Source organism: Marmota monax, unplaced genomic scaffold, assembly GCF_021218885.2.
Source record: "Marmota monax isolate L192 unplaced genomic scaffold, Marmota_monax_Labrador192_F-V1.1 WCK01_AAM20220418_F8-fsc00210, whole genome shotgun sequence".
NCBI lineage: Eukaryota > Metazoa > Chordata > Mammalia > Rodentia > Sciuridae > Marmota > Marmota monax.
The window spans coordinates 1,069,435-1,357,792 of record NW_026695248.1 but is presented as its reverse complement, the minus strand read 5'-3'; the positions used below and the strand labels follow the sequence as shown (position 1 = coordinate 1,357,792).

Here is a 288,358-nt window from a genome sequence, read left to right as displayed (position 1 = left end):
TAGAACAATTCATCCTGTCCCAGGGAGCTTAGGAGGAAGGAGGTCTGGTTTCATTTGGTTTGGTTTTATGGTTGTTTTTTTTCCTTGTCTCACCAAAAGAAAAACTATTTATGCAAGAAGTTCAATGATTTCCACAATAAAACATAGCAAGTCAGTGGTGTCCAAAGCCAACAGTAAGGGCTCATTTGTAGCCCTCTTCTTCTGATCTCTTTCTTCTGCCTGCAGCCTGGCATCCATGGCCAGAACTGCCCAGTACCTAGTAAAGCTGTCAAAAATGACTGAAAATTATTGACTTCTTAGTCCTCCCTTTATCTGGGACGAGGACGCTACTGACAGCATTCATTTCTGGGTAGCCAATGTCCTTGTCAGCAGGATAGGTTTAATTGCCACCTCCAAGAACTCCATAAGGACTTTGTTGAACTTTATTGAACTTTGTTGAACTTGGAGACTATTAGAGGTAAAGTTTTGCAAATATAAATTTATATGGTCTTTTCTCCCTCTCCCTATCCTTTATTGGGTCCAAAAGACAACTCAACACTTAACCAGATGTTTATCGCTGACTTAAAATGAGTTGGTAGAGTGGATCAGGGTTGGAAGGGGGAGAGGGGAGGTCTGAAGAAGCTAAAAATACCATCGAGTCATTTACAAACATCATTTCATTTAATTCTCACAACATGAGAATAAGAGCATCTCCCTATTTTAAAAGCCAAGGAAACAGGCTCAAAGACATAAAACTTGCTCAAGGTCACCCAGATCTCTCAGATTTCAAAGTCAGTATTCATAGTCATGCTGCCCCTTATCCAGGAAAAGCCAGACCCTTCTGGCACTCAGGGCCACATGCCCTCTCATTTTGTTTCTGTTTCTAATTTCCTAAGTGTCTTTCAAACTCTGCTGTGGAGTTTCTACTTCAGTGTTCAGAGATGCTCTAGTAACACCTTTTATAAAAGTAATCAAAATGTGTGCCTTCCCATGTCTGTCCAGTCCACCTTATCTCTTTCCTCTTTCAGCCAGACATCCTGAGAGAGTGTCTCAAGATGTTGTTTCCACCACCTCCCCCCATCCACTATTTACTCTTTCCCACCTGACTCCTGATCCTCAGCAGTGTTCATTGATTGCTTCTTTGGTATCTATTCCTCTTACCTCTGCAACTAACCTGCTTTTCTTTGGCTTATCTCTATCCATTCAGTGGTTTAGGGATCTGACTACATCTTGGACTCCATTCTTGTCTTGCCTGTAAACCAGGACTTAGCGGATCATAACATCACATTCCCTACCTCTAGTTATATTCGTTCTTTATAACCAATAAGGGATGGACACATGATTCATTTGCAGCCAATAAGACATGAAGAAAGATTTGTTGGTTGTGGGCGGGGGAACATTCTCACTTTTCTGGAAGTTGCTAAGAAATGCCCTCTGTCTCTCTCAGATTTGAATGAGGGAGTGTGAACCCTGGGAGTCATTGGCAGCCATCCTGGATGGAGAGTTGGGGTAGGGAGGGCCCTGAGCTATCACTCAAGAAAGCAGAATGGGGAGACAAAAGGGTTCCAGGTGCCTGATGACATCAATGAGCCACTGAACCAAGCCATCCTAACCTCTGAACTGTTCTATGAGTTAAGAAATGTTCTTTAAGTCCGTTTGAGTCAAGTTATTAGTTTCTTGTAACAAAACAAATCCTGTTCTCCCCCCACCTTCCCCCAGTACTAAGGATTGAACCCATGGGTATTCTACCACTGAGCTACACTCTCAGTTCTTTTCACTTATTTATTTTTTATCTGGAGACAGGGCCTCACTAAATTTCCATGCTTGCCTTGAACCTGAGATCCTCCTGTCTCAGCCTCCCAAGTAGCTGGAATTACAAGCCTGTACCACCATGCCCAACTAGAAAAACAAATTCTTATGCATCTAAATGAAAATGGTTCTTAACTAATGACCTCATGCAGATAAATACAATGAGCTCTTCTCAAGCTCATCTATTCTTCTCAACACCATTTGACAAACGTACAATTAACTCCTTCAAAAATCTCCTAACATGACTTCCATGATTTTCTATGCTACTGGATTTTTTTCCTCCTCTATGCTCTTTCATTCAGTCTCCTTTACAAAATCTTTTTTCTTTCTTTACCCAACCTTTAAATCCCTGGAGTTTCTCAGGGATTGGTCACAAACACACTTTTGGTCTCACTTGACATTTTCTCCCTAGACAATACCTTCAGTCTGTTATCTTTAAATCCCTCTATAGAGCAATGACTCCCAAATTTATAGTAGTCTTCAATCCAGACCTCATTTTGGAGCTGCAGCTGCCATTGTGCCTCCTGTCCCGGGATATAGCGTAGCACCTGAAACCTAGCTTATTGTATTGGAATATAAGCTTCACCCAGGCAAGGACCATGCTTATCCCATTCAGCACTATATCAGCCATCCCCAGCATCATGCCTGACACAGAATGAACAGTCCATAAAATGTCTGAATAAATGAATGAGGGATAAACAAATAAGTGGGTAAAATAAATGATAGTGTCTTTTGGTTGCAAATAGTATTATCCCAACTCAAACCAGTTTAAACAAAAAGAGGTATTTAGTGTAAAACAACGAGAGCGTCTCAATTGAACTTGAGGATAGGAACACGGTTGGAACTTTGTCTTCACGTGAGTCAGCACTCTCCTCAATTCCTTGCTCCTAATTCTTCATGAGCAGCTATCGTATCTTTCTCTTTAGCTGCTTTGTTGTTGTTTTTGTTCCTCAGGACAAATGGAGATTGCAGATCCAGGATTGGTAAGCTTTTTCTCAAAGTCATAAGCAATATATAAATGATTGGCCCTGGCTGTGTTTCAATAAAAGTTTATTTGCAAAACAGGCAGGGGCCTTTGGGCCAGAGATTGCTGATAACTCAACTTCCAACAAATAAAAGATTCATGTATCAGTTCAAAAATTTGGTTCTGTGCTGGTTCTGGGACCATCTAAGGTCATTATCCCATCCTTGGCACAGAGACTGTGGCTAAAGAGACAGGGTCATGTTAAACAGGGGTTACCCTCATGTCACTCACCTATATTGTAAGAGGCTTGAAAATGGGGGCAATTCCTGAGAAAAAGCATGCTGCAGAAGTCCAATGTCTAAAATTTCTTTTTTAGAAGGAGCGGGGGTACCAGGGATTGAACTCAGGGCACTCGACCACTGAGCCATGTCATCCTCAGCTCTATTTTTTATTTTATTTAGAGACAGGGTCTCACTGAGTTGCTTAGCACCTTGCCATTGCTGAGGCTGGCTTTGAACTCGTGATCCTCCTGCCTCAGCCTCCCGAGGCATGTGCCACGAGCCCAGCTAAAATTTAATTCTTAATCTTGCATTAATCTACCGCATCTCCAGCATTTCAGACCCAGGACCGTTCTCTCAGTGCTTGTTCACTCCCTCATCCTTGGCCTCCAGTCTTACACTAAGGCCTGTCAATTCTTTTACTTTGTAGTGTTGGGATGGAACCCAAGACCATACACAGCTAGGCAAGTGCTCTGCCACTGAGTTATACCCCCAGGGCCCAACTGCATTTCTAACATAGATTGCCAACAGGTCTACTCTCTCTGGAGTATCCTAGTACAACCATCATATCCTTTCTGGTCTTCTATAAAATCTCCCTTCTTTCTTGCTCACTTCCAATCTGATCAGCAGCCAAAGACATTTTACAAAACCACAATTTTTTTCCTAAAAAGTATCCAGGAGGCTATATGAAGAATGCCCCTTTAGGCCACTGGGATTGTTAGGGTTGGGGGACCCAGGAGTGGTTGGAAGTCATCAGAGAGAGGCAGTGTCCACATGAAGCCATTTTTCAGGGACTTGGATGGCAACCAAACATGGCAGCTCCCCTTGGGACTGAAGATGTTGGAAGGTCAAACAGAGTAGAGTGTGAGACTGAGGAACAAGAATCCAGGAAGGACCTGCCTAGAAGGGATTGTCTGAGCGTGTGGCACAGTGGTACACCCCTGTAACCCAGCTGCTAAGAACTCTGAGTTGCCAGCCCAAGCAACTCAGCGAGATGCTGTCTCATAATTTAAAAATAAATAAATAAGAAAGGGCTGGGGATGTAGCTCAGAGGTAGAGCACCCACACTGAAGAGCCAAATGTTGCTGGGGCAACGTCCATGGGAGCCTAACCCTCGGTTCCCAAGGAGGCTGCCTCCCTGTCTGTCAACTCAGGTGATGAAGTAAGGAGTGAGGGGCAGGGAGCCATTTGCTAAAGATTGTAACGCCTCAATAAATGCTTTCCACCTGAATGCAGCAGAATTGTGCGATATTTATTCCATTATTGGAGTAACAGCAAATGCCAAGAGGGACCAAGAGATGGGGGAATGTTGGCTGTTTAAGAGACATTTTAGAAGAGAAATCCCTGACGCTTTGGAGAGAGAGATGGGCAAAGTGAATTGTTAGGTTTTTGACATGTAGAATAATTGCCTTTTGGGAGCCCAATTGTCTATTAATTGTCTATTAAACTCCATATTTTAAGTTTTGGGGCCTTTCTTTCAGTGACTAAATTTGTGTTCCCTTGGGCAGATGTCATGAAGAACCTGGCCTTAAGGTGAGAGTAAGAAGACCCAGAGTTCCTCTGAGAAACCAAGTCAAACTGAGTCTCACACAGGCCTGGGGATGGTGGAGGGGGTGGCATTCACTGCTCAGCCAGTCCTGGAGCATGGGAAGTCTTGAGCTATTTCAATGTGGTCTCACTTAAATCCAGGTGCAGCCTAGAATGGACTCGAACTCCCAGGCTCAAGCAATCTGCCTGCCTCAGCTTCCTCAGGCACCTGCCTCTGGGCCCAACTGAACTTTCTTTCCAATCCTTTCCCTGCCTCCCCCACTGGTGTCTAGGGTCCTCCTCCCTTTGTCTGGGACAGGATTTATAAGTATATACGAGGTCTTTGAAAGGAAAGTTGCCCATAAGGGACTGACTGAGAACGGAGAGAACCTGAAGACATAGGTGGGCATCACTTCTGCAGAACTGTTGCCAGGCAATGTGCTGGCTGTTGACCAGGGAGACATTTCCAGGATGCTAACATCGCCCTCAGTGCTGATGACACATTGCCTTTGTAGCTGGGGCCAGGGCATCTCCCAATTTTCTCACATTGTAATAAATTTTAATTGTTGGAATGTGTGAAATAAACCGAAAGGGTTCCATTTTGGGGGGGGGTAGGGATTTTTAATGTGGTACCTTATTTCTCTATTTTTTTAACCCCAACTCTGCAAACACTAAAGGGGAGCCCAGAATTCTTACACTCCCCTCCCCCTGGGTATCCAAGTCTGGATCCTTGCTCATGGTACTCTGTGTTTTGGTGGCCTTACCATCTTGCTTGTGGGTGGTAACTACAAAATCCTAATATCTGACATCTGAGCTGGGATGTTGAATCGGTGACCCTGATCTAGAAGCAGACCAAGAGTGAGAGTTCACTCTAACTTCAATTCCTTCCTTCCTCCCCCTCCCCCTTCTCTTTCTCCACTACTAATTTTCTTGCTTTTTTTTTTTTTTTTGTACATAGTCCCGTTCCCAGAAACTGGTGAGAATGAAGTTGAATGTTGGACCTGAAAGTATCAACGTGAACCCACAATTAGGATCTGGCTTCTGAGGTGTCGTAAGGAATTAATTGGTTAATGTTTGCAAAATGCCAAGACACTCTTAAATAAAAGGCTTAAGCAAATAAGTTCAAAGTATTTGTAATTATTATGATTATTACTAAAATTTATGAGACTTAGCCATAAATATTATAATAGGATGAGGTCAACACTTTTAAAAAGAGGAAGCAGGACAGGGACTGTATATAAAGCACAGTAGACTCACTGCTTCTAAGCACAAGAGCTAACTGAAGACAGGTGAGTATAAACAGGTGTGGAACTTGTGCCGGGCTAAGTTAGGGTAAAAAAAAGAATCTAGTATAGGGAGGTTGATTGATAATGATTGTGATTCTGCTGCTGAGAGGATTAGAAAGATTGGATCAAATGACACTTTTGGAACTTGCAAGAAAAAACAAGTTTTGAAACCTATATTTATGATAGGAAATTCTTTTTCCTATTCATTACAATACTTGCAAAAATTTAGATCTTTTTTTTCCCCCAGTACTGGTAACTAAATCCAGGGCCTCATGCATGCTAGGCAAGTGCTTCATCCCCAGACCTTTTTAATTTTAAAACAGGGTCTTGGGGCTGGGATGTGGCTCAAGCGGTAGCGCGCTCGCCTGGCATGCGTGCGGCCCGGGTTCGATCCTCAGCACCACATACAAACAAAGATGTTGTGTCCGCCAAATACTAAAAAATAAATATTAAAAAATTCTCTCTCTCTCTACCTCTATCTCTCTCACTCTCTCTTTAAAAAAAAAAAAAAAAAAAAAAAAGATTTTAAAACAGGGTCTTGCTAAGTTGCCCAGGCTGGCCTTGAACTTTTGATCATCCTGCCTCAGTCTCCCGAGTAGCTGGAATTACAGGTGTATGCCACCTCATCTGACTTAGATTTCTATTAATATATAGTTTCTTTTGGATTTGTGTGCATGTGCAAAACAAAGAATGGAAGAACAAAATCTTGTGTGCATTTAATAGTAGTAGTGTTAGATCCAATGGATGTCTTCTTTGTTAATGCAAAACCAGAGGATGAAGGTGTTTGTGTTTTGCAGGATGGTAAATCTCTTCCTTGCTCTTGTGCTTCAGTCTTGCCAATGTTAGGCTATCCCACATGCTGTAAGTGTCGGGTCTACAACAGAGTCTGCTTTTCTCTGAAAGCTGTGAAAAAACTAAGTCAACTTATCTAACAGCTTATGTCTTAGCTATTAGAGTAAAAAAGAGAGATAAGCTTCCAGAGTGTGTGCATGGAACACAGGTCAGGTCTCTTGATTTGATCTTTGTTCAGAAGGGGATATTCCTAGGCAAGCCCAACTCAAGGAGAAGAGTCTTCCTGGAGTTCTCAGCTCCAGGAACCCCAAATTCAGAGGGAAAAGTAGGCAGAGAGGTGCACAGTTTCCTCAGCAGGAAAAGGATTTGCTCACAGGGAAGCAAGTGAATGAACCAAACTTTCTTGAGTTTTTCTGGGATTATAACTCAAATTCAGCAAATACACATTTTTAGATCATGGAAAAGGCAATTAAAAAAAACAAGACAGTTTAAAATGAGCTGTCATGTCATGGCCTTAAATTTCATTCTAAAAGGTTAGTTTTTTTTTTTTCTTAAGAAAAACAATCACAGTGGCAGAAGCATTTTATATTCGTGACTGTCATTGGTACCATCATTTTAATTTGAGGACCGTTGGTGCAAAGCACTGTGCAAGACTGGGGTGTTGCTGTGGTGTGAGGAAGCGGGAGACGCAGGACAGCCAGAGAAGTGTGACTCAGACGGGAGGCCCCTGGAAAGGTCCATGGGCCCACATGGAGCATCAGTGGAGAGATGCTCCAGAAACTCACCAAGGGCCACAACGTAACTTGGTGGAGGAGGATGCCTAATGTGGATGCCTGGGGTGGTTCTCAGCTCTTCCAGGATCAGATGGGGCCATGCTGGGCAGGGCCACCTTCACCTCTCAGCATGTCAGGGTGCTAACAGAGCACATTTCCAAGCTGGTTGGAAGGCCCAAACCACCTGGGATGCTCTTATTCAAAGTTTAGGTAAAGATGGAGGACATTCATAGAAAAGGAATGGGGGTTCTGAGGTGAGAGAACTACAAGGACCAAAAGGCCATGTTTCCACCTTTTCTAGGGAAACAATTGAACTGCGGAAGAAATTATCCTTATCCCTTATAAATCTGAACAAGGCTTTGGGAATTACAAAGTGCCCAGTGGCATGGTGCACGCCTGTAGTCCCAGTGACTCTGCAAGCTGAGGCAGGAGGATCACAAGTTTGAGAACCAGCCTGGGTAACTTAGGGAGACCCTGTCTCAAAAAATAAATAAATAAAAGGACTGGAGATGTAGCTCAATGGTAGAGTGCCCTGGGTTCCATCCCCGGCAAGTGCCCCCCACCCCACACACACACAAAGTGCTCAGGGGAAAGAATACAGAAAAAGATATCTTGGCGAGGCAGCAGGAACTTGAACTAGACTCAGAGATTCTCCGGTTACCAGTTTACAGGGTGGCCTGTGGCTTCAGCTTGTCACACCACTTTGCTATTTGTAACCACTTTGCCATTATAGATATTGTTCTGGGCATTGAGATTCAGTATGTCTTAGCCTAACCTTTTTATGATGGCTTTGAGTGCAGTGAGCCATAGGGATATTAACATATTAGTCCCAGTGACCAATGGACACTCCTTGAGCACACCCTAGGGATGCCTCCACCATCCCTTCTAAACATAGAGTACTTTCTGGCCTATAAAGTTGAGCCACAGAGTTTGAGTTGCTTCAACCTGCTGTTTATGGATAGAACACTTTGTCCATCCATATGAGAAGCTCATTGTCACTTTTTGCTCTTCCCTGATATAATGGGGGAAAATTACTTTGAAGATCTGGTTTCAAAGGCAACCACAAAGTAACTCTATGTTACTAAGTACATGGCACAGGTATTTACTTAGATTCAACCAAGTGCTTGCTCAACATAGATATTTAATTCCATGCTTGGAAAATGGAGAAGCACTTATAAAAGCTAAGTCTTTCCACTTGGGTTTCCAAGAGCAAGTATATTTCTTTCTTGGAAAACAGAAAAAGAGTGAAATACTCCAGGTTTGGCATTTGAATGGGAGCAGTGCTTTTTTCTAGGTCCTTTCCATAAAGCTGGGAGTTGCCTCTGTCAAGACAGATTTTCATGAGACCCTGAGCGTTTTCTGGTCTCATGCTGTTCTTTCTCCATTCCTTTTTCCTGGAATTGATTGTCCTCTCTCATTCAGGGCTGGGGGCTCAGGGGTGCTAAAATAAATGATTCTCGTTGAGTTGTTAAATCCGAGAGTTCCTGCAGACCCAGTTAATATCTCAAGTTCCTGTACCTTTTTTGGGCAATTGTGCATGACGTTTTCTGTTTAACTAAGCAAAACCAGACAGACCATCACAAAGTCATAGGGAAGAAAAACAAAGTGTGGCCTCATCAGAGGGCCACTTGCTCCGTTAGTTTAAGAAGATGGAACTCAGATGAATTCCTTAATGCCTCTCCATCTGGAGATGGCACCTCTTAGGTATTTGGAAGAAACTGCCTGTAAGAATAACTTTAGAACAAAAGAGGGCTGGGGCTGTACTCAGTGAGAGAGAGAGAGAAAGTGCTATGTGCCAGGTTTATACTCAGGCTCCTACACATAATGATGGTAATAATTCAAAATGGCAAGTCACCAGGCTCTGCTGATGATGGAGATGGGGGAAGTGGAAGTTTTGGGGGCAGGGAGCTGGTTCCTCCAGCATTCCCTGGGGTCAACTGTTCTTGGTGGCTTTTATGCATTAGTTTGGTAGCTAGTAGGGGCAGGGGCTGTGGTAGTAACGGGCGGAATGGCTGGAATAAGAGAGAAAGCATGGGAACATGATCTCCATGGCAGCCAGTTGTCAGATGGCCTGTTGAGCAAGCCCCTCATGAGTGGATCCTAGGACCCCTGCCCATGACCCACTTTCCTGGGAACTTGTCTCTCCATTCTCTGCGGCTTCAGCCCAGGAGTTTTACAGAGGGATATTGGGGAACATGGTTCAAAGTGATCAAAGGCATCTGGATTCCCAGACTCGGGCTGAGGAGTTGGAATGCCCTCAGGCTCCTTCCTTCATCCTAAGACTCAGTAGCCATTCCAAGGCCCTGAAGAAGTGTGACCTTTCCTCCAACTGAGAGAAAAGAATCCAGATTCAGAGAAATGACCAATATGAACTTCTCCTTTTCACATTATAGTTTGATAATGAAGAGGCTCTTGGGATAAGACAGGTGCATCAAATATTTGCTTTTCTGAGTCTTGAACCCAGTTACCATGTTCTCGGTATTGAGAACCGAAGCATCTTGGCGTCTTAAAATAATTAGTATCCAGTGTCTGGATGCTATATTGAGTTCCTGTAGACCAAGCAGAAGTCTTCCCATTTTTTAAGCTAATTAAAGGATAGGTGGAGCATTTGTCCCACTCTTGATTTTTAACTGTGACCCAAATCATTAACTTTCCTTCTTTGGAGATGAGTGAACTTGTTCCATTCATCTTCCTCCCATAGAAGCATTACATGTTGTTGACAGCGATTGCTGTTTTCTCATCTCCAAGCTAATTTTGATTTCAGGAGCTGTAGAGCCAGACCCTTGACATGTCTGCATTGTGGCTGTTGCTGGGCCTCTTGGCCTTGACTGGTGAGTGTGTTTCATTTTTCCCAAATGACCTTGGAGGTGGGATGGAGAAACATAAGAAAATGATGCTACTTTCATACTTGAAATTGAGGTGGAAATTATTTTCTCCTAAGATGTCCAATAAATCCTGAAGTTAGGCACAGTCATTGACCAGCAGTCTCTCCCCTGAATGTTCCAGAATTTGGGATGGGCTATAAAGCAGATAGTTTACAACAGGATTAAAGTCTTGTAATTATACACCAAGTGTAAATATACACCTGCTCATTGTCTACTATAAAAACTGCTTCATCAATAGTATTTATTGAACTTGTTTATAGACCATATAGTTCCATAAAAAGATTGAGGTAGTTGCAATAGTAAGTCCGATATAATTCAAATAGAAAACTAGTACTAAAGGAATCAAGATGTGACCAAACTAGCAGCCACCGAGGCTGACAGTCACTTCAATTGAATTTTAGCTTTGACCTAAAGTTTCTTGCAGCTGGGATTTTTTTTTTTTAACAAGTGAAAGTATTTGTTTTTTAACAAGTTAAAGGAGTAAATGGTTCCTTAGGAAAAGCAAAACTTTTCCTGGTTCTAAATTGAAAAAATGTCTCTGATGGGGCCTTACATTAATTCAACAAATATTTTAAGAATTCCTACAAGGTGCCAAGCATTGGGAATGTAATGTGTTTAGGGAGAAATCTTCATGGCAGGCAGCATTGAGTGACAGACTAGAGCAATATTAAGGGTATTTGTCAATTTGTCACCTATCATAAAGATAAATGTGCACTGATTAAAAAGCTAAAAAGAACATATCGGCTTATTTAATTTTTAGTATACTCACAAAAGACAAGGTCTTTTCATTTCCACATTTCTTTCAGATAACTCATCCCCGGTCTCTAAGGTAGAAGTATTTACCCAAAATACTAGTATTTTCAGATGTCAATCTCATGAAGCTGTCAGTAAAGACAAAGAAATTAAAAATGCATTTATGTTAATATACAGAACACATAAGAGGTGCACAATAGACACACTGCACATACCTGAAAATCATTAAGATTTGGTGATATAATCTACTTTCATCAAAGAATAAAATACATTTTAAGAAATATGCTAGTGAGAGGTTCACATAGGATGCAAGGATGAGAATTTTCTCAAGGAGCAGTTTCCTATCCGCTGAAGGTATCTGGTTACTGGCTCCTGCACCCACCTCCTGCAGGGAATTGTAAATTTATAGTTGTTCCTCAGTATCTGCAGGGGAAGAAGGATGGATCCCAGGACACCAAAAATCCTCGGATGCCAATTCCATTATGTAGAGTGGCATAGTGTTTGCATAGAAACCACGTGCACCCTCTTGTCTACTTTAAATCGTCTCTAGATGATGGTACCTAATACAATGGAAATGCTATGTAAATAGCTGTTGTGATGTATTGTTTAGGGAGTAGTGAAAGGAACAGAAGGTTTGTACATTTTGGTACATTTTTTCCGTAAATATTTTTGATCTGCCATTGGTTGAATCCATGGATGCAGAGACCACAGATAAAGAGGGCTGATTACATATTAGAAATTCTCATCCACTAGCTACTCTCACAAATGGAGATGATAATGTGAGGCAATTAGAATCCTTGTACACTGTTGGTAGAAATGCTAAAGTGCATAAGGGCTAGAAAAAAGAATGGTGCTTCCCCAAAACTTTAAAAATGAAGTCACCATACAATCCATAAATTCCACTTCTGGGTATATACCAAAAAGAATTCAAAGCAAAGTACTAAAAAGATATTCGTACCCTACGTTCATAGCAGTCTTTTTAACAGTAGCTCAAATGGAAGCAACCCATGTGTCTAACAGATGCATGGGTAAGCAAATGTGGTATGTCCATACAATGGATTATTATTTAGCCTTAAAAAAGGAAGAAAATTTTGACATATGGTATAAAATGAATGAACTTTGAGGATATTGTGCTAAGTGAAATAAGCCAGACAGAAAAAGACAAATACTTGATGATTCCAGTTACATAACATAGGCAAATCATAGAGAGAGACAGTGGAATAGTGGTTGTGAGGAGCAGGTGGAAGCAGGGAATAGGGACTCAACTGTTTAATGGTAAGAGTTTCCATTTTACAAAATGAAAAAATTCAAGGAGATGGTTGGTGGCGATGGTTGTACATCATAACTATATTTAATATCACTGAATTATATACTTTAAAATGGTTAAGTGATAAATTCATGTCATATATATTTTACCATAATAAAAAATGATAAATTCAAAAGAACAAAACAAAAAAATACTCATTCACTCTTTCCCTGATGTGAAGAGAAGAAATGTCCTTCTCTTCAATGGTCCTTGAGAAATCTCAATAGTGTCCAAAACAACACCTTGCTTTCAGTGATGGCTACGATGGCAGTGGGAGGTAGAGAAAGAGAAGGAGCAGGAAGAGGAAACCCCACGCACAGCCCTGGTCCTCAGCCTCACCTGCGTGTGCCGCCTTTGCAACCTTAGGCCCCACCTAGAATGGACTGCAAGAAAGTGAAGCAGACCCCAGTCCCAGGCTGTGGACGTGCCCTGCCTTGGGTCTTGGTGGCAATTCCTGGGAGATGAGGCTTTATTCACGTTTCTCAAGACCAAGCATAAATATGCCACCAGGCTGACGAGTTAGGAGTGTTTGAGGGAGAAGTGCTGAGTTCAAAGAGGTGGTAAGAGAGGACCAGGGTACAGATAGTCTCTGATCTGCTTTTCCCAGGAATTCCTCATGTCTGCAGGAGAAGAGGTGAGAATTCAGCAGCAAAGCCGTGTCTGTGATAATTCCTTAGTATACTGTGAATTAAATTCCAAAAGATTTTCAACTGCAGAGTGAAGCTCTTGTTCTTATTGGTTTTATTATGACCTTTAAAAAAACTGGTTGCCATCCCATTCATAGGAGGATGATAAGAACTATTCTAGGTCAATGTCTTAGGTTCAACTTCTCTCCATCCATAGACTTATCTGAAAGCAGCAATTGGGGATGTTACGGAAACATCCGAACCCTGGACACTCCAGGAGCATCTTGTGGGGTTGGAAGACGTCATGGCCTGAACTACTGTGGTACGCATAACCTCTGGGTCCACTCTCATCCTTGCGATACCCTCGTGGCTCATTTCCCACAGCCCCATGCTAGGGAGTGGTGGAAAAAGCCCTGGGTCGGGAGGCCAAGGACTGTTAAAGTTCTGGCTCTGCTTTTTAAAATTTTTTTTCTCCCCCAGTATTGGCAATGGAACCCAGGGTGCTCTACAACTGAGCTACATTCCTAGCCCTTTTTACTTTTTATTTTGAGACAGGATCTTGTTAAGTTACCCCAGCTGGCTTCAAATTTGCAATCCCCCTGCCTCAGCCTCCTAAGTCTCTAGTATTACAGGTGAGAACCACCAAAAAATTTGTATTTGTTCTTACTAGTTATACATGATAGATGAATTTATTTTGACATATTTTACATACATTAGAATTACATTGGTCATGTAATCATACATGTACATAGGATAATAATGTCTGAATCATTCTACTGTCTTTCTTATTCCCTTTTCCCATCTCTTCCCTTCATTCCCCTTTGTCTAATCCAAGGTACTTCCATTTTTCCCTATCTCCACCCCTTATTATGACAGGCTCTGTGTCTTAAAGAAGTCACTTAACTTCTCTGAGCCTCTGTTGAGGGTCAAGATCACAGTCTTTGCTTTACAGGGTTGTAAACTCTGGTCCATATAATGGGATGAGAGTGCTTTTAAAATAAAAAAATTGCTAACAAGGTAAGGCTAGCTAGGTAAATTAGGATCAGTTTTCATTTTCTCCAGCATTTTGTTAAAGGTTTAAGCTTCAATGATTTGAAGCTAGGAATGGCCATGCACACCTGTAAACCCAGCTACTCAGGAAGCTGAGGTGGGAGGATCACAAGTTTGAGGCCAGCCTCAGCAACTTAGCAATTCTATCTCAAAGTAAGAAATAAAAAGGGGATGTAGCTCAGTGGTAGATTGCTTTTCTAGAATGCATGAGGCCCTTGGTTCAATCCCTAGAACCACACACACACACACACACACAAAAAAAAAAAACAAATTTACATAATTTCTTGGCGTCACTCAGGAGTGAAAAGATGAGCCATTGTGAGCAAACCTGTTGAAGACAACTCCCAGAACTCATTGAAGAGTTTAGGGGAATTTTTCCTTCACATCATAGGCCTGTTGGAAATGATGGACGGGCAGCACATTTTACTGTGTAACCCTGTCTGGCATGTTTAGGACAGGACCAATGGTTCTCATGTCCCCAGAATTGTCCTGGAGCATCAGATCAGCCCCTGAGTGCCTTGCTGGGGGTCACTGGTGGCCACAGAGGATGCCTGTCTTACAAAATGCATGAGACAGTGACTTAAGCTCACAAGAAGAGAGTCCTAATCTCAGGTCAGAGAGTGATCACTAGGGATGTAAGACCAACACTTGGGCTTCTCAGCCTCAAGCGCCACCCGATCCATGCAGCCTGCTTTCTCTCTCCCTGTTTCTTGAGACCCCATTTCAGTGTCAGACACACCAAGCTGCCCCCTTCCTTTGTGTGTGCTTTAGGAGTTCGTGCTTCTGAAAGGCTGGCCGAAATAGACATGCCCTATCTTGTGAGATATCAACCCATGATGCGAACCGTTGGCCAGAGGTACTGTGTGGATCCTGCAGTGATCGCTGGTGTCTTGTCCAGGCAGTCCCAAGGGGGCAACTTTCTGGTCAACGTGGGCAACACAGGCAACATGGGCAACATGGAAGATGGAGTCAGGGTGGTGCAGGTAACTCTCCATCAGTTAATGTCACCGGTGGCCATTCCACTTAGAGGCACAATTCCAAGGGCACCCCTCTATAGAATCCAGAAAGAACGGTGCTGCGTGTCTGTGAGGGCCACAGCTCTGCCCTGGGAGGCAGGAGCAGCACCTTCAGGCAGATTCTCTGCCATCTACAATTTCTTTTCAAAGTAAATAATTTGAGGCACCCTATTCTGGATTTCTAATAATGCATTAGTCCAGGAGAAAAATCACAGGTGGCATCTTTGCTACATTATTTTCTAGCTATATGAACTTGAATAAGCCTAAGCCTCAGTTTCCCCATCTATAAAATTCCATTTTGGGGGTGTTAGTTCTGGGGATCAAGCCCATGATGCTAAGCGAGCACTCCACCACAAAGCCTCATGCCTGGCCCTAAAATGCCATTCTTGTAGAATTACTATGAAGATTCAATGAAGTCATGTGTAAAAGTATCTGATATTGAGTAGATTCTTAACAAATATTAAATTCCTTTTCCCTGTCCTCTTTCTACATAATTCCTAGTTCTGAAGATGGAGTTTTATTTTTTCACTTATTCTGCCAGTGTCAGAGAGAGACTTCCAGGGAACATGTCCTATCTGCGCCCCACCCCCTGGATTAACCATCTTAGGAAATCGGTGGAGGCCAGGATGAGAGTGAGGCCTGCTTTTTCTTGTTGTATCTCAGACCATCGTTATTTTGAGAAACCCAAGAGTTGATGCAGTCATTTAAAAAATATTTTAGGAAAATTTACTGCTCAATGTTTAAATTGGTTTCCATGAGTCCTTGGAATGAAATTACAAACTTCATCTCAAGGTGAAGTATTTGAAAGTACTTTTGAAGAACTGAATGGGGACCCATCCTGTAATCCTTAACACAGACCATATAGATGATCCTTGAGGACATTGTACTAAGTGAAATAAGCCAGTCACAGAAAGACAAATTCCACATAATCCCACTTCCATGAGAAGTGGTGCATGCGATCCATCCTTAACAAGTGAGGAAATGGACTCTCTCGGGGGAGTTTGTACTGCAAAATCACACTGGAAAACGCCCCAGTGGGACCAAGGATGTCTCAAGATGTTGGGGATGGCCTCGTTTCCACTGCCCTTCTTGACTCTTTTGTAAAATATGGTTCTTGGGAAAAGGGCAAATTTATATCCTTTGAAGAGAAAGTAAGAATCCCCCAAATTGGGACATTTCTCCTAAATATGGTGAATCCTATGTGGAGGAGGGAACCAAAGGTGTACAGGAAAGGTTAGAAGTACCTTTAGATGTTCTGGTCGTCTGCAAGGAGAACTGCAACACAGCAGAAAGCCCTTCCTGGCTTGTTTGGAGGTTTGCATGTCAACTGCAGGAGTACACCACACTGCTTCTTCCACAACCAGCCATCTCTGGCTTCCCACTGGCCCTGTCACCATGGCACTGAAGCGATGGTGAAGTGACTGCCTGTCCCTCCCTTAGTCCAAACCCTGCAGCTTGATTGATTGATTGATTGATTGGTATGAATATTTATCATGAGATCTATCTACTTAATAGCTCTTACTTAAAATACCCAACAATTCAATTATAATATTGATGATTATATGCACAGTGCTATATGTCAGATTTCTAGAAAAAATTTTACTGCACAAGTAAAATTTCATAGACATTAACTAGCAACTCAATTCCCCACCTCCCTTTGCCCTACCACCTGGTCACCACTGTTCTGTTCTTTGTGTCTGTGAATTTGACTACTTTAGATACTTCATGGAAGTGGAATTATGTGGAATTTGTCTTTCTGTGACTGGCTTATTTCACTTAGTATAAGGTCCTCAAGGATCATCTATATAGTCTGTGTTAAGGATTGTTTTGCTTTTCAAGGTTGAACCACATTACATATAACACATATACAACATTTTCTCTATCTATTCATCCGTCAAGGACATTTCGGTTGGTTCTACCTCTTGGCTATTGTGGGGAACTCTGCTATGAACATGGGAGTACTGATATCTCTTTGAGATTCTGTTTTCAATTCTTTTTGAAAAATACCCACAAGTGGAATTGCTAGATCATATTGCACTTCTAGTTTTATTTACTTATTTATTTGTTGAAGAATCTCCATACTGTTTTCCATGGTTGGTCGCACCATTTTGCATTCCCATCAGAAGTGCACAAAGATTCCAGTTTCTCCACATCCTCAGCAACAGTTGTCTTTTGAGTTTCTGACAGTAGCCATCCTAGTAAGTCTGAGTTGCTCTGCTATCTAATCCCCCAGGGAGCTGGAAGGTGGTTTTGGTTCCCCGCAGGTGTTTCAATCGGCTTTTGCGTTACTGTGACCAATATAACTGACAAGAACAACTGAGAGGAGGAAAAGGTTGTTTGGTTCATGGTTTCAGAGATGCGATCCATGGCCCGCCAATTCCATAGCTCTTGGCCCAAGGTGAGACAGAACATGATGGTGGAAGGGTGTGCAGAGAAAGCAGCTCAGGACAAAACAGCCAGAAGGGGGAGAGAGAGAGAGAGAGAGAGAGAGAGAGAGAGAGAGAGAGAGAGAGAGAGAGAGAGAGAGAGAGAGAGAGATAGTTAGTTCTGCTCTCTAGCAGCAAAATATAAGCCCCAAAGCCAACTAGTGACCTACCTCTTCCAGCCTGTCATCACCACCCAGTGAAGTAGTCCTTTCAAATTATTAATCCACCATGATTAGGTTACAGGGGCTGTAACCTCAGTCACAGAAAGACACATTTAAACCATAACAACAGATGGAACAAGAAAGATAGAAGGGAGAAGAAAGAGCAGCACTGAGCATGTGTCACTGTCACCCTCCCACCTGGCTTACTTTGTCTTTCCTCTGCCCCCCTCCCTCTAGGACCCAAATCTTTATGCTCCCTCATCCTGGATCACTGAATCCCAGGTTTCCCAGATAACTGGGGTTCTGACTTCTAGAATCAAAGAAATCCAGAGGCGATTTCCTACCTGGACCCCCGACCAGTACCTGAGAGGTATGTATATTCCACCATCGGTCAGTCACTTCACAGCATGGAATCTATAGGGACAGATGTGACATCACACCAGATTCCCCTAAACCACAGTTGCTACTGAGAGGCAGTGAGGAAAGATAATGAAAGTTTTCTATTGGGTATCCAGAAATAATGAGGGACTGTTGGGGCAGGATTAACTTATCACATGAATTTCAGGTGGACTCTGTGCCTACAGTGGGGGCCCTGGCTTTGTCAGAAGCAGCCAGGACCTGGGCTGTGACTTCTGCAATGATGTCCTTGCACGAGCCAAGTACCTCAAGAGACATGGCTTTTAGAACTTCAGGTGAAACCCAAGTTTATTATCATCCATGAGATCTCCACTATTATGCAAATAATGTCATCCAATGGGGTTTGCAACTGCAATTCTGAGCTTGACCAAAAGATCATCAAAATTGCATGAACCACATTAAATGAAGAGTTGTTACCTGCATTTTGTCATCTGGTGAATGTGTGGGTGTGTGGTAAATAATGGGCCCTGTCTCTTTAGCACTATTTCCACAGATGTTAGCGCTCCTGTGGATCTCTGTGAAATGAATCTTATACCTCATATGATATCACTGCCAAGTTAAGCAAATACAAGCATGGAAAACTCAGTTTAAGTGTGAATTCCATATTATTGTTTATAATGTTTTTGGATGCTGGGTGTTGAACCCAGGGCCTCATCTTTGCTAAGCAAACCTCTACCACTGAGTTACACCCTCAGACCCAACAATAAATGTTTTAGCGTAAGTTCCATGTAATATGTGGAACATATTGACACTAAAAATTATTTATTATTTATCTGAAATTCAAACTTAACTGGACTTCCTGTATTTTATCTGGCAGACCAACTGACTTTTTGGATAAAAATCAGATTCAAATTTAACTGAAAACTTTTAATGAGCAGAAAGGCATATGAAAGGTGAAATAGTTTTGAGAAAGTCACTTGCAAACTTTGCATTGTCATCCTAACCCTGGGATGTCTCACATCTAAGGTCACCTTCTCCTCTCCTTTGCTGGACAACAAAACCTCCTACACCCCAGCTCCCCAGCTTCCCACCCAGAGTATCCATATCTTAGCTAAAGTCTTCCCTTTGGGGGGTCACTTCAATCACCAATAGAGCCAGGCCACTGGAGGTAGTATCACTGTGCACTTGGTAAATTACTGAATCTGAGGGTTGTATGCTATACAAGGAATTGATGTCCCATTCTGTCAACTGACCAATATCAGCCCTTTACAGAGTGGCATTCTAGAGCAGCTCTCATCACTTCATCTTCGATCTGTCCCTAAATAATTTTTTTGAAGCAACTCCTATGTGTCCAGTACCCCATGAAGATACAAGAGTCTCTGTCCATAGAACTATCAAATCAGAGAATGCTTGGAGACAGCAGTCCACTCAGAAGAGGAGAGACAACCACTCTGTGCTCAAGGGATGGGGCAGGGCATGCACCTGATAGTGTCAGTACCCACATTCTGTGTCAGCCACTCCCACCCCATGACCATGGATGCCCTTGACCTCCCCTGGGGCCACTTCCTTCTTGGACTCCCCACCCTCTGCCTTCCAAGTCCTACTCTCAAGGCTGAATGCAGTTAATGGATTCCCACCAAGAAAAGGATGGAGAAGATTTCACAAAAGCATCTCCTTTGCAGATGTACAGATCACAGGCAAAAGGAAAATAGAATGTGAGGCCCTAGTGCAAGCCCACAGGGAAACAGTGAGGTGAATAAAGTCCTGAGATCACAGCACTAAGGTGACCTCCTGCTGCTCTCACCATGGACACAGGTACCCAGTAAGTGGGAGTCACTCCTGTTCCTGCAGGTGGTGTTTCTCATCCCAAGAAAGGAAGGCCACCCAGGAGCACCATGATGTCACAACAGGAGCTCTGGGGAGGTGCTGCACAGCTAGGGGTTAGTAAGAGAACAAGGGTATTAATTAGTCAGCAATTAGCTACTATTGAACTTCTACTTGCCGGGAACTGTAAACTCAAGATGAAAAGGTACAGTCCTTGTTCCCAAACGCTCCTTTTCTAGCTGGTATATGGATAATTAGCTCAGGACACAATTAGCTCATTTCTCTAAAAATGAAATAAATAAAAATCTGCAGGCAAGAGGCAAGACCATTTATGAGGTACTGAACTCACATTAATGTTGACCAGATGGGCATTTTTATTCGATTGAACAGATAAGAGAAGTGCTGATCAGACCAGAGCTGTTGATCGACAGGAACTTGATAGGACCGTAATCCAAACCCAGATCTGTTCCATTTTAAAGCCTATCCTTTTAGGTTTCATTTTCCCCTGAGTGGCACATATACATATTTAGATGACTGGAACACGTAAGTACGTGTATGTGTTTGGTGAGGTATCAGGGTGACCATCGTCCTGGTATGCCTGTGTCAAAATTACACTCTAGCTCAAAGCTCTCAATGGATTTTATTTCCCATTCTAGAAGCAGATTAATAGTTGTGAAACTGAAACACTCAAGACAGGGATCTGTGAAATAGAAGGGTTTATTGAGCCATTACAGATGTTAACCAGAAAGGACCAGGTTCTGGGTCCACACCTGCCAGCAGCAGAACCAGATACATTTGGAAAAATATCAGCAGGCCCAAAGCCAAGTGCATTTTTATACAAAAAACTGGGGGAAGGAGCCCAGTGTGGTGGCCCATGCCTGTAATGCCAGTGGCTCAGGAGGCTGAGGCAGGAAGATCGAAAGTTCAAGGCCAGCCTCAGCAACTTAGGGAGACCCTAAGCATCTTAGCAAGACCCTGTCTCAAAATAAATAAATAAATAAATAAATAAATATATATAAAAGGGCTGGGGATGTGGCTCAGTGATAAAGCAACCCTGGGTTCCATCCCTGGTACCAAAAAAGAAAAAAAAAAAAAAGATTGGGGGAAGGGAAAGCATAAATCGTTTACACTGAACCTGAGACAGGTGGGAACCACCAGGGTTGAACAAAAGGCAAGGACAATGAAAGACACCCCTGGGCTCCATAAGCCACGATCCTTTGTAGTAGGGCGTGCTGCTTCTTTACCCTTGTGCTATTTGCAGCAAGACCCATCTTGGGACCTGAGAAAGCCAGAAGCAGAATGTTTGCATAAAATGAAATTGTTACGGGGGAGGGGAAGCTAAGTCAAATAAACCCTCTAGCTTCACTCATGTGTAGTCAACTTAAAAATCACTCATTTGGGAGGTCTCACGGCTGCGCAATACTTGTGCGTTTCCCTAAGTAGTTTTGCTGCAAATAACACCTCTGATGCGTGGGTTATGATGACATGGTTGCTCAGGTTACTTTTCAGGGACTTGAAGGCCATTGCTACCAAACACACCGCTGTGCATTGGGGCCTGCAGATATCTGATGGGGACTAGAATATGATCTCTGTCTTCATCTTATGTCTGTTCCCTTTGCTACCTTAACTCTTGGGTCAGATTCTACTCGGCCCAGCATGCAGGCATGTTGATTGCCCCTTGGAGTTAGCATGTGCTTTCTTCTACCCCGCCCTGTGTTTTTTCAGCAGCTAAAGCAGCCCAAGCACCAAAGTCCTTCAGCCCTATTGTATGTAGGTTCCAGTTTAAGCCACAAGGCCAGGATTTTTTTTTTTCTTTCTGGTACTGGGAATTGAACCAGGGATGCTTAACCACTAAGCCACACCCCAGGCCCTTCTATTTTTTATTTTGAGACAGGATCTCATGAAGTTGCTGAGGCTGACTTTGAACTCCAAAGAAAAACAGCCATGAACCACTGAAATGTGGAAGGTGCCCATGGACCATGGGAATGCAAAACAAGCAAAGTGAGGGATCCTTGTCTGCAAAACACAAAGAGATGGGGGGCAATGCCAAGGGCAGGGAGGACAGGCCAAGATTAGGTGAGTCCACCTGACTCTAGCTACTGGCTCTCTGTAAACATTTACAGCCAGACCACGGGGTTGCTACTTCTCCCACATTCTCCCTTGAATGTGTCTCTGCTTTCCTCAATAAATCTGTCTGTGCTCTAATTGACATGCCCTTAAATTCACTTATGTGATGCTCATCAAGAACCCCACTAGTCCTGATTTGAGTTCCCCTCTCCAGGATCTCTAGGGACCTCCTCCAGGGACAGTCTTGAGTAACCTTCTACCAATATTCTTCAACTTAATATTCTTAAATTACACCACAATGTAATGTAACGTAAGAACTTAGAGGAGAAAAATGTTATTTGGAGCTCATGGTTTCAGAGATCTCAGACCATGGACAGGCTGGGTCCATTGCTCTGGGCCCACAGTGAGGCAGAACACCATGGTGGAAGGGCAACATGGAGGAGCACTGCTTCACTCATGGCAGGCAGGAAGCAGAGAGAGAAAGGGGAAGGGACCGCAGGAAAGACGCACCCATCCAGGGCTCACAACCAGTGACCATGGCTCCAGCCATGCCCCACCTGCCCAGTTAGTCCATTCAAATTAGGATGGACTGATTAGGTTACAATCCAATCACTTCACCTCCAAACATTCCTGTATTAACTCAGGAGCTTCTGGGGAACACTTCATATCCAAACCATAACAGGGGTCTAACCAGAAAAGAGATGTCCTATCGATTGGGTAGGAGGGCATGTTCACCTTTCTCTTATTGGTCCTGAATTGGAAGCAGCTGGGAACATTAGGGCAGCTATCAGTTACTAATCTATTCCCAGCTGTTTAGGACCAGTTGTGAGAGGGGTTATTATTTTCTTCCCAGACCTGTTACTAGAGATATCACTGGTCTGAACCTGTTTTACTGACAGCCTGTTATCCTGTCAGCTCTGTTTGCTTACAGGTGGTGATTGCTTGGGACAGTTGAGGAGGAATGCTGATAATTACATGCTTCCAACTGTCAGCACTGAGTTATCACCTGCCTAGAGGAACCCCAGACTGGCTTGATCTGGTTTGGGGGCTATGTTGACATTACAGATGATCTTGGACTCTTTATAATGCTACAAACACATCTACCAAAACTGTGGTATTGACTTGATTATGCCCAAATTAGCGAAGAAAAGAGGTGGCACCCTGACTCCTGGGAATCTCCTTTCTCCATGAAGTACCCTGATGATAGCATGCATGCCACAAGCCCTCATAACCCAGTCCTCATCGAAATCCCAAACCCAGTCCTGTTCAGGAAGACGCCTTCAGAACACAAGTTCCCCTTCTCCACGGGATAAGTTCCCTGCCTGCTCTCAGAACTGTTTGGTCATGGAGAGCAGTATCAAGCAGGAAAAGAACCTACTGGGTAATAGAGAGGGATGGTCTGACTTCTTATGAGTCTAGCTTATACAGAGCAGGCTGGCTCTGTTGCTTAAATGATGGGCTGTGTCCTAGGCTGGTTGCTTCAAATTGTGGGTCTAGTCTCACATGTGGTTTTGCCATTGTCCTTTTATACATTCAGTCTCTCATTATATGTTCAGTAAGGTGTGTAACTATTTCCACTATCTAAAACCAAAGCATGCATCAGCCCAGAAGAAACCCTCTGCCCATTACCAGTCATTCTTCATTCTCCCTCAATCTTACAGACTTAGCAACCACTAATCTGATTTCCATCCCTATATATTTGCTCACTCTGGACATTCCTTTATTATTTATTTATAGTTCTGGGGTTGAACCAAGAGCATGATAGGCAAGTGCTCTATTTTGGAGCTACGTCCCCAGTCCTGGATATCCTACTTCGACTCATACAACAGGAGGTCTTTTGTGACTGGCCTCTTGCACTTATTATAGTACTCATAAGTCTCATCCACATGCTAGCACATGTCAGTACTTCACTACTTTCTTTTTTTTTGCTGCCCTTCCACCATGGTGTTCTGCCTCACTGTGGGCCGAGAGCAATGGACCCAGCCTGTCCATGGTCTGAGATCTCTGAAACCATGAAAAATGTATAATAAATTTATTGATGCTATTTTTAGTTATACATATCACTTATTAATTTGCTATCAAATTTCCCAAAGTAGCTTCTTTTTTTTTTCAGTGTCTGACAAAGCCCAATCTCAAAAAACCAAAATCTGAATGTTTTCTCTGATATGCAGATGCTAATGCACAATGGTGGGGGAGCTAGAATAGAGTTACTTTAGATTAGGTAGATGGGAGGGGAGGGGGTATGGGGGTAAGAAGGGTAGGAGAATGAATCAGACATTATTACCCTATGTATATATATATATATATATATATATATATATATATATATATATATATATAACTATATGACTGGTGTGATTCTAAGTCATACACAACCAGAAGAATGAGAAATTAAACTCCATTATATATGACGTATCAAAGTACATTCTACTGTCATGTATAACTAATTAGTACTACACTACTTTTGATTGAGGAATAGTATTTTATTATATATCTAAGGTTTTCATCATTTTGAAAGATAATGATAAATTATTCTTAATATATTTCATTCTTACCAGCAATATGTGTTTATTTTCCCATAGCCTAAATGTAGAATGAATTTTTAATTTTTTTTTACCAATATGATGTTGGTAAAAAGTGTTATCATACTTTAGTTTTGTTTGCTGTTTGTTTTTGTCATTCTGGGGATCCAACCTAGGGTCTTGCACATGTTAGGCAAGCACTCTACCTCTGAGCTGCAGCTCCAGCCCCTAGTTTAGTTTTAATTTCATTTTTCATGTTATGAATGAGGATGAACATCTTTTACTATATTTATGAGTCTTTGGCATTTCTTCTCTGGAATCTGTTCATATTCTTTGCCCATTTTTTTCTATTTACTTAATATTTGCTGGAATTTTTTATATGTTCAATAGCATAGCCTTCTCTAATAGGAGTTTTGGATATTTTATCTTGATTTTACTTGGTTTTTAAAATGTTAAAATCATTTTCTACATACTGAAAAACTATGGGGGTTCATTTCTTATACTAAAATTTTTCATCTAGCTAGAATTTGTCCTAGTTATAGTGTGAGGTACTAATCTCTGTAAATCTGTGCACCTAAAACAGAATAACTCAGGCCAGGTAATTTATGTTTTGGGTTTTCTGCTGGGAATTGAACCCAGGACTTCACATATACTAAACACCCTCACACTTGCTAAGCATGTGCTCTACCACTGAGATACGCCTCCCGCCTAGACCGTAATTTATAAAGAACACAGACTTATTCCTCATAGTCCCAGGGGTTAGGAAGTCTAAGACTCAGGCACAGGCAGGTTCAGTCATCTGGTAAGGGTTGCTCTCTGTTTTCAAGATGGCACCTTAGTGGTGGACCTTGCATGAAGCCCCTTTTCTGCTGGCTTTAATCCCATTCACGAGGGAGGATCCCTGATGACCTACTTATCTCTTAATGGCTTAATGTTACTATCATATTGCTAACACCTGAATTTTGGAGGTGCACATTTAAACCACAGCATGATCCAACTTCACTTTTCCCGAATGGCTACCTTGTTGTCCCAACATCACTTATAATATAGTCCGTGTTCCTCCTACTGATTGGAAACATCACATTATCTCACACTAAATCCCCATATTTCCAGTCTATTTGTGGAGTGTTCATGCTTACCCATTAACTATCTATCCACACATGTGCCAGTACCACCTTATTTTAACTCTTTAGACTCAATTTTCTTTAGTCTGATCCTTCTTTAATATTTATTTTTTAGTTATAGGTGGACATAATATCTTTATTTTATTTTCATGTGGTGCTGAGGATTGAACCCAGTGCCTCTCGTGTGCTAGGCAAGTGCTTTACTTCTGAGCCATAACCTCAGGCACCCAGCTAGATCCTTTTTCAAGTGTTTCCTGCTATTGGTCACTGGAAAGGACTTAATCTGTTCTCAGTGATTGAAACCAAAGTGGACAGTTTCAAATCCATTTTAAATGCAGACAGTGTTCTCCGTCAAAATGCCAAGAATTAAAAACAACAATAACAATCAGCCAGGCACCACATGACTGTAATGCCAGCAACTCAGGAGGCTGAGGCAGGAGGATCACAAGTTTGAGACCAGCCTCAGCAATTTAGCAAGGCCTTAAGCAACTTAGCAAGACCGTATCTCAAAGTATAAATAAATAGATAAGTAAATAAAGTAAGTAAGTAAGGGCTAGGAGTGTAACTCAATGGGAAAGCACACCTGGATTCAATCCCCAGTACCATAAAAACAGAAAAAGACACCCCCAGGACTCAGGTCTTTTAGGGCTGGGATTGAGGGCGGGTGGGAAAGCAGGAGGTCTAGATTCTATGAAGAATGGGGGGACTAGTCTGCAGGAGCCCTGGAGACTCCTCTATCAAAAGACAGTTAGCTGAGCCGGGCACAGTGGTGCTTGTCCGTAATCCAAGCTACTCAGGAGGCTGAGGCAGGAGGATTACAAATTCAAGGTGACCCTGGACACCTTATGGAGACCCTACTTCAAAATAAAACTTTTAAAAGGGCTGGGCATGTGGTAGAGTGATAGAGTGCTTGTTAGCATGCCCAAATCCCCGGGCTCAATCCCCACTACTGCAAAAACAAGCTATATTAGTCAGATTTACATCACTGTGACCAAAATACCTGACAAGAACCTTTTAGAGACGGAAATGTTTACCTTGGCTCATGGTTTCAGAGGTTTCAGTCCCTGGTCAGCTGGTGCCAAGGCAGTAGCACCATGGTGCAAGGGCATGGCAGAGAAAAACTCTTCAGTTCATGGCAGCTGGCTAGAAGAGAGGGAAGGAGAGGGAAAGGGAGGGAAAAGGGGAGAGGAAGAGAGAGAGGGAAAAAAGAGGAGAGGGAGAAGATAAGCCCTTCCAGGACACGCCCCCAGTAGGGTCCTTCCTCCACTAGGTCCTGCCTCCTAGTAGTCCATTCAGCTATCAGTGGATTAATCCACCGATAATGTCCGAGCCTTCATGATCCAATCATTGCCTAAAAGCCCCACCTCTGAACCGTGCTGCACTGGGGACCATGCTTTCAACAGACAAGCTTTTGGAGAGGACATTCCAGATCTGAACACAACACAAGCAAACAAAACCAGAATGGATGCTGTTCCCTTTTCATGTTAAAAATATCCTTGAGTTCCCTTGCACCAGAGGCTGCACATTGGACCACCTGGAGAGCTTTAAAACTGCTGGAAGCCCACCCCCAGAGAGTCTAGAGTCTGAGGTCTGGCCTAGGCACAGGGGCTTTTTTCAATCCCAGGGATCATTCCCGGGGAATTCTAATGTGTAGCCAAGTTGGAGAATTATTGTCATACAAATTCTCCAGGATCACCTGAGACAAAGAGAATGTAGATGTGGTGGTTTTATACAGCTACCTGGAGAGCTGCTCCACAGCCTCCTTCTGCTTTTCAGGATTATTCAAAATCCTGATTCCTCACCCTTTGGGCTTAACTGGCTAGATGGGGTCAAGGGACCCCTCTACTCTCTGAGTCAGCCCATCCAGCCTCCATCCCATTTCCTCCTCTTGTCTGCCTCCCCTGCAGCCCTTTCTCTTTTTTTCTTTTTCTTTTATTTTTTATTGATTTTTTAAAAAATAAAGGCAGCAGAACGCATTACACATATACAGCACAATTTTTCATATCTGTTTGTATATAAAGTATGTTCACACCAATTCCTGTCTTCATACATGTACTTTGGATAATGATGTCTACCACATTCCACCATCCTTGCTAACCCCCTGCCCCCTCCCTTCCCCTCCCACCCCTCTGCCCTATCTAGAGTTCTTCTATTCCTCCCATGCTCCCCCTCCCTACCCTACTATGAGTCAGCCTCCTTATATCAGAGAAAACATTTGGTATTTGTTTTGGGGGGATTGGCTAACTTCACTTAGCATTATCTTCTCCAACGCCATCCATTTACCACCTGCAGCCCTTTCTAATCCCTTCCCCAGGCTGTCTGACATCAGCCTCATGTAACTGAAAACAGGGCCAGATCAAAGTAACCCGAATTCCAGAGGTATACCTCAGTTTATGGCCTGAGTCTAGGGTTTCTAGCACAGACCTAATAGAAAATTCCTATGTCCCAATAATATATTTATATTTCTTGTGCTAGGGAAATGAAAGAGGGATTTTTTTTTCAGTATTGGGGATTGAACCCAGAATCTCCTGCATACTAAGCAAGTGCTCGACAAGTCAGGGTGCTCTTAACATCCTGGGTAAAGCCAAGCACTGACTCCAGGTTCCTACCTAACTTCACATGGCCCTTGTGTTTCACAATAATCAGGTAAAATGTTTTCTTTCATTACCATGAGTTTGTTGACCAGCAAGAGGGCCTTGGGGCAGCTACCCCTTTAACCTGTCCAGTGTGTATCGTGTCAGGAGCTGCGCTTGGACAAGCTAATCACTGACAATAATAGACTGAGGAAATGATGATCTCTGTTCTTGAGATTTCAGAACTGGAAACGAGTAGTAACTAGGAGATTCAGATCCAATGTGTGTCACTTGGTCACAAACCTCTACCGAGAGAAAGCAACTACCCTGCAATCACCCATCTCTACATAAACCACTCCTCAGTCAGCTTCCCAGTACAGATGACTTTTTAGGATGAGGATACTCTGATTAGCTGGCTGACTACAATAAAGTTCATTCTCTATGACCACTTCACCTTGGAACCAATTGACTTCCATCATGTGATGAGCAGAGAGAGACTTTTGTGTGGCTACATGAGTAAAAGCTCTTTAAGAATCTGGGCCCTCCAGAGTGTGAGATCCTCAACAAGGAAAACTGAGCATCACAGTTCCTCAGACTGTGAGGCTCCCTAGCCCTGTGCTGGACACACTGGGCCCAAATGTGCCCATCTGATGAGCCCAGCAAAGAACCATGCTTGTTCCTCCCTGAATTGCCATTGTCCCAGAAAACAGCAGAGACACTGTCATCACGGATGCCTTCACCTCTGCATCTGAGAACATAATCATGCACCATCTTGTGTTGTTTCTCCCCAAAGCCTAAAAGCTCTGGTTAACTCAAAAGAAGGATTTGTTCTTCCTGTTGAAAAGAACCCAGAATATATTTACAGGCACACAAATAATGGGATGTCTTTTATGTTGGAAACAAAGCAAACCTCTGAGAACAAAAGATGGGTGCTGGGAGTGTAGTCAGTGGCAGAACACTTGCTTCGCATGCGCGAGGTCCTGGATTTCATCCCCAGCACTGAAAAATAATAACAATCCCATGGGAATGAGTTTGACTGTCTCTGATCTGAAAAGCAGAAGATGGCATCTTGTTCTCCCCTCACATGCCAATGGGAGCCAAGAACTAATAAGAGCAAAGTCCTTGATCAATGCTGACCATCTGGTGAGGGGTAAGTCAGGCAGGGCTTATCAGGGAGACATCAAGGGTGCCAGGGCTCGTTGTCCTATGTCTCTGCTTCTCCATCAGCATATATTTCCCCCTTGATACCACCTTCTTCTTCCTGCCCAGCTGCTGCTCATGACCTACATGCTTTCTAGCACAACTACGTGACACTTTATAGACATGCTTTCTTATTTGGTAGGGATCACAGTACAAATGATTGTGCCCGTGTGGATAGAAGTGGAATACCAGAGGGGTTTAAAATGAAGGTGTCTTACAAAGCAACAGCAAGGCATAGATCTGACTGTCAACACGTAATCCACTGCACACCTGAGCACCAGTATCACCCAACCAAATACAGGATCTTGGACCCCAGCCTAGCCCTCCTGGATCACAGCTGCATTTTGACACCATCCTCAGGCAATTCATGTGCCCATTAAAGATTGCTCTAGAATCTTCAGTGTTTGAAAAAGAGATATGCAAATAAATCATTTATTCTCAGAGAGGATCATAGTTCAAAATCACAAATCCAGTTAAGGGCTTCACACTATTTGACTTCACATCTTATTTTGAAGTATTACATCAGAAGGCTACTTAACCACCTGCTGTCTCAAGAAGCATCGCCACAGTTTTTTTAGAATAAGTCCACATAAGAAATGAATTTTTAAAAAGTCAAATGTTCCTTATTTTAATTTTAGCAAGATCTTCTTTTTCATTGCTAAGAAACACTTCAACAGTTTTAAAGCAAAACTGTTAGAGTCCAGATAGTTAAAGCTATACTCCTTAGTTCAAGCTTACAGACAAGTCTTTAGAAAGTAGCTCTCCATAAAATATCCTCCCTTCCCACTCTCTGCCCCAAATCTTGTACTGTTTCTTATGAAACTTTGGTCAAGAGTTGAAATAAATCCAGGCAGATTACATGCCATACAGTAGCAAGAACAATAGATCCCAACTAATTACGTTGGGTTTCAAAAATAGAAGGCAATTAAAATGTACTCAATGTGACATTAAGAAAAGCTTTCATGGGGTAATAATGAAACAGTCAGGAAGGTTAAGAAAATATTGATATCAAATTACAAATGACCACAATGTTAAAATAGAAAAAAGATTACTATACAAGAGCTTTTTTCCCCCCAAGCTTTATAAAAGCACTTTCATTTTGCTCAAAATGGGCAGTTAATAGATAGAGAGAAGCTAAACTGAACAGCCTCAAAATTAACATCAGCAGCAAGTCCTCTTGCTGGAGATTGGCTAGAGTACATGTGTACCAAAGTTCTTCCACTATTAAAAAGGGGCACATACCCACGCACTGTCCCACCTTGAACACATGTGAGGATGGCCTTAGGCCTGAGCCTAAGCAACTTCATTTTAAAAACTCAAAGTTTGAAACTTTTAATCTCACCAGGCATGCCTAGAGGAGCCCTCCAGTATGGCCCTCAGGCACAAACAAGTCACTTCTCTCCACCCTGATAAACTTTTGGTGGTCCTGGCCTGATAAGAGTGAAAGGCAAAAAGATCAGGGTGGGGACCACCAGACCAGATGTTTTAACCCCAGGCTAAATGATGTCACTGAGAGATCCACTGGCAGCTGATGAGGATTGAAAGGGGGGTTAAAACCCCCAAATTTGGTATAAATAATAGAGCAAATGAACAGACATTCAGCCACCTGACAATGATGCCCTCACGCTGAGAGCCTGATGAGGACCTGGACTGACATCCCAAACACTTTTCATCATTGCCTGATCCTCAGCATTTTCCTCACCGCTCTCAAACTCTGCAGCCACATCTTGACCCTGGTCACAACTTCTCCCTACAACCTTGTCCTCAACTGGTCATCAACTCCACCCCAGGAGAAACTTGCCTTGGTTCCTGACCTGATCACTGTGGTCTAAGTGAATGTGCATCTGTTGGACTTAAAGCCTAAGGCTTGAGATCTGACCTTTGAACTTAGCATACAGAGGGAATGTCTGTCATTAGCCTGTCATGATTAAGTGTGTTTGCAGTGCTTAGAATGAATCTAGAATTGTTTTCTCTGAATTAATTATGTCTATTGCAGTGCCTAGCATGAAGGATTGTTGTTTTCTTAATTAAGAACCTATAGAGTGAAATTGTATTGAGTGATTTGAGTGAATAAAGTGAAGCACGTGGACATTCTTTGTTTCTCTCCCTGGACTGCATGAATCACACCTTTTGCCCCTCTCGAAAACACACTGGTAAGGAAGTCAGTTATGGATTTCAATAGCCTTTTCAAGGTAAGTATAGTGACTCCTCTTTGGGGCTTTGTTGAAGGGGGTGAGCCCTAGCCAAGGCCAAAGGTGAGACATGTTACCAGGCTGCGTACAAAAGCCTTTTTAAAAAAATTAAAAGTACTCAACCTATGAGTCAGAATGATGTTCCTGTTCTACTCATGAATTTTAGTCTTTGCATTTACAGGGTGGGTTGTGTTAACATCCAGTAGAGTTTCTTATGACATCTTATGAAGTCTCACTCCTACTTCATAGGGTGGATCTTCCCCAAGGAACCTCTTGATCCTGGTTACATATTGGTCATTGTACAATTTCAAAGTAGTGAACTATCACCATGATGTGCTGGGCATGAACACCTATCTGGTGTACAGTGCCATCCTCACAATGGAGACCAGCATAGAAAGATTTCGAGGTCCCAGTCCTTTGGTTCCATTGCTTTGGACTGAAGTGAGGCAGAACATCATGGCGAAAGCATGTGGTAGGGCAAAGCTGCTCAGCTCATGGCAGCTGGGAAGAAGAGGGGGGGGGTGGCGCTAAATCACTTATTCATTTTGTTATTGAGTCAGACATTAAGGCCTGGTGATGGAAATGCAAATGTAACTAAGTTACAATCCCTGCCATGAACATATGGTTAAAAATGGACATATATTAATTGTCTAGAGCAATAAAACAAATTCACCATACTACTACTTTCTCACTCTGTCTGTAGCACAGAGATGTCTTGTCTCTGTTTTGGGATGTCTACGGCCTCAGCTGGATGACTTGAGGCTGGATGCAGAGGTCACTCATAAATCTGGTAGTTGATGCTGGCTGTTGGCTCCAGCCTGAGGACTCAGCTAGGGCTGTTTACTGAAATGCCGACATGCGGCCTGAGATTCCTCACAACATGGTGGCTGAGTTCCAAAGGAAGTATCTCAAGAGATAAGTGCAGAAGAAGCTGCATTACCTTTCATGATCCAGCCTTGGAAGATATTCAGTGTCATTTCTGCTGCTTTCTATTGGTTGAAGAAGTTACAGATGTGCAGCCAAGTTTGAGGAGAGAAAACACTGACCTGACCTTTTGATACAAGACTGTTGATGTCACCAAATAAGACGTGCACTGGCGATGGATATACAACGGTGTGGCTATCTATATTACTTACTACAGGAGGTGGGCTTGAAAAGTAATTACATCAGAATAATTATGGATAATAATGATGTCATAGAGATCCTACTGTTACTACTAACAAAAATAATAACAGCAGGCTATGGGGCTCCAATTTGTACTGTTGCACCTGTTGTTATTTTCTTCTTTTTTTTTTCACCGCTTTATTGAGCCATCTTTTAAAAACCATACAATTTGCCCACTTAAAGTGTATGATTTGGTGGGTTTTTAATATATTCACAGAGTTGTGCAACCACTACCCACATCTAATTTTGGAACATTTTCAACACCCCCCAAAAGAAATCCAGTACACATTACCATTTCTTCAATATTACTCCCCAGTCTCTAGCAAGTACTGATCTACTTTCTGTCTCCATGGATTTGCCTATTCCAGAATTTTAGTAAAAACCACACAATAAGAAATCTTTTGTGACTAACTTCTGTCTCTAAGCAATAATGTTTTTAAGGTTCATCCATGTTGCTATGGGTTATTTCTTAGTCCTCAGAACAATTTGAGTTGATGAGTGTTCTTCATTTCCAATAGAAGCATTCAGAAGAGAATTTCTAAAACCTCTTAGCTGCCACAATTTCCTTATTTATTTTACTTATTTTTTATGATGGAAGAAGAGTGATCTGCATATAATAAGGATATAATGAGTATTTGTGAAGAAATGAGGCTATAGTGGTGGTTCCCAAAGTGCAGCCCCTGGAAGTCTTAATTAATTAACTAATTAATTATTTGCTGTTGTATGGATCCCACCCAGGGCCTTGTACATGCTAGGCAAGTGCTCAACCACTGAGCTACACCCCTAGCCGACTTTATATATTGATTGCCTGGGCCCTCAACTCTGGGCCAGGGATGGGGTCCAAACAATGATATCACAGAAATTGACTCATTAGGAAATATATTCATGAGTATTGTTCGAATATTCCTGTTCTCTAGATACTTGGCTCCTCTCCTCAGAGGCAATCAATTTTATCAATTCTTTTGAATACAATTTTTTTACAGAGATATTTTCTACATATGAATACATATGCATTTAATATTCCTTTGCTTTACCAATTTTTCCACAAGAGGCCTGATAAACACATTTTAATGTGCACTGTTCATATTTAAATATAAATTCTTAAAGAATAATAAAACCAACACCTCTCTGCCCATCTCTCAGGTTAGGAAACAGACCTTAACTGCCATCAGAGAAATTCCCTGAGTTCTTCCTCTCCACCACCACCAGGGGGCCCTAGACTGGACTGTAGTAGTTAACCAATCTTTGGGCTTCTTACTTTCCCAGTCATGTATATATACCTAGATTGGAAATCATTTGGTTGAGCCTATTTTTGAACTCTACATAAATGAAATCATTTTCCATATGTTTATTTCATAAGTTGTTTCTTCCTTCTAATATTGTTTTTGAGAAACAGCTGTACTGTGTTTGTTTTCACCGCTGTCTGGAATTCCATTTTATATGTGACACGGTTTATTAATTCTCCTGATGATGGACATTTGGACTGTTGTAAATTTTGCTTCTATGGATAATGCTATTTTGGACATTGTTGCACAAGCCTCCTGATACACACTGAGTGTTTGGAGCTATGCTGTCCTGTGCAGTGGGCACCAGCCTTATCTGCCCAACAATATCCTTAAACATGGTAATTCTGAGAGATGCTGCTAGGTCTAAAATGTCCAATAGACTTTGAAGACGGTATGAAAGAAAAGGAAGGTGAAAAATTTCAATAACAATGTTTTAATATTTATTGTATACTGAAATGATAAGATGTTGGCTCTAATGGGCTAAATAACATGGTCCTGTAGTTAGACCCACAAGTGTTGCATCTGTACTGAACGTGTACAGACCTTTTTTAAATTCCCTAAATGATAACAGCATAACAACTTTTTTGGGGGTAGGGGGTTGCTGGGTATTGAACCCAGGGGGCTCTACAACAGAGATATATCCCCAACCCCTTTTAAAATTTATTTTTAGACAGTGTCTCACTAAGTTGCTGAAACTGACCTCAAACTTGCCACCCTCCTGCCTCAGCAGAGTCACGGGAATGACAGACACACCTTGAGCTGCATCCCAACTACTCACATAGGGTGACATGTGTCAGATATTACAAGGAATTTAAAGATGATTTCAAGTGGGGGGGGGCTGGGGTTGTGGCTCAGCAGTAGAGCACTCGCCTAGCACATGCGAGGCCCTGGGTTCAATCCTCAGCACCACATAAAGATAAGTAAAATAAAGCTTGATTAACCTGAATTGAATCCTGTCCTAAGAGCATAATTTCTTGGCAAGAAAACAAAAAGGGGCTGTGATTCCATTCTTTTCTGCTGTAAGAGTTTAGAGGGAAAAAGAAAATGAGAAATCAACTTACGAAAATGACAATCATTTTTGATAGCACTCATTTAATTCTGCTTCCACATTCTGGGAAGAAATCAGGTCTCTAAGTTTGTATGTGTTGAAGAGAAACCCCTGGGCAGGCTGCTCCCACCCTTCGAAGCCTGTTTTTCAAGATTTCTCTCAGCTTGTTTCCACCATCCTTACTTAGTGGGTTGGTTGTCCTGTGGAGAGGGGGACCTTCCGTCAGTCTCGCAGGGAAGCCTTGCCATCCTCCTCAGATGAAAGACTACCTCTGTCACGTGTTTCCCACTTGGCTCATGGACATGTGACTTATCTCTTGATAATTGATGTGCCTCAAACCACAGACATGCAGGACTCTGGAATCACGCAATTCAATTCATCTGGGAAGAACTCAGAGCTTATGCGGTCTCAGAGCATCTGCTGCCTCCTTATGTGGTGAAGCTGCCTGGGACATCTGATTTGAAATATCACAGAAGGGAAAACAGTTTTAAGTGTCTTAGAGCCTGATGAGCAACACTGGTTACAGAGTGTCAGGTAAACAGAACCCTAAGAGTTGCTTCTGTCACCCTCCTTTCTAGGATGAGCAGGGAGACAATACAAGGTTGAAAAGAGCAGAGCATTTGTAAAAGGCTGTTGTTACTCTGACTTCATCCTTGACCTCTGTGGCAGGTGGTTTGCAGTCCATGATGTTTCATTCATCCCTAAGTGCAGCTGAGCAGTCTTGCTCCAATGCCTGGGAGACACTTGCCCTGAGGCCTCCACCCACACACTAGCAGTCCTCTGATAATTTCTCACATCAACATGTACCTTGCTCCATCAAAATGTATCCCTCCTGTTGCCATGTTCTCTGTCCTGTCTACGCTTTTAGCTAACCTAAGGGAGAGGGTAAAACAATGAGAGAGAAAGAGAGAGAAACACAAGTTTAAACCCACTAATGTAGCTAGGCACGGTGGTGCATGCGTGTAATCCCAGAGGCTTAGGAGGCTGAGGCAGGAGGATCACAAGTTTGAGGCCAACCTCAGTAACTTAGTGAAGCCTTAAGTAACTTATCGAGACCCTATCTCAAATTTTTTAAAGGCAGGGGGGCTAAGTGGTTAAGTACCCCTGGGCTCAATCCCCCATATCAAAACCAAACAATAATATGCGCTAATATGACTTGCCGTTTTCTTGTCTATAAAGTAAAAATAAAACTGCCTAGAAGTAGTCTAATTAAATTTAAATACATTTAGGCCTGCAGTTGGGGAAATGCCCAGGCTACCTCAGGTTTGGTGATTTCTTGTAAAGAGTCCTAAAGGAAATGAGAAAGCACAGGAAGCCGCCTCCACAGATGCTGGGCGGTGGCAGGAAGAACTGGAATGTTCCTTGGAGACCTTCTGTCTTCCCTGGGACTCAGGAGGCCTCCTTCTCTGTATTGAAACCTTCCATTTCTAACAGCCGCTCCTCTCCTGTCCATTCCCCCTCTCATGGCTCCTCTAGCCTCATGGCTTCTGCCTACTGCTGTCTCTCTCTCTCTCTCTGTGGTTCTTTCTGCCTCTGTCTTTCCCTCTGTGTCTAACATTCAGACCCCAATCAGAGTTTCATGGGCTACTCTCCAGCATAATCACCCACGGAATTCTCCTAACTTTCCCATTGCCGCTGGCCCATAGAAATTGCTTTCTGTGAGAAGCATCAGGGATGGAATGACATCCTTCTATGTCTATCACAGTTGGTGCTATGGTTTGAACGTTTATCTCCTCCAAATTCATGCTGGAATTTAATTGCCAGGGGAGCATTATTAGGAGGTAGAAGGCTGAGGGTGTAGCTCAGGGGCAAAGCTTGTGCTCATATGTGCAGGGCCCTTAAAAAAAAAAGTTGGACCCTTAAGAGATGATTAGGTCTTGAGGGCCACAATCTCATGGGTGGTACTGGTACCCCAACAAGGGCTCAGCTTGGTCCCCTCTTGCCCTTTCTCATCTTCTTGGCTTCTGTCATGACTCAACAAAAAGGCCTTTGCCAGATGCTGAATCTTGGTTGCGCTTTTTTGTCTCCACAACTGTTAGCCAATAAATTTCTAATGAGTTTAAATTACCCAGTCCAGAGATCAAAGATGGCAGAATAGAGGAGGTCCTGTTTCTGGCTGCTGTGTGGCATGGAACCAGGAAAGCAGACAGGCAGCTTCTCCACAAGACCTCACCTAGACGGAATACAACATCTCAGAGAGTATGAGAGGACCCCTATATGGCCAATTTTCGCAGAAATCACCAGCGCTGCAACCACCTGCACAGAAATCAGAGTCTCTGCGCTCAAGTAAGTCTCGGGACTCTGGACCCAAAGCCCGCAGTTCTACCTCACCCACAGCTCTCAAGCAGCTTAGCAAAATCACCTATCAGTACCTCTGCACAACTCCAGGCTGCGCTCTGCTCCCACGCAGATCACTTGGCTGTTACCTACCCACAGCACAAGGCTGTCGCCCTGCTCCCCCCACCTCACCAGACACCCTGGCACTGGAAGCAGACCATCTTGGAAAGCCATCTTGGAAAACTTTTCTTGCCATTTTTGGTGGGCGTGGCTCTCAGATATGATCTCCATCTGAGCAGGTACTTGGTTTCCAACTCCCCCACCAGCAGCAGCGATAACTCGGCACAGTGACCACCCGCACAAAAGCAGCTCTCAGTTGGACAGGACTGCATTGTGACCACCCACCTGGTGTGAGCCTGGGGGTAATAGGTCGAAGTTGGGATCTGATAAGTAAGAAAGGGGAGGGGACTAAAGTCTAGAGCATAACAGAGAGACCAGGATCTGGGAAATCTCCAGGCAAGAGAGGGAGATGATACCAGGGGCTCAAGTCAGATGAGTGGTCACAAAAAGAGACCCTTGAGGTGCAACTTCCCTCTGAGACTGGTGGGCAGCACTCCTCACTACCAGATGCTCTACACCGGGCCCAGTCTTCTCACCCTGGTTACCTACACCATCCTGAGGGCAGAAACACCAGCATAAAACAGACAACCCCACCTACTGGATGAGAAGAGAAGCAGGAAAGAAATGGATCTCTAAGAGTATTTTCTTCTTCTTTTTCTTTCTCTTCTACCCTTCTATCCTCTGGCCTTCACATCCACAACATATGTGAAACCAAGAACTTTGCATGAGGACTGAGTCACCTGAATAATATAATATAGAGAAGCTGCATAAGCCCTTTTTTCTTTTTTCTTTTTCTTCTCTTTCTTTCCCTTTTTTTCCTCTTTCTTCTTTCACTCTCCAAATTTTACTATTTTTACATCCTGTATTTTTCTACATACATATGTGTGTTTGTTTTATGTACTCTACTGTCTTTCCATGTACTTGTCTACCCTAAATTACTTCCTGTCTATTCCCCTGCTACTAACCCTCTTCATTAGATTTTTCCTTCACATTTCCTAAGATATATTAACTCTATACCCTCACATCTGTCCCTCTCAGCATATCATCATACACCCGACCCCCAGTTCATTGTCCACCGCCAGAAAATGTAAATCTTTTTACGAAACTACTGGTTATATTTTAAATAATGATTGAATTCAAAATTTCTGGACATTGAGACTAAACTGTAAATGTCTTAATAACAACAATTTGTTCATAAGTGATATATTATTGATATTGTTAACATTGTCCTTCCCCACGAAGGAGGGATCTTAGAACCCTACAAGAGCACTATAAATCTGTAGGGTAAAAAACTATAACACACCAGATCCACAGAGCTGGAAAGGAAGACACATGAGCAATATGAAAAGACAAGGGAAGAAAGTGCCCCAAACAAATCAAGAAAACATATCATTAGAAGAATTGGCAGCTACAGCAGAAAAAATGACAGAGAAAGATTTTAGAATATACATGGTTAAAATGTTCTGTGATCTCAAAGAAGACATAAAAGAACAAATGCAGGTAGTGAAAGATCACTTCCACAATGAGCTATATAAACAAATCTAAGAAGCAAAAGATCACCTCAATAGGGAGATAGAGATTCTAAAAAAAAAAAAAGCAGAAATTCTAGAAATAAAAGAAATAATAAACCAAATTAAAAACTCAAATGAAAGCATTACCAACAGAGTAGACTACTTAGAAGATAGGACATCAGGCAATGAAGATAAAATATATCATCTTGAAAAGAACATAGATCACACAGCAAAAATGATAAGAAACCACAAGCAGAACATTTAAGAAATATGGATAGCGTAAAAAGACCAAATTTAAGACTTATGGGGATAGAGGAAGGCATAGAGGTCCAAACCAAAGGAATGAATAATCTATCAATAAAATAATATCAGAAAACTTTCCAAACATGAAGACTGAATTGGAAATCCAAATTCAAGAAGCCTACAGGACACTGAATGTACAAAGTCACAACAGATCCACACCAAGGCACATTATAATGAAAATGCCCAACATACCAAATAAGGAGAGAATTTTAAAAGCTATAAGAGAAAGGAATCAGATTACATATAGAGGAAAACCAATTAGGACAATGGCAGATTTTTCAACACAGACCCTGAAAGCTAGAAGATCCTGGAACAACATATATCAAGCTCTGAAAGATAATGGGTGCCAACCAAGAATTTTGTATCCAGAAAAATTAAGCTTAAGATTTGAAGATGAAATTAAAACCTTCCACAATAAACAAAAGTTAAAAGAATTTATAGCTAGAAAACCATCACTACAAAACATCCTTGGCAAAATATTTTATGAAGAGGAAATGAAAAACAACAATGAAAATCAGCGGAGAGAGGTAGTACACTAAAGGAAAAACTAATCAAAGAGGAAAACCAAGTCAAGTTAAACACCAAGAATAAACAAAAATGGCTGGAAATACAAACCATGTCTCAATAGTAACCCCAAATGTTAATGGCTTAAACTCACCAATCAAAAGACATAGGCTAGCAGATTGGATTTAAAAAAAAAGAAGACCCAACAATATGCTGCCTCCAGGAGACTCATCTGATAAGAAAAGACATACACAGATTGAAAGTGAAAGGTTAGGAAAAATCATACCACTCATATGGACTGCGGAAGCAAGCAGGGGTTTCCATACTCATATCAAATAGACTTCAAGCCAAAGTTAATCAAAAGGGATAAAGATGAACATTAAATTACCCAGTCCATGGTATTCTGTTATAGTAGCACAACATGGACCAAGATACTAGGTTTGGTTTTCCCCATGGGCTTTCTCCCATCTTTCCCAGTCCACAAACATTTAAGAGCACCTGAGATGTGCCAAGTCCTCTGCCAAGTCCTGGAGCTCCAAAGATATCTAAGACAGAAAACAGATGAACTGTCTGGTCATCCATCCAAAAAAGAGAGCTGAGATACAGCAGTGTATTAGTTTCCTAAGGCTACCAAACAAATGACCTCAAACTGAGTGGTTTAAAACAATAGAAAGGTGTCCTCTCACAGTTTTAGAGGCAGGACCTCTAATCATGTGGTCAGCAGGACCATCATCCTAAAGGCTCTGGGGAAGAAACCTTCTTTGCCTCTTCCTAGATTCATTGGCTTGTAGCCACATCTACCCTAACATGGCCTTCTCTGTATGTCCCCCGTGTATTTATGTGGCCTTCCTTTAAGGATGCCAATCATTACAACTATGACTCACCCTAATCCAATATGACCTCAGTTTTATGCCACCTGCAGAGACTCTATTTCCAAATAAGGCCACATTTATTCATGAGTTTTGGTCATTTTCAACCCTGTAGTCAGGGGGCTGCTGGTACACAGGAGTACGGAAGGCACTTCCTCTTCTCCTCTCCAAGTGATGGCTCTCTGTGGCCTGACCCTTTCACAGAGAGTCCAGCATAACTGAACAGCTTAGCAGAAGCAATAATGGTAATGCAGAGTTACCATATGAATGATATAGTGACAGGCACATGAGAGGTGCTCCGTATGGAACATTGAATTTTGCTCTCACAAAACACCAAAAATAGATAACAGCATTCTCTTTTTTGTAGATAATGAAATAAAGGCCCAGAGAGGTTGTTAGGTGCTTAAAGTCAAATAGCTGTTGAAGAGCAGAGTAGAGTTTGAATTGAGGTCTAAGGCTTTAAGCACTCACAAACATTTCCAGAGAGCCTGGAGCTGGATGACCTGTACAATTTCAAATCCCCTATGTACGTATGAAAAAAAAAAACAAACCCTATGCCTTAGGGTATCAGAGACTCATGTGAATAGTCATCATCTAGAACTGTCCTAATATGGTAGCACTAGCTGTTGAACACTTGAAATGTGGCTAATTTAGACTGAGATGTGCTGTAAGTCTAAGATACACAAACTTAGTATGGAAAAGAAGATTGTAAAATATCTTAACTTCTATATTCATTACATACTGAAATAATATTTTGGAACCATTGGCCAAATAAAGTATCATATTAAAATGCATCTCACCTTTTCAACATGGCTCATAGAAAATTTCAAATTAAATATGTGCCTCACATTGTGTTTCTTTTGCCCAGGTATACTTTCCACTGGGACAGGAGGTGAGTATTTTGGAGGAATTGACAGGTACTAGGCAATGACAAAATTAAGTTAGGGCTAGGGGAGAAATGGGGGAAGTGTAGGGGAGTGATATTGGCCAAATTATAATTATATTGTGTGCATGTTTGGATATGTAATAACAAATACCACCATTATGTACAACTAAAATGTACCAATAAAAATGTGAGAAAAAAGATATAAGCAAGAAAATATTGAAGAAATAAAAGATGAATTTAAAGGAAAAAAAAGTAAGTTAGGCCCCTATGACATTGACTTTGTGCAGCCATGCAGGTGAGAGATTTAGTGCCTGGCTGTTGGAAATGATAAATCAGCGAGTCCTGGAATTTCCGCGTTAAAAATTGTCCTAGCAATTATCTGATCAAATACAGGACAGAGTCTGACTGTTCACGTTCTAGTATCAGCTCCATCACTTATTAGATGGGAGGTCTTGGGAAAATACCTTAATCCCTTTTCTTGTAAGTCTGGTAGGTAGGAATTCAGGGATACCAAGATGGTGGAAACAGGGTATTAAAAAGAAGCTGCTGGAGGGCTGGGGCTGTAACTCAGTGGCAGAGCACTTGCCTAGCATGCGTGAGGCACTGGTTTTGATCCTCAGCACCATATAAAAATAAACAAATAAAGGCATTCTGTCCATCTGCAACTAAAAAATAAAAATAAGCTGCTGGAGGACAAGACAAGGACAGGAGTCCTGTCCCCATTTACAAAATAAATCCCATCACCAAGACAACTCCCACCACTAAGGATATCACCATGACAACTCTCACCACAGGTTCAAACTTTAAAATGGCCAATGGGAAGTAAAGTGGGCAATATTCTTTTTGTTTTTTTTTTAATTAGTTGTTGATGAATATTTTGTTTATTTATATGCAGTGCTGAGAATCAAAACCAGTGCCACACACATGGTAGGTGAGCGCTCTACCACTGAGCCACAACCCCAACCCAAGTGGGCAGTATTCTATTTAGGTTTTATTTTTTATTTATTTTTTAATTTTTTATTCTAATTTGTTATATATGACAGCAGAATGCATTACAATTCATAGTACATATACAGAGCACAATTTTTCATATCTCCGGTTGTTTACAAAGTATATTCACACCAATTCATGTATTCATACATGTACTTAGGGTAATGATGTCCATCTCATTCCACTGTCTTTTCTACCTCCATGCCCCCTCCCTTTCCTCCCACACCTCTGCCCCACCTAGAGTTCATCTAATCCTCCCGTGCTCCCCCTCCCAAACCCATTATGAATCAGCCTCCTTGTATCAGAGAAAATATTTAGCATTTGTTTTTTGGGGGATTGGCTAACTTCACATAGCATTATATTCTCCAACTCCATCCATTTACCTGCAAATACCATGATTTTATTCTCTTTTATTGATGTATAATTTTCCATTGTGTATATATATATACCACATTTTCTTTGTCCATTCATCTATTGAAGGGCATCTAGGTGGTTCCACAGTTTAGCTATTGTGAATTGAGCTGCTATAAACATTGATGTGGCCGTGTCCCTGTAGTAAGCTATTTTTAAGTCCTTTGGTTATAGACCAAGGAGAGGAATAGCTGGGTCAAATGGTGGTTCCATTCTCAGTTTTCTAAAAAAAATCTCCATACTGCTTTCCATGTTGGCTGCACCATTTTGCAGTTCTACCAGCAATGTATGAATGTGCCTTTTTCTTCACATCCTCGTCGACATTTATTGTTGTTTATATTCTTGATAGCTGCCATTCTGACTGGAGTGAGATGAAATCTTAGAGTAGTTTTGATTTGCATTTCTGTAATTGCTAGAGATGTTGAACATTTTTTTTATATATTTATCGATTGATTGTATATCACCATCTGATAAGTGTCTGTTCAGTTCCTTGGCCCATTTATTGATTTATTTGTTTTTTGGTGCTTAGCTTTTTGAGTTCTTTATATACCCTACAGATTAGTGCTCTATCTAATGTGTAAGTGGTAAAAATTTGCTCCCAAGTTGTAGGCTCTCTATTCACTTCACTGATTGTTTCTTGTGCTGAGAAGAAGCTTTTTAATTTGAATCCATCCTACTTATTAATTCTTGATTTTAATTCTTGTGCTATAGGACTCTCATTAAGGAAGTAGGGGCCTAATCCATTATGGTGGAGATTTGGGCCTACTTTTTCTTCTGTTAGGCATAAGGTACCTCTGGTTTTATTCCTAAGTCTTTGATCCACTTTGATTTGAATTTTGTGCATAGTTAGAGATAGGGGTCTAATTTCATTTTGTTGCATATGGATTTCCAGTTTTCCCAGCACCATTTGTTGAAGAAGTTATCTTTTCTCCAATGTATGTTTTTGGCACCTTTGTCTAATATAAGATAGCTTTAATTATGTGGGTTAGTCTCTGTGTCCTCTATTCTTTTTTTAATATTTATTTTTTAGTTGTAGTTGAACACAATACCTTTATTTTATTCTTATATTTTTATGTGGTGTTGCGGACCGAACCCAGGGTCTCGCAGGTGCAAGGCGAGTGCTCTACCACTGAGCTACAACCCCAGCCTTCTGTGTCCTCTATTCTGTACCATTGGTCTACCAATCTGTTTTGGTGCCAATACCATGCTGTTTTTGTTACTATTGCTCTGTAGTGTAGTTTAAGTTCTGGTATAGAGATGCCACCTGCTTCACTCTTCTTGCTAAGGATTGCTTTAGCTATTCTGTGTCTCTTATTTTTCCAAATGAATTTCATTACTGTTTTTTCTACTTCTGTGAGGAATGTCATTGGGATATTGTTTGGAATTTCATTAAATCTGTGTAATGCTTTTGGTTGTATGGTCATTTTGACAATATTAATTCTGCCTATCCAAGAACAAGGGAGATCTTTCCATCTTTTAAGGTCTTCTTTAATTTCTTTCTTTAACATTTTGTAGTTTTCATTGTAGAGGTCTTTCACCTCTTTCGTTAGGTTGATTCCCAAGTACTTTTTTTTTTTTGAGGTTATTGCAAATGGGGTATTTTTCCTCATTTCCATTTCAGAGGATTTGTCACTGATATACAGATATGCCTTTGATTTACGGGTTTTGACTTTGTATCCTGCTACTTTTCTGAATTCATTTACTAGTTCTAGAAGTTTTCTGGTGAAATCCTTTGGGTCTTCTAGGTATAGAATCATATCATTGGCAAATAGTGTTAATTTGAGTCCTTCTTTTCCTATTAGTGTCCCTTTAATTTCTTTCATCTGTCTAATTGCTCTGGCCAGTGTTTCAAGAACTATGTTAAGTAGAAATGGTGAAAGAGGCCATCCCTGTCTTGTTGCAGTTTTTAGAGGGAATGCCTTCAATTTTTCTACATTTAGAATGATGTTGGCCTTGGGCTTAGAATGGATAGCTTTTACAATGTTAAGATATGTTCCTGTTATCCCTAGTTTCTCTAGTTTTTTGAACATGAAAGGGTGCTGTATTTTGTCAAATGCTTTTTCTGCATCTATTGAGATGATCATATGGTTCTTATCTTTAAGTCTATTGATGTGATAAATTACATTTATTGATTTTCTTATGTTGAATCAAGCTTGCATCCCTGGAATAAACCCCACTTGATATGGTGTACTGTCTTTTTTGATATGTTTTTATGTTCAATTTGCCAGAATTTTATTGAGAATTTTTGCATCTATGTTCATTAGGGATATTGGTCTGAAATTTTCTTTTTTTGATGTGTCTTTGCCTGGTTTTGGAATCAGGGTGATATTGGCCTCATAGAATGAGTTTGGAAGTGCTTCCTCTTTTTCTATTTCCTGAAATAAATTGAAGAGTATTGTTGTTAGTTCTTTAATGATCTTGTAGAACTTGGCTGTGAATTCATCTGGTCCTGGGCTTTTCTTGGTTGATAGGCTTCTGATGGCATCTTCTATTTCATTGCTTGAAATTGATCTGTTTAAATTATGTATATCATCCTGATTAAATTTGGGCAAATAATATGACTCCAGAATTTTGTCAATGACTTTGATATTTTTTATTTTATTGGAGTACAAGTTTTCAAAATAATTTCTAATTATCTTTTGTATTTCTGTAGTGTCTGTTGTGATATTTCCTTTTTCATCATGTATGTTAGTAATTTGAGTTTTCTCTCTCCTTATCTTCCTTAGCATGGCTAAGGGTTTGTCAATTTTATTAATTTTTTTCAAAGAACCAACTTTTTGTTTTGTCAATTGTTTCTTTTGTTTTGATTTCATTGATTTCAGCTCTAATTTTAATTATTTCCTGTCTTTACTGCTTTTGCTGTTGATTTGTTCTTTTTCTAGGGCTTTGAGGTGTAATGTTAAGTCATTTATTTGTTAACTTTTTCTTTTTTTAGGGAACAAACTCCATGCAATGAACTTTCCTCTTAGTACTGCCTTTATAGTGTCCCAGAGATTTTGATACATTGTATCTGTGTTCTCATTCACCTCTAAGAATTTTTTAATCTCCTCCTTGATGTCTTTTGCAATCCATTGTTCATTCTGCAGCATATTATTTAGTCTACAGGTGTTGGAGTAGATTTTATTTTTTATTTTATCATTGATTTCTAATTTCAGACATTATGATCTGATAGAATGCAGAAGAATCTCTATTTTTTTATATTTGCTAAGAGTTGCTTTGTGGCAACTATTTTAGAGAAGGATCCATGTGCTGCTGGGAAAAAAGTGTATTCATTCATTGAAGGATAAAATATTTTATATATGTCAGTTAAGTCTAAGTTATTGATTGTATTATTGAGTTCTGTAGTTTCTTTGTTCAGCTTTTGTTTGGAAGATCTATCCAGTGGTGAAAGAAGTGTGTTAAAGTCACTCAGAATTATTGTGTTGTGGTCTATTTGACTCTTGAACTTGAGAAGAGTTTGTTTAATAAACGTAGATACTCCCTTGTTTGGGGCATATAAATTTATTATTGTTATGTCTTGTTGATGAATGTTTCCCTTAAGCAGTATGAAATGTCCTTCTTTATCCCTTTTGATTAAGTTTGGCTTGAAGTATATTTTATTTGATATGAGGATGGAAAACCCTGCTTGATTCTGCACTCCATGTGATGGTATGATTTTCCCCAACCTTTCACCTTCAGTCTGTGGATGTCTTTTCCTGTGAGGTGAGTCTCTTGGAGGCATCATCTTTTTTTTTTTTTTTTTAATCCAACCTGTTAGTCTATGTCTTTTGATTAGTGATTTTAGGTCATTAACATTCACATTCAGGGTTATTATTGAGACATGATTTGTATTCCCAGACATTTTTGTTTATTTTTGGTATTTAACTTGACTGGGCACAATCAGGAGCCACTTGTCAAAAGAAACTAACTTTATTTTTAGAACCACACACGCCAAACAAAACAGCCTCTCAGGAAAAACCCTCAGAGCCTCAACTGCCACCACCGGCTTTCCACAAGCCTCTCTCTCCCACACAAGCTTCTCTCCACCTCCCACAATCCTCCTGCTCTTGAGGCCGATTGGCTGGGTCACGTGGGCGGAGCCAAAAAAGTCCCCCAATGAGCAGATCCGTGGTCTGAAAGGGCAGGGAAACAGCCCAATGAGCATCACCGCAGAGGAGCCAATCAGCTAGATGTTGCTGGGGCCGCTGTGAGCCAATCATCAGCCGGCAGCTGGAAGTTTGCTGGGGCCCCTTCGGCTGTGGCTCTCAACATCTCCCCCTCTCTGTTTAAACAACAAGCATGTGGCTTAGGGACCATGCCTGCCTTAGGTTGTCCAATAGTACATACGGTCCTTAGGTTGGTACCATTGCAATTGGATCTTACCCGTCACTGACTACCGGTCCAGTATACAGCCACACCTGTGGAGAGGTCTTTGTACCAGTGGGGGGGTGAGGTTCTTTGCCTCACCTCTGTTGGCCCCCAAATTTTAGCTGGATGATCATGACAAGCAGAAGGGAGGAAGATACACCAAGCCAATTGACGGCTCCTTTTGGAAAAATTGTACCACCAATGACATCATCAGCAAAAATACCCCAACACTACCACAAGTCGCTGCACCAACAGATAGTTCACAATGCATACAGGTGAGCTCACAATGTGTCCAGGCAAGTTCTGCAAGCAGTTCAGTGATGGCTATTGTAGAAGCTGTAGATTGGTTTTATCTTTGACTTCACCAGCACTGGGATGAAGATAGGAATTCTGGCAATAATGGCTAAAGAAAAAATTATGTAACATTACAGAAGGCACTAAAAGAAAACAATTTTCTTAACAATTTACATTATCTTTAAGAGAATTATTAAATATAATGAAAAGGAAAGGTGAAAGTAAACAAACAGATCTGTTAACCTTCTTTTTTGTTTACATATTAAAACAATCCTCAACAGTTGTTTACCCAATTTAAATTAAACCATATAAATCACGTGAAAAAAAAATTTGGATCCATTTTATCATGAGCGCTCATCATATATGATATATGGACATATGTACATTCAAACATATAACACAAAACACAAGTGTGCACACATAATATAATACATACAACACATAACATTATAGTAAAGGCCTTATAACTTTTTACAGGTGAAATCTCCATTGCAATGTTTAAAAACTCTATAGTCAAAAAATAGAACTGATCAGCAAAACATTAACCTAGGTCTGTATGAGCTCAAAAAACAAAATAGAACTTCATGATATGGCAAAGGGCAATAATAAAATAGATATTGAAAAAAGTATCCTGGTTCTGTTGCAGATGTAAGAATAGCCAAACTGGAGTTTTGGATATCAGTTGTTATGGATTTGAGCCAAATCATCTTCTTTTTGGTCTGTAGAAATCGCTTTAGTTAATCTTTCTGGAATCCAAATCGGCTGCTGTTCTCCCTGTGGAAACACATAAACAGACCCCTGACTCCAGACAATCACTGGGTCAGGACCTTGGTTAATCTCTCTGGAATCCAAATTGGCTTCTGTTCTCCCTGTGGAAACACACAAACAGACCCCCGACTCCAGACAATTACTGGGTCAGGACCTTTCCATTGTCCTGTTAGAATATCCTTCCAAAGTACCTTGGGCTTATGCACATTTTTTGGACACATATGCCTTTCCGCAGCACTAAGTCCTGATGAATCCAAATTTAAAAAGTTTAGAGTAAAAAGGGTTATTTTAAGTTTATCTTTGGGGAATATTACCCCTTCCCAATTCCTTCTTTTTGCTTTAATAAGTACATTTTAATAGTTTGATGAGCTCTTTCAACTATGCCTTGTCCCTGTGGATTGTATGGGATTCCTGTTATATGAATAATGCCAAATGTTGAGCAAAATTGTTTAAAAGAGGTAGAAGTATAACCAGGGGCATTATCTGTTTTTAACTGTTTGGGAACACCCACAGTGGCAAAATTTTGTAAGCAATGAGCTATAACATCTTTAGTTTTTTTCTCCAGCATGAAGGGAGCCCATCAAAAATCCAGAAGAAGTATCAACTGTAACATGCAAATATTTTAATTTTCCAAATTCTGGCAAGTGTGTGACATCCATCTGCCAAATATGGTTAGGTATCAATCCTCTAGGATTGACTCCAAGATTAACTTGTGGTAAAAAGGTCACACAATTTTGACATTGTTTTATTATTTGTCTAGCTTGTTCCTTAGTTATTTTAAAATGCTTTTGTAAAGTATTAGCATTGACATGGAACTTTTTATGAAAATTTATAGCTTCTTCTAGTGTAGAGAAAATATGTATGTCATGTGTAGTTTTATCTGCTAAATCATTGCCCAAACTAAGGGCTCCAGGCAATCCTGTATGTGCCCTGATATGTCCTATAAAGAATGGATCTTTTCTGTCCCAGATTAGACTTTGTATAGTGGAAAGCAAAGAGAAAACAGTAGAAGAAGGGGAAATCCTACCAGCATCTTCAAGAGATACTATAGCATTAACTACATACTGACTATCAGAAAATAAATTAAATACAGAATCTTTAAACATCACAAAAGCTTGTAAAACTGCATTAAGCTCTACCTTTTGAGCTGATTGTTTGGGTACTAAAAATGTAAAAGTTTGATCAGGGGTAACTACTGCTGCTGTACCATTATTTGACCCATCAGTGAATATATTTGGAGCATTCATGATAGGTGTATTTCTTGTCATTTTTGGAAAAATTACAGGATGCAATGACCAAAAAGACAATAAAGGATTAGATGGTAAGTGGTTATCAAATGAAACATTAGATTTGCACATGATTATTGCCCAAGTATTTAACTCATTAGCTAACTCATCAATTTGATTCATAGTATATGGAGTAATAATTTTATTGGGAGAAATTCCAAACACTCCCTTTGCTGCTTTTATTCCTTTGAATATTAATTGTCCTACAGCCTCAGGATACCTAGTAAGAATAGAGTTAGGAGAATAAGATAAATGTATCCATAATAATGGACCTTCTTGCCAAAATACTCCTGTAGGAATATTTTTTGTTAGTAGTACAATAAATAATAAAGGCAAACTTATATCAATTCTATCCAAATGCATATTTTCCATATATGTTTCAATGATTTTTAATGCCTTTCTTGCTTCAGGCGTTAACATTCGGGGTGAATTTGGATCTGATGGACCTTTTAGGATATCAAATAAGGGTCCCAACCCTCCTGTTGGTATACCTAAATAAGGCCTTATCCAATTTATGTCTCCTAATAACTTTTGAAAGTCATTAAGTGATTTGAGTTGATCTACTCGTATTTGAATTTTTGGTGGACGGACCATGGTTGAGGATAATAGAACTCCTAAATAATTAATTGGAAAATTTAATTGTACTTTATCTATTGCTATCTCTAGATTATAATTTTTTAATAAGTTTGTAAGTGTGGCATAACATTCTAGCAATGTGTTTTTATCTTTGTGTGCTAATAATACATCATCCATATAGTGAAATATTTGTAGTTCAGGATTTTGATTTCTAAGTGGCTGGATTGCTTTGTTAACATAAATTTGACACATAGTTGGGCTGTTAGCCATCCCTTGAGGGAGTACTTTCCATTCATATCTCTGATCAGGACCTTCATGATTCAGTGCAGGGATAGTAAATGCAAAACGTGGACTATCCTCAGGATGAATTGGAATTGAAAAAAAACAATCTTTAATATCTATAACTAAAACATAACAGGTTTTTGGCAAAGCAGACAACTGAGGAATCCCTGATTGAGCAGGTCCCATAATAACCATCTCATTATTAATGGCTCTTAAATCTTGCAATAATCTCCATTTACCAGATTTCTTTTTGATGACAAAAATGGGAGTATTATGGGGAGATACAGAAGGTTGTATATGTCCTTCCGCTAATTGTTGTTTGACCAGGTCATGGACTGCTTGTATCTTTTCTTTAGTCAGGGGCCACTGAGGAACCCATACTGGTCTTTCTGATTTCCAAGTAATTTTTATTGTCTCAGTGGCCCTTTCTGAAAATCCAACCCATGTCTTTCTGTTCCTTGATCTATTTGTATTGGTGCTGCTATACCTTGTTCTTGTTTTTCTAATCTTTTTCCTTTCCTAAAACCTTGTCTAGTCATAATAGTGGGTGCATTTTGGTTGATGTTATTTGTTAATGTCAAACCTAATTGATCTAGGACATCTCGTCCCCATAAATTTACGGGAAGATGATCCAATACATATGGCTGTATAGTTCCTTCACATCCTTCAGGATCCTTCCAATCTAATACCATTGCACTTCTATGGGGATTAGTCGCCACTCCTAGGCCTCGAAGCGTTTGAGTGGCTTGTTGTAATGGCCAATGTTTTGGCCATTCTTGACGAGAGATGATGCTAAGGTCTGCACCTGTATCCATTAGCCCATTAAATTCATGTCCTTGAATATTTAGTTTTAGCATGGGGCGAGAATCTAAATTTAAAGAAAGCATAGCCCAATCTACACCTGTGGAGCCTAATCCCTTGGAACCTCTTTCTACAGTACGACTGGAAAATTTATCATGTAGGCTGGGTATTATTAGTAACTGTGCTATTCTATCTCCTGGTGAAATTACTGATATACCCTTTGGAGAACTGGCTATAATTTTTATTTCACCTTCATAATCGGGATCAATTACCCCAGGACTTATCATAAGTCCTTTTAGAGTAGAAGAGCTGCGTCCCAATAATAAGCCTACTGTTCCTTTGGGAAGAGGTCCTTTCACCCCTGTGGGAATGATTTGAACTCCCATCTCTGGAGTTAGTACTGCTCTGGCGGAGGCGCAGATGTCCAACCCTGCGCTCCCTCTGGTTTGTCTGATGAGGGATCTGATGGACAATGTGTCCTGGGCACTACCCTGATGGGGTTGCTGGGTTCCTCCAGTGCTCCGTATATTTGTGGTTTTGGGCCCCGGAGCATTGGGCCCCCCTGTCCATTTTTTGGCAATGGAGCCCGATGCCTTTCTCCACGATATCGTGGATAAACACCTGGTCCTTGTTCGTTTTTTGATAATGGAGTACCCTCTATGGTGGTTTGAGAACGGCATTCATTAGCCCAATGTCTCCCTCTACAGCATCGTGGGCAAATACCTGGTATTCTACTCCTTTGATACCTAGTTTTGTTAAACCCTCCTCCAATGGGGCAATTTCTTTTAAAATGTCCTGTTTGTTCACAATTGTAGCATGTTCTTGGCCTGGCATCTAAAGCCTGTTTTACTGCAGCTGCCACAATTTGCCCTTGTTCATTAATGTCTCTGGCATCTAAAGCCTGTTTTACTGCAGCTGCCACGACTTGCTCTTGTTCATTAATGTCTCTACATAATTTAATAAATCTTCATGTTTCCATGGTCTAATGATATCTCTGCACCAACGATTCGCTTGCTCATAAGCCAGGTGTTTTAGTAATGGCATTGCTTGTTCTGTATTCCCAAAAACTCTGGTAGCTGTTTGAATAAGCCTATCTACAAATTCAGCATAAGGTTCATTAGCTCCTTGTATTACCTTAGATAATTGACCTTGTAAACCTCCATGTCCTTGTAAAGTCTTCCATGCCTTAATTGCATCTGCAGCAATTTGTGCGTATATGCCAGGATCATATGCAATTTGTTGCTGCTGATCCTCATAAGGTCCCTTTCCTAACAACATATCTAGATTTCTCTGAGGATAACCAGCTGCTGCATTTCGCCTAGCCATCTCCTTGCAAAATTCCTCATTGGCAACCTTCCATAACAGGTATTTTCCTCCATTTAGCACAGCCTTACACATATTAGCCCAATCTGCTGGCGTCATGTTCAAGTTGTTAATGGATTCGACCATGCTTACAGTGAAGGGTGCTTGAGGACCATAGGTTGTTACAGCCTCTTTTAGCTGCTTCACTGTTTTGAAATTTAAAACTTGGTAAAACCGCTGCCCTCCTGCCTCAAATACAGGGCATGTTAATATTTGAGATCTTGTCTCAGGATCCCAACTATCAACTGCGGGGGTTGGGGACCTCCCAGCATATGGAGGTGGCCTTGTTAGTTGGACACTTACGTCCTCTGGTGATAGAAAGGTGTTAGTAGCAGTCTCCTGTAGAGGTGGTGCTGTTGGTTGGACACTTACACCCTCTGGTGATAGAAAGGTGTTAGTAGCAGTCTCCTGTTGTAACTTTCCCCCTGATGGCTTTTTCTGTTTTACACTTTCTTTCTCTGTCTGACTAGCTTGAGAGGCCTTCTCTTTTACTTGAATCTTTTCCTCTGTCTGACTAACTTGAGAGACCTTCTCTTTTACTTGAATCATTATGTCTTCTTCTTCCTCTACCATTGTCTGAACTGAAGGCTTTGGACTAAGCAAATAAGATATGAACGTCCACAATGGCAATGTGCCAACTGGCAGAGTCCCTGGGTTTTTCTTTTCTATTCTTTTTAAATCTTCACCATGATGGTTCCATTGTGATATATTTAACAACTCCTCCTTAAAAAGCCATGGGCTACATTTTTGTATTGTATCAACGTATGCCCTGATTGTTCTGGATTTTACTGAGATGCCTCCTTCCTCTAACAATTTACTTAACACTCTTTCAGTTTGTTTTTTACTAATTTCTGATCCCGTATTTCTACTATAATACAACCCAACAAGATAATGCCTAACAAAACTGAAACTGAGTGAAACAAAATTGGAACAACACAAAATCATTATAATAGCCTCCTGAAATGTCCATCCGTCCTTTCTCCCTATCTGTTCCTCAGATGTGAGCGGTTTTTCTTCCATCTTACACATCTCCAGGGACAGGCAACTTAAAACAAAAGTGAAACAAAATAACAAAAGAAGAATCTTAAAATGGCTACCCATCCTCTCGCCCTGCCCTCAGGGGCGAGCAGTTCACTTACCCTCAGTCGCTCCCCGTGCGAGCCACCAAATGCTGCAGTCTGGCTGGGCACAATCAGGAGCCACTTGTCAAAAGAAACTAACTTTATTTTTAGAACCACACACGCCAAACAAAACAGCCTCTCAGGAAAAACCCTCAGAGCCTCAACTGCCACCACCGGCTTTCCACAAGCCTCTCTCTCCCACACAAGCTTCTCTCCACCTCCCACAATCCTCCTGCTCTTGAGGCCGATTGGCTGGGTCACGTGGGCGGAGCCAAAAAAGTCCCCCAATGAGCAGCTCCGTGGTCTGAAAGGGTAGGGAAACAGCCCAATGAGCATCACTGCAGAGGAGCCAATCAGCTAGATGTTGCTGGGGCCGCTGTGAGCCAATCATCAGCCGGCAGCTGGAAGTTTGCTGGCAGCTGGAAGTTTGCTGGGGCCCCTTCAGCTGTGGCTCTCAACAGGTTTCTCCTCTGATTAGTTTTTCCTTTAGTGTAATACCTCCCTTTGCTAGTTTTCATCGTTGTTTTTCATTTCCTCTTCCTGGAACATTTTCCGAGGATATTCTGTAGTGCAGGCTTTCGATTTATCAATTCTTTTAACTTTTGTTTATCATGGAAGGTTTTTATTTTATCATCAAATCTAAAGCTTAATTTTGCTGGATATAAGATTCTTCGTTGGCTTCCATTTTCTCTCAGAGCTTAATATATGTTGTTCCAGAATCTTCTAGCTTTCAGGGTCTGGGTTTCAAAACTCTGCACATAATCTAATTGTTTTCCCCTATATGTAATCTGGTTCATTTCTCTCATGGCTTTTAATATTCTCTGTATGTTGGCCATTTTTATTATAATGTGCCTTGGTGTGAATCTGTTGTGATTTTGTATATTTGGCGTCCTGTAAGCCTCTTGAATTTGGTTTTCCAATTCTTTCTTCATGCTTGGAATATTTTCTTATATTATTTCATTGAATAGATTTCTCATTTCTTTGGTTTGGAACTCTATGCCTTTCTCTATCCCAATAATTCTTAAATTTGGTCCTTTTATGCTAACTCATATTTCTTTTTCTTTCTTTTTTTTTTTTAGAGAGAGAGAGAGAGAGAGAGAGAGAGAGAATTTTTTAATATTTATTTTTTTTTTAGTTTTCGGCGGACACAACATCTTTGTTTGTATGTGGTGCTGAGGATTGAACCCGGGCCACACGCATGCCAGGTGAGTGCACTATCGCTTGAGCCACATCCCCAGCCCAACTCATATTTCTTGAATGTTCTGCTTATGGTTTCTTACCATTTTCACTGTGTGGTCTACATTATTTTCAAGATTATATATTTTGTCTTCATTATCTGAGGCCTTGTCTTCCAAGTGGTCTAATCTGTTGGTGATGCTTTCAATTGAACTTTTAATTTGGTTTATTGTTTCTTTCATTTCAAAGATGTCTGTGTTTTTTTTTTTAAGAACCTTTATTCTCGCTATTGAAGTAATCATTTGCTTCCTATATTTGTTTATGTAGCAATTTGTCAAAATGATTTTTTTGCTGACTGTATTTGCTCTCTTATATCATCCTTTAATTCAAAGAACATTTTAATTATGTACATCCTAAACTCTTTCTCTGTAATTTCTTCTGCTGTGCTGGCCATGGATTCTAATAATGTGGTATCTCGATTTGTTTGGGGCACTTTCTTTCTTTGTCTTTTCATATTGCTTATGTGTCTTCCCTTCTAGCACTGTGGATCCAAGGCATTACCATTTTTACCCTACAGTCTTATAGTGCCCCTGTAGAGTTCCAATACCTCTCCTTTGAGATGAAGGACAATGTTAACAGATCCCAATATAAACAATATAAACCCTAAAAACAAATATTTGCTATTAAGACATTTACAGTTTGGTCACAATGTACAGAAATGGTGAATTTGATTATTATCTACAATATACTCAGTAGGTTTGTAAAAAGGTTTACAGTTTCTGATGGTGGACAAAGAACAGGGGTGAGGAGTAGAATGATATGCTGAGAAGGTAGGAAGTGAGGATAAAGAGTTATTGTATCTTAAGAAGTCCAAAATAGAAATCTAAAGAGGAAGATTAGCAGTAGAAGAGAGAGGAAGTAATTTGGGGTAGAAAAGTAAGTGGGAAGATAGTAGAGTACATAAAACAAACATATATATTAAGAAAAATAAAAAATGTCAAAATAGTAAAAATTGATGGGGAAAAAAAAAGAATATACAACACAACTGTAATATACTATTCAGACGTCCCAGTCCTCAAAATCCTAATTCATGCAAAGTACTTGGTTTCACATATGTTGGGGATGTGATGGTGAGAGAATAGAGAGTGAGAAGAAAAAAAATCTTGAAGGAAGAAACAGGGATTGTTTTGGTTGGAGATCAGTATCTTTCCTGCTTCCCTTCTCATCCAATAGGTGGGGTCATCTGTTGTTAACTAGTATCTCTGCCCTCAGGATGGTGAAGGTAACCAGGGTGGAAGAGTTGGTCCTGGTTGGAGGGCACCTGGAAGTGGGGTGTGGGACCCACCAATCCTAGAAGGGAGACTCAGGGATCTCTTTTTGGGCCCACTCGTGTGATGTGAGCACCTGGTCTTATCTCCTTATCTCACCTGAAGATCTCCCAATTCCTGGTCTCTGTTAGTCTCTAAACTGTATCACACTCACCCTCTCCCTTTCTACTTCCTAACCCTTTCTCCAGGGTTCTTGAGCATGGTGCTTTGGTGGGCTGCGCACATGCCCCACTGAGAGCTGTTTTTGTGTTGGGCAGTCACTGTGCCAGTTAGTGGCTGTGGGGGAGGGTGGGGAGTTAGAAACTGGGTACCTGGCCAGCCGGAGTTCTAAACTGAGTGTTGCCCCCACTGAAGATGGTGATGAAGGTGACCCAAGATGGAGGTGGTTGCTTTCAGTGATGGGGTATTGGGTGGGTGTGAGGAGCCAGGTGATGGCGTTGGATGATGAGTTCAGAGACAAGCTCTGTGGTGTGCAGTATGTGGCTGTTGGCTGACTTCAGAGCCTGTATGAAGTTCCCAAGTGCAGGCAGGCTACTGTGCCCTAGGGAACTATTTTTGCTGCTGCAGAATCCCAAGATGGCAGTGACTGGAGGAGCCCCATGTTGGTAGATGGGGGTCCACACAGGCGTGGTGGCCAGAGTTCCTGCCCATGGGAAGCTGCCAGGTGTCCTGTGAGGGAGCAGCTCGGGTGGGTGGCCAAAAGTTCTGCTCAGATGCTGATGATCCCACTCAGGTACCTTGTAGTACTGCATGGGCACGTAGTTGGGAGACCTACTCTGACACTGAGGCCTGGACCCCTGGGCGGGCACAGTGGCCGTGATTCCTGCTTGGGAGCAGGAATATCACTCGCAGAGAAGCAGTATTCTCACTGCTTGAGTCCCAGGACACAGACTGCTGCCTCCCTCTGGCCAGCTATCTTGGATACCCCCTCTGTTTAGGTTTTCTAAAGTAACCAATGGGGGAAATTGGAAAATCCTCTAATCAGGTATCATGAGATAACCAATGGGAAAAAATGGGGTAAGGCCTTCAATCAGGTCCACTTAGGGAAGAGAACGCCCCACATTTCAGGATATAAGACTCTAATTTCCAGACATGGGGGCTTTGAGTTTCTCTCTCTCTCTCTCTGTTCACTTCATTCTGCCTAATGGAACGCTACGTTCACCTTCAATAAATCTGTACTCTATTTGTTACTTCTTCATGTCTCACTTAATACTTTGTTAGGGACACCAGAGACCTGGACTTCAACTGGACATCCCAATGGTAACATAACAGGGGAGATCCAACCTGCTCGACCTTTCTCAGAGGGTTATTTTAATTATTATTAAATTATTTTAATAATACAATAATTACAATTATTTTAACTTATTCAAAAGCCCACTTAAAATTCCAAAGCATGGAACAAATAAAAATGTTAAATAAAAATTGCTTACTGTACAGTCCTGGCTCAGTCCAGTTCTATAGGGAGTTGTTTATAATTTTCAAAGTGGGTAATTAACTTATAGATAATTTGGCATTGAACATATTATATTCAAGCTTATGTAACAGAGAATTCTGCAAGAGATTAAGAAAGCTTGAAGCTCTCATTTTCCTCTCCTATTTTTATTATATTTTTATAGCCAAATTACAACCCTGTAGTATATTTTGGATGAATGTTCTGGAATCTGGAAAATTTAATTAATTCAGGGAGCTGTCAGGGAATGCTTTGATAAGCTACTCACTGGCCTATGCCAGCATCTTGGTGGGCTGACACCTTTCAGAGGTGAAGGGGAGCACAGTGCTGCCCTCTGTTGTTTTCAGGGTGTAATTGCCACAGGGCCATTTCCTTCTGTCTTGAACAATTTGCTTTCTAGACCCAGAGTCCTTAAGGACTGGCAGAGGCTGGAAACATGTCTGAGACATTCTTACCCCTAGCCAGCTTCAGGAACACCTGTTGAGTGTGGGTCACATCTGGAGGGTGAGTGTTACCAGCTGTGAATCATGAGATGTCTTCTCTCCATTGTTGTCTCTGGACTGGGCCGTCAAGGAGGTCAACATTTTCCAGAGCTTTCTGTTGCTATGCCCACCGAAACTGAAACTCAGAGTCTATCCCTTCAACCCTCAATTTCACCTTGAGAAGTATGAACAATTGTGATTGACTTCTGAACATCTACTACCCAGTCTCCGAGCAGTGGAACTCTGGAAAATGGCCTTGCAGTTCTCATAGCACCCTGGAGGCCTGGGAAGCCCCTCACAGCAATCACCCGTGGGGTCCGACTTGGCAGAACTTTAGAGAAAATGCAGGATTCTTTAAGATCTTAGAGAATTTTAAAACAGTAGTTCTTTCTGACCATGAGTAAGTCAATTAAAGTTCCTTGGAGGACACTTGAAAATTACTGAAAAGTGCTGATTAGATCCTCATATTTGCTTAGCATTTTGATTTTGGGTTGCAAAATTCCTTTTTTTAATCTTTATTTTCCTTTCCTTTTCTTCCTTCATCCCTCCCTCCCGTCCTTTTCTTTTTTAGCAGGTGATAAACAAAACACTAGGATCCAGACTTCAATATATTAGAACTCTTATGTTTAAAGGTGAGAAAAAGGCAATCAGCTCAGAGAAAAGTGATTGCAAGACATAAACAGACAGTTCAGAGAAGGCGTAACTGGAATGGCCAGTAAGCATATATGAAAAGAAGCCCAACTTCAATGAGGAACATCAAATTTCACTTCTAAAATTAACAGCAAATCTTGGTGGAGATGTGGAGCACGAGGATAACCCTGCTCTGTTCTTGAGCATCAATGTGGTATAGCCACTGTGAAAAACAATTGTATAAATCAGTGAAAAGATGCAATTCCCACTACTTCCCATGCCTGTACATCTACATACTTAAAAATTGGAAATATTCATTAATATCACTTAATAACCTGCTTAAGTAAAGAGCTTAACAATGCATCATAAACAGTTTCCTGTTGAAAACAGGAAAACTTATTATTAAACAGCCTCCAGCTCAGTCCCTACCCTGGCCTCCTCTCTGTGCCCTGTCAGGTCCTCTGGCCTGATGAAAGATCACCAGAGCCCTCGCACACACAGCCCAGAATGGCCAGGGCCTGCACACTGTTCCACTGACACTCCCAAACAGTACATCTTCCTGTGATTTAGCTCATGTTACCAAGGAGAACAAATGGGAGAGATCATTGGAAGATCAAGTTCTTCTAGAAATAAGGGCTGCAAAAGATAGGAACAGGGAGAGAGCTGAGGTATGGCAAATTGCTGTCACAAGCAGGTAGAAGCTTTCAGGTTACTATTGTAGTGGTGGGTAGAGATGGAGATGAGGTTTCACAACATAAGCTGAGGCCAAAGTATGTCAGATCCACTCCACCTCCAAAGCCTTAAACTTGAGACTTAAACCCACTAGTTTCTGACTAGCTCCTAGTTTCTTCCTTTACTCCCTACCAGTTTCAACTCCACGTTCCATTCCCTCCACCATTTTCTTTCCAACACTCTGGTTCACTTGCCAGACTTCCTGTGTCTCCACAGTACCTGCAGAGCTGCACCTGAGCCCTGGATCCTTCCAGCCCTCTACTTTCTCCCTGTGCATTCTCAGGTGGCTGAATCAAAACCAAGCACTTGGATGCCTCTAAACACTTATGGACCCCCATCTCCATCCATTGCTGGACCCAGTGGTCTCTCTGAAAGTTTTCCCTCCAGTTCTCCAGAGCAGCATTTCCACATTGTCTCCATGTTCTAATTCCACATGGTTTTTACTCTCAGTGCATGATTTGATGTCCTATTTCAGAGAGGATCTAGGAACTATTAGAGAATTCTGCTTTCTCCCATTAATTCCATACATTGAACTTCATCCCAATGAGAGTTTTTCTTCTCTTCTTGTTATAATGGGAGAGGTATTCCTATTCTTTTCTGAGTCCAATCTCTACTCTTGATATGAGTACCAGAAAATATTATAGGACTAATGACTGTAGATTATATTAATCAGTGTGTGTGTGTTAGATAAAGGCTATAAGCATTATGTTCATGATATAACGTAAACTGAAAAACTTAGATGAGCTGTAGATCTTAGATAGACTTAAGATACTGATGTAAGAGTCTACACATGGGTGTAGACCCCAGAGCTCACCCAGTTATCAGCAGCAAGCACAACTGAACTAGGACTTAAAAGCCCAGCCTTCTGGGGCCCAGCGAGACTAACAGGCCCTGGATAGAAAGACAGAATCCTCCATTGCTTTTGTCCCGGCTGCGCCAGACTCCTACAGCCTGGATCAAGTTCCAGCGACCCGGACATAAGACACATCACAGGTGAGTGTCTAGGACCCTTGGGTGTAGATTCAGGACATAGAATTAGGATGTGTGTCTGAAGTATGATGAGCATCAATAAAATAGATTTGGTTGAATCTAACTGTGCCTCAGACTGAGTCTGTAGAGACCGCTCGTGACAACTCCCAAGCTTTCGAACTCCTGCATTTGATCCCTGACAACATTTGAATATGTTCAAGACATACCCACAGTCAGCCATGACAAAGTGGCCTGGAGGCCAGTTCTTCAGAAGTTGCCCCAACTGCAACTTTTTAAAAAAATATTTATTTTTAGTTGTAGTTGAACACAATAACTTTATTTCACTTATGTATTTTTATGTGGTGCTGAGGATCGAACCCAGTGCCTCCTGCATGCCAGGCAAGCGCTCTACCACTTGAGCCACATACCCAGCCCCATTTATTTTATTTTATTTTATTTAAGTCCACACTTCTTCCTTCTCCTTTCCAAACCACTAGGAATCCCCTTTTCAAACAAATCTCTTCCTAGACACGGTGAATGGTCCAGAGGTGAACACTTGACCCAGTCTAGGTCAAGTGAAGTTCTTTCCTAATTTGTTTATTTTAAAATCTGTGTATTCTTCTGTTATATAGCTATGCTGCTAAATTCTTCCACTTATACGGTTTTTGGAGAGTTTCCAGTTTGGGGGCTCTTATGAATAAAGCTGCTGTGAACTTTGTGTTTGTTTTCAGTGCTGGGGATGAAGCCTGAGCCCCTGTTCTGGATATTCTAGTACTAGTCTCTTGGGAACCATTTGTTTTCCATCTCTCTTGGGCAAATGCCCAGAAATGTGATTCCTGAGCCATAGAGTATATGTATGTTTAACCTTATAAGAAACTGCTCAACAGTTTAACTTTATAAGAAACTGCTCAATAGCACTCATTCCACTTTACATTCCAACCCAGGAAGGTATGAGAGTTCTTGCCACACCTTCTCACCAACATAGAGCTACTATTTGATCTTCTTTTTTTTTTTTTTAGAAATATTATGTTTTTGTAATTTTAATTTGCATTTGTCTGATATCTAATGATGTTTAAAATTATTTTTTCTTGGGTTTGTTGACTCTTTGTTTAATCTTCTTCTCTGAAATGCTGATCAAATATTTGACATTGGGAGCTGGGCACAAGAGTGAAACCTGCAAAACAAGCTATTCAAGAAGCTGAAGCAAGAAGATGGCTTGAGCCCAGGAGAATAAGGTTAGGGTGGGCAACATTAGGGAGCTCCTGTCTCAGAAAGAAAAACAAACAAACAAAAACACATTAATATAGGAAGCCCAGTAACAGGTAGTGTTTTCTGCAGGGGGTATGGCATCTTACCTTTATTTTAATACATTAAAATTAAGACAAGGGGCTGGGAGTATAGCTTAGTTGGTAGAGTGCTTGCCTCTTTTGCACAAGGCCCTGGGTTCAATCCCCAGCAACACACACAGACACACACACACACACTAATAATAATAATAATAATAATAATAATAATAATAATAATAATAAATTAAGACAAGAAACATGCTCAGAAGTATAAACTTGGTGTTGAAATTTTCTGGGACTGAATGGAATTTTCTAGTGTAGTCTGGTAGAAGGAGTCCCCTTCCACCCTCCCTCTGGCCATTGGCACTGAAGTGCACTTGCCGTGCATTCTCTGGCAGCCCCTTCATTCCACAGGTTCCTAAGCTGCTCCCCAGCAACAATTTGTGGGCTATGGTCACTTGGGTGATTTTCCTGGTACTGTCCCTCTCCAGTCCCACCAGGCAGGCTGCAGAGTCCTAGCAATAGCCCTTGCTTGTCTTGCTCTATTTCCCTCAAGACTGAAGTGAGACTTTGCCTCCTACTTCCTGTCCTATAAATCAACACTTAATTATATTTCCTGGGCCCTTGGATAAGTAAACTAACAAATGCATAAATCAACAAGAAGCTAAACCATCCAGACCTGAGTGTAACCCAGCATGATAATAGCCAGCATGTTTATGAAGCACTGTAGTTTATAATATGTTTTCACACATATAATTTATTTTTGTCTTTGATACAAAGTCATGGGGTATTATTATTATCTCCATTTTACAGGTGAGGAAAATTAAAGCTCAGAAAGGTTACATGAGTTGACCATGGTCGTCATCCACAGTTTTTTTCCTGAGAAAGGAGGGCCATGGCTGGGATGCACAAATGGCAACATGGCAGCTGCCACCCAGTCTCTACCACCATACGTCAGTGCCTGGGGATGGAGAGGGAGGAAGACCAAGAGAGCTGGAGGTGCTGGACTCCTTAACCATCAAAGGTGCTGACCTAGTCAGATTCAGGCCACAGGGTAGCTCTTTCTGTGATGTGATTTGAGGAGATCCTCATGGAATCCCCACCAAAATCCACTTCCTTGCACACACATGGTCCCTTAGTTTCCACCATCACTCATCTCCAAATGAGGGCAGAGCCTCTCAGACTTCTCCACTGCAGCTTTCCAGTGGCAGAGGCACAGAAGGGCCACTCTGGGAAGTTGGGAGCACTGTCCCCAAGAGAGAGCTGGAAGACAGCTTTTATTTGCATGTGATGCTGTATCTCAAATATCCATGCAGACTTCACATTCTTCTTCATGATAAGGGTATGAATTTTTAAAGTGCCTGTGTTTTATCATAAAAATAATGCCCTTTTGTAGAGATGTGTGCCATTTTTCTCTGACTTCTGTGTCCTCTGGCAGATTGACTCATTTCTCACTTGGAGAAAAATGAGACTTCAGGCAATGTAGCCCCTGGTTAACATTGTAGATTGTACCTGAAAATGACATTAATTTAACTCTGTGTCATCCATCAATACAACTATGTCATCGGATTAACCTCAGAGAGGGCAGGAGGTTAAGAGACTGAGAGGAAGCAAAAGGAAAAAGAGAAAATTCTGTGGAATTGACAGAGGCTGTTGACTAGAGGCTTGGACCTGAACATCACAGTAACAGACATGAGGCCCAGTGATGGTTACCCCAGCTGTGACCCCAAATTAGGAGCAACACCAACCAGAACCTGACCTGAGAGTCTCCTGGCAGTTATGACCAAAAAACCCTAATTATCCGGACTGGGGCAATAGCTCAGCGGTAGAGTGCTTGCCTAGCACATGTGAGGCCCTGGGTTCGATCCTCAGCACCACATACAAATGAATAAATAGAATAAAGGTATTTAAAAAATTCCTTCCTTTAAAAAAAACTCTAATTGTCCATTCAATGTACTTCTCAGTCACTTCCATTGGTTTGGAAATTTGAGGCTACTCTTGACTGTGCATAATGAAGAACTTTCTTTGGCAATGTTCTTATCTACCTAGGTAGCATGACAGGGAAATCCACTGAGACCAACAATCAGGCAGCACTTCCTCCTATTCTGTCCTTGTCAAGATGAACATGGTTGAGGACAGAGGTCTTCAATTCAAATTCTGGGCCTACCTATGATAAAGGACATCTACTGTTTGCCAGCTACAAGATAGAGAAGACAATTTACTTGGAAAGACACCCTAAGATGCAAGATGACTTATTTGGCACTTATGACTTTGGTGAGAACTGAAATGCAGTCCAAGGTCCTATAAAAAATGGCAAATACCATAACATAGACTGAACCTGTATTTAAGCCTCTCTATTCAGCCTCCCATTTGGACTTCTCTCTTCTGGATGCAAGATAATCTACTGATCTCCCTTCAATTTTCATGACCTGCCCCCTCACACTTCTTCTCTAGCTTCAACATACGAGAGAAAACACATGCCCCTTGACCTTCTGATTTTGGCTTATTTCCCTTAACATAATGTTCTCAAGTTCTATCCATTTTCCTGCAAACGATATAATTTCATTTTTCTTTATGGCTGAGTTAAACTCCATTATGTATATATTACATTTTCTTTATCCATTCATCCATTGATGAACACCTATGCTGATTCCATAGCTGATTTCCATAGACCTCTAAGGTCAGGAACCACAAATGTATCAGGAATCATAAGAAGCTACCAGAGAATTGCTGTGCTGAAGAGTCTTGGAAGGGGCAGAAGACCAGGGTTATTTTTGTATAGCTAGTTGGAATTTTGTTTCTATAGTAAGGATATTTTTTGCATGCAATTGTGTTTTCATTTTGGGAAGCCTGGGGATCTATGGAGATTATGGCAGGTACCATAAGCCCCTTCTGGAAAAATGTCAATATGACTCACATACACAGTCATGCTCAGAATCCCTGGAAAGAGATGGGGACTCAGTGAATTTCTTTTAAATGTCAAGAATGTTCTAAGATCCTCATATATATATAATAGAACTCACACTTCACCATCCACTGGGTTGTAGACTTTCAATTAGAGAAAAGACAACCTCTTTAACAAACAGTGCTGAGAAAACTGGATATCCATTTGTAGAAAAATGAGACTAGATCCATCTCTCTCATCCTGCACAAAAATCAACTCTAAAGCCAGGCATGGTGGTACATACCTGTAATCCCAGTGGCTCAGGAGGCTTGCAGGTTCAAAGCCACCCTCAGCAACTTAGAAGTCTGTAAGCAACCTAGTGAGGCCCTGTCTCAAAATAAAAAATAAAGGGCTGGGGATGTGGCTCAGTGGTTAAGTGCCCTTGGGTTAAATCCTGGTACCAAAAATAAATAAATAAATAAACTGAAGTGGATCAAAGACATAGGAATAAGACAAGAAGCTATGCAAGACCTGGAAGGAAACATAGGGTTGACACTCCAGCATATAGGCACAAACAATAACCTTCTCAATAGGACCCCTATTGAGAAATGCTGGAGAGGATGTGGGGGAAAAGGAACACTTTTAGTGGGATTGTAAATTAGTATAACTACCATGAAAATCAGTATGGAGTTTCCTTAAATGACTAGGTATAGAAACACCAAATGACCCAGTTATACCACTCCTTGGTATTTATACTAAAAAATCCAAGTGATCATGCTACAGTGATCCATTGCATAACTATGTTTATGGCAGCACAATTCAAAGAAGCCAAACTATGGAATCAGCTTAGGTGTCCATCAATGGATGAATGGATAAAGAAAATGTGGTAAATATACACAATGGAATTTAACTCAGCCATAAAAAAAATGAAATCATGTCATTTACAGGAAAATGGACAGAACTTGAGAACATTATGTTAAGGGAAATAAGCCAAAGTCAGAAGGTCAAGGGTCATGTGTTTTCTCTCACACGTTGAAGCTAGAGAGGAAAAAGAAAAGAAAGGTGTGTGTGCTGGGGGCAGGTCATGAAAATTGAAGGGACATCAGTAGAGTGGAGGAAAAGACCAGCGGGTAGAAGGAGGGAGGGGGAAGTGCTTGGAAGTAATATTGACCAAATTATATTGTTATATTGTATGCATGGAGGAATATGTAACAACAAATCCCACCATTATGTGCAACTATAATGCACCAATAAGAAAGAAAAAAGAAAATGCTATAGAATCAAAGCATACTAATAAAAGAATTACAAATTTTAAAATGAAAAAAAGGGACTTTCAGAGTGCAACAAACCTAACCATGCCCCTTACTAGTATTGCCCAGTGTACACGTTCAATGAGTATTAACCACATTATTATTATTGGTGGAGAAAATATGAGTCAAGAAAAAGGCACAGTGGATTTAGTTAACTGATATTTGTATTTTAGAAGTTGCAACAGAACCTTCAAATACTTCAAAGACAGTGGTGTAATTATTTGTAGCAGGTGTTATTTATTCAGACCACAGGTGGTGTTTCATGAGCAGGTTGATGTGGCCTGTTGCAATAATTGCTTTGCAAGGTTATTGGTCTGTAGTGCTGGTTCCTCATGATGGAATATTATAGATGTGGCTTCAAATTCTGGCTCTACCATATACTAACTGTGCCATCTTTGAAAAGATGCTTAACTTACTGAGTCTCAACTCTAAAACAACAATATCTACCTCACAGGGATATTGGACGATTGAATAATGTAATGTGCACATTTGAGGGGTTTCAAATAAATATTCATTTGTTTTCTTATAGTTTGGAAAACAGTTGATTAAGTTGCAGAGGATCTGGCTATTAAGACCCTCATTTCTAGAAGTACCTAGTCTAAAAGCATGAAAAAAAGAAAAAGTAAGCTTAACATTCAATAGTACTTTAAATTTGTTTTTGTTTTGAGATGGGATCTTGCTATGTTGCCCAGGCTGGTATGGAACTCCTGATTCTCCTGCCTCAACTTCCTGAGTGCTGGGACTAGTTGTGAGCTATCATGTCCGGCTTTAAATGTTTTATTAACCCTTATTCTCCGGGAGCACCTGGGGACAACTTCAGCCTCCACCTATTTTTACCTAACTTTCAATTCTGTGTCTATTCCTTCTTCCTCCTTTCTTGAAATATCCCATTGCACTTAGCCTAGAAGCCTCAGATAAGGGTCCAGCTCACCCTGCACTGGAGCAGACTACGATATCAATGTGACATGTAATGTGCCACTGTCACCAGTAATAATCTATGTGTTTCTAAGGGCTGCCTCCAGGAAACCAGATGCATGCAAAACCCCTTACCAAAGAGCAAGCCCTGAATCCAGGGTTGACAGTGGCAGTAGAGCAGGCCCCTTCACGTCATTTTCCTGAGAGGATCGATCATTGGCTCAGAACACCTTTGCCCCCTTCCCTGAATGCTAAGCTCAAGGCTGCTTGAAGGAGCTGTTCCCTAAGCAGGAAGGCGTGCAGAAGTAAATATCGTGAGATAATGCCAAAGTCAGTCTCAAAATGGTGTCGTCTACCAGGAGCTGATTCATGGCCAGGGAGGTGGAAAATCGTTTTGACTCAGGGCTGTTGTCTTCCCATCTTCTGGTGGGTGGACGGAAGGATTATGTGCAGCTAGAAACTTTTCACTCTTGCAGAAGGATCCAGTCCAGACTACTTCCTCCCCTCTGGGAAATGAGCTTTGCCTCGTTAAGAATGCCCCTTCCATTTCCTGTTCCTGGGGCTGCCTGATGAGCTTCATCTCTTCTTTGGGGCATAAGCATGAAGAAAGACATCCTATTCTTGGACTAGGGGTACAGCTCAGTGGTAGAATGTTTGCCTAGCATGTGTGAGGCCTGGGTTTCATCCCCAGTACTGAAAACAAAAAGAAAGATATTCTATTCTTGAAAATATTTTCATCTTTGGCCAAATCTTTTTGTCCCACTTCCTTAGAAAGTTTAGGCAACTGCAATCACCACACTGCTATTCAGTGGCTTGGTATTGCTTGCTCTTCCAGAGCAGGTGACATTCTCATACCTGTTGGACAGAGGTGGACTTGGTGCCAGGACCTAAGTTCACCTATCACAATCATGTAACATGGTGGGATGATATCATGTGACATTGGAATGGGGAATTCAACCAACCACCAACCCAGCAATGAGAGTGGCTGGTATTTCCTGTTTATTTATCTTTTTTTTAGGCTAAGTATTTGCTTCTTAGTCTCAAATTCAAAAGCTGTTTACCTAGCACAATTTTAGATATCCAGAAACAATCCACCAAATAGATGCCTCCACTACAGTCTAGGGCTTCATTAGATTAATTAATTAATAATGGTTAATAAGTATTTTGAAGTTCTTTTATTAAAGGGGGCCACTAAACCTAAAGTACTATTATGATCAGGCCTAATTAGGCCAATGGTTTAAAGAGAGGGTCTTAAACCACATATAAAGCTTCTCTACCAACTCTTGGTACAGAGAAGGTAAGAAGAGGCAGGTGAGTCTTCATGCTGTGTTTAAAAGCTTCCTTCCCAGTGGAGCCACACTGAGGTCTGCTCAGCTGAAGCCAGAGGCACAGTGAACTACTGACTAATGGATTCTCCAATTGTTAAACCCGTGTTATAGGACAAAGAGCATTGCTCCGAAAAATCTTGACCTACAGGTTGCTGCTACCAAAGACCTTCTCAAAGAGAGGGAGGTTTTCTCTTGGAGGTTGCAAACCAGGTAAAGCTGGCTTTCTCTTATCTTGTAAAACTTGCCTTTGGAATGAAATCAAGAAAAGGGACTATTTGTGAAAAATCAGCACAACAACTTTCTTTTAAGTGTGTGAGGGGTGACGTAGAAGATGTGTATAGGCTTGTATCCATATGAAACTGGATTCAAATGAACTAGGAAAGAGTATAAACCAATGAACCATCTATTGAGGCTGTCAGAATGCTATCTTGGAAATGGAAAATGGATACTGAATTAGAAATGACTCCAGGCTCTTTTTTTTTTTTTTTTTTTTTTTTTTAAATCAGAGCAACTTCTTTTAAGACATCTTTACATTTTAAAACTAATCAGTTTCTATTTCAAATCAGAACAGGTCCTGGAGGATAAGGATAAGGATATGCTACCCTCTGTTGTGTTTTTGGGACTTACAGTCCTCATTGGTAAGTCATGGATTGACATTTATCTGGGTTTGCATGGTGTCCATGAAAACCTCAAATATAGTCATAAACCAGAAAGAGCAATGCTTACATGTAATAGTAGAGTGAGCTCACCTGGCCTCCTTGGCCATCAATCAGATGCTTGTTTCCATAATTAGGAGTGTATTTTTCTTGCCAAGCAGGTGAAGAAGGTATCAGTAGGAATTTAAAATTTAAATATTGATCAATCTACTTACTTCCTGCCTGATGGTACACCTACTAGGCTTGAAATCTTATTAGCTGTATACAACAGTGCCTTTGAAGGCAAGATATATGAAGGGAAAATTATCAATGCCAGGCAATGGAGAGGGGGGGGGAGAGAGGGAGGGGGGGGAGAGAGAGAGAGAGAGAGAAATCCACCATCTGAGAGGAAATTGGGAGGAAGGTCCCTCAGCTAGGAAGTTCAGACCTGAAAGGCAAGTTCCAGAGAGGGCATGGCCGTTGAAGCAGGCTTGGTGGTTTAATGTTAAAGGAAGAGCCTGCTGGATGGGAGTTCAGTAAAGGGCAGAGGAAGAAATGCATAAAAACTGTTGGGCATACAGTAAGCAGGTCAGTGTGATCAAAACAGGGGATGTTTCTTGGGGGAAAGCTAGAAGGTAGGCTGATGAGATGGTAAGCGTCCTTGAATGAGAAAAGATCAAAACTTTAGCCTCAGAAAAATAAAGATCCATTGTAAGCAATGAACAAATTAACTTTATTTAAAGACTAATGATTAAGAAGAAAGCATTTCTAAAATGTTTAATTATAAATTCGGAAAGGCAGGACTACCCCCAACACAATAATTTCCAGTTACTGTTGATCAAAAATGGGCAGCATAGTTTTACATTTTTATTCATTTCTAATTGCCAAGTGGGAGCAAAGTTAAAAAGCCAGTGGATTAATTATGAACTACCATATTATCTGGATACAACTGAAAAGTGATTCTAATTTTAAAAGGGCCTTTTAAAAATGTCAGCACAAATAGTATAGCATCCATGGGGGGCCACCTAAACCCAAAGTACTATTATAATCAGGCTTAATTAGGCCAATGGTTTAAAGAGAGGGTCTTAAACCACATATAAATTGGTCATATTCGAATTCTCTTAATGCAGTGGTTCTCAAGCTTTATGCATAAAAGGCAAATGGGAATCTGGTTAAATTATAGATTCTTTGGCCTCAAACTTAACGATTCTGGCTCAGTTAATCTGATACAAGGAGCCCATTTTGTTATAGTGTCAGAAAGCTGACTAATACATTCCCAATATCCTCACAGTCTCATAGAAAGAACTTGGCAAAATTTTGGTTTCTTGACAATCAAAGAGCTTAAAATGCCACCTTAGTTATGTTTTAATATGGCTCTCTCTTTGTTTGAGTGTGATTGAGGAACTTTTTTTAAAAATACTTTTTGTCAATGGACTTTATGTATTCATATGTGGGGCTGAGATTCAAACCCAGTGTCTCACACATGCTAGGCAAGTGCTCTACCACTGAGCTACAACCCCAGCCTGATTAAGCATCTTTTTATGTTTAAGGACTGTTTTCAATTTTTGTCTATGAAATTTCTATATCTGCTGCTGATAATGTGATATTTAAACAGCTAAAGATAGTCAGGCAGCAAATCATGTTGATACCTGGAGGAACAGCATTCTAGGCCAAAGGAAACTCCAGGGCAAGGGCTCCAGGCAGAAACCTGCCTCGTGTGTTGAAGGATAAGCACAGAGAAGAATGTGAGTGAGGGAAGGGAAGGAGAAGTTGGAAAAGGAATAGAGGGTCAGATCAGGTGGAGCGTGGAGGACACAATGAAGACTTGGCCATTCCTCTGAGGGACAACTGAGAGATCCCATACATGTCCCCAGGATCACCTGGCTCCTGGGTGGAGAACTGTTAGCCAGAGTAGAGCAGGGAGGTAGGTCAGGATGCTGTTGGAAAAATCCTGATGGGCAATGATGCTGGTTTGGACCATGGTGGTAGCAGAGGGGGAAAGAGGAGTCAACTTCTGGATAGATGTTTTCCATCTACAGTCTCACTTCCCACCTGCACACCTCAATTTTACATATGGTCTCTGTTTTGGGAATATGTCATTCATTAGCTCAAATATGTGGTTGTCCCTCTGTATCTGGGGGAGCTGGTTCTGGGACTCCTATGGAGTACCAAAATCTGAGGATGCTCAAGACCCTAATATAAAACAGTATAGTATTTGCATAGAACCTATGAACATTCTCCCTTGAACTTTAAACCATTTCTAAATGACTTATATCTAATGAAATGCAAATACTATGAAGTAGTTATATGGTATCAGAGGGTTTTTACATTTTTTATTTTATTTATTTATTTGTTTGGGCAGTACTGGGGATTGAACTCAAGGCCTAAGTGCTCTACCACTGAGTTACTTTTCCAGTCCTATTTCTGTGTTATTTGGGAAATAATGACGATAAAATTTTAAATGTACAGTACAGGTGCAATTTTTTCCCACAGCTGGATGAATCCCCAGATGCAGGGCCTGGGGATGAAGCAGCAGCTGTGTCTCCAGTGTGCACTGTGAGCACCAGGCATTGCACTGGAGGCCTTGGAGGGGCCGATCTGACAGCCTCTCCTCTGTGGATCACATGGAAATCCACACTTCTTAGAGAGTGTAGTGGCTTTGCTGTTCCTACCACTTTTATTATCTGGATAGACTTCCTCAGTATCCTAAGATTATTTGAGAGTTTTGTCATCTAACTTTCTGGTCTATTCCCACTTCCTTGTTTGCCTGATGATGGATGGCAGTGAGCTGTACCTGGATTTTTATTTGTTTTGGTTGAGTTTTGCTTTTGCATGCTTTTAAAAAGTTCATCTTTATAGTTACTCTGTTTCCCTTATAAAATAAATATTATAACAGTTCTATTCATCGTATGCTTAATTCTAAGAAAGTATACAATTTCTTTATACTGTTATGTTAATCAGAATTGTACCTGGTCAAATCCATCTCTCTATTAAAAAACACTGTTGATAATCCTAACAACTTGGGAGGCTGAGGCAGGAGGATTGAAAGTTAAAGGCCAGCATGGGCAATTTAGTGAGACCCTGTCTCAAAATAAAAATTAAAAAATTATTGAGGATGTAGCTCAGTGATAAAGTGCCCCTGGGTTCAATCCCCAGTACTTTAAGCAAAACAACCCAACAACAACAAAAATTGTTTGTATAATTAAGTGATACAACATATATTTTTTTCCCTGAAGTGCTGGAGATAAAATCCAGGACCTCACACATGCTAGGCAAGTGCTTTACCACTGAGCTACACTCCTAGCCCCAATATAGTGTCTTATATCAAATATTTTAATGACGTAGATTCTTATAGCAGAGAATTATAATCTTAAATTACAAAGCAACAATTTTTGGAATTATGAGAACGAACTTTTCAATATTACAGAAAATATCTCTTTTAATAAATAGACCTGAATGAAACCATTCATGCCATAATAACAGAGTAAAAAAAAAAGAATTAGTTTATTTGGTAAGTTAAATTTTTATTTCTAATTCTTTTAAATAGATTCAGAACCTCATCTTCATACCAGTAAGACACAAAATATGTTTAACTTGTTATAGTATCTTTCTTTCTTATTTTTGTAAACAAAGACAAATTGTTCATTGAAATGTTTACATCCTCATAAATACTGTCAAAAGTGTTTAAAAATATTCCCCAAAGTTCCTGCTTGAAACTCTCATAGTTGCCTGGGGGTGTAGCTCAGTGGTAAAGAGCATGCTTAGTATATGGGAAGCCTGGATTTGATCTCCAGCACAGGAAAATAAAATTGATGGCTGTTTTAATCTGGTCAAGCTGCAACAAATATATTTGAGACCCATACAATTTAATTTTCATAATACTTTGTGTGGTGTTTTAGAACTAAAGTACTGTAGTTAAAAACAGAGTCAAAAGGTTGGAGCAGAGTGGGAAGAGGGCACTTCTGTTTTGTCTGATGTGTTGAAAATGATAAACAGGACTTGAAGACTAAGTCTATGGCCTTTGCCTTTGGTTTAGCAGGGATTTGTGTTTTAATAGCAGCTCAAGCAACACCTTCTCACAGGTTTTTCATGCATTATCATTTTGCTTCCCAGGCACTTCCAGGGCTTCCTACCCGTTCACTCATTCCATGGACAGTCACCTGCATCCTCGTCTGTACCACGGCTGCTATGGGGACATTATGACCATGGAGGCTTCCGGGGCCCCCTGTGACATAGACAATTTGATTAACTGCGGTAAGTGAATGACAAAGCAAGCGTTTGGCCTTCTCCCTTTCATCATTTCCAGATTCCTTCTGGAAGTTAACTTAATTTCTAAAAGGTATCATTGTCATTATAACAATCATATCAAAAAATTTAAAGTTAAATAAGAATAGACTCCTGCCCAACCTAACAAACCTTTTCTACCTCACCACCCGACCTTTTCCAATCTTGTCCAGATGTGTGTATTTCTACATGTTGAGACTACTCCTTGAATTACACATTAGTTTTTCTGGCCTCATTTTCTTGTTAGGCTTACTGCACTTAAGCACATGAAGAATAAAGGTTTTTTGGTTTTGTTTGTTTGTTTTGGGGGGGTTGCTTTTTTTAAAGAGACAAGGTCTTGCTATATTCCCCAGGCTGGTCTTGAACTCCTGGGCTCAGGAGATTCTCCTGCCTGAACCTTGCAAGTAGCTGGGACTAGGGCCCATGACCGCACCCAGCTTATAATGAGCATTTTGAAGCAAGGCTCTTGCTCTTTGTACTTCCTTCCCTTTGTAATCCTGTTTCAAAATCTCCCTTGTGATGTTATCCCAGTATTAGAGGTTTAGATATGGAAGGAACTACAAGATGGCTTGGAATCCCTCATCTTTAATTTACAGATCCCAGTGCTGAGGTCAGTAAGGAGGAGGGACTTCCCCTAGCACACACTAGGTGGTGGGGTAGCTGAACAAGATTCAGTCTAGACTGGCCAACTGCTAGACCAGGCATCTTCTCAAGGCACCCACATGGCTGAAAGGAGAAAGAGAAACAGCAGAAGTGGCCCCTGTCAGGGGCTGTGGATATGTCAGGGTTTTTGCCGTCCAGTGTCAAAAGGACATCATAGAAATGGTTGTTCCCAGCTGTGGGCAGCACAGGGGCTGTGGCTAAATTAGTATGCATTGGGAACAGTCTGCTTCTGGAGCAAACACTTTCTTTTCTATTGGTTTAGGGATCCGTGGCTCTGAAATGTTTGCTGAGATGGACTTGAAGGCCATAAAGCCTTATCAGACGCTGATCAAGGAAGTGGGGCAGAGGTACTGCATTGACCCTGCTATCATCGCAGCCATCATCTCCCGAGAAAGCCACGGTGGCACTGTTCTGCAAAAAGGCTGGGACCACCGGGGACTTAAATTTGGCCTGATGCAGGTATTTAGCTGGAGACTTTCCACCAGCCTCTTGGTCCTTCCTTGCAGAAGCTCAACCCAACTGAAATCCCTTTGCATGCTTCTGGGCCCCCAGGCTCTGCAGTGTTTCTCCACAAGTGCTTCAGCGTGGCTTGCTCTGACTTTCTGTAACACATCTTTGGTATTTCATCCAAGGGTTATTATCAGTTATTCAATATTTTTTTGAATAAGAAAATTAATTCAGTAGTATTTTATATGTATCATAACTACAGTTCCGCAGTAAATAATATACAATCTACTTCAATCGTGAAAGGGCACTCATTATTACAGGTGTCTTCTTGGAATTCTTAAATTTTTAAATTTCATCCATGAAAATAAAAACACTATATAATTACTTGAACCAACATTTTCTTCCAGGTAAATTGGAGGAAGGGGATTCAAATTATCAGCCTATCTGAGTTGAAGCTGTATTTTATTTATTTTTCCCTCATGATATTGGGGTTTGAAACCAGGGTCTCATGCATGCTAGGCAAGCTCTCTACAACTGAGCTATATCCTCAGTCCTTTGGCTCTTAATGAATGATTGAATTAACTACTGAATTAATTTTGCAGCCCTGGGAATTAATTTGTAGCCCCAGGGCTGCAAAATTAATTTAGTAGTTAATTAACCTCAAGGTGCTCTACCACTAAGCTACATTTCCAGCCCTTTTTATGTTTTTTATTTTGAGTCAGGATCTTGCTACATTGCTTAGGACCTCACTAAGTTGCTGAGCCTGGCCTCAAACTTGCAATTCTCCTGCCTCAGCCTCCCAAGTCACTGGAATCACAGGTGTATATCACTGGGCCTGGCCTTTCAGGCTCTGTTTTAAATTGTTTGTAGAAACACAGATTTCTAGACTTCCCAGTTAGAAACAAATTTTTATTCGAATTAGATGGATTTTTTTTAACTACAAATGTCTAGACTTTGGTGCCAACCTTTTTTTTGTTGTTGTTGTTTTAACATTTTTTTGTCCCCCTTCTCCTCTCTTTGTTTATCAGAGTGCCTAGCTAACACTGTGCATGTCTGCTTCTCCCAAATCTTTATTTTTCTGACTCTTTTCCTTATGAAAGACAATATAGTAGAATTGACTTTGGGGGGAAAGATGTCAATGCCAGCATCTATGAATTTTAACACACGGAAGAGAAATTAGGATCAGCAGAATATTGTATTTCCTTGACCAAATGCTGATATTCTTATCTGAATTTCCTAGCTCGATAAACAAATCCACCACCCTGTTGGTTCCTGGGACAGCAAAGAGCACCTTTTGCAAGGTGCTGGTATTCTAACAGACAGAATTAAAGCCATCCAGAGAAAATTCCCCAAGTGGAGTGCTGCTCAACACCTGCAAGGTAGGCAATATTTTTCGTGCTTTGTTGAAATGAGCAGTGGATGAGACTATGAGATGTCAGATGGGCCCTGAACCTCCCTAAGAGCACTCCCACTGGGTCAGCAGGGGGCTGGGAGGAGCTGTGGAAGAGATGCAGTACATTCTCTGAACCACGAGTGGTCCACCTTCACCAATTTCCTTTATCCTTCTTCAGGATATCCGGGTTCTTACTGCATCTCTTGTTTTATATTGAGCCACTGAGTGATGCCTTGAGAGTTAATGCAAAAGTTAACACAAAAGAATGCCTTTACCTTCTTTTCCTTGGCTTTCTCCTGATGCAAGAAGTTATTAGTCATTTTCCATATTGCTTGAATAAACTGACTCTGAGCATTCTGAGGCTTTAGGTACCCTGATAAGTCCACACAGTCATCTCAGGCATGGCTCAACAGAGGCCCACCTTGAGTACAGCATCTCGCAGATGGACTTCACTACTCTCCTATTTCTTCTGCATTTTCTGTGACTTTGGAGATACCACAATACAGCCAGACATCCCAGCTAGAAAGACAGATTGTTTTCTTAGCTCACTGGCTTCTTCTTTCTTCACACCTGGTCCACCAATTCCTGTTTCCCTCCTGCAGATGCAGAGTTATGTGTAAATCTTCTTTCCTTCTACACTTTGTCTGAATTCAGAACAACTTTCTATTTTCTCTTTCAAGGGCATTGAAAGAAGAAATCAGGATCAGGATTTTTTTTCTCTTGACACCAGAGCACAGCACAATTATGTTAAGATACATAAGTAACTGTTGAAGATAAAATTCTAGGGTAAAATAGCACATGCAAGTTCATGAACCTGTACAAGAAATGAATACAGGTAACTTTCACTCAGTGTGGCACATCAAGTGTGCTCAAAAACATGTACTGAATTATTTGGGAGGCTGAGGCAGGAGGATCACAAGTTCAAAGACAGCCTCAGCAACTTATCAAGGCCCTAAGCAACTTATTGAGGCCCTGTCTCTAAATAAAAAATATAAAGGGCTGGGGATGTGACTCAGTGATTAAGTGCCTGTGGGTTCAATCCCCAGTACCAAAACAAACAAACAAACATGTGCTGAATGAATGAATTAGTGGGTGAACATATGAGTGAATTATTGAATAAATGAGAGATTGTTACAATCTCAAACTGAAGATTTGCAGTCATCTATTTCTGCCAGCTCAGGACTACATAAAACTCAAATCTGACTCACATAGGAAGAAAAACAACAATCATAAAGAGAGAGAGAGAGAGACAGAGAGAGAGAGAGAGAGAGAATCTTCTTAGTGATTCTCAGGGTAGCATATCCTTTCAGGAAGAGAGGAAGGGAAGCAAGTGTTGGGAATACAGGCATACAGGCTTTGGAAGATTTGCCTGGAGGGCTGGGATGTCCTGGAAATGCTTGCATCTTATTTCTGTTACAGTTATTATAGAGTCTAAACCTCTCTCTTTCATTTCAGGTGGTCTCTCTGCCTTTAAGTCAGGAATCGAAACCATTGTCACCCCTGCAGACATAGACACTGACCTCGTCAATGATCTTCTTGTCCGAGCTAAATTCTATAGAAGACATGGCTTCTAGGCAAAGCCCTATAAATGAACCATGTTGCTTGGGTATCAAATGCTCCCTCTTTAAGTTTGATATGAATGTGTTGTACTTCACCCTGACACAACATGGTTGAAATTATGAAAGAAAATTTATTTCTGAATTTCTTAATGACAGTAAGGATTAAAAGAAGAAGAATGAGAGGGTTGGAGATGTAGTTCAGTGATAGAGCCCTTGCCTAATATACACAAGGCTCTGGATTCAACCCCAGCGCCACATGCACACACACAAATAATAAGTAAAGACAAAAGAAAATTACCCAGTTCACAATATAGCTCCCATGAAATGTACATAGACATACATACAATTGCTTTGCAGCCAACGTGAATATTATGGCATTGACATCTACACATTCTAACAAGACTTCATTTTAGCCCATGACTTCAATACCCACCTGTACTCCATCTACCAGAATTACTAACAGGAAGTTAAGTGAGCCTGACCTGAGCCTTTGTCCTTTTCTCAACATCTTCCCAAATTGCAAGGGCTTTGCTCATGAGAAGCTCCTAGTTCATAAGCCAGGCAACCCATGTGACAATGGAGAAGCCGGGGAGAGAATTCTACCTCCATAAGTAGCTGAGAGCTGGTGGAGGTGATGCTGACCTTCAAGCGATGTGTGTATATCCTTCAGGCCCACACCAACTCCTGTGTTTCCTTCTCTTGTTTGCTGAAGGTCCATGGACTGGCTTCTTCTATATTCAGTCATTGTCACAAACTCTTTCTAAGGGGTCTGTTGCCTACAAAAGAAGGTTGAAGATAAAAACATTTGGCACTGGCATTAATTTGGTCCCGTGGATGCAAAACAGAAAGCAATTTTTTATTGCTTAAAAAGTTCTGAAATTTTTTAAGCAATAAAAGGAAATTACTAGAAGGCTATCTGATGACTCCCAGAACTAAAACAGAGAGAGGGGTGGTGGGAGGAACTGGAGAGCAATCGGTTAAGCATACTTTATAGCATCCCACCAGGTGAAACCACCAGCACCCTCACTGCACAGATGAACTCCAAAGACGCCCCCCACCATCCTTTCAGCTCTCTGCTCTGTATTCAAGGCCCCATGGGTGTGGTGTGGGGATGGGATGTGGATTCTTTCAGTTGAGCACCTGTCTTTTGGCTGCTTTGCTCTTTGGTCTTGCCCAGACTACCTATGATGGAGAGGAGACAATTCTCTGGAAGGAAATTGAATCACCTTGGTGATGTTTACTTACATGTCGGGAGAGGACACCATAATATGTGGGAGTGTAAAGCTCACAGAGTCCCTCCACTGGCCGCTGCTGGACTGGTAGCTCCATCTGGAGAAGTTTAATGGATAGTTCTGCTTGTCCAATCTCTTTCCAAGAAGAAGTCCTACCTGTGAGCCATACAGAGAAAGCCAACTAAACCGTTTTCTGCCCAATGACCTCTTAACCTAGCTGGCTGACTCAGACAGAACCAGGAATCCCTGTTTTAAAGGGAAGAACCAATAGTTGACTGGGGTGACTGGGGTGGCAACCTGCAGCATAATTGTCTTTGGTTAAGGATGGTTAGTTGAAGCCCAGACTACATCAGTTGTTAAATATTTTGATTCTCATCCCTGTATATGAACAATCCACAATGTTCTTCAGAAGTCTCTTTTGCTCAATAATGATTTCTTCTGGGCTTTACCCAGAAACATTCATTTCATCTAATCCCCAGCCCCTTTAATGTCACTACTACAAGTATAAAATACATTTAGACAAGATAATTTGAAAAATAAGAATTAGTACACTGTCGGGTATGATGGTGTATGCCTTTAATCCCAGCGGCTCACTAGGCTGAGGCAGGATGATTGTAAGTTCAAAGCCAGCCTCAGCAACTTAGCAAGGTCCTAAGCAACTTATAGAAGACCTGTCTCTAAATATAAAAAGGGCTGGGGATGTGGCTCAGTGATTAAGTGCTTCTGAGTTCAAACACCAATATCCACCCCCCAAAAAAAGAATTAATATACTGGCTTATACCATGAATTTATTCCCCCGGTATTCTCTTTAGGACTGAGTTGCACAGACTCCATACTTGAGTTGTCTTAGGTCTTAGTTGGGTTCCCCCAGAAGCAAACTGAACAAAGATTTCAGTGCAGTAGTTTATTTTGGAGGTGCAGGGATCACTGGTATGAAGAGGCTCAGTGATCCAGTGAAGGGAAGACCAGCAATAAAACAAGCATCATTGAGTTACCTACCATGGTGGGCTCCAGGGCCCGATCCTGCAGGAAAGCCACTATTGGGGAATAGGACAAAACACACACCTCAAAAATACTCTATCCAAGGGACAGGAGCCGGAGTACAGAGACATTGGTTTCTGAGAGTCATTTGTTGAGGGTCTATCTCGTAGGATGGGATGAGGGAGGATTCTTAGCTACTGTGATCTGCTAGGAAATTTTTCTTGTATTTCCAAGGAGAAGAGGCTGTAGTCACAGAGAAGCAAACCAACTGAGAATTCTGAGAGGTCCAGGGGTATGAGAGGGACCTGACAGCCTCTGCTTCCCAAGGGTTAGGCACTCCCCAAGGCTAAGAAGTCTCCATTCCTCCAACATGGCTTGTTTTCATCTGTGACTTAATAGCTTGGTACAAACAATACGGAAATGATTCACAAGCTTCATTTGCCTTATAATTTCCATGCCAGTATTCCACACAGTGTATAGAATGATTAGTTAGATGGGATAGAACTGTCATAGTCTTTACCATATACCCATCTCTAGCACATCAGCTGATTCTCAGGAATTTGCTGAGGAAAATGTCAAAGATGTCAGACTCAAATGTGGTTTTATTAAATTGTCATTCTTGATTTTCTTTATATTTTTTGCCTTTGTCCCCTTCAGGGATAAGGGATCGTTTCATGTCTATGTCCTATGATATAAAATATTACTTCATCTAAAAACTGAAGTCATACTGAAAGATATAGAAATATTGTTTTATAAGTAGTTTTAAATGCAAAAAAATTTTTTTTAAATATTTCCCTATCTGGACTTACTCATGATTACCTTCTCATTCTTTCTTTCTCTTGGCCTTCCATGTCTCATATGCTCTGGGACCTGTGACACCATAGGAAATATGTGCCAGGCACAGTGACACATACCTGTAACCCCAGATACTTGGGAGACTGAGACAGAAGGATTGCAAGTTTGAGGTCAGCCTAGGCAATTTAGGGAGACCCTGTCTCAAAATAAAATTTAATAAGGGCTGGGGTTGTAGCTCAGTGGTAGAATACTTGCCTAATATGGGCCAATACACACACACACACACACACAATCCCCAGTACCACAGAAAGAGAGAGTGATGGAGAAAGAGAGGGGAAGAAAAAGAAGGAAGTTAGTTTGATATTTGGTCTCTGCTGCATTGTATGTGGGAAGTGAGGGGAAAATGTCTCAGTAATGTTCTCATTGTTGATGTCTAAGGTCCCGTGCAGTATGGATACATTCCATTTTATAACATTAGGTAGGAGAAATATCCTCTAGTCAGATACAATGTCCATCCCCATGGTACCATCAGGTAAAAGAGACACAACCATTCCACATAAAGACTGGTCAAATATACCAATTCTCCGCACACATTTTTACTTAATCCCATCACCTCCTGTGTTCCTAACTGCAGCCCCCATTACAACTCTATTGGCAGGCTTAGGTTTTACAATACTGGATGGGGAAGGGTGTGCCAGGTAGACACAGTGTCTATCCTAAAACATGCAGGTAAAACAGAACTCCTCTGCCCAAAGCCTTCCATAATCCCATCAACTCTTTTGTGCTCTCTCACGGCAGGGTTTCATGGATGGGTTTTGGTTCCACAGTGCTTGGGGCTCCCATATTAAAGAGTCCTGGGACTTCTCCTCTGCACCCCCTGACCATTTTTCCACTTCAGCACACAAGGCTTTGGATTCCCATGAGGGGCTGGGCCAAGGGACTCTAGTCCTTTTGTCAACCCACACCTTGATTAACCTGCCTAACTACTGCCCCAGAGAGCTAGTCAGGTTTCTCACTGTCAACTTTGCCTTTTAAGGTTTCTCTAAGCTGGGGTGAGTAGAGCTGCTACAGTTTGGATCTGGAATGTTCCCTGAGGGCTCATGTGCTCAAGACTTAGTCCTTGTTTGGCAGTTTTGGGAGGTGGTGGAGCCTTTAAGAGATGGAGCCTCATAGGAAGTCTTTGTCATTGGGGGCATGCCCAAGAGGGATATTGGGACCCAGCCTCTTCATCTTCCTCTCTGTCTGTTCTGGGTGCTATGAGGTGAGCAGCTTTGCTCCATCATTATGGGCTGCCCCTCTACAGGCCCAAAAGCAATGGGCCAACTGACCACAGAAGGAAGCCTCCAGAACTGTGAGCCAAAATAAATCTTTTATCTCTGTGTTGATTTATCTCAGGTATTTGTTACAGTAAGGGAAATCTGATGAATGAAAAGCAGACTTTGTTGAGGGATCAGCTGGTGTCCTTTAGTCTCATACAACCTTTAGTATTTCTTTATTAAAACCTTTCTTTTAACCCCATCAATGTCTGTTTTTTTACTCATTCCATTTTTTCATGATCATCTAAAAGTTTCCACACTGCAGATGCAAATCTGGAGATGTGCCTTTTTTATTTTCCTTTGTTTCACACCTGTCAATATTTGCTTTATCTTCCTTATTTCTTAACAATTTCCACCCTGTTAAAACCTGCCCTTTGACTCTCCTCTTATTTTTTCCCCCATTCTCATCTCAATTCACCTAATCTATCTGTATTATAAGACCCCCAAAGGGAAGCTGAGATAGCAAATTCAATAAAGCTTTCCAAACTGTACTTTGGGTTTGCAGCAGCAAGGCTACATGCCCATCCATGTTTCAAGGGGTAGTGTCAGCCACAGAATCTTCCCTGACCTGAGTAACAGGCATATTCAGGGGATGAACATCCTGGTGATTGGAAAACCAGTTCCACATGAACAGCTCCATCCAGGGTGATCCACTTGTCATTTAGAGAAAGAGAGGGACAGTTCCCTTCTCAAGGTAAACAGGCCCTACAGTGACTTTTATCTAGTCCACGAGGCTAGCTGTTCCCCCTGGAATACCCTCCCGTGTGTCTGGATCATGCATAGCCCTTGTGATTGCTGTTATGCCAGATTCGTGGGACCCCAATAGACCTCCAGCAGCCGAATCCGATGCAATCACATAAGAGTCTTTATTGCAAGCTCAAGCCTGGGCTCACAACCAATCCCGACGCATCGGTCCCAGGGAGTGAGTCCCGGTCCTTTGTTCAGTGAGATTTTATAGGTTTTGGAGGGATACTCTATGCGTCACAACATCACACAGCAAATCATTCCATACCGCGGGAAAATCAAACAACAACTCTTAATATTGATTAGCACATTTAATGGCGGGAACAAGTTGGGTAGGGATGATTGGTTAGTACAATAGGGGGATTCGTTTGAACTGATTGGTTTAGGCCATGAGGGGTGTACGTGCTAAACTACATGGTTTCCCAACATGTTATCAACCACTATAAACTACTTGGGGGTCATCTGGCATTCCAGGTATTTTGCCTGTCTCATGCTGATTGGAGGTTGCTAGGGGGGTTGCTATGGGTCCTCACCTAGCCTAACTGAGTCAGGGACACCTGGCGCCACAGACCTCTCCTGTTATTTACAGACAAACAACTCAACAGGGTGGGTATGTGCTTAGGAGTGCTCTGTGGGTTTTTCTAAGGACAAGGGTCACGCCCCCTTCCTTGGACAGGCTTTGCTCTGAGGTAGAGGCTGGTTTCTTAAAAATGGAGTCACATTAGTTTCTCAATTGCTCCATGGTGAACTATAGGTCCTGCATCAACTGGAACATGCTCTTCCACTCTGCAGCATTTGAATCAAGGATACTGCCCCTAAATCAGTCACCCTCACACTCCGCTTCAATGAAGGCTCTCAAAAAGCTGATGGTACTGATCTACAACATGAAGCAACTCCTTCCCACTACACCCCTGGTTTCAGTAGTTGCTTGGTTTTGTCCTTTGTCCTTCAGCCACACAGATTACTGTCTCAGTAACCAGAGATCTTAGGGGTAGTTTCTGTTGTCCTTGCACACTGACTGCCCTGGGGAGACAGCTTTGGGGTCCCAGCTCAGACTCCACTGACATCTAAGTTTGGTCTAGCAGCAAGGTCACCCGTCTTTTCATTTTAGCTGTCAGAGATAAAAATAACCAGATGACACTTTTACCTTTTTCTTATTAGTCTATATTTCCTTGTGCATCTAGTGAGCCATCTCTAAATACCACTGGTACCTTTAAGAGCTGATCTTAATATAGCTAATTCTCCACACCAAAGGTGACCAAGTGGCCACTCAGGAATCAAAGATTCCTCATCCAAGGCCCTTTCATGTTTCCATAAGCCAGGGCTGTTCTGGTAAATCCCAATTCACCAATGCCAAATGCTCAATAGGACAAAATTCTATATTCCTACTATTCAAGAACATATCTGAAAAATGGGGCTGTTGGGGAGACTAAAGGATATAATGTACTCTCTTTCAGTTAACAATATAAATCCAGGATGAAATATGAAAAGTAGTAGCCCAAAACCTTGGAGAGGCAACAAATGCAGGTAGGCTCTGGATACATTTAAATTCTTGGAAAAAGGAAAGACATTTAGTGATTTACCCATTTTTCCAGTGCTTAATATGACGACCAATGGGCCTCAGCTCATGTCATATGGAGCCACTAAAACTCAGAAAGAAATACAAAGTCTTCCTGGCTTGGAGACTACCAGGGGGTAGATTTCAAGGAAACCATTGCAGCTAGAAAGTGATGAGAAGTCAAAGATAAGAATGAATCAGAGGGCCCCCCCCCCAATCTCCCACAAAGACTGGGTTTAACTCACCCCCAATTTTTTATCCAAGTCCTGAATCACACATGCACAGGTGGACTTCAAATGGCTCAGCTAAGAACTGGAAATTCACTTGCTGCCCATCAGAGAGGACCCAGAGTTTGAAGTTTCAGTTGAGCCAGATTAATCGTCTGCTAAAACAAATCAATAATTTTCAGAGAAACTTAATAAAATCCAGAGTCTTTACAAAGTATTTTTCACAGTGTCTAAGTTACAACCCCAAATTACTTACATATAACTTATAATAAATAGGAAGGGACTGGGTGTATAGTGTAGTGGTAGAGTGCTTGCCTAGCAAACATGAAGCCCTGAGTTAAATCCCCAGCTCTGTGAAGAAGGAGGAGGATGAGGAACAGGAGAGGAGGAGGAAAAGGAAACAGGAGGAGGAAGGAGAGCAGGAGCAGGAAAATGTAGTCCATACTCAAGAGAGAAATCAATAATGGGAAGAGGTCCCAGATGTTAGAATTGACAGACAAGGATTTAATATCAGCTATTATATCTATGTTCAAAAATGTAAAGGAAGGCGTGGCAAAGTGGTGCACACCTGTAATCCTGGTGACTTGGGAGGTTGAGGCAGGAGGATTGTAAGTTCAAGGCCAGCTTGGGAAACTTAGTGAGATACAGTCTCAAAAATTAAAAAAATAAAAATAAAAATGGCTAGGGATGTGACTCAGTGGTTAAGCACCCCGGGGTTCAATTCCCATTACATGCCCCACCACACACACACACAGAAGAATAAAGCTGAGCTGTGGGTGTGTCTCAGTGGTAGAGCAATTGCCTAAGGTGTGTGAGGCCCTGGGCTCCATCCCCAACAGTGCAATAAAGACAACAACAATTACAGTGCTATGAACCTTTTTGTTATAAGTCTTTTGTTGTACACACATTCCTTTTATTTCTCTTCAGTAAATACCCAGGAATGAAATTGCTGGATCATAGAATAGATGTCTAACTTCACAAGAAACTCCTAATTTTTTTTTTCCTAAGTATTCTTAACAGTTTACACTCCCATAAGTGCCGGGTTTCTGTTCTCGCGACTAAAAGGCTCAGGGGTCATTCCAGTTAAACTGGGCTAACTGGGCTGCATGAAATAACCACATAAGAGACACAAATATCTTTTTCTTTGGGGTCACTGTGACAGCTTCTCTGACCTTAAGGGTCCACAGAAAGAGAGAGAGAGAGAGCACGCGCTGACCCCTTTTATTGAGGAGAAGCTATTCAAATGAGGCAAGGGGTCAGGTTTTAGGGGGCTGAGTATCTTCATGATGTCCACTGTCAGCAGGTTGACTGACACCTGGGTTGGCCACAGCCAAGGGCACAGTAAGAGAAGGGGATACATACAAGGCACTTCCATGGAAGATTCTATCCTAAACAGGGCAAGGGGTTATATTACAAAGGAACAGGTGAGCATAGCTTCACCCATGGGCTGTAGCAAGACACATCCATGCACGAGACACTGACCCTCGCACCCAAGAAGGGTGCCACATTTTTGCACTGAGCGCCTTAGCACCCAGCCGGGGAGTGTAACTCAGTCACGTGTAAGGTTGGCTTCCCACACACAAGCAATGAGTGAAGAGTTTAATTTGCTTCATATTCCTCCTATATTCCTGGGGTTAGTCTCAATTTTAATTTTTCTAATGGGAATGCAATGATAACCAGTGATTTTTTAATTTGTACTTTCCTAGTGGTTAATAAGAATTTTTTCATATGCTTATTGGTCATTTATTGCACAAAGCAATCCTCTTTTGCTTTGTGCCTTTAAAATCTTACTAAAATGGGTACAGTGGTGCATGTCTGTAATCCCAGCAGCTTGAGAGGCTGAGGAAGGAGGATCATGAATTCAAGGCCAACCTCAGCAATTTAGTGAGGCCTTAAGCAACTCAGTGAGACTCTGTCTCTAAATAAAATACCAAATGGGCTGGGGATGTGGCTCAGTGGTTATGCAACCCTGGGTTCAATTCCCAGTACAAAAACAAAAACAAAAACTTTTCAATTCCCAGTACAAAACAAAAACACAAACAAAAATTTTTACTAATTTTTATTTGTTTTTTAAATTTATTTTAGAACTGTATTATGTATTCTAAATATGAACTTTCATCTGTATATATATATATTTATACACACACACACACACACACACACACACACATATATATATAACACACACATATCATAACTATGTTTTCCCAGCTTGGGGTTTGTATTTATAAGAAATTCTTATGATGAATGGAAATTGATTGAACCCAGGGGCACTTTATCACTGAGCTACATCCCTAGCCTTTTTTATTTTTTGAGACAGAGTCTTGCTAAGTTGCAGAGACTGATCTTGAACATGTGATCCTCCTGCTTCAGCCTTCCAAGCCGCTGGGATTACAGGTGTACACCATCATGCCTGGTAAGAAGTGATCTTTTTTCCTTTTTTATGTGGTGCTAAGGATCAAGCCCAGAGCCTCACATGTGCTAGGCAAATGCTCTGCCACTGAGCCACAGCCCCAGCCCTTTCATCGATTTTTGTCATTATTATTTTTTCCATATCAGACAAGCAATGTGCCCAGAAGGTTTAGAGGGAGACACATCGCACACACAGCATGAATACCCAATATCATGTTTATTAACTGAAAATGTGGTGGCACCCCCTCCTCTACCAATGCATCTTAATTAAGCTTCTTCAGAGACCCTCACCACAATTTTTCTTGTTAATAAAATATCAGTCAAGAAAGATTTCTGCAGAAGGGCTCAATGGGCTCAAAAACTGACAAAAACAACCAAGCTGAAACTAAGCTATGGTACAAAAGCCAATACTTAACTAATCCTTGAATATGAGAAAGAAGGGATACTTCCCACCCTATTTTCTGTTGCTCTACTCTGTCTTGCAAAAGCTAATTTTGGTTGTGAACCTCTGTCATAAGAAATGAAACAAAAAGCACTTTATGAGAACTTTGATGTTGACTCCTCTGCATGTAAATCTCCAACTCCCCCCTCACCGCCCCCACCCCACACTGGATATTAAGTTCAAAGAAATTCTAGTCATTGTCCAGAGAATGTTTTAGGCTATCCAACAGACTCTCTGGACCCTGCAGTTTATTAACCTGCTTCTTGATAATTCCTTGGGTATCCAGCCTTTTCTGTCCCACTTCAAAAGGATCAATATTATTATTTTTCTTTATCCTACTTTATGGTTTTAATTTGTGCTTCTTTTCTTTATCTAATGATTGTCCTCTACACACTGCTTTAGTTGCATGATACATGTTTGGATATATTTTATTATCAGTTAGTTTAAAATATTTTCTACTTAGATCTTCAGGTTATTTAGAAGTATGTTGCTTAATCTTCAAACATTTGGAGATCTAATATCTTTACATTATTTATGTTTAAATTTAAGTTCACAGTGGTTAAGGAACATATTGTACATGATTTCAGTTCCCTAAAAAGTTGTTGACCTGATGGTGGAGGTGCATGACTATAATCTCAGCTACTGGGGCGGGGCGGGGGGGGGGGGCGGCTAGGAAACTTAGTGAGACTTGTTTCCAAAAAGGTGGGGAAACGGCAGTTGGCTAGCATGCATGAGGTCTTGGGTTCAATTCCCAGTTCCATTAGGGAAAAAAAAAATGTTTTGAGATTCTTTATGGCCCCCAGAATGTTTATTTTGGAAAGTGGCAATACATCTGCATTTGAAATAAATGTGCATTCTGCAGCAGTTTGATGTAATACTCTATATAAGTAAAAATAGGGCAGTTGAGTTACTATGCTATTTCCATCTTTTGTTTCTAAAGATGCAGAAAAAAGTGTGTGTGGGGGGGCGAGCATAAAGCACTCTGGCAGGGAGGTTGAGAAGCAGACCTTGTAGGGCCCCTTGAGAAGGGAAGGCCAGTGTTTGGGGTTCTGAAAACAACTCTGAAAAAACTGACAAAAACAACCAAGCTGAAACTAAGCTATGGAACAAACGCCAATACTTAACTAATCCTTGAATATGAGAAAGAAGGGATACTTCCTACCTATGTTAAGCAAATTATCTCATTTCTAGAAAAACAAGGCAAATAACATCACAGGGGTTTCAGAAACAATCTTGTTCATGTCAAAAGCTGCTGTTTCTTCTTCCTCCTCCTTCACCAGGGATGGAAAATGACCTCACACATGTGGCCTGTGCAATTTTACATTGTCCTTGGGAAACTGTGCCACTTAGAATACGCATATTATTTAGCATTGTAGTGAGAAAAGATGAAGGGAACAGGTTTTTGGCCTGAAAGACACACAATTTTGAAGATTAACATACTTCTAAATAACCTGAAGATCTAAGTAGAAAATATTTTAAACTAACTGATAATAAAATATATCCAAATTTTAGATTGAAAAGGGAATTGCAATTATGGTGTAAGGAGGCCTCCATGATCCCTGCCCCCCATACTTGTGGAATTCCCTTCTTCCTCCAGCTAGGACAGGACCTGTGATTTGCTCCCAGCTAATGGAATGCAACAAAGGTGATGGGTCCTTGGGACTGTATGTAAATTATGACCTCATAGTGCCCTTCTTGTGAGTCTCTCTCTGGTGCTGTTTTTGAAGGAACAGCTTGACATCAATCCTACAGCTATAAGGATTGAACTGTACAACCCTGGAGCTTGGAACAGATCCTCTAAAGTCAAGCTCTGAAGATACCAAACCTTGGCAAAAAGATTTTTCTGCAGCCTGTGAGATCCTGAACAGATGACCCAGCCAAACTGTCCTCACTTTAGACCCACAGACATTTCAAGTTAACAAGTGTGTGCTGTTTCAAGCAGCAGTTTTTGATAATTTATTATGCAGCAGCAGAAAACAAAATGCACTAATGGGTAAAACCACTCTGGAAAGCAGCATGGAGGTTCCTTAGAAAACCTGGAATGGAACCACCATTTGACCCAGTTATCTCACTCAGTATTTACCCAAAGGACTTAAAATCAGCATATTACAGTGATGCAGCCACATCAATGTTTATAGCAGCTCAATTCACAATAGCTAAATAATGGAACCAACCTAGGTACCCTTCAACAGATGAATGGATAAAGAAAATGTGGTATCTATACACAATGGAATGTTACTCAGCCATGAAGAATGACTTCATGACTTTTGCTGGTAAATGAATGTATCTGGAGACTATCGTGCTAAGTGAAATAAGCCAATGTTTTCTGATATGCAGATGTTAACACACAATAAGAGGGGAGGGCAGAATAGAATTTCAGTGGAGTAGAGAAAGGGGAATGAAGGGAAGGGAGGAGGGATGTGAATAAGAAAGACAGTAGTATGAATCAAACATAACTTTCCTATGTCGTATATGGATACATGGCCTGTGAAACTCCTCATCATGTACAACTACTAGAATGGAAAGTTATTCTCTCTCTCTCTCTCTCTCTCTCTCTCTCTATATATATATATATATATATATATACATCTGTATCTATATCTATATATCTATATCTATATCTATATATATATCTGTCAAAATACACTCTACTATCATGTATATCTAAAAAGAACAAATAAAAAAAGAAAAAGAATGCACTAGCCCTAAAGATTTTTCCTCTAAAGATTTTTTTCTTCAAAACAACAACATTTCTAAATATTCAACTTAGCATTTAGATTTCTTCTTCTACATTAGAGGACAACAGTATGCCCACATTGGCATTATTTGAGCCAGATGTTCAAGAGACAAAGGAGAATAAAGGGTGACTAGAACAGAGGCTCCTTATCTTCAATGAGCTGCTGAGCTGCCCAAGGCTTCCCCCGTATTGACCCTCCCCTACAATTTACTTCTCTTCACCCCTCCAGGTGTCAGAAATAGAAGGAAATAAAGTAATTCTCCCTAAAAGATTTCTTCCTCTTTTTTCTTCTTTTAACTAGCAACCCCAACTGTAGACAGAGGTTTCTTAAAAATTCAAAGAACATCCATTTTGAAACTGAAAATAGAAGTCTATTTTTTATTAATTCTAAATGTTTTTACTTCATACTCTGTTCCGTTAGGAAAATAGCTACATACAGCTGAATATGTTTTGTCCATGCAAGTGCAATAATAAAGTTTAGCCAAATTTAATTTTTCAAAAATGGTTTTAAAGTGCTGGGGATCAGGGCCTCACACATACTTTGCAAGTGCTCTACCACGGAGCTACACTTTTAGCCCTTTTTTGGATTTTATTTTGAGACAGGGTCTAAGTTTCACTCAGACTGAACTTGGAACTTTTGATCCTTCTGCCTTAGCCTCACATCAGGTTTATAATTAAAAAATAAAAAAATTTTTTTTTGGCATTAAATTAGGAACAACATGAATCTATGTCCATACTTGAATTTATGGACTCTGAGGCACTGGATTACTGGATCCAGAAACACCCCATGTTTCATGCCTTTGTATTTCCCCAATACATAGCACAGTAGTCAAAGAGCTTGTCATGGTTTAGATATGGTTGGTTCCCCAAATGTTCATGTGCTGAAAGCTTAGCCTCCAATGTACTGGTACTGAGAAGTGAAAGGATCTTTACGAGGTGGTGGGATCTTCAGTGGAGGGGCCTGGGTCATGGGGTCACTTCTCAGAAGGGATTAATATCTGTCTTACACAAAAGCATTAACGTCATTTTGGCTTCTTCAGCAAGCTCCTCCACCACTTACCACTCTCTCATGTGCTCAGATCATACGATATCATCTGCCTTGTTATGACACCGTAGGAGGCCCTCACAGGTGTGGCTGCCCAAGCTTGGACTTTTCAGTGTTTGAAACCAAAATAAAACTCTCTTCCTTATAAACTGAGGTCAGAGATTTTGTTATAGCAATATAAAGTGGACTAAATAGAGTCACTCAAAGAATTTGAGGAATCGTTAAATTAGAAAATAATTTCTACACAAAAATAAGTTAATTGGTATGATGTCAGAGGATCTAAATTTAGATATTCAACAATGCTGATCTTACCTACTTTAGAGTGAAATTCTTATGGGAAAAGGGAGAACATTAAATAACCAAACTTATAAATCTATATGGTAGGGAAGAATCAGCAGTCAGTGAGAAGACTGGGATTTCAAATACATTTTAAAGATTTTAATGAAAATATTTTCTCACCAACTTTAAATAAAAATAATTTGCACTTTTTAATCTGATGCTGCAATGGTGTCAGGACTTAACTGCTTTCTACTCCACAGGCTTTAGATGCCACTGCACTACTAACTCCCCAGTGCTCTTGAGGCATGTGGAAGACATATTCTCTTCTGTTGGAAGTCCTTGTGGCAGCTTCAGGGGCTGGATTCTGTGACAGAAGAAAAGGCATTTAGAATCACACTAGATAACATATTTTTTAAAACTGCTGAGATAATGAACAACAAACCTTATCAAATGTTTAACCACTTTCAGTTTTGCATTCACAGAAGGGATATTCTTGTGAACTTGAGGGGTATGTGCCTACAAACAAAGGAATAATGTTATGAATCAACTGAAAAAGCAAATAGCTCTGTTTTTAGAAAATGTTAAACTGAAGGTTCAGTCTGTTTAGATCAAAATTACAAAAAAGTTACATTAAGTAATACATTAAAACAAGAGACAATTTTAAAAAGTGTGAAATGTAAAGCAAATTTAAACAACACTGAGGATAACTAAAATAGTTGCATACTTTTTCTAATCCAAGCATCTTTATTGTATCTTTTTCCCAGTATGGACGTCTTTTTGTACTTTTTATTCTGGTAACGATGTGTAGTTTATGAGGGTGCTGTGGATCCCCACCATATTTTTCATGATCTGCTGGTGAAGGCTGAAATACCTACAAAGGAAGAATTATAAATGGTAAACTTTGAACTTACACAGTTTCTATGTACCTCCCATTTTTCTTAAAAAATGCTTGCACTGGCATGTGTACACACACACACATACACACACACGTGCGCGCACACACACACCCACCCCATACTGATCTCATCCTTAATCTTTATATAATCCTCAATCTGAAACTGCACATTTCTACCAGTTTTGTCTGATTACTAAAAGGGAGTTTAAGACTTTTATCCTTTTAAGAAAAATGTCACATAAGCAAGAATTTTGTCTTGTTGTTTAACCCCTGGGAACAAAGCCTAAGGAAACCAAATGACACTAAACGATTCAAATGACAAGAGAACATATTAGCCCTACAGGTTGAACACCATTCATCCAAAAATCTGAAATCTGAAATACTCTGAATCTGTCAAACTCAAAGCAAACTGGGGTACTCAATTAGAAAAGTTTATGTAAATATTCCAAAATCAAAAATCTCTGAAATCTGAAATTGAAAAGGGCCAGTTGAGACAGTAACTTTTTATCTCTGTATTTTACCACTATAAAATAATGCAGGGGATGGGAGAACCCAAACCAACCAACTAACCAACCAACCAACCATCCAAACCAATAAAAAACCCCAGGTTTCACAAAACTAAATACAGTCTTTACCATAAAATCTAGCAACCATGCTCCTGAGCATTTACCCAAAGTGTTGACACTTATGTCCACACAAAGACCTGCACATAAGTATTTGTACTACTTCCTGTAGTATTGTCAAAACTGGAAACAATCAAGATGTCCTTTAGTAAGTGAATATACAAATAAACTATATAAATCCACACCATGAAATATTCAGCAATAAGAAGATATAAGCTATTAAGCCATGAAAAGGCATGGAGGAACCTTAAATTACATTGCTAAGTGAAAAAAGCAAGTTAGAAAAGGCTACACACCGCATGATTCTAACCACAGACATGCTGGAAAAGATAAAACAAACAGTAAAAAGATCAGTTGCTGCCAGGGTTTGGGAGTTGGGAAGAAGGGATGAGCAGGTGGAGCACAGGCAATATTTAGGGCCGTGAAAAATTCTGTACTATACAGTGATAATGTATATATGACATTGTATCTTTGACCATAAAGTAAACAACATAAGGAGTGTAAACTATGAGCTTTAGTTAACAAAGTATCAATGTAGTTTCATCAGTTGCAACAACTGTATACCAATGGAAGATGTTAGTATCAAGGGAAACTGTGCGTTGTGGGGAGGGAATATACAAGAAAGTCTCTATATTTTCTGATCAATTTTCCTATAAGTCTAAACTCCTTTATGCAACAACATCTATTAATTAAAAAGCAAAACAAACAAAAATACAAAACAAAAGCCAAAATCAATGAAGGGCTTTTTTTTTTTTTTTAAAGAATGATAAGTACATATAAATCTAATAGAAAAAAATGAAAGATTTAAAGTAGCAAAGGCTGATATAGAAAGTGAAGATGAAGAGTCCCATTGTGAGAGCCTGGGCAAGAAGGACCATTTTCTCAGGACAACGATGATACAAAAAATAAACAAATAAGAAAAAAAAAAAAACCCAAAACCCAAGAAGCAGGAACAACACTCAGAAAAACAAAACAACCCATCCTGCAAAGGCCAGTGGCACAAGTAACAGAACACAGTTTTATTTTTAATAATCATAATTTACATGAATACTATTATGTTTTAACTCTGTACATATGACTTAACATAAAAGCTTTCAAAACAGGTACCTTTTAATACATGGTACTTAAAAAAAAAAAAGAAGGAAAGAAACAGTAGCATTGTTCTTACTTTATCTGGAATTCTTGATTTGGTAAATTTGTGACGAATCCAATCTGTACCAAGGAGAGACTCCACACCTTTTGTCACAGTCTAAAATACGAAATAAAACATTTGACTTTTTAGAAGTCTGTCTAGTGCAGAAAGCCACACCCACCAATCCTTAGATGACTAGTCTGTTCTGACCTAACATACAATTGTTAAAAAGATTTATCTCAACTCCCTAGCAGAATGAATACCTCCCATCTAACCACTAACCAAGTTGGTAACTTTTTCCTGGGAAGAACCATATACTGGGGCTGGGGATGTGGCTCAAGCAGTAGCGTGCTCGCCTGGCATGCGTGCGGCCCGGGTTCGATCCTCAGCACCACATACAAACAAAGATATGTGTCCGCCGAAAACTAAAAAAATAAATATTAAAAAAAAAAAAATTCTCTCTCTCTCTCTCTAAAAAAAATCACTAAGAAATAAAAAAATAAATAAATAAATAAATAAAAAGAGAAAAACCATATACTATTATCTAGCTTTGGAGCTTTAGAGTCTCCACTGCCAAGACTTGATTCTGCCCTTATAGGGTGAAAGCAGTCATAGACAAATATGGGCATGACATGTTTCCACAAATTTACCCGCCAAAGTGACAGGCTGAATTTGGTCTAGAAGTTACTGTTTACCAACTCTTGCTCTAGACAATATGCAAAAATTCACCTTCAACAAAACAATGTAAAAGCTGGGTGCGGTTGTACATATCTGCAGTCCCAGCTACTCAGGAGGCTGATGCAAGAGGAATAGCAAATTCAAGGCTAGTGTGAGGAACTTAGGGAGACCCTGTCTCAAAATTTAAGTAATTAATTAAAAGGGCTGGGATGTAGCTCAGTGATAAAGCACTTGACTAGCGTGTGCCAGGCCCTGGGTTCAATTCCCACCCCACCCCCCCAAAAAGAAAAAAGGTAAAAGAAATCCAAAAATAGAGTTTCCCATTTTCTTTCTGGTTTTCATAATGCCATCACTCCTAGCTCCTATCTCTTGTTCTACTCTGTATTCCTCCAATCCTCTTTTTCTCAGACTACTGAAGAAAAAGGATTAATTGGCAACCTTTCACATAGAAAGTGCTTTGTGGATTGGCAAGTCACTCCTGTTATTCCTTTTCAGCCTTCCCTTTATTGCAAGGATGGCATAAACAACTAGAAAATAGGCCAGAGGGGACAAGTTAAGTAGAAAAAACAATGGGCTTCTAATCCTGGTTCTGCTACCTACAACTGTGAGAAATGAGATACTTATCCTCTTGGAGGATGATTTCCTTGGTACTAAGAAGGAAATAATACTGACTTCACAGAATTAATCTGCAGTTAAGATAATGTATATAAAGAAACTGACATTGTTATCATCTGTAACTAGTTGTATATAGATCCATATGGAGACCCAGTGTATATCTAGGGCTATCTTGTTGGGGCCTCAGGTAAAGATTAAGCTACACCATTGAACTCTCTAAAAGAAAGAATGAAAGATGTACATAAAACTACTACCATTAATGGTCTCTGGAAGATTGTTTCTCTTGTTTTTTTCTATATTTTTCTAATTTTCTATGATTGAAATAATATATTCTTCCTTGTTTGCCTTTTCTTTATTTATATACTTATTTATATACTTATCTACCACTGAGCTGCATCCTCAACCCTTTTTATTTTATTTTTAAAATTTTGATTGTGATTGTGATTCTCCTGCCTCAGACTCCCAAGTAGCTATAACTATATGTGTGTACCACTACACTGGCAAAAATGTACTCTTTTCATAACTGAAGGGAAAAAAAATCTCTATAACTTTAGGAAATTTAAGGCAGATCAAGGGGAATCAATGGTAGTCGATTTTCATTGGAATTTTCTCAGGAAAAATTGTTTTATGGTTCCAAATTTGATTTTGAGACAGGGTCTCAATAGGCTGTTCTCAAACCTATAGGCTCATCCCCAGGCCCAAGCTTATTCTCCAGCCCCAGCCTCCCAAGTGATTGGGACTCAAGTGTACCACACTTAGCTATGATTCCAAAGAGAAAAAACTGAGATAAACCATAAACAAACAAAATTAACCCCAACATTAAAAATTAATATAAAAAAGGACTCTGCAAAAAAAGTTTTTTGTAGACTTTAACATCGCTGTATGTTTTTGTAATTAGAAAAGAAAAAATCTTAAGGAGTAGGGGCAAAAAAATTCTTGAAAAGAAACACTTACCTGTAGCCTGCCTGGGGGCCTCTGAACTACTGAGCGTAAAATCGCTGCCATAAGCATAGTGATTTTTCTCTTCAGCAGCTGTGAAAAGTAGAAAGCAGACCTATCAGTCAAATAAGTCTTGGAAATGGACAGGACCCCCTTTTCTAGTGTTAACCAACAAATCAGCACATTATTTGTAAACCTGATTGAAGTTTACCAGTAAAATTTTATTTTAACATAAGAACAAGAATTAATTTATAGTGTTTCATTCAGATTCAGCAAAACCACAGGTGGTAATTATACATTAACCACATCCCTTTTTTGTCCAATGAGTTAGAGCCTTGGCTGATTTCACAAAATGGGGAAATGGGAGTTTACTGTCATTTGAAACATCTTCAGTAATGAGGGCAGATAAAGAATGCTTTGTCATAGAAAAACAGAAAGTTCAATCTGTTTTCCAATGTCATCCAGCCATCAAGAATATGTGTTCTGGGCTGGGGATGTGGCTCAAGCGGTAATGCGCTCGCCTGGCATGCATGCGGCCCGGATTCGATCCTCAGCACCACATACAAACAAAAGATGTTGTGTCCGCCGAAAACTAAAAAATAAATATTAAAATTCTCTCTCTCTCTCTCTCAAAAAAAAAAAAAAAAAAAAAAAGAATATGTGTTCTGGAGCCCAATTCTCCTAATTCCTAGTACTATACGCTTTCACTAAATCAGAATAATTTTGTTAAAAAGAAGTAAAGTCCCACTTTTGCTTATTTGTATTTTTGAATGATTCTAAACACACATGCATTGCTTTTGTTATGTAAAAAGATCATGTTGATCTAGTTAGACACGGAACAGTTCGTCTACTATATTGATGGACACTGAAAGCAGAAAGATTAGGTTCATGAAGTATCTATCTTAAAGAGAGTATTTAAATTGTGTTTCAATTTCTTGCCCAGAAAAGAGAATAATACCCATCTTTCACATAAATTATTCTATAAAGCACTTGAAACAGTACCTGCCGCATGAGAAACCCTCAATAAATTGTAGCTTTTATTATTATAAGATTATTAAATTATTATGAAGCTAATACGAATACTGTATACACTAAGATAGGGTATGTGTTGTCAGTGTCCATCAGTTTCTAGCACACTCAAACTCTTCCTATGATGTAGAGGAAGTTGAGAATCACCCAAGATGTCCCTGAAAAGAGCCAGACCTCAGGAAAACTGCTCAGCAACTGAAATCTAATACTAAATTATTTTGTCATACTTATTCCTCCCAGGCTAAGGGTTATATACTAATCTTACTCACTTAACTTTGTACTTTATTAAATCTTTCCTTTCTCATTTTCAACAAAATCCTGAACTGACCTTCTGACTTCATTCCAACTCCCCTCATGTCTTTTTCCCATAACAGCTGTATGTTATCTTGTTAAATAACGTCACTCTGCTCAAAACCACTGAAGAGGGAGGTCACACTTAAGAAGGAAGGCTATACTGGATTTCATTTGGAAATCAACATTTAGCTTTACATAAGCAGTGAAGGACATGAAAATAATTATATATGTAAGTATATACATGGGTTAGCTTTGTTAATTGAGAGAACCTAAAATCAATAACACCCAGCAGCAATGAACAAACTCACCCAGACCTTGGTTTCTAGTAGCATTATCTAACAAAAGGAAGCAGGTCTCCTCAAGAGATGGCTGATAATGTTTGGAACATCTTAGAGTGACCAAAAAAAAAAAAAAAAAAAAGACTACCAAAAAAAAAAAAAATGAGTAACAAATAATTGGCTTATAACCTGAACCAAAATATAAATAAGCCCATACAATATAAATAAATGGACAAATTAATAAGAGAAAACAAACAAATGTCCTGTATAGAAGAATTCTATGTAATTTATGAGGACACTACAAGGAGGTAGAGCATAACTATTCACTCCTAACTGTGGGCTATGGTTAGTAACTTGCTCCCAATGAGTACAGTACAGAAAAGGGGAAAATAACTTCATAGAAGAAAAACCCGACAAATACTATCCCCGCCAGCTGATCAACGTTAATTAACATCAACAGTGAAAACAGTAAAGTTGTTAGCATGTACACTTGATATGATGTAATGAGAATGGCACTTTACCTCCATGTTTGTTTGTTTGTTTCCCCCCAAACCCATAGGCCCACTCTAAGAGAAAAACAACAAACTCCAATTGAGGGACATTGTGCAAAATACTTGACAGGTATCTCCTCAAATAACTAACAGCCTCAAAATTGTCAAGGTCATCCAAAACAAAGAAAGTATGAGAAACTTGTCAAGGAAAATCTGAGGAGATAAGATCATTAAAGTAATGTGGTATTTTAGATGGGACCCTGGAAATAAAAAGGACACTGGACAAAACAAAGGAAATTTGCATAAAATAAGTATGGATTTTAGTTAATAGTGTATTAATATTGGTTCACTGGGTGTTAATAAATGTACCATACTAATATATGATTAGAAATGGACGTGGCACATATAGGAACTCTGCACTATCTTCACAACTATTTTGGAAATTCAAAATTATTCAAATATAAAGCTCATGTATTAAAAATTTAAAAATTTCCAGTGCCTCTCCATTTAATCACAGTGAAAAACAAAGCCCTTAACTCCCCTACCCTAACTCCCTCCATCTCTAATTACTCTTGTTTAACCAATAGACAAGCTGCCCCTTGCTTGCCCTGCATCTAGCCAAGCAGGCATCCTCCCCTGAACTGGAAGGATCCTAAAAAGGCTAATCCCTTCACCTTTTTCAATTTGAGGCTCAAATCTCATTTTCTCAATGAGGTCTGCCCTGGTCACATTATTTGACATTTTACCCATACAACTGTTAGTACTCCCAACCTCTCTATTCTACTTGATATTTTCCCCATAGCATGTCAGAGTCTTAATATAATTGTAAGTTTTGTTGTTTAGTATTTATCTCCATGTTACTTCCAAAAGAGAATCATTTTTAATTTTGTTATTTCTGGTTTGTTTTACTCACAGATATATTCCAATCTTCTTCCTAAAACAGCATCTGCCTCATTGCAGGCATTTGATATGTTTTTGCTGAATGAAATTACAGACATCAGATGTGACAGTCAAAAGTTATGTCTTTTCCCCCACTGAGTGCTCATACATGCTAAGAATTCTAACAATGAGCTGCACCCCCCAAAGTTACATATTAATGAAGTAAAGATTATTCTTATAAGGCACTCTTGGACTATAAAGCAATTATACAGTCTTCCACTGTATAATAACTATTCTCTTGCACAGCTGCAGAAACAGGAAAATACCATGCTTCCTATGAGATACGAGAACCCTTTCTATTCTTAAAAACTTTGGAAACTTGTCAAAAACTAGCATACCCCTGTGGGGTAGGCTACCAGGGTTACTGTTCTTTTTATGTCCTGTAATGTCTGATAGTTTTGTTTTGTTTTTTGTTTGTTTTTAAAGCATTCACCATGCATGTAGTGGTTCTCTTAAAAGACGATTTCTTCTTCTAAAGAGACAAGACATGGAGTGACACTGGCCAAATTATGCTATGTCGTGCGCATGTTCGAATGTATAAAAACAAATCCCACTATTATGTATAATTATAATGCACAGATAAAATATAAAAAGAGACATGCATTTAAGTATATGAGGGAAAAACATTAATTAAAAATATAGAACTCGGAATTTCCCTTTCAATAAACCAAGATCTCTTAAGACAAGAAATGTATTTCTCTTCTCTCAACTAGCGCCTAACTAGTAGTAGGCAGTCCTCATAACTGCCTCTTGCCTAAAAAAGACAGAAGCAACTTTCGGTAGGTGACGATAAAAACATGGTTGTAAAAAAAAAAAAAATAATGGCAAATAACTGCCAACTCCCAAAGGTTTGCATTCTAAGATGCAACAATCTTTAAAAATAGGGCAATTTTGTCTTCTTTTCTAGAAAATTAAGCTGGACTGATCTTCAGTTGGAGCCCATGCCCATAAGTTACGAATATAGCAGAAGCACAGAAAATGCTAAAACAAACTTGAATTCCCTTTCCCAAGCAGACCAGCTTCGGTGGTTCAGCTCCAGGAGTTAGCGAGCACTCATGGGCCGGGCCGGGGCTCCTGGAACCAGCAATGGCTCAATGGCTTTTCACAAGCCAAAGAGACGGGGTTGGGGCACGGGCCCATATAGTCGCCAACTCAAAATGGAACAGGGAGAAATCAATCGCACGCCACAGAGAGTTACCAGATACACGCTCTTGGTGAAAAATCAAATATTTCACACCACTTATTCCCAACTCACCAGCGCCCGCTAACAGCGCATCCTGAGGTGCCCCACAGCGGAAACCAAGCGCAGGAAGGACTACCCAGCGCGCCACTCAAACCTTTCCGTCGCAACGCGTGCGACCCTTTGGTTCCGGGGAAGGGCGCGTTATTTACAGACCTTAATCCCTCCCACTGAAGGATGAGCGTAGGGAGAGAGCGCAGGCGCGTGGCGTCACGTGACCGCTTCTGGGCAGCGCGGCTGACCCGGGTAGGCTGAGCGGAGTTCTTGTAATTATGGCCAAGCCCCGGGTGGCGCTGGATGCGGAGAGCACGGCTGCGGCCACTGTGCTAAAACGGGCGGTGGAACTAGATTCGGAGTCTCGGTACCAGCAAGCTCTTTTGTGCTACCAGGAGGGGATTGACCTGCTCCTGCAGGTTCTGAAAGGTGAGCTGTGAGCCTCGGAGGGCATAAGGACCGTAAGTTTCGATTTCCGCTTTATCTGCAGTGAAATGAAACCTGAAAGTGATTCTTCCACCAGGAAACAGATAAGAAGGTGGGATGTCTACAGGACAAATGCGCTAGTTTCTTCTCTCTCTTTTTCAAGTATTATTATTTTTTAGTTGTTGATGGACCTTTATTTTATTTATTTGTACGTGGTGCTGAGAATCGAACCCAGTGCCTCACGCATGCCAGGCAAGCGCGCTACCACTGAGCCACAACCCCAGTCCCTGGTTTCTTCTTTATGTCTGTGATAGATTGATGTCATCATGAAAATGGGGGGGGGGGTTACTATTCTAGATTTTAAAAGACTTAATGAGACATAACAAAATTACTATATAATCCTTGATAGATGGTAGGTGGGTTTGAACGAACTTTAAAAGACATTTTCGATCAGTTAAGAAAGTTTCGGTGGATTCGGTGACACTGAAACTAATTTTGTTAAGCATTTTTTCCCCCTGAAAACTGTCAATATTTAGAGATGCAGACTGAAGTGTTTCAGAAAGAAATATTGTGACATCAGTATTAATTTTACTTAAGCAAGAAAATTTTTTTAAAAGTTTAGGGAGGCTGGGGTTGTGGCTCAGCGGTAGCGCGCTTGCCTGGCATGCGTCAGGCACTGGGTTGATTCTCGGCACCACATACAAATAAATAAAATAAAGGTCCATCAACAACTTAAAAATATTAAAAAAAAAAAAAAAAGTTGGGTCTGGGGGTGTAGCTCAGTGATAGAGCACTTGCCCAACATGGCTGGAGGCCCTAGTTCAATTCCCAGCATAAATAAATAAATAGGCAAAGCTGCTAACAGTTTTTAAAATCCAAATAATGGATAATTAATATGTTCATTATAGTACTATGCTTTTTTGTTTAAACATTTTGTTTGAACATTTTCATTAAAACAACAAAAGTAAATTTTTTTTTTTCTTAAATAGATGTACTGAAATTCAGTATAACAAATACACAGGGTTATAGGTAGACACATGAGAATTTTTGTGTTATATAGTTGTTCATTATTGAAAAGTAACTCAAAATTCCTTTACTCTCAGCACAACCCTGACTCATAGAAGACACCCAATAATTAGGTAGTAAATTGACTAGCCCCTACACCCCAATCCAGGAGCCCCAGTGTGATCTAAGATGATTTCCTGGGTGCTTTCTGGTTGAAGCTTGTTATAATTTAAGTTTACAGAAGCTTTAAGAGAGCAGAGGGTTTCCTTCAAAGTTTGGTGCCTTTTTTTTGTTTTTTTCCAAAACTCTATAAACACCTTTGTAGAGCCTATTTAATGGTGACGATGATAATGATGGTGAGGTCTGGTTTCATAATTAATATTGTTCTATGAATCATGAGTTGATGGCATTCTAATTTCCTTGCATGGAAGAGTAGTTAGCTTTCAAGTTCTGCCACTAGGAGATGGTAGTACCACAAGTGGAGCCCAAGGCTTTCATGACTTCTATACTGAATCACAAAATGAGAAATGGTATAGTGTCAGGTGGAACCCTGCTGAAGTCCTGGCTGCTGTAGGAATCTGAAACAGGAGAATCATAGGAGTTCTGCTCCAATGTGCTTCATTGATCCCAGATCCATTACAGAAACAGGGACATGACAGAGACAGGTTAAGACCTCAATGCAAATAACTTTAATGTAGAGAATGTGTCTGGAGAGAGAGACAAGTGCAATGAGGATTTAAACAGGTAAATGTCATATGGGGATAGAAAGGTAGAGGAGGTGTTTGGTAGAGGATTTGGAGGAAAAAGAATTCCAGAGGTCAGAAATTCAGCTAAGAATAGGCATATTGTTTGTTTTTGTTTTACCAATAAATAGTTGAGTTTGGTTCAGCGTTTGTATGAGGAAGAGTGAGAAAAAAATAAAAGTTTAAAGTAGCTAGAGGTTTGGATCACACTGGACTCATTCTGTAGGCTAGGAGAATGACAGTATTACAATTGTATTTCAGTGTTAGTATTTCTTAGGAATATGCTTTCTCTCATGTATTTTCATGACACACTCCCTCTCCTATTACAGGCCTTTACACAAATAACACCTTTTGAGGCTTTCCCTGATCTCCAGTATAAAGTTACAACCCCATCCTAGCCCTCCCTGTCTGCCTTCTTTTTTTTTTTTTTAATTTAATAGCACTTATCACAATCTATTGAATGTATTTTAACAATTTATTTTTATTGTTGTCTTTCTTCCCACTTAAAGGGGAGAATTTTGTCTCTTTTATTTCCCGCTGTATTCCCAGTGCTTAGAACAATGTCTGGAAGGTAGTTAAGCTCTCACTAATTATTTCTTGAATAAATGACTGAATATGCTAAGGGTGTAGGATAGATATTAGCCTATAGACCCTGGATTCCAACAGACAAATGAGAGTTCCTCCTGGTATTCCAAGGAGAGGTGATAGGGCCTGAATGAACCAGAGATGCTATCAATATTAGGATAAGGAGGAGACAGTATAGATGTTGAATTACTAGCATTGGCACATGATTGGATGTGGGGGTGAAGTTTCATTGGCAATCAAAGATAACTGTAGAGTTTCAAGCCTTGGAAAATCAAAGCATGATGATTGAAGGGTAGCCTACAGTGTCTACCATTGCCAGCTGATCAAAGACGATGACTAAGAAAGGACTACTACTTTTGTACAACTAGAAAAGACTACTATATTGCTGAGCTTAGCTTTTGAAATCACTTAGAAATATTTCATTCCTAAAGACCAAATGGCAAGTAATTAAATTGAGTGGGCAAATGCAGACTTATTTTTCCAAGAAAGAAAACATTAGTTGAAAAATTGGTAAAATTCAAATAAAGTTTGCTAAAAAAATGAGAAATTAAAAATGAAACTATTATGGAAAATATAAGCAATGTCGAAGGAAGGAAAAGAAGAAATCAGAAATGATTCGGTGGGGTAGATAAGATTTTTTTGGCAACGTGGTCAAAAATAACATGTTTTTTTTTTTTTTTGCGGGGTGGCTGAGAAAATAATTGAGCTAATTATAAATGAAGTTGTCTGAAAGAAGTTGGTTTTATGGAAGATAGTTCTTGTTATCTTTTAATTATGCTAAAATTTAAAACTTGTGGGTAATTAGGACACAACAGTGCTTGGACTCAGGTTTAATACGTAGGAAGGTATCTTTCTCAGCCCACCAGGTTTGGTTTCCTGTGGGTGATAGCATCAGAGACCCATTCCTAAACAAAGCTGCTTCAGGTGCTTACTAAAAGTGAATATCCTGCATCAAGCTGAATTTGAGCTTAGCATCTATATATTTTAGAACTAAGACAAACAGTGCTAAAATAGGAAATTTTGGGGAAACTGGACATAATGCTTGAACTAAATAGAAAAACTGTTTTGAGACTTGAGATTTTTTTTTTTTTTTTTTTTTTTTTTTTTTTTAGGGACCAAAGATGATGCTAAAAAACGTACTCTCAGAGAAAAAATTTCAGGCTACATGGATAGAGCAGAAAACATAAAGAAATATGTGGATCAAGAAAAAGAAGGTAAAAAGACTACTTTCAGAAAATGTGTCCAGGACTGGGGTGTGGCTTGGTAGTAGAGTGCTTCCTTAACCTAGCATATGTGAGGCCCTCACTTCAATCCCCAGCACTAAAAAAAAAAAAAAAACAGTAGAAAGAAAATGTGTCTGTAAGTTACAGTAATATATTCTATTTACTCAGTATTTCTGGCTTTTGTCCTTTGGACCTCTGTGTGGTATGGACTGTTTGAGCCTGGGAGATTATAGATTTACTCTGTATTTCCTCTTCCCTGTATTGGAGTTATCTTAACCTTTTTTTAAGAAAGCATGCTTGTCTTTTCATTGACACATTTAGCACCCAACACCAACTTAGAACCTGCTGACCTGTTTTATCATTTCAATCTCATTAGAACTTTAGGTTTCACAGCACGAATCCCCTGAAGTCTACCTGGACATGTGCCACGGGAAGATTTTGGTGCTTTCCCCCTTTGCGCTTCTGATGAAAGCTATACATACTGCAGAACTTTGCCATTTTTAAAAAGGAATGTGCAGATCCCCAGGAAGCTTGTGTATGGAACCCAGTTTAAGAACTACTACAGAGAAATACTGAATATGGATCCCGGATTTTATTTGAAAGTCTAAAATCATTACAGTAGCCAAAGAAACTCCTGGTACTTCTTTCCGATTTTATTGTGAATCAAAATATTTCAAGAGTTATGTATTCCTAATGATTAGAGGTGAGATTTTAATTCCCTACTCATAAGATCCAGTTTACAGACATCTGTATAAATGGGCATTGCCACTCTTATCTGAAGTGCACTCTAGGGCCAGTGGTTCTGCAGCCCTCAAAAATAGTGTCCTCAGTCCTTAGTTGATTTTCCTCCACATTCTCACAATCCACTGCCCAGCTCTTCCTAGTGTTCTATACTGACATATCCTGCAGACTCCCACTGAACTGTTTAAGTGGAAATAAAACTGTACTTTCTTCACCATAAGTTCAAATATAGAATGAAATTTACCTCCAAAACAATGAAATATAGTACCACATCAGCACTGAGTTAAGATAACTTATATGACTAGCATGGCTTGAAAATTCATGCATATTTGCTGACATTATCTCTGTGGAAATATTTGGAACAGAATCCAAATCACAGCCGTGTGTGTGTGTGTGTGTGTGTGTGTGCGCGCGCGCGCACGAATTGCCTGGGGGTTGGTTGTTTATAGTGCTAGGAGTTGAACCCAGGACCTTGAACATGCTAGGCAAGTGTTCTACCACTGAGCCACAGCCTAGCCCAGCTTTTATTTATTTATTTTTTTGACTTTAAAAAGCTTTTTTTTTTCCTTTATTTAGCTGACTTTGTGCTTATGCTTTCAACACTTTCACAACAAATTTCTGCTCCTGATTAAGAAAGCATGCTTGTCTTTTCATTGACACATTTAGCACCCGACACCAACTTAGACCCTGCTGACCTGTTTTATCATTTCAGTCTCATTAGAACTTTAGGTGTCACAGCACCTGGACATGTGCCACAGGAAGATTTTGGTGCTTTCCCAATCTTCTTGGTACAAAAGTAAACAATTCTGTTCCCAGGGTTTGGGTATAGCCTGATTTTGTAGGCTTTGTTAGGAAAGCCTACAATAGTACATCAAATAATGGGCCATTCTGAGTGCCTCTAAACACTACTCTGCAGAGGGGCCAAACCACTTTAGAGAAGGTGTATAGTGCAATAGCACATAAGTTAAAAATTACCAGTAGGGTTATATTTTTTAAAAACTTTAAAGTTCTCCGATAACTTATTCAAAAATTAGTAACACCAGTAGAATTATCCTATTGATCATGTGACATTGCCAGTCTTTCACTTGAATTATTAAGTTGTACTATAAGTTTCCACTTAAAACATTCTGTAGTATGATTGGCAGATACACGGCTCTGGACTCAATTGCCAGCACAAAAAATTTAAAAAAGAGAGAGAGAAAACAACAACATCTTTTAGTACTAAGAAAGACTTCTGAATGTCCTGTTAATGTTAATGTTTGTATTTAATAATTTATTAAATTACAAGACCAAAAAAAAAAAAAGGATAAGTCGGAAGAGGACCAGCTGCTACTAGTTGTGATTTTACCCATGGTAACAAAAAGTTATCTAATGGGATGCTTTTGTACATACAGTACTCTCTCGAATAAACTTTTTTCTCTGTAGGATCCAGCTCAGAAACCTGTTCCAAGAAACCTGTGGAATTTCCCCTTCCTACTTTAATGAAGATAGAATCACTCATGGAGTGGTTTGTCTTATTTACCTCTGTATGTGTAGCATCTTGTAATATGTACAGAATAGAGTAGACATTCAATAAATATTTTTTGAGAGAATAAGTGTAAAAATTAATTTGTAATTGATCATGAGTAATATAAAATGTATAAAAATTTATATTACTGAAGCTTGTGTCTTATAGATGGAAAATATCACAAGCAAATTAAAATAGAAGAGAATGCGACAGGATTCAGTTATGAGACACTTTTTAAAGAATACCTTAATGAGACAGTTACAGAAGTTTGGATAGAAGATCCTTATATTAGACAGATTCATCAGGTAAGTGAAATACACTAAACTATAATGAAATGTTATTTTAAATGTATAACCAGCCATCCATGTTTGTGGGTTGCACATCTAAATTCAAAGGAAATTGAAAACATCTTTATAAAAAATTGACATATGCCAGGCATGGTGGCACACATCTGTAATCTCAGTGGCTTGGAAGCTGAGGCAAGAGGATCACAAGTGCAAAGCCAGCCTCAGCAAAAGCAAGGCACTAAGCAACTCAGTGAGACCCTGTCTCTACATAAAATACAAAATAGGGCTGGGGATGTGGCTCAGTGATTGAGTGCCCCTGAGTTCAAACCCTGGTGCTCCACCCCCCAATAATTTGACGGCTGTCCAAGTTTTTTTCTTGTCATTATTCCCTAAGCAAAATAGTAAAACAATTATTTACATAGGATTTACATTGTATTAGGTAATGCTATTATAAGTATCTACAGATTCAAAGTATTTAGGAGGGTACGCAGATATTCTGTGCAAATACTGCAACATTTTATATAAAGGACTTGAACAACCATGGGTTTTATTATGGTGGGGGTCACTGAAACCAGTGCCCCAGAATACCAAGGGATAACTATGCTAGCTATTAATAACCCATCTTGCTGTCTTTCAGCTATATAACTTACTTCGATTTTGTGAGATGCTTATTAAGAAACCATGTAATGTAAAAACTATTCACCTTCTCACCTCTCTAGATAAGGTAAGTATCTGGAAGAACTTTCTTAACTTAGTAATTTTATTCGGTTACAAGGTATAGTCTGATCAAGGAAAACCTTGATGCACTGTATTGGTTAGATCTATTTCCTTGAAATTGAACTTATTATCTAAATAATAAGCATAGCATATCTTGAGAAAAATGCTGTTGATTTTAGGATGTTGACCTTATTTGGCCATTTTGCTAACCTCTGTTAGTTTAGGTAGTTTGTTAGTTCCGTGTTTTGGAGGTGATCATGCAGTCTGCACTTTGGGCAGTTTTGTCTCTTTATCTGGGATTAGCAGTTTGATAGAAGGCATCTCTATTTTTATTTTGACCTAAGTAGTAGTTTTTCTAAATAATCATGATTTCCAGGATTACTTGGATAAGTAGGCAGCCCCACTTGAATAACCTAAAGATAATTACTAAAATACATATAAGGAGACAAGTTGGAATTGTGAATGTTCATGTTAGAAAAAGAACAGTTATTTTTATAAAAACTATTGTTTTCGAAACAACTTCACAATCTTGAGTTACTTGTTATAACAGATATAGAAACTAATAGAACCTTTTTTTCATTCATGTATTTATTCCTCACTCAAAATAAGTCATAATTTAAAGCCATAATTTTTCCACATTTTTAATTGGTACATTATAGCTGTACATACTGGTAGAATTTGTTGTTACATGTTTGTACATAGCATACAATATATCAATATAATTTGGTCAATGGCATTCCCCAGTGTTTCCACTCTTCCCTCCTCCCTACCCCAGGTCCCTTTCCTCTGTTCTACTGATCTCCCTCCAATTTTCATGAGATTCCCACTCTCCCTTTTCTTTTTTCCTTTCTAGTGTTCATATATAAGATAAAACATACAACCGTTGGCCTTCTGGGTTTGTAAAGCCATAATATTTTAAAAGATAAAGGAGAATTTGTGATGTTAACAAGACAAGTACCAGTCTAAGGTGCAACACTGAACAGTTGTTCTCTTTTTCCTATAGTGGAATAAATGCATGACAGTTACACATAAAATTTCACTAAAGATCTGGAATGAGGCAAATAATTCTTCGAAACAAACTGTCCAATGAGCAGAGGCATGCTGCAAATATTTTTCTGTTAATATTTTACTATAAGATGAAAAAATTTCCAAAGTGACTACTAATTCAGATCCTTCATTTCCTGTGCCTGGCCTTGAATTCTATCTTCCTTCCTTGGTGACATCCAAATCCAGGAAGGTTTCTGCATTCCATGCTGAAAAATGCATTCCTCAGCACAGATGGACATTAATGAGCCCATGTGCAACCTTCATGCAGTACCTCCAGGGAAGTCAGGAGCTCAAAACACAGAGCACAGCATCATTTATATAAAAAATAATTTTGGCTGGAGATATAGCTCAGTTGGTAGAGTGCTTGTCTCACATGCACAAGGCCCTGGGTTCAATCCCAGCACCACCAAAAAAACAAAACAAAACACTCATATATGTGTGTGTGTGTGTGTGTGTGTGTGTACATTTATATAAACAATAATTTTAACTGTCAAATGAGCTCTGACTTTTGAAGACCACATATATAAACAAACCAAAATACTGTCTTCATATCTTTTTTTTTGTAAAAAGTTGAGTAAACCATCAAAGTAGGAAAAAAAGTACAGAAACCATGAAAAATGAAAATTTAAAGGGTTTATGCCAAAAAAGACAAACCAGTCCTCTCCAGCCCAACTCATCTGTTTTGGGGCGGTGAAATTATATACAGGGTTATCAGGCAGTAGATGGTCCCTCCCACAGTTACCGCCATGCAGCTCCAGTAAAGCGTTCAGTCAAGCAGGCCTCATTTCAGGTGGATGTGCACACCATTGGATTCCTGGAAAAACTTCTGTATCTCTGGAACTTTGTTCTTGCCAGCATAATCATATGCAATGGGACTGGTGGTCAGTTTAGATGGCATGACAAATATGATAGGTGGCTCTTCTCTGGAAACCAGAGGCCTTAATCCATGGAATGTGTCACATGAGTGGACTTCAGAAACTTCATACACACAGTAAAGATACATCTTAATCTGGGGCTGGGGTTGTGGCTCAGTGGCAGAGCGCTTGCCTAGCATGTGTGAATCACTGGGTTTGATTCTCAGCACCCCATATAAATAAATAAAAAATAAAGGTCCATCAGCAACTAAAAAAAAATTAAGAAAAAAGAAAGATACATCTTAATCTGGAAGAGCCCACAGACTTGTAGGCCTCTTAAGCCCAAACTCCAGCCAACTTCTGCATGAAGTCACTCAACTCATAATACATGATAACCTATGTCCACAGCTAATGCTGTGTGACCACCTATAGAACCTTTTCATATTAACCCATCTATACAATATTCATTGTATAGCTTAGGGATCATTTAAAATATTAAAATAAATAAGGCAGCAATTATATTTTTGCTCTTAGCAGGGGTGTGTGAAAGAGTCACAAAGAAATGGCCTAGAAGAAATAAAAACGTCACTCAGTAGACATGGAGTGCTGTTGGAAATAGAATACTCTTCTTCAATACATGACCGAGAAATTAGGTTAGTGTACAGTATTTTTATTTTTATACAATTGAAATATATGTTTAAAATTTTTCTTAATAAATGTCATAATTGCATGTAAATATTACATTTAAATATTCAAAATTCAAATAAAGCTCAGTTCTAGTAATTTCACTTTTGAAAAGAGGAAAACCTTAGCTTACTTTGTTCTGTGAGTATAATATTTCCTAACTGAATTGAATTTACATGTTCTATGTCATGTGGGAAGAGGCAGTACTGCTTTTCTGCATGGTACATTAAGTATTATGATATTGAAATAATTCCTTTTCTAATGAAATTAATATTTAGTGTGGTTTTCCTTAAAGTAGGTAAGTAAATATTTTGATGGACACAACAGTATGCTGAGTCAATAAGAAAACAGTATATGTGGTTATTTTTATAATATTTTCCCTCTGTTTAGAACAGTGGTTTTTCATAATGATAGCAATGGCACCCTTATTTTTAATGAAAATTAACTTAAATATGCAGAACAGATGAAAATATAGTTGCTGAGGTTGCAACAGGGGTAAAGGTCCAGGACTCTTCCTGCTCACTTTCACCATCTGCAGGTGGGAAAACCCCCAGAACACCTCGATCCCTTGACTGACAGCTTCCCTGAATATATTTGGTAACCACTTGTTAGCAGAACAGGGAAATTTTATCAACAAGCTGAAATTCAAGAATAAATTTTAATTTAATTGTTAGATTTTTTAATAGCTAATCAAATCAGCTAATTATTTCTGTGGTCCTTTTGTTTCATTGTAGACAGAGCCCGTGATTAACCCCAGGTTAGATTGAACTTGTGTCATTGGAGGAAGTGGTTTTCTTGGTTAGGGGGAAATTTTGCTCCTACTTAACACAATACAGCTTTAATAATTGTCTGATTTTAATGCCTTGAATATAATACTCTGTATTAATTTCAATAGGTTCAACAATGGATGGATGATTAAGATCGGAAGGGGACTTGATTATTTTAAGAAACTGCAGGTAGGAAGCTAGGCATGGTGGCAATGCCTATAATCCCAGCAGCTTGGAAGACTGAGGTAGGAGGATTGCCAAGTTCAAAGCCAACTTTAGCAACTTAGCGAGATCCTATCTCTAAATAAAATATTAAAAGGGCTAGGGGGGGTTGGAGATGTGGCTCAAGCGGTAGCACGCTCGCCTGGCATGCGAGCAGCCCAGGTTCGATCCTCAGCACCACATACAAACAAAGATGTTGTGTCCGCTGATAACTAAAAAATAAATATTGAAATTCTCTCTCTCTTTAAAAAAAAAAAAAAAAAAAAAGGGCTAGGGATATGGCTCAGTGGTTAAGTGCCCCAGGCTCAATTCCTGATAGCAAAAAAAAAAAAGGAAAAAGAAAGAAACTGCAGGTAGGACATAATTTTATGAGTTAGTTTGTAGTGCTGTTTTTGTATAACTTTTATCTATATGTATATGTATTTTCTTCCTAGGGTCGTTTTCCCCTTGGATACCATGATTTTGACCTGAGGCCATGTCATGAAACAACAGTGGACATTTTTCATAACAAGCATACAAAAAAAATATGATGGATAGTGGCCTAGTCAATATATATTTCTACTTTCAGTGATATCTTAGTCCATTTTCTGTTGCTATACCTGAATACCACAGGCTGGATAATTTATAAAGAATAGAGGTTTATTTAGCTCTTGGTGGAGGCTAAGACATCTTAAGAACATGGTGCTGGCAACTGGTGAGGACCTTCTTTCTGCACATGGAGGACGGCATCACATGGCAAGACAAAGCAAGCATGCCAGAGAGCTCGCTTTTATAACAAAGCCACTCCTGTGAGGCACAGCCCTTATGACCCAGTCATCTTCCAAAGGTCCCACCTCAACACTGCTGTACTGGGGACCACGTTTCCAACACATGAACTCTTGGGGAACACATTTAAACTATAGCAAGTGAACATAAGATTTTTTTATAAATTATTTTTTTACTATGAATAGACCTTTCCTATAATAAATGAATTAACAATAAACTTACGTTTCTACTCATTTATGAATTCTGTGTGTCAACTGTAGGAACAATCAGATATTTTGGCAAATGCATTACTCAATAGGTCTACAGTGTTTCTTTTTATATAGTCATATAGCTGGTTAAGATTTTGCCAGCTTTTTCTCTGTTTGGCTGTTGGAAAATAAGTCAACAAATAATGAGCATCTCTTATGATGTGAGCTGGATGTTATTATTGCCCCTGGGAGTTTAGAGTTCAAGAGGGAAAATCATAGTTTACAGTGATCTTAAGAGAGAGATGGGTTTGGGGAGGGGGATATAGCTGGGGATATGGCTAGGGATATAGCTCAGTGGTAGAGTGCATGCTTAGCATTTGCAAGGTCCTGGGTTTGATCTCCCAGTATTTACCCCCGGCTCCCTCACCAAAAGAACAAAAACAAAAGTACGATATTAACTATTAAAATTTTAAAAATTGTCTTTGGCAGACATTCACCAACACTCCGTGGTCTCCTATTACCTAGCCCCATGAAAGCAGATCAACTCATTTAGTCATCCTGATGCACATACTGCCCCTCATTCACCTTGGCTGACACCTTTATAAAGCCTTACAGCTTAGAATCAACTGTTCTGGATAAGCTCATCCATCCAGATGCCAGGTGATTGGTTGGGGACAAAGACTAGGTTCCATGGTCACAGGCTGGAAGAGGAAATATATGCTGGAGGCAATGGGCAGTGCACAAATTAAAGAATAAACTAAGCCAGAGGAAAACAAGTACCCCAGGATTCAGTACTGGAGAGTGCACACATAAACACTGGAGAATATGCCAACGGAGAGGAACAAAGAATATGAACAAGAATATTCTTAGCATGGAGGAACAAAGCCAGGTAGAGACCTTTGGCTGTCCTGGGCGGGCTCAGACATTAGGTTTATTTAGCTTTCATGAGCCAGTAGGTACATGATTGAATTGGTATAAAAGGCTAGGAAGGAATTACAGAAAGGTTCCTGGTACTTTTCTTTGATGCTTTCAGGTTTAGAAGCTGAAAATGCTAAACCTAAAAAATTCAGGGTCTGAGAACACTTGGATTTTAGGCCTAACAAAAGTTCCTTTCAGAATCTTGGCTTATCCTCATGGTGTGGAAGTGGCACAGCTTTTCATTTGGGTGAGGACATCTCTACCTTCCTATTAAAATAATACTGATTTCTAGGGGCTGGCGTTGTGGCTCAGTGGTAGAGCGCTCGCCTAGCACATGTGAGGCACTGGGTTCGATCCTCAGCACCATATCAAATTGAAATAAAGATATTGTGTGTCTACCTACAACTAAAGAATAAATATTTAAAAAAAATAAGGGGCTGCGGATGTGGCTCAAGCGGTAGCGCGCTTGCCTGGCATGCGTGCGGCCCGGGTTCGATCCTCAGCACCACATACAAAGATGTTGTGTCCGCCGAAAACTAAAAAATAAATAAATATTAAAAAATTCTCTCTCTCTTTAAAAAAATAATAATACTGTAGAGAATCTGCAGTCTACAACCCTCTAAATTATTTTTCATTCAGTTCCTATAAAAATCCCATCTAAAGGCAGGGGATGTAGCTCAGTGGGCCCTGGATTCAATCCCAGCATGGGAGGGGGGGAAGGGACCCTGGCTAAGAGAGTATTTAAGGAAAAGTTCCATTATTCTAGATATATGGGGCCCCCAGATCAAATTAGAACAGTAGAAGGCTACCAGGTGCAAGCTTAAATATGTCAAGGAATGTATAAGAACTAAAGAACAACTACAAGTTTTACAGAAAGATGTAAGAAAACTCAGAAAACTGGAAAGAAAAATTACATGTTTTTTTAGTTGTAGGTGGATAGTATGTTTTTATTTTATTTGTTTATTTTTATGTGGTGCTAAGGATCAAACCCAGTGCCTCTCATATGCTAGGCAAGCACTCTGCCACTGAGCTCAGTCCCAGCTCCTAAATTACATTCTTGAATGGAAGGTTTCCTGTCAGTTCTCCTTAAATTGGTTCATATGTTAGATGACGAAGATGACTAGCACTAGGAGACTTGCTCGACACAATTATAAGACACAGCTACAATAATTCTTTAAACATGAATGGGCATAGGAATGGCTAACAGTGGAATACAATAAACTTAGAAACAGAAAGTCAGTCTGTGTGTGCGGATAATATGTAATAAACATGTCAGTTTAGTGGTTGGAAAAAATATTAGATCTCTGTCCTGCTCTACTTAAATAATCCTAAATGAATGAATGAAAACTAATTAAATAGAAAACCCAAGTGTATTTTTAAACCCCTATTAAATATATAAACATAATACAAAACCCAGGAACTGTCAAAGGAAGAGCAAAAGAACAGATCATATATTAAAACAGAAGGACCCAGGGCTAGGGTTGTGGCTCAGTGGTAGAGCACTTGCCTAGCATATTTGAGGCCCTGGGTTCAATTCTCAGCACCACATATAAATAAATAAAATAAAGATCTATTGACAACTAAAAAAAGAAAAAAAACCCAGAAGGAACCAAAATGAAGTTTAGAAACATGAAAGATCAAATTGACAACATATAAAAAAGTTTTAAGATTCCTGATATGTAAGAAAGATGGTGTGATTTTCAGCAGTGACCCTGATCTGCCCTTTAGCCTCATTGAGTAGCTGGCTCTTTGAGCACCATTCACTGGTCTTTCCTGCCAGTATGCGCATCCCCAGCCAGGTGCTGCCCTACTTTTTGTGCTTCATGAACCAACTTCTTAAAAGGTTTCTCTCTAAACAGTTCTTTCCCATTTGTGCACCAACTGTTCATACTTTCCACCACTTCACTTGCTGCTGTCCCAGTCACTCCACTGAAATTGCTTTTGGTAAGCTCAATAGTGACCTCCATACCACCATATCTAATCAGCACTTCTTAACACCTTCGTATTGACCTTTGGGGGCATGTGACCAAGCTGGTCCTTTTCTTCTTGAAACTTAGCTTCTGGGAAACATGCATTTCTCTTCCATCCTTCCTTTTGAACAGTACAGTTGGGGTCAAGGGTGCTAGCTCAGTGGTAGAGTGTGTGCTTAGCATGTTCAAGGCCCTGGGTTTGATTCTAGACACAAATCAAAAAAACACTACAGTTCCCCTGAAGTAGGTAGTAACCACTTTTCTTCAACCCATACTTTCCTGGAGTGACTGTAACAGTAAGTTTTCTTAGTAAAAAGCAATAAAAACTGCTGCTACTTGATGTAAGCAGGATGTATGTGGAGAGCATTAAAAGGCTGGTAAGTGGTTTAAACCATCACCATGAGAGTTATAGACTGAAATGTGGAGGCTTTGCAGGGAAGATTTGTAACCTAGAATTAATCATGTCACCCTGTGATAAGGGATGGATGTGGTAGCCTACATCACTTCTGTTACTGGCACTGCCACTGCCAGCCTCACTGCCTTTACTACCCCAGAAAGTCAGGCTCCTGGACTGTCTAAGGGTTTTCACCCATTTAGGGTTCTCTGCATCACTACTTTCAAAGTTTGGAGCAGGTGCCTCTGACTGGCACAGCCTAGCTCTTGTATCCATGCCCTCACAAATCATATTTGTGAAATTAAAATCTTCCTCACTAGGCCATCCCTGCTTTGAGATAACCTGTTGTAGGCAGAACCCTGCATCCACACCTGTTCTTCCTCTTCTAAAAAATAGAAAAATGTAGCCATATGTAGAGATCAGGTCGTTAAAGAGGCAATTGAGTTAAAATGAAGTGTTTGAGTGGGCCTTAATCGATGTGACTGAGGTCCTAAGAGGACCTCACAGATATGCATGCATTCAGAGGGAAGCTGTGGGAATATGGGGTGCTTGTCCACAAGCCAAGGTCTCAGAAGACACCCTATCTTGAACTTGGAGCCATCCAATCAGTGGGTGTTATGGTAGCCCTAGCAAGTTAACATAGTCTCATTATTTCCTTTTTAAATGAACCAAAATTAAGCCATGTCCTGAAAATAGGAATCATCCATCCCTCATTTTTTTTTCTTTTAAAAATTTGTTCTAATTAGTTATATATGACAGCAGAATGCATTTCAACTCATTGCTATCCCTAATTTTTAAAAATTTTTTTATAGTTGTAGATGGACAGCATGCCTTAGGTTTTTTTTTTTATTTTTTTTAATGTGGTGCTGAGGATGGAACCCAGTGCCTCACACATGCTAGGCAAGCACTCTGCCACTGAGCTACAGCCCCATCCCCGCCATCCTTAATTTTTAACAAGGGCCGAACACTGTCCACTTCTTTCCATGGCACTTGCCTGCACCTCAGCAGTAGCTTCCAACTACTGGCCACTCCCAATCTTGCTTCATTCCAGTCCATTCTCCACAGAACAGTAATCTTTATTAAAACTTCTTGTCGCACTTAAGACCAAGCTCTCCTGTAGCCTATCAGTCTCTACATGATCTGGTCTCTACCCATCTCCACCTTCACCTTTCCTGATTTTCCACCTTGTTTGCCTATTCCCTCAACACTGTCAAGAAGCCCAGTCTTTCCTGCTTTAGAGCCTTCCTGTATGCTGTTCTGTTTGGCAAATTGTACTTGCCACTGAAATCTCATTGCAGATCTTATGACTATGAAATTCCTTCTGTGGGGATGAGTAACTGTGTTCCCTCTCCTTGAATTTGTGCTTGAGACCCCAGAAGTGATACTATATTACTTCCAAAGCTGTGGCATAAAATAGGTTCTGCCCTGCTTCTTTGGTTGCTTGTTCTTGGAACCCATCCACCTGCTTGTGAGGAAGTCCAGGCAGTCCACATGGAGAGGAACCAAAGCCCTCAGTCCAGTCACCAAAGAGCTCCCAGCATACAACCAACTCATTTGCCAGCCATGTGAATAAGCTATCTTGGAAGATATTTCTGGCTCCAGTTAAATTCTCCTAGTTAATGCTGTTGGATCAAATACGCTATCCCTACCAAAGCCTGTTCGAATTGTATATTTATGAGTAAAATGATTCTTGTTTTAAGCTATCAAGTTTTAGAATGGTTTGTTACACAGCAATAACTGACATAACCTTGAATACTCTCCTCCCCATCCACCCACTTTGCATGGCTTTCTTCTTATCCTGTTTAAATGTCATCTTCCTGGTAGTTCTACCTAGGTAACCCCTATTATTGCCTGTTAATCACTATCTCAGCTTTTCCTTAATATCATTTTTATCTTGTAACTAATTATCTTCTCCTAAGCCAAAGATTTTAAAACTGAGGTCTTGATATATTAATGAGTGATAAGAACAATAAAAAGTAAAAAGGGCTGGGGTTGTGGCTGAGTGCTTAAGTGCCCCTAGGTTCCATCCACAGTACCCCCAACAAAAAAGACCAATTTTTTTTTTTTTTTTTGGTGTGTGGGGCGGGCACCAGGGATTGAACTTAGGGGCACTTGACCACTGAGCCACATCCTAGCCCTATTTTGTATTTTGAGACAAGGTCTCACTGAGTTGCTTAGGGCCTTGCTTTTGTTGAGGCTGTCTTTGAACTCACAATCCTTCTGCCTCAGCCTCCTGAGCCACTGGGATTACAGGTTTGTGCCACTGCACGCAGAACCAATTTTTAAAAGACACATACACACACACACACAAAAAAAAAAAAAAGGAAAATATCAGAGAAGTAAATAGTAAGGAACAAGCATCATATTGTTAAGCTTATTAGGTATGCATAAATGTGTGTTAAGGCACAATGTAAAATATATTTTTTACTTTGGTCTGATTTTTAAAATGTCTGAAAGGTATTATACTAAACTGTCAATTCCTGAGGTCAGTGATCATGTCTTTTTAACTCCCTATGAACATCCAATATCTAGTCTAGTGCTTGACATAGTAGGCACTCAATACTAACACACAGTATATTTTAGAAATAAAAGCAGTATGAGAATTAATCAGCTGTAGAGACAGGAAATGGTCAACAAGAATGATACTCTGAAGAAATTTTGTAATGAAAACATTGAGAATCTTTTCACAAGCATCTTGAGCAGGAATGTTTTGGGAAAAGGGACACATGTTCATTCATTTTGGTTAAGGATTCAGTAAAAGTGGGAAGACAAATGCAAGATAAAGAAGATATAATGGTGCAAGTCCCAAACACAAGCAGGAGAGGAAAAATCCAGGTTTAATTAGAGAGGTTATACTTACGGCAAGGGAGGCACTTCCTCCTGAGATTGAAAGAAAAGATAAATATTGAAGTAGAGAACCTGGAGCTAAAAGACTCATTTCTGAAGACTTCAACTCTCAACAAATTAAGAATCAAGGTTTGTGAAGACTTGTAAGGGCTCTGTGTTTGGGACTGGGGGTCTCTGATAAACTTTGTGATTGTGGCATGCTTAGTGGCTAGGAAGTTTCTGTGCAAAGGCACAGAATGCCTGGCTGCTGGGAAACTTCTGTGTAAAGACATGGGATGCCTGGCTGCTTTAGAGATGTCCTTCACAAGAAAGCTCTGTTAAAGTCGTATCAGCTTCAACCTTCATCTCAGGCACACAGCTCCTGGGGAATATAGGGACTCTCTTGTTAGAAAACCACAATGATTCACTGAACCTAAATCTGTCCACATAATAGTAACTTTATACAATGGATTTTCTTAAGAGCTGCACAAATCTCCTGACACTGCATATTGTAACTGTAACTGCAGAATAAGCAATCTTACTGACACTGTATAAACAATAATGTAGATATGGTACTAATGATCTAATGTAAATTATTGATATAAATAAACGTGCCCACTTGGACAAGCAGTCACTTTTCCTGCCTCTGCATCTTGTGTCTGTGTCACCCTTATTTTATTTTCCTTACAAAGACTAGTGGAATTCTGGAGCCTGTGAGAGTGGTAACCTTTAGGAATAAGATGCCTGAGAATGAGAGGAATGTCGGGCATAGTGGCACACACTTCTTATCCCAGCTACTTGTGAGGCTGAGGCAGGAGGGTCACAAGTTAGAAACCAGCCTGAGCAATTTAGCAAGACCATCTCAAAATTAAAAAAAAAAAAAAAAAAAAAAAAAAAATGGCTGGACATGTAGCTCAGAGAATGCTTACCTAGCATACGTGAGGCCAAGGATTCAATCACCAGTACTGCAAAATTTAAGAATGAGAGGAAGTCAACCAGAGATGAGATGAATCTGACACCAACAGAAAGATGTGGTAAGTTAAAAACTGTAAATATGAAATTGGGCAAATCTGCATGATTATACGATTTTACCCCCTGGATTGCTTGCCATCTAGGTATAGAAATAGAAAATTGATTGGATATACATATATATATATATATATATATATTTTTTTTTTTTTTTTTTTTAAGTGGCAATGGTAGGTCAAGGGAGAAAAACAGATGAAAACATTGGTAAGAAAGTACAGTATACTTGAAATAATTCAGGCTTGGTGAGGGAAGGAAATGAAGGTAGGAGAGATTAAAGTCAAAGGCTGGGGAAAATGCAATGGGTTTCATTTAGTGAGAGAAGATGGAAAGACAAGAAAATATTTTAAATATGAGAGAATTTTAGAGATTATGATATTAGAGGTGGCAATAGAGGTATGAAAACAAGCAATTGTGAAGCTGGACTGTCTACTGTGGTATACATTTCCAAGGCAATAAGAAGTGAAGGAGCTGAAATATAAATGTGTGCCAGGAACTAAATCAATGAAGAAAGAGTTTTCTAGATGTCAAAAGAGAAGATGAACAAGGACAGATAATAAACAATTTCAAATGGGGAGAAGTTACTGAAAGAGACTAGGCTTTTTTCCCCAGACATGGTCCTCACTGTTGCCCAGGCTGACGCTGAACTCCTGAACTTCAGTGTCCCTCCTGCCTCAGCCTCCCAAGTGCTGGGATTACAAGCAGATGCCACTGCACTCAGCTTTTTTGTTTTTTAGACATACAATGCATTTAAAAGTTTTATTCTCTCATTGAAACTGACAATATAAATAGTTACTTGAAGTCACATTATTCCTCTAATTTTTTCACAAAGAATATCCCATTTACTATGTAGTTCATGGTCTTCTGGGTATGTTCTAAGTAAAATGTTTGTCAGCATGGTAGTTTCAGTTGGGCAAAACTTGCTGCCAATAAAACTTGAATTTAACTTGTCACATATTGCCAGTGGTATCCAATGATCAGGTGCTTCAATATTGCAGATTTCAATTCTTCCATTCTTTATATCTATGAATAATTTAATTTCCAAGTGTGACTGCTCATATAACACATCCAAAGTAGTGTCTATACTAAACTTTGGTGTTTTGCCATATATCCATTCCCAAGTTTGTAGTTCTTTGGCTTTGCTATTTATTCCAGGAAACAGTGTTTCATCTGTTGGATTTATTAGATTAATGTGATTATCAATTTGATGATAAGCAGCATACTCTGTAGCAATAGCATTCATCAGTACTTCACAGGTCAGAGTGGGATCTTTCTCCAAAAGATTTTTCACTAAAGAAGGTATGCTAGTAGTAGCATTGCTCTTGATCCCTTGGTAAGGGCTCTTTAGTGAAGAAGACAAAGAGGTTCCATCAGTACTACATAATAAGGTGCAATGGTGATAAGCAGTAGTCCGGCCAATCTTTGAGGCTGTTCCTGAGATTTTAAACTGACCATCAAGTAAAAGGTCAAATCTTTTGGTAGCCTGAACATCCAGCTGGGGTTGGACAGCATTCAGTGCTCTCACAATTAATTTCAGATTGTCCATTCTATCATACTTTTTTTTGGTTGTAAAGAAAGTCAAATTGATATTACCCATATCATGGTAGACTGTTCCTCCTCCACTTCTTCTCCTAGCCAGTTTTATACCTTCTTCTCTCATCAGATTCAGGTTACATTCTTGCCAAGGATTTTGATGCCTACCAATCACAACACAGGGAGAATTTCTCCAAAAGAAAAGAATTGGCTTGCCTTCTAGGTTTACATGGTCATGGATCCAGTCTTCTACAGCCAGATTTTGATATACATCATTGGAAATTGACTGTAAAATGAGCCCACCTTTTGTAGTGTTTTTAAAGCCTGCTGCTGGAACCTTGTAATTACAAAGCAACTGGAAGCAGTTCTTCACTGAAAATGGGATCAGCATGCTTTTAAAAATGGAAGACAAAAAACAAATTAATTCAATGAAAAAAGGAAAATTAAATTCTACCTTCTAGCCATCAGTTATTGGTTATTTGATTCAAACTTAACTAGGTGTCCCGTCTGATTGCTTTTCTTGCCTGTTGGCTTTTTAGTCTTTGCAACTCTATAACAAAGTACTTTAAAAAAAATGAAGATAAAATTCAATAATTTCAGTTGAAATGAAGGCACATATTTTTCAAACAAAAAATGATGCAGCAAATACATTACACATACCAAAGCCAAACAAATTATTTTGAATTCATAATACATGTTCATTGAAAAAAAATGAGGAAACAACAGGTAAACAAAAGAACAGAAAACATAATCCCACCGCTGAAAAGAACCACAATTAACATTTTGGTATGAACAACCCATTTTATGTCTTCTGGGAATTATGTATATACATATAAATGATTTTTTATTTTTATTTTTAAGATGAGGTCTTACTATGTTGCCCAGGCTGGCCTCAAACTCCTGAGTTCAAGTGACCTTCCTGTCTCAGCATCCCAAGTAGCTGGGACTACAGGTGTATACATCATTGTGCCTGGCTCTCGTTCTACATTAAATCTATTTTAAAATCAGCTTTAATGACTGTGTAATATTTTATTATTAAATATATTAGTTCACAAGTTCAAGGCCAGTCACAATGTATAACTTAGCAAAAATCCTTCTCAAATTAAAAGCACTGGGCTGGTCATGTAGCTCAGTGACTAGCATATGTGAAGCCCTGGGTTCAACTGCCAGTACCATTAAAAAAAAAAAAAAAAAAAAGCCAGTTTACTCAGTTTCTTAGTCTATACTGCTTTTTTTTTCTAGTTTTCCTGTATTATCAACAATGCATTCATGAACATCTCTATGGAAAGTTCTAATTATGTCTTTACAACGTTATAAAAATAATTCCTATTTCAACTTGGAATATATGATTTACTGCCAGCATAACTTTTACTTAGGTCAATATTAAATTAGTATGAATTAAAGAACGGCTAGATTAGAGACTAGAAAAATCAGTTTATACCTTCCCTTAAGAAACATCTGGAGAGTTTAATAAAGGAAGGGATACTTGAACAGTGTTGAAATTTGATGGTTGATGGGAGTAGCATATGCAAAGGCATATACAAAGGCTGAAACTATCAGGATCTTCTACTACTAAGGCATGTTTTGGGTAGGCCTTCCTAAGAGACAGTTACACTGATAGTATTCTAGCTCCACTGATGCTCACAGCTCTACTGTCCTAGGAAGTTCTCTGCACTCAGATTGCATTTCTTTGGTTAATCTCCTTGTTCTTGGTTTTGTTTGAGTTTGATAAAGTCTTGTACTCATTCAATAAATATTTATGGAATGCCTGCTAGGCACAGGTAGTAAGAAGACAGAGAAGGGAGGAGACAAGTTCATGTAATCCTAAAACATTTGGATTCTCTGTTTAGGCAGCTATGATCTACTGATGTGTTTTAAGCAGAAAAGTGTTGAGTCATACAAAACTATCTCCACAGTGTTGTGCATGGATTAAAGAAAGGCTAGACTAGAGACAAAAAGAGTAGTTAACTGATAATGTACAGGTCTCACAGGAAGAGGAGGTATGGGGTGAAAATATTTGGTTCATTTAATTGTGTTGAACTTAAGTGTCTATGATTATTTGTCAGCCAATGGGACAGGGCTGAAAAGAAAGTAACTAAGGCCATGGGAGAAAATTAGATTGTCTCAAGAGGGTTCTGTAAGCAGACACAGAGCCTTCAACACAACCCTAAAGAGCAGCAACATTTAACAGATATGAAGAGAAGGGAGGGAGAGCTCACAAAGAAAACTGAGAATAATAAGAAGAAAAATTTTAAATAGGGCATTATGGAAGTTTCAAGGAGGTAAGATGCTGAAAACAGATCTTCATTAAGAAAGTTATTAGTGATCTTGGCAAGAACCAAGTATGCTGAGTGACTGGGAGGTCCACAGATTCAATGAATATATTCTAGTTGTAAAATGGAGAAGATAGGGCAATAGAAGAAATGTGGAGTTAGGAGATAACCTAACATGCAAGAGACCGAAGCAAGTTTAGATGTTGCTGGTAGGACAACTGGAAGAAGAAGGTAACACTGGTGAAGGGAGCTCCTTGAGAAAGTGATGGTGCTGGGATCCAGAGTTCAGAAGGAGCACAAAGGATCCCCTTCCAATGTGATCCAAGGGAGAAACAGTGACAAATGGGTCAGAGGTATGTTGGACACTAATGAGCCAGAAAGTGTTTGTGGAAGAGATTCTCAAAGACCTTGTAACATACTCTTGTTAATATATGCAGAGTATGGCAGGATAGCAAAGTAGTTAAGATCTTAAATTTTAATTCTGGCTCTGCTGCTTACTAACTGAATAACCCTAGGGAAGTAGTTAACTTCTGGCTGCTTCAGCTGTCTCAGACCTCACAGAATGGTTAAGAGAATTAGATGTTATTACACATAAACCATTCCTGTCTGGCCAATATGAACTGCATGGAAATGTTAACTGTTATTATAGTGTTCCTTCCTATCTCTGTTTTTCTGTTCCAGTCATAAAACATTATGTTCTCTCAAGTGTACAATGACTCATAACCAAGATGCAATAAAGTGGCATTTACTTTGAAAAATTAACCATAATCCACAAAATATTGGTCAAAAATAATATTTGCTAGGGTTCTATAACTGATCTGATTCATGTATTGATCCAATGTATGGATCATGAATTGATCTAATTTATGTATTTTAATAATGCCAAACTCTCCATTCATCTAGGCACTGTGTATATATTATGAATGAAACACAACCCAGCAAAGGTATGAATTTGACAAATTCTGCATCAACTATATGACATGTACTCTTCTTACCACTTGGGATTCATCAGTAAGCCAAGTAATTAAGGGGGGTAAGGTCTGTAGGACGAAGAAAAACTAAAGCTGGGAGAGGGAAGACTGAAAATGTATATGCAAGAATCATTAGGCTTCAATTTCAAATAGGATTGTTAAACTACTCATCTTTAAAAAAGATGACATGGGAACAAAGATAAAGGAGTTAGGTTGAATGCTTATGTAACAAACTATTCTAGGCCTTAGTGAGAATGTAACATTATAACTGAGCCCTAAAGGATAACAAGAATCACACAGAGAAAAGTGGAAAGAAAGGTATGTCCAAGAAAACCTAAATGTGAACTTACTGGTTTACAGAGAGAACCATAAACTATTGACCAGAGAGAGATTCCTCTAGGCCTGTCCAACTACTTGCTATAGGACTACAGGTAAGGCTATTTATCTTAACTTTGGTAAATATGCATCAGAACCAAGACTGAGTTATATGATCTCAATATCAGATGGGATGGGTCCAGAGGAAACCGCCTCAATTCCTGGGACCAGGAAAGATTCTACTCTTAAGCCAGGATAGTGTTTACTCCTCGGGAGCTTTGGATTCGCTGGGACAGGTGTGCCTCTCTTTGGCTCTATGCTCCTGTGGCAGATAGGTACGGACTAAATGAAAGTTGCCAGGATATAGCTAAGACTTTGAAAGACTAGCAAAATTTTTTTTAAAAATCGCTTTGCATATCTACTCTAACCCTGTAATTACCAACCACCCTGTAATTACGAACCGTACACGTTTTCCTCAGAAGACGCTCTCATGTCCCTGTTCTGCGGGACACTTCGTTGTCACTGTGCACTGCCAAACATACTTCCCCATCACCAAACAGAAACCAGATTTTAAAAAAACAAAAAGAGCATAATCCCGGCTAATCATAAAACCTTACCCAGAGTTTTACTTTTGCCACCTGACACACCCGACCGGGGCTCTGGATCGGCCGCTCTTAACAGAGCCATCAGGTCGTGCCGAGCGCGGAGCACAGGCTGCAGAGCCTGCAGCACCAGCCGCTGAAGACCAGAGGCGCGCGCACGCAGAACCCGTCTCGGGGATCTTTGTCCTTACCCGCCGCCCGAAGAACCCCGAGCGCCCCGCTGGGCCCGTTGCCACCCGCCACCACGCGGCGTTCGCGTTAGATCCGCTTCCGGCTTCTCTCACCTGCTGCTTCCGGTAGCACCTACCCGCGGGGGAGGACTGGTACCGGAGAACAACGGGTCGACCCCGGGCGCTCAGCGGCTGCGCACGCGACGCGCACCACCCCAAGCCCCGCCCAAGAGCAGAGGCGGTACCCCGGCCCGGCCCGCCCACGAGGGCCGGAGGAGGCGTGGCTACTTCCCCAGCGTTCCCTGTTTGCCTAGGAGGTCGCTGGGCGGGGTTCCTAAGGCTCCCTCGGGGCGTGCCAACTAACGCAAAACCACATTTGAGACAGGGTCGCAGGCCACGTTTGAATAAAAGTATCGAAAGTTATAAAGTCCCAGCTCAGATGGCAGTTCGCTGTGTGAGAGCACAGAGATAACGGCCGTCCCGGGGCGAAGGTAGGAGAGGCAGGTGCGCCAGGTGGAAGGGGCATTTCGTAGGCTTGTTCAGGGGGAGTCCCCAGAAACCCAAAGCACTCAGGTCACAGCCCGCAAGAGTACCAGCAAGTGCTCTTTACTGACTGCATGGACTCTCAGTTCAATTGGCAGGTAACTCAAAAGGGAAAATTAAAATCATTTTTGAAAGAAAAATTGCATTTAAAGGAATAAACGTTGGCATTCGCAACACAGAGATGGTAATAAGTTGGACTGAGTGGATCAAAAAGCAGACACATTGGGTTGTACTCATTGTTGGCAAAAAAGTCCTTCCCTTCAGCCAGACGGGAAATTCTCTCAAAAGCCAAGATTTCAGCTAGTTATTGCAGTGTGATAAAGCGCCTCAAACATGACTTATTATTTCTAAGAATTATGTGAGCAAGCTGGTTTCACCTGGGTTTACCCTGTGGCTCCATTCAGCAAGGGGTGGCTGAGCTGAGGGGATCCAAGATGATCCTTATTCACACTCTGGCACTTGGTGCAGGCTACTTGCTGAAGCAGCTCAGTTCAGCACCTGGAGGCAGCACTTGAGAAAGCCAGTGGAGAGTTAAGGGATGGGATGATGGCCCCCTGTGAAGAGCAGGCTGTGCCCTGCTCCAAATTACTCCATGTGGTGTAGAACAGCAGTGCCTAGCCCTTAGTCACTCCATTTTATAAAGCAACAGTTTGTCCTGAGCTACTCCAATTTGAGTGTCAGTGCCAAGGCAGAATGACTTGGTAACTTGTCTTGGCAAATAGATAATCATCATATTTTGGACATACAGAACTTTTTGAAAAGAATAACCCTCAGCTACACAGCACAATCATAAGGCACACACTGATAAGTTAATTAGTCATGCTAATAAAAATGACCACCTGTGGGGCTAGGATTATGGCTCAGTGGTAGAGTGCTTGCCTAGCATGTGTGAGGCATGGGGTTCGATTATCAGCACTGCATATACATAATAAGTAAAATAAAGGTCCATTAACAACTGAAAAATATTTTTTTTCAAAAAGAGTCTATTAAAAAAATGACCACCTGTGAACTTATTAAATTAGAAGCACATGTATGCATGGACAATCAAATGCATATCAGAAAAACCAGGTTCATGAGTTTATTGTAGTCACCAGATATAACCCCCTCACCTAAGGCCCATAAAAGGAGGAGTACCCTCCTGGACATGGCAGCACTCTGATCCTGTCACTAATCATGAGTCTTGCCCACAATGCCACATCAATGGACTTTGGACTCTGTCCCCAGAGTTTCTCCTGCTCAGTGTTTCTCCTGCCCATGACAAGACGAGGCCCATGTCAAATGACCCTGTTAAGTGCCTACCTTCTGGACTCTCAACTTATGAGAACTGGTTCCTTAAACACTGATCTCACCACCTGCAATGACTCTTTGCCTTTGCACCTGCTCTCTACCTTTTTTCTCACTGCAGCCTCTGGAAACCTGTGGCCACTTTAACCCTTCGTTAGCATTTCTGTGATGTATGTACATCACTGTGTGAAGTATGATGTGACTTGAGTACTGCAGATATTATTAAGATTGGGATGGGGAGGAGGGAAGATGGCGGCGAGGGGAGTGCATTACCCCCGTGTGCTGCTTCACTGTGTGGGAGTATGACAAGTCAGGACGGCTAAAGGATATCTTGTTAGGAATTTCCAGCAATAGTGGGGTGCGCCGGAACCTGGAGGAAGGATTTCCATCGCATGAGGATCGGCTACGGGGACTCAAACGCGAGAGGTTTGTCGCACGGAGGGTAACACTGCTTATTAAGCAAATAGCCCCGCGGCTAGAGTCTGCAAGGCGCGCTGGGATAGAGACGCAGGGTTACAGCGCTGCAGTTTCTGCCAGACGCGCAAGCACCGCACTCAGGGCTGAATTCTGGGTTCGAGACGGGGGAAGGAAGCGGTCCATCTCGGTTCTCCACACCGGTCAGACCACAGAGGAGGCCAGCAGCCACCATGTTGGTAAACTGACGTCACCACACCTGTTTTTGACTGACCGCAGCTCATTCAGCCATAGAACAGGTAATTTCAGGCTGCAATTCGCCTGCGGCTTGCAGACAGATTGCTAGGGTTCAGCGCCTGGGGGCTTCTTAAAATCTGATCTTATCGGAGTGAACACGGAGCGCGGGGCGGCCGAGTTCCGGCTCCCGGAACCGTCCCGGAACCGCCCTGGCTCCGGGCTGCGGAGCCTGCGGAGGCTGCTTCTTGGACCCTGCTAATATCAGAGCAAACACGAAGCACCAAGAAGCCGAATTCCAGCTCCCGGAACTGAGCCCGCGGGGACTGCTTCTTGGAGCTTACACTTATAGGAGCTTACACCGAGCACAGAGTGGCCGAGTTCCGGCTCCCGGAACCGTCCCGGAACCGCCCTGGCTCAGGGCTGCGGAGCCCGCGGAGGCTGCTTCTTGGACCCTGCTCCTATCAGAGCATACACCAAGCACTAAGCGGCCGAATTCCGGCTCCCGGAACTGAGCCCGCGGGGGCTGCTTCTTGGAGCTTACACTTATAGGAGCTTACACCGAGCACGGAGCGGCCGAGTTCCGGCTCCCGGAACTTCCCTGGACCGGGGCTAGGAGCCCGCGGAAACTGTGTCTCGGTCCAGGTCCTGCTGAGGGCAGGTCAGGACTCACCCATTGCTTGGGTTGCCCGGCAAGGGGAACGAAATGCTGCCATTCGCATAGGATACCAACATGGCAGAGATCTGATGTCAGCAGAAAGCGGTGGAGGAGAGATCTTCATCAATACCAGCGGTGACATAAGCAGTTGGTCTCCTGGTAAGGGGGGTGAGGCTCAGTCACCCGAGTCTCCTCAATTTGTCCTCGAGCCAGAGGGAAGGAGCCGGGCCGCCGCCAGCCCCCGGAGCAGGCCCAGCGGCTCGCCAGCGTGGTGACCGCGTGACCCCAATTGGAGAGGGGGCGGAGCGGAGCCGCCACCCACACCCGCCAGGTGGGCAGACCCACGACCCAGTAGTACATGGGCGTGGTAGGAGGGGCAGGGCAGAGCCGCCCTTCGCGCTTGCAAGGTAAACAGACCTGTGACAGCCTGGCGGGTCAGGCCCAGTGGCCTGCCAGTGTGGTACACACGTCACCCCAACTCGAGTAGGGGCAGAGCAGATCCTTATCCCACGCCCGGATCAGGCCCTGCCGGTGTGGTGGTCACGTGACCCCAATTGGAGTGGGGGTGGAGCGGAACCGCCACCCGTGCCCGCAGGGTGAGCAGACCAGTGATCAACCTGCAGATCAGGCCCAGGGGTCCGCAGGCGTGGTAGGAGGGGCAGGGCAGATCCGCCGCCCGCGCCTTCAAGGTAGGCAGACCTACAACAGACCGGCGGATCAGGCCCAGGAGCCTGCCGGCGGGGTACAAACACCACCCTAATTGGAGTAGTGACAGAGCAGAGTCGCCTCCCTTGCCAGGAACAGACCCAGCATCCTGCAGGCGGGGTAGTCACGACACCCCAATTGGAGTAGGGGCAAAGCAGAGCCTCCACCCGTGCCCGAAAGGTGGGCAGATCTGCGACCGACCAGCGGGACAGGCCCAGTGGCCTGCTGGTACGACAGACACGTCACCCCAATTGGAGTAGGGGCAGAACAGAGCCGCCACCAGCTCCCAGAACAGGCCCAGTGACCTGCCGGCGTGGTAGCCACGAAGATTGGGATGGAATAAAAGAACTTGTGACTGCTGCACTCATGACACCAAGTGAACTGAGTGTATTTTCAGTGAATTAATCCCAATGAAAGTGATATAGTTTGTGAATTTACAGTTATTCAATAAATTTGACATTGTGGAAAGACACAAACATGTCTAGTCTATGTTAATGGCATAACCCACTCATGACAACCCCTCATTTCTTGGTGAGAGGACCCCAAAGAATTTGTGACCATCTCTTTCAATCTTCCACAAAAACCAGTCCTTACTTCAGTTAGAAGGGTATCCACCAAGACTTATCTCTTGGAGTAAGCAGCATTCTGTGTTCACAGTTGGCAATGCTGATACCATCAATGATAGGGCTGAGTCTTATATTATGCAGGTAGAAATGGATTCTTTTCAGAGTTTCAGTAGGAATTTTCCTAGTTATTGATAGTAGGCCCATAATGTTGTCACTCTCTATATTGTTTCCTTCCAAATTTGATTTCTCTAAAGTAGTTTATTTTTCCTCTTCTTTCCTTCTGAGGTGGTTATAGAGAATCCTATTCTTTTCTCCCTGCTCTAAGATTTCTGTTCCTTGGCTATTGTTACCTGCTTTCCTACTTCTTCAGCTTCTCCCCTGGAACTTTCCAGCGATACTCTAATATGCTTCACAAATCCTCCAGAGACCTCATTTCCCCTTCCAACTTTCAATGTGTTTACTCCCTTTCAGAGCAAAGCTTCTTGGAAGAGTCACTATATATACAATATCTACTTCCTCACTTCATATTCAACCCACTCCAAAATGGCTTCTGCCCCATTTATTCCACCTCAAGTGCTTTTGCTAAGACCACTGTGACATTCGTGTTGCTGGATCCAATGGACTTTTTGGTCTTCACCTAACCTTTCTGTTCACTGGTTCCACCTAGAAAGACTCCTATAGACAACGTTTATATTATCAACTTGGTTTTCCTTTGGCCTCATTACCAGCTTCTCAGTACCCTCTGACAGTTGCCCTTGCTCTGATCAGCCCCTAAATGTTGGAGTTCCTCACATCTTCATCTTCCCACAAATGTGCTCCTTAAACAATCACATTCATTCCCATGACTTTAAATACCAACTTGATACCACTGTCATCATCCATTGGACAATCATGTAACTGCAGAAATTATGTCATATCCTTGGAGAAGTCTTCCTAGTTCCTAGAATTGAAATCAACTGTATGTGTTATTCCTCCTGTTACATCTCTCTGAATGTTTTACACTTTCTTCATAGCAGATCTTATGCAATTTCTTTATATGTTTTGGCTTTCCTGGTAGACAGACAGAAAGCACTGTGAAGGCAGTAGCTATTTTATCCACTACTATATCTCCAGCACCAAGCATAGTGCCAGCCTTGGTGAACAATGAATTCTTTTTTTCTTTTCCAAAGAATTATGTTTTGTAAGTGACAAAAAGCATTTTACTCATTTATGTATCATTTGACAATTTTGATTCTTTTTACTTTAGGCTCAATATTCCCTTCAAATACATTTAGCATTTGTCTGTATTTTTAAAAACGAATATTGAGGAGATTATGCAGTGGGCATTACAGACAGTTGTTAAATACTACAGTACAGGAACATGTTCCAACTGTGTGTGTGTGTGTATGTGTGTGTGTGTGTTACTGGGGATGGAACCCTTGCACTTACTGGGCAAACACTCTACCACTGAGCTAAACAAAATATACTAGGGGTGTAGCTCTGTGGTAGAGCATGTGCTTAGTATGTGTGAGGCTCTGGAATCAAGTCCCAGCACCAAAAAACAAATAAACAAACAAACAACATGCATAATATAATTATAGGTCACTCTCTGTATGGATATAAAATGGTTTTAATTTCATCTAACATTACTTGGAACAACACTGCTGTTTCAAACTGCCATGTATTTCAATAACTGATATGTAAAACAAATTTTGAACACTAGATTATTTTTCTTATACAAAATATTGGAATATAACTTGTTAGCATCTGCAAGATATGCTGTGATATTTGGAAAGAACTATTTTCTAACTTTGAAATGAATTCCACACGAGGGAAAGTTTTAAAAGAAAAATTTTAAATGTGAAATGCTTCTGAAGCTATGTAATTTATTGGTTGGTTGTAGAGTTTATCTGCAGGAATCTTTTACAGAACAGAAATGCAAAATTATAGGAAGGCAAAGTATCCTAAGGAAAAATCCCAAATTGAAGATGCAACATACAAAAATGGTACAGCATAAATAACATAAAATACTGGTGTGGAATTGCTTGAACACTCTGCCCCTCCCACCACCACTTGTTAAAGAAATTCATAAAAAGCATAGCAAAAAGTTTTGCATTTCAAATACTGTTGCTAAAATATTCTATTTTTTTTTTAACAAAGATAGAATATAATCCCAGAGAAATCTGCCTTGAATTTTGGAAGGCTATTTTTTTTCCCTTAAAGCAACTGCAAATTGCTTTATATAATATCTACAAATACATTTAGCATTTTTCTGTTACAAAATATTTTTATTCCCTGAAATCATGCCTTTTCCTCTTTTTAAAATATGAATATTGAGAAGATTATGCAGTTGGGTATTACAGAATTATTAAATATTACAGTACAGGAACAAGTTCAAATGTGTGTGTATGTGTGTATATTAGTTACTGAGGGTGGAACCCAGGACCTTGCACAGTTTTTGCACCATCAAAAAATATAGTTTAAGATGACTCATAAATAATAAAATATAAGATACTAACCTTCCTTCATTTTGTTAGATTTTCCCAATAAGGTTCAGTTCTCATTCAACACCTCCACTTATCAAAGGCAGTTTTTTGGATTTTTTTGGTAATATGTGTATGATACTTCATTCCACATCTGTCATTTCTAGTCCATCACTTTCTTTAACATATACCACTGAACCCAAGGCTTTCTTTGAAAGAGATCCTGGACCAATTCCTTCAATACTTGAAAAGTTTTCTTGGTTTGTGTCTTCTAACCTTATTTTCTTGGTGTTTTGAAATAAACGAGTCACTGGTTTCAACCTGCTTTTCTCAGTCCCTTGCATTAAGTGACTGTCCACTTTTGAATCCATTCGCATGGCAGATACCTGAGTAGCAGATTTACTAAATGAAAATCCCATTGGGACAGTTGAACAAATATCAAGGTTGTTTGAAGACACCTTTTTAAGTAGTTGAAACGTTTCTTCAATTTGATTACTGAAAAAAAAAGATGTAGGTAACTAGTGAATACAATAGGAATTTTGACAACTTCATGGCAATGTTGGTTTGGATGAAATATCATGGTAATGCCAAAAATATAAAGTAAAATTGCCTTTTACCTTTCAGTATTTACATTTTCTTTGTGGAAGTGTTTTTAGGTCTATAAAGTCCCTTGAAAGTCTTTTTAAAAAGGAATTTGCCTGATGTTATGTTTATCACCTTTCAGTAAATAACAGAACTTCTCTTAGTCTTGTCTTGTTATGGGCCAGGCTATATGGACAATGACCAAATAGACTCAATTTTACCCTGAGATTCCACATCATATAAGAAATGCTTCTCCCATGGAAATACCCTGCCTCTGTACCTATCAACAGTTGCTTATTAGTATAGTATAGCATGTCTGACAACACAAAATAGCAATTCTTATACAATGAAAGATTCTCTTTTTGTTTTCCATTTTTCTTGGACAATGTACCCTGTCAGAGATTGACTATTTATTTATTTATGGTGCTGGGGATTGAATCCAGGGCCTTGTGCATATGAGGCAAGCATTCTACCAACTGAGCTATATCCCCAGCCCCCAGATGTTAGGTAATGATTGGATCATGAGTATTCTGACCTCATTAGTGGATTAATCCATTGATAGCTGAATAGACTACTGGGGTGTGGGACCTAGTTAGAAGAAGGTCATTTGGGACATGTCCTACCTTCTCCCTGGTCCCTTACTTCTTCTTTCTCTCTCTCTACTTATTAGCTACCATGTGCTGAGCAGCTTTCCTCCATCACACCCTTCGACCATCTTGTTCTGTCTAATCTCAGGCCCACAGCCATGAAGTTGGCCTACCAAAGACTGAATCCTTGGAAACCATGAGCCAAAATAAATATTTACTCCTCTAATTTGTTATTCTTAGGTATTTTGTTCACAGTGACAAAAAACTTAGTAATGCAATGACTAATAAAGATATGGTACTTGTTAAGAATGCCTAATCTATTAAGAGAGATGAGCTTACAACCTGGGAGAGGTTCCCAAAGGAAGGGAGACTAAGTCAGAGTAGGGCCTTGAAAGATGGGCAGGAATTTGCTAGGTAGAGTTGACTAGGATGGCAGAGAGGACAGGTTTCCCGTCACAGTAAGGGAAGTACAGTGCTTATTGGAAAACAGCGATCTACCAAAGATGCAGACTCCATGGCTATGAGTGAAAGCCCATGCCCGTTTTTTTTAGAATGTATTATTTCTTCAGTATTTATCTACTGTATTATCTGTTGATAGTTTACAATTCCATATCTATCAAGCCCTAATCATTTTCTATTTTAATTTTCTGAGGAATCTCTTACATCCCTGTCAATCTTTATTTGTGATTGAGTATCAGTGTTTATAACAAAACAGAATCCTGGGCCTGCTATAGTATGGTAAATAAAACAGTTACATGTTACTAACATAACAATCAGATAAGTAGTACAGGTTTGGTTTTCTGGGAAGCAAATGCAATTTAGCTACATTTTAAAAAGATCTCTGATGAAGTTCTAAAATGTAGGTATACTTGTTTCTTATTTTTCCTTTTGTGTGTGTGTGTGTGTGTGTGTGTGCTGCTGGGGATTGAACCCAGGGCCTTGTACATGTGAGACAAGCACTCTACCAACTGAGCTATATCCCCAGCCCAGTATACTTGTTTCTTATATTTGGAACTTGAACAGGAATTTTTCTTCCTCATCAAAAAAAAAATGCCTAACACTACTTTCAAGTTAATAAAATTAAGTTTATACTATTATTTGGTTTCTTCTATTTAATTAAAAAGGAAACACTCATGTCAAAAATGAATAACTTGAGGCTGGGAGTGTAGCTCAGTGGTAGAGCATTTCCCTAGCATGTGTGAGGCCCTGGGTTTAATTCTCAACACAACAAAAAGAAAAAGAGAAAAAAGTATAACTTGAATCTAATCATAAAGAAAAAATCAGATTGAGGGACAAACAAAATTGAAAGACATCCTACAAAACAAAATAGTATTAAAAAGTGTCAATGTCATGAAAGGCAAAGAGAGACTGAGAAGTTGTTTAGATTAAAGAAAGTCAAAGGTTCATGATCTCCAAATGTAATGAGTGATTTTTGAATGTGTTGGAGAGTGTAGTATAAAGACCACTACTTGGATAATTGTACAATTTGTATATAGATGGTTTATTAGATAATAATATTGTATCTATGTTAAATGCCACAAAAATATAATTGTATTGTGATTATATAAACGAATGTCCTTATTCTTAGGAAATACATGCCGAAACAATTAAAGTTGAAGGATCATATCTGCAACTTGCTCTCAAATTGTTTAGCAATAGGTAAGTACAGAGAGAAAGTAAAATATGCAAAATGTTAAAAACTGTTGAATCTAGGAGGTGAAGGATAAAAAATTGTGAAGCTTATTATTCTTGTTACAGTTCTATAGATTTAAAACATTTTCAAACTATAAAATTGGAATAAAGCTTATAAAACACTAATAAAACCCTATAAAACAACATATTGCATTTGAAATAAATCTAAAATAATGGTAATTTATTTAATTATCAATTTGCACATTAAACTTCATTCTAATAGAGGAATTAAGGAAGAACCAAATATCAGGGCAGATTTGTCCATGAAAGTGTCACTTTAACTTCCTCCAGAGTCCTGAGGACATGAAGGAAGAACAAGTGTGTTGGGGGCTTCTTTGACCCAGCATTCAGGTTGCTATTCAAGAGGAAATCTTGAATGTGTATGGAAGAATAAAGGTCCATGAAGATTAAATCAATTTGGACAAAAAGAACAAAGAGGCTTGTCTTATCAGATATTAAGATATGCTACAAAATCAAAGTAACAAAAGCAATCTTGTACAGGTGCAGAAACAAATAAAGGAAGAAAAGAACATGACAGAGCTGCAACTTGGACCTAGGTATGTTCATGAACCTCACATGTGCTACAGGAGGCACTATAAGGCAATGGAGATTGAGGACACTAAGTTTGGTATGTTGGCACTGTGAACACTGGCTCACCATGTGGACCATGAAGCAATCACATAGGATCCTGTGAAAGTAAAGCAGGATCCCTATCTTACATATAAAAGTAAAGTTCAAATGTAGAAAAGACCTGAATGTGAATGGTAGAACTAAAAATACAATTGAAGAAAACATAGAACAATTTGTTTGTCACCTTGGGGTGGAGAAGGATTTCTTTCTTTCCTTTTTTGGAGAAGGATTTCTTGAACAAGACTTAAAGAATTTAGATTGGAGTCCTCATAATTAACAATTCCTATCAGTGAAAAAACCATACATAAAAAGGAATAAAAGTTTGAAAGGAGATATTTGCTATCTAAAGATGACAGGGATAATAGCTCCAGTATTGGAAAAAACTACAAATCAGTAAGAATAAAGAAAACCCAAGAGAAAAATGGGCAAAGGATATAAAGACATAATTCACAGATTGAGGAATTCCAAGTGTGTTATGAATACATAAGAGATGTTCAAATTTAGTAGGAATTGGAAATCCAAGTTTACTGACATTATGGTTGACTAGAAAAGGGGATAGTACTGAATATTAAGGAGAATGTGGTATGACATGAAACCTTGTGCACTGCAGTGAAGTCATTTTTGACTCTTCTTTATCTTATATTCCATGTCCAATCTGTCAATGGATCCTGTTTCTACTTCTACCATGGCCTATACTGTAGTTTTCTAACAGTTTTGCTTTTATTTTTATTTTTTCGTTGTGGTTGGACACAATATCTTTATATATTTATTTATTTTTATGTGGTGCTGAGCATCAAACCCAGGGCCCCGCACTTGCTAGGCAAGCGCTCTACCGCTGAGCCACATCCCCAGCCCCAGCCCCAGTTTTGCTTTTTAAAACATAAGCCAGATCACATCAATCTCCACTCAGCATACTCTAGTTGCTTTCCATCTCAGACAAAAAGCCAAATTCTCTACATATCTAGTCCTCACCTGTGGGAGGCAGAATAATGGCCCCCAAAGACCAGCTGACCCAGAGGTGGGAAGATGACACTGGATTAGTTGGGTGGCACCAATATAATCACAGGGGTCTCTATAAGTGAATGAGGAAGGGAAGAAGGTAGGTGTCAGAGTGATGTAATGTGGGAAGGACTTGTTGACTTTGAAGACAGACAAGGACTACAAGCCAGGGAATCATGAGCAGCCTGTAGAAGTTGAAAAGGCAAAAAATCTTAGTTTTAGCTCAATAAGAACCAATTTGGATTTCTAACCTTAAGAATCATATAATAGGGGCTGTGGCTGTGCCTGGTATGTGTGAGGCACTGGGTTCGATTCTTAGCAACCACATATTAAAAAAAATGAAGATCTATCATCAACTAAAAAATATTAAAAAATAACCATATAATAATAAACTTGTATTATTTAAAGCATTAAGTTTGTAGCAAATTGTAGCAACAGAAAACTAACATACCAGTTAACACTCTCCCCTAGCCTTCTTTTCTCTTGCCCCAGCTGTATGAGCTCACTGATGTTCTTAAAGTATGTGCTGTGGCAAATCTGCATCTGCTTCCAGTCTTTGAACTAATCATTCCCTCAGATGGTAACAACTGTTAAACTGCAAATTACTCCCATTGGCAATAATTAGTGACATGGAACCTCAAACTATGGCGATCTGGTTAGCTTCTGTTTCCAGTCATAGGGGAGCAATGGGAACCAGATTTATGCTCATGCTTTCCCATTTAAAAATATAGACAAAATACATAAAAGTGGTTTTTAGATATTGGACAATAGGCTGTGCGAGACTGTGATCACTGAGAGAAAGAGAATAAAGAAGGTGAATCCTCTGAGGGCAAATTATTTGGAATTTTCAGGCTTCAGCACAGAAGAAGTGAACCCAAAGAGAGTGTGGTCATTTTAATGAACTGAGAAGACAGAGTTTAGAGTTTGGAGAGGCTAGAGTCTGTGGAGAGGAAAGCGATACAGAGTGGAAAAGCACTCTAGGGTCTGAAGAGGATTCCCCTCGATTCTTCAGCTGAGTGCTGATTAGTACATGTATGGAAGGAAAAATGTGAAGTCTGGGAAACAGCCACCTAAAAAGAGAAGGCAGAATAATCCAGAGCTTACACAGGACAAGGGATGATTTACATTGTCACCAGAATGGAAAGACCTCCTAATATTTGAGGTATTGGGTAGAATGCTCAGAAAGTTATTGACTCAGTATAGGGTCCAAATCATCCAAAACTAAGATTACATAGAATATAAACAAACCATAAAAGCTAACCACTATATAGCACTGTCCAGTAGAACTATTTGTAGTGAAGAAATATTCTATACCTATGTTGTTCTATATGGTAGCCACTAGCTACATGTGGCTTGGTATATGAAATGTGGATACTACAAATAAAATTTAATTTTATCAACTCAGATTCAAATAGTCACATGTAGACAGTGGCACTATTTGGATGGTACAGTTTTTTGTTTTGTTTTGGGTACCAGGAATTGAACCCAGGGTGCTTAACCACTAAGCCACAACCTTGTCCCTTTTCATTTTTTGAGACTGGGTCTCAGTAAGTTACTTAGGGCCTCACTAAATTGCTGAGGCTGGCTTTGAATTTGTGATCCTCCTGCCTCAGCCTCCCAACCTGCTGGGATTAAAGGTGTGCGCTACCATGCCTGGCTTGGATGGTTCAGTTCTAAAGGATCAAACTCTTTCCAAATAACCTTATTCATCTTAGAAGAAAGTCAAACATATTTAAAGAACACACACACACTTCAGCATCCCAAAATGTAATATCTGAAATGTTTGGCAATCAAACCTTAGTAGGCATGAAAACAAGCAGAAATAAAACTATAAACAAATCCAGAAGTGACACTTAAAATATAATTAGTAAACAAGTAAGTAACTTAAATATTTTAAATATAGTCCATATTTTCAAGAAAATAGAATAAACCATGAGCATGATACAGTGTGAAATGAAAGATTTTTTTTTAAAAAAAAAACAAACTTCCAGAGATGAAAAACACAATTTCCAACATGAAGCATATTATGGGTGGGGTTAACACTACCAAAGAATGAACTGAAAAATCCCAAGATACAGCAGTAGAGGGCTGGGGATATAGCTCAGTGGTAGAGCACTTGCCTAACTCCTGTCAGGCCCTGGGTTCCACCCCCAGCACGATTTAAAAAAATGAACAGACCTTTAGTAAACTGTGGCACAACATCAAGTAGCTTAACATGTATGTCTGAAGTCTCAGATTTTTTTTTTTTTTTTGAGGGAACCAAGAGTGGCACGGGAGGGGGAGGGTGTCGGGGGGGCGGGAAAGGCAAAGCAGAATTTTTTTCTGGTAAAGCTTTTGAAATGACAGAGAAACCAAAGGTTTAGAAAATCCAGACCTTAGAGCAATAAAGAAGTTATGTGTCACAAGGGTGAGCATAGGTACTATACAAGGTTCTTGAGTTTCCAAAGAAGGAAGGAAATTTTCACTTTCTTAAGATAGGGGAGTAATTGAATAGTCTGCAATAGGAAAATAAATTAAAATCTTGATGCCTTCTTTTGGCCTTCAAAATATCTTCTCCCTATATTCTTTCCCAAGAATCTGTGGTAACATCTGGGAGCATACATAAATGCTTAAATTTTTTAGTCCTATATTAATAAAATTTTCCATTTCCTATATTAATAATTCTCCTCCCCCTGAAGTCTTCAATTGCAATGGATAGATTTTTGTTTTGTTTTGGTTCTAGGGATTGAACTCTTGGCCTCCCACATGGCAAGCACATGCTTCCACTAAACTACACACCCAGCTCAACTGCTAGTTTTTAAACTAGTACATTCTTCCTCATTTGTTTTCAATGCCAAATGACACTCTTCTATTCAAAATAATCTTATATCTAAAGAGGATACCAGATTATACATCATTTCCCCTAAATTTTTAGGATAGTCTTTGAAAGCCCATGCTCCTTCATTACTTATTTTATCAATCAGGTATAATATTTCACAGGAAATGTGCTCCCTGGGTATTCCCATCTCTTTGTCTAAAATAACAGGAACATTTAATTTGCTAGTATCTAGTTATAAAGTATGTGGTATATGTAAATAAATGTTACAAAATATTATAAAAACTTAATGACATAAACATCTTATGGAAAAAACCCAGGGATTAGCAAAACAAGACACTTATTTTAAGTACTTTTCTAAAGAAATTTGTTTTAACATAAAAGTTGCTTACCCCTGCAAATAATGTTTGGTTAAAAAAAAAAAGAGCACTCACCAAGAAACAGGAATTGTTAGTTTTCTCAAACATGAACTTATTTTTGACAGGCACAGACTTATACAGCATCAAAAAAACTGGAGACAGTGGAAAAAAAACAAAAAGAAAAACAAATGTCTATGTTATCTGTGGGAAAAGACAAAGACAAGATCAACAATGAGGTTCAGATGTTACTGGGTTATTTAAGAAGGGTGGAACATGTTATATATTAAGAAACAAAAGACAATATTTTTTTAAGTTAGGCTTCAAAAAATTGGCAAAATAACACAGAGCTCATTTCTTTCACCTAAAAGTTCATTTCTCCACTTGAACATTTTTTACGCAATTGGATGGCCAAAAATACTACACAGGTTAAGTTAGAGTGTTCCCAGATTGAAGACTCCAAATTAAGAGAAGTTTGAAGGATATTAACCAAGGGAAAAAAATCAATACTCTATAAAACATCACGTGAGGTTGTCTATCTTTCTTTGTTAACTATCACCCATTTTTCTGGGAAGGGGACTTGGAGGAGGCCTGGGAATCTGGGCTTTCATTCCTATTTTTGCCACCTCCCAATACCAGCCTGACTCCAACGTGCAGGGCTGACGGAGGTCATGGGTGCACGGCTTCCCTGGACAGGAGGCTGCCCGGGCTCACCGGGACCGGCGGGCTCGTTCCCTGGAGGCTGCAGTGGGAGGACCCAACCTGGAGGCTCCCTCAGGAACAGCCTCCTGGCTGTGGCAGGAGCCGCGCCGAAGAGCAACTCTGGGGAGTAACCGTTTCACTGAACGTGAGTCCAGAACGAAGCCCGATCCCTAGGAAAAGTGACACAAAGCCACTGCCTCAAGCAGCAGGTGTCCCAGAGCTGAGGGACTGCCAGCGAGAGACTGCACCGCGCATGCGCGTTCCATCCAGGTGCGGCAGCCGCGGCTGGAGTAAGAAAGTGGTGGGGTAGGGGGTCTCGCTGATGGTTACTAGGAGACGGGACGCTCAGGGTCGGGCGTCTAGACGCAGCGTAGGCTTGCGCCTGCGCGGCGCGAATGGGCCGGGAAGAGCCTCTCCTGGGCTCCCTGTACCGCGAGCAGGTGGATGTACGCGTCGCTACGTGCGTGGGTGCACGCGCACGGCTTGTAGTCCCCGCGAGAGGGCGAGTGGAGCCAGCTACGCGTGCGCACGGGGACTGGGGGCGCGCCGGACGGAAGCGGAGCGGAGGCGCCAGGGAGGTGGAAGAAGAGCCCCCCTCAGGTACAAAGCGTGGAGGGCGGGGCCGACGCCGCGCAGGCTGGCGCTAACCGCCCCGGCCGACCTCCGGTCGGGGCCCGCTTTTCTCCGCCTTCGCAGGGGCGGGGCCGGGCTGATTTTGGGGGTGGGCAGGGAGGAGAAAGGGGCGGAGGATGGAGGCCGGGCGGGACCTGGATCTCTCCCGGCGGCCCTGGCCAGGCAGTCGCAGGCATGAGCTCCGGGGAGGATGGCGGGCCAGAGAGGTCCCCGGAGCTCCAGGTAGAAGCAGAGGAGATGCGCCAGGGTCGGGAAACGCCGCTCTCGGGCCGGGAGGCCTCCGACGGGGAGGCTGCAAGAGGGCTCTGTGGGGGGATCGGGGGCTGAAGGGGCCCAGGTGGGTGTTCCCTGCCGCAGCCGCTGTGAGGGGCAGTAGCGGGCCGGGTCGCAGGCCAGGAAAGCCCTCGGGCGGCGCAGCCTGCCCGTGTGGTCGTTTGTGGGGAGCTTAGGGTTGAGCCCAGTTCCTATGGTGACCGCTTCGCTTCCCTTCCTGCCACAGCTGTCCCCTGGGTTAGTCTGCTTAGAAACGCGCTGGAGTGGAGCGGAGACTTTTGGAAGTCAGATTTAGCGTTGAGTCTACCTCTTCCTGACTCCCAGGCTCACTTCTCAGTCTGCCTTATAGACTTCGATATTATTTGGTCGTTTGCATAGTATAATTTCAGCAGGAATTGGCCACAGGAGAGTCAGGGTACGTTGGCTTTTGTTTGAAAAGCTATTGTAGGTCTCAAATATGCTGTTTTCATGGACTCAAAAACTAAAATCATCCCCGCCCCCGAATAAAATTAAGTATTCTGGCTTCATTGAAACTTTGCACAGAAGACAGTGTTCTAGCATTTTCCTTTTTCCATTTCGGGACTTTTTGTCCCAGGATGTGTTTTGTTTTAAATGTCTTCTACCAGCTTTCAGCATGTCAAGTTCAATTTGTTTTTTCTTGTAAGGAAGACAATCGGTTTGTAAATTAAATAAATAGGTTATTTATAAGAGAAAGGGAAGAATCACATCTCTGCCTCCAAGATAAAACTGATTCTTGTTTGTATTTTAATTGATTAACGGACTAAACCTTTTGATCTTAATTCATCTAGTTAATTCTCAATTAACATTAGTGAATTTATTAGAGAATTAACATTAATGAAACATTTCAGACTCTAAACGTTGGCATTATTTAATGGTAGCTTCAAAATATATCTCATTTACTTTCTGAAGAAAATATAATTAGGAGTAGACATTCTCTGAGCTCTCTTTTCTGCCTTCTTTTTCAGTTGCTTAGAGCAGGTTGTTCTAGGATGATTTGATTTAAACTCCTCCATATGCAGAGGTAGTTAGAGCAGGTGCAGTTATTCATCTCTTTACACATCACAGGCTTTTTCCCCCCATAGATAAACGCTTGCCCAACTTCCTTGCCTTTCCTTGTAGTTTCACAGTCTTTAACATGAACATGTATGTTATAGTTTAGCTTGTTTTTGAATTCCATATAAATGGAATTTTACTGAGTACTGTTTTGCATCTTCTTTAAGATGTTTTTAAGATTTGTCCTTATTGTTGCTTGTAGTTAGTTTGCTGATTAGTGTTCCCTTGTTAAAACACACCACCATTTATCTATCTTAAGAATGTATAGATTTTATACAGTTTGGGGCCATTACAAACTATGTTGCTGTAAACATCCTTATATCTGCATCCCAGGATAATATTTTGAAGTGAGTGAGTTAGTAAGGTAGTTCTTTTTGTCTTAGTTATGTTCTTAGCAACACTTTGTTATGTTACTGAATCCTTTTAGCATAGAAAAGCCTCCTGAAAACAAGCGTTTAATCCATTCTTGTGTTTCCAAGAGATCTTGGTAAACACTACCTTTCTGAAGAGAGTAGCTTTGAAGACAAAACTTATTTCTTTACTCTATGGTCAGGAGTGTAGAAAAGAGAAGAGCTTGGGGTTTGGATGGAATTATTGGAGAGATTATTGAAGAGAAGATCTAGTAAAATTTAATTTTTTAGTGAAACAGAAGATCAAAGGGACCTAAGTCTAAATACAAAATTCATTTATGTTTTATATACATCTTATACACATCTCCTGAAAGTGATTTTATCAGTGTTTTTGGTGCACCCAATTGGAGACATTATTTCTTTTTTTGTTAAGTTAAACTGTTACTTTACTATCTTTTAAATGAATTCACAAAATATTCACTTGTTACAAATATAAAAATCTTTGAAAATTATTCATCAAATTTTGTGTGGTTTCTACACCCTTTGACTTTTCCTTCCTATTCAAAGTGTCTATAATTCTAAACTTTTGGAAAGAACTTTTGGAACTTCCCTACATTTCTACCCCTTCTTTCTTTTTTTAATATTTTTTTTTAGTTGTCAATGGACTTTTATTTTATTAATATGCAGTGCTGAGAATCGAACCCAATGCCTCACACATGCTAGGCAAGCACTCTACCACTGAGCCACAACCTCAGCCCCACATTTTTACCCTTTATCCAAATCTTCACCTATCCTTGCTTTTCTCATCCTTGTCCCAGAGGACAGTGCGCACTCTTCATGTGGGTTGCCTCATATTTCCTCATTCTTTCTTCTTCATCTCTTAATATTAACCCAAGTCTTAGGAATGGTTGTTTGTATACTTTGGGGCTTCTTCACCTGAGGCCATGGACCTTAAGGAGTTTTTGAACTCCCTGAAATTGTAAAATTTTGTGGGTATAGGCTGCACATCACTTATCTGAAATGCTTGAAATCAGAAGACCAGGTTTTGGATTTCAAAAAAATTGCATAAGCATAATGAAACATCTTGGGGATGGGACCTAAGTCTAAATACAAAATTCATTTATGTTTCATATACATCTTATACACATGTCCTGAAGGTAATTTTATACAGTGTTTTTGGTGTACCCACATTTTCATTTCAGCCCCAGACATGAATTCACATGTGGAATATTTTACTTATAGTGGTACTGTTGTCAAAAAATTTCAGATTTTGGAGCATTTCGGGGTTTGGATTTTTCAGACTAGGGATGCTCAATTTGTATTTGCATTTTCCTGAGGGAATAATCCAGGGCTTTTGCTTGATTCTTAAATGGGTCCTTGAGAATTAAGAAACATATTTTTCTCCTCTTATAATGACCCTTCTGTAACCTTGGTCTTCCTCCAACTTTCACTTTTCTTCTTTTCAACTATGCTTCCTAAAAGAAGTTTACATTTTCCACTTCTCTTCTCTAATCCTCATTCATTCATTAGTCCTCTTTAGACTTTTCCCTTCTTCCCCGCCACTGAAACTACTTTGTTTAAATAATCAAAATTCATTATTTTGAAAACTATAAAATAAATGTTTTACTAAGCAACTTTGGGGTGGGCATTTATCAGGCATTGGAGATATACTTGTGACAAGAACCTAGTGTCTTGGATGGTATATAGTAGGGAAAGACAGATAATAACATGTGAATAATTAAACAATGTAATTTCAAGTAGTGATAAACACAAATAGCTTAAATAGACAGCAACTGGGAAAGAAGCTACTTTAGATGAGAAGGCAGGAAAGACCCTGTGGTATTCAAGCCAAAGGGCTGAGGATGAAAAGGATCCAACTATGCAAAGGGCTGAGGAGAAAATATTCCTGATGGGAAAAGCAAGAGCAGAGGCCTTGAAGAGAAATGAGATTGGCATGACTTGGTTCATTTGGGCTGCTCTAACAAAATACTATCTACCTGGTAGCTTGTGAACAACAGAAATTTTTATTCTCACAGTTCTGGAGGCTGGGAAATTCAAGATCATAGTATTAGTAGATTTCATGTTTGGTGAGGGCCTATTTCCTGTTTCATAGATACTTTCAGGACATTTGCACAGGCAAAGGAGTTCTTAGGGGCTTTTTTTTTTTTTTAAGGGCAATTAATTTTGACCTAATACTTCCCAAACACTACAACTCACCCCCATCCCTGATTTTTGTTTTGGTGCTGGGGATGGAACTCCGGTCCTCAGGCATGTTAAGCAGGTATTCTACTGCTGAACTACATTGTCAGCCCTGGTACCTCTTACTATAACCATTTTGGTGTTAGGATTTCAACATGAGAATTGAGGAGGAATAAATATTCAGTATAGCAGTGCATTAGAGGAACAGAAAGAAAACAAAGCTAGCAGGTGAACAAAAGAAGAGAGTGCCAAGTCTTTTAAGTGAAGGCAGGGCCCAAATCATGTAGGACCATAAAAAGTTTGGATTTTATTTTTTGGATTTTATTGCAGTAGGAGCCACTGGAGTGTTTTCAAATGTTATTAATTTTACTCTTTTTTTTTTAAAAACAGTTTGGAGATTTAATCCAGGGCCTTGTGCCTGCTAGACAAGACTTTATCACTGAGCTACAGCCCCAACTGGTATCTTGTCATTTTAAAATGATTGATTTGATTTTAGTATGGAGAATAAGCTGTAGGGAGTAATAGAAGCAGCGGAAAGACCAGAAGAAAATTTGAAGTAATCTAGGTGGGAGATGACGACGACTTGGACTCAGGTGGTGTAATAAAAATGTACAGAAGTGAGTGGATTTAGGATATATTTTAGAGGTGGGACCAACAGGACTTGCTGATAGAGTACATGAGTGTCGGGGAAATTAAAAATGACTACTCCTTTTTTGACCTTGGGTACATGCACAAGTGATGGTGCCATTTGACACAGAGAAGACTGGAGTGGAGGCACGGCTGAGAGAGCAGGGGTACAGGTGAGGGTTTAAGAGGTCTATGTTAGACTTGTTAAAGTTGCCACAGTGTGGACATCCAGTAAAAGCAACATCTCGTGTTCAGTGCTTAGGGGTATGTTCATGGTTTTGGGGGGAATGGAGAGTAGATCCTAAGTCTTTAGTTGGGAGGGGCAGTAAGTAAGAAACACTTTTTTTGTAGCTCTTTTCTCTGTCTTCTTTTAGCATACATACGCAATAATTTCATGTGGCAGAAATCATGCTGTGTTGTAATTTTTTTTTTTCTTGGTACTGGGGATTGAAGGTCGGGGGCACCCAACCACTCCCCAGCCGTATTTCACTGAGTTGCTTAGTACCTCGCCATTGCTAAGGCTGGCTTTGAACTCTCAATCCTCCTGCCTCAATCTTTCAAGCTGCTGGGATCACAGGCTTGTGCCACTGCATCCAGCCTGTGTTGTAAATTTCTGATTTATTTTTCCTGGACTTCCCTAGACTAATTGAAGGTTGAAATTGTAGGTTTTTATTTGTTTTCCATTTTTTATCCCCATACACTAATATTATTGATTTTTTTTCATATTTTAGCTATTTGAAAATTTGTATGATCAGTGAATAAACGTGACTATTAACAATTGGATAGCATGAACTAAAACAGTGATTTGAGAGAGTTTTGTGAGAAGATCAGAAGGATGTGATGGCTGATTAGATAAATAAAGAGAGGAATTAGTAATAATAATAATGGTAAATAATAATACTTATAGTGTTTATTATGTACCAGGCACTATTCGAAGAGCTTTATGTATACCAATTCATTTAACCCTCACATAACTCTATGAGGTAGGCACTCTTTTTGTCACCCCTAGTGATCAGATGAGGAAACCATGGCTAGAGAAGTAATGTGTCCAGTGTCATGCAACTAAGAAAGTGCAGAATTAGGGTTATGAACATTGGCAGTCTGATAGCAAAATATGTGCTCTTAATCACCGTGCTTGCTACTTCCCAATTGAGAATAAACTTCGCATTTGCATTCTCTGTATGAGATCTGTACAGAAATACCACATTCTATTCTTATGTTAAAGGTCACTGGAATGTGTAAGATACCCAGGTGTCTCAAGGTGTAGGGACTGGCAGGCCAGGTGTGAGGATTTCAGGTACAATAATATCTCTCCCCATATTGCCATATTGCTTCCAAAGCTAGTGTGGGGGGTGGTAAGTAGCAAGTCCAACATGATTGCTCATGATTGTTCAGTGGATTTCTGGCTGCTTCCTGTTTTTAATTCTTAGACTAGCCTTAATAGGTAATTGTGTAGAATTCCTATTTGACTAGTTTACCAACGAGAAGGAAAAATTCAATTTTGTCTGCTTTGCACACTGCGTATCAACCTCAACAGATTTTATTGACACCTTATTTATTTAGGTACCAGGGATTGAACCCAAGGGTGTTTAACCACTGAGCCACATCCTCAGCCCTTTTTATTGTTTTATTTTGAGACAGGGTCTCACTAAGTTACTTAGGGCCTCCCTAAATTGCTAAGTCTGGTTTTGAACTTGCAATCCTCCTGCCTTAGCCTCCCAAGCCATTGGGATTATAGGTGTGCTCCACTGAGCCCGGCACCTTCTTATTTTATAAAGAACAGTGTTGATGGAGACACAACTTTTGGACACTGCTTGTTCTTAAGATTTTGATAAATGTATGAGAAAGACATACCTAGAAAAAATAATAACTACATAAATTGTTCTATATTTAGTAAGACAGAAGTCTCAATGAAATGTAATTATGTAATGGATAAGATAGAGAAAACCTGGAGAATATGAAATTGAAGACAAGCATGAAAAATATCTAGTTAAATGGAGAAAAATGCATATAAGTGTATGTAAGAAGATGTGTAGAATACTTTGTCTTTACTAGAGGGGTTCTTGGAAGTGCCAAGTAGGAGATAAGTTTGGAAAAGTGGGAAGAGAACAAATTATGTTGGGCAGGCTTAGACTTTAGTTAAATAGATCCTTGCAATTCAAGATGTCCTACTAGCCAAATAGGGACTACAGGGCAGCTTTTTACAAATGCAGAATCTCAGGCTATTGTATATAAGGGTCTGTATTTAAACAAGATTCCCATGTGAGTCATATGTTCACTAAAATTTAAACAGTCTTGCTGAAGTGAGAAATCATTTTATTACCCTAAGTTGAATGTTTGTAACTAGAAATACACTTCCCAACAGAAACTTGTAAGAAACGATAGGATTCTGATCTAGCCCATAAAAGACTAAATGATTCATGATTTCAAATATTCTGTGAGATTTTATGCTGACATTCCAGATGGTGCAATAATTATTGAAATGGACATAAAAGGAGATCTGTATTTTATTTAGAGAAAGGAAAAAAGGAAACTAAATCCAACAGTTTGCTTAAGTGCCAGGTTGCACAAGATGCAATACAAGACCAGTCAATAGAGAGATTCTAATTCTATAATTCACCAAAGGATATTTTGGAGAACAGCAGCTGTGTTGGAAAGAAAGATCTAGGATGCTCATAGTAAATTTTTACTTTCTTTACATAATGGTATCCTTGATTCATGGAAAGAAGATATTTCCCTTAATAACACAATCTTTAAGGTATGTTATCAGATTAAAAAAAGCTCAATGTGGAGGAGTATGTATAGTATACTAAAGTGGAAAATCTTCAACATTGTCATTTTATACATGTGCAAATGTATATATAGGTTAAACTCCTAGAAATGGAATTATTTGGACAGAAGCTCTATATACTTTTGTAATGTTAGTAGATATTTACACAACTGTTCTCAATAAATACTCTATCAATTTATACTACCACCACTGATTTATTAGGATGCTGAATTATAAATCCAATTTATTGATCTTTGCCAAGGTAATGGTTAAATGAATAAATGTGACTATTTTGTGTTCTAATTTGTACAGTAAAGATGGAACATTTCTGTAAATGCCTATGGTCTTTATCAATTTTTGTATTAGGGCATCTCTTCTTCCTTTTTTATTATGTATATATTAGGGAAATTTGTTCTTTATGAAAGGGTAGCAAACATTTTTCTTAATATACAATAGCAACAGCAAACTTGTAGCTAGTGGCTACACAGGCCTAGACGTAGACTGCTGCATTTGCTCCTTTCTCATATTTCCTTAGAATAGTGATAAGATAGGGCATCTCTTCTTTGAAAAACATGTTCAAGTTTATAGTTTTATATTTAGAAAACATACAGATAATGTTTTATAATGCAAATTTAAGAAAATAACTTGTTCTTTTGATCACTGGCTCATAGTTAAAAACAATTTAAAACATCATCTAGGGCTGGGGATATAGCTCAGTTGGTAGAATACTTGCCTGGCATGCACAAGGCCATGGGTTCAATCCCCGGTAACCCCCGCCCCCCAAAAGAAAATCATCCAATAAAGAATGTTATGAATTCTCAAAATTTATTGATAATCATGAGAAATCACAGCTTTTTGAAAATGAATGCCTCTGTGTTATTTCCCATTCTTTCCTCTAGGTTACCACCAAAGAACATCATTTTGGTTTAGGGGCTCCAGTTTCTGAAGCTGAAAAATACCAGAATACTCTCCAACTGGAACAAGAAGTGGGAAACCAAGATAGATTCATCTCTACACTGAAATTACAGGTTACCTTTAGTTTACATGTATATTTTTCTGAATCTATTTGGGATGGGGTCCTATTTTAAAACAAGAAAATGGAGAATAAATAATTACTAATTCAGAGATTATTTACATCTAATGGGTCTCAAATAATTCCTTTTTTATCTTAAGTATTTTGACATGCATAGAGTCAGAGCCACTGAGTGCAGACTATGTGCCAAGAGTTGTATCAGGTGCTTTTAAGTACATAATCTCACTTAATCTTTTCAAGTCTTGTGAAATGGTGATGTTATTTCTCTTTGCAGATGTGGGAGGTAAAGTTCAAAGAGGTTAAATAATTATGAATTCGGACAGCTAGGATTACTCTGAACTTCCAAGTTAGTTGATATTTAAACCCAGTCCTCTGAACTCCAAGTTCAGTACTGTTTCTGTTTTTGTGCCTGGTACATGATATAGCTGTTAGTAAAGGCTATTAAAAGGGACTACTGCGAAGATAGAGTAGACTTACCTTTTCCTATTCCTCTCACTAAATACAGCTGGTAACTCTGAACAGTATATATAAAACAAACAAAAGAACAATGAAAAGTAGACAGAAGAAGGATGACTCGTTAGGATCTTAAGACACAAAGAATAACATGTAGTGAGTTCCCATATTTTCCTTTTCTCCATATATCCCAGAAAGAATGCTGTAATAACTGGCAACTGGACATGACAATGAGTGTAACCCAAAACAGACCCCCCCCGCCGTGCCCGCCCCCCAGAATAAAACAAACAAACCTCTCCTGAACTAAAGGACTAGGAGTGGGAGAGCCCCACAAAGCGGACAGCTTTTAATCTTTAACTGCTTATTCCAAACACCATAGAAAAAACTAGAGCCCAGTTCCCGCCTGCAAAGGCCAAGTAGAGAGCCTAGACTCTGACCCTGGCTAGGTTGTAACAAAGAACCTTAAATGTGCATCCTTGGACCACATTTCCCACCTCCTAGCCCCAGCCAGTATGGTATCGAAGAAGGCTGAATGAGGAACAAGGACTTCCATCCACACCAGGCAGTAAGGAGGCCCCAGCCTCATGGTGTCAGTGGAGACCACATAGGGAGCCAAGACATCTACTCCCATCTTGTAGTAAGAGGTATCCCTTCTACTTGCTAGGGTGGTGACAAAGGAGACTTCCTGCCGGGTCGGAACTCTTACCACTTCTCTGCAGTAGCAGGGCCAACCACCATCAAGTCAGTGGAGGACATGTAAGAATCTGTAACAAACCGCCTCTGTTCTTCCTAGCTCTGGTGGTAATAGCAGAGGTCTAGTGAAGAACCTGAACTCCCACCTCTGCCTTCAGTAACAGGGAGCCTGTACTCCTCAGTCTGGTGGTTCCACCCCAACTTAGCAGCAGTGAGACAGTGTCCCACTTTCCTAGCAGGAGCAAAGTTATAAGAAGCTTATGAAAATAAAAAATTCAGAAAGTGATAGTACCAGGTCTCAATAAAGAAATTTACTTGTCATCATAAGAATTAAAACTGTTGAGAAAAGACAAGAGAAGCCAGCATTGAAATGCAACTTGTTACAGTTGTCTGACAAGGATTTTTAAGGCATTCATCATGTAAGTGTTTCAGCAAACAAGTATGAGCCCACTTGAAGGTTGTCAGGGATTTGGTGGGAGGGAGAGACAAATAGGTAGGTGGTGTACTGGACTTTTTAGGACAGTGAAGCTATTCTGTATGATATATCAGAATGGACACATGTAATTGTACATTTTTCAAAATCCAGAGAATGTGCAATACCAAGAGTGAACCCTAGTATAAAACTTTGGACCTTAGTTAATGTATCATTATTTGTTCATCAAGTTTATCACACTAATACAAGATATAAATGATAGAGGAAACTGTTTGGGGGATAGAAGGGAGTTTGTGGAAACTATATTTCCTGATCAAGCAAAAACCCTGTTGTAAAAACAAAAAAAACAGGAGGCACGGGGATATATCTCAGTGGTAGAATGCTTACCTACATGTGCAGTGCCCTGGGTTCAATCACCCACATCACAAAAAAAAAAAAAGAGAGAAAATTTTTTAATTTATCTGATAAGGGCTCAATATCCAGAATATCTAAAGAACTATAATTCAACCAAAACAAAATAAAACAATCCAATTTAAAAATAGGCAAGAGGGTTGGGGAATATAATTCAATGATAGAGCACTTGTCTGGAATATACTAGGCCCTGAGTTCAAAATCCAGCACCACAAAAGGAAGAAAATAAGCAAAGGACTTAAATAGACATAAAAATGGCTAGTAAGTACTTGAAAACATAATCAACATCACCAACCATTAAGGAAATACAAATCAAAACCATAGTGAGATATCATTTAATAGCCATTAGGATGGCTATTATCAGCATAAGAGAAAATAACAATGTTGGTGAGGATATGGAGAAACTGGAATGCTGTGTTGATGGTTGGAATACAGTTTGGTAGTTTTGCAAAATGTCAGAGATAGAATAACCTTGTAATTCAGCTAGCTATTCCATTCCTAGGTATATGCACCCAGGCATATTCTCTATAGAGTTGAAAGCAGGTGCTCAAGTAGATACTTAGATACAAATGTTCAAAACAATATTATTCACAATAGCCAAAAATTAGAAACAACCTAAATGTCCATCAACAAATGAATGGATGACAGATTGTGTAGCTGGACTCAGTGGCATGTGCCTGTATTACCATCTACTCAAGAGATTGAAATGGGAGGCTTTTTTGAGCCTCGGAGTTAAAGGCCATCCTGGGATAGTAAGACCACATCTCTTTAAAAGAAAATGAAATTCTGATATATGCTACAAAGGGTGAGCTTTGAAAACATGCTAAGTAAAATATGCCAGACACAAAAGGACAAATATTTGATTCCACATATATCTAGAATAGGCAAATTTCATAGAGACAGATCTATTATTTAATAGAGTGTTTTTTTGTGGGGGGAAGCTGAAAATTCTGAATGTAGATAGTAGTGATGGATGCACAACACTGAATATACTTCATGCCACTGAATTATATATTTGCAAATGGTTAAAATGGTAATTTTATGTATATTTTAGTATTAAAAAAGCTTTAAAAATACGGTAAAAATACTCAGTGCTCTCAAACAGAATGGAGAAAGGAATGAATCAATGAATGTAAGAATAGAACAATAGAAATTTCATAATCTGTAATGCAGTGCCTATCAAAATTCAAGTGATGTTCTTCATAGAACTAGAAAAAGCAATTCTGAAATTCATTTGAAAAAATAAGAGACCTGGAGTAGCCAAAGCAATCCTTAGCAAGAAGAGCAAAGCAGGAGGCATCACAATACCACCTCAAATTATACTACATAGCTATTGTAACAAAACCAACTTGGCACTGGCACAAAAACCCGTATGAAGACCAATGAAATAGAAGACACAGGGACAAACCCATATCAGTACGGTTATCTGATAGTAGACAAAGGTGCCAAAAACCTAGGCTGGAGAAGAGAGACCCTTTTTAACAAATGGTCTTGGGAAAACTGGAAATCCATATAGAGAAGAATGAAACTTGACCTCTGTTTCTCACTCTGCACAAAATTCAACTCAAAGTGTATAAAGACCTAGGAATTAGACCAGAAACCCTGCAACTGCTAGAAGAAAATGTAGGCCCAACACTGCAGCATGCCAGAACAGGAACCAGTTTTCATAACAAGACTCCTAAAGCACAAAAAGTAAATAAAAAATCAGTAACTGGGATGGCATTAAATTTAAAAGCTTCTGCACAGCAAAGTAAATGAGTGTGAAGAGAGCTTACAGAATGGGAGAAGATTTTTGCCACCTGCTCCTCAGGGCATTAATATCCAGGATATAGAAAGAGCTCAAAAACACCAAAACCAAAACCCTCCAAATAACCTAATCAGTGGACAAAAGAACTAAACAGTTCTCAACAGAAGAAATACAGAAGGTCACAAGTAAATGAAAAAAAATGTTTAACATCTCTAGTAATTAGGGAAATGCAAATCGAAACTACACTGAAATTTCATCTCCAGTCAGAATAGCAGTTATCAGGAAAACAAATATAAATGTTGGTGAGGATGTGGGGAAAAAGTTATATATTGTTGGTGGGACTGCAAATTAGTGCAACCACTCTAGAAAGTAGTATGGAGATTGTTCAAAAAACGAGGAATGGAACCATCATATGACCCAGCTATCCCACTCCTTGAAATATATCCAAGGTTTAAAATCAGCATACTACAGTGGTATAGCCACATCAATGTTTATAGCATCACAATTTCACAATAGCCCAGCTAGGGAGCCAACCTAGATGCCTTTCAACAGATGAATGGATAAAAGATAATTTGGTATATATACAATCAATGGAGGGTTATTCAGATATAAAGAAGGATGAAATTATGTCATTTGCCCATATATGGATGGAACTAGAAACTATCATGCCAAGTGAAATAAGCCAGTCTGAGAAGGAAATGAGGAAAACTATCCCATTTACAATAACCTCAAAAAAATAAGATACTTGGGAATCAATGAAAGAGGTGAAATATCTCTACAATGAAAACTACAGAATCCTAAAGCAAGAAATCAAAAAAGACTTTAGAAGATAGAAAGATCTACCTTGCTCTTGGATAGCAAAATTAATATTATCAAAATGACTGTACTACCAAAAGCACTATACAGATTTAATGCAATTCCATTAAAAATCCCAATGGCATTCCTCATAGAAATAGAATAAGCAATCATGAAATTCATCTGGAAAAATAAAAGACTCAGAATAGCTAAAGTAATCCTTAGCATGAAGAGTGAAGCAGGTGGCATCACTATATCAGACCTTAAACTATACTACAGAGCAATAGTATCAAAAACAGCATGGTATTGGCACCAAAACAGACTGGTAGACCAAAGGTATAGAATAGAGGACACAGAGGACCCACAAAACTACAATTATCTTATATTAGACAAAGGTGCCAAAAGCATACATTGGAGAAAAGATAGCCTCTTCAACAAATGGTGGTAGGAAAACTGGAAATCCATATGCAACAAAATGAAATTAAACCCCTATCTCTCACCATGCACAAAACTCAAAGTGGATCAAGGACCTAGGAATTAAACCAGAGACTCTCCGTCTAATAGAAGAAAAAGTAGGCCCTAATCTTCATCATGTGGGATTAGGTCCCAACTTCCTTAATAAGACTCTATAGCGCAAGAGTTAAAACCAAGAATCAATAATTGGGATGCAATCAAACTAAAAAGTTTCTTCTCAGCAAAAGAAACAATCTGTGAGGTGAACAGAGAGCCTATATCCTGGGAGCAAATTTTTACCCCTCACACATCTAACAGATAGAGCACTAATAGAGCACTAATCTCTAGGGTATATAAAGAACTCAAAAAGCTAAGTACCAAAAAACAACAACAACAACAACAAACCAAATAACAAATGGGCCAACGACCTGAACAGACACTTCGAAGAGGATATACAATCAATCAACAAATATATGAAAAATGTTCATCATCGCTAGCAATTGGAGAAATGCAAATCAAAACTACTGTAAGATATCATCTCACTCCAGTCCAGAATGGCAGCTGTTATGAAGACAAACAACAATAAGTGTTGGCAAGGGTATGGGGAAAAGGTACACTCACACGTTGCTGGTGGGACTGCCAATTAGTGCAGTCAATATGGAAAGCAGTATGGAGGTTTCTTGGAAATCTGGGAATGGAACAACCATTTGACCCATTTTTCCCTCTCCTCATCTACACCCAAGGGACAGCATACTACAGGGACACAGCCACATCAATGTTTATAGCAGCACAATTCACAATAGCTAAACTGTGGAGCCAACCTAGATGCCCTTCAGTGGATGAATGGATAAAAAAAAAATTGTGGTATATATACACAATGGAATATTACTCAGCAATAAAAGAGAATAAAATCATGGCATTTGCAGGTAAATGGATGCAGTGGGAGAAGATAATGCTAAGTGAAGTTAGCCAATCCCCCCAAAACAAATGCCAAATATTTTCTCTGATATAAGGAGGCTGACTTATAGTGGGGTAGGGAGGGGGAGCATGGGAAGAATAGATGAATTCTAGATAGGGAAGAGGGAATGGGAGTGGGCAGGGGACTAGCAAGGATGGTGGAATGTGATAGACATCATTATCCAAAGTACATGTATGAAGACACTAAGTGGTGTCAACATACTTTATATACAACCAGAGATATGAAAAATTGGTCTGTATATGTTTAATAAGAATTGTAATGCATTCTGCTGTCATTTATTTTTTTTTTAAATCAATAAAAAATAAAAAATTTAAACAAGTACACACTTGTGTCCTGAAAACTACGGAGCACCAGTGAAAGAAATCAAGGTCTAAACAAACGGAGAGACATGTTCATGGATTGGAAGCATCAGTGTAGTAAACAATTTCAGTTCTTTCCAAATTGATATATAGGTTTAATATAATTACCATCCAAATTTCCACTAAAAGAAGCATGTGATGGCGGCGAGAGGGGAGGCAGCGCTTTCAGTACCTCCTCAACAAAGGGGTCAGAGAGACGCATGGATACGATTAGATATGACCTGCTGAGAAACTCCTAGCAAAATTCCACTAAAGAGAGACCGGCCGGGAATTGGAAGGATTTTTGGAGGTGACAGTCTGCGCTAGACGAGTGAATCTCCGCCACGCAGCGCAGAGGTCCAGACCCGCCAGCCGCTGCCCGCGCGACTCGGCGACTGTCGGCTGCCTGCACGCGGCCCCCGCGTCAGGGCGGATAGCCCCCGAGGCGCAGCGCCGCAGGAGCGGTGCAGGGACTCTAGGAAGAGGTCTCTCGCCAAGCCTTCATGAAATAGCAAACCGGGAGCTGAAACCAACCAGAGACAGACCAGTCCCACCCCTCCCTTCGGACAATCTGGCAAGGAGCCTGGGGCCCGCCATAGCAGAGTGGTGACATCACCAGAGTTCCGCCGACAGAATTCCTTCCCAGCGGAATCCACATTAGCAGGTGTGTGACTCCCACCCCCTCCAGATACAAGCAGCCAGGAAACCACCGGGGGCGTGTCTGTAGGGAAGCAGAGGGGATTCCAGATCCCCACCTCCCCTTAACACCAGCGGCGACACCCAAGATCTTAGCCGCCAGTTTCTGGGGGTGTGCCCACCAAAGGGGTCCTGAAAAATTTAACTGTTGGTTCCCAGATCACCCCACCACAGCACTGGGGCTTAATTGAATGACAGAGAGGGTGTTCATCTTTCGGGATATAGGACACGCGGTGGGGCTGCAAGTGTAATCAGATCCTTGGGGAACCGTCTGGTGAACAGGACCTGGCTGGCTGGCTGGGAGGAGGAACAGGGGGAGGGGCCGGATAAGTGAAAGGGCTCTGGACTAACAGGATTGAGAGACTCCCAGGAGCCACCGTACAGGGATTTCTGTCAGCACATAGAGGGCAGAAGCTCAGCTCAGAGGGCACAGCTCCGCCTATTGGAAGAGAATAAAATGGGATTCAGCCATAGAACAGGGGATGCCAGCATGGCAGAGATCTGATGTCATCGGAGAGCGGCCGAGGAGAAAACTTCATCGGTGCCAGCGGCGACGGAAACAGTTGGTCCCCTGGTAGGGAGGGTGAGTCACAGATACCCGAGTCTCTCTCGCTTTGTCGTCGAGCCAGAGGCGAGGAGAGGGGCCGCCGCCCGCGCCCGCAAGGTAGGAAGACCTGCGACCAACCTGCAGATCAGGCCCAGCGGTCTGCAGGCGTGGTAAGAGGGGCAGGGCAGAGCCACCGCCCGCGCTGGCAAGGTAAGCAGACCTGCGACAGACCTGTGGATCAGGCCCAGCGGCCTGCCAGCGTGGTACACACTTCACCCCAACTGGAGTAGGGGCAGAGCAGAGCCTTAGCCCGCGCCCAGATCAGGCCCAGCGGCTCGCCTGTGTGGTGGTCAAGTGACCCCAATTGGAGTGGGGGCGGAGCGGAACTGACACCCTTGCCCACAAGGTGGGCAGACCTGCGACCAACCTGCAGATCAGGCCTAGTGGTCCCCGGGCGTGGTAGGAGGGGCAGGGCAGAGCCTTCGCCCCCACCTGCAAGGTAGGCAGACCTGCGACAGAACAGCGGATCAGGCCCAGGGGTCCGCGGGCGTGGTAGACACCTCACACCAATTGGAGGAGGGGCAGAGCAGAGCCCCTGCCCGCACCTGCAAGGGAGAATTTTCAACTATACAAGAGCAATATAAATATATAGGGGGGGAAAAAATTTCAAAAACACAACAGTTTCACCAAGAAGAAAGAAACGCAAGCAGTATGAAAAGACAAGGAAAGAAAGGACTACAAGCAATGCAGGTCAGCTCAACTTTAGAAGAGGTAACAGCTGCAGCAGATGGAATGTCAGATAAAGAATTCAGGATATATATGCTTCAGATGATCTGGAGTATCAAGGAAGAAATTAGACAGCAAAATCAGACAATGAAAGATCACTTCGACAAGGAATTACACAAACAAATCCAGGAAGCAAAGGATCAACTATACAGGGAGATAGAGGTTATAAAAAACAAACAAACAGAAATCCTAGAAATGCAGGAAGCAATAAACCAACTTAAAAACTCAATTGAGAGTACTACCAGCAGAGTAGAACACTTAGAAGATAGAACATCAGACAATGAAGACAAAGTATTTCAACTTGAAAAGAACATAGACAGCTCAGCAAGACTGTTAAGAAACCATGAGCAGAACATCCAAGAAATATGGGATAACATTAAGAGACCAAACTTAAGAGTCATTGGGATACAGGAAGGTATAGAACTCCATACCAAAGGAATGAGCAATTTATTCAATGAAATAATACGAGAAAACTTCCCAGACTTGAAGAATGAGACAGAATCCCAAATTCTAGAAGCCTACAGGACACCGAATGTGCAAAATTATAAGAGATCCACACCTAGACACATTATAATGAAGATGCCCAACATACAGAATAAGGAGAGAATTTTAAAAGCTACAAGAGAAAGGAAGCAGATTACATTTAGGGGCAAGCCAATCAGGATAACAGCTGATCTTTCAACACAGACTCTGAAAGCTAGAAGATCCTGGAATAACATATTTCAAACACTGAAAGAAAATGGGTTCCAACCAAGAATTGTGTATCCAGCGAAATTAAGCTTCAGGATGGAAGATGAAATTAAAACCTTCCACGACAAACAAAAGTTAAAAGAATATGCAGCTAGAAAACCATCTCTTCAAAACATCCTCAGCAAAACATTACAGGAAGAGGAAATGGAAAATAACAATGAAAACCAACAGTGGGAGGTAGGACAGTAAAGGGGGGGGGGAATAATCAAAGAGGAAAACAAACCATGTTTAGTAACATAAATAAACAAATATGGCTGGAACAACAACCCATATCTCAATAATAACCCTAAATGTTAATGGCTTAAACTCACCAATTAAGAGACACAGGCTAGTAGAATGGATCACAAAACAAGACCCAACAATATGCTGCCTACAGGAGACGCATTTGATAGGAAAAGACATACATAGGCTGAAGGTGAAAGGTTGGGAAAAATCATATCACTCATATGGACTTCGGAAAAAAGCAGGAGTGTCCATACTCATATCAAATAAAATAGATTTCAAGCCAAAGTTAATCAAAAGGGATAAAGAGGGACACTACATACTGCTTAAGGGAAACATACACCAACAAGACATAACAATCATAAATATATATGCCCCAAACAATGGTGCAGCTATGTTCATCAAACAAACTCTTCTCAAGTTCAAGAGTCTAATAGACCACCATACAATAATCATGGGAGACTTCAACACACCTCTCTCGCCACTGGACAGATCTTCCAAACAAAAGTTGAATAAGGAAACTATAGAACTCAATAACACAATTAATAACCTAGACTTAATTGACATATATAGAATATACCACCCAACATCAAGCAGTTACACTTTTTTCTCAGCAGCACATGGATCCTTCTCAAAAATAGATCATATATTATGTCACAGGGCAACGCTTAGACAATATAAAGGAGTAGAGATAATACCATGCATCCTATCTGATCATAATGGAATGAAACTGAAAATCAACGATAAAAGAAGGAAGGAAAAAGCATACATCACTTGGAGAATGAACAATAGGTTACTGAATGATCAATGGGTTATAGAAGACATCAAGGAGGAAATTAAAAAATTCTTAGAGATTAATGAAAACACAGACACAACATATCGGATTCTGTGGGACACATTGAAAGCAGTTCTAAGAGGAAAATTCATTGCTTGGAGTTCATTCCTTAAAAAAAGAAAAAACCAACAAATAAATGATCTCATGCTTCATCTCAAAATCCTAGAAAAAGAAGAGCAAAACAACAGCAAAAGAAGTAGAAGGCAAGAAATAATTAAAATCAGAGCTGAAATTAATGAAATCGAAACAAAGGAAACAATTGAAAAAATTGACAAAACTAAAAGTTGGTTCTTTGAAAAAATAAACAAAATCGACAGACCCTTAGCAATGCTAGCGAAGAGAAGAAGAGAGAGAACTCAAATTACTAGCATACGGGATGAAAAAGGCAATATCACAACAGACACTTCAGAAATACAGAAGATAATCAAAAATTATTTTGAATCCTTATACTCCAATAAATTAGAAGATAGTGAAGGCATCGATAAATTTCTGAAGTCATATGATCTGCCCAGATTGAGTCAGGAGGATATAGACAACCTAAACAGACCAATATCAATTGAGGAAATAGAAGAAACCATCAAAAGACTACCAACTAAGAAAAGCCCAGGACCGGATGGGTATACCGCAGAATTTTACAAAACCTTTAAAGAGGAACTAATACCAATACTTTTCAAGCTACTTCAGGAAATAGAAAAAGAGGGAGAACTTCCAAATTCATTCTACGAGGCCAACATCACCCTGATACCTAAACCAGACAAAGACACTTCAAAGAAAGAAAACTTCAGACCAATATCTCTAATGAACCTAGATGCAAAAATCCTCAATAAAATTCTGGCGAATCGGATACAAAAACATATCAAAAAAATTGTGCACCATGATCAAGTAGGATTCATCCCTGGGATGCAAGGCTGGTTCAATATACGGAAATCAATAAATGTTATTCACCACATCAATAGACTTAAAAATAAGAACCATATGATCATCTCGATAGATGCGGAAAAAGCATTCGACAAAGTACAGCATCCCTTTATGTTCAAAACTCTAGAAAAACTAGGGATAACAGGAACATACCTCAATATTGTAAAAGCAATCTATGCTAAGCCTCAGGCTAGCATCATTCTGAATGGAGAAAAATTGAAGGCATTCCCTCTAAAACCTGGAACAAGACAGGGATGCCCTCTCTCACCACTTCTGTTCAACATAGTTCTCGAAACACTGGCCACAGCAATTAGACAGACGAAAGAAATTAAAGGCATAAAAATAGGAAAAGAAGAACTTAAATTATCACTATTTGCAGATGATATGATTCTATACCTAGCAGACCCAAAAGGCTCTACAAAGAAACTATTAGAGCTAATAAATGAATTCAGCAAAGTGGCAGGATATAAAATCAACACGCATAAATCAAAGGCATTCCTGTATATCAGCGACAAATCCTCTGAAATGGAAATGAGGACAACCACTCCATTCACAATATCTTCAAAAAAAATAAAATACTTGGGAATCAACCTAACAAAAGAGGTGAAAGACTTATACAATGAAAACTACAGAACCCTAAAGAGAGAAATAGAAGAAGATCTTAGAAGATGGAAAAATATACCCTGTTCATGGATAGGCAGAACTAACATCATCAAAATGGCGATATTACCAAAAGTTCTCTATAGGTTTAATGCAATGCCAATCAAAATCCCAATGGCATTTCTTGTAGAAATAGAGAAAGCAATCATGAAATTCATATGGAAAAATAAAAGACCTAGAATAGCAAAAACAATGCTAAGCAGGAAGTGTGAATCAGGCGGTATAGCGATACCAGACTTCAAACTATACTACAGAGCAATAGTAACAAAAACAGCATGGTACTGGTACCAAAACAGGCGGGTGGACCAATGGTACAGAATAGAGGACACAGAAACCAATCCACAAAACTACAACTATCTTATATTTGATAAAGGGGCTAAAAGCATGCAATGGAGGAAGGATAGCATCTTCAACAAATGGTGCTGGGAAAACTGGAAATCCATATGCAACAAAATGAAACTGAATCCCTTTCTCTCGCCATGCACAAAAGTTAATTCAAAATGGATCAAGGAGCTTAATATCAAATCAGATACACGCCGTCTGATAGAAGAAAAAGTTGGCTACGATCTACATACTGTGGGGTCGGGCTCCAAATTCCTCAATAGGACACCCATAGCACAAAAGTTAACAACTAGAATCAACAAATGGGACTTACTCAAACTAAAAAGTTTTTTCTCAGCTAAAGAAACAATAAGAGAGGTAAATAGAGAGCCTACATCCTGGGAACAAATCTTTACTCCTCACACTTCAGACAGAGCCCTAATATCCAGAGTATACAAAGAACTCAAAAAATTAGACAATAAGAGAACAAACAACCCAATCAACAAATGGGCCAAGGACCTGAACAGACACTTCTCAGAGGAGGACATACAATCAATCAACAAGTACATGAAAAAATGCTCACCATCTCTAGCAGTCAGAGAAATGCAAATCAAAACCACCCTAAGATACCATCTCACTCCAGTAAGATTGGCAGCCATTATGAAGTCAAACAACAACAAGTGCTGGCGAGGATGTGGGGAAAAGGGTACACTTGTACATTGCTGGTGGGACTGCAAATTGGTGCAGCCAATTTGGAAAGCAGTATGGAGATTTCTTGGAAAGCTGGGAATGGAGCCACCATTTGACCCAGCTATTCCCCTTCTTGGTCTATTCCCTAAAGACCTAAAAAGAGCATGCTACAGGGACACTGCTACATCGATGTTCATAGCAGCTCAATTCACAATAGCAAGACTTTGGAACCAACCCAGATGCCCTTCAATAGACGAATGGATTAAAAAAATGTGGCATTTATACACAATGGAGTATTACTCTGCATTAAAAAATGACAAAATCATAGAATTTGCAGGGAAATGGATGGCACTAGAGCAGATTATGCTAAGTGAAGCTAGCCAATCCCTAAAAAGCAAATGCCAAATGTCTCCTTTGATATAAGGAGAGTAACTAAGAACAGAGTAGGGACGAAGAGCATGAGAAGAAGATTAACATTAAACAGAGATGAGAGGTGGGAGGGAAAGGGAGAGAAAAGGGAAATTGCATGGAAATGGAAGGAGACCCTCAGGGTTATACAAAAGAACATACAAGAGGAAATGAGGGGAAAGGGAAAAATAATACAAGGGGGAGAAATGAAGGTCAATAGAGGGGGTAGAGAGAGAAGGGGGGGAGGGGAGGGGAGGGGGGATAGTAGAGGATAGGAAAGGTAGCAGAACATGACAGTCACTAGTATGGCAATATGTAAATCAATGGATGTGTAATTGATGTGATTCTGCAATCTGTATATGGGCTAAAAATGGGAGTTCATAACCCACTTGAAGCAAAGTGTGAAAGATGATATATCAAGAACTATGTAATGTTTTGAACAACCAACAATAAAAAAAAATTAAAAAAAAAAAAAACAAACAAACAAATTTCCACTAAAACACTTTCGAAGAAGATTAAACTGGAGTCACTCTTCCTAATTTCAATATTTATAATGTAGCTACAATAATCAAGGCAGTGTTGAGAGATCATAGATAAATGATACAGAATAGAGAATCAGGATGATTTTAAAAAAACATGCAGACTGAGGTCAATGGAAGAAATAGTCTTTGCAACAAGTGATGCTAGAGCAACTGGATATCTCTGAGAAAAAGTAAACTTCTACCTAAATCTCATACCTTATGCAAAAATCAATGCAGCAATCAGTGCAGCTAGGATAGGAGAAATTGGATTATTCATACATTCCTGTTGGGAATATGAAATGGTACAAAGATTCTGGAAAATTGTTTGGGACTATTTTTAATAAGATGAGACATACAGTTACCAAATAACCCAGTGATTTTACTTCTGAGCAGAGAAGTGAAAACTTACTATTCAAAACCTATATGGACAAGGCGTGGTGGTGCATTCCTGTAATCCCAGCTGCTCTGCAGGCTGTAGTAAGGGGATCATGAGTTCAGAGCCAGCCTCAGCAAAAGCAAGGTGCTAAGCAAGTCACTGAGACCCTTTCTCTAAATAAAATACAAGATAGAGCTGGGGAAGTGGCTCAGTGATTGGATGTCCCTGAGTTCATTCCTCAGTACCAAAAACAAAACAAAACAACATCAACAACAAAAGTATACGTAGTTGTTCACAGCAGCTTTATTTGTTCTAGCCCCAGTCAGGAAAAAACAGTTTTCTTTTAGCAGTCCTTGCTAAAAGATCCATACTATGGGATTACTTCACTATAAACAAAAACAAACTATTGATTCACAATAGTGAAATGATTCTTGGGCTTTGTGCTGAGTAAACAAAATTACATACTCAGCCTGTATGATTTTATATAACATTCTTAAAATGATGAAGTTACATGGATTACTGGTTGCCAAGAGTTAAAGATGAGGAGGAAAAAGATGTAAATATAAAGAGGTGGCAGGAGGGGGATCCTGCAGTGATGGAATAGCTCTATATCTGGAGTAATTTATACATGTGGGAAATGGGGTAGAACAATTTGAACATACTGTGTCAATGTCAAATCTCTGGGTTTAATTTAACTGTAATTAAATTGCAGTTATTGGGGAAAACTGGATGAAGGGCAGAAGAGACTTCTCTGTATTACTTCTCCAACTTTCCTATGAATCTTTATTTAATTCAAAAATAAGATTTTTATTTTGGTTTTTGAGACAGTCTTACTATGTTGCTGAGGCTGGTTTTGCACTCCTTTGCTCAAGCTATCCATCTGCTTCAGCCTTCCACAATTTTGGGACCATAGGTATACACTACCACACACAGCTTTAAAAAAAAAAATTTGTATAAAACTACTGTTGAGGAGCTGGGGATGTGGCTCAAGTGGTAGCGCGTTCGCCTGGCATGCGTGCGGCCCGGGTTCGATCCTCAGCACCACATACAAAGATGTTGTGTCCACCGAGAACTAAAAAATAAATATTAAAAAAATTCTCTCTCTCTCTCTCTCTCTCCCTCCCTCCCTCCCTCCCTCCCACTCTTTCTTTAAAAAAAAAAAAAAAAAAACTACTGTTGAGTTCATGTAGTCTTTCAGAAATTTTATTTGAACTTTCATAACAACCCTGCAAATTGCAGGGATCCTCTCCATTTAACAGATGAAGCTGAAGAGGCTCCTATTTATTTTTCTCTGAAGTCAGATGCATCCCTTAGGTTCATTAAAATATGGAAATTGCTCAAGGTTACATGAGTGAAAACAGAGAATTTCATTCTTAATTGCCAAAGTCCACATCCTTCCTACTACTATATGCTGCCTCTTCTGAAGTGCTTGTGTCTTGAAAGGGCCTCACGCATGCTAGACAAGTACTCTACCACCGAACTACACCTCCAGCCTTCATTTGTTTATTGATAATTTATTTGTTTTATTTACTCATTTAACAATCATTTAAGTATTATGTTTGAAACACATAATGTATGATACAGAAATGAATGATAGAATCCTTTATGTTGCTTAGAATTTAGTGGAAGGGACAGGGAAATAAATGATTTTGATACATCTTATAAAATACTGAGATAAAGCTGAATGAGAGGCTTCATTGGAGCATCTATGGAAAAGGAGAAGCATTTAACCTCTGCTGGTGTAGTGGGAGGTTAACCATATATTTTGCACATCCTTCTTGCTGAGAAATGTAGCATAGTTTACAGCACAAAGAAAATTCATGTAGATAGATAAATTGAAATTTGTTTACCCCACATCCTATAGTTTGTGAAAAAATAACAAAAACTGATGATGAAAATAGTGGAGATAATATAGATAGGAGAAAATAATGAAACAGTAAAAGCTTGAGTTGAGAACTATGAATAGACTTCTACACATGGATTCTGTACAAATTTTGCTTCAGGTGGGCTATAGATTTGGCTTTGAAGTTCTGTGAGGCAAAGACAAACAAGGAAATAGTAATTAAATAGTCCATAGATATTAGGGACCCCAAAAGAGGAATATATTTTCCTGAAATTGAGGACTAAGTGGAGTTTTTCCCTGAGAATTCTCTTAAAGAGTATTCTGTGATATAGAGTGGGTAACATTTCAGTTACTTTCCTAAAATATATTTTAAAGTGAGTTCAGTGAGATTATTTCTTATAGTGTATCTGGAGTTTCACTGTATATACGTTGGAGATGATGGGAAATTTGAGCTGGACAGGTGAGTAGGGCTGGGGTTTTAAATGGCGTTTTTCTTTTGCTCTCAGTGTGATTAGTCATCATAAGGTTACAGTAATTACTCCAAAATTGTGTTTTCAAAGAATTTTTATTATATGGTAGCAGGCCATAAGAGAAGAGAATAGGTGGCTCAGGCTCAGGCCAGCTGTGATAAGAGTTTGAACTAAGTAAACAGCCTTTTTTCTTCATTTTCCCTTCTTATTTTCTAAAAATTCTTAATTTTTTTTGTTTCACATTTTTGATAATTTAAACTCTTTACCTCAGAATCTCATAAATTAGTGTGCCTTACAGAATGCCAAAGCAAGGGTTGGAGTAAAAGAATGACTTTTTATGCTTCTTGGTGTGTATTAGTGGGGTGAAATAGTTGATACTAGGATATATCATTAAAAATAATTCATGACCTGGAGGATATTCTTGATATATAGGGACAAATTGCAAAGTTTACATTTTTAAAGTAAACTTTGTTGTTTAGGATCTGAAAGAAGATCTCTCTCTACTTATTTGAGAAGGTTAAGGTTAGGGCAAGACTAATGTTAGAATTAAGAGATTGGAGATTTAACAATGTTAGATACTCCTCAAAGACTTAGACTATTTCTTCTGATTTGTTTGTTTTTGTGTTTTTACATCTTCTACAGGACACCAACTCTGTGTCTTGAAAATAGTAGGTGCTCAATAATTGACTGTTAAAGAGCTGGGTGCAGTGGCACATGCCTATAATTCCATCTACTTGGGAGGTTGAGGCAGGAGGAGCACAAGTTCGAGATGAGCCTGGCAACTTAGCAAGAAAGATCCTGTCTCAAAATAAAAATATAAAAAGGCGGGCATGGGGGCTGGGGTTGTGGTTCAGCAGTAGAGCGCTCGCCTAGTATGTGCGAGGCCCTGGGTTCAAACCTCAACACCACATAAAAGTAAATAAACAAAATAAAGATATTGTGTACAACTAAAAAATAAATATTAAAAAAAAAGGTGGGCATGTAGTTCAGTGGTAGGATACTTGCCTAAGCATGGGAGAGTCCCTAGATTCAATCGGCAGTACCTCAGGGGAAAAAAATTGTTAAATATGCAAGGGACAAATACTTTGGAAAAGTATTTGTGCCACTATTTTGTCTCATAGATGTTTCTGTTATTGAACTTAACATATTTTCTTCAGTAAACAAAAATTCTCTGAGGGAAGGCATCTAATCTATTTTAGTATTTTTGGAATAGATGGCATAATTTCTGATATAATTGTTCAGTGGATCTAATATATTTTTTTTTCCTTTAAAGGCATTTGGATACCTTCGTGATAGAAAAGCCCCTTTTCTTCACCATTGATGGTTTGATAGTGGGCTGGGAAGGAAAGCTGTGGTCCTCCATAGTAGTCAGCAAACACTTGATTGATTTGGTATTTAGCTTAGTCAAGTAAGTTACTATGTTCAAAGGGACTTTTCTAAAAAGGTAACATATTTTGTTAACAGTAACTAGAAATTTAATTCCAAAGAACTCTTAATGATATTTATTTACATTAGTTTTAAGACTGTGGTTTCTTTATTATACGTTTAAATAATTGGCTCTTTTTTTTGAGTGGTTTGTTAAACATGAATCGTGTTCAAGTCCTTTCTTTAATGAACTGGAAGTTGTCTTAAAAGACATAGGTTAGGGCTGGGAATGTAGATCAGTGGTAGGCATGCACAAGGCCCTGGGTTCTAGCCCCAGGACTGTAAAAATAGTAAATAAATACAAAGATAAGAAAAAGATATAGCTTACATTTTTAAAAAAATTTGGTCTGAAGATGTGACTGTTAAAACCCTTGCCTAGCATGGATAAGGGCCCTGGGTTTGATCTCCAGCATTACAATAAATAAATGGCTAAATTTTTTAAATTTTCACTCAATACTTTTTTCAAGTAGGTAATATATTTGTATGATACAAAGAGTTATACAGTTAAATCTCTTTACCCGGGAAGCAAATCTCCCTTTCTGATTACACTCACCTAGTTTCTGTCCTCAGAAGGAAGCTAAATAAAATTTTTAATGTGATTATTTTCTTTCTAATTATAACAGATTGAAGACCTCAAACAGACAAATCATGGCTTGGAAGAATGCGTTAGGAAACTCTTGCATAGTAAGGAAGTGGTAAGCAGTCAAGTAAACGATTTAACCAACCACAATGAGCATCTTTGTAAAGAATTGATTAAAATTGACCAACTAGCAGAGCAACTAGAAAAAGAGAAAAATTTAGTGGTGGATACTGCCGACAAGGAACTTGAAGGAGCAAAGGTACTACTAGATTTACCACGGTTGGGGTCTTAATTCTCTTTTAGACATGTAATTATTAAATATAATGGAAAAAATGACATTCTCATATTAATTGGAGGCTTTTTAGATTTGACGTTATATTTAAATATCTATACAAAGGGCTAAATTATGTTTCTCACATTTTATTTAAAAATTTTTTGCTCAAGAAGTTTTCTAAGTAATATGCAGTCATTATAACAATTTCAAAACAACAGGAACAGAATGTTGGAAATAGAGTGTTGCTCTCCCTCCCCAATCCTTTTCTCTGCAGAAAAATCCACAAAGAGGTAGATCTATTTACTTACATCTATTCATTTTCATGTACATTTATTTCATATTTAATGAAGGGATTTTACCCAGATTTAAATTTCTCTGCAATTAAACTTAATAATTCATTCTTTGTTGACTTCTGAGTTGTGGCTTTGATTTAGGGAATTCCCGTCATCCCAAGAACTACAAAAAAGTTCTCTAAAATTTTAATCCTTTTTATGGTCTTTTAAAAATTTAGTGTTTCTTGAATTTTATTTTGTTCTAGTAAGCTGTATTGGTTTTTTCTTTCCCCAATGATATGAAGTACCATTTTTAAACAGTTTTTTTAATATTTACTTTTAGTTATAGTTTATTTTACTTTATGTGGTGCTGAGGATCGAAACCAGTGTCTCACATGTGCTAGAAGAGCGCTCTACCTCTGAGCCACAACCCCAGCCCTAAAGTACCAGTTTTTTTAAAAAAATTTTTAGTTGTAGATGAACACAATACCTTTATTTTATTTTTATATTTGTATGTAGTGTTGAGAAACAGTGCCTTACATGTGCTAGGCAAATGCTCTACCATTGAGCTACAAGCCCAGCCCTAAAGTCATTTTAAATAGTACATCCTATGTCTGTGGATGTGTTTCTGGACTATGTGGCCTCTTTGATTAATTTTCCTTTTCTGTGCCAGTACCATATAATTTTAGTTATGGTAGCTTTATGGCATTTTGTTAAACATTATATTTCTCGATTAAATTTTAGTACTCTGCCATAAAATTTAGAAACCAGGAATTTAAGCATAATTATAAAATGAAGACAGTTTCATTTCTCTTGCTGCCTAATTGCTTAGAAGCAAGACACAACCTATTGAACTTTTAAATGATAAATGTGATATTGTGCTTATCTGAATTTTATTTATCACCAAATTTGTAAATTGTGTATGTAATGACATAATTGTTAATATATGTTGTTCCTTAATATCATTTTAACATACCAAGAGTCTGTAGCATATAATGAAGCATATAATTTATTAAATGATCAGACTGAACATATTAATATGGTGTTAGTTGCTATAGTAATTTGAAATATATAAACCTGGTTGATGAACTCTAGGCTTGTGAGTTTTTGTGCAGTAATCTTTCTTTCTTAGACTGTGTAAAAGATAAGACTAAATCAATGAAAAGTCTAATAGTGGGCTATTTAAATACAAAAAGTTTATTACTTTAATGTAAGGACACACCTCTGTCAGAGTCTTGCCTGAAGAAGTCCTAGAAGGACTACTTAAAAGAGTAGATAAAAGAATGGTTTGTCTTCAACTTGTGAATAATTTACCTTCTAATGGATGCTGCTAACATATATGAAGGACATTTAAAAGTAGTTTGTATATTTTAGCATTTCTCAATAATAAGCCTTTAATTTGCCTGTTACTTTATTTAAGAATAGTTATCCTTCATTCACAGTTTAATGGTAAATTTGAGTTCAGTCTTTCTATAATTATAAAAATTACCAAATTGAGGTTTTATTGTTTTCCTTCTTTAAATTAAAAATAAACTGCACTATTTCCAAGACTGAGGGAAGCCTAGATTGGCTGAATTCCCACAACGAGAGTGCCCTTTTTAGAAGTCATCAGTTTAAAGGGTTATTTAGGGTCAGTATTCTTCAGAGAGGGCAAGAATTGTGTCAGGCTGAATTCTCTGCTTTCAAAAGGAAAAACATCTAAAATATAAGAAATATGGAAAACATCTAAAATATAAGAGCTAGGATTTCCTTAAAATATTAAATTCATGAATGGAAATTTTGCCTGGCTCAGACAAGAGTATTTCTGGAATGTTGGATGCGTTTGAGAATTGGAAAGCTATCTGAACTTTCAAGGAAGACCTGGGCAGCAGTTTTGGAGATAGTATTGTTGATGCAGGGAAGATGTAGGAAATTTTAATAGAGGACAAAATGGAAAGAGATGCTTTGAATTCGTAGAATGCCCTCAAATGAGGAACCCTCCAGCCTCAGTAAATCAGTGTCCCAGATAGAATGGGGATTAGGAGATGCATGCCCAACATTGGGGATATGAACATCAAGTGTGTTGTCACCATTCCCACGTCATTGGGTGGGCTATTTAGGTGTATAATCACTGGACATAGATTCCTTGCATAATATGTGGACAGAACTTGAAACGAAAATTTTTAATTTGCTGACAAACAGTGTTTGGGTTCCTATAGCATTGGAGATTTTGCTATAAGTACTAGGAAGTAGGGTCTGAGGCTAAAGCTGCTGTTAGTTTGTCTGGAATTGAGATAGTATTAAATTTATTTACTGGGAAGAGTTTACTTTTGGTCATATTTTTAAAGGTCAACAGAGTTAACATGTTTTGAGTATTATATTAGTTATTGCTCTGTAACAAATTATTCCTAAACCTTAATGGTTTCAAACAGCAAACATTTATATTTTAGGTTCCATGAACCAGGAATTCAAGAGTGGCTTACCTGGGTGGTTCTGGTTCATAGTTTCTCAGGAAATTGTCAAGACAGTGACAGGATGCGGTCTTGGCTTGACTATTCTTGGAGAATTAGCTTCTAAGATGGCTTATTTAGATGGCTATTGGCTGTTGGCAGGAGGCCTCTGATTGTTGCTAAGTGAACATCTCCCTAGGGTTGCCTGACATGTTCTATATGGCAGTTGCCCACCCCTTCCCTAGCCAGTGATCCAAGAGAGATTTTGCCTGACATGTTCTGTATGGCAGTTGCCCACCCCTTCCCTAGCCAGTGATCCAAGGGAGGTAGTGCCACATCTAGTGTGGTATGCTGACTCCAACTTTTGCTAGTATACTATGTAATTTATTCATAAGTGGTTTTTTTTTTTTTTTTTTTGAGTTGTTTATCCCAGCTAGAATGTTGCCCCAAGGCAGGGATCTTCACTTTTTTTTTTTTAAATGTTAAGTGCCTAGAACAGATACATGAGTGCTTATTGTATATTTTTTGAGTGACACAGTTACTATCTGACATATATTTTGACTGTAGTCTTTTTCTTTCTTTTATTTTAGCCCTGGGGATTGAATCCAGCAGCGCTTTACCACTGAACTATATCCCCAGCCCTTTTTATTTTTTATTTTGACATAGGGCCTTGATAAGTTGCCCAGGCTAACCTTGAAGGGATTCTTTTGTCTTAGCCTTCCAAGTAGCTGGGGTTACAGTCATGTGTCACTGTGCTCAGCTTGTTTTTTTCTTTTTGGCTAGAGTATAAACTCCACAAGGGCAGAGATTTTTGTTTGTTTTATTCAGTACATATCACAGTATCATGCATTTAGTAGACAATAATTGAATAATTGTCAAATAAGTAAAATCACTGGGTTATCATTTTTTCATTTGGGCCAGTTATAATTTTATTTTTCAGAGTAGAATCAACATTTTTAATCATTATAATACAAGTATGAGCTTGGACTGTGGCTCAGCAGTACAGTGCTTACCTAGGATGGGTGATGCCTTGGGTAGCACTGCAAAAACAAAAATGACTAGTAGTACATGTTTATTATAAGAATTTAAGTCCACATACAAAAGTATAATGAAGATAATAACATCTGCTCTAGTCACACCTTGTTAGGCATAGATACAATCTGTTTTCTTTTGTTTCTATGTTATTGGTTATATGTTATCCTGTCTTATCTATATTTAGGATGTATGTGTATAAATTTATTTTTTATGGAAAAATGTCCTATTAGATATTCTGTTTTGTTGATTTTTTTATACTTAATTTAGAATGGGAATTTTTACACATTATTTTTACTGGACTCATGTCTTTTTATTGTCTATGTAGTAATATAAATTAAAACATTAGAAATTATCCATTCAAAACTATTCATAAGCTTATCCAAACTCTAAGTTCCAAATAATAGGATCTCTTAATATTTCATAAATTTAAATCTGACTGCCAGACTTCCAGAAATTTTAGAAGAGAACTTTTCTTTGATATAAGGAGGCTGATTCATAGTGAGATAGGGAGAAGGGAGCATGGGAAGAACAGACGAACTCTAGATAGGGCAGAGGGTGGGAGGGGAAGAGAGAGGGGGCATGGGGTTATTAATGATGGTGGAATGTGATGATCCTTATTATCCAAAATACAGGTATGAAGACACAAATTGGTGTGAATACACTGTGTATACAACCAGATATATGAAAAATTGTGCTCTATATGTGTAATAAATATTATAATGCATTCTGCTGTCATATATAAATAATAAAATAAAGTGGAAATGCTTTAAAAAATTAATGAAGAGGGGTGGGGTTGTGGCTCAGTGATAGCATACTTGCCTGGTATGGGTGAGGTACAGGGTTCATTCTCAGCACTGCACATAAATAAATAAAATAAAGGTCCATCAAAAAATGATTAGAGAGCAATAGTTTCAGAAAATTGAAATCTAAAATATAGGGGGTATGTGAGTGAGCTTTTTGTTGCTCACAATATACTTGAGAAAATAAATTTAAAAGGAGGAATTGTTTATTTTGGCTTAAAGTTTCAGAGATTTCATTCCATGGTTATTTGACCTGTTGCTTTTGGACCTATTGTGAGGTAGCATATTCATGGCAGAAGTTCGTGGCATAGGAAAACTGCTCATCTCATGACAACCAGGAAGCGAAAAGAGAGAGGAAAGGGCCAGGATCCTTACATATACTTCAGGAGCATGCCCCAGTGACCCCACTTCCCTGCACCAGGCCTTAACTCCTGAAATTCCCACCACCACATCCCAATAGCACCATTAGCTGGGGAATAAGCCTTCAACACATGAGTCTTTGAGGAAATTTAAGGTCCAAATCATAAGAGCAGGCAAGATTAGGACACATGGTATTAGAGAATAAAATCGGGGAAGTTGATGAATTGAAAAATATGTTCATTAAACTAATAGGCTAACTTTCAGCAGAGAGCCTTATTGCCTTAAATAAAAACTTGGTCATTCTCCTTTATGAACATATAGTGTAGACATATGCTACATATATGACTATAGGTGGCAGTGCTTTAAGACTTGGTAATAAGTTCAGTGTCGCAGGAGTGATACAAAATCTATTAAGTGGATTGAATTGAACTAAGCTATTTAAAGTAGTTTTGAGGAAAAGGCAGAATCTTCTAAATGGTATAATTTGAGGAAACTTTTTTCCTAATCATTCTTTATAGACTTCTTATTCAGAATTATAACTAGTAGTAACATTTTGTTCTAGTTCATAGGGAGTAATTTGGTAAAATATAACTCATTATTATTTTATATAAAACATTAGGTGATTTAAACTCTTTGTTTCATCCTAGGTTCTTTTACCGTTAAAGGTTGGTAAATACAGGGGTGGGTTACCTTTTTCAAAAAAAAATATTCACTGTTTTTAAGTGAATTCCTGTTTTTGTTTTTTATGCTCTTCCTAATTGAATCAGCTTAAGTATCTTTAACATGAATTATTTCTAATTTTACAGATTGAACTCATTTGCCAGCAAAATAATATAATAGTATTAGAAGATACAATAAAAAGGCTTAGATCTGTAAGTACACTTTTTGAAAATATATGTAAGGAATCATTTTATCCAGTTAAGTAACCTACAAAAATAATTGTATATACATCATACCTTTTGTAAGCTATAAGAATTTTATTTTTCAAAAGTCAGCACCCCAGGCTGGGGTTGTGGCTCAGCCATAGAGCATTCACCTAGCATGTGTGAGGCGCTGGGTTTGATCCTCAGCACCACATAAAAATAAATACATAAAATAAAGGTATTGTGTCCAACTACAACTAAAACAAATATTAAAAAAAAAAATCGGCACCTATTACTGGGCCACAGCAGTATCTCCATCTGAAAGAGCAATGCTTTTCATTGCTCCATTTCATCACTACTTTCTTTCTTAGAACAACTTTTGGTTAGTTTTTACTAATGACTTTTACTGTTTTTAAATGTTACATAATGGCACTGAAAATTTTAATTTTTAAAATATAAGATGAACATATTAAATTTTTTATTGCCTTTGGTATTATTTTTAAACCATAAATTGTTTCATTTCTTTTATTTTTTTTTAGTACTGGGAATTGAACCCAGGGGCACTCAACCACTGAGCCACATCCCCAGCCCTATTTTGTATTTTATTTAGAGACAGGGTCTCACTGAGTTGCTTAGCACCTTGCTTTTGTTGAGGCTGGCTTTGAACTCTCAATCCTCTTGCCTGGGATTAAGGCGTGTGCGTGGCCATAAATTGTTTCTTAATCTCAAATGTTATGTTTGATTTATATGACAACATGAAATTAAAATTGCTCTTTTTAAATATTTTAATCGTATCCTTTAAAACATTTTAAAAACTTTATAGAATGTTTGTAATTTTCTCCCAAGAAAGTATTGATAAAAAAAGGTAAAAATATTGTAAATGTTTCTAAATGTATTAAAGTAAATCAGAATTCATGGAAGTGCATTTGAAAGTATGTAATATTCAGCATCCACTCAATTTATTCATTCTTTGATCAATTATTGAACAAACTAATGTGTTAAGAGTAGCATGTAAAGTTTTTTTTAGAAGCAAATTAATTTTATTTCTAAGACTTATATTAGGTTTTGGATATTCTTGGTATTTCTGCCTTTTTTGTTACCATTTTTTCTTCAAAATTAGGAGTATTTTTTTAGTCAAATAAAAATATAGCACATCCAGTAATGGTGAAAAAGAAAACTGTCTAATTGCATTTTTAAACCTATTGATGAATAGTTTTTTAAATGTTCAGTTTTTTAATACCAAATTTAATATTTTTAAGGATCTATTTGTTTTCCTTTAGAAAAGTATGCTATAGTTTAGCTTTAAATAATTACCTAATTTTTTCCTCCTTGGCAAGATAATTTTAGAGACTGAAAAAGCACAAAATAAATCTCCTTCTAGACTTGATTCCTTTGTAAAGACTTTAGAAGCAAACAGAGATTACTACAAAAGTGAAGCTCAGAATTTGAGAAAAATGCTCAGAAGTAGATCTAAAAGTCCAAGACGCCTGTCTCCATCTTCTCGGGTAAGTTGGAAACTTATAAATATTTTGAAGTTTGTTACTCAAACACTGACTGTTATTCTTTGGTTTACCTAATCTGGGAATACTTTGTTTTGATTTGGCATGAATTATTGTATCACAAAGATTGGGAAAAAACAGGTTTCTTTGAAGGCAGAGTGGACAACAATATTGGTTCTTTATTTATTGATGGTTAGGAGGTAATTAGACAAATTTGGAGCAATTTGGGATGAAACTGTTGTAAAAGGGAGGTGACTTTTGTTATTTATTCTTCACTATTTCATTGAATAGTCATGTTTGTATAATAGAGATTGTGTACTATCATCAGCAGCACCTTTTTATTAGTTCCGTATGTGAAAGAAGAACTTCACATTCTGTATAATTGAAGGGTGCAAACTGTGATGTAGAGCTTTTGAAGACAACAAGAGATCGTGAAGAACTTAAATGCATGCTGGAAAAATATGAGCGTCATTTGGCAGAAATTCAGGGTAATGTCAAGGTTCTTACATCTGAGAGAGACAAGACCTTCCTTCTTTATGAACAGGTAAACTTATTTATAAATAAGCAAATTTTATAAGTAACAACACGTGCTTTTAGAGGTATATAATTTTTTAAGTTCTATGAAGTACATAAACCTATCAATCAAATTAATTTAACCAATATTTGGGAATTATGTTCTTAAGATATTCTTAATGAACGGTAACATATTTCTAGTTTTATATGAGTACTCACATATACTTATACCCTCTAAAAGATTATATACATGTGTAAAAATAGTCTGATTTTGGATTAAGAAATGAGGCTAGGGGTTGGGATATAGCTCAGAGATAAAAAACTTGCCTAGTATGCATGAGGCCTGAGTGTTGAATCCCAAGCACCACAAAAATTAAAAAAAAAAAAAAAAGAAAGAAAGAAAAGAAAATGTATAATGATAGGATTTGGTGACTTCAAGGTAAAAAGATCAGGATTTGAGTGTTAAATACTACATTTTATTTTGGGAACTGCCGTATAATTTACTTAATTTCAGAGAGTAAAATCACATTGTAGTTTATCTCTGTCTTGTTGCTTAAAAATGCATAGCTTTTGTGAATCAGATGGCTTTTTTAACCCCAAACTGTTAAATCTTATGAATCACAACATAATTTCTGTTAGTTACTATGTGCAGAGTTCTAGGGTTACTACTCTAAAGGATAGAAAAAAATTTTTTCTATAAGCCTGCAGTGTAATCATGGAGATAAAAGTATATAGTGTTTATTTTTGTTGTTGTTACTATAGGGTAAGTGGTTTGGATGATGTTTTAAGAAATAAAAGAAGTAAGAATTTTTAGTTAGGGTGATCAAGAAAATCTTTGTAAGATGTGGAATTTCAACCCTGGAGAATGAATGGGGCTTCTATTATCCTGAAAGGGCCAAGGAGGAACATCCAGCCTAAAAGAATGGTATGAGGCAAACGATAAAGAGAAGTAAATCAACAGATAACTAGGTCAGCTTAAGACTAGAGCAGATTGTATTTGTTAGTGAAGTAAGAGACATTAAGACTTGAAAGGAATATTGAACTAGAGCAGGAATCTGGAAACTTTCTGAAAGGCCCAAATAGTAAATATCTTCAGCTTTTCAAGCCTTGTGGTCTGTATTGCAACTGTTCAACTCTGTTGTAGGTGAAAACAGCTGTAGATGATACATACATGAATAAATTGAAATTATAATAAAACTTTACGGACACAGAAATTTGAATTTCACATTATTTTTACCTGTTATGAAAAATTATTCTTTTGCTCCCCAGCCATTTATTTAAACATGTAAAAAAATTATTAGAAATAACAAATGGCCAATGAATATATATGAAAGAAAGTTTAACATCTTTAGCTATCAGGGAAATGCAAATCAAACCTACACTGAGATTTTATTTCACTTCATTTTAGTATGGCAGTCATCAAGAATACAAATAGTAAAAAATGGCAAGTATGCGGGGTGGGGAGGAAAACTTATATGCTGCGCTTGACCCGTGTGGGCAGCTGAATTTAAGGTCGCTCATGTGAATTTCCAGAGACACCAAATAAAACACAGACACACTTTACCTTTAAACAAGCTTCAGGAGGGCTTCTCCACTATCAGCCTCAGGCTCCCCAAATGGGACAGCAAGAGAAAGTCACGAGAGGCTGGGGAGAGAGCAAGCACATTCGGAAATGAACTTTTATTGGGGGGACCCTATTCTTAGAAAGTTCCATCCAAAAAAGGCCAGAAGGGGCAGGGTTAAGGGACAGGTGAGTATAATTCAACCCAAGGGGTGTCGCCTATATCTGAAGACATGCCCTCAACTTTCTGGACCAGAATAATGTCCAGGTCACTGCAGAATATAGTGACTGGTCAAAACCTTTCACTTTAGGATGGAACGTACGAATCATTCAGAGTGGCTCCTCACACTTATACATTGATGATAGGATTGTAAATTAGCACAACCACGTGGAAGTCAGTATGGCAGTTCCTCAAAAGACTAGGAATGGAATTACCATATGACCCAACTGTACAACTTCCCCTTATTTATTCAATAGAATTGAAGTAAGCTTACTATGGCAATACATGCATACCTATGTTTATAGCCACACAATTCACAATAGCCAAGTTATAGAACCAGGATAGGTGTCTATCAACAGATGAATGGGTAAAGAAAATGTGGTATATATGTCATTTTTAGGAAAATCGATGGAACTTGAGATTATTCTGTTAAATAGAGCAAGGGTTGCATATTTTCTGTCATATGTGTAAGCGAGAGGGAAGAAAAGCGAGAAAGGGGCATTGCTCTTGAAATTAGAAGGGACACTGGTAAAACAGAGGCAGGAGATCAGCGGGATAAGGAAGAAAGAAAAAGGAAAACTGGGGAATGAAAGTGACCAAATTATGTTATGTTAATTTACGAATATTTCATGATGTCTTCCACTATTATGTACTATTATAATGTACCAATAAAAAATTAATTAAATAGAAAAAACATTCCTAGCTTATAGATCTATAAAATCAGGAGGCAGGCTGTATATTTGGCTTTAAACTCTATATAATTTGCTCACTTCTGGACTGTGATGGTAGAGGCTATCCCACAGACCTAATTATGGACTCGTACTTTACTTTAAAAGCAGTGTGCAGTTTCTTACTTTTAAAGCAAGAGAAATATGAGCAAAAATCAGTTTTAACCTACTGGCAACCTTTTATTATCTTACACATAATCTTTCTGTATTTCTATTTTTATGTAACAATTTGTCTTTTAAGAGAATTAGAGGAGACACACACACACACACACACACACACACACACTGTGGACTCCTTACAAGACTGTTACAATGTGCATGCACAAGACATTTAAGGACGTAGTGAGGGTGCCATCAGTAGAAATAAATACAGGGACCAATATAAGAGACATGAAGGAAGACTTGACAAGATTTGATTTTAGAGACAGAGATACTATGGTAATATTCACTAAACCAGTATTATGTGTGATTTATGCCGATTTCAAATTTATTCCACAAATGAAAATAACTGAAATTCTTTTTGAATGACAGAATTGTGATAATAGAAGAACTAAGAAAGTCATTGGTGGTTTGAGGAAAATTGTGATTTTGTTGTTAGATGGAGCAAAATCATGGTGATATGATCAGGTAGTTACTGCCATCAGTCAGTAAGAAATATAGGATTGGAGAGGGGAAAGAGCAGGAGCTGATATGTGGCTCTAAAAGTCATCTTCTTAGAGGTAAGTTCTGAGCCTCATGGTAAATGAAGTCTCTAAATGTGAAGGCTCTACACAGCATAGTAAATTAAGTCTCCAAATATGAAAGCTCTTCTTAGACAGATATCCTCCCACCCCCATAATCTACAAGAGGCAAAGAGGAAACTTTGAAAGATAAAAAGGAAGACAAAAAACTAGGGTAGAAGTTGTTACAAGCACAAGGGAGGAAGGAATCTCAAGAGAAAGGTTATTAAAAATAGTGTCAGATGTTGCCAAAATATGAAGAACAGGAACTGAGAAAAGGCTATGAGATTTGGTAAGTTCAGTAGTTGAAATTCTGTAGTACCACAGGGATGGAACACAGGTTATACTGGGGTGAAAGAGTGGTAAGGAACAATTGGCAGTGGGTACAGATAGTACTGTGGGGGGGGTGGTGTCAAAGAGACATGGCCTGGTAAATGGGACAGTAGGATTAAGTGATAGGTTTTCAAGATAAGAAACCCTTGTACATGATTAAAGGTGGGGGAGACAGACAGTAGAGAGGACACTGTTCAAGTTGAGAGGAAATAATTATAATTCAGTCAGGGAGCTATAAGAAGGCACTTTAGAATATGAAGTCTGGTGTTTCTAAGGAAGACTTAGCTATGGAAATTGGAAAGCCATATATCTTTCTCTGAGACTTGGAGACTAACTGAAAAGGTAGTGATCCCAATGAAGAAGAAAGAAGATAAGGAGACTTACACAGTGAAGTCTCCTCTTCAGGTGTGCAATAGATTTGGGACTTGGAGGTCATGAACAAATGTTCAGAGAGTATTGTGGGCTATTGGGAAGGATTGGTGGGCTTTTCTGTCAGTGTAGAAGTAGCCCAGAGATGGAAATGGTATATACACTTGGAGACAGAAACACTATGGCAATATTCACTAAACCAGTATTCTGTGTGATTTATGCCATTTTCAAATTTATTCCACAAAATAGATAAATGGAGTATATTAAATATATTTCTTAGCAAAACCTTCTCTGTTGCAATGACTTGGCAAAGACATTATAAAGCAAACTCCTATTTCAATTAATTGACTTGCATTTATTTGTATAAATGTATTTGAAAATAAAAATGGTAACATTTCCTTACTGAACAAATATTAATATAGGCTTGCACTTTAACCAGTTAGGTATAAGCTATATTATATTTAGTTTAAAGCTTGTTTTAAAAAATTCTATGTATTTGAATAATAGGCACAGGAAGAAATTGCCCGACTTCGAAGGGAAATGATGAAAAGCTGTAAGTCTCCAAAATCAACAACAGCACATGCTATTCTCCGGCGGGTAGAGACTGAAAGAGATGTGGCCTTTACTGATTTACGAAGAATGACCACAGAGCGAGATAGTCTGAGAGAAAGGCTAAAGGTTTGGAATAGTTTTATCTATCTGAACATGTGTGAAACACAAAAAGATTGACACTAAAAGCACTTTATTTTGTCTGTTTTTTTAAACAGATTGCTCAAGAGACAGCATTTAACGAGAAGGCTCATTTGGAGCAAAGGATTGAGGAGCTGGAGTGTACAGTTCATAACGTAAAAAAAAAAAAAATCACTTGGCTAATAACCTCAGTGGCTTTAAAACCCTTCCTTTTTTTCCCTTTGTTCAGAGAAGTTATTTTACTTATCTAAGATAGCGTTTATAGTCCTTAAGGTGATATGTATGATGTAAACAGTCACTTTTTACTTATTTCCTTCTGAAAATGTGAGTAAAGTTTTTTGTGTTAGTTGCAAAGTATTTTATTTAAAAAAAAAACTATTAGAATGTGTTCTCAGGAATTTTAGTAGCTTTACTTCCTTATTTTGTTAAAGATAATATTGCTAGATATGAAGATATAATAAAGAATTTGAGATGCTATAAATAGATGTTATGACTATAAAATCAGAATTAAGAGAATTTGATTTTTTTTCACCAAGTTTAATTGAGTATATTTATAAAATTATCTATAGTTTTGTTATAATAAGTAAAAGAAATTAGAAAAATTATGTTTCTTTTCATAATCCTGCTTTATATGTGTAATTTATTGATGTTGGGTAGCAAATAAATCCTTTTGCAGATAGTGTGCATACTGTAGTCAAACTGAACCAGAATGAAAAATGTAGACTGATATGTTTTATTAGTCTTTATAAAAAGGCTACACAATGATTTGCTTTTATTCTTACTATTCTATACCTTATTCATACAATCTTCCATAGCATTTAGGTCTAATCTGATCATCACATTAAGTAAATTTTGCCATAAATCTGGTTTGTACAGAGGGAATATGTCTCTGCAGGAAGACTGCTCTGGCTGTTTTCTTTTTTTTTTAGCGAAGACAGTAACTTTGTCATTCTACTTGTTAGCTTGATGATGAACGTATGGAGCAAATGTCAAATATGACTTTGATGAAGGAAACCATAACCACTGTGGAAAAAGAAATGAAATCACTAGCAAGAAAAGCAATGGATACTGAAAGTGAACTTGGAAGACAAAAAGCAGAGAATAATTCTTTGAGGTAAATTAAATTACTATTAAATAACTAATGGTTTATAGTGTATGTTATAATGAAAATTATTAAATTTTATTTCTGAGAGGATTATTATGAAGCAGCTGTAGAAACCTCAGGACACATTGAATGATTTCCCCAAGATCAGAGACTGTAAATGGCACACTTAACTGGGAAGTATACTTCAAGTAATATTAACCTTACATTTGGGTAATGCCTCAGCTTATCTGAAATAGCTTTTACAAAGTCCTTCCGGGTATTGAGCATATTCAATTTTGGTATTCAATTGTTTAATTTGATTTAATAACTTTACATTCTGTTCTGCAGTATGAACAATATAAAAAAGCATAAAGCACAGGTTTGATAGTAGCTTAGAAAAGGTGGTTTAGAATATCGTGAAAAGTCATAAAGAAAAATAGGATCATGTGGTAGAACTTAATTAATTGAACGTTGAATATATCACCTAACTCTTCCTATATATTGGTAGAGTAGCAGAAGAAATATCAATTAAAGTAGCCCATAGGTAATATGTATGTGAGAATATATTTTTGAAAGACTTCTATCTTAGCGGTTTTACTTTTAGTATTTGTTGATGTGAGAAATAGAGGTTGTACAAATTCAGTAAGTTTGAATTTCAGTACATCTGTGAATATTTGAAAAATGGTGGTTGATATGATTGTGAAATATATTATTAAATCCCAGTATGTCCTTAATCTTTCCATGATCTGTGGCGCATTGATTGGAGTTGCTTGTCAGGACAGATAAATATTCAAATTCTTTCCCTTCCCTTTTTAAAAAACATTTCCTGCTTATAAGAGTATTGAAAACTCAAATAAAATGAAAGTAATAATAAAGCAAGAAAGACACAACAAAGAAAACCTTGCAAAGTAAAGTACTAAAAAATTTAAATCACTCCCATTTTCATAACCCAGGGGAAAATAATTGATACAGAACTGTTTCGAGCTCAAAATTGGTTTGCCTGCATATATTTCATAGCTTTCTGTGTAATTGAGATCACCTTTGTATAGTTTCATTTTTGGCCATTTTCATTTAATCATTTGCCATAAGCATTTCTCCATGGCTTTAGACATTCTTTAAAAGCATTTTAGTAGATTACATGCTATGATAACAGATAGAGGTATAATAATTTAGGGAGCCAGATGCAGTGGATGCTCGCCTATAATCCCAGCAGCTCAGGAGGCTGAGGCAGAGGAGGATCGATAGTTAAAAGCCAGCCTCAGCTACTTAGCGAGGCCCTAAGCAGCTCAGTGAGACCCTGTCTCTAAATAAAGTACAAAAAAAGGCTGGGGATTTGGCTCAGTGGTTAAGTGCCCCTGATACCAAAATAATAATAATTCCTAGTACCAAAAATAATAATTTGGAGGATTTTTTGATGCATATTTGTCCTAAGAGTTTTGTTAAAGTGTAATTGACATACCATAAACTGTACCTTCAGTTTGCTAAGTTTTGACCCGTGGATGTGCCTATAAAACTCACCACAGTCAAGATAGTGGCCTATCCTTTACTCTCAGAAGTCTCTCCTGCCCATCTCTAATCCTTTATTTACCCAACCAATCCCCAGGGAACCACTGATTTTATTTCTGTTATGGAGTTTTTTTTTATTTTCTAAAATTTATAATACATGAAATCATACAGTATGAATTGTTTTGTCAGGCTACTTTCAATAAGCATGACTATTTGAGATTCATTCATGTGGCCATATGTAATTAATAATCCCTTTTGATACTGAGTATTGTTCCATTGTATGGATAGGTATGTAGACATTTGGGTTTCTAGTTTTGGGCTATAACAAAACTGCTGAGGACATTCCTAAGTAAGTCTCTGGGTGAACAAATGCTTTGATTTTTCTTGGATTGAAATTTCTAAGTCATGGTATGTTTCACTTTTGGAGAAGCAATTAAACTGTTTTCCAAAGTGGTTGTACTGTTTTATTTTGCATTTGCACTGGCAGTGTATGAGTGTTTCAGTAGTTACATATCCTCACCATCATTAGAGTACATTGTCTTTTTAACTTTAGTGTTTCTAATAGGTATATGTTATGATTTTAATTGGCCCTTCTCTAATGATTAGTGATTTTTCAGCATCTGTTCATGTGTCTATTTGCCATCCATATATCTTCTTTTGTGACATATCTCTTCAAATCTTTTGTACACTTTTACTGAATTACTTAAGTAAAAGTACCTCTGTTTTAGACATAAAGCCTTTGTCAGGTCTGTTTTGCTGATATTTTCTCCCAGTCTGTGGCTTGCCCTTTTATTTTCTTAACATTATCTTTTAAATAGCAAATATTTTTTATTTCAAATAATTTTGAAGAAAGGTACATGTATTTTGTGTTCTTTTTAAGAAATCTCTGTTAAGGCTAAGATCACTGAGATTTTCTCCCAGTGTATTCTCCGAGTAGTTTTCTAATTCTAGCTATGATCTATTTCAAGTTAACTTTTGTGTGTGGTGCAAAGTGTAAGTTGAAGTTCCCTTTTTTAAAATTTGCATATGGATGTCCAGTTGTTCCAGCACCATATTTAAGTGTCTGTTAATGTTAACTATAAGAACAATGTTTTGCAGCAGATCTTGTATTCCTACACTTCTGTGTCCCTTGAAGAGCACTGCTCACTTCCCCTCTCTCCACCCACTAGCAACTACCTTTTAGCTTTTCTTTTATAAGTGAGGCATTATGCAGTATTTGTCCTTCTGTAACTGTGTTAATTCACTTAACATAATGTTTTAGATGCTCATATATATGTATATTGATTTGCTGATTTTGTTGTCTATTTATGTTCTCTTGAGCTGCCTTAACTTTCTTAAAGTAATTATTTTGAATTCTTTATTAGGCAGTTTGTAGATCTCCATTTCTTTGGGATTGGTTATTGGAAAATTATTGTGTTTTTTTGGTAGTGTCAAGTTTCTTTGCTTTCTTTGTTCCTGTTCCTTTGGGTTGAAGTCTTTACATTTGAAGAAATAATAACCTCATAGATTTTACAGACTGATTCCAGCAAGGGAAGATCTTTACCTACAGGTTGGTGCAAGGGTGCTCTCTGGATGCAGTGTAGCAGCTCAGCCTCTGGTGAGGGCACAGTGGTATAGTCTTCATGCAGCTCTGTCAGATGAATTTGGTGTCAACAGAGGTTTCAGAGGTCCTCAGCAGCTGAAGCTGTGAATGTCTACAGCAATGGCAAGGGCTGTTGCAGTTCTTCTGATCTCGTTGTCTCCTTTAGGGAAGTTGTGCCCAAGGTATCTCTCTTGGCACTGGTGTCCTCTGTGTGGACACTCATGGGATGGCTTAAGGGCCCAGGTCCAGTGCACAGCTGTATATAGCTACTGTTGCTCTGGGAATGGAGATTCAGACATGTCTGCTGCACTGGTGGCTAGTTTTTTCAGAGTGACTGAGGGACTGGAATTCAGTACATGTGGAGTAACAATGGCTCTAAGGCCCAGCCATCAACTAACTCACTATGGTGGTATCCCAGATATCTGAGGCATAGGTGTATGAGGAGAAGTGGCAGAGGAAGCACATGCAGAGGGACTGTGGCATCTGGCTCTAGACTGAAGTGGTGGTTCTGGTGTCTGAGATGCAGGCATGCGCAAAGCATCTCTGGTTTGGGACACAGGCAGGTTAGGTAATGCCCTGTTCAAGGGCTGCACAACATTGACTCCTTCTTGCGGGTAGGACCGTATCAGCTTCTCCCTCTCTAGGGGGTCTATGGTAGATATTCCTGATAGTTTATTTCCATGGTGAAAGTTACCAATGACCCTTGTAGAGCAGGCTACTGGAGACCATGGTGGCATCCACCACATGGCTAATACAGTGGCCCCTGCCTTCAGTTGTTCTAGCCACCTCCAGATGTCTCAGGTATACTCATCTCCCAGGAATACTTTGAGTTGTTCTCTCTTTTTTTGTTTCCATCATATTGCTGTTGGTTCTTAATTGGACACTGAACCCTTCCTAAAATATTTTCTTTCATGGATAGCTATCTGGTTGTTTCTTTGTGGTAAAAGGTGAAGTCTGAGCTCTCTTCTCCCATCTTATTGATGATACTTCTCATATCTTTAATTTTTTGAAGAGACTTCATACTGTTTCCCATGGTGGCTTCAACATGTGCTTCCCCCAAACCCAACAGTGAACAGTGCTCCAGTTTCTTCCTCACCAAAATCTGTATGTAGTTTTTCTATTGTTTGTTTGGTTTTGGTAGCTATTCCAATGAATTTGAGGTAGTATCCTACTGTGGGTTTGATTTGCATTTCCCTGATAATTGATGATGTTGAGCACCTTTTCATATACCTGTTGGTCATTTGTATGTCTTTTTAGAGAATTGTCTATTCAAGTACTTTGCCCATTTTTAAAAAAATATTTTTTAGTTGTAGATGTTCACAATACCTTTATTTTGTTTATTTAGTTTTTTGTGTTTTTTTTTTTAATGTGGTGCTGAGATCAAACCCAGTGTCTCACACATGCTAGACAAGCGCTCTACCACTGAGCCACAATCCCAGCCCACTTTGCCCATTTTTAAACTGAGGGGTTTTATGTAATTATTTTGCTACTGAGTTGACTGAATTTGTTATATATTTTGGATATTAGCACTTTATCAGATATGTGGTTTCCAATTTCTTCCATTCTTTATGTTGCCTTTATACTCTGTTGAGTTTTAGGTAGTTTCAGGTAGTCTAGTTTCACTTGCCTGTTTTTGGCTTTGGTATGATATCTAAGAAATCATTGCCAAGATCAGTATTATGAAGCTTGTCCTCCTTTGTTTTCTTCTAGGAACTTAATGGTTTCTGTCCTTCTGTTTAAATCTTTAATCGGTTTTGAGTTGATTTTTGTGTATGGTAAGATAAAGGTCCAATTTAATTTCTTGCATGGGGTAATCAATTTTCCCTGTGCCACTTGTTGATGAGACAGACTTCTCTTACTCCATTGTATATTCTTAGCACCCTTTTTCCACCCTTAGCATCATGTTATCATTGATAAGTAGCTCTGAAATATGATTTGGAATTAGGAAGTTAATTATAACCAAGTTTCACAATGTATTAAAAAAAAGCCTGCTGAGAACTTTATTGGATTTGGGGAGATAAAATGATATTGAGCCTTCCCACTCATAAACACAGTATCTCCATTCATTTAGGTCTCTAATTTCCCAGCAGCGATTTGGAGTTTTTAGTGTACAGATCTTGCACGTCTTCTGTCAGATTTATCCCTGTGTATTTCATATTTTTATGCTATTATTAATGGGGTTTTTTATTATTTTATTTGTTCTTTTTAGATATACAGGATAATAGAGTGATTTTGACTGTGTGTGTGTGTGTGTGTGTGTGTGTGTGTAGTATGACTTATTCTATTTAGGATTCTATTCTTGTGTTGTAAATAATGTGGAGTTTCACTGATCATGTATTCATATATGAACAAAGTATAGTAATGTTTGATTCATTTTACAGTCTTTCCTAATCCCATCTCCACATCCCTTCCCTTTATTCTCCTTGGTCTAATCCAGTGAACTTCTGTTCTCCCTTGCCACCCCCATTGAGTGTTAGCATCCACATATCAGAGAAAACATTTGGCCTTTGGTTTATTGGTACTGGCTTATTTCACTTAGTATGTGTCTCCAGTTCTATCCATTTACTGGCAAATGTCATAATTTCATTCTTATTTATGGCTGAGCATTATTCCATTTTGTGTATGTATACCATATGTATTTTCTTTATCCATTCATCTGTTGAAGGGCACGTAGGTTGGTTCCATAGTTTAGCTATTGTGAATTGAGCTGGTATAAACATTGATATGGCTGCATCACTGTAGTATAATGATTTTAAGTCCTTTGGGTACATACCAAGGAGTGGGATAACTGGGTCGAATGTTGGTTTTATTCCAAGTTTTCTGAGGAGTCTTCATGCTGCTGTCCAGAGTTATTGCACCAATTTTCAGTCCCACCAGCAATGTATGAATGTACCTTCTTCCCTACATCCTTGCCAACAGTAAATTGGTTTTTAAATTTTACTTTTCAATTGTTTATTGTTAGCATATCAAAATTCAGTTGTCTTTTAAAAAAAATAGACGCAGTATTTTAGAACAGTTAAGTTTATGGAAAAATTGTGAAGATTGTTCCTATATACCTCACACCCAATTTTCTCTAGCAACATCTTACATTACTATAAGTGTACTTATTGTAAGTAATGAACCAATAAAGTTAATACTTTATGCAGATTTTCTTAGTTTTTTCCTAATATCCTTTTTCTGTTCCAGGATTCCATCCAGGATGCCAAATTAAATTTAGGTGTCATTCCTCCTTAGGCTTCTCTTGGCTATGACAATCTCAGACTTTCCTTGTTTTTGATGATCTTGGCAATTTTGAGGAGTACTCATAAGGTATTTTGTAGACTGTGTCTCTATTGGGGTTTGTCTTAAATTTCTCCCATGATTAGATTGAGGTAATATGTTTTTGGGAGAAAGATCCCAGAGATAAAATGCCATCTTAGGGTATGTGCATCCATGGTACATATAGTCAATACGATTTAACAGTGCTGATTTTTCTTTAAATGTTTATTTTTTTAGTTGTGGTTGGACATGATATCTTTATTTTATTTGTTTTTATATGGTGCTGAGGATCGAACCCAGGGCCTCGCACATGCTAGGCGAGCACTCTACCACTGAGCCACAACCCCAGCCCCTGATTTTGTTCTTGATCACCTATCTAACTGAAGTAGTGGCTGCCTTTTCCAGGATGTCTCATATTTGGAATAATCCAGTATGAAATCTTTTCAGGTGGGCTTCTTTCAGTTAGCATTATGTACTTAAGGTTCATTCATGTCTTTTGTACCTTGATCATTCATTTCTTCTTATTGTTAAATAATATTACATTGTGAAATATACCATATTTTGTTTATCCATGTACCTGTTGAATGAGATCTTGTTTGGTCCCATGTGTTTTGGTGATTATAAATGAAGTCGCTATAAATTTTTGCATGTAGGTTTTTGTACGGACATAAGTTTTCAAACCAATTCAGTAAATACTTAGGTGCGTAGTGTGCTGGATTGTGTAGTGAAACTATATTTGTAAGAAACTGCCAAACTGTCTTCCAAAGTGACTATACCATTTTGCATTCCTACTTGCAATTAAAGAGAGTTTCTGTTGTTCCACATGCTGTCAGCATTTGGTATTTTCAGATTTTTGAATTTTAGTTATTCTGATAAATATACAGATATATCATTGTTATAATTTTTAGTTCTGTAATAACACAATGTGAAGCATCTTTTCATATGCTTATTTTCCATTTGTATATCTTCTTTCATGAACTATTTAAATTTTTTGCCCATTTTTAATTGTTTATGTACTTATAGTTGAGTCTTAAGAGTGCTTTGTATATTTTTGGAACATTTTCTTATCAGCTATATGGTTTGCAAATATCTCCTCCTAGTCTATGCATTGTCTTTTTATTCTTTTAACTTTATTTTTTGAGAGCAAAAATCCTTCATTTTATTAAAGTTAAGCTATCAACTTTTTCATGGATTGTGCTTTTTTGTTGTATTTATAAACACATAATTTTTATGTTAACATAGTTTTGCATTTTACACTTAAATGCCAGTGATTCATTTTTAGTTATTTTTTGTGAAAAACGTCTGTGTTTGGTTCATTTAATTTACTATGGACATCCTAAAATTGTTCTAGCACCATTTATTGAAAAAATTATTCTTTCTCCACTGAATTGTCCTTTACTTCTTTGTCAAAAATTATTTGAATATATTTCTCAGCTCTCTATTCTGCTTCATTGATCTGTGTCTGTTCTCTTGCTGAACCATGCTGTCTAGATTCCTATAGCTTTGTATTATGCCCTGAAACAAGTAATGTGAGCCTTCACACTTTGCCTTCTTCAATACTGTATTGTCTATTTTGAGTCTTTATGTTTCCATTTAAGGTTAGAATTATTTTGTACCAACTATAGAATAGCTAGTTGGGATTTAAATTGAAATTGTGTTGAATCTATAAATCTTAATATTGTATGTTTAAATCAGTGACATGAAATACTCTTTGATCATTTTTGAGTCTTCTGTTAATGTTTTGTAATTATCTGCATGTAGATATTATGTATTTAATTTTGAAAGTTCCAGGGCATTTTTTACTTCAAATATTTCTTATGCTCAATTTTATTCTTTTTATCCTTTTTTGTTTGAAGTGTATCTATAGTTCTTAGATGCTCCATCCTAGTTTTCATTTTTTTTCTCATTGCAATTTATTTTTTAATTTTTAAAAATTTTTATTTTTTAGTTGTTGATGGACCTTTATTTTATTTATTTATATGTGGTGCTGAGAATTGAACCCAGTGCCTCACACATGCTAGGCAGGTGCTCTACCACTGAGCACCACTTTGCATTTTAGTTTAAGCAGTTTTCTGTTGAACTTTCCTCAAGCTCAGTGATTCTTTTTCTTGGCTGTATTCCATGTACTGATGAACCCATCAATGGCGTTCTTCATTTCTCATAGAAAAATGGATGTGTCACATTCAATATTTTTTTGTTCCTAGAATTTCCTTTTGATTTTCAGACTCTGCCTCTCTGCTTGCATTGACCATTTGTATGTTGCTTACTTTCCCATTAGTTACCTAAACCATTTGTCATGATTATTTTACATTTTCTATCTCAGAATTCCAACATCTGTGTTTGGTTCTGATCCTTCATTTTAATTTTTCTTGCCTTTTGTTGTGCCTTGTAATTTTTTTGTTGTTGTTGAAAGCTGAAGAATATGTGTTATTAAACTTTAGCAACTGACATAGAGGCCTTTTGTGTGAATGTTCCTGTTAACTTGGCTAGGAGTTGGGTTGTATTCAATATTTGCTTTTAGCTATAGGTACCAGAAGTTTCAGATTCCTCTTTTGTCTTGATTTTTGTTTAAGTTTGTTGAATTTTTTTTATTTTTAAAAACTTGTTCTAATTAGTTATACATGACAGTAGAATGCATTTTGACATATTGTACACAAATGGAACTTCTCATTCCTCTGGCTGTACACGGAACAGAGTCACACCGGTCATGTAATCATACATGTATATAGGGTAATTATGTCTATCTCATTCCACCATCATTCCCACCCCCACACTTCCCCTCTCCTCCTCCCACTCCCCTCCTCCCACTCCCCTCCTCCCACTCCCCTCTGCCCAATTTAAAGTTACTCCATTCTTCCCTACTTTTTCCTTCCCACCCCGCTGCCCCCAATATGGATCAGCATTCCCTTATCAGAGAAAACATTCACCCTTTGGCTTTTTGGGTTTGACTTATTTCACTTAACACGATATTCTCCAGCTCCATTGATTTACCTGCAAATGCCATAATTTCGTTCTTCTTCAAGGCTGAATAATATTCTATTGTATATATACATATACAATATTCTATTGTGTATATATATATATATATATACACACCACATTTAAATTTGTTGAATTTTTTTTTTAAGTTTTAAATTGACTCATAAAAATTGTACATATTTATGTACATATTTACTACATGATGTTTCAGTACTGTAAATTGTGTCACATTCAAATCAGAGTAAACATTTCTATCTATTCAAACCTTTATTATTTCTTTGTTATAAAAACATTCAAAATCACTTCTTGTGGCTTTCTTGGTATAAGTGACACATTATCATTACCTATAATCACTCTATTTACTGAATATCAGAACTTTCTCCTGTCTTACTGTAACTTGGTTCCTATTATAGGGTCCTCATTTTCTTCTTGTGGTGTCTCCTCTTGATTTGGGGCTTCTCTGAGAATTCCTCAGTGAGTGTCTGCATCTTCTTTCACTATGATTATCAAGGAACTCTGTTGGTAAGGAGAGGCGAAATGTGGCCTATAGACTTAACACTTAAGTCTCACTTCAGTCTCCAGTACCATAGATAAATAAATTTGTTATCCTTGGTGATTTAGTATATTGCTTTCATAAGTAGTATTTTGCAAAAACAAAACAAAGCACAAAAATGAAGAAGACAGTTGGACACCTGAATGAATTATAATATGGACATTTGCTTAACTGCTCCCCAGTTCAAGAAATGGAACAGTACAGCCACTTTAGAAGTTTCTTATGTGTGCTTCTTTATTTAGTCATAGCAATTCAGCTTCTTGAAAAAAAATCATCATTTTGACTTTTGTAATTATTTTCTGCTTACTTTATAATTTTACAACTTGTGCATCCCAAGAGATTTTGTTTTATACTTTGTGATTATTAATAAGGTTGAGTGCCTTTTCATACAATTATCTTACATATTGTTTTGTAAAATGCTTGTTTATATTCTTTCCCCATTTATCTATTTGGTTGCCTTTTTAAAACTTACAGCAGGTGTAGAAGCTGTTCTTTATGTTCTACAATTCTTTGTATGTATTCCAGGTGCCAGTCCTTTGTTGATTATTTGTAACTTCTCTCACTCTTTGGTTTGTTTGTTTTGCGCATTCTCTCTCTCTCTCTCTCTCTCTCTCTCTCTCTCTCTCTCTCTCTCTCTCTGTCTCTCTCTAATTTTTTTTAAAATTGTTGTAGATGGACAGCATGCCTTTATTTTATTTATTTATTTTTTTAATATGGTGCTGAGGATCAAACCCAGTGCCTCATATATTCTAGGTAAGCGCTCTGCCACTGAGCTACAGCCCTAGCCCTGTTTTGTTCTCTTAAAACTATCTGTTGACTAACAAAATTTATTTACATAGTCAGATTTATAAGCCTTTCCCATTTTATTTTGCTATTATTGGCTCTTTGCATTTCTAATTTCTATATAAACTTCAGAGTAGGTTGGTCAGAGCCCATCCCCTACAAGAAAAAATAAAAACAGAAAAATCCTATTAATACTTTTTTGAAGTACTGTTTTATTATCATAGTAACAAATACAGAATTAAGTAATGCACAACATAAAACCAGCCCACTGAGCAACTCCTGTTCCACACTTTACTGTTAACTGCTGAAGATATTTCCCTAAGGGGTTTCACAGTCCTGACACCTTTAATCATTTCACAACAAAGTCGATTGGCATATAAAGTAAAATATTATCTTCTGGCCAACTTGTCCATTTTATATGTACAAGATGACTACTTTAAAAACTGTGAAATATCAGTGTTCCCTTCCAAGAACAAAAAGTATGTATTCTTAGAGGACTTCACATAAATGGCCATGTGTTTAACCTGTACAAAATTAAGCTTTTTAAACTTGTAGAATACAAGCAACTCAACCTAAATGTCTCAGTGTGTTCTTTTCTGCAAAATTCTGTCTACTATGGAAAGATAAATTACAAAAATATAAAATTTTAGGGAATAAGACTAAATAAGTAGTATCTGTTATAGAGATACCTATTCTTTAACAATTCCCATTCTTCCCTACCCCTTCAAAATCATAAGCAACTTTCTTTTGTGACAGATAATGTGAAAATCCAATATGTGTAGCACATCTCTTGTTCCACTGACTGGCTATTCTATCATATTCTGAGTAAGATTATAGTTTGTAAGAAAGGAGCAGATGAAAAGGAGGACTTTAGAAATGATTAGTGCTAGACTCCAGTTGTGTCTTAATATGTTCAGGCAAATAACTTCTTGACCCCAGATTAAATATTAGAGAGGTGGGCTATTATATAAAATGTAGCCCTTGGAGACTTGAAGGAATACTCTGGTATAAAGTGACATCAGGAAGGAGTATACCACCCTCATACATGGATCCTGGGGCCCTGGAATGGTGATCTCCTTCATAGATGTTATTTCCTTTGGGACAGCACAACTCTTAGGTAGACTATCTAAAGTGATCTCTGCCAGTTCCTTCTAAGCCCTCTTGGTGCTGTTGGAAGGGAATTTGGAGTTTTTCTCATGCTGAATTGACTCTTTCTTGGAGATGTTTGTTTCTGACTTGGTTTGCTGTTAGAAAGATGAAGATGAGGAGCTGGTGCTAGTCCTCGAGTTGTTATCCATCATGGCAATCCGTTCCCTTCCCACCCTGGAGATATTTCTCTCTTTGTGTCTGACTCCTCCATGGCTACAGTTGGGCCTAAGTAAGATTTTGATTGGCAATGAGTTTCATCACTAGATAAAAATCATTTTATATTCTTTCATTGCTTGGAAGATTTTGGGTAAAATTGGAGTTGTAGAACCTACCAGTAAAGCCACTGGAGTCTCAACCTTTCTATAAGGGAAAGTTTTTATTTCATTTATTTAATAGATAAAGAAGGAATTAAGGGCTGGGGTTGTGGCTCAGCAGTATAGCGCTCGCCTAGCACGTGCAAGCCCTGGGTTTGATCCTCAGCACACAAATAAATAAATAAAATAAAGGTATTGTATCCAACTACAGCTAAAAAATAAATATTTTTTAAAAAAGAAGCAATTAAACTTTTCTTCCTTTTCCAGTCAGTATATTTTTTAGGTATTTATACATTCTGTCTAATTTTTAAAACAATGTTCCTCATAATGTTCTTTATAATAGCCTATGAACATTTTTATGTCCACAGAATATGGAATGATTTCCTATTTTTCTGTTCTGGATTTGGTGGATATCAGTCTTTTCAGTGTATCAGCTTTTTGCTTTGGTTATGATCTTTTCTGTTGTTTCTTTATTATTTCACTAACTCATTATTTTCTTTCTTCTGCTGGCCCCCCCTTACCCCCAGTTTCTTCAGATGAATGTTTACCTTATTATCTTTTGGGCCCTTTTTTCCTAATAGAAATATTTAAGGCCATGAATTTTCCTCAAAATGCTTTAGATGTATTCTACACAAACTATGATATGTACTATTTTCTTCATAAAGTTTTTTTTTTCTAATATTATTTCCCATTTGATCCATTGGTTGTTTAAAAGCATCATTTTTTTTTTCTTGGTCTCAGAGATTTAACCCAGGTGTGCTTCACAATTGAGCCATATCCACAGCCTTTTTATTTTTGAGGCAGGGTCTTGCTAAATTTCTTAGGGCTTTTCTAAATTGCTGATGCAGGCCTCGAACTTGTGATCCTCCTGTCTCAGCCTCCTGAATTGGATGATAGCACCTGGCATAAGCATAATTTTTTAAATGTTCAAAATCACAATGAATTTTTTTAAAATATCTTTTTTGTAGATGGACACAACACAATGCCTTTTTTTTTTTTTTTTTTTTTTTAAATGTGGTACTGAGAATCGAACCTGGGTCCTGCCCATGCTATGTGAGTGCTCTACCGCTAAGCCACAATCTCAACCCAAAATCACAATGAATTTTCAGTTATCTTTTTGTGATTGATTTATTACTTAATTACTTTGAAGAGCATACTGTTAAGTTTTATATTTCTAACATTTATTAATTTCTATTTTACGGTTAGTTTCTGATAATGAGCTGTGTATTTTTATTTTTATTTTATTTTTTGGTACTGGGGATTGAACCCAGGAGTGCTTAACCACTGAACCACATCCTCAGCATGTTTTATGTTTTATTTTGAGACAGGGTCTCACTAGGTTGCTTAGGGCCTCTCTAAGTTGCTGAGGCTGGCTTTGAACTTATAATTCTCCTGCCTCAGCCTCCCAAGCTGCTGGGATTACAGGTATATGTCACTGTGCCTGGCGATTTAGGTATGTTTTTTATTTACCTATTAAGTCAAGTTTGTAATTATGTTATTCAAATATTCTGCAGTAAATTTTATATCATTTTCATGTCTATTTTAATTTCTAGTATGTTGAATTTTTCCATTTTGATTGTGAATATACTTTCCTTGTAGAGCTGTCAGTTTTTTCCTTATATATTTGAGGTATGTCCTTAGGAACATATAAACTTAGAAATTTTATATTACTAAGTGATCTTCTTTATCTCTAATCATGTTTCTTACCTCTTGTCTGATATTTAAGTAGCTATGCCAGATTTTTTTTGGTATTCATTTTCATGAAAAATGTTTACTATTCTTTTACTATTAACCTTTCCACATCTTTGTTTTAGCTATCTTTCATAAACATGATTACGTCTTTAAATCTATCTTTATATTGCAACTGGATCATTTTATAATTTATACCTTTTAGTTTAAAGCTAGCATGTCATTCGGCTTTTTATTGTTCTACATATGATCATTTTTTTCTCATTTCCTGCCTTGGATTGATTTTTGATTCTTTATTCTTTTAATGTTTATCTGAGAAATCACAAGGACCTTAGAACAGGATCTCCATTTAGAAGCTCCTTCTCAACTTATGTGCCATTGTGGTTCAATATTTTAATAGTATATGAGTGTAAATATATATATATATATTTATATGTATGTGTGTTTATATATATATATATATATATATATATATATACACACACACACACACACACTCTTAATAAGACACACTAGTTGTTTGCTTAGTTGGGTCTTGTGTAGATTGGCCTATATATCTGCCCATTTTTTCTTTTCATTGCCCTACATTCCTTTTATCAATTTTTTTTCTGTCAGAAGAATAATCTTCAGAATTTCTTTTAAAATTTTGCCCCACTTTTACCTTTTTTGGGGGGACACTATTATATATTTTTAGATTTAGATAATTAAGGTACAATAAAAAGTCAATTTCATGGGTTTAGACACATATATTATGCCTGTGTAGCCACAACTTTAAAAAATATATGAAAGATAGAAAAGAGAACATTTCCTTCCCTCCAGATAATTCCCTACTTCCTTTTCCATTCAGTTTCCCTTCTCCCTATCACTTTGCACTTATTACCATTGATTAATTTTGCCTATGTGTGCATATTACATACAGACAGTCCTCCCTTTACATGATTTCTGTACACATAAATTTAATTAATAGGTTTTAATTAAATAATACAGTTCAGATTTTGGTTACTGTAGTATATTAACTGTTGAGTAACTTGTTTGATTTTCTCTGCTGGTAAAGAACAAACTCTAGTGTTTCAAAACAAGACTCATTTTCAGTGTTTCTATTCTGTTCCAATGAGCCTTGCTTTCTAAGTAGTTATGTTGTTACAGATAAGCCAATACTTAAAAGCTGGAGTGTTTTTCAGAATTCCTCCCAGAGACAGTTTTTAAAATGTCTTATCTGCACCTTTGCATCTAACTCCTTAGGTTCAAGATACTAGAATTTCCCATATAGTTGAACAAATGATAGAGAGATCTAGAAGAAGAAATTTAGTCTCTATGTCCAGTGACTCTGTGACTGGTTCAGTTTGATTTTGGGGAATGAGGAATAAAATGAACATCTATGGCAGAATTCTGATTTTCTTGTTTGTTTGCTTGTATTGCCAAAACCACATAAAACCTTAGCATCTTAGTTATTTTAAGCATATAATACAATAATACTAACTGTAAGCATGTTGTTTTGCAATGAATCTCCATAACTTTTTCATGTTGAAATTTGAGGCTAAACAGATTTCAAATCCAAAATCTATTCTACACCAGGTGTGATGGCGCATGCTTGTAATCCTAGCAATGTCAGAGGCGGAGGCAGGAGGATTGCAAGTTCAAAGCCAGGTTCAACAACTTAGTGAGACGCTGTATCAAAATAAAAAGTAAAAAGGGATGGGGATGTAGGGATGTAGATCCATTGGGTTCAACCCACAGTGTGTGTGTATAAAAATCTATTCTAGTACTCTAGGACACCAGAGGGCAACTGTGTGTCATGTCTCAGTATCAGACTGAGGAACATAATGATCTGGTTTCTGACCACAAAAATTACTTGACAGGCTACTTTCCAAATTGCTTTAAAAATCTATTATTTGGTTCTGATTATGTCACATTTTTTAAAGAAGCATGCCATTGTATGTGTTGAAGTTTATAATAGGTGAAGGTTTCTCATCATAAATTCAAAATCTTAGCATTATTCTCAGGTAGTACACCATCAATTTCAGTTTCTGCTAGTAAACTATTGGTTGTAATATCTGAAAAATGACTAAGTGATGACTGGAAACTATAAAAAGCCATTACCACATCTTATAGCTTGGTTTATCAATGTTATCTATAGAATTCTCTATTTCACTGGTTTGAATTTCTTGGGAGATTCCACTGGGCTAGAAATGAGTTTCTGTAAAAGCATCAATTTGAGTGGCTTTGAATGAAGTTCCCTTAGGGCTGGGTGAAAATGTTTACATCTGAGACTAATGAAAAGAATAATTTATGAACTAAATAGCAAATCACTTGGAGAGTAAGATCATACAGAGAAATCAGAGGAGTCCCATGGTGCAGATATAAAGTTCTGTGAGGTGTAAGATATATTTATATAAGGAATAAGGAGATTGCTAGTCCTTTGATGGTTTTTCCCTAGCACCTATAAAATATTACACTGACTTTTACCCATGTCCAGTGGTGTACCTTATTAATTGATTTATCAAAGTTAGGTTTTCAATTTTTGAAAGATTTACTTAAGAGAGAAATCACCTTAAACTAGACCAAGGATCATAGTTGCTTTCAACAAAGGAATAAAATGAACATCTATGGCAGAATTCTGATTTTCTTGTTTGTCTGCTTTTATTGCCAAAACCACATAAAACCTTAGCATCTTAGTTATCTTAAGCATATAATACAATAATACTAACTGTAAGCATGTTGTTTTACAATAAATATAACTTTTTTATGTTGAAAACTGAAATTCTTTTTCCATTAACCAATTCCCCATTTCCCCTTCCCCCTGGAAATCTGCCATTCTACTTTCTGTTCTTTTTTTTTTTTTAATTGGTTGTTCAAAACATTACATAGTTCTTGACATATCATATTTCATACATTTGATTCAAGTGGGTTATGAACTCCCATTTTTACCCCGTATACAGATTGCAGAATCACATCTACTTTCTGTTCTTAGGAGTTTGACTATTTTAGGTACCTCATATAAGTAGAATCATGCATTATTTCCATTTCTGTGACTGGCTTATTTCATTTAGCATAATAACTTCAGAGTTCATCCATGTTAGACAGCATAACACAGAATTTCCTTTCTTGTAAAGGCTGAATAATTGTCTACCGTGTATACCACATTCTCTTTATGCATTCACCCATTGTTGGCTTGTTTCCACCTCTTGGCTATTTTGTATAGTGCTGCAGTAAACATGGGTGTGCACATATCTCTGAGATCTAAAGAACCTGGTTTTGGATATCAGCTACCTAGACTGCACATAGGAATTGTTTTTTTGTTTTTTTATGTACCAGGGATTGAAACCAGGGGCACTTAACCACTGAGGCACATCCTATGTCCAACCCCTTTTTTATTTTGAGACAGGGTGTTTTTTTTGTTTTTTTTTAGTTGTAGTTAGACACAATACCTTTATTTAATTTATTTATTTTTATGTGATGCTGATGATCGAACCCAGTGCCTTGCACATCCTAGGTGAACGCTCTACCACTGAGCCACAACCCCAGCCCCTTGAGACACGGTGTTTCTAAATTGCTTAGGGCCTTGCTAACTTGGTAAGGCTGGCTTTGAACTTGTGATTCCTGTCTCAGCCTCCTGTGCCACTGAGATTACAAGAAAGAGTTGGTTTTTAAGCCCCAAATAGGGCTTAAAACTGCATATTAGGTAATTTACACTAGAGTCCCTTTAGGCTTTGGTAAAAGCCATTTCTAAATATATTCTGGACAATTCTTAAAAATCTGTTTTATGACATTGCAAGATTCTGCAATACAAACTATCAGCATAATTTTTAAGGTTTGTTTTTCTTGAATGCCTGGTTTATGATTAGTGATTTATTGATCTGGATTTGATAATTTATGATTATGCATGTAGTTTTCCATTTTCTTCTTTCTTATTAGGTGGTTCCCAGTGTTTGACAGAGATCTTATGGTTATTTGGGGGAATATTTGTTTGTAATGTAGTATAACAGCTTAAAATGGCCATAATGTATACTGGAATGTTTTATCTGTGTATGGTGGATGAAGAGGCCCTGACACCGTAAAACTACTGTCCTCTTTTGCCTCACATATACCTCCTTTGTCAGTTTCTCACCTTTTGTTCCTATAGGTAAAGCAGTACCAGGAGGCTTTTCTTAGCAACTCAGACTGCAGAGTGGAATCAGATGAGGAACTTAGGCAAAAAAAAAAAACAAAAAAAAACACTTTTTTTTTGATTCCCCTGCCAAAGATTTGTATTTAATTGGTTTATTTGTGTGGCCTGGGTCTGGGAATTTGTTAATTTGTTTTAATGCTTTAAAATAATTTCATAGTTTAAAGAAAGTTACAAAAATACAGAGAAGTCCAGAAGCTGGGCATGTAGCTCCCAGAGAGGGGAAAAAAACAGATTAGAGGAAATTACTCATTTTAGAGGGTTAAAAAAAAAAAAAAAAAAAGCAAAAATCCAAACGGTTATGAGATGGGAAGATTTCCCAGGTCCTTAATTGTCTTTTCAGCTTTGTCTGTCTTTAACGTGTCCATTGAGTTGTATTATTTTTAAAATTGTAATGATATTAGTATAATTTCATGAAGCTTTCTGGTTATTTTCAAATCTGTTTTTTCTTTTTATTCTATTTTTATGTCTTTGTATTTAAACATGTCTGCTTTTAAGTTTCTATTTGGTAGTGCTATATTCTGTAGTTCTTGGGGATCTAATTTAGTTTGTGTTTTTGGACTCTTACTAAGGTTGTATTTTTTTTTAAATATGTTTTTTATTAGTGCATCACAATTATACTTAGGGGATTCATTTTTACATCCTTATGCATGCACACAATATAATTTGGTTACTTTCATTCACCAATAGGTTGTATGGTTTCTTAATACAGTAAGAATTGGTAATTTTGAATTTTGTATCCATTTTTAGTAGGACTTTTTCTGGGCTTTAAATTCTGTGCATGTCTCAGAGAGGTTTTGCTGAGTGTCTCAGGTTTATATGACCAACCTAGAAACAAATTCTATTTTGAGATCTTATCTTGGGTTTAAGAAGAATGGGGTTCTAGCTAGAATAGCTTACATTCCATATTTGTACAATTATATCAAAATGAATTCTATTATGTATAACTAAAAAGAACCAATTAAAAAAAAAAAAAAAGGAATCCCCAGAGGAAATTCCTTGTTATTATTTCCCAGTGCCTAGCAACAATTGGCAAGGTCTCAGGTCTGACTTTCCCACTAATGATTTAATCCTCAGTGGCTTTATGTGAGATTTCTTAGTTTATTCTTTGTGTTGCAGACATCTCTGTGCCCTCATGTTCTGTTTCTGAATTAAAACACCAGACTGTAGGCTACTGAGACAGACAAACCCTGGCTATAACTAGTATAAGTTTTATTATATTATTTACAAATTCTTTGAAGTTTTGCTATACATTTAAAGGATACTTCTTGTATTCAATATCTCTGAGTATTTTGTGGTGAAAGGACTTTAAGATTATCTAGTCTTCTATATTTACAAAAGTTAAAAAGTCTTTTACTTAAATGTTGACTATGAACTGCACGAGGGCAGGGCCATTTCCTACTTAGTTCACCAAAGATTAGTCAGCACCTATTGCTTGGTCCAAACCAGCCACTTAGTAAATGCTTGTAAAATGAATGAAATTTAGTTATAAAACTGAGAACCTGGAATGAAGCTATGTTTGGTAATAGAGGTGCAGTTAAACGTAATTGACTATTACTCACATAATATTTTTCAGTCAGAAAATACTGCTTTGGAGGGCTTTATTACAAAACTTAAAAATTTATTAAAGAGAAAGTTTTGGTTAAAAAAAATCAGAGTTCAATTTTGAATTAATAGTGTGGTACCAAAAATGTACCAAATATTAGTTAATATCAACAAAATCATAATAGCTTACATTTGAGTGGTGGATTGATGATCCCTTTTTTATCCTTTATTTTCCATACTTCTTATCATGTGATTTTTTTAAAAAAAAATATATTAGCAGGGCACGATGGCACATGCCTGTAATCCCTGTAGCTCAGGAGGCTGAGGCAGGAAGGATCATGAGTTCAAAGCCAACTTCAGCAATTTAGTGAGGCCCTAAGCAACTCCGTAAGACCCTACCTCAAAATAAAAAAGTAAAAAGGGCTGGGGATGTGGCTTGGTGGTTAAACACCCCTGGATTCAATCCTCGATACCAAAAAAAAAAAAAAAAGGCATTCTTAATTTTTTTTATATTTAAATACACTAAAAGTTGACAAAACTTAAAAATTTCAGAATTAGTTTTATTATTGAAATATTTGCAGACTTTTATATGAAAACACAGAAAAAGATCTTTCTGATACTCAGCGACATCTTGCTAAGAAAAAATATGAACTACAGCTTACTCAGGAGAAAATTATGTGCTTGGATGAAAAAATTGGTGAGTTTTTTTTTCGTTACTTGTATTTTTTTCTTAAGTCTCATAGAAAAATGTGTTCTGTCTAGTTATAAAATAGATAAACTTGGAAATGGATCCTTAATCTAAAAGTTTATGAATCAAAATGAAAATTTATTTTTATTTGATAGTAAGATTATTTTTACTTAGATTTAGGATCATATTTAGTTATGACTTAAAATTGCCAGTGAAGAAATAGCTAGACAAAATAGTTACATTTTTAAAATTTATGATGATAAATTTTAAATTTACCGTTTCAATATGATGCAGCTTGCTCACAACTGTTGTAATGAAATAGTGTATGCATGTGTGTATATAAATATATACATATCTATAGACATAAAACTTTTGGTGGAAAGTATACATATGTTTGGCTATGTCTAGGATATCACTTGGGTTTATAATGAAAATAACATTTATAAAATCTATGTGTTTTTTTTACCAGTGATCTGTACGAAAGTATGGTCATAACTTAATCTTTTTAGAAATATACAGCAGAATTTTTTCAGGGCTTTAAAAGAGCCTATTTTTAATCTGAGGAAAAAATTTTAACATTTGCTATTATGTAGTTGAATAAATGTCTGGCATGAACAATTAGGTAGAATTTCTGTTAATTGAAACAAGAAATATTAAAAGAGGAATATAAAAGGGAATGTTGAAGGAAAACTCATTTTTTGATGTTTTGAGTCCAAGTAAAGATGTAAAGTAAGAAGTTGGATATATGAGTTTGTATCTCAGAAGACAAATCTAAGCTAACAATATATATTTGGGATACGTCAACCTATAAATTATATTTTAAAACCATAAGATCACATAGGAAGAATATAGAGAAAGAGGAGATGATGATCCAGGACAGAATAAGAAGAAGCAAAAGAAGTAGGAAGAAAACCCAGAAGTGAGTGTTATTTTGAAAGGCAAGAGAACCAAGGATTTTTAAAAGGGAGGGTATGATCACTTGTCAGGTACTTTTAAGTAATGAAACAAGATGAGGATAAAAATGTGTTTATAGGATTTGTCACATTGGAGTTTTAAAGTTTAAATAGTCTTGGGTGTGGGTTTAGAAATGGGAAGTGAAGTACAGATGGAAAAGATTAGAAAAGTCTTTCAAGAAGTTTGACTATTGAAAGATAGCAGAAAAATAAGGTGGTAGATTGCATGGGTGTGAAGTTGAGGATTTTTTTCAAGCTAACAGATATAAGAGCTTTTTAAGAAATTGATTGATTGATTGGAAGTGGTAATGAACTCAGATATCAGAACACCCAAAACATGTGGGTTGCCTTAAAGGAAGCACTGCCTGCAAAAAAAAAAGACATGATGCATTTTCAAATACTATGTGACATATGACAGTACCTCCCTTGACACTGAACCCAAGTGATCCTTGGTAGGGTTTAACTTGACGGGCAGTATCTAGAGGTCTGGTCTAGCAGAGATCTTCTTGTAGAGCTCTAGACCTGTGGTTTTCAAATTTTGGTGTATATCCTAATAACCCAGTAGATAAAGATCACTAGAGCCAGACTCCCTAAAGTAGCAAGGACCAGAACTCTTGTATCTTAACCAATTTCCCTAGGCAATTCTGAAACCCTAGGACCTCTTCTCTAGACCAGTGGTTCTCAGCCCTTTTATTGTGCATTAGAATCACTGTGGGACATGGGGAGAAGTGTGCTTGTTAAAACATAATTTGCTGTGCCTACTCCCAGGATTTCTGATTCAGTGGTCTTGGGTGGGGACGTGAGAGTTTTCACTTCACAGATGATGCTGATGGTACTGGTTGAAAAACCACAGTTTCAAAGCCTTTGTTCTATAGCAATCCTTTAGCCAGTCAACATTGCCATTTCCCCGCCAGTTCTCACAAATAGAATTGTACTTTCTTGGATGACATGTTCCCTTGGAATATTAGAAAAATCAGAAAAAAATAAGAATATTGCAAGATATTTGACTCTAATAATGACTTAGTTGAATAGTTTATTAATACTTATTACCTACCAATTTTATATGCAGCAGTCATTCTAGTCTGTGGAGGGAAAGGAGGTGACATTAAGGGTGGCAGAAACTACAGGTTATTTTGATATTACACCTATTGCATTCATCCACCCTCTCTTTCCCACCACCCAGCTTTCCTTCACTATTCTAATTCAAAGGTATTATGTTTTTATGTTTATGAGCCGTTTAGAATTTCTTGATGGATTGTATTTTATAATCACTAATAAAAAGAAACATTTTTATTTGGAATATTGTACTCTTATTTTTAATCATGGAATATAATATAGAGGAACTTTGAAAAGTATTTCAATCTGTTTGAACTGGAAAAAGATTTGTCTTGATTAAACCAACACCTTTATGATTACATATTTAGATAATTTTACAAGGCAGAGTATTGCACAGCGAGAAGAAATCAGCATTCTTGGTGCAACCCTCAATGATATGGCTAAAGAAAAGGAATGCCTGCAAGCATGTTTGGATAAAAAATCTGAGAATATTGCATCCCTTGGAGAGAGTTTGGCCATGAAAGTATGTTCTGAGGACTGGGTAGACAAGGAATGTTTAAATGAAATATTTAAATATTAAACTGTAGTTTGCTTGAATCTGAATAAAGTAATAGGATTTTCCTCAAAGTTTTTTTCTAGAGAGCTAAAATTTAAAATCTGACTTTGAAATATGTAAGATGGTCTTAGGAAATACATGAGCAAATTTACTAGGTAACATTTTAAATTGATTTTTCTATTATGAATTAGTGACTATTGTTCACTGACAATAACTAACTCAAATATCAAAATAAGGTAGTGAATCTGATTTCTTCTTAAAACCATTTTCAGGTAGTCTAGGAGGCAATATGTTTGCTCCATTAAACTGCCCTTGTGGTATGAACTAGGAGTACCTTTTTATATCATCCTCAGCCTTTGAGAATAGATGATATGGTGCTGGTGCATAAAGCTGGATGATAATTCATCCCATATGTTTTTTAAAATTTTATTTTAATTTGTTATATATGAAAGCAGAATGCATTACAATTCATATTACTCATATAGAGCACAAGTTTTCGTATCTCTGGTTGTTTACAAAGTAGAGTCATAACATTCATGTCTTCATACATGTACTTAGGGTAACGATGTCCATCTCATTCCACCGTCTTTCCTAACCCCATGTTCCTTCCCTTCCCCCGTGTTCCTTCCCTTCCCCTCTCCCCTTTGTCCTATCTAGAGTTCATCTAACCCTCCCATGCCCCCACCCCACCAATCACAGTATGAATCAGCAGTCTTAAATCAGAGAAAACATTCAGCATTTGGTTTTTTGGGATTGGCTAACTTAGCATTATATTCTCCAACTCCATCCATTTACCTGCAAGTGCCATGATTTTATTCTCTTTTAATGGTGAATATTGCATATATTTTGCTCTTGTTGTTAAACAAAAAAGGTCATGTTTGAAGGCACTATTGGTTTTAGCTCATAAATTGTGAAGCCAGTTCCTAATCTGTTTTCCACATGTCTTAAGCAATAACAGCATCAGTAGAATAAGGTCTTCCCACATTCCAAGGAAATGGATTCATGAAAATTCATCCATCCCTTTACCCATTCTTCAAACATTTATTGACATATTATGTTAAAACTGAGGGTTAATGAGCCTGTAGTGGAGCCTAATACACAGAGAGATAAATATATTATTATGATTGACTTTGTTAAATGCCATAATGACACAAGAAAAATGTTTTATTGGAGTTTGACAGAAATACATCTTAGACAGCCTGAGAATTGGGTTAGGGGAGGAGGAAGATCTAGGGAGTCTTCCAGGAAGTAACAGTGCCTGGGCTTCCCTGAAAAATAACTAGAAATTAGCCAGAAAAATATTTAGGGGACTAGGACAGTGATACAGACAGGTAGAGCAGCTTACTTCAAAGCTCAGTGGCTTTCAAGAGAGAGTGACATGAGTCTTCCTGATATGGTCAGAGATAGGTATAGATGGGTATGGAAGGGCAAAAGATGAGATGGAATAGAAAAACAACAAATCTCAAAAATGCATGTGATGCTGAGCAGGTCATTATAATGTATATGAAATGTTAGAGTTTCATTCTTTAATATTGTTGTTGCTTCCAGTACTGGCTATTGAACCCAGGGCACTCTTCCACTAAGCTGCATCCCCAACCTTTTTATTTGTTTAAATGTTGAGACAGGACCTCATTAAGTTGCTGAGACTGGCCTCAAAATTTCAACCCTCCTGCCTCCGCCTCCTGAGTCTCTGGGATTATAGGCATGTGCCACCATGCTAGCTTGCATCTTTATTTTAAAGCATTATTCTGGCAATATAAATCCATAAAAAGATATATTATGAGAAAATGAGAGTAGTGACAGGGACACTAGTTAAAAGAACAGGGGTGAGACCTGTATGAGGATAGTTGCAGTATCAGTGAGAATTAGATCTATTAAGGAAGTAAAATTAATAAGATGTGGTTTCTGCCATGAATAGTTCCTATGAATTAAGTAGGAAACACAGAAAACAGGGCAGATGTAGGTGAGGAAGATTATTCACATGCTGAGTTTAAATTGTCTTTGAGAAATGTAGATGAAATATGCATAGGCTCTTGGATTTTTAGGCTTGGAGAGAAAATTGATGTTAATAGATTGGGGATCATGAGTGTAAATTAAGTCTTCAAAAGACATGAGATAGTAAATACAGGTTTATTGGATGGGAAGTCTTGATCATTATTTTTGAATTTTTATGATTTTAGGTGGAATTTTGCTTCTCCTTATATTCAAAACATTTTTTTGAATAGTTAAGCATGACTTTTTAAAACACTAACGTTCAGAAACTAACATTTTTCAGAATCTTATTTCTCTAAGTCATATCTAATCTTTTATTTTTCTGACTGTACTGATGTTATCTTTACTTCACAAGAATTCTGAGTGGCAAGTCCATTTCAAAATTAAGAAATTTATATAAAATTTTATAAAAGTAAGCATATTCATCCTCTAAATGGAAAATAATTTTTAAAGACAGTGTTAGAGAGTTAAATGAGAATGTTCCATATAATGACATTTCAGAACTGAACTAATAAATGTCATTCAGTGAAATAGGACTGTTCTAGCGAAATAGGACTGTTCTATAGTGTTATATGGAGATTACAGAAATAAGTTAATTTGGAAAAGTCTACCTTATAGTGAATACAGTGAAAAATTTTGGGTAATCATAGTTTTAAAAGATTTTCTAGTACTTACTACCAACTAATGTTAGAGAACTAACTCAATAGAAACCTCAGATTTTTGAGTAATAAAAGCCAGAATATTTATATGAAGTTTTAGTTTTTCTTTTTTTCTAATTATACTTATGGCATTCTTTCCAGACATAATTTTAACAGTTAATAAGAATCTTTCTTCCTGGTTGGATGTTCAAGGAATACATTGAGGTTGTTTAAGGAATAGTAGATTGCTAATGTTGGTAGTTTTGAGGAATGGTGGTATTAGGGTATTAAAATCACTAAGAGAAAACCACAGAGTAAGAGGATGCATTTTTTAAATTCTATTCAGTAATTCTGTTGTCCTAAATACTTTATAGTGTTCCTGGATCATCTTACTTTTAAGGTTAACATTTAGTGATAAAGGAAATTCCCTTTTAGGCTTGTCAGTATATTTCAAACTTAAAGATTTTATTTTATTTTTTCCCCAAATCCCAGCTGCTCAGGAGGCTGAAGAAGGAGGATCATGAAGTAATGACTTTCAAAAGCACTAGAAGTTCAATTAGGTTTTCAGTATATATTTTTAAATGTATTAAATTTTATTTTAAAAAATATAAATATTCCATGCCATGTAGACAATATTTTGTGTTTGATTTATTTCCCTCTTGTGTTTTTTTCTTCTTAAAGGGATTTAATTGTTTTTGTTAATGGGTATTTTGACCATACTCCATACTTCATTTCTGCCAGATGTAGACTCTTCACCATTCTATTAGAATGCAGGAAGGGAAACTGAAGCTAAAAATACCCTGGCAAGGGGCACATGAATAAAAGAAGATAGTGCACACACAAGAAACTTACTCTTTAGAGACAAGAACAGAAGTGGTTGGGAGATATAGGTTTGGTTTCTCATCTTTTTTCTTGGTTGCTAAGGATTTAAAAATCCAAAGCAACGTGCTAGGCATTATTATTGAAAGAATAATTTTCCTGCTTTTCTTTAAGGCTAATATTAGCTGTAAGTGTCTGTTTATAGTTAGATTAGCTCAGGATCAATGAGAGTTGTAAAAGGAGACATGGGAATGGTACTGAAGGCATTAAGATGTTACAACCCTTTTCAGCCTTAACTGACTCCACAATTCTATTCCTTCACCACACCTTTAAGAAAAGGGGAGAATGTAAATGGTGCTTTTTGTTATATCTTTGGTTTGGGCCTCCTTATGATCTCACACCTACATATTAAAAATGTACTTTTGTCAGTAATTTCATTGTAGTAGTTTTGTTAGATGATATTGCTGAGTAATGGAAACAATGTACTCCGTCAAAGTTATGAAGAACTAAATTTAGTTATACATGATTCATGCCTGTGGCTTTTATAACAAAGAATGTAAAGAGGTCAATCAGTCCCATTCAATATAAAACAAACCAATGTGACATCATTGGTTTGCCTCTAAAAACAGGGCATTTATGGGTGTCTTGTCTTGTTAGGTGATTGCACAAATCTTAAAAGTACTTGATATATGAGCTCCTATTAATATACTAAAGTGTAGCTTTTACCTCAATGAACATAATCTGTTTTTGCTTAGTGAAGTTATTCACACTGATATACTAGGCTTTAAAGTGTACAAGAGAATAGAACATAAATATTCAAAACCAAATAGAAATCAAAAGGGGAGATTTTCAGTTTTGGTAGAAATAACAATTTAAGATAATTTTAATTTGATACTTATATTATCTTTCAAGGAAAAGACCATTTCAGGCATGAAGAATATCATTGCTGAGATGGAACAGGCATCAAGGTAAATCATTCACCAAAAATGTGAGCACTTAGTGTACGAAGACAATGTTAAGCATAAGGTGATAACTCCCAAATGTTGGAAAGAGGCCTAACTCTACCTGAGGAAGTAAAAGAAGGGATGATGTTTACCAAGTAAAATAAGGGGAAAGACATTCAGATAGGAAAGAAAGCAAAAAGCCACAAGTCATGTTGTAAAGCCTCTTGAATTACAAGTAGGTGGGCATTGTTGTAATCCGAAGTCTAAGAGGAGAAGTGAAAGGAAGGAGAACAGACTGGAAGAGACCTGTGTTGAAGACAATTGATTCTTAATTTTATCCTTTGGGCAATAAGAAACCATTGAAGAATTTTAAGCAAGAAGAATAGGTGATGGGAAACTGGGCCATAGGGTTTGGGGAACAGTGTGAACAGGGGGCTGGTTCTGGAGTACAGATGTGGTTGGGAAGATTAAAATGGGATTTCTTGGAGAGAAGGACTAGAGTGAGAAGAATCAGGATGCTAAGATTTGAGACCTGGAAAACATTAATTTTTAAGAGGGCAGAGGAAATAATTCACCAAGGAGGCTAAGCCATAACAGAGAAAGAATGAAGGCTTTCCTATTCTTGAGTGTCATAAGTTTTCAAATATTTAACAGATCATTAACTATTATGTATATTTAGTACCTTTTCCATAGTGAAATGATGACAACATAGTTAAACTCTAATGCACTTTTTTTTGCAGTATTCTTGTAAATTTAAACATTTAAAACCTCTTCAAATGTTTTCATGCTGACTGTCCATCTTCTGTCTTGTGAGAATGTATCAGTCCATTTAAGTAAAATGTCTCTTCTTACATGCTGTTTGATTTGTGGAATAGACAGTCTACCGAAGCCCTAATTATGTGTGAACAAGATATTTCCAGAATGCGTCGGCAATTGGATGAAACAAATGACGAGCTGGCTCAAATTGCTAGGGAAAGAGATATCTTGGCTCATGAGAGTGACAATCTCCAAGAACAATTTAACAAAGCCAAACAAGAAAACCAGGTATATTTGTTCCTAGAATCTTTTCCCCTAAGGAAAAAATACACATATATTTATTTCTTCTGAGGCACATCCCTTGTTTCATTTTGCAGAAAAGCTCAGCTATTGGAAATAGCCTATTTAAAAAATTTATAAACAGAATATGCCATGTAATTTTTAAGTGAAATTCTCAGATATGAAGTGTTAAATATTAAACAAAAGGAATAGGGACATAATAGATTTGTATTAAACTTTAGAAAGTACTTCCTTAATGAAGAATGTATATTTGAATAAACCAACAAATGAGAATAAAAGCCATCAGAAACTTTAAAGAAAAAGATTTATTTAATGCACTGCATATTACTCTGTTTAAATGTGAGACCATGGACTATACCACATGTTTTGGTCCTCCTTAGCACTGTAAGTCTTTAGGAAAATTCCTTTTATAATTAGTCTTTTCTTTTATAATTCAGTTCAACCCACAGTTCTTATTTCCATTAGTATTATTTTAACTTGAACATTAAAGTTTCCATTATTTGGAAAGTTTCTTTCCCCCTCAAAATTCCCTGTTACCACTGTTAGTGTATTTAGTTTGCTTCAGAAGCACTTGTATTCTTTAGCTACCAAATAATTATAATTCATATAAACAGCAATGAAGATGCAGCACTTTGTCAATTGTAAGAAATTATCTGAGACATTATTTGAAAGTTAATGAATAATGAGATCCTAGAACAAAAAAAGGATATTATGTAAAAATGAAGGAAATTTGCATAAAATATGGACTTCAGTTAGTATTATCAATATTGGCTCATTAACTGTAACAAAAGTACTAGTGTAAAATGCTAATAATAGAAGAACATGGGTGTTAGGTATATGGGGCTGTATAAAATATTTCATAATATTTCTGTAAATCTAAACCTTGGAAAAATAAAATTATTTTTATAAGTGAATAAATAGCAGTACAAACCAAAAGATGTGAATCTACAAGGTCTACCTTTGTGTACTCTGTGTATCCTAGAGCAAGTAAGCTAAAGCTAAAGATGTATATAATTTTTATTTATGAGAAACTAGAAATTTAGTTATATTTTTTTTAATAAGAAATAGAAACTCATTAGAAAATTCTTTTTTTCTTATAAAAATGTTTTTAAAAACTCCTATCTTTACTACCCATGGTTAGTCACTATAAACATTTGACATATTTTTTACTGGCTTTTAGTGAAAATTAGTTCAAAATTAAACATTTTTATATTGTTCATATATATATATATTTAATGTAGCTGAGATTTAAAACCACACCACTTTGTGTCATCCTTTTTAAAAAAAAAAAACCTACCTGAGGAGCACTAGAGCCAAGTATTTTAGGACTCACTTGGGGTTGAATCTCACTGCCAGGTTGTACGATCTTATATCTAATTTCATAACTTTTCTATATCTAATTTCATAATCCTTAAAGATGGATATTAAGTGAGAATATACCTGGAAAGTACTTACCATAATGTCCAGCATATTACTCAATAAATTGTAGCTATTATTAGCTTACTGTAATAGAAGCATTTCCCTGTCTTGTTAAAGCTTTATAAGCATGTTTATCATTAGGAGAAAAATGGTAATAATTTACATATGTTCCAGAGTACATTTTTTTTCTTTGTTTGGGTAGAATAGGGATCCGTCTATGGACTGCAGGTTAAGAACCAATATCGTAGAACATTTGGAAAATTGAGACCTTAACACATTTTATCATTTGATATTTTTTTTAATAAGTCAGGATGTAACCTGATTTTTTTCACTTAATATACATAACATCTTCCTCTATTATTAAAATTACTCCAGACATTTCTCATAGATGCATAATATTCTACTGTGTTATTATACCACTGTGCAGATATACTACTATTTATAGCAACATTCACCAAATGTGAATAAATATGAAATTTTATTAGATTTTATCAAATTGAATCAAATCTTATGAGACTACTTTTTATGAGCATTTTCAAATGTCTCTTTTTTTTAAGAGAGAGAGAATTTTTTAAATATTTTTTAGTTATTGGCGGATACAACATCTCTGTTTGTATGTGGTGCTGAGGATCGAACCCGGGCCGCACGCATGCCAGGCGAGCGTGCTACCGCTTGAGCCACATCCCCAGCCCTCAAATGTCTCTTGATATCATCATATAGTGATTCATATGATTACATATGCAAATTTATGTTTGGAGTAATAGTACGGTTCATAATTGAAATTTCAAACTTTTCTAACTAGGTAGGCAAAATACTACTTTTTAAATTAGAAAATCTTTGATTATTAGTAAAGTTTAATTTTGTTAAACATTATCTACTTGTGCTTTCTGTTTGTGAATTGTCTATTTATATCCTTTGCCCATATGCTCCTGGGCTTTTGTGTTTCTTTGGTTTTTATATGAGTTTTACACATTAAGTATATTAACTTTTTATATACCTACTTGTTGCAAACTTTTAAATTTTCATTTTTGATGTTTTTTACACGTAGGAATTTTTTATTTGTTGTATTCTAATCTCGCTATCTTTTTTTCCATAGGCACTGTCCAAAAAATTGAATGATACACATAATGAACTTAATGACATAAAACAGAAGGTCCAAGATACTAATTTGGAGGTTAACAAGCTAAAGAATATATTGAAGTCTGAAGTACGTATAGATTTTTTTCCTTTGCTCATGATTTTTAAGAGTTTTCACAAGAGTGAACTTAGTAATCAGTTGTACTTAACAGAACAGGTGAATGAACTCTTTATCACATAGCTTATTTTAGTTTTGACAATGGTGAGTTAATTATAGATTTTAAAAGTTGCCAATGTCCAGAAAGGTGGCTCCAGAATATATGCCTATTAGTTTGCTAAGTAAAAACAAACATTCTAGACTAAACAGAATCTTCCTAACTGGATGAAGGGCAAAAGGCCAGAATTAACTTGGCCTCACTTCTATTTGAAAACAGTGGAGGTTTCTGTTTCAAGCCTCTGACGGAAGTGGCTCTACCTGATTATGTAGCAGAACAGAATGGATCATCTTTGATGGAGTCATTTGTTTCTTAGGACCAGAGGACAGAAGACTAACTGCCCTTTGCATTTCTCTCATGTTAGCAACTGTTTGACGAGGTACATGTACCAGGTTTTTCCAAAGCACATATTCCATACTCAGCTATCATCTTTAGTATAATCCAGCAACTACAAAAAATATCAGCTGAGGCAGGTAGAATGTTTCAAGGAGCCCTGTGGATGGCCAGAGCTTGCCTTGGGTACTGGATGGGAAAGGCACCTTAGAAAGGGGGAATGGAGAGTTCCGAAGAGCAGTTTTGCTTCTTCTATAAAATTGCCTATCTTAGGCCCCACACAGCTCTTGTGAGGGTGGTTGGAAGGCAGAAGAAACATTGTACGGACTCCTTTTTCGCATATTACCTGGTCATAAAACTAAGTTTAATATTAAAAAATGGTTCCTGTCTTTGAGAAATACTAGATATTTTTGTAGTGACAGCACAGCCCCATCTAACTACATGAAATTACGTGGCATTGTTAAGAGAATGACTTAGACAATTAAGTACACACAAAGTTAAAGAGGGAAAAGGTTGATGTGGGTAAACTCAGTTTATGTATGTTTTATTGTACCAGGTTCTTCCAAAGCACATATTCCTTACTCAGCTATCATCTTTAGTATGATCATGGAAAACATACAACAGGTTCCTACTGACACATTTGGAATATCTGAATCTTTTTTCTTTTTGGTCCTGGGGATTGAACCCAGGGGTGCTTTACCACTGAGCTACACTGCCGGCTCTTTTTAATTTTTATTTTGAGGCAGGGTCTCACTAAGTTTCCTAGGCTGGCCTTGAACTTGAATCCTCCTGCCTCAGCCTCCTGAGTAGCTGAGATTACAAGCATGCATCATCACACCTAGCAGAATATCTAAATCTTGAAAGCCTATGAAGTAGTTTGCTGTACAGAACTATTTTAACAGACTTGGCAAAGATCTTTCATGTGAGGCCACAAGATGGCAATATTAACTGAATTTCAACAAGTTTCTTACAATCAAGCAAACTTAATAATGAGAACATAAATCTGATATGAAAAGCTTATAAAGTAAGGATAAAGAGACAAGGCTGACAATGGAGATTTGTTTTTTAGAGATGGGAGAGATTACAGTGTATTTTATGTGAGAGAAGGGGAAATAGCTGCTTGATGATGATTTGATTTGGAATTTACTAAAAGTTTCCTCATGGAAAGGATGACTACTTATTTCAGCATCCAATGTATGACACAAAATAAACATTCAGTGAATACTTGCTGAATAAAAGATTGGATAGTGTAGATGGAAAAAAAACTTAAAAACTATTACTTATTGCAATTTGGTTATTTTATTTAGCCCAGGTTTTTTTTAATAGAGAAATGTGGTATTTATTAACAGAAGAGAAAGATATCTAGGAACTTTTTATTAATTATTGAATTATAACTGATTTTTTTAGAATGGGTTAGTCAAACTGTAATAGTAAGATTTTTTTTAGAATGTATTTTTTTTTTAATATTTATTTATTTATTTTAAATTTTCGGCGGACACAACATCTTTGTTTGTATGTGGTGCTGAGGATCGAACCCGGGCCGCAAGCATGCCAGGCAAGCGCGCTACCGCTTGAGCCACATCCCCAGCCCAGAATGTATTTTTTTTTTAAAGATTTATTTTTTTAGTTGTAGTTGGACACAATACCTTTATTTTATTTATTTATTTTTATGTTGTGCTAAGGATCCAACCCAGGGCCCCGCAAGTGCTAAGCGAGAGCTCTACTGCTGAGCCACAACCCCAGCCCAAGATTTGTTTTTTAAAATAGCCTAATTATGATTATTCAGAATATTGTATTATTTGTGGAGCTGAATTTTTTCCTCTGGGGAAAAAGGTCCTACTTCAATTAATCTACTCATGATAGAATTTTGAAGATTTTAAAAGAAATGGTTCTATAGTATATGTTCAATTTATATGTGGAAGCATAATTTATGAATAACATTCCTTGGCAAAGCTTTGATATTTTACTTTTGAGCAATTAAGGGCAAATTACTAGAATAGCAGGCAAAAGTGAATTATAGTCCATGATCAAGAAAGTTAAGGCTGGGGTTATGAATGAAAGGCAGGAGTCAGACAGGAAATGTTCTAAACCAAGAGAATTACAGAAGTCCACACTTAAGATATATAAGAATTCAGAAGCTGTGAACAACCCAGTAAAGTCGTCATGAAGAAGGAATACACAGAAACAAAAATCAAGAAGCTCAGAAACCTGATCAGCAAGTGGTCAGTAAACATGTGTATGGAAAAGGAGACCTTGAGAATTTCATTTGAACAAAAGGAAATATAAGAGCCCTTACTCAGGTCCTGAAGATAAGGGTAAGTAGCTTTACTTAAATTTACTAGTGGAATAACTGAGCCAGTACAGATCCTCATCACACTTCCTTTTGTTAACTACTGGATGACCAGTTTTCTAAACTAAGAGTACAGGTAGGTTTTTTCTCAAGTTTATGTTAGAAATGCTCCTTTGTAGCAAGTGGATTCCTAGTGACCTGGAAAATAATGTTTAATATGTATCATATGTTGAGTTTTAAAGTAATATCTAAGATTTGTTTTTCAGGAATCTGAAAACCGGCAAATAATGGATCAACTCCGAAAAGCCAACGAAGATGCTGAAAACTGGGAAAATAAAGCCCAGCAAGCTGAGGCAGATAACAATACCCTCAAATTGGAACTTATCACTGCAGAAGCAGAGAGTAACAGATTAAAAGAAAAAGTAGATGCCCTCAACAGAGAAGTTGAGCAAGTAAGTTTGGGAAAATATACTTATAATACATTCTGCATAATATTTAAAGGAGTTTTGTTTTACTTTCCACAAATTAAATGTGTTAACAAGAAGTTAAATTGTTTAAATACTGTGAATTGTGGCCTGCTGACCATTTGCCTTACGCTTATTCTGATTCTCCTCTATTATCTACCTTACAACAATTATCTTTAGCTTTTTTTTAATTGAGAAATATTTCAAACATAAAAAATGTACAAAAAAGGTCATGAAACAGACAAAAACATCCCTACCCTCCAGATGTAAGAATGCTAATATTTGCCTTTGCTTCATATCCCTTGCTTAAAAATGCACATTACAGATACCAGTTCTCACCCTTTTCCTTCCTCCTTCCTTGATTGTTGGTGTGTATATCTTTCGTGTTGATGTGTTGCTTACCATGATGTATAATGTTGTTTGTGTTATTAAATTTTTTTCAAATATTATCATACTATATATAACCATTTTTCCTTTTTTAAAAAAATATATTTTTAGTTGTTGATGGACCTTTATTTTTATTTATTTGTATATGGTGCATGGTGCTGAGAATCGAACCCAGAACCTAGCATGAGCCACAACCCCAGCAACCCCATCTTGCCTTTTTTGATCAACTTTCCTTTTTTGATTAACATTTTAATTTTGAAGTTTATCTGTTTTGGTACATGTAGTGTTTTTAATATTTTACTATTTAAATCATTCCCATGTTGAAGGAAATTTAATTTTTTCTCTAATAAGATACTTTGCAGTAAATCACCTTTTACATTTCTCTCAGCTGTATGTCTCTCTAGGCTCATGTGAATAACTAGATCCAAGATAATTGTGATTTCAACTCTGTTATTTGAAAATTCCTAAGGTTTTGCTTTCCCACCAGAAATCGTGGGTTATCATTTGCTCAAATACTAATCAGTACTTGATATTGGCAGATTTAAAGTTTTTTCATACTTTTGTGTTTCCTTGATTACAGGTAAAATTGAAGGTCTTTTCATGTTTCTTGGCCACTCTTGGATGAATTTTCTCTTGAATTCTTTTTAAATTTTGCCCATTTTTCTTTTGAGTTATTTATCTTTTTCGTATTAATTTATAGAAATTCTCTATATATTCTTAATAATAATACTTTTAAAGATATGATCATTACCTTATTCTTATCAATGGCTTGTCTTTTTCTTTTTCTTGCAATACAAATCCATGTTAAACTCAGATGCACTCAAAATTATTATTAATCTTGTCCTATGTGGCTTATGCTTTTATCTCTTCCTTAAGAAATTCTTTACTATCCCAAGGCCAGAAAGATACTTCCCTATATTTTTATTTAAATATTCTTTTCTAGAGGATAGGAAGAGTGGGGGAAGGGAGGATAATGGGTGGGTGGAAAATTGTCGCCAAAGTACAGTTAGGGAAAGGGAGGTAGTTCCGATATTCCTTAGCCTAGTAGGGTAACTGTAGTAATCAATGGTACATTATACATTCTGAATAATTAGAAAAATTACGATATCTGAGGAGGTGGAAATGCTAATTTCCACCTCAGTTTGATCATTACACATTGCATACACATATCAAGTTCTAGTACTATACCCCATAAATAAGTACAAAGATTATAGATCAACTAAAAAGTACTTTTATTTTGGTTCTTCTGAAAGTTTTATGTTGAATTTTGCTCTTCACCAATATGTCTTTAATCACTTAAGATTGATTTTGTGTTTGAAATAGCGAACTCTTATTTTTGTGGATTAATATCCATCATCCTTTCTTCAGTGAAATATAAGTGTACTTTGTCAGAAAAATAACATTCAACTCCAGTTGTCTACTTAGCCATCCTGTCTTTTTTTTTATGGTTCTCGGGATTGAACCCAGGGGCACTTTACTACTGAGTTACATCCCAGTCCTTTTATTTTTTATTTTGTCAGAGTCTTATTAAGTTGCTAAGGCTGGCCTTGAATTTGTGATCCTCCTTCCTCAGCCTCCTGAGTTGCTGGGATTAAGCTGTGTGCCACTATGCCTGGTTTATGTTAATCTTGATATCTGGGATGATTAATGTTCCCCTAAATTATTTTGACCTTACTTGGCCCTTATTAAACTGTTTCAGATGAATTTTAAAATAATTGTATCACATTCCATGATTTTGTATCTTTCTTCTAAGACTGTATTTTTCCCTTTTTCTTTGGCTATAGCCCACAAGTGTTGAGGTCATGCTTTCATTGCCATTGTTTTAAATATAGCCTGCTTCCTTTATGACTTTGCTATTACTAAAGTTTTTTTTTTTAAATATTTATTTTTTTTAGTTGTACACAATACCTTTATTTTATTTATTTATTTTTATGTGGTGCTGAGGATCAAACCCAGGGCCTCACACGTGCTAGGCAAGCACTCTACCGCTGAGCCACAACCCCAGCCCCTAAAGTTTTTTTTTTTTTTTTCCATTTCCAATGTACAGGGGACTAGGGGTTATTTTTCTTTTTCCTTTTTTTGCATCTAATATTATTTGTTGCATCTTATATTTTATTGTCTAATATTTTTAACATCGTGATTGGATAAAATTGCCTATGTGATGCCAGTTGTTTTGTACCTGTTAAGACTTGCTGGTAGCAGGGTATACATTTGGTATTTGATAATATTCTGTGTGAGCTTCAAGCGTGTGTGCTCACTTATTGTTATGTGTTATATGTAATGTGTGTGTGTGTACACATATACTTATATATTAGATTAAGCTTAGTAGTGTCAGTCTTATATTTATTAAATTTGCATTTTTATCTTCTAACTTCTGGTTTGTGTATGTATTTGTGTGTGTGTGTGTGAGAGAGAGAGAGAGAGAGAGAGAGAGAGTACATGTATACGTACATGCTGTGGATCAAACCCCCAGGCCCTGGTTTGTGCTACACAAGTGCTCTGCTGCTGAACTATATCTCCAACCCATCTTCAAATTTCTGGAAGAGAGATGTTAAGATCTTCCTCTGTAATTGTGAATTTGTTTATTTTCCTCCGAATGATTTTCTCATTTTTGCTTTATTTTTGAGACTGCTATTAGTTTCATATCAGTTCATTATTTCTATATTCTTCTGCTGAGAATATTTTATCATTGTGTAATTACTTGCTCAAATAACACTTTTGTTTCAAAGTGTGCTTTCATATAGCAATGCAACATCTCACCATCTCATGTGTTTACTTTGTAATGAACTGTTGGTAAATTTAATTTTTAAATCAACTATTGAAGTATAGTTTACATAAAGTACAAACACTCATCTTAGTATACAATTTAATGAGTTTTAACAAATTTTATACTTCTATAATTACCATTACAGAAGATATGGAACATTTTCATCATCTCCCTAACATTTCTCAAACCTCTTTGCAGTCATCCATCCAAATCTCCAAGCAACTGCTGATTTGCTTTCTATCACCATAGATTAGATCTGCCGATTTTCTAGAATTTTTCATAAACAGAATCAGGTAGTATACATTTATTTGTGTTTTGGCTTCTTTCATTCAGCTTGTTTTTTAACTTTATTCATATTGTTGTATGTTAGTTCATTCCTTTTTTTGTGTTTTTGTTTTGAGATGTGGTCTTGCTAAGTTGCCCAGGCTGGCCTTGAACTTGGGATCCTCTTGCCTCAGCCTCCCACATAGCTGGAATTTCAGGTGTTCACTACCATGCCCAGTTAGTTCATCCTTTTCTTTTTCTTTTTATTTATTCTTTAATTATTTGAATTGTTTGAACATACTTGAATTGTTTCCAGTTTGCACAAAATGTTGTTGAAAATATTCTTTCATATGGTGAACATAGGTAGGAATTTCCATTGGGTATATGCCTAATCATTTTTTTCCTTTTTTAAAAAATTTGTTAATTTTAGATACATGACAAGTGTATTTTGACATATTATACCTACGTGGAATGCAACCCATTCCAATTTGGATCCCATTCCTGTGGTTGTACATGATATGGAGTTATGCTGGTCAAGTATTCATATATGAGCACAGGAAAGTTATGTCCAGTTCATTCTACTATCTTTCCTATTTCCATCTCTCCTCCCTTTCCTTCATTCCCCTTTGTCTAGTCCAATGAACTTCTATACTTCCCCTCCCTACCCTGTCTTGTTATGGGTTAGCATCCGCATATCAGAGAGAACATTTTGGCCTTTGGTTTTTTGGGACTGGCTTATTTCACTTAGCATGATAGTCTCCAGTTCCATCCATTTACTAGCAAATGCCATAATTTTATTTTTCTTTAATGCTGAGTAATATTCCCTTGTGTACATACACCACATTTTCTTTATCCATTCATCTTGCTCATGCTAGGCAGGTGCTGTACCACTGAGCTATATCCCTATCCCTGGCCATTTAAGTGTAATGACATCTCTAAAAGTCTTACCTTCAAATTCAGTCATATTAGTGGTTAGGACATCAACATACAAACATGGGAGCAGGGCAGAACACAATTTAGTCCATAACAAATTGCTTTTAGTTTTTGATCATTATGAATAAAATTTTTGCAAATGTTGTTTCAAGTCTTTGTGTGCACATAAGTTTTTATTTATCATGGATAAAAAGCTAGGAAAACCCATCACCACCACCCTCCAATTTACTGTAAGTCTGCTTGACTTTTTAAGAAACTGACTGATGGTTTCCTGAAATGCTTGTGCCACTCCCGCTTGCTCTGGGTGGTAGTGCCAGTCACTCTGCATCTTCTCCAGGACTTGCTAATAGGTGTATGGCATTATTACATTTGTCATTTTAGCCTGCACTTTCATCATTACTAGTGATGGTGAGCAGCTTTTCACATGCTTATTGGTCACTAATCTGTCATCTTCTGTGAAGTATCTTCTAATTCATTATAGATATACATAAAGGGTTTTCTGATATTCATCTTTTTAACGGTATATTTGTCATTTTGTTACAGTTGTAAGATTCTTTTTAGCAATCTAAATGTTACTTTATTAGTTCTTTCTTCTGCCTTATTTGAGTGAACTTACTATTCTTTTCCTATTTTAAAGTAGATATTTAGAGCACTAGATTTAGACCTTTCTTCCTTTCTGTTGCAGATATTTTGATCTAATTTCTGCAGAAAACTTTAAATAAGGGGGAAAAGGTGTAGGGAGAATGCCGTGAAAATAGAAGAGAGATCAGTGGAGTAGAGGAGGGGGATTGAGGAGAAAGGTGGAGGGATGGGAAATGGGAGGAACAGTGAAATGAAATTGACCAAACTGCCTGCATACATACAGAAATATACTTGTGTGTTTTTATAAAGCACCAATTTAAAGAAAAACTATAAATAAATAGAAGGAAGACGAGTAGAGTAGAAGAAAGGGAATGGAGTGGGAAAAGGAAAGGGAAAGGGGAAATCCTAGGGACTGAATTGGAGCAAATTCTATTTCATGCTTGATAATTGTGTCAAAATGAACTCCAATGTTATATATAACTACAGTGTACTAATAAAAAAAGGGGAGTTAGGGTTGTGGCTCAGCAGTAGAGCGCTCACCTAGTACGTGCGAGGCACTGAGGTCTATCCTCAGCACCACATAAAAGTAAACAAATAAAGATATTGTGTCCAAGTACAGCTAAAAAATAAAAAAAAAAAAAAACACAAAGTAGAGCTGGGGCTGTGGCTTAGCGGTAGCACACTTGCCCAGCATGTATGAGGCACTGGGTTCGATTCTCAGCACCACATATAAATAAATAAAATAAAGGTCTATCAACAACTTAAAAAATATTTAAAAACACAAAGTTACATATTTTCCTCTTCATGCAGCATTAGTCCAGGCATGGTGTGGCACACACCTCTAATCCTAGTGGCTCAGTAGGCTACTGCAGGAGGATTGCAAGTTTAAAGCCAGCCTCAGCAACTTAACAAGGACCTAAGTAACTGAGTGAAAGAGACTCTTCTCCTAGATAAAATATGAGAAAGGGCTGGCAACATGGCTTAAGCACCCCTGGGTTCAAAAAAATACCCAGTACCAAAAAAACAAAACAAAAAAATACATACAGGTTTAGTTATATTCTGCATTTTGGACTACTGTTTTGTAATAGCTTTAATAAGAATGATTCTTATGCTATATGGTTCACTATTTAGAGTATACAGTTCCGTGGTATTTGGTATATTCATAGAGTTGTGCAACCTTCAGTAAAAGCAACATTTAAACATTTTCATGACCTCAAAAAGGAACGCTATTCCATCAGAACCCGCCCTCCCCACAATTTAGGTCTTTAGTCCATTTTAATTTATTTTTGCACATGGTGTGAAGTACATGGTACAGATTCATTCATTCTTTTGCATATGGCTGTGCTATTGTCTTAGCAACATTTGTCCAAAAGACTTTGTTTCCCTATTAAATGAACTCAGTCAGCATCCTTGTCAAAAATCATTAGTTCATAGACAATTTACTTATTTTATACTCTCAGTTCTGTTCCATTGATCTGTGTGTTTATCCTTATACCGGTACCACACTGACATAAAAAACAAAAAAGTATGAGTCTTCCTATTTTTGTTTTTATTTTCAAGAATTTTTTGGTTGCCCTGGGTCTTTTGAATTTCCATATGGATTTTAGGATCAGATTGTCTATTTCTACAAAGAAGTCCCCTGAGATTTTGATAGGGACTGTGTTGAACTGACAGTTTGGAAATATGAACATCCTAATAATATCAAGTCTTCTGATACATAAACATAGGATATAGTTCCACTTGCTAGATCTTTTATTTACTTCAACAACTTTTTGTTGTTTCAGAGTATAAATTATGCCTTCTTGGTGTGAAATTTATTCTTAAGGTATTTTATTATTTTGAATGCTACTTTAATTGGATTTTTCTTTTTGTACTAGAGATTGAACCCAGGGGTACTCTACACTGAGCTACATCCCCAGCCCTTTTTATGTTTTGAGACAGAGTTGTGCTAAATTGCTGAGGGTATCCTCAAACTTTCAATCCTCTTGCCTCAGTCACTGGGATTACAGGCATGTGCCACCATGCCTCCTGGTTTCTTTCTTTCTTTTTTCCTTTTGGTATGGAATTTTTAAATTTTTAATTTTAGATTCTTCATTGCAAGGGTATAAAAATGTCATTGATTTTTGTATACTGTGACTTTCTTGAATCCTATAGCCTTACTGAAATTGTTTGCTAGTTCTAATAGATTTTAATTGGATTTCTTAGGATTTTCAATATCTAAGAATATATCATCTCTGAATAGAGATAGTTTTTATTTTTTTCTTTCTAATCTGGATTTTTTTTTTCCTAGTTTTATTTCCCTGGCTAGAACTTCAAGTAGTGTTGGATAGAAGTAGTGATATCTACCTTATATCTTTATGATATTCCGTCTTCTTCCTTGTCACTTTCTTTCCTTTATTTTGCTCTAGCTTCTACATATGAGAGAAAACATTCTCGGCTCTGGCTTTTCTGAGTCTGGCTTATTTCACTTAGCATTATTTTCTACATTGCCATCCATTTATCAGCAAATGCCATTATTTCATTCTTCTTTATGACCGAGTAAAACTTCATTGTGTATATATACCACAATTTCTTGATCCATTCATTTGTTGATGGGCATCTGGGTTGATTCCATAATTTGGCTATTATGAATTGTGCTGCTGTAAAAACAAAAATATAAGATAGATAAGTAAAAGAAGGAAAATGAGAGGGAGGGAGGAAAGAAGGGAAAGGAGTAGAAATATGGAATGAATTAAGCAATAGCATATTATATACATATATACATGTGCCAAAAAGAATTTCATAGATATAATATATAAATATATAACATATTTATATATAATGTATATAAAACAAACAAATAAATAAATGAGGTGAGAGAACAGGGGGAAGGAGGAGGGAAAAGATAGAGGAAGGGTTTTTTTTTAAGATGTCCTTTATTAGATTGAGTAAGCAAACTCCTTTGTCTCCTTAATTGGAAGAGTATATTAACCATTAAAGGGTGTTGGACTTTGTCAAACGCTTTTTTATGTATCTGAGATTGTCATGTGTTTTCATTTTATAGGTATGGTTTATTATATTAGTTCATTTTCAGATGCTAAACCAATTTTACATTCCTGATATAAATCCTACTTGGTCATGGTTTAATAACTTTTTCTTATGATGCTGGTTGGTTTTCCAGTGTTATTGTTAAGGATTTTGTGTCTATATTCCTAAGAGTATCTTGTTTTGCTTTCTTGTAATACCTTGTCTGGTTTGGGTATCAAAGTAATCAGATCTCATAGAATGAGTGTCTTCCTCTTTGATTTTCTTTATAAAAGTTTGTATATAGTTGACATTACTTTTCTTAAAAAATTTGGTGAAATTTACCAGTGAAGCCACTTGGATCTGGTCTGTTATTTTGGGAAAGTATTACTAAAAAAACTCTTTGTTATTTTAGGTAATTCAGTTAATGCATTTTTTTCTTGTGTTTTAGTTGTTTGTGTTTGTAGAAATTCGTTCATTTCATCTCAGTAATTCATTAGGATATAATCATAGTTTATTTTTATAATTCTTTTTATTTAGTAATGTCACATTATCCTCTTTGATTTCTTCCCCCGCCCCCTTTTTGTGTGTGTGCATGTGTGTATGTGTGTTCAGTGTTGGGGATTGAATCCAGGGCACATGCTAGGCAAGCACTATACCACTGAGCTGTACTCCTAACCCTCCTCTTTCATTCCTGATTCTCTTGAGTTTTTTTTTTTTTTTTAATTTTAGATCAGTCTAGGTACAGATTTATCAATTTAGTGGATCATTTCAATCAAATAACTTCAGGTTTTGACATCCCTTGTTATTGTCTTCTATTTCTTTCTCTTCCTCCACTCTAACCTTCTTTCTCTTCTCCCTTCCTTTCAGTGTGAATTCTCGCTAGCTTTATTTGCCCCAGCTTTACTAAAATATAATTAACAAGTGAAAACTGTATATATTTACAGAGTCTAATATGATCATTTAATATCTGCTTATGTTGTGGAATGAATCAGGCTAATTAACATACTCATCATCTCATATACTTGGCTTTATATCTATGTATGTGGTTAGAATATTTAAGATCTGCTTTCTTAGTTTTCAAGTATACAGTACCTTATTATTAACTATACTCACTGTGCTATAAAATAAGTCTTTAGAACTTATTTGTTTTCCTAACTGAAGCTTTGTACCTTGGACTAGCAGCGCTGGGTAACAGCCCTACCATTCTACTCTCTTGATTTTATGAGATCAACCTTTTTAGATTCCATGTGAAAGTGAGATTACACAGTAATTGTCTTTCTGTGCCTGTCTTATTTCACTTAACATTAATGTCCTCCAGATCTATCCTGGTCACAAATGCACGATTTCCTTCCTTTTTAAGCTAAGTAGTATTCATATAGCTATATAGATACTTCACAAGTTTGTTATTGATTCATCCACTGATGGACACCTGGGTTGATTCCATGCCTTAGCTATTGTGAGTAAACACTGCAATGAACATGAGAATGAAGGTTTCTATTTGACATACTGATTTCATTGCCCTTGGATATATACCCAAGGGACTGCTGAATCATGATAATCCCATTTTTAGTGTTTTGAAGAAAACATTGTTTTCCATAATGGATATACTAATTTATATTCCCACCAACAGTATATAAGGGTTTTCTTTTTCCATAGCCTTACCAACATGTATTTTTCCTCTTTTTGATAATAGGCATAAGATAATAACTCATTGTAGTTTGTTTTTTAAATGTTTTATTAGTGCACTATAGTTATATGTAGCAGTAGGGTTCATTTTGACATAATAATACATGTATGCAGTATAATTTGCTCCATTTCAGTCCCTACTACTACTTCCCCTTTCCCTCTGGTCTTCCTTCTTCCTGTTCTCCTTCCTCTACTCAACTGATCTTCCATTTATTTATAGTTTTTTTAATTGATCCATTATAGTTATACATAAAGGGAAAATTTGCTGATATATTCATATATGTACATAGCATAATTTGGTCTATTTCATTCCATAGTTTCTGCATTTTCCCATCCCTTTCCTTCCCCTCTAACCACTTGTTGTTGTGCTCCACTGATGTCCCTTTTACTTTTTATGGAATTCCACCCTTTATTTTCCCTTATTTTTCTCTAGCTTCTGCATATGAGAAAAAAAAAATTTGCTCTTTGACTTTCTTAGTCTGACTTATTTCACTTAGCATGATGTTCTCCAGTTCCATCCATTTACCAGTAAATGCTGTCATTTCTTCTTTTTTGGCTGAGTATTGTGTATGTATATACCTCATTTTTTATATCCATTCATCTGTTGACAGGCATCTGAGATGGTTCCATAACTTGGCTATTGTGGATTGTGCTGCTATAAATATTGATATGGCTGTATCCTTATAGTATGCTGAATTTAGATCTTTTGGATAAATGTCAAGGAGTGGGATAGCTGGGTCATGTGGTGGTTCCATCCTTAGTGTTTTTTTGTTTGTTTTAATTTTCTTTTTTTTTTTTTTTTTGTAGTTGTATGTGGACATAATGCCTTTATTTTTGTTTATTTTTATGCAGTGCTAGGGATTGAACCGGTGCCTTACACATGCTAGGCAAACGCTCTGCCACTGAGCTTCAGCCCTAGCCCCTCATCCTTAGTTTTTTGAGGAATCTCCATACTGCTTTTCAGAGTGGTTGTGCTAATTTGCAACCCCTTAACAGTATATGAGTGTATCTATTTCCCCACATTCTTGCCAGCATTTATTGCAATTGTATTCATGATGATTGCCATGCTCACTGGAATGAAGTGAAATTTCATTCTAGTTTTGATTTGTATTTTGCTGATTGCTAGGGATCTTGACCATTTTTTCATATATTTGTTGACCATTTGTATTTCTTTTGAGAAATGCTTATCTAATTCTTATGCTCATTTATTAATGGGGTTGTTTTTTGGTGCTAAGTGTTTTGAGTTCTTTATATATTCTGGATATTAGTCTCCTCTTGGAGATTTATCTGGTAAAGATTTCTCTGTTCAAATTCTTAATTATTTCCTTTGCTCTAGAATCTTTTTAATTTGATACAGTCCCATTTATTCATGTTTGGGTTTATTTCTTTTGCTTTAGAGGTCTTGTTAAGGAAGTTGGTGTTTACATCAGTATGTTGGAGTGTTGTACCTATGTTTTTTCTAGTTGTTGCAAAGTTTCTGGTCTAATTCCTAGATTTTTGACCTGCCTTGAGTTGACTTTTATGCAGGTGAAAGATAGGGATCTAGTTTCATTCTTCTACATATGGATATCCAGTTTTTCCAGCGCTGTTTGTTTAAAAGGCTATCTTCTGGTATTCCCCTTCTCCCTCCCTTTCCCTCCCACCCCTATTCCCTATCTAGAGGTAATTTTCCACCCATGCTCTCCCTCCCTACCCTACTTTGAGTCACTCCTCTTATATCAGAGAAAACATTGGGCATCTGTTTTTTGGGGATTGGCTAACTTCACTTAGCATAATCTTCTCTAATGCTATCCATTTCCCTGCAAATGCCATGATCCCATTCTTTTTTAGTGCTGAGTAATATTCTATTGTGTATAAATGCCACATTTTTTATCCATTCAGTATTAAGAATTGTAATGCAAAAAAAAAAAAAAGAGAGTTCATGTATAATGGCATAATTTGGCATGAACATACTGTATATACAGAGTTATGAAAAATTGTGCTGTGAATGGATAATTATGAATGTAATGCACTCCACTATTGTCATGTATGTAAGAACTTTTTTAAAGGGCTATCTTTTGGGGCTGGGATTGAGGTAGAGCGCTTGCCTAGCACATGCAAGGCCCTGGGTTCGATCCTCAGCACCACATAAAAATAAATAAATAAAATAAAGATATTGTGTCAAACTACAACTAAAAAAATATATATATATATATATATATATATATATATTTTAAAAAAGGCTATCTTCTCCAACAAATGATTTTGGCATCTTGTTGAGTATCAGATGACTATATCTATGGAGTTTGTCTCTGTATCTTCTCGTCTATTCTATTAGTCTTCATATATTTTTGAGATCAAGTATTCTGATACCTCCAGCATTGCTCTTCTCATTCAGGATTGCTTTGGCTTTTCTGGGTCTTTTGGACTTCCGAATGAATTTTAGAATTTTTTTTATAGCTTTGTAAAAAATATCATTGGTATTTTGATGGGAATTGTATTGAATCTGTATAACATTTTTTGTAGTGTAGGCATTGTGACAATATTATTCTACCTATCCAGGAACATGGAAATTTTTCATCTTTTAAGATCATCTTCCATTTCTTTCTTCATTGTTCTAATTTTCATTGCAGAGATCTTTAACCTCTTTGGTTTGATTTATTCCCAAGTGTTTTTTGTTTTGAGGTTATTGTGAATGAGATAGTTTTCCTGATTTCTTTCTCTGCATTACTGGAATATAGTAAAGCTATTGATTTATGTACGTTGATCTTGTATCCTGCTACTTTGCTGAATTTATTTATAAACTCTAGAAGTGTTCTGGTAGAGTTTTTTTGTGTCTCTAGATAAGGTATTATATCATAAGCAAATAGATAATTTGACTTCTTCTTTTCCTATTTGTATTCCTTTAATTTCCTTCTCTTGTCTGATTGCTCTGGTGGAGTTTCAAGAACTATAATGAATAGGAGTGGTGAGAACGACATCCTTATCTTGTTCCTGACTTTAGAGGAAATGCTTTTTGTTTTTCTCCATTCAAAGGATGTTGTCATTGAATTTGTCATATATAGCCTTTATAATAAAGAGGTAAATTCCTTCTATCTCTAGTTTCTCTAGTGTCAAAACATGAATGGGTGCTGGATTGTGTCAAAGGCTTTTTCCACACCCATTGAGATGATCACATGATTCTTGTTCTTATGTTTATTTGGTGAATTACATTTTTTGATTTGTGTATGTTAAATCAACATTGCATCCCTAGGATGCAATCATTTGATTGTGGTATACTACCTTCTTACTGGTGTTTTTTGTTTTGTCTTGTTTTGGGTACTGGGGATTGAACCCAGGGGCGCTCATATCCCAGCCCTTTTTATTTTTTTTTCTTTGAGACAGAGTCTCATTAAATTGCTAGGGGCCTTGCTGAATTGCTGAATTTGCAATTCTCCTGCCTCAGCCTCCCAAGTAGCTGGGATTACATGCGTGTGTCACCACACCCAGCCTTACTGTTTTTTAATATGGTTTGTTAGTATTTCTTAAGGACTTCTGATCTATGTTCATCAGAGATATTGGTCTGTAGTTTTCTTTGCATGATGTGTGTTTGTTTCATTTGGGTATTAGTGTGGTATTGGCTTCATAGAATGAATTTGGGAGTGTTCCTTCTGTTTCTATTTTGTAGAATAATTTGAAGAGAATTGACATTAGTTCTTTAAGGATCTGGTAGAACTTGGATGAGAATCTATCTGATCTTGGGCTTTTCTTTGTTGGAAGGCTTTTAATTTCTGCTTCAGTCTCATTGCTTGATAGAGAAACTGTGGAATGAAACTGACCAAACTCTCCTGTGTGTGAAATACCACAGTGAATTTCACCTTTATGTATATCTATAATACAGTAATTTTAAAAAATCTATAAATATATAGAAGAAAGAACAGCTAAATAGAGAAAAGGGAACAGGAGGAAGGAAGGGAAAGGGGATATTACTGAGAACTGAACTGGAGCAAATCATATCCAGGTACTATGATTATATCAAAATGGACCTCAATATTATGTATATAATCCCACTATTATATATTATGTATAACTTTAACATGCTAATAAAAATTCTTTTTAAAAAGAGTCAGTTATGGGGTTAGGGTTGTGGCTCAGTGGTAAAGCACTCGCCTAGCATGTGCTGGGTTCAATCCTCAGCACCATATAAAAATAAATAAATAAAATAAGCGTGTTGTGTCCAACTACAACTAAAAAATAAAAAAATAAAAGAGTCAGTTACTTAAGGAAGTCTTTCCTGACTTCCTGGACTTTTTTAGTCTAGGTCGGTTTCCTTTGTTACTTTTCTCCAGAAATATTTTCTTTTCTTTTATTTAGAAGGCGGTACCAGGGATTGAACTCAGGGGTACTTGATCATTGAGCCACATTCCCAGCCCCATTTTGTGTTTTATTTAGAGACAGGTCTCACTGAGTTCCTTAGCACCTTGCTTTTGCTGAGGCTGGCTTTGAATTCAGAATCCTCTTGCTTCAGCCTCCTGAATTTCTGGGATTACAGGTGCTTGGACAGAAATAGTTTCTTAATATGTATTTTAAATTCATCTGTATCATTATTTGATTGATGCATGAATCCCTCGGTGTTCTGGAAGTTACATAATAGATCATCTTACTTCCCTTGAATATACATTGAGGCATAGTAACTGGAACATAGAGACTACTCCATAAATATGGAATGGATGGCTGGGTAGATATATGGATAGAAGGTTGGTATGAAGAATGAATTAGAATGAGTGCAGTGGGAAGGGATGGCTAGAGAGGTGGGAATGAATTGTGGCCAAATAACAAGCCAAGAGCAATTTTTAGTGCTTTATATTGGTAAACGCACTTTGTAGAATTGCGTGAATTTCGTCACCTCTCAGTTTTTTGTTATTTTCACATTATAGAAAACATATATTTCTCTGTTGGTGGCAGTGTACTTACATAAGTAAAGGGTGGGAAATAAAATTATTTTGAGCATTTGAAAGCATTTATGTAACTTGAATCATGTTATGGTTTTGAAAATATGCTCTTATTTCTCATAAGTGGTTGTATTTTTAATTTACACTTGCCCAGAATCTTTTCCCCTCAGAGGCGTCAGTGCTAGAAAATTATCAAATTGTGATAATTTTATGATATTATAATTTCATATCAACATGTCAGTCAAGAATAGAAAAATGGGCACTGTGAATGAAACAGTGACTAACATTTTGTCTTTAGCCAAAACACTTGTAGAGTAACTGAAACAGTGGCAAATTCAGATAGAACAATAGACCAAATGTGTATATCTGAGCTAGCATCAGGAGTGGAAGTTTTTTAAGTGGGAAAAGGTTTGGGTCTAAGTGTGTGTGTGTGTGTGTGTGTGTACATACATATATATATTTTAGAGAGAGAGAGAATTTTTTAATATTTATTTTCCAGTTTTCAGTGGACACAACATCTTTATTTTATGTGGTGCTAAGGATCGAATCCAGCGCCCCGCACATGCCAGGCGAGCGCGTTACCGCTTGAGCCACATCCCCAGCCCCTAAGTATATTTTTTAAATGACCAGTTGAACACCCTACTTACAGATTTTATTTGAAGAATTTTTTTAAATTCCTGTTTTCTTTTATTTTTTTAATTAATTTTGTAGTTGCAGATAGACAGTGTGCATTTATTTTATTTATGTGGTACAGAGGATCAAACCCAGTGCCTCACATGGCTAGGCAAGTGCTCTTCCAGTGAGCTACAGCCCCAGCCCTATTTAAAGAAATTTTTTTTTTTACTTTTGCTTTCTTTTTTTTTTAAATTTTTTATTTTTGCATTACAATTCTTAATACACCTTTATATCACAATTTATCATATCTGATTTATAAGGTATGTTGACACACAAAAAAAAGAAATTTGAAACATGAATTATCTTTCTTGGAGTGTTTTGCACAGACTATTAATACCTATATTGTCTAAACTTCTTATAGTTTTAGTGTACTAGTGTTAAAAGATTGGTCCCACTTTGTTTTGCATGTTTTTCCAGTTAAAAAATAATATATACATACACACACATTTATTTAAAAAATCATCCTATCTTTGCAGCACTTAAATGCAGAAAGGTCTTATAAATCCCAGATTTCAACCTTGCATAAATCTCTTGTGAAGATGGAGGAGGAGCTTCAGAAAGTTCAGTTTGAAAAAGTGTCTGCTCTTGCAGATTTGTCTTCCACAAGGGAACTTTGTATTAAACTTGACTCAAGCAAAGAACTTCTTAATCGACAGCTGGTTGCTAAAGATCAAGAAATAGAAATGGTATGTAATACATTTTTAAGATGCCTCTAAAAATTGCTATTACTATAACATTGCTACATTTTATTAAAGAGAGGTTCTCTTTCTTTTTTGTATATATTTTTTAGTTGTAGCTGGACACAGTACCTTTATTATTTATTTATTTTTATATGGTGCTGATGATTGAACCTCATGAAGTATCACAAGTATATGGAAATCGAGCAACACACTTCAAAATACTCTAGGCAATGCCAGGTAGGCGGAACTGTGACCACCGACAGAAAAGGCCCAGTGGCCCGCGGAGGGGCAGAGCTTCCAATCACTCCTGCAAGGTAGGCGGGCCTGCGACCCACCGGCAGAAGAGGAGCAGCGGCCTGCTGAGAGGCAGAGCCGCCCCCTCCCCCTGCGCCGGCAAGGTAGAGGGAACTGTGACCACCCACAGAACAGGCCCAGCGGCCTGCTGAGGGGCAGAGCCGCCCCCCACCCCCCGCGCCTGCCAGGTAGGCGGAACTGTGACCACCGACAGAAAAGGCTCAGTGGCCCGCGGAGGGGCAGAGCTGCCAACCACTCCTGCAAGGTAGGCGAGCCTGCGACCCACCGGCAGAACAGGCGCAGCGGCCTGCTGAGAGGCAGAGCCGCCCCCTCCCCCCGCGCCTGCAAGGTAGACGGAACTGTGACCACAAACAGAACAGGCCAGACCTGCAACCGACAGACAGAACAGGCCCAGTGGCCTGAGGAAGGGTAGAGCCGCCCCCCCCCCCGCGCCTGCAAGGTAGGCGGACCTGAGACCCACCGGCAGAACAGCCCCAGAGGCCTGCAGAGGGGCAGTGCCGCTGCCTGCACCTGCAAAGTAGGCAGAACTGCGACCACTGACAGAACAAGCCTAGCGGCCCGCAGAGGGACAGAGCCGCCGCCCGCGCCTGCAAGGTAGGCGGACCTGCTACCGACCGGCAGAGCAGGCCCAGCAGCCTGCCGGTGTGGTAGGCACATTGCCCCAATTGGAGGAGGGGCAGAGCCACCGCCCGCGCCTGCGAGGGAGACTTTGCAACTATACAAGACCAATATAAATATATAGGGGGAAAATTCAATAGCACAACAGTTTCACCAAGTAGAAAGGAACGCGAACAGTATGAAGAGACAAGGAAAGAAAGGACCACAAGCAATGCAGATCAACTCAACGTTAGAAGAGGTAATAGCTGCAGCAGATGGAATGTCAGATAAAGAATTCAGGATATACATGCTTCAGATGATCTGGAGTCTCAAGGAAGACATCAGACAGCAAAATCAGACAATGAAAGATCACTTCAACAATGAATTACATAAACAAATCCAAGAAGCAAAAGATCAACTATACAGGGAAATAGAGGTTATAAAAAACAAACAAACAGAAATCCTAGAAATGCAGGAAGCAATAAACCAACTTAAAAACTCAATTGAGAATACTACCAGCAGAGTAGAACACTTAGAAGACAGAACATCAGACAATGAAGATAAAGTATTTCAACTTGAAAAGAACATAGACAGCTCAGCAAGACTGTTAAGAAACCATGAGCAGAACATCCAAGAAATATGGGATAACATCAAGAGACCAAATTTAAGAGTCATTGGGATACAGGAAGGGACAGAGTTTCAAACCAAAGGAATGAGCAATCTATTCAATGAAATAATACGAGAAAACTTCCCAGAATTGAAGAATGAGACAGAATCCCAAATCCTAGAAGCCTACAGGACGCCGAATGTGCAAAATCATAAGAGACCCACACCTAGACACATTATAATGAAGATGCCCAACATACAGAATAAGGAGAGAATTTTAAAAGCTACAAGAGAAAGGAAGCAGATTACATTTAGGGGTAAGCCAATCAGGATAACAGCTGATCTTTCAACACAGACTCTGAAAGCTAGAAGATCCTGGAATAACATATTTCAAACACTGAAAGAAAATGGGTTCCAACCAAGAATTGTGTTTCCAGCGAAATTAAGCTTCAGGATGGAAGATGAAATTAAAACCTTCCACGATAAACAAAAGTTAAAAGAATTTGCAGCTAGAAAACCATCTCTTCAAAACATCCTTGGCAAAACATTACAGGAAGAGGAAATGGAAAATAACAATGAAAACCAACAGTGGGAGGTAGGATAGTAAAGGGGGGAAAATAATCAAAGAGGAAAACAAACCATGTTTAGTAACATAAATAAACAAATATGGCTGGAAGAACAACCCATATCTCAATAATAACCCTAAATGTTAATGGCTTAAACTCACCAATCAAGAGACACAGGCTAGTAGAATGGATCACAAAACAAGACCCAACAATATGCTGCCTACAGGAGACACATTTGATAGGAAAAGACATACATAGGCTGAAGGTGAAAGGTTGGGAAAAATCATATCACTCATATGGACTTCGGAAACAAACAGGTGTGTCCATACTCATATCAAATAAAATAGATTTCAAGCCCAAGTTAATCAAAAGGGATAAAGAGGGACACTACATTCTGCTCAAGGGAACCATACACCCACAAGACATAACAATCATAAATATATATGCCCCTAACAATGGTGCAGCTATGTTCATCAAACAAACTCTTCTCAAGTTCAAGAGTCTAATAGACCACCATACAATAATCATGGGAGACTTCAACACACCTCTCTCACCAATGGACAGATCTTCCAAACAAAAGTTGAATAAGGAAACTATAGAACTCAATAACACAATTAATAACCTAGACTTAATTGACATATATAGAATATACTACCCAACATCAAGCAGTTACACTTTTTTCTCAGGAGCACATGGATCCTTCTCAAAAATAGATCACATATTATGTCACAGGGCAACTCTTAGACAATATAAAGGAGTAGAGATAATACCATGCATCTTATCTGATCATAATGGAATGAAACTGAAAATCAACGATAAAAGAAGGAAGGAAAAAGCATACATCACTTGGAGAATGAACAATAGGTTACTGAATGATCAATGGGTTATAGAAGACATCAAGGAGGAAATTAAAAAATTCTTAGAGATAAATGAAAACAGACACAACATATCGGAATCTATGGGACACATTGAAAGCAGTTCTAAGAGGAAAATTCATTGCGTGGAGTTCATTCCTTAAAAAAAAGAAAAAACCAACAAATAAATGATCTCATACTTCATCTCAAAATCCTAGAAAAAGAAGAGCAAAACAACAGCAAAAGAAGTAGAAGGCAAGAAATAATTAAAATCAGAGCTGAAATTAATGAAATTGAAACAAAAGAAACAATTGAAAAAATTGACAAAACTAAAAGTTGGTTCTTTGAAAAAATAAACAAAATCTACAGACCCTTAGCCATGCTAGCAAAGAGAAGAAGAGAGAGAACTCAAATTACTAACATACGGGATGAAAAAGGCAATATCACAACAGACACTTCAGAAATACAGAAGATAATCAAAAATTATTTTGAATCCTTATACTCCAATACATTAGAAGATAGTGAAGGCATAGATAAATTTCTTAAGTCATATGATCTGCCCAGATTGAGTCAGGAGGATATAGACAACCTAAACAGACCAATATCAATTGAGGAAATAGAAGAAACCATCAAAAGACTACCAACTAAGAAAAGCCCAGGACCCGATGGGTATACAGCAGAGTTTTACAAAACCTTTAAAGAGGAACTAATACCAATACTTTTCAAGCTACTTCAGGAAATAGAAAAAGAGGGAGAACTTCCAAATTCATTTTACGAGACCAACATCACCCTGATACCTAAACCAAAGACACTTCAAAGAAAGAAAACTACAGACCAATATCTCTAATGAACCTAGATGCAAAAATCCTCAATAAAATTCTGGCGAATCGGATACAAAAACATATCAAAAAAATTGTGCACCATGATCAAGTAGGATTCATCCCTGGGATGCAAGGCTGGTTCAATATACGGAAATCAATAAATGTTATTCACCACATCAATAGACTTAAAAATAAGAACCATATGATCATCTCGATAGATGCGGAAAAAGCATTCGACAAAGTACAGCATCCCTTTATGTTCAAAACTCTAGAAAAACTAGGGATAACAGGAACATACCTCAATATTGTAAAAGCAATCTATGCTAAGCCTCAGGCTAGCATCATTCTGAATGGAGAAAAATTGAAGGCATTCCCTCTAAAATCTGGAACAAGACAGGGATGCCCTCTCTCACCACTTCTGTTCAACATAGTTCTCGAAACACTGGCCAGAGCAATTAGACAGATGAAAGAAATTAAAGGCATAAAAATAGAAAAAGAAGAACTTAAATTATCACTATTTTCAGATGACATGATTCTATACCTAGCAGACCCAAAAGGGTCTACAAAGAAACTATTAGAGCTAATAAATGAATTCAGCAAAGTGGCAGGATATAAAATCAACACGCATAAATCAAAGGCATTCCTGTATATCAGCGACAAATCCTCTGAAATGGAAATGAGGACAACCACTCCATTCACAATATCTTCAAAAAAAATAAAATACTTGGGAATCAACCTAACAAAAGAGGTGAAAGGCTTATACAATGAAAACTACAGAACCCTAAAGAGAGAAATAGAAGAAGATCTTAGAAGATGGAAAAATATACCCTGTTCATGGATAGGCAGAACTAACATCATCAAAATGGCGATATTACCAAAAGTTCTCTATAGGTTTAATGCAATGCCAATCAAAATCCCAACGGCATTTCTTGTAGAAATACAGAAAGCAATCATGAAATTCATATGGAAAAACAAAAGACCCAGAATAGCAAAAACAATGCTAAGCAGGAAGTGTGAATCAGGCGGTATAGCGGTACCAGACTTCAAACTATACTACAGAGCAATAGTAACAAAAACAGCATGGTACTGGTACCAAAACAGGCGGGTGGACCAATGGTACAGAATAGAGGACACAGAAACCAATCCACAAAACTACAACTATCTTATATTTGATAAAGGGGCTAAAAGCATGCAATGGAGGAAGGATAGCATCTTCAACAAATGGTGCTGGGAAAACTGGAAATCCATATGCAACAAAATGAAACTGAATCCCTTTCTCTCGCCATGCACAAAAGTTAATTCAAAATGGATCAAGGAGCTTGATATCAAATCAGAGACACGCCGTCTGATAGAAGAAAAAGTTGGCTACGATCTACATACGGTGGGGTCGGGCTCCAAATTCCTCAATAGGACACGCATAGCACAAAAGTTAATAACTAGAATCAACAAATGGGACTTACTCAAACTAAAAAATTTTCTCTCAGCAAAAGAAACAATAAGAGAGGTAAATAGAGAGCCTACATCCTGGGAACAAATCTTTTCTCCTCACACTTCAGATAGAGCCCTAATATCCAGAGTATACAAAGAACTCAAAAAATTAGACAGTAAGAGAACAAACAACCCAATCAACAAATGGGCCAAGGACCTGAACAGACACTTCTCAGAGGAGGACATACAATCAATCATCAAGTACATGAAATAATGCTCACCATCTCTAGCAGTCAGAGAAATGCAAATCAAAACCACCCTAAGATACCATCTCACTCCAGTAAGATTGGCAGCCATTATGAAGTCAAACAACAACAAGTGCTGGCGAGGATGTGGGGAAAAGGGTACACTTGTACATTGCTGGTGGGACTGCAAATTGGTGCAGCCAATTTGGAAAGCAGTATGGAGATTTCTTGGAAAGCTGGAAATGGAGCCACCATTTGACCCAGCTATTCCCCTTCTCGGTCTATTCCCTAAAGACCTAAAAAGAGCATGCTACAGGGACACTGCTACATCGATGTTCATAGCAGCACAATTCACAATAGCAAGACTGTGGAACCAACCTAGATGCCCTTCAATAGATGAATGGATAAAAAAAATGTGGCATTTATACACAATGGAGTATTACTCTGCATTAAAAAATGACAAAATCATAGAATTTACAGGGAAATGGATGGCATTAGAGCAGATTATGCTAAGTGAAGCTAGCCAATCCCTAAAAAACAAATGCCAAATATCTTCTTTGATATAAGGAGAGTAACTAAGAACAGAGTAGGGTCGAAGAGCATGAGAAGAAATTAACATTAAACAGGGATGAGAGGTGGGAGGGAAAGGGAGAGAGAAGGGAAATTGCATGGAAATGGAAGGAGACCCTCAGAGTTATACAAAAGTACATACAAGAGGAAGTGAGGGGAAAGGGAAAAATAATACAAGGGGGACAAATGAATGTCAGTAGAGGGGGCAGAGAGAGAAGAGGGGAGGGGAGGGGAGGGGAGGGGGGATAGTAGAGGATAGGAAAGGCAGCAGAACACAACAGACACTAGTATGGCAATATGTAAATCAATGGATGTATAACTGATGTGATTCTGCAATCTGTATATGGGGTAAAAATGGGAGCTCATAACCCACTTGAATCAAAGTGTGAAATATGATATATCAAGAACTATGTAATGTTTTGAACAACCAACAATAAAAAATTAAAAAAAAATACTCTAGGCAAAAGAAGAAATCACAAAGGGGGAAAAAGAGATTAATGAGAATGAAAACACAGTGTGCCAAAATGTATAGGATACAAATAAAAATTAATATGTATTTTTAAAAATACATATTAAAAAACAGGAAAACAGTTGATCAAATGAACTTCATTCAAATTTTTAAAAAACTTTGGTGCTGTAAATAATATTGAAAAGTAAAAAGCCAGTGCATGGAATGGGGGAAAATATTTGCAAATCATTTATCTAATAAGAGATCTGTATGTAAAATACATACAGAATTCTTATGACTTAATAACCCAATAAAAAAATAAGCTAAGGTTATCAGTAGACATTTCTCTACACAAGATGCATAAATGGACAGTAAGCACATGAAAAGATACTTGGCATCATTAACAATCAGAAATGCAAATCACCATTTCACACATACTAGGATGACTGTGTTTAAAAAGGCAGATGCTAAAAAAATATTGACAAAGATATGGCAAAAGTGGAATCTTCATACACTGATGGTGGAAAGTAAGTGAGGCCACTGGAAAACATTTTGTCAGTTCCTAAAAATGTTAAAAATAGGATTAATATACAACCCAGAAATTCTACTCCTTTTATATTTAAGAGGAATAAAAATTATATGAACACACAAAAACTTTTGCACAGTTCTCCATGGTAGCATTATTTATAACAGACCCAAAGTGTAATTCAAATATTCCTAACTGTGAATGCATACCTGTGCTGCAATGGAATATTATGGAATATGATGAGGCAATAAAAGTAACAGAGTACTGATATCTGCTAAAACATTAATGGCTTTTTTCTTTCTTTTGGTACTAGGTATTGAAACCAGCAGTGCTTAACCACTGAGCCACATCCCCAGACCTTTTTTTTTTTTTTTCTTTTTTCTTTTTTTGAAACAGGGTACTAATACTGAGTCTCTTTGGGGGAAGTTGAAAAAGCTGTAATTTAGATTAAAGTGATGATTGCATGAGTCTGTTAATATGTTTAAAATCATTGAATTGTACACTTATTAAATGAGTAAGTTGTGTGGAATGTGAATTATGTTCCAGTAAAGCTGTTGCCAAAAAAAGTGATGCTCCATTTTGTACTAGTGTCATCCAAGTATACGGGCTTACCATTGCCTCTTTTAATGTTCATCAACACTAACAAATTTGCCAATTTGATAGAATAGTGTGTCTTTTAAAATTTTATTGGTTCTTTTTAGTTGTACATGACAGTAGAACACATTTTGACGTAATCATACAAGCATGGAATATATCTTATTGTAATTAGAACCCTAGTACCTCTCCTTCCCCTTTTTTCCCCACTCCTTGCTCTCCTCCCTCTATTGATCTTTCTGCCATTTATCTGTAGTTTTTTTAAATTAATTTCTTGTGGAGGTACACAATAGTGAGATTCACTGGTGTATTCACATATATACATGGGAAAGTTATGTCAGATTCATTCCACTGTCTTTCCTTTTCCTATACTCCCCTTCCCTTCCTTTTTATCTACTCCTCCGAACTTCTATTCCCCACCCTGCTTATTGTTAGCTTCCAAATATCAGAGAAAACATTCACCTTTTGATTTGAGGGAATTGGCATATTTTACTTAGCACAATAGTCCCTAGTTCCATCCATTTACCAGCAAATGTCATAAAGTCATTCTTCTTTATGGCTGAGTAATACTCCATTGTGTATATATACTACATTTTCTTTATCCATTAATCTATCAAAAGGCACCTAGGTTGGCTCCACAGCTATTGTGAATTGTCTTTAATAGACTTTTGATTCAATTGAAATACGTTTAGCAATATCTACATATGCTTTGGATCCTTGACCAGAGTGGGGAATGCTAGTAGTATCTAGTGGACAGAGGTTAGGGATTTTGCTGAAAATTCTATAATGCAAGGGCAGCTCTCCACACCAAGTAATTATCTAGCCCAACAAGTCAGAAGTGACAAGGTAAAAAACCCTGGACTGGGAGTTGCATCTTGTTTGAATTTATATCATTTTGACCACTAGCAAGCATAAATTTTTGTATGTTTGCTGTTTAGTCGTATTGCTTTTTTTGTAAGTTTTAATCATATCATTTTCATATTTCTCATTTGTCTGATTTTTTTATACTAATAAAAGTATTAACTATTTTACTTACAAAGTTTATTTTTTTCCAGTTGAAAGTTTCTTTTGAATTTTTGGTTAAGTTTATGTTGACTAGAATAATGTTTATTTTTTATGTGGTTAAACTTATTTTTGCGTTGTATTTAGCTTAGAAAATTCTTCCGCTATCTACCTACCTACCTGTCTCTACTCCAGCAATTTTGTTTTTATTTATATCCCTTTACTGGATTTTAAACTTATGCTTTCACATTTAACTTTTTAAATGCCTATAGAATTTGTTATAACATATATTATAAAGATTAATTTTTTTTTCTAAATAGTAATGACAAGTCTTCCACCTTTTGATGAAATATTTGATGTACAGAGCATATTTTAGTTCAAGATAACCTTCAGAAACTTCCACAGGTTTAGCAAGAGAGGAAAGTATGTTTTCCCCTTGCATTCCTTAACTGTGGAGTAGCTAGGTATTTGTAACTCGCCTTTCTTAAGACAGAGCAGTAGTCACAGGTATCACCCAGACAGCCTGGTAGTAATATATACAGAAATATCAAAGCTGGAAATAAAAAGTGGTTGCAGTTTGGGATTAATAAAATTTTCTTAAATTAATGAATTTCCTGATCTGATTAGAAGGATGGGGAAAGTGATGCTATACAGTATGTGTGGTATATATATTTGTTAAGAAAGAGGACACAGTTTCAAACTAAGAAATTGAAAGTAGTTGTCAGTTTATAACATATTGAAAGAACTTGAGAGTCCTTGATTATATGCCAGTTAAATGAATGAATGGGAATAAGCGTAGATATCTTCCTATTATTGTACAGATGGAGAATGAGTTAGATTCTGCTCGTTCTGAAATAGAACTCCTCAGGAGTCAGATGACAAATGAAAGAATCTCCATGCAGAATCTAGAAGCTTTGCTGGTGGCCAATCGAGACAAAGAATATCAGTCTCAGATAGCACTTCAAGAAAAAGAGTCTGAAATTCAGCTTCTTAAAGAACACCTTTGTTTGGCAGAAAATAAAATGTGAGTTGGCTAGCAGTATAATAACTTAAAGTCATATTTCTTAAAATTTTGGTTCTTTATAGATCAGTAGAATTTTAAAACCTGAATTTAGGGAATTTAGCTCCCATACTTTTCCATTAATTAAACTGAGGATTACAAATATTGTGATTTGTCTAAGATTTTATATTTAGTTGTATTATGTTTGTTCTTATCTAAGATATCTAAATTTAACCATCTTTGCTGGGGTTTTTTCCCAATAGAGCTTTAGGTAAAATAGAATGTCTGATCTAAAATATTGCCTTTAGGAAATGTAACCAGAGTAGAAAAAAGTAAGCACTCTGAAACTGGAAGAATTTTTTTTTTTTTTAAAGAGAGAGAGAGAATTTTAATATTTATTTTCTAGTTTTCAGCAGACACATCATCTCTGTATGTGGTGCTGAGGATCGAACCTGGGCCGCACGCATGCCAGGCAAACGTGCTACCGCTTGAGCCACATCCCCAGCCCTGGAAGAATTTTTTTAAAAATATTTTTAGTTGTAGATGGACACAATCTTCTTATTTTGTTTATATTTATGGATCAAACCCAGTGTCTCCCACGTGCTAGGCAGGCACTCTACCACTGAGCTATGTTCCCAGCTCCCCAGAAGAATTTTTGTATGTATGGATCATCTGATATTGCTATCTAGTCTTTCCATTTGTCATTAGTGTTTCTGTATACTAGATACTTGGAAGAATTCCTGAATTTACAAAATACCGAACATTTCCCCAGAGCGTGACTTTGACTTTCTTTGTTTGTTTTTGTTAGAATCCCTAGTACAGCTTACACTTTATTAGAACTCCCAGCTGGAGATTGGAGTGGAAATGCTTGCCTTGATAGAGAACATTTCTTTCATTAAACCTGGTCAACACTTACTACCAATGGGGAGTTTTAGCCCATATTTTTGTATGTCCCATCTATAACACTATCTTTTCCCCCATCATCAGTACCTTTTAATCTGACTCTTTGCTATGTTGAGTCTGTAGAATTTCTTCATTCTTAGGAGGCAAAAGCTAACTCCTTGAATTGTTGACAGTGGCAACCATGAAAGAAAAAAAAAGGGAGGGGAGTGTGGGACGTTGGAAGGGTAGTATAAAGAGATTTAATAGTTACCAGTTAACAATTTCAAACTAAATTATTGACATTGCTGTCCTAAACTGTTCTATAAGTGAGATTCCTTAAGATTCCTCCTCGCTTTTTACCAGACAGAATATCAGATTTCTCCAAACCCTTCTTTATAATATTTAAGCAGGTAGGCATAGTTTACATCTGACCTCATTAAGGACAGCAGTGACCCAGCTTCTGACTAGTGCATCCTGAAATTTTGTTTCTATTCCTAAAGATTGTTCTCTAACTAATCTTACTTTCCAGGAAAACATTGGTGGTGTCTGCTTTCTAGATTCATTTCTTAACTTTCTGTTTGGCTTGTCCTTTGAAAAATCACCCCTTTCCTGTAACACAATGATTTGAGAAATTGCCCCTATGCACTTGTCTTTATTTCATAACATGTTCTTCTCCTGGCTCTCTAATCATTATTTTGACCATGAATCTTTCTGGAGGATAAGGAATTCTTTTATCTCTCAAGCCCCACAGCTTTGTCCTTGCTTCTTAACCTAGGATCTGAAGAAGGTTAGGAATCATGGTCTTGGCAATCAGCTACTACTGAGAGGTCCTGACTAAGCAAAGATGCAGAGCCAGGGCCATTTTCCTTCAGAAACTGCTATTAGGTCATGGCGGCTGTGACTGAATCATTCTTTTCAGTTACCATAGCTAGACTGTTGGGATAACTTCAGCTGGGTTTGTAGGAGCCCTTTTTGAAGCTGGTAGGTGGCAAGCTGCCTCAGTAATGTATACGAAAACTCCTACCATAAGGGATACACTGTTTTAGAACGACTGGTAAGTTATATCACTTAGAACTAGTGTGATAAACATTTGTTTTTTCAGTCTCTAATTTCAGCAGCTTTGTATTTCAGCAGCTGTTTTGAAAGCAAGCAAAGAGAATAGAATGTTCTGGGCAAGCAGAATTCATCTGTCATTATCTTCCTAATGATAGTGTGCCTTATCAAAGAGTTTTTGAGGCATTGTTTAGCCTTAAGAAGATTCTGTCAAACTGAAGAGTTTTTGTGTAACGGTTCATCATAACAAATTTTATTTCATTGTAAGTGTGTATAAAGCACTTGGTTGAATTGATGTATATAAATTGAATATATATGTGTGTGTGTGTGTGTATATATGTATAAAGCCATATTAATCATGATACTAGTGAATTCCAGTATTATTTGTTCATACTACTGCTTATGCTGATATAATACTTCAAAGTACTTTTATAAAAACTATTTGCAGTAAATAGGAAATATAGGTAACTTTACATCATATATGCATAGGGAAGCAGAAAAGTTTTAACTAATTGAATGGGACTGGGATCACTTAGGCTCTTCAAGTAGGCTAGTTTATACATTTAATATGTCTAAAATTGGCATATTTAATATGTACTAATAAATCTGTCCATAAAAATCATGCTGTGACTTGGATCCAGCTGAGAAACCATTGCCCACATGGTTTAATACACTCTAGGAATCATAGCCATATTTTAAGTTTAACTGGGTTTCACTCTTACTTTCTTTTACACAGGGCCATTCAGAGTAGAGATGTGGCCCAGTTCAGAAATGTTGTAACGCAACTGGAAGCTGATTTAGACATTACTAAAAGACAGCTGGGGACAGAACGCTTTGAAAGGTAAGCTTATCTCTATACAATATCTAGCTAGTAAAGCATTGTTTTCTTAGGTAACAGTAGGTTTTAGTCATTTCATGAAGGTTATATTTTAAAATATTGAGTCACAGTTTTATGACAGTTTTAATGTCACTGAACATAAAATTTAAAAGCATCACTATTTTGCTTTAGGGAAAGGGCTGTACAAGAACTTCGCCGCCAAAATTACTCAAGTAATGCTTATCATTTGAGTGCAATGAAACCAAATACAAAATGTCATTCACCAGAACGTGTTCACCATCTATCTCCTGACCGAGGCCTAGATCGATCGTTAGAAGAGTAAGTCAGTTTAAGGATCCATTTTCTTGGGGCCACGAGGAAACTATCAGCGAATATTTGAGGGAGTGAAGAAACTCAAATATTTATGTCTGTCATTACGAGTGATCTGTAAACATGATTACCAAGATATGTTGCCATAAAAATAAAGGATTTTCAAAATTTTTAGTGTTTTACATAAATGCTATATTAACATGAAATATGTCTAATATTTCATCTAATGTTTTCATAAGTTATATTTTAAATTGATTTTTAAAAAAATTTTTTAAATATTTTTTTAGTTGATGATAAACCTTTATTTATTTAGTTATATGTGGTTCTGAGAATCGAACCCAGTGCCTCACGCATACTAGGCAAGCACTCTACCACTGAGCCTCAACTTCAGCCCTGATTTTTAAAAATTTCTATAACAAATATTTTTCATTGTGCCTTTTACTATAAAATGTTAATTATTATAGCACTGAGAAATATATATTCTTTAGGAAAGTAATAAGCTAATTTTTCAGAGGAAAATATTTTAGGTATATTCTGCATGTCACAAATTTTATAATAAAACAACTTTTAATTTGGAATAGTTTCAAGTGTACATGAAGTTAAAAAATAAAAATAGTATAAAAAATATCTGCATATTTTCACCCATTATCACTATTAATAGCTAATTAATTTGTTAAGTTTATGCTCCGTTTGCTTTTCATATGCATGTGTGCTCTCTCATGCATTCACTCTTACACCTGCTCCTTCTCTTTCACTTCACATACATGCATGCATATACACAAACGACCAGTTCCTTCAATTCCAGATCACACTCTCAGGTTTCTTCCTTGCCTTATTCCATTCTGTATTTGTATATTCTTTATTCTATGATGTGAGAATGCTGGCTCAACATCAATGCGCTTATTCAACATCAGTACCTTATTTGTTTGCCCAGTCCCAGAATGCATCTAAAGTAGTTTCAAATTTTCTATGCCAGTTTCACTACAGTAACAGACTGACTTTTAAAAAGTTTGAGATCCATTTGCAGTTCTTCCTTCCTGCTCTCTTACATTACCTTGTCCCAATTATTGAGGGTATATAGTTAAAAAGTTTACTGATTACTTGAATTAGTCCTTCTTTTGTTTCCCCCTTTTTGTTGTGGTTATGGTATTCAATTGAAATAACATTAAATTCATTTGTTTCAACTTGCTTTCATTTTTCCTCTTCTAGCTTTTCCTTGATTTAATTAATTCTATTTTGAATGTGTAGATTAGCATACTCTTAAAAGTCAAAACTCCACAAGAAGTAATCATCAGAGAAGTGTCATTTTCTGTTGTACACATCCATCACATGGCACATGCTTCTACAACCCTTTCCTTTGTCATTTTTATGATAAAGATATAGAGACATGTATTTTTCCTTTCTTTTTTTTTTTTAATTTTTTATTGTGGGTTGTTCAAAACATTACAAATTTCTTGACATATCATATTCCACACTTTGATTCAAGTGGGTTATTTTTCCTTTCTTAACCAGCACACTGCATGTACTTGTTTGTACTTTGCTCTTCTCCCTTAGTAATGTGTCCTGGAAGTCAGTCTAAATTGATGGAGATTGTCTTCATTCCTTTTTATGACTGCCTAATATTCCTTTCTGTGGATATTTTATAGTTATTCAACCAGTCTCCCACACTTGGACATATAGGTGGTTTCCAATGATTTGTAATTATAATCAAGACTACAGTGAATAATCTTATGCATAGGTATTTTCATATTATTGGAGAAGTACTTTTAGAATAAATTCCAAGAAGTGAGATTTCTGGATCAAGCAGTAATGCATATGTAGCTTTTTAAAATATTGCCAAATTTCCCTCCGTAATGGTATCATTGTGCACTCCCTCAAGCTGTGTGTAAATGCTTGTTTTCCTACAGCCTTCTCAGCAGAGTGAATTTGTACCAATATGGTAGGTGGAAAATGATATTTTAGTGTAGTTTTTATTTGCATTTCTATATTACAAGTGAAGTTATCTTTTAATAGACCATTTTTATATCTTCTGTATTATTTATTCATTTCTTTTGCCTATTTTTTAATGGATTTTTGGTCTATTATTAATTTAATTTTTATATATTTTGGAAGATTAATCTTTTATCTGTGATATGTACTATAAGAATTTACGTTCATTTTTCATTAATTTTACTTATACCATTTACTCCCACTTTTAAAATTTTACGAAGTGAAAATTTTAAATCTTTTCCTTTTCTGCATCTGGATTTCTAGACATAGAAAATCTTTCTCTATATCTAGATAACAGAGATTTTCACCAGTGTTTTCTTTTAGTACTTACATAGTTTTACTTCTCTGTATTTCTGATGCATTTGGAATTTAGATTATGAGTGGTTTGAGGAATAGATCTTTTTTTTTCCAAATGAGTTTCTAGTTGTCCCAAGATCATTTATTTAAAAAAAAAAAAAAATAACAAAAACCTCTTTGTCCCAGTCATTCACATTTCTTTCAGGACTTTCTCTTTATATTCCATTAATCTGCCTGTTTGTGTACTTATTGTCTGTTTTATTTTAGAGACTTTCTGGTATTTTTATGTAGAAATAGTCCAATGGTATGCCGGGAAAACTGGATTTCTAAGAGAGGAGGATCTATAGCACTCGCCAATTTTTGTAATACAAATGCTTCCAATATGACCAGTTTCAAGCTATCACTGGTTTAATCAGCAGATCACCAAATTCTTAAATATTTATGATTAGCTGAGAACCAGCCTCAGGACAGAAATAGGGTCTTCCTTGTAAGTGTTTACCTATATTTTCTTGAGAGTTTATTTTTCCATATGAACTTTTGGGTCAATTTGTCTTACACCATTTTTTTAAAAAGTCCATTGGAATTTTTATTAGGATCACATTATATTTATAAAATAACACAGGGAGAGCTGACATCTTGATGATAGTGATACATTCTAACCAAAAGGAGGAAATGTCTTACATTTGTTTGAATTTACATTTGTGTCTTTTAGGAATTCCTTGTAGTTTTCTTTATATAGATTTTGAACATTCCTTGTTAAGGTGATTCCTAAATATTTTATTTTTTGTGTTGCTATTATAATTTTTTATTCATTTATCTTCAAAAGTACTGTTGATATTTTGTTTTCCTTTTTATTAGTGCATTATGATTATAAATAATATTGAGGTTCATTTTTGACTTAATCATACATGTATGGAACATAATTTGCTCCAATTCAATCCCTAGTACTTCCCCTTTCCCTCATGTATTCCCTACCCCTTTTCCACTTCCTCTACACTACTGATCTTCCTTATATTTATTTATAGTTTTTTTTAAATTTGTGCTTTGTAGATATACATAAAGGTGAAATTTGGTATGATACATATGTATATAGCACAGTTTGGTCACTTTCATTCCACTGTTCCTCTCTTTCCCTATCCTTCTTCCCTCAATCCCTTTTCTCTGTTCTACTAATCTCCCTTCTATTTTCATGGGATTCTCCCCTCATCCCCTCTTCCCCTTTATTTTGTTCTGGCTTCTATACATAAGAGCAAACATTTAACCCTTGACTTTTTATGTCTGGTTTGTTTCACTTAGCATGGTATTCTCTGGATCCGTCCATTTACGAGCAAATACCATAATTTCATTCGTTTTGTGGCTGATCAAAACTTTATTGTATTTTTATACATTTTCTTTATCCATTCATTTGTTCTTTTTAATTTTTTTTTTAGTTGTAGTTGGACACAATACCTTTATTTATTCATTTTTATGTGGCTGTCATGAGTTGCGCTGCTATAATCCTTGATGTGGCTATATAATTGTAGTAGGCTGATTTTAATTGTTTTGCATAAATACCCGGGAATGGGATAGCTGGATCATATGGAATGGATCCATTCTAGTCTTTGAGTCATACTCCTTTCCAAAATGGCTTTACTAATTTGCAGTCCCAACAATGTATGAGTGTACCTTTCCCCTCATATCCTCACCAACTTTTATAATCTTTTGTGTTCTTGATGATTGTCATTCTGACTGGCATGAGATGAATATAATTTTGATTAGCATTTCCCTGATTGCTAGGAATGTTGAATACTTTTTCACATATTTGTTGGCTATTTGTATTTCTTCTTTTGAGAACTATCTGTTCTTTTGTCCACTTATTAATTTGGGTTATCCTTTTTTATGTTTAGTTTTAGTTTTTAGTTTTCTTTGTGATGTTTTAGTTTTTTGAGTTTTTATATATTCTGGATGATAATCCCTTGTTGAGGAGCATCTGGCAGAGATATTCCATTCTTCATTCTCTTGTTTCCTTTGCTGTACAGAAAATTTTTAATGTGATGCTCCCAGTTATTGATTCTTGGTTTCATTTCTTGCACTTTAGGAGTCACGTTAAGGAAGTCGGTATTTTCACCAATATGTTGGAGTGTTGAGCCTATGTTTTTCTAACAGTTGCAAGATTCTGGTCTAATTCCCAGGTCTTTGATCCACTTTAAGTTGACTTTTGTGCATTTTCTACATATGGATATTCAGTTTTTCCAGCACCATTTGTTAAAAAGGCTCTCTCTCTCCAATGAATGCTTTTGGCGTCTTTGTCAAGTATGACTAAATCTGTGTGAGTTTGTGTCTTCCATTCCATTGTTTTGGTGCCAATACCATGCTTTTTTTTTTATTACTGTAGCTCTGTAGTATAATTTGAGATCAGATACTGTGATGCCTCCCGCATCGCTTTCTTGCTCAGGTTTGCTTTGGCCATTCTGAGTCTCTTATTCTTCCACATGAATTTTTAGAGTTGAAGTATATCACTGGTATTTTGATGGGAATTGTATTGACTGTAAAATGCACTAGGGATATTTTTGAAGCAGACCGGACACCCCCACTCAAAAGAAACTTGCCATAATTAAGCTTCTCCTCTTGCCAGATCAGCAAGATGTCTGCAGAGGTTATTGTGGTTGGTAGTTTCCTCTTTCTTATAAATGCCAGGTTTAAACACAAAAGGTGTGATAAATTAGTCTGCAAGCTTGTTGCACAACATGTTATCTCTGTTTTCTTGGTTTTAAAAAAAAAAAAAGTGAAACCTATGTCTGGTCTAGGGGATAGAGGGAGAGCACTTGTCATGTGAACTTCCCAGCCCCGGCCCCACTGGGTATAAAGATCAAAAAATTTCCAAAATCTATGTTCAGAGGAAGAATTCTTAGGCGAGAGCCACCTCTGAACCCTGAAGTCAATAAACCTGCTTCCTGCAAGTTACTTGGGTGTCCAGACTCTTCTGTCCTACTTCATTTTGACAATATTAATTCTATACAAGAAAAGGTCTTCAGGTTCTTTCTTCAGTATTCTATAGTTTTTATTGCAGAGATCTTTAACCTCCTTATTTAGATTTATTCCCAAGTATTTTTTATTTTGAGGTTACTGTTGATGGGATAGTTTTCCTGATTTCTTTCTCAACAAATTCATTACTAGAATATAGGAAAGCTATTGATTTATATATGTTGATCTTGCATCCTGCTGCTTTGCTGAATTTATTTATAAGTTCTAGAAGTGTTCTGGTAGATTTTTTTGTGTCTTCTAGATAAAATATTATAAACAAATAGATTTTTTTAACTTCTTCTTTTTCTATTTGTATCCCTTTGTATCTCTTGTCTGATTGCTGTGATAGAGTTTCAAGAACTATAAGGAGTGGTGAGAACGATATCCTTGTCTTGTTCCTGACTTTAGAGGAAATGCTTTTTGTTTTTCTCCATTCAGAGGATGTTGTCATTGAATTTGTCATATAGAGCCTTTATAATGAAGAGGTAAATTCCTTCTATCTCTAGTTTCTCTAGTGTCAAAACATAAATGGGTGCTGGATTGTGTCAAAGGCTTTTTCCACACTCATTGAGATGATCACATGATTCTTGTTCTTAATTCTGTTTATTTGGTGAATTATGTTTTTTGGTTTGTATATGTTAAACCAATATTGCATCCCTGGTATAAAATCCACTTGATTATGATATACTTTCATCTTACTGTGTTTTTGAAGGCAACTTGCCAATATTTTTTTTAAATTTTTTTAAATACTTATTTTTTTAGTTGTAGTTGGACACAATACCTTTATTTATTTATTTTTATGTGGTGGCTGATGATGGAACCCAGGGCCTCTCACATGGTAGGCGAGCACTCTACCGCTGAGCCACAATCCCAGCCCCAACTTGCCAATATTTTTAAAGGATTTTGTGTCTATATTTATCAGGGATATTATATTGGTCTGTAGTTTTCTTTGCTTGATGTGCCTTTGTCTTTTTTTGGTATCAGTGTAATAGTGGCTTCATAGAATGAATTTGGGAGTGTTCCCTTCATTTCATGGAATAATTTGAGGAAGCTTGGCATTAATTCTTTTTTAAAGATCTGGTAGAAGTTTGCTAAGAATCCATTTGGTCCTGGATTTTTCTTTGTTGGAAGTCTTTTAATTTCTGCTTCATTCTCATTAGTTCGGTTTGGGTAGGTCATGTGTCTTGAGATTTGTTTGTATTGTCTAGATTTTCTAGTTTATTGGAGTGTAAGTTTCCAAAATAGTTTCTAATGATTCTCTGGATTTCAGAAGTATTTTGGTGATAACTCTAATTTTGTTGATTCAGGTCTTCTCTTTTTGTTTGGTTAGTTTGGCTAAGGGTTTGTCAGTCTGGTATATCTCTTCAAAGACTCAACTCTGCATTGATCCTGTGTAATTTTTTTTTAAATTCTCAAGTTCATTAATTTGGGCTCTGATCTTATTTCCTGTGTTCTACTAATTCTGGAATTAGTTTGTTTTATTTCTAGGGCCTCAAGGTGTAATATTTGATTACTTACTGAGGATCTTACTATTTTTCTTTTTAAAGGAACTCAATGCTATAAACTTTTCTCTTGAACTGTGTTCCTATGGTCCTAAAGATTTTGATGTATGTATCTCTGTTCCCATTTACTCCTAAGAATTTTTTTTTAATTTCTCCATGTATATCCTCTGTAATACATTTCTCATTCAAAAGCATATTATTTAATTTCCAGGTATTAAAATTGTTTCATTTTTTATCTTATTTACTAATTTCATTTCATTATGATCTGATAGGATGCAAGGAATTATATTTTTTTGTATTTGCTAAGACTTGCTTTGTGCCCTAAAATACGATCTATTTTAGAGAAAGTTCCACGTGCTACTGAAAAGAAAGTGAATTCAATTGTTGATGGATGAAATAGTTTATACATATCTATTAGGTCCGTTTAATTAATAGTGTTTTTTTAGTTCTGAAGAGTCTTACTTAGTTTGTCTGGTTGACCTGTCTAATGGTAAGAGAGGTCTTGAAATCATACAGTATTATTGTATAATGGTCTATTTGATTCTTTGTATTGAGAAGGATTTGTTTTATATTCATAGGTACACCACTGTTTCTGTGTAAAATCTCTGTCCTGCTATTTGGTAAATTCTTTTGTTTTTTCAAGCTTCATCTTTGATTCTGTAGACTTTTCTAGGTCTACAGTGCTATCATCTGCAAAAGATACTGTTTTATTTGCTTTTCCCTATTTTTCTGTATCTTGAATTATATTTTCTATGCTTTGAAAATTTTCCATTGCTTTGGAACTATTTGATCAATAAAAATTTGGTTGAATTCACCTTTAAAACAACAGAGCCCTGGTTATTTTTCAATGAAATATTTCCTTAATAACTATTTATAATATTCTTCTTTGGACACTGGTCTTTTTAATTGTCTATTTTCGCTGTGTTTACCTAACAGATTATCCATTTCCTCCTAGGTTGGCAAAATTATTTGGAAAAAAGCAACCAATGTAGTATTATGAATTTTAAAATTTCCCCTGGATCAGTAGTTTTATACCTCCTATCATCATATATGTATATATTTGCCTCCCTATGATAACTTTTTCCTTAATTTCATTAGCCAATGAACATTGTTCATTGCTTCAAAGAACCAGAATTTTTATTTATTGCTTTGATGTGTTTTTTCTATTATTAGTTACTGCTTTATTTTTATTATTTCCTTCCTGTGCAAGACTCTTATTTTGTCAGTTTTCTTTTTTAACTTTTTGAGCTGTGAATTTAATTCATGTATTGCCCTTCTTTTATTTTATCGATACAGATATTTAGGGCTTTGATTTATCCTCTGATCATTATTTTAAACATATTCCATAGATTCTGACATATGATGCTTATCATTGATTTTTCTGAAATTAATTTGTTTGTATTTTCACTTTTATCATTTGATGGAAAATCTTTTAATTTCCATTGACGGGGTTTTTGTTTTCTAGTGCTATTAAATTGTGATTGGGGAATATTGTCTGAATATTTGTTTTGTGCAACCTGATGTTCTTTGTGCTTTACTATATGATAAATTTTGTTGTAAATAGTTTAGTGCACTTGAAAAGATACATTCTTTCATATCAGGGTATAATATTTACTATATATCTAAAATATCTACCTTTAAATATATTTTGGGTTTTATGTAGATCTTTTATATCATGGCTTGATTTTTGTCCACTTGACCCATTATAAATTAAGAATAGTGTTTTCAAGTTTTTTATTATGAGTATGTTTTTGCATTTCCTATAAGTTTTATTTTATATAGATGGTTTGTTATGTTTGTTCCATGGATATTCTGAAGTGTCATTCTTCATTGTGTAATGTGGCTTTTATAAAGTTTCCTTTCTGATGCATTTACTTTTTATGGGGGCATATTTGTTTTGGCCAGACATCTACTTTGTCTGGTATTAGAGTTCAACTCTTGTTTTATTATGGATTTGACTTTTGCTTTATAAATCATTTTGAAAATCATTTCTTAAAAGTATGTGAGTTAAAATCCTTCATATTATTGATGTGACTGCTAGGTTAGTCTCAACTATGTCCAGTTATTGTCTGTATTATGTGATATTTGCTGTGCTTCCTCATTGGATTAATCTTCTTTACTTTTTAACAGATTTCTTGAGATATTTAGAAAAGTTTGTACTTTATTTTAGTTGTTACCTTTATATTAATAATAGTGCCTCAATCCTCTTTTTTTTTTTCTTTTTACTTTCTATTTCATTGTTAGTTTTAAATGTTATCCTTTGGCCACCTATCATCAAGGAAAAAGCCAATGATTTATTTTATTTTTCTCAACCATTACCATTTCCTATCCCTTCAGTTTATCTTTTTCATATAAATGGAATCATAGTATATAACCTCTGGTGGCTGACTTTCACTCAGCATAATATATTTGAGTTTTATCTAGGTGGTTTTATGTACTTGTAATTGTTATATGTTCCTTTTAACTGCTGAAAAGTATTTTAATATCCTTTGTGTGAATGTATCATAGGTAATTGTTTAATGATTATAATCTTGATAATAGTTGGAAAAATAGGACAGAGCCCCGCATATCCTTCCCCTAGCTTCTGAAATGCCAGTATCTTACCAAAAAAAAAAAAAAAAAAAAAAAAATTGACATGGTATAAGATGGTTCTTAGCTAGGTCACTGGCCTTATTTAGATATCCCTAATTTTTACAAATTCTTATGTGTGTGTATTTATACATACCACACACACCAACACTAATCAGGATACTGAATTATTCAACAGCACCAAAGAAATCCCTGCTTGCTGGTGATACCCCTTTATTGTTGCAACCCTTTTCTTCTCCATCCCTATCCCCTCTATTCCTAATCCCCTGCCAGACTAATTTCTTCTCCAACTCTTTATTTCCATCATTTTGAGAATGTAATGTAAATGGAATCATACACAGAACATAAGCTTTGAGATTGACTTTTTTTTTTTTCATTCATGATATCTCAAGTTCTGGTAGTTCGTTCTATTTATTGTTGAATAAAATAGTTCGTTCTATTTATTGTACAGTTTGTGAAAAATATAATGTATACATTTTCTTTTGCAGGGTTGGTGCAAACATCTTAAAGTAATGCTATAGTATATTTTTTACACGTTAAAATATTTGAGTTAAAAGTATTAATCTGCATAATTTTTTCTCTTATAGGAATCTTTGCTATAGAGATTTCTGACACACAAAAAGATTCTTCACATTCTGAGAAAGATCAAAGTTACAAACGGATTTTTTTTTTTGCTATATGATTGCATTTATCTTTTGAATGCTTGACAATGTTAAATGTATTTATTAACTTCATGCCTCTGAATCTCTGTTCTCATGTGCCACATTGCAGTGATCTGAGATGACTTATACAAATAAAAATGCATATGGCTCTTTCTATCCATACAGTAATAGTGAGTGTAAAATCTGCTTACTTCACTATTGAACACTGTTTTGTTAACTATCCGGAATAAATAAAGGAGCTTAAAAAAAAAAAAAAAGAGGGAAAAGTGTTTTTACAAAACTGATTTCCTTTCCTTTCTTCGTATCTCAAATAATTGATTGGTTAATTTTTTTTTCTTTGTGATCTATGTTTTCATGGCTGGAGAAGTTGTGCCAAAATATGCACAGTTTACCAGTATTAGCCTGGGACCCAATATTGCATTTTAGAACCAACCTGACATAAATTCCATGCCATAGTGTGACTTCAGACCAGCAGAAAGTAGGAGTGTGTCAGAGTTTTAAATCCATACTATTGTACCACTCAAACTAATTAACATACATTTTCTATAATTGTGTTTACTCCTACTATTTTTAGAAAGGTAGGTGATGCTATATCTGTAAAAAAATGTAAGACTTTTAAAAATCTGTATTTTCAATAAGTTTTCTTTAAAACATTAAAGTATTGCAATCAACTTAATTGCCATTTTATTTTATTTTATTTTATTTTGCCTGTGGCAGCTGTTTGTAATCCAGAATAACAAGTGCAGTGATGTTTTCTTTTCTCTCCTAAAATCTCCTAAATCTCTTATCCGTCCATAGACTTTGACTTAATGTTGATATTAGAGCCTGAATGCTACTGTATTTTACTGATATAAGCTATTTGTATTCTTGCCATTTTAATAAAAAGTCCTGTCACTAATAGTATCCATATGATGTAGACAGTTTTTCATTTTATTTAGTCATTATTCAATATGACTATAGTGATGTAGGATAGTGCCATGATTTAAATCTTGTTTAATCATTAGTATGCTGTTATTTTTCCATTAATTCATGCTACATACTCATTTCAGTTTGATCAAAATTTTCAGGTTTACTTGTTTAGATTAAGACAGTCATTAGATTGATTTAAAAATAATTTAAAATTATAAACATTTTAAAGAATATATGCAAAAAATTATTGATAATATTAAAATAATATACTGACATAGGCAAAATTAACCTTTTTTGGATTACTCAGTGACCTTAGTACTATATCATCACAACATTAATTTTTGTCCTTTCATCTAAAAGAATTGACAAATGAACTAGACATGCATGTATCGTGTTAGATGTAGAAGGCAATATGTTAGGGAATGAGAGAAACATGAATAAAGTATGTAAGAAAATAGTTACATGCTTGATTAAAATTATACTGTACTTCTATTAATTATAAAATTTTTAAAAGGAAAGTTATATGATACAGTATAAAGGGACCAACATTACCAAAGATAGGCAAAAACCTCAGTGGTGTTCTCTGTTAAAGAAAAACTTTTGTTGAGATCATTTTCAAGAACACTTATTGTTTTAAATTAGATTCTTATTGCTTGATATTTTTAATAGCCTATTGATATGATAAAGATTGGCTAGTACATACTTAATACCAGTACTACCACACATATTCCTTCTTGGATGACAAAAAAATCTGAAGGAGCTCTCAACTCTCAAATGTTATGTTGAATACAAAACATCTACTCCTGTTGAAGGGAGGGTGCTATGAAAGAGAACTGTGAACCCTCTGAGTAATTTAAATACAGAATTTGTTATGTTTTAAAGTTCTGTACACCACCAGGATTCTTTTATAAAGTCTGTGCTTTTTTCTGTTAATTTGAGCTACTCTATTGTCCAACCTTCTGTTGGAAGTAGAAGCCAGGCATTTGCATGAGGATCCACTCTGAAGTTCATAGGCTATGGTTTCAAAAGGAACAGGTAATATCCTTTTGATCTTTGGAGTATTACTATTAGAATTCAATCCCTATTAATTACAGTTTAGCAACAAATTTAAAAATTGTCTGACACTCTTGAGGTATTGGCCATAGTGATTACAGGTAATTAATTCTGAGGAAATAAAAGAAGAAACAAAAATACTAGTGGAAGCCACTGGGCTTGTCATTAATTATGATTCTTAAACAGTTATTGCTTCAATAGTTATTTGAAATTATGCATTGAGTTACTGAAAATATACTTTCCACTAGTCTTCTGATAAGAGTCTGCCATTTTTTTTTCTATCCTGTCTTCACATTTTCAAGTAAGTCCTTGCTTATGGCTTTTTTATAGTTTCCATTGTTTCCCAAATGTCGTGCTTCAAGTTACATGTTTTGCATAATCAGAAATAGTTTACCACTTTCATTTACTTTTAGTAAGGTACAATGAATTCTACTAATCAAAAAAAGAATCTTCAAAGTTCATGAATCTTAAGTCTTTTCCATAACAGCAATCATAGCCAATCGTAGGTTATTGAACAGCACAAATTTGTTCAAAGGTAAGTCATAAGGTATCAGAATGTAACTTAGACTTTTTGTTAGCTCTGAACTTTGCAAGTGAAGAAAAACTCTGGCCTAATACTGTAAAAAATTAAAAGCTGAAGATAATTAGACCATCTATTCCAGCCCCTAGATAAATTTTGCCCTTAGTGCGTTTCTCCATAATCACAATGAGTTACACTAATTATTTTGGACCTTTCTTAAATTTCCAGTGAAATTTAAGAACATTTAATGTTTTACCCAAAGAAAGATTTATATTAAATAAAGTCCAAAGCTTTATTATCTTTATGTTTTATTATCTCTATAAAATAATCTGTCATTATCAGTGCCCTTCGGATTAATACCATGTCACAGACAAGATAATACATGGTTGATCAAATTGAACCTACCTTTCTTTCAATAAATTCTTTGAATTTAAAAAAAAGCTATTCTTTGATCTTTTAAGGATATTACATAAGTGCATTATGGTTTAGAAAAGGATATTTTGTAAATGTAAAATATTTTAGGTGCTTCTTAATTTTTTTTATTATTTTAATTGTATTCTTTAATACTTTTGCTGATTCAAAATGATTATTTTATAAGGTTAGAGGAAGTTATATCCTTTTTTTCCCTCTCATATATTTCAGTCTTTTATTTTTTAAATTTGTTTTAATTATACATGACAGTAGAATGCACTTATATACTTTGATATATCATACATAGATGGGATATAATTTCTCATTTTTCTGAGTTTACATATTATAGAATCACATTGGTCATACAGTCATATACATAAAGCAATAATGTCTGTTTCATTCTACTATATATTCCATGTGTTTATAATTATGTCAAAATGAATCCTAATGTTATATATAACTTTTAGCAAACTATAAGTTTGCTAAAATAAAAAGAATGCAGACTGAAATGTGATGCAAACAGTAAGAAAAAAAAATTTGTTCTATTCAATAATTCCTAATCCTAGGTTTACTTTAGAGTGATTTGTGAGCCTTTACCAAAAGATGCAATGAAATTAAATGGCCAAGAGGCAGTAATATGCCTGAAACAGAGTATAGCTTTATCATCAGTTCTGAAGAATCTAACTAACTGTTCTAAGTTTTGCAGACCTAACTTAAATAGATGATCATTATGTTTGTTATGTTATACTTGGTTAAATTATTTTATGCTTCTCCTTTCCAAACTAAATTCTTTCTTACGAAGTTAGCACAATTTATTACGCTGCTTCCTTTGATTGTCTAGGAATCGTTCTCCAATATACTATCCTTATTTCTTTTCTGACTTTACAGCCTGTCTCTTAGCTTTTTTAAAAAAAACATTTTTAGTTGTAGATGGACAAAGTACCTCTTATTTATTTTTATGTCCTCTTCCATTAGTCGAGGATCGAACCCAGTGCCTCACACATGATACGCAAGCGCTCTACCACTGAGCCACAACCCCTGCCCACTTAAGTTTTTATTTATTATAATAAATCTCCTTTTCTAGTTTGTGTTAATGAAATGTGTGCTTTGCAGGTAACCTCAATCAACTTTAGTGAATAAATCTTCATTTGCTCTGTTATAAATATACTCTTAGACATAGTCCTGTCCTTAGAGGATATTATCAAAGAGAGGCCATACAGCCTACTTGAGAATTCTATTGATGGTTGTGTCTTTGTAGGCACATTGTAAGTTTTCAATAAATGTCAACTGTTACTATAGGACTTCCCTGTGACATCTGTGCAATTGTTTAAGGATATAATTATTTGCACATTTCATATGTGCTCAAGCAATATTTGCAAAATTGATAATCTGGGACTTCTATCAACTTTTGTCTTTTAATATTAACTATGTAATTATTTAATGGGTTAAGTGTTTTTGAAATATTTGCTGCTTTTAAATTTTAAATTAGAATGGTGTCAGGCACATTATAACTTTTCAATAAATGTTAATAGTTATTATAGGATCTCCCTCACTTATCCCGTAGAGAAATTGGAAAGGACACAAAGAGACCCATTTTCTCTTTCATTAGTACTTACTGAAGTTAAGGCAATTTAAAATGCTTAAAGGAATTAGTTTACCAAAGTTATCAAGTATGGCACAGTTGTGATTCACTACTATGAAGAATTTTAGTATGTCTAAAATAGTATATTTTAAGCAGATTTCTTTTGTGCGCTAAAATATGGTAAATGTTCAGTAGAGAACTGAACATCAGATTTTCAAAACACCACCTCAAATCTCTAACAATAGAAAAGCCAATAATTTTGAGTAAAATTTTTACATATTATCTTTTTACCATGTTTTCCCAGTTCTTGGCTCAATATCACAGCATTTCTTGAGTGAGGGAGATTGGCCAGACTGATGCTTCTAAGCACAGCATGTGAAATATTATTTCCTGAGATAACATCATCATTAAATGACATGCTGAAACTCAGATATGCTGAAAGGTACGTCACAATCTAGCTGTGCTGTTTTAGTGTGGCGTACCATCTCCATAGCCCCACTCTTTCAGTAATGTTCTCATTATTTCTGTCAGAGCATTTCTTATGTAGAAGTGGTTTGGTTATTATTCTGAATTTGCACTTACTCCTTTATGTAAATTTAATAAAACATTAAATTATATCATGAAATTAATGTACTCTCCAGATTAGAAGCATTTGGTCTGTGATTAACAGTTTAAGGTATAGTCCATGGCTTTGAGACCACCTGAGAAGACAGAGTGCTGCATCTCAGCCAAAGCTCACAGGCTTTTGCACTTGTGCCTTATAAAAGTGGAGAAAAGTGGGAGGATGGTTAAAGGAAACGGAGGATATAAATTCTCCAAGAATATGACAGTAGGAATTTCTGTAAGGCCCAAGATAACTAATAATGATAGCTAATAGCAGAAATGCTCACGGGCACGCACATGCGTGTGTGTGTGTGTAGATACGTGTATAAAAATATAAATGTATTTCATTTATGTTTTAAATAAATATACTTGTTTAGATATTTGCTGATCCTCAAAAAAGTAACAGGTGACCATTTTCTATGATTTGAATGTGTCCCCTGAAATTCAAGTGTTGATGTTTTGGAAACTTAATCCCTAAATTCATAAGTTGATGGCATTTGGAGGTGGGGTCTATTTATGGGGGAAGGGGTGTTAGGATTAGATGAGATCATGAGGGCAGAGCCCCAAGAGGGAAAAAGTGGCTTTTTAAGAAGAGGAGGAAACCTGTTCTCCTGCTCTTACCATGATGCCCCCTCCAGGTTGTAATGTGGCAGGAAGCCTCACTAGATGAGAGCAGCCTTCAGAGTTGTGAGAACTTTCTTTCCTTTATAAATTACCCAGTCTGTGATACTCTGTCATACATTCAAGAAACAAACAAGAACACCATTCAAGTGGCAAGGGATATATTCCACTTGCTTACAGACTTAATGTAAACCAATAAAAATGCAATTCCCTAGAAGTTAATGCCAAAACAATGCCATTGTTTGTTAAAGGAAAAGTAAAATGCTCTGTTCAGGAAGGATGTTTGCCATGATCAGTTTGTTTCTGTGAAGACAATGAGGGAATGGCTGTTAAATAGCACTAGTGGTTAGTAAAATGGAAAACAGTGGAAGAACAAGAATCAGGAATGGTAGTGATAATGATTGTGCTATTGACATTCTTAACTACAAAATGCACAGCAGAGGGGTCAACAGACTACTGGTCCTCACTTTGTTTCAGTGTCTCAACTCTTCAACTATTAGACTGCAGAGCCTTGTGCTATTCACTGCTGTCCCCCACACCTCAGTCACCACATTGCTAGGTCCTGGCTCTATACCAGTTGTTAGCATGAATGAATGAGTCCAGAATCCAAGACCTTTACATGACATGAATATATAGCTCTTACGCTCCAGCCAAATTGTGAACTTGCTGTTCATTAATGCCCCTGATGTTTTCATACTTTGTGCCGTGTTCATGCTAATCCTGAACCTTCTGACCTCTTACTCCTCAAAATCCTACTCAGTTTACATAAAACTTAACATTTGCTGAATACTTACTGGGTTCCAGACACTTGGAACACACGGATAAATGATAGGAGTTCACAGTCAAGTTCAGGAGACAAGCAAGTAGAAAAGATAGTTTGGTAAATACTAGGATAAAGCATATGTGGGGGTTGCAAGAGAAGCATGGATTAGAGATAGAATCTCTCAATCTCAGAGAAGCCTGCAAAGAGCAAGCAGTGTCAAAAATGAAGGGGGAGAAGTATGTTCCAGGAGGAGAGACCAATGTGTGCAAAGGCACCAAGGTCTGAAGGAGTTGAGCACTGTTAGGGTTTTGATCTGGAGTGTTCCCAGTGGTTCGTGTGTTGAAGCTTTGTTCCCAGTGGAGCAGTGTGGGGAGCTGGGGCTTGGGGAAGTGAATGGATCCTGAGGGCTCTGACCTTATTAACGGGATGACTGATCCATAATTGATGGACTCATAATTGAATGGACTACTGGGAGTGGTGGATTTTGGGGCCTAGTCGGAGGAAGTAGGTCACTCTGTGCCCTGGAAGGATATCACTGATTTCCAGCCCCTTCCTCTATCTACCCCCTGTCTGCCAGCAGATAAGCCACTTTGCTCTATCACCACTCCCCGCCATGATATTCTACCTCACCATTAGCCCAGAAGCACTGGAACCAGGTGGCCATGAACTGAAATCTCTGAAACTGAGCCAAAATAAATCTTTAACTCCTTGAAATTGTATATCTCTGGTATTTTGTCACAGCACTGAAAGGCTAACACAAGCACAGTCTGAAAAATGCACATGATTCAGTAAAGATGGAGTATGGGGTGTGAATCTGGGCATGGTGAAAGTAGCTGTCAAGAAGGGGGTTAAGTTATGAAGTGTCTTATGTGCTATACTAAGGAGTTTCAACTTTATCCAGAAAGCCATTGAAAATTTTCCAGCTATTGAAATAACAGTTTGGTATCTTTTAACTAGGGAATAGTTAAATAGTTTTAACAGGTTTGCATGTTTGAAGAATTCCTCCACATTGGAGACAGAGTAGTAAAGTGGTCATTGCTATGAGCCCTAACACTAAAATAGTGGGAATGGGGAAGTACAGCAGATTTCTGAAACACTCAGAAGTTAGGACTTGGTAAGCAATTGGATGAAGGAAGTGAGAAGAGTTTTAAGATTATTTTCAAGGTTTCTGAAATAGGCAATTCTAAAAGTTAATTAGCTGAAATAGAGAGTAGAAGATGATGAATAATGGAAGGCTGGGGTTGTGGCTCAGTGGTTGAGTGCTTGCCTAGCATGCATGAGGCACTGGGTTCGATCCTTAGCACCACATAAATATAAAGATATTGTGTCCACCTATAACTTTGTTATTTAGGTTCTCAGGGTAAATCCAGCACTGTCTAGCTGGCCATTTGCTCCTGATTTTTCTTCTACCTCTCTGACAGTTTTTCTGTTTCTTTTATAGACTCCTCTTCTTTTAAATAACATCTCCCCCCGCTCCAGGGATCCATTTTAGACTTTTCTATAAATTTGCTCTGACATCTCATCCAATTCCTTGGTCTTAATTATCATCTGTGTATTGGTGACTTCCTAGTTTTTATCTCCAGATCAGATCTTGAGACGTAGCTCTCATTGCCTATTGAATATCTCCACTCAAGTATCTTATAGGTGCTTACTCTCTGTGTCTAAACCAAATCCAACAGTTGTCTCCTCCCTGCATCCTTGGTGCTTGTTCCCCACAGTGTCACTAGCCACCATGTCAGATGCCTGAACCCTGAGCCCAGCTGTCCTCCCAGATCATTCCCTTCCACAGTTATCACTTCCTGTACTACAAAAAAATACTACAAGAAATTAAAAGAAGATGTAAATGAATGGAAAGACATTCTGGGTTCACAGTTTGGAAGGCTTATTATTATTAAGATGGCAATACTACCCCAAGCCATCTACAGATTAAGTGCAGTTCTTATCAAAATCCCCATGGATTTTTTGCAGAAATGGAAAAGCTGTCCTAAAATACATAAGTAGTTTCAAGGGACTCAGATGGCCAAAACAGTTTTGCAAAGAGAAAATTTGGAGGAGTCAGTTTACCAATTTCAAAACTTATTCCAATATGCAGTAACCAAAACAGTACTGACATAAGAATAAATATGTGGATTAATGAAATACAGTTTAGAGCCCAGAAATTACCCCATGACTCACTGGTCACTTGATTTTCAACAAGTCTGCCAAGGCCATATGTGGGGGAAAGAATGGTTTGTTTAATTAAAGGTGCTAGGACAACTAGATATTCACATACAAAATAATGAAGTTGGGCATTTATTCACATACAAAGATCAACTCAAAAATGGACCAAATATCTAAATTTAAGAGTCAAAGCTACAAGTTCTTAGAAGAAACCAGAGGGTCAAATCTTCATGACTTTTGATTTGGTGATGGTTTCTTCCTGACTAAAATCACAAGCAATGAAAAATAAGATTTCATAAAAATTTTTAAACATGCACATCAAAAGACTATCAAGAAAGTGAAAGATAACCCACATGATAGGAGAAAAGACTTGTAGATTATATCTGATAAAGGTTTAGTAGCCATAATATAAGGAACTCATAACTCAATAACAAAAGAGCCATTTAAAAATAGGCAAGTATAAGAGCAGATGAGGGGCTGGGGATGTGGCTCAAGCAGTAGCGCGCTCACCTTGCATGCGTGCGGCCTGGGTTCGATCCTCAGCACCACATACAAATAAAGATGTTGTGTCTGCCAAAAAAAAAAAAAAAAAGAAGTATTCAAAGAAGAAATCCAAGTGACCATGAGCACATGAAAGTCATTAGTTATTAGGGAGATGGAAATCAAAACCACAGCAACACACTACTTAACTGAAGAATGAATAAGATTTAAAAAAAATAGAATATTATTCAGATATAAAAATGAAGTACTGATGTGATATTGTAAATGTACTAAATGCCACTGAATTGCACAATTCAATGTGGCTGAAATGATAAACTTTATTTTACCACAATTTTGAAAAATTAACTTTTTCTGCCTCCTAATATCAATCTAATCATGTCAGATTCCCCTGTAAAAGCACTGAGCATTTCTCCTTGGAAGATTTTATCACTGATATTATTTATGTAATTATGTGTCTAATATCTGTCTTTCTTCTATAGAATAAGATCTATTGGGGCAAGAGATCACATCTGTCTCCACTGTTGTTACTAGGAGTTTTATAAATATTTCTGGAACCAATAGAGAAATTAACCTAAACAAGTCTCAACAATTATACCTCCTAAACAGCTTTAAAATGAATATATTTTTCTCTATTTCTGGTTTAATCCAGACCATAAAATCTCCTTAATCTAAAACAATGTGATGGCCTCTCTCTTCTTAAGTCATACCCCATCCAATTCATTTTCCACGCGGGAACCAAACAAATAGTTTTAAAAAACAAACATAGCTTCAGCATCCTCCCCCATACGCACCCTGTGAGTACCAAATTTGTCATTAAGCTGAACTCCGAGCTCTTGAGCACTGCCTTGGCAGCCTTTTGGTCCCTTCAGCCTCATGCCCCACCTCTCCTGCTTTCCAATTATGTACTATACCTATTCTGAATTTCTTTCAGTATCCTCTCTCAGCTTAGAATATTATTGTTTGCTTTAACATCGTGTTCCTAGTACCTAGCACAGTACCTGGCAAATAATATGTATTCAATAGTTCTTTTGTTAAAAAATGAAAGCCATCTTAATTGTTGCCTAATTTCTATTCTACTCATATGATTAATTTCATATTTCCTGTACACTTCATTGCAGTCTATGGCAAACTCTTATTTGTTTGTCTTACCAGACACACGTGAACTCAGGAAGAAAGGTTTGATTTACTTATCATGTTGAGGACCATGCCAAGCTCATGTTTTCCAATCGAGGTATATTCATTGGAAGAGTGAAATATGACGGTTAAGAACATAGGCTTTGGAATCCCACTGCTCGCCTTCATGTCATGTGTACTTGGGCAAGCTAGCAGTTTACACTTTCTAAACTTTACTGTCTTCTTCATCTGTAAGAGGTCTGTCTATAATTCATAATAGCATCATGTGGATTCCCTGAGATAATGTCTAAAGGGCTCTGTTTGTATGTGGTGCTGAGGATCGAACCCGGGCTACACGCATGCCAGGCGAGTGCTCTACCACTTGAGCCACATCCCCAGCCCTCTAAAGTGCTCTGTACAAGGCCAGACTTATAGTAAGTGGTCAGTAAATGTTGGCTTATATAATTTCTGAGTTAATAAAGAATGTATAGTTTCAAAACTCAAGAGAGAAAGCTGTCTAGAGAAAAAGATTTTGAGTCCTTAGCAGGTGTGTGATGTAAGATTGAAAGTATGAAAAATAAGATAGGGAAAACAAAAAACAGTTTGGGAAAGGAGCTTACCATATGGCTTAGTTGCGAATAGTACTTCACAGTTGTAATGATGTAAACACTGAACATAAAGCTAAGGAAAATTCCAGTTTAATTAATTAGAGACTGAAGGAATGGGAAGAGAGCAGGTGTGGCTTGGAGGAAAAAGAAAGCTAAATTCTCTTCTTTAGCAGAAAGTCAATAGACAAAGCCTAAAATTGAAATATCAAGAAATAGTGTCATAAATAAGTTAATTAGAGACAGGGATTCCAAAGTAATCAACTCTAAAAGGTAAAAATTATCATCTGCAGAGGGGGAAGTATGGGAGTGGGAATGAGGTAGACCAGAGATTTGAATAACCTATTTGAATATTTGTAACAAATTTAAACTTAAAATGTATAAATATTAATGTTGCTCATTTATTTTAAGAGATGAGAGACTGGTCAATAATGAGAAGGCTTTTGAAGTCTCCTTTAATCTGTAAAGCCTAAAGTATTTTATTCTTCTCAGACTCTCTCATTAAAATGTCCACCTATAGGCATTTACTACATAATACCTTATATTGCTTTTGCACATAACTTTTACTGTCTAATAGATTCTGAGTATTTTGAGGAAAGTTTTACCCATTTTTTAACCTGTAATTGCACTTCTCCCCTATTCAAAAAAAATAGTGCTTGACACATGATAGGTGGTCTTTAAGGATAACATGTTGAAATATATGAAATATGAAAAGAATATCCATGTGTTTTTACTTGATTTTATCAGGCATAAAGCAGGAATACCGTTTTTTTAAGTTTTTCAGTTTGTTACCATGTTGAAAGTTTAGGTATATGCTTAATAGATTTTAGGATGATGAACAAGCACTATCAAGAGCTCTATGTTTGAGCAAGATAACCAGCTTTATGTATGCCCTCCCCTTTAGCTTCCTTCCTTCCTCCCCCTCTCTCTCTCTTTTCTCCTTTATTGATCTTCCTTTCACTCCTTTATTTATTTATTTTGATTGGTATTTTTTACATATATGAGTATATATAGAGAGAGATGAAATTCTTTTTGGTACATTTACAAATGTATGTAATTGTATGTATTGTTTTTTCAGACAATATCCATTGTTTCTAATGTGCTAGGAAAATACAGTGGAATATAACTATCTTTTATTTCTTTACAACACTCTTATTTAGTGGTCATCTACTTAATAAATGTTTGCTCTCTTATTTGTGTGCATACGGATCTACTTGTTTATGGTATTTTCTGGTGTTTCTCCAACTCTGGAACTGAGAACATAAAACATTTTGTTCCTATTTATGAGAACATTTTCCCTGAGTTTTTTTTGTCCTTCTACTTTTCCTTCCTTTCTTCCTTTCCTTTTCTCCCATCTTTCTGGTGGCATTATTGAGGTCTCATCCATATTCCATACCATCCTATTCAAAGTGCACAGTTTAACAGGTTTTAGCACATTCACAGTGTTTGCCACCATCACCACAATCCAATGCTAGAACATTTTGTCATCAAAAAGAAACCCTGTGCCCATTTATCCATTCATTCCCTGTTCCCCTCCACATACCCAACCTTCTGTCCTAGCAACTGCTAACTTCAGTTTCTATGATGTGTCTAATTTTGACATTTCATAAAGAATGAACTATATAAAAGATGGGCTTTGTGACTGGCTTCTTCACTTGGCATGACATTTTCAAGGGCTATCCATGTTATAGTGGAATTGGTATTCCATATTTTTTTAAAAAACATTTATTTCATTTTATTTCTTAGAGCATCATAATTACACAAAATATTTGGGAATTTGATCCTTTCTCCCCCTCTTCTCTCTCCTCTCCTTTATTGATCTTCCTCTCACTCCTTTATTTATTTATTTATTTATATTGGTATTTTCTACATATATGAGTGTGTGTGTGTGTGTGTACACACAGATGAAATTCTTTTGGGTACATTTATACATGTATGTAAGAAGCTATTGTTTGTTTTATTCTATATTTCTACCCCTTTTTCCCCCCCTCCTTCGTGTTCTTCTACTCTACTGATAAAACTTATATCTTTATGATACCCAATCTACTTCCCTGTGCCTTCTTTCTCTTACTTTGCTCTAGCTTCCACATATGAGAGAAAACATTCAGCTCTGGATTTTCTGAGTCTGGCTTATTTCACTTAGCTTGATTTTCTCCATTTCTATCCATTTACCAGCAAATGCCATTATTTCATTCTTTATTGTTGAGTAAAATTCCATTGTGTATATATACCACAATTTCCCAATCCATTCATCTGTTGATGGGCATCTGGATTGATTCCATAATTTAGCTATTGCGAATTGTGCCACTATAAATATGGAAGTGGTGTATCATTATAGTATACTGATTTTAGTTATTTTGCATAAATACCAAGGACTGGGATATTTGGGTCGTATAGTGTTTCCATTCCTATTTTTTGAGGAGTCTCCACAGGGCATTCCAAAGTGATTGTGCTAATTTACAATCCCACCAGCAATGAATGAGTGTACCCTTTTCCCTACATCCTCTTTAGCATTTATTATTGTTTGTTTTCATGATAATTGCCATTCTGATTTGGGTGAGATGAAATCTTGTGTAATTTTGATTTGCATTTCCCTGATTGCTAGAGATGATGAATACTGTTTCATATATGTGTTGCCCATTTGTATTTCCTCTTTTGAGAAGTTTCCATTTACTTCTTTGGCCCATTTGTTAATTGAGTTTTTTGAGGGTTGTTTTTTGTATTAAGTTTTTCAGTTCTTTATATATTCTGGATATTAATCTCCTGTCAGAAGAGTGGCTGACAAAGATTTTTTTCCCATTCTGTAGGCTCTCCCTTCACTCTCTTAATTATTTCCTTTGTTATATAGAAGCTTTTTAGTTTAATGGCACTTGGTTTTATTTCTTGAGCTTTAGAGGTCTTGGTGAGGAAGTCATTTCCTGTACCTATATGATGGAGTATTGACCCTATGTTTTCTTCTAACAATTGCATAGTTTCTGGTCTAATTCCTAAGTCTTTGATTCATTTTGATTTGGCTATATATATATATATATATATATATATATATAATTTTAGTTGTCAATGGATCTTTGTTTATTTATTTATATTCCGGTGCTGAGAATCGAACCCAGTGCCTCACACATGCCAGGTGAGTGCTCTACCACTGAGCCACGACCCCAGCCCCTTGATTTAGCTTTTGTGCAGGGTGAAAAATAAGCATCTAATTTCATTCTTCTACATATGGATATCCCGTTTTCCCAGCACCATTTGTTTTCTTCCCTATGGGATATTATTTATCCAATATGATTTATCTTATTTATCCAATCATGAGTTGGTAAACATTTGTCTTGTTTTCTTCATTTGGCTCTTGTGAATAATACTCTGAAGAAATATGACATGTTTTCAGTGTTCTTGGGTATGTAACTAGAAGTTGATTGGCTGGGTCATATAGTAATAGTTTTAGGAACTACCAAACTATTTTCCAAAGCATATATTCTATTTTATATTCCCATCAGCAACATATGATAATTCCAATTTTTGTCCATATCCTCTCCAACACTTATTATTTTTATTATAGCTATCCTAGTAGGCATGAAATAGTTTGGTTTGAAATTGAATTTCTCTAGTGGTTGTTGGGTTGATCTTTGTTTCCTGTGTTTATTTGCCATTTGTATATCTTATTTGGAGAAATATCCACTGCCGATTTATTAACTGTGTCATCATTTTATGATTGAGCTATAAGTATTCCCTCCCCCCCCATATATATATTGAATTGAATTGGGGGGCACTCAACCACTGAGCCACATCCCCAGCCCTATTTTGTATTTTATTTAGAGACAGGGTCTCAATTGCTTAGAGCCTCGCTTTTGCTGAGGCTGGCTTTGAACTCATGATCCTCCTGTCTCAGCCTCCTGAGCTGCTGGGATTAAAGGAGAGTGCCACTGTGCCCAGCCTCTTTACATATTTTGATACAAATTCCTTATCAGTTATACTATTTTCAAAGTTTATCCCACTTCCCCAGCCCTTTCTTACCTTTCTTATATATTTTATTTAAAGACAGGGTCTTACTGAGCTGCTTAGGACCTTGCTAATTGTAGAAGCTGGCTTTGAAATTGTGATCCTCCTGCCTCAGCCTTCTGAGACGCTGGGATTACAGGCATGCACCACCACACCTGGCCTCTTTTCACTTTCTTGATGGCAGAAACTTGTAGTGCATACTTTTAAATTGTTTTTAAAAGTATGTTTTTCCATAGAGTTATACAGCTTTGCTGCTTTAAATCTGTGATCCACTTTGAGTTAATTTTCATGCTCAGTCTGAGGAAGGAATCCAAATTCATTCTTTTGCATATCGCATCCAGTTCTATGAGCGTCATTTGTTGTAAAGACCATTCTTTCTCCCCCATTGAATTGCTTCAGCACCCTTGTTAAAAATAGATTGACCTAAATTTGAGGGTGTATTTCTGGACTCTCAGTTCTGTTCCATTGATCTATGGCTCTCTCTATGCTGCTACTACCCTGTCTTGATTACAGTAGCTTTGTACTAAATTTTGAAATCAGAAAGTACAAGTCATGCAACTTTACTCTCTTTGCAGGATTCTTTTGGCTATCCTGTGTCTCTTGAATTTACATATGAATTTTAGGATCTGGTTGTCAACATCTGAAAAATAAGCAGCTGGTTTTGAAAAGAAATGCATTCTACCTGTCAACTTACAGAGAGTATTGCCATCTTAACAATATTAAGTCTTCTGATCCATGAACTTGTGCTATGTATCTTTCCATTCATTTTGTTTCCTTTAATTCCTTTTGACAATGTTTTTAAAGTTTTAGTTGTGTAAATCTTGCTCCTCTCTTTATTTATTTATTTATTTATTGAACTCAGGGTCACTTGACCACTGAGTCACATCCCCAGCCCTATTTTGTATTTTATTTAGAGACAGGTTTAGCTTCTTGCTTTTGCTGAGGCTGGCTTTGAACTTGCAATCCTCCTGCCTCAGCCTCCTGAGCTGCTGCAATTACAGGTGTGTGCCACCACACCTGGCTCTTTTAGTAAATTCATTCTAAATTATTTTATTTTTTATGCTATTGCAAGCAGGTTGTTTCTTAATTTCATTTTCAGATTGTTCATTGCTATTATATTGAAATACATATTGATTTTTATACTGATCTTAAATCCTGAAACTTTGTCAAACTTTTGTTCTAATATTTTTTAGTGGATTCCTTAGGGTTTTCTATGCCATAGCATCTGCAAAGAGAGGTAGTTTACTTCTTCCTTTCCATTGTGGATGCCTTTTATTTTTCCCTATTATCTTGGCTATAATTTCCAGTACAATGTTGAATAGAAATAGGACAGCTTTGTGTTGCTCCTGATTTAAGGGGAAAGCATGCAGTCTTTACCATAAAGTATAAGCTTAGCTATAAATTAGTTTTAAATGCTTCTGATCAAACTGAGGGAGTCCCCTTCTATTCCTACTTTGCTGTTTGATCATAAAATATTGTTGGGTTTTGTCATTTTTTTTCTGCATCTATTGAGATTATCGTAGTTTTTTCCCTAAATGTTTACATTGATATGGTGTGTTAATTGATTTTTGGATGTTAAGCCAACCTTACATCCCTGGAATAAATTCATGTCCATTTGCCATGCTATATTATTCTTTTAATAATTTTATTTGGGTTTGGAGATTCAAAATGGCAGATTAGAAGAAGACTATTTCCAGTTGCTCCATGGCTCAGGATTCCAGCAGCAGGAGTACTGCTTCTCAGTGAGGTGTGTGAAAAAGCGATTTCACTAAAATCCTATACTGGACAGAGTATCTTAAAGATGAAGAAATTGGGGTGCATTGAACAAAGAACAAAAAATAAAGTACACTGGAGCCAAGCCAATTGTGGCAGCGGTAGTAGCAGCAGTGCTGGTTAGGAGGGAAGGGATAATGCAGAGAGAGAAATACAATGGAGAGGTTTGGCACAGAAAAACCTCTAGATCAGAAAAGCAGCCTGAACTTTAGCTGATCCAGAGGCTGCCCTTCAATCAGGATGGCAAACAATAATACATGCTGGAGAGGATGTGGAGGAAAAGGAGCACTACTCTGTTGGTGGGATTGAACCCAAGAGACTAGGATTGGAACTCCCATATGACCCAGCACTCCTTGGGATTTATCCTAAAGAATTAAAATCAGCATAGCATAGCATTACAGGCATACCTGTGTTTATAGCAGCACAATTCACAATAGTCTATCAGGACTATGAACCAGCCTAGTAGTGATAGACACCATCACTGGATGAATGGATAAAATGTGGTATTTATACATACAATGGAGTTTTATTCCACCATGAAGAAAAATAAATTGTGTCATTTGCAAGAAAGTGGATAGAACTTGAGAACATTATGGTAAGCAAAATAAACCAAACTCAGAAAGTCAAGGGTCCTATTTTTCATATGTGGATGCTAGAAAGAAAAAAGAAAAAGTTGAAGGGGAATCTTATGAAAATAGAAGGGAGCTGGGCACAGTGGTGCACGCCTATAATCCCAGCAGCCTGGGAGGATGAAGCAGAAGAATTTTGAGTTCCAAATCACTTTCAGGAACTTGGTGAGGCCCTAAGCAACACAGTGAGACCCTGTATCTAAGTAAAATGTAGAAAAGGGTTGGGGATGTGGCTCAGTGGTTAAGTGCCCCTGGGTTCAATCCCTGGTATCAAAAAGAAAAAGAAAATCAAAGGGAGATCAGTAGAATAGAGGAAAGCAACAAGCAGAGGGAGGAGGGAATAGAAAGGGGAAATACTGGGGAATGATATGGGCAAATTATATTGTTATGTTGTATACACGTATGAATAGATAGCAACAAATCCCACTATTATGTACAACTAAATGCACCAATAAAAAATGGGAAAATAAAAAATAATAATCTTCTTTTGTATGTTGCTTGGTTTTGGTTGGTTTGGTTGCTTTTTTTAAAAAAAAATTACATCTGTCTTTATAAACAATACTGCTCTGTAGTTTTCTTTTACTAAAATGTCTTTGTTTTACATATCAAGGCAATATTAACCTTATAGGGTGAACTGAAAAGTATTTCTTTCCTCCTTTATTTTCCAGAAGAATTTGTGAAGTTTGGGTATTAATTCTTTAGATGTTTGATAAAATTCACCAGTGAGACCATCTTGGCCTGGATTTTTTTAATGGAAAAATTTTAAACTACTAATCTAATTTATTATTGTACAAAATTAATTCATTGTTATAAGGCTATTACTTTATTTCTTCTTGAGTTAATTTTCTATCTCTCAGTAGATTTCTTAAATCTAATGGAGATTATTTATTTCTATTTGAGTCATTTGGGGGCTTTGTGACCTAAGAATTCTGTCCATTTCATAAAAGTTATCCCATTTGCCGAGTTGCTGATCTTATTCTTTTATTTTTTGTAAAGTTGGTGGTAATACCCTCTCTTGTATCCCTGATTATAGAAAATGGAGTTCTCTCCTTTGTTCTCTTTCTGCAGTCTAGCTAGTTATGTCAATTTTGTTGATATTTTGAAATGACCATCTTTTAGTGTGTTGATTTTGTCTATTGTTATTCTATTCTCTATTTCATTCAATTCCATGATAACCTTTATTCACCCTGTCTTTCTTGCTTTGGGTTTAATTTTCTCTTTTCTTTTACTGATTCTTAAAGGGGTATATCAGGGTATTTATTTGAGATTTTAAAATATACACATTAAGCGTTTATAGGTATAAATGTCCCTCAAACAACTACTTTAGCTACATACCACTAATTTTGATATATTGTGTTTTCTTTGTCATTCCTCTCAAAACACTTTCTAATTTCCCTTAGGATTTCTTCTCTGACTCATTGATTGTTCAGGAGTGTCTAACTTCTACATAGTTTTGGGCTTCCCAAATTTCTTCCTTATTTTTATTTCAAATTTTTTTCTGTTGTATTCAGAGAACATATTTTATAAGGTTTCAATTGTTTGAAAACTATTGAAATTTGTCTTGTGGTACAATACATACTCTATCCTGGATAATCTTCTGCATGCACTTCAGAGCATTGTATTCTGTATTATGTCATGATTCCTGTGTGTTGATTCTGTCTTATTGATTTATAGTGTGTTGTTCAAATATTTTATTTTCTTGTTGATCTTCTGCCAATTGTTCTATTATTGAAAAATGGATTATTGAAGTCTCCAAGAATAATTTCAAGTAATATTGTTTAATTGTTTTTTTTTCTCCCTTTAAATCTGTTAGTTTTTTCCTCATGTGATTTGGGGTTTTATTGTTAGGTGCATGTAAGTTTTTATGTCTTTCTTATACATTTGGCCTATTCATAGTTATAAAATCTCTTTTCATATTTAGTAGCATTTTGTGTATGTGTGTGTGTATTGTGCTAGGGATTGAACCCAGGGCCTTGTGCATTCCCAACCCTTAGAATTTTTGTTTAAAAGTTTATTTGTCTGATATTTTATATTGTCATTCTAGTTTTCTCATAGTTTCATTTCACATGCTCTATCTTTTTAATATGTTTACTTTCAATATATTGTATATTTGGATCTAAAGTGTGTTCTATAAATAGCATATAATTGGATTGTTGAATTTTACACCCAGCCTCTTTTTCTTTTGGTTGAATTCATATTCACATTTAACATTATTATTGATTTGGTTACATGTACCTCTGCCTTAAATGTTTTGTTTTCCATTTATGTCAAATCTTATTTTTTCCTCTGTTGCTCCTTTTGTGTCTTCTTTCATATTAAGTAAATATTTTGTAGTTAACCTTTTAATTCATATAATGACTTGTAACTATATATTTTTAGTTACTATATATTTTTAGTTATTTCCTTAATAGTTGCTTTAGGGTTTACAGTACACATCTTAACTGTTAGAATCTACTTCTTATTTTTTACTAATGTAGTTCTAGTGATATGCAGAAATGCCACTTCTATATACTCTATTTCCCAGCCTGTGTGGACATGTATATATATTAGCTATGCCACAAATACACAACAATTATTATAATTATCACCTTTGTATTTTTATGTTTATAAAAGAATCCCAGAAAAGAAAGGAGAGCACAATTCTTGCATTTTACAGAATTATAAAAAAAAATAACCTCCTTCTATCCTGATTTTGGTTCTCTTCATTTTTTTCTGGTGAATTCAAATTACCAACTGGGGTTATTTCCTCATTCCAATATGTTCTGTTCCACTCACCTCCTTTGTAATGTTGTCAAATATATAATATTTCTATATTTCATAGACCCAATAATACAATGATATATGCATAATTTTATATAATTGCTTTTTAAAAATGCTATTCAAGTCTTCTTTTTTTTTAAGTTGTTGATGGACCTTTATTTTATTTATTTATTTATATGTGGTGCTGAGAATCGAACCTGGTGCCTCATACCTGCTAGGCATGTGCTGTACCACTGAGCCACCACCCCAGCCCTATATAATTGCTTTTTTAAATAAGTTAAGAAAAGAAGGGAGATGAACTGCAATTATACTATGTTTTATAATTTCCTATGTAATTACTTTCACTGAAACTCTTTGTTTTTATGTGTGAATTTAAATTATTCTCTCATGCCACTTCCTTTCAGCCAAGAACATCCTCTGACATTTCTTGTAAAATTGGTTTGTCACTAACAAATTATCTCCAATTTTAGGTAACTGGAATGTCTTTATTTCTTCTTTTTATTTTTTAGAAATTGTTTTTCTGGATACTCTAGGTTGACAGTTTTTTTTAATTTTTTTTTTTTTAGTTGTATATGGACTCAATGCCTTTGTATGTGGTGCTAGGATCCAACCCAGTGCCACTTGTGAGGCAAGTGCTCTACTACTGAGCTACAACTCCAGCCCTGGGTTGATAGTCTTGTGTCTGTTTTATTGTTGTTTTTTGCACTTTAAATTTGCCGCCTGCTGCCTCTGGCCTCTGCTGTTTCTGATGAACTAGGCTGCTAGTCTTTTGGGGTCCATGTAGTAGCTGATAACTCAGCATTCATCTTACTGGAACATGCAATGGGTCACTTTCTCTTGCCACCTTCAAAATTTTTTCTTTTGTCTTCAGCTTCAACATTTTGACCATGACATGTGTGGGTATGGATCTCCTTACGTCTATCCTACTTGCAGTGGGTGAGGTTATTGGATGTGTAGATTAACGTTTTACATCAGATTTGTGACTTTGGGGCCATTATTTTTCTTCAAAGTCCCTTTCTGCTTCATCCTCTTCTCCTGTCCTGTGATGCTCCCATTCCACACTTGCTGAGCTTAATGGTGCCCCACTTTTCTTTGCATCTCTGTTCATATTTCTCCATTCTTACTTTGTTCTTCAAGTTGCATTCTTTCTTTTTTTTTTAATTTTTTTTAGTTGTAGTTGGACACAACACCTTAATTTCACTTGTTTATTTTTTCAATATGGTGCTGAGGATTGAACCCAGGGTTTTGCACGTGTGAGGTGAGCGCTCTACCACTGAGCCACAACCCCAGCCCCAAGTTGCATTCTTTCTACTGATTAATCTTTGCTGATTTTTTCTTCTGCCACCTCAAATCTACTGTTGAGTTCCTCTAACAGATTTTACTAGTACATACTAATTACACAGGACAGTGGGTGCTCTGATCATTCCCTCCCTCACTGTTACCTCCCCTGACCACACCTACACCCCTTCCTCTTCTTTAGCTGTGTTACTTCCACTCTCGGGTCATCTTTGTTTCTGCTACTCCAGTGATTATTCATTTTGGTTATTGTACTTTTCAACACTAGAATTTCTAGTTGGTTCTTTTAAAAGTTTCTACGAATTATTGATAGTCCTTATTTTATGAAATGTCATTATACCTTATTTTAATTCTGTAAACATGGTCCTAGGTTCCTTTATTTCTTTGAAAATATTTGCAGTAGCTGCTCTGAAGTCTTTGACTGCCAATTCTGCTATCTGGGAACCTTCAAGAGGTGTTCTATTGCCCGCTTTCCCCCACCTATGTGATGGTCAAGCTCCTTACACCTCTGGCCTGCAAGTCCTGCTCCAGTCACCACTTTTTAGAATTTAAATTGGACAAAATTTCAGAGTACATCAGAGTAGATTTTTCTTGTTTTGTTCCTCCTCATTTTTCCCCCTCTAGAACTGGGAAGTGAACCCAGGGGCACTTAACACTGAGCTATGTCCCTACTCCTTTTTTAATTTTAGTTTTAATTTTGAGATAGGGTCTCACTAAGTTACTTAGGGTCTCACTTAAGTTACTGAGATTGGCCTCCAACTTGTGATCCTCCTGCCTCAGCCTCCCAAATCTCTTGGATTACAGGTATGCAACCACACCTGGCTTCCTCTCATTGTTTAAAAAAATTTTTTAAAAAGTTTTTTTCTGTACCTACTGATGAAAATAGAGGAATGAGCTGTTGGAAAATGTAAACTGTTGAGAAGGTGAAAAGGATCTGATCTTAGTACAGTACTTGCACATGATGACGACAAAGAGAAAATACCCCTAACACGTGGACACTGGAAATTCCTTTCTTTGGACAGAGGCTTGAGAGCTCATCTTTTTTTTTTTAATTAAAAAATTTTTTTTAGTTGTAGATGCACACAATATCTTTATTTTATTTATTTTTATGTGGTGCTGAAGATCAAAACCAGTGCCCCATAGACAGTCCTGAAGAACTCTTTTTTTTTTCCTTTTTTAATTTTTATTTTTAGTTATACATGTCAGTAGGTGTATTTGGACAGAATATACATACATAAAGTATAACGTATTTTACTAGGTTCCCACTCTCGTGGTCATACATGATATGGAGTTACCCTGGTCATGTATACAAATGTAAGGCTGGGAAAGTTTGGACCAGTTAATTCTTCTGTATTTCCCATGAGAGCTCATCTTAATTGCTTCCAGTTGAAGTGGGCAGAGCCGTGTGGCATGGGAGTCCAGAGGGTGGGTTAGCACAAGCTGATGTCAAGGTAACTCCAGAGGCAGCTGACGCACAGGGGAAGGTGCTTCCCCTGAAAAAGGCCAGGTTTTCAGCTGACAAATAAGCTCTCCTTGTCCTTTCTGAGCCTCTTCCCTTTCTAGGAGTCTGTGATCACCTACTGGGGAGCAACCCATGTCTCTCTGTTTTCAATCCCTTGCTACTAGACTTACAGGAAGTTCTGCATCTGAGACCTACACCTTTAATAAGATGAAGAACAAATTTCACAAAGCTTCAACAAAACCCCAAAATTAAAATATACAAAAACTCCACTTTGGTCCCTCATTAAATGAAGAATTACTACTTAGTGTTTATTTTGCTTTTGGAGTCTTGTTAATTATGTGTATAGTAATATTGAACTGGTATCTATTCAGGCAAGACAAATATAGTGTTGTGTTTTTAAGATTTAAGAAAAAATCCCACTTTCTGTTTGCTACTTACTTTGTATGTGTTTTGTTGAACTCAAACCAGTTTTATCTCAACAGAAAAAAGACATTACCATAATTATTAATGTTCCTTGCATCATCTCTTAGGCTATCATATCTGATATAATAGATACCAATTTACAATATTCTGAAGTAGGACTTTGGACTTCTTAAGATGATAGAATTCCCTTCTGTTTTCTTCATTTTCAGAATAGGCTGTGGAATCTCAGGGGTCGCTATTAAAGGGTCAGGTTCTTTAATAATGTTTCCATTGAAGGCAGGAAAATTGGAAATATTTCTTGCTCAGGGGCCTCCTGTTAACTCCTGCTATGCCAGTCTGTGTTTGGGACCTGCCTCCAGATACGAAGGCCCATGGTTTGTCTTAACGTCTGGCGGGAGTAACGGAGACCAACAGGAATATGCCTCATGGTTGTCTTGTTTCTGAATTTATTTTTAAAGGAAGATATTTTTATCTGCATTTAAATTTAAGCTTAAAGTGATAGTTACTGTCTTACAGTTCATCCTATTTTTTCCTTCATTAGGTTGTTGTGACATTTTTCACTAATTCACCATCAAGCATCAGCAACTTTCAAATGGCTGTTCAAAAAATGTCTGTTGAGTGAACAACTGAGGGAAACCTATTTTTTACATTCATGGGGTGAAAGGTTTTCCTCAGCACTTCTCTGTAAGTCTAGGAGATCACTGAACTATATTCAAGTGCAGCTAGTCTTAACATGTTCTTGACATGTTTCATGTACTCTGCCAAATGTTGATCATTTGCATGCCTGTCCCTGGCGATGTGGACTATGCTCTGTTGGGGGTGTCTTCAGTTGCATATACGTTATCCCACTTATCTGCACCTTCTAAAACTATAAATTCAGATAAAAACATTTTTCTTTGAAAATAAAGCGTAGCTTTAGTAGGCTGATCACTGATTTACATAGCTGCTGATTTAAAAAAGCGGACAGTGGAGTCTTTGCAGAAGAGAGGAAAAAGCAGATCTGGAGAGGATGGTCACAGCAGGCACAATATTCTGGACCTTTCCTAGCAGCCCAGACTTATAAAATTCAAAGTCAGGTGAACCCGTGATAAAACAAGTCTTTGACCATTTTCAGAACTTTTGTTTGGAAAAGAACAGTTAATCCTGAGTCTTGCAGGCATTGATATATGAACTTAAAGACATCAGAGGAAAACCACATCTAATGCCTTAAAAATCAGCCCTTGCCAGTTACTGTGGCACAAGCCTGTCATCCCAGCAGCTTGGGAGTCTGAGGCAGGAGGATCACAAGTTCAAGGCCAGCCTCAGCAATTTAGAAGAGCCCTAAGCAACTTAGCAAGACAAATAAAAAGGTCTGGGAATATGACCCAGTGGTTCAATGCTCTTGGATTCAATCCCTGGTACCAATAAACAAACAAACAAAACCCTGATATCTGCTACACACGTTAATGAGTGAATTTCTACATAAACCCAGAACTTTCAGTTGCCTATTGTGAAGTTTTTATGTGCTAGAAAATTAAATTCCAAACTGTATGATCAGAACATTATAGTTTCTGTAGTGCAAGAAGAAGAAAAAAATTCTTCCAAGTCTGTACCTTGATTGAGCTATGGTTCAATCTACATTTGATTATGATAACTTTGATTGTAACATCTTCCAAATCCCTCTGCTTGTCCACAGACCTCAGTTATTTTTGAAGGTTGGATTGCTCAGAGACAAAGCTTTTCAGAAAGTAGATCAAAAGATAGATGACTTCTGGATTTTTACCAAACCCCCATCTAGCAGTAGGTTAGCCCTCAGAGATTTTAAAATAAACCCTTTCTCTGAGGCAAGTGGGTAATTCACACATGGAGCAATAAATAGCATCTTCTTTTATAGCAATGAATGGCAGATTTGTAGAGGCTAATTCTTAATGAGAGAGAATGACTAGGAATCGTCTAGTTGAGAAGTTTCCACAGATCATCAAAACCAGACAGAGCAGACTGTTGTCCTTCTGTCTGCTTCTCGGTGCTGTCTGTTCTCTTGATGTACTGTGCTCATTGTTTAAAGGCTCTCTGGGGTAAAGCAAAGCAGACATCTCCGGTTCTACCCTGGGAAGGAAACATTTTTCTTTCTCTGGAAAACAGTATCTTATGACCATGCTCTTATAGGGTCATAGAGCTGACATCTGATAGACCAGATACTTTGAGAAAGGCTAGAAAGTCACCTGTCAGGATGAGGGGAGAATATTTGATTCCAATTTCCTTTATTCTTAGAAAAATATAATAAATAAAAATAGTCTTCATAAAATGCATCTTATTGTACTTCATAAAATGTATTTTATTGTGCTGTATTATAACCATGTAGAAAAGCACATGATACAAATGTTTTATGAACTCAATGAATTAGAATAATCATAAAACCATCACATGAGTAGAAACGTGGAACAGATGGAGACTTTAGTGGTCTCTTTTGTACCCAATCTCAGTCACTATTTCTATTTCCTCCCAATACCAGTGTCCTGATGTCTAGGACCTCAAATTTAGTTTTGCCCATTTGGAGATTTTTATAGATGGAATCATATTATCATTATTTCCTTTATTCACCCAATTGTTGTGTTTATGAGATCTGCCCATGTAGATAAACTTAGTTGTGGTTTGAGTCCGTTCATTTCCACTGGTTCGAATATGACATTACTCGTTCATCTGCTGGTAATGGACATGGGAGTTGTGTTTTGCTTTGGACTCTTAAGATGCTGCCACTGCAAACATTCATGATGTGTCTCTTGGTGCCCGTGGGGTTACACGTCTACAAGTGGACTGACTGGGTAAAGAGTATGCGTGTGTTCACCCTCATAGATAAGCCATACTGTTTTCCAAAGTAATTGCATTAATTTACACACCCACCAGCTGTATGAGGGAGTTCGTGTTGCTCACAGCTCGGTACTATGGATTGTTTTAATTTCTGCCATTCTGGTGGGTATAAAATGATATTTCACTGTGGCTAAATTTTGCATTTTCCTAATAACTAATGGGTTTTAGCAATTTTTGGATGCTTGCCTCCCAGCTAGTATGTGTATTTGTGAAGTTCCGATTGAGTCTTTTACCTATTGGGTTTTCTGTGTTTTGAAGTTAGAGTGCTTCATATATTCTGGATACAAGTTCATTGTTAATATGTGTTATAAATGACTTTACATTTGTGGCTTGCTTTTTCACTTACTTAATGATGTTGGGGTGGTTTTTTTTGTTTGTTTGTTTGTTTTTTGTTTTGTTTTGTTTTTGTACCAAGGATTAAACTCAGGGGTACTTGACCACAGAGCAACATCTCCAGCCCTATTTTGTAATTTATTTGGAGTCAGGGTCTCACTGAGTTGCTTAGCACCTTGTGTTTGCTGAAGCTGGATTTGAACTCACGCTCCTCCTGCCTTAGCCTCTAGGATTGCAGACATGTGCCACCACACCCAGCTTAATAATGTATTTTTTAAAACTATTTTTAGTTGTAGGTTGACACAATACCTTTATTTTATTTATTTATTTTTATGTGGTGCTGAGGATCAAACACAGTGCCTTTCATGTGCTAGGCAAGTGCTATACCACTGAGCTACAACCCCAGCTTTTAATGATATATTTTAATAGACAAATTATTAATTTTAATAATATACATTCTATCACTAATTTACTTTATATGGATATTCTTTTTCTTACTGCTTTTAGAAGTCTTTCTGTACCTCAACATCATAATTATGTCTTATATTTTCTTCTATGAACTTTATTATTTTGTTTGTTAATTTTAGAGCTATAATCTATCTAAAATTGATTTTATATATGGTATAAGGTAGAGATTAATATATTTTTATCTGAACATATTTCCATTTAACTCTGCACCATTTATTGAAAATACTGTCTTTTCCCCACTGCATTCCCATCTTGTCCAATCAAGCATTGAGATATGTGTGGCTTTGTGTCAGGGCACTCCCTACCATCCTATGGTCTATTTGTCTATCTGGAAAATAGCTCATTCTTTGAATTACTGTATCTTTACAATAAAGTCTTGCTATTCTCTAGCATAGGTCCCTTTATGTTATTATTCTTGTTCAAAAGTACCTTGGGTATTTTTGCCTTTTCATGCCCATATAATATTTAAATCATTTACTGAAATTCAATGCAAAATCTACTAGGACTTATTATACTGCATCAAATCTATGGGTCCATTTGGAGAAAACTGATTTCTTCATAACATTGAGTATTCTAGTCCATGAACATATATTCCTCTATTTATTTTCTCAAGATTCATAGTTTTCTGCGTGGAAGCATTACTCCATAAATATTAAAATATTTGTTACTAGATATTTGAAATTTTCAGTTATTTTATAAATATAAGCATAGATGTACACTATTAGCAGAAGCTAAGTTTATTATTTTTAAAAAAACTTCTAATACTTAAAATAGAAGCAACTAGGTCTTGTGGACCACAGTCCTTGAAAGTGTTACTTTGTAACCAGTGGGACCTAAATTTGCATCTTGGTTGTGATACTAACCTGTCTCTGTTAAACTATGTCAGTTAAGATAAGTAAAAAGTGGGGCTGAGGCTGGCGCTGGGGCTCAGCTGCAGAAGGCTGGCCTCGCACATGTGAGACACTGGGTTCAATCATCAGCACCACACCAAAATAAATAAATAAAGGTATTACCTCCAACTACAACTAAAATATACATATATAAGTAAAAAGTAACATGCGACAATGTGATCATACCTGGCTTGGTACAATATATGACACATTGTAAATGCACACAAAAACTTGGCTATTATTTTAACAAGAATACAATTGAAATTTCAAGAGAGCAGTACTAAATAACAATATACATAATATATAACTTTCAAAAAATTACTCACTGTCAATCTTTGATTTACCAAGAGGGAATGAAAACTGGGTTATTAGCCTTCTGTCAATCTCCTGCATGTCTGAATTTGAAATCACATATATTCTAAACAGCTGGATCTTCTCATTTCCTGATAGTAAAATTAAAGCTCAGAAGTTTTAAAAGTTTCCCCATGGACAGACACTGTTCAGGGCTGGGCCAAGTCCAGGACAAGGCTTTGTTCACTAATATGCTACTTATTTGTACCCTGCATAACTGAGGTAGCCCTCGGGGTCTCCGTGACCTTGCTTTTTTTTTTTTTTTTTTTTTTTAAGAGAGAGTGAGGGAGGGAGGGAGAGAGAGAGAGAGAGAGAGAGAGAGAATTTTAATATTTATTTTTTAGTTTTCGGCGGACACAACATCTTCGTTTGTATGTGGTGCTGAGGATCGAACCCGGGCCGCACGCATGCCAGGCGAGCGCACTACCGCTTGAGCCACATCCCCAGCCCCCGTGACCTTGCTTTTTACACTACAATGGAGGTGGCATCTCCCCCTGCTTTGCTTTCGGGGAGAGTTTTGGCAGACTTTTAAATACTTGTTTCTCAGAATTCCAGTGTTTCTGTAGCAACCTTAAGTCTCTTTAAAAACAAAATCATGGAAAGAAAACCACACACCATCTTGCTGTTGTATCCCCCCATGGAGGGCTCACATTGGTAATTATGAGTGGGTTTCTGTCTGAGAATTCTCATGACACTTTGTCACTTCAACACGCAAAGGCTCAGTCATGATTTTATTCTTTCAAGGGTTACTGAGTTGGGTGGTGGCCTCTTTAGTAATGCCCACAATGAGTAGGAATGGCCAGTTTGGGCTATTCTTCATGTGAGGTTTTGCAGCGAATCCTTCAGAGAATGAAGAGAAAAACCATGGTTCCCTGCCCTCCAGACTTTTTGCTTCCTATTACTTTTCATTTCTGTAAGGGTATGATCTTAATATATATGCAAAGGCTGTAAAAGCTAAGAATGATCATGTGTGGAAAGGAGTCAACCCCAACATTCAAAACAACTCATTAGATATTAAAAAGTAACACTTGGGTATGGGATGGGAGATGACTTTTTTCCTTCACACATCACTAATGTCTGCAAAAATGGGAATAGAAAAGATTGCCCAGCCATTCAACAGCAGAATTGGCACTATTTATTTATTTGTTTGTTTGTTTGTTTGTTTATTTTACCAGGGATTGAGCCCAGGGGCTCTTAAACACTGAGCCAGAGCTGGGTATAACGCACTTGCCTAGCATGTGTTTGATTCTCAGCCCCACATACAAATAAATAAAATAAAGATCCATCAACAACTAAAAAAAAAAAACAAAACAAAACTGAGCTACATTCTCAGCCTTTTTAATGTTTTATTTTGAGACAGGGTCTCACTAAGTTTCTTAGAGCCTTCCTAAGTTGCTGAGGCTGGCCTTGAACTTGTGATCCTCCTGCCTCAGCCTCCTGAACCACTGGGATCACAGGCACGTGCTGCAGTGCCCAGCCGAATTTACACCTTTTAAAGTCTTTAAACATGGGCTGATCATCAAATACTTTTCCTGACTAGGTCAAAGAAGATTGAGTTGGTTTTTAATGCTTTAAATTGCTTAATGCCCAATAGTTGGTGGAGAGAGAGACTATCATGGGAGTCTGTCTAGATTTTTCCCATCCTGTCTTAACAGTTGATGAAAGACACCAGCTTCACTTGTTTGGAGTCTGGCTATTGATCACACAGGTTCCCAGATGACCAGGTTCATTCAAAGGATACATCAAAGTCTTTAGACAAGTAAAACTTCTAGAGGAACATGAGCACCAACAGTTTCTACTTAATGCAAGCAGTGTGGAGTCCAAGGTGAAGGTGTGGGCAGGGCTGGTTCCTCCTAAGGGCTGCAAGGGACAAATTCAGCCCATGACAGTTTGCCAGGGCAGGTCTATGGAATGATTCATCCAGGGAAAATTCAGTCCCATCACTAGGTTGTGACCCTTCTGGGGTCTCTACTGATGAGATGTGTGAAGTCCAAGGACTTTCCTTGAGGACCTCAGCTGGTCAGATCTGGACCCTCCCTCCATCTGGGTGAGCCCTGAAAATTGTGCCTCTTATAAGTTCTTGGTCAACTTTGGCCAGACTTGTAAGAATTTCCTTCATGCTGCACAGCCTAATATCCAGCACAGACCAGCTCTTTTCCCCCAAGGCTATCCTTTCTGGAACTCTGCTCTGCAAATTCCAGCTCCTCCAGCCTCCCTGAATTCTGATCTTCATTTCCTTAACTCAGCAAAGCTGCCAGACTCCAGATACCTTCTCTCTGCCCACGCAGTCCGGAAACCACCTTCAGGCAGGAGGCCAAGGTGATCTTAAGACTCAACTTGTTTTCCTTTTCTCGGAGATCACAGTCCTATGCTGCTGGTAATCAAATGAACATAATTATTTCATATCATTTTTCCAGACTTCTGCTTGTTCAGCCTTCCTTACTCCATTGTATTCAAGGGCAGAAGTTCAGAATGAATTTTAAAAATTCTCTTTGATTTTTGCAGCTGAGCTATAAATTCACCTGTAAAAATGTACAATCCACAGCTTTAACTGTTTTCAGCACCTTGAATACTGGAATGTGCTACTTGTGCAACGCAGCTTAGCTAAAAGGCCTGCATAGCCATCTTCCCAGAGGATCATGAGGGCTCGCTAATGACATTAATCACAGGGCCTCTTCCAGCCAGAGCCTGATTGTGCACCAGTCAGCAGGAATAGGTTAGTTTAGCTCAATCTGTTCTCAGGCCACAGGGGGAAGATAAGTCATGGGAGACAGAAGGTGGTGTCCCTAAACTTCAGGCAATCCCAGAAAAGCACGGGAACCCGCCTACCCATATGCAGCTCTCACAGCTCATTGGTTTTATTGTTATGGCCCCATAGGCTAAAAAAGAAATGCATTCAAGTTTCTGCCAAACATTTGAGTTCAGAAGCATCAAATGATCTTGGCCCAATTATCAGAATTTCTCTCATCTCTCCATGATAGAGAAGAGGACAGGTAAGTTCTCAGTTCATCTGTGGGTCAGGCCCCATTGGTTCTCAATTCTGGTTTTCCAATTTACTAGCTACTTGAGCCTTGGCAAATTCCCTCCAAGTTCCTAAGTCCTGACATGGGGATAATATTTATCACATACGTGTATCACAAGCATTAAAATAGCAGAAAGGTTGTGTTTGCCACCCAAACCTGCTATGTGACTCACTCATGGGGCAGCAGCCTGGGCTTGGTGTTGCAAAGAGAGGTTACTGGAAAGACTTGCATCCCGACACTGCCTTCCCAGATCTCCCGCCCAGTGCTTTTTGCCAACCAGTGTGCATTTTCTAGGGCTTTTTCTTCAAGAGTTTAGAAAATGACACACACCCTCTATTAGGGTAAACATCAAGTGGATATTTGTTATTTAACCCTTTGAAGGGATTGGTTTACAAGCATGCTGGTTGACTAACTGAGGTTTATACAATGGTACATTTGAATGAAAGCTCAGGGATGGGCCATAAAAGGGGAACTTGTCTGTGTAGGTGGTGGGTGTAGGGCATCTGCCGTATAGGTCTCAGAGCTGCACCAGAACCAAGTTTCCCCTACATCATAATTTCACACAGGGTCACCACCCCTGGGCACTTTTGCACAGAATCAACACTGATTAGACAACAAGCACTTGCTGTATATACATGAAGTAAAGGAAGACTCCTAGATATTTTGGATGGGAGGAGATGATAGAGACCATGGTGCAAAGATTACCAGATGTTTAGAGTTATCCTGCCAGCGGATGACACCCCATTTCTTTTCAGCAAGTCTCCCAAAATGCCACAGGCCTCGTAGGCACAGTCAGACCCTGGATACATCATTCCCTCTCTCCCATTTTTCCATGGAAACAATGAAGCAATTATTCCACATCCTACTTTCACTCCAAACCCTATTTTTAGCGTTCCCATTTGCTATAGAAACATTTGCCTGTTCCGCCACCTGATGTCACAGCACTTCACCCACAGAGGTGAAGAAGGACTGAACTCAAGCAGTTTTCAGAAAAACAGTGTTTCAAGCACCAAACAACTGCTTTCTGAGCAGCTTTTGTTCATAACTCAGCCACAAATAAGGAACAGCTCAAATATTGACCATTATAAATCTTTGCAATTGAAATTCTTTCCTTTTTTGACCATCGGAAAATAAGGTGCTGTTTTCCTATCAAATGAATTAGCAGACTGCTGTTAATTTGTTCTACTAAGAAAAAAAAAATCAGATGTCTATCCAAATTTCGTTGATGATGACCAGAGACTCAGCCAGCTGCAGAATCAGACCAAGAGCTGAGCTGTCTGTAGAAGGGGCAGGCAGGGTGCACCTGTACACCTTCTTGGTTCAGGCGGGAGGTAGGGCTTGACCATCAGTGGGTAACCTTGGGGCCACTCTCTTGCCCTTGAGAAAATGAGGCCGAAGAGTATGTGCTCTAAGATCCTGGGCAGATCTAACCTTGCAAATCTGCATTCCAGTCACATAGCACATCGTGCTGGGGAGGCAAGAGAAGCACCAGGAAGCTCCATCTAAATGAAAATCGTGAACGGTGTTGGGTACCCAGGAACACAGCAGTGCGTTCATGGGCAGAGATTATCACTCTTATTCAGTGCCTTACATTTATACTCCCACATTTGTTCTCCTTGCTTCTAAATTAGTCAGTGTAAAGACTTTTAAAAGATTAGCTGGTTTAAAGCCACATTTGCAAACGGAGCTATGTGGGCCAGCACATAAATCACATACACACTTGCCTTATCTCTCGGCCCGAGAGAAAAGTAGTGGTTTCGACTTTTTCTTGGTAACCATAATGAGTTCTCAGTTCTTATATTTAAAATATTATTCCATATAAACACAAAATGGGCCTTGTTCCAAAATCATCTTTCAGATTGATCCATGATCCAGGAAGCCGACAGTACCTTTGGATATACAAGTAGCAAGTACTATCAGAAATAGTCAAGGATTAAACATTAAAATGCAAAGTTTCATGTAAAATAACATTACTAGGTCAGGTGCAGTAGTACACACACCCATAATCCCAGTGACTGAAGAGGGTGAGGCAGGAGGATTGCACATTGGAGGCATTTGAGACCCTGTCTCAAAATTAATAATAAATAATAATAAAAAGAGCTGGGGATGTCGCTCAGTGGTAAAGCACCCCTGGGTTCAATCCCCAGGAACAAAATAATAATATCAATAATAATAGCCAACAATGGGCTGGGATTGTGGCTCAGTGGTAGAGTGCTTGCCTAGCACGGATGGGACCCGGGTTCGATCCTCAACACCACATAAAAATAAAGGCATTGTGTTGTGTCCATCTACACCTGAAAAATAAATATAAAAAAAAATAATAGCCAACAAAACTAGATTTTTAGATTACCTAAAAAAAGAACAAACTCTTTTTTTAAAGAGGGAATAATTAATAATAAATCCTATAAATCTGAGAATGTTTTTGAGTTTCCAGAAGACACTATGATGGACATTGCTGGATAATCTATAAATTGCAGGAAGGTATTTAAATGACTGCCCAAGACTCCAAAACCTCAGATGGTCAGTGATTAGCATCTATGGAACAACAACAGAAATGAAAAACAATGTCTCTTAGCTAAGAATCTGACTGCCATTGGAGTAGTCTGGATGATAACGTATGTGCTAAACACTAAGCGTACTCAGCCAGTACGCAGCCACTCTGTGTCCAACAGGCCTCTGTTCCAGGCTGTGTCAGTGATGGGTGAGAAATGGAGTGTCCAGCAATAAGAGTAGGGGAATCCAGAGTGAACTCTGAACCCCGGGATGTGGTAGAGGAGCACTTGCCTGGCATGGGTGAGGCCCTAAGTTCCATCCCCAGCACCAAAAAGATAAAATAAATTCTGTGTTAGTTTCCTTAGTCCATGATAATGAGTCACCACAAACTGCCAGGTATGGTGGCGCACGCCTGTGATCCCAGCAATTCAGGAGGCTGAGGCAGGAGGATTGTGAGATCAAAGCCAGCCTCAGCAAAAGTGAGGTGCTAAGCAACTCAGTGAGACCCTGACTCTAAATAAAATACAAAATAGGGCTGGGGATGTGGCTCAATGGTCGAGTGGTCCTGAGTTTAATCCCTGGTACCACCCCGCCCTGCCCCCCAAATGGCCCTAAACTAAAATTAGTGGCTTATAACAACTCAATTATTTTATGGCTCTGGAGGTCAGAAGCCTGATATGGATCTCTTCAGGCTAAAATCAACTGTCTGAATGATGTTAGACAATCAATCTCCTTACCAAGCCCAGGTTTGAGAGGATGCCCACCTTCCACAGCTCAGGGCTTCTTCCTCCACCCTCAAAGACAGCAGGACTGAGCCGAGTCCTCCTCGAGCTGCCATCTCTCTGGATCTCACGTGTCTCCCTCTTCTATTCTGAAGTGCCCTTTGATTCCATTACCTGCCCCCGCCATGATCTGGAAACACCCCCCATTCTCCCCTGCTATGATCCAGAAACACTCCCCATTCTGAGGTCAGATAATCAGTGAACTTACTTCCATATCTGTTTAATTTTCTATGAATAAGGACTATGGTGGGGAG

General features: G+C 37.8%; 7 protein-coding genes, 1 long non-coding RNA gene and 1 pseudogene across 31 annotated transcripts; 4 read left to right on the top strand and 5 right to left on the bottom strand.

Moving 5' to 3' along the window:
* The first annotated feature begins 10,196 nt into the window (after positions 1-10,196).
* On the top strand, positions 10,197-18,373 carry Lyg1 (lysozyme g1). The gene is made up of 5 exons (XM_046440304.2): positions 10,197-10,239; positions 13,196-13,300; positions 14,800-15,011; positions 17,869-18,001; positions 18,197-18,373. Exons 1-5 carry the CDS (start codon positions 10,197-10,199, stop codon positions 18,313-18,315), a joined length of 612 nt encoding a protein of 203 aa, XP_046296260.1. The 3' UTR covers positions 18,316-18,373.
* A 41,964-nt stretch (positions 18,374-60,337) lies between these two features.
* Positions 60,338-87,455, bottom strand: LOC124090023 (uncharacterized). 3 transcript variants are annotated; one of them, XR_006850925.2, is made up of 4 exons: positions 84,039-87,455; positions 78,413-78,555; positions 77,810-77,943; positions 60,338-63,261 (listed from the first exon to the last, which is right to left on the bottom strand). It is a non-coding gene; the product is annotated as an uncharacterized LOC124090023 (long non-coding RNA). The 3 variants fall into 3 exon arrangements; XR_006850923.2 differs by lacking the exon at positions 60,338-63,261 and adding an exon at positions 75,392-76,204; XR_009226493.1 differs by lacking the exon at positions 60,338-63,261 and having other exon boundaries at positions 75,392-77,943; positions 84,039-87,452.
* Positions 68,134-78,415, top strand: Lyg2 (lysozyme g2). 3 transcript variants are annotated; one of them, XM_046440353.2, is made up of 6 exons: positions 68,134-68,396; positions 68,758-68,824; positions 72,935-73,075; positions 74,031-74,227; positions 75,456-75,594; positions 77,064-78,415. In XM_046440353.2, exons 2-6 carry the CDS (start codon positions 68,782-68,784, stop codon positions 77,180-77,182), a joined length of 639 nt encoding a protein of 212 aa, XP_046296309.1. In that variant the 5' UTR covers positions 68,134-68,396; positions 68,758-68,781; the 3' UTR covers positions 77,183-78,415. The 3 variants fall into 3 exon arrangements, with proteins under 3 accessions (XP_046296309.1, XP_058434290.1, XP_058434291.1); XM_058578307.1 differs by having other exon boundaries at positions 68,753-68,824; XM_058578308.1 differs by lacking the exon at positions 68,758-68,824.
* LOC124090036 (small nucleolar RNA U13) lies at positions 86,574-86,666 on the bottom strand (annotated as a pseudogene).
* A 3,617-nt stretch (positions 87,456-91,072) lies between the features above and the next one.
* Mrpl30 (mitochondrial ribosomal protein L30) lies at positions 91,073-100,227 on the bottom strand. Of its 2 annotated transcripts, none has more exons than XM_046440327.2 (6): positions 100,104-100,227; positions 95,833-95,910; positions 93,622-93,702; positions 91,660-91,806; positions 91,378-91,451; positions 91,073-91,299 (listed from the first exon to the last, which is right to left on the bottom strand). In XM_046440327.2, exons 2-6 carry the CDS (start codon positions 95,887-95,889, stop codon positions 91,185-91,187), a joined length of 474 nt encoding a protein of 157 aa, XP_046296283.1. In that variant the 5' UTR covers positions 95,890-95,910; positions 100,104-100,227; the 3' UTR covers positions 91,073-91,184. The 2 variants fall into 2 exon arrangements, with proteins under 2 accessions (XP_046296283.1, XP_058434285.1); XM_058578302.1 differs by lacking the exon at positions 100,104-100,227 and adding an exon at positions 97,449-97,468.
* Positions 100,228-100,301: 74 nt separating this feature from the next.
* Positions 100,302-111,888, top strand: Mitd1 (microtubule interacting and trafficking domain containing 1). Of its 4 annotated transcripts, none has more exons than XM_058578300.1 (7): positions 100,303-100,511; positions 103,954-104,055; positions 106,481-106,617; positions 107,237-107,323; positions 109,752-109,870; positions 110,797-110,913; positions 111,325-111,888. In XM_058578300.1, exons 1-6 carry the CDS (start codon positions 100,361-100,363, stop codon positions 110,867-110,869), a joined length of 669 nt encoding a protein of 222 aa, XP_058434283.1. In that variant the 5' UTR covers positions 100,303-100,360; the 3' UTR covers positions 110,870-110,913; positions 111,325-111,888. The 4 variants fall into 4 exon arrangements, with proteins under 4 accessions (XP_046296282.1, XP_058434283.1, XP_046296281.1 ...); XM_046440325.2 differs by having other exon boundaries at positions 100,304-100,511; positions 109,755-109,870; positions 110,797-110,857; XM_046440324.2 differs by having other exon boundaries at positions 100,304-100,511; positions 110,797-110,857.
* Positions 111,889-119,722: 7,834 nt separating this feature from the next.
* On the bottom strand, positions 119,723-125,063 carry Lipt1 (lipoyltransferase 1). 3 transcript variants are annotated; one of them, XM_046440323.2, is made up of 2 exons: positions 124,956-125,063; positions 119,723-120,902 (listed from the first exon to the last, which is right to left on the bottom strand). In XM_046440323.2, exon 2 carries the CDS (start codon positions 120,899-120,901, stop codon positions 119,780-119,782), a length of 1,122 nt encoding a protein of 373 aa, XP_046296279.1. In that variant the 5' UTR covers position 120,902; positions 124,956-125,063; the 3' UTR covers positions 119,723-119,779. The 3 variants fall into 3 exon arrangements, with proteins under 3 accessions (XP_046296279.1, XP_046296278.1, XP_046296277.1); XM_046440322.2 differs by having other exon boundaries at positions 124,863-124,992; XM_046440321.2 differs by lacking the exon at positions 124,956-125,063 and adding an exon at positions 124,687-124,936.
* A 6,027-nt stretch (positions 125,064-131,090) lies between these two features.
* CUNH2orf15 (chromosome unknown C2orf15 homolog) lies at positions 131,091-140,517 on the bottom strand. Its single transcript, XM_046440340.2, has 3 exons — positions 140,083-140,517; positions 139,447-139,523; positions 131,091-132,202 (listed from the first exon to the last, which is right to left on the bottom strand). The coding sequence occupies exon 3, from the start codon at positions 132,124-132,126 to the stop codon at positions 131,851-131,853; it is 276 nt and encodes a 91-aa protein (XP_046296296.1). The 5' UTR covers positions 132,127-132,202; positions 139,447-139,523; positions 140,083-140,517; the 3' UTR covers positions 131,091-131,850.
* On the top strand, positions 140,507-254,640 carry Tsga10 (testis specific 10). Of its 14 annotated transcripts, XM_046440338.2 has the most exons (21): positions 140,507-140,670; positions 148,896-149,024; positions 166,648-166,782; positions 167,423-167,494; positions 173,356-173,421; positions 174,794-174,917; positions 175,300-175,455; positions 179,862-180,032; positions 180,122-180,199; positions 181,007-181,158; positions 201,233-201,348; positions 203,717-203,871; positions 208,266-208,321; positions 209,173-209,341; positions 211,869-211,979; positions 214,954-215,139; positions 230,838-231,047; positions 240,435-240,637; positions 243,285-243,389; positions 243,558-243,704; positions 253,663-254,640. In XM_046440338.2, the coding sequence occupies exons 6-21, from the start codon at positions 174,867-174,869 to the stop codon at positions 253,685-253,687; spliced, it is 2,091 nt and encodes a 696-aa protein (XP_046296294.1). In that variant the 5' UTR covers positions 140,507-140,670; positions 148,896-149,024; positions 166,648-166,782; positions 167,423-167,494; positions 173,356-173,421; positions 174,794-174,866; the 3' UTR covers positions 253,688-254,640. The 14 variants fall into 14 exon arrangements, 11 of the variants coding, with proteins under 11 accessions (XP_046296294.1, XP_046296293.1, XP_046296287.1 ...); XM_046440337.2 differs by lacking the exon at positions 166,648-166,782 and having other exon boundaries at positions 140,578-140,670; positions 167,423-167,638; positions 174,750-174,917; XM_046440331.2 differs by lacking the exons at positions 140,507-140,670; positions 166,648-166,782 and adding an exon at positions 140,827-140,925 and having other exon boundaries at positions 174,750-174,917.
* The last annotated feature ends 33,718 nt before the right edge of the window (positions 254,641-288,358 follow it).

What these genes read in the sequence shown, in the direction of transcription:
- Lyg1 (XM_046440304.2), top strand. Translation starts at nt 10,197, where the DNA reads ATGTCTGCATTGTGGCTGTTGCTGGGCCTCTTGGCCTTGACTG. An exon ending in GGGCCTCTTGGCCTTGACTG is followed by an intron (nt 10,240 to 13,195) that starts GTGAGTGTGTTT and finishes CTCCATCCATAG; the next exon opens with ACTTATCTGAAAGCAGCAAT. An exon ending in TCATGGCCTGAACTACTGTG is followed by an intron (nt 13,301 to 14,799) that starts GTACGCATAACC and finishes TGTGTGCTTTAG; the next exon opens with GAGTTCGTGCTTCTGAAAGG.
- Lyg2 (XM_046440353.2), top strand. Translation starts at nt 68,782, where the DNA reads ATGCTACCCTCTGTTGTGTTTTTGGGACTTACAGTCCTCATTG. An exon ending in GGGACTTACAGTCCTCATTG is followed by an intron (nt 68,825 to 72,934) that starts GTAAGTCATGGA and finishes TTTGCTTCCCAG; the next exon opens with GCACTTCCAGGGCTTCCTAC. An exon ending in TTAAATTTGGCCTGATGCAG is followed by an intron (nt 74,228 to 75,455) that starts GTATTTAGCTGG and finishes TGAATTTCCTAG; the next exon opens with CTCGATAAACAAATCCACCA.
- Mrpl30 (XM_046440327.2), bottom strand. Translation starts at nt 95,889, where the DNA reads ATGCTTATGGCAGCGATTTTACGCTCAGTAGTTCAGAGGCCCCCAGGC. An exon ending in GGCCCCCAGGCAGGCTACAG is followed by an intron (nt 93,703 to 95,832) that starts GTAAGTGTTTCT and finishes TTCGTATTTTAG; the next exon opens with ACTGTGACAAAAGGTGTGGA. An exon ending in AGATGCTTGGATTAGAAAAA is followed by an intron (nt 91,452 to 91,659) that starts GTATGCAACTAT and finishes CTTTGTTTGTAG; the next exon opens with GCACATACCCCTCAAGTTCA.
- Mitd1 (XM_046440324.2), top strand. Translation starts at nt 100,361, where the DNA reads ATGGCCAAGCCCCGGGTGGCGCTGGATGCGGAGAGCACGGCTGCGGCC. An exon ending in GCTCCTGCAGGTTCTGAAAG is followed by an intron (nt 100,512 to 103,953) that starts GTGAGCTGTGAG and finishes TTTTTTTTTTAG; the next exon opens with GGACCAAAGATGATGCTAAA. An exon ending in ATACATGACCGAGAAATTAG is followed by an intron (nt 109,871 to 110,796) that starts GTTAGTGTACAG and finishes TAATTTCAATAG; the next exon opens with GTTCAACAATGGATGGATGA.
- Lipt1 (XM_046440323.2), bottom strand. Translation starts at nt 120,901, where the DNA reads ATGCTGATCCCATTTTCAGTGAAGAACTGCTTCCAGTTGCTTTGTAAT.
- CUNH2orf15 (XM_046440340.2), bottom strand. Translation starts at nt 132,126, where the DNA reads ATGGGATTTTCATTTAGTAAATCTGCTACTCAGGTATCTGCCATGCGA.
- Tsga10 (XM_046440329.2), top strand. Translation starts at nt 140,878, where the DNA reads ATGAGCTCCGGGGAGGATGGCGGGCCAGAGAGGTCCCCGGAGCTCCAG. An exon ending in GCCTGTCTCCATCTTCTCGG is followed by an intron (nt 174,918 to 175,299) that starts GTAAGTTGGAAA and finishes GTATAATTGAAG; the next exon opens with GGTGCAAACTGTGATGTAGA. An exon ending in CTAGATCGATCGTTAGAAGA is followed by an intron (nt 243,705 to 253,662) that starts GTAAGTCAGTTT and finishes TTTCTCTTATAG; the next exon opens with GAATCTTTGCTATAGAGATT.